This window comes from Malania oleifera, chromosome 11 (assembly GCF_029873635.1).
Source record: "Malania oleifera isolate guangnan ecotype guangnan chromosome 11, ASM2987363v1, whole genome shotgun sequence".
Lineage (NCBI taxonomy): Eukaryota > Viridiplantae > Streptophyta > Magnoliopsida > Santalales > Ximeniaceae > Malania > Malania oleifera.
The window spans coordinates 12,440,564-12,728,921 of NC_080427.1; the positions used below are offsets into that span (position 1 = coordinate 12,440,564).

The 288,358-nt window shown below is 36.3% G+C and overlaps 1 protein-coding gene across 3 annotated transcripts; it reads right to left on the reverse strand.

Annotated features, from left to right (window-relative positions):
* Positions 1-26,377: 26,377 nt before the first annotated feature.
* Positions 26,378-154,567, reverse strand: LOC131168380 (protein SHOOT GRAVITROPISM 6). 3 transcript variants are annotated; one of them, XM_058127752.1, is made up of 51 exons: positions 154,415-154,567; positions 154,239-154,329; positions 154,085-154,139; positions 153,844-153,975; positions 147,702-147,773; positions 143,095-143,185; positions 142,880-142,975; positions 141,945-142,023; positions 141,790-141,853; positions 140,637-140,740; positions 133,264-133,369; positions 132,631-132,720; positions 130,742-130,819; positions 130,437-130,504; positions 130,244-130,343; positions 129,965-130,141; positions 129,567-129,656; positions 129,303-129,368; positions 128,923-129,021; positions 128,740-128,814; positions 118,514-118,573; positions 117,503-117,592; positions 116,950-117,071; positions 113,788-113,917; positions 113,619-113,698; positions 112,961-113,096; positions 93,059-93,140; positions 81,213-81,358; positions 81,038-81,118; positions 80,842-80,942; positions 72,146-72,384; positions 71,955-72,064; positions 71,705-71,833; positions 71,494-71,568; positions 71,266-71,399; positions 71,056-71,128; positions 69,416-69,547; positions 67,469-67,650; positions 67,262-67,384; positions 67,095-67,155; positions 66,881-66,976; positions 43,836-43,936; positions 42,959-43,064; positions 42,383-42,496; positions 42,214-42,288; positions 33,701-33,799; positions 33,167-33,238; positions 30,692-30,777; positions 30,492-30,585; positions 27,102-27,209; positions 26,378-27,006 (listed from the first exon to the last, which is right to left on the reverse strand). In XM_058127752.1, the coding sequence occupies exons 1-51, from the start codon at positions 154,452-154,454 to the stop codon at positions 26,848-26,850; spliced, it is 5,169 nt and encodes a 1,722-aa protein (XP_057983735.1). In that variant the 5' UTR covers positions 154,455-154,567; the 3' UTR covers positions 26,378-26,847. The 3 variants fall into 3 exon arrangements, 2 of the variants coding, with proteins under 2 accessions (XP_057983735.1, XP_057983736.1); XR_009140284.1 differs by lacking the exons at positions 26,378-27,006; positions 27,102-27,209; positions 30,492-30,585; positions 30,692-30,777 and having other exon boundaries at positions 33,191-33,238; positions 42,214-42,260; XM_058127753.1 differs by lacking the exons at positions 141,945-142,023; positions 142,880-142,975; positions 143,095-143,185; ... (3 more) ...; positions 154,239-154,329; positions 154,415-154,567 and adding an exon at positions 141,423-141,506 and having other exon boundaries at positions 141,790-141,829.
* Positions 154,568-288,358: the final 133,791 nt, after the last annotated feature.

Sequence of the window (288,358 nt, forward strand, 5' to 3'; positions counted from 1 at the left end):
TAATAGTGACGAATCTAGGAATCGTCACTAATACCTACTATTAGTGACGAATTTGAATCCTTCACTAATACCCTACTATTAGTGATGAATTTGAATCTTTCACTAATAATTAGAAAAATTGACAAACCTTTAATACTATTTTTTTTTAATCATCAATTCCTATATAAAAATCTGTAATTACATTTTCGCATACATAACCTAAAACCATAATTATTAAAAAATTCGTAAATCATTCAAAATTTCAAATTCAAATACAAATTCAATTAAAATAAAAAAAATCTATTTGTTCAAATAACAATAAAAATTACGAAGAGATAATCAAAAGTTGCATCCGACGACTGTAGCGCATGCATGCATGGCATCGTGCTGATGTTATGACAGCCGCGAACCCTACAAATTAAGAGTCATTAAAAAAAATTAGTATACAAATGGAGAGCTGGCACTCAGTATACTCATGAAAAATAATTATATGATATAATAAATTTGCAAAGATTTCATAATCATGCATATTACACAATTTGTACGGTAGTTGTAACGACCTCAAAATCTAAATATAAAAATGAAACATAATAAATAGAAAAGTCAACCTGAACCCGTGGGTAACGGGGACACCATCCATTCACAGCGGAAACCTATGCAGCAGTAAATATAAATCACATTCTCAAACTGTAATATGCATAACACCAGAGTTTACTACATCACCAAAATATTGTATTTATATACAATCCCAAAAATATCAAAATAACCCCTAGGATTACACAGCAAAAATCTCCTGATCCTAGATCAACGCTTACCCTTCTAGTAGGGAAGCTCAATGAGATCAACGGCGGCCACGACCCGCCGGTCTCTCAGGGTCTCCTGAAAAATTAATTAAGTTCGGGAGTGAGACACATCTCAGTAAGGGAAAATAAACTAAATACAGATGTGTAGCAACATGAACATCTAAGGCAGTTATACATATACAGTACATTTCATATCTCTATAAACATTCATCATATCGTACTGAATAATCATATATTTTCATATTTTCTAATAAATCATAACGTACATAAAACATCTGTTATAACTGATAATACTAAAAACATACCCAGGATGAATAGCTAACTAATGTCATGTATTACCCCCCATGACGGGTTGTGTAGTTCAAAGGCGGGACCCGACAATGGCTGGCTGACCACTGCCAAGTCAAAAATGTTTGTAAGTACGATGGGCCCGCCACACCCTGATCTGGACTGCCAGGTGGACGTCCACACTCTACTGAAAGCCACATCGACTATCCATCTCCCACCCCCTCGTGGGGTGGTTAGCACTAATCTGATCATAGATATCCGATTTATAAGCTACGATACCGAGCTCCTGAACTGAACTAAACTAACATTCGGGTTCTGATAGCATATAATACATGATATTATAGCATCTTTCATAATTTCATAATTACGGCCTCGCTCCGAACATTTCAGAAATACGGCCTTATGCCGATTGTTTCATAAATACGGCCTCGCGCCGAAATCATACATAAATACGGCCTCGCGCTGAAATTATACATAAATATGGCCTCACGCCAAAATCATACATAAATACGGCCTCGCGCCGAAATCATTTCATATTGTATATCATTCTGAAAATAATAAATTCATCATGTTTATTCAACATCATAATGTACTGTATTCTTTCATAATTTCTCAAAACATATTTCATTCATATCAATGTCATATCATGATATTTTTCCACGTAAAATAATATTCATGCCACACATTTTCTATATAAAATCATACATTGTATTCTAAAATCATAGTTTTTGACATCTCATACATACATATTCATTTCAACATATTAGCAGTATTTTTCCCAAATGTACTATTTCCTTCGTAATATACAGATATAATACATGCTTTTCTGAAAATAAATTTACTCATACATAATAATAATTTGTATGGAAAATAATTACTTTAGTTTATTCTCTTACCTGACTACTGAGAAAAGCCCCTATAAACTTTGGTCAGACACTCGTAGGATTTCCTAATCAATACCCTGAAAATGAAAACTTCCAATACTAAACTTCAGTATTTTCACGTGTATATCATTTCCTATAACTACCATGAAACCAAATTTGGCTTATAAAGCCTTACCTCAATTCAGGGATGAATTTCAACGAAGTTCCACCGACGATCCGCTTTGGCAGATATGCAGAGAACTTTTCCAAAAGCGTCGTGGTGGCCTCAGATCGTCGATTCGGCAAGCAACGGAGCCAGAATCGAAGAGAGAGGAGAGAGAATCCAAAGGGAGAGAGAGAGGGTGAGAGGTTTCTTAGTTTTGAAGTAAAATTTTGGGTTTTTGATATTTATAGCACTGGATTCATCGACGAGCCACATCATCTCGTTGACGAGTTCCTTAATAATTTTGTTGACGAAACCCTCTCCTCGTCGACAAAATTCAGATTGCTCAAAACCTCTCTCGGTATTTCCTCGTTGACGAATCCTGTCTTAGTCGACGAGGTCCTCTTGTACCCTCGTCGAAGAATCCCCTGTATTCGTCGACAAGGCCCTAATGATTTTCCTCCTTCTGTTACTGTTTCCATTTTCCACCCTCTTAATCATTATTTAAATACTATTATTCTTCGGGTCATCACAGTAGTAATATCAATAATGAAAAAAATATTATCAATATTTAAAGCTAAACACTGAGTTCACATATTTCCATTGAGTTGCACACTTGAAGGGTAGCCTATAAAGTCGAAGGGATGAAAGGGTCTTTGAATAATCATGAGAAGATACACACACAACTATACTTGCAACTACTTATATATATATATATATATATATATATTATGCGTAATTACCTTTTAATTTTTTGAAAGGTAAAACAGAGTGAATTCATTAATAAACAAAACTCAAGTCAGAGGCCCGAGGATACAAAAGTGTAGGAAGATCCAAAACAGGAAACCAACAAGGCAATGAAAATAGTGAGCAGCCAACAAATCAACAAAAAAATTGAAGAGAACACCAATAATAGAAAATGCCAAAGCAGCTGAATCAGCCACCGAGAATTTGATACTGTTCATTAAAAATACGTGTAATTATTATCTTAAGATTGAGACACCTTTAGTTATGGAGGTTGTTTTATCTTCTTCTTTTTTTGTGACAGTGTTTAAAGTCTTTTAGGCATGTTTAGTCATGAAAATTATTTTATAATTTTTTTCTATGATGGTGTTTAAGACCTTTCAAATAGTTGATTAATTTTTTAGGACATGAGGTTTGTCTGTTCTTCTACCTTAATCTCCAATTAAATAAATTTGTGTCTATTATTTGAATCCTCTGTTGCCTTTTTAATAAGCTTAGGTTCTTACGAGCAGATAACATGGATCCTTATGTCATCCTCCTTTGCTGTACTCAGGAGCAGAAAAACAACATTGCATCAGGTGGGTCTTCAATCAGTTTGAATTTATGCCTAAGAAATTATAGAAGTAAAGTGAAAACAAATTTTGTTGATAGCTAGATTAGTGTACTTACAATGGCCATTTAAGCTATGTGATTAATGGTACAAGTGATCATTGTAATGTATATTATACAAGTTTGGTCACTATTATGTACAAATGGCTGATACAGGGCAAGGGTCTCAGCCATAATGGAATAAGAATTTTGTATTCACCATAACTGGTGAGGTCTTCGAGCTCAGGATGAAGATCATGGACAACGATAGTGCTACTCAAGATGATTTTGTGGGAGAAGTAACGTGAGTTGCAATTTATTATCAGTTATTTCTCATTTTTTTTTCTTTTTCATTTTATTATTTGCTCAAAGTACTAACTTGGTTGCATTACCTTTTTATGCATTATACCTGCTGCTTGGCTTTTTCACTTGTAAATATGTGATTCAAAGATTGTGAACCATGGGTGTTTGCACATTGCCCCTTGATCAGTGCACTACCTTAAATTTTTCATAACATCTAAAATTTCAGTACAGTTGTTGAGATTACTTTGACTAAAGATGTTTAGAAAGGAGACTATTTAATGAAATCACATAATGACTGTTCTTTAGATTTTTCATTACCTTCAATTTCAGAAAACACAAATAGTATAGGGGAGAAATCACATTCTCCAAACCATAAATGTCCTTTTTGTAAAATGCATTGTAGTCATTCAGTTTCAATGGGAGTTTTATATCTCCCGTGAGTATTATTTTGTATAGCTATGATTCTTGACTAGTCATTGTAGGAACTAAACAATAAATCAGCCTCTAACACTTGGCTTAAACATGTTCATTTGGTTGGGTGTACAAGTGTGATAAGTTACTTGCAGTGTGATTTGCTTCTTGTGAATTTGGATACAACTTGAAAAAATTATATGCAATGGTTGTTCTTAATAATCTTGATTCTTGAAAGCACTTCCAGCAGTTATGAAATTTGATTTATGTTTTCAATGAATTATTCTTGGTTGCATAGTTTGCTTGATTTCAATTAATTTTCTTGGCGACAAAAGATAATAATAAAAAAATAAATTGGTAATAATCCACCATCCACCATTGCTTTTATTAGAAGATAAATAGAAATCTTAGTTTCTAGATTATTATTATTATAAAATCTCACTATTTTTTTTTTTTTTTTTTTTGTGATAGTGTTTAAAGTCTTTTAGGCATGTTTAGTCATGAATGTTTCTTTAAATGAACTAAGCCTACAGTGTCTCATTTCTTATGATTCCTAACTTTCACTCATCCTTTCAAAAATATTTTAACATTCATTTTATCATAATTATCATTGTACATGGTTTTTTTTTTTCTGGGAAAATTTTAACGAAATTTTAGCAGCATGTCATTTGTAAATTGGATATTTTTCCATAAAACCTATACCTGATATGTTCAAATAAGTCATTTATTATTCAGTTCAAGGCACATGAGAACCTATATCCACTACCAGCATGCAATACACATCAACTGCATCCGCCATGCAGGAGGCATTTTAAACTAGCATTCAATCATGTAGCAATCAACAATTCACAATATATAATCTATCCATTAAATTCAAAATATAAATAGCAGAGAACAGTGGATAGTATTAAGTTCAGTATAGTATTATTATTCATCTAGGCATATGAACATGAATGTTATGAGATGATGAGAGCATTTAATTTAAAGAATTATGAAGATTATGCTCCTTTTGAGTTATGTATATATTCAACTTATGCCTTTTTTAAATTTTCAAATCCTTAGCCAAGTGTTTCTAATATTTTCAATGATTTAGGCTCGGTAATGAATGCTTTAGGCTTATCGGACCAAAATATATAAATGAATGCTTCTTTAAATGAACTATGCCTACATTGCCTCATTTCTTATGATTCCTAGCTTTCACTCATCCTTACAAAAATATTTTAACATTCATTTTATCATAATTATCGTTGTACATGGTTCTTTTTTTTTTTTTTTGGAAAAATTTTAACAAAATTTTGGTAGCATGCCGTCTGTAAATTGGACATTGTTTCATAAAATCTGTACCTGATATGTTCAAATAAGTCATTTAAAATTCAGTTCAAGGCACACGAGAACCTATATCCACTACCAGCATGCAATACACATCAACTGCATCTACCATGCAGGAGGCACTCTAGACTAGCATGCAATCATGTAGCAATCAACAATTCACAACATATAATTTATCCATTAAATTCATAATATAAATAGCAAAGAACAGTGGATAGTATTGAGTTCAGTGTAGTATTGGTATTCATCTAGGCATATAGACATGGACGTTATGAGATGATGAGAGCATTTAATTTAAAGAATTATGAAGATGATGCTCCCTCTGAGTTATGTATATATTCAACTTATGTCTTTTTCAAATTTTCTAATCCTTAGTCAAGTGTTTCTAATATTTTCAATGATTTAGGCTCGGCAATGAATGCTTTAGGCTTACCGGACCAAAAATATATAAATGAATGCCTCTTTAAATGAAATAAGCCTACATTGTCTTATTTCTTATGATTCCTAACTTTCACTCATCCTTTCAAAAATATTTTAACATTCATTTTATCATAATTATCGTTGTACATGGTTTTTTTTTTCTTTTTTTTTGGAGAAAATTTTAGCGAAATTTGGGTAGCATACCATCTGTAAATTGGACATTTTTCCATAAAACCTGTACCTAATATGTTCAAATAAGTCATTTATAATTCAGTTCAAGGCACACGAGAACCTATATCCACTACCAGCATGCAATACACATCAACTGCATCTACCATACAGGAGGCATTCTAGACTAGCATGCAATCATGTAGCAATCAACAATTTACAATATATAATCTATCCATTAAATTCAGAATATAAATAGCAGAGAACAGTGGATAGTATTGAGTTTAGTGTAGTATTGTTATTCATCTAGGCATATGGACATGAATGAGCAACCACAACCTCAATACACATCCTTATTCAAATAAGGATTTCAATACTTAACACATGTTGTCTTACATGTATGCATCATCATAAGGTTGTCGTAAGCACTCTTTAGTTAAAACGATATGCATCAACACACTCTTAATTCTAGGCAATTTATTCATCTAAAGTGACCATCACATAACATTCAAATAACATACATTTACACTTTTTCTTTCCGAATATAGCAGTGTTTTCCCAACTAAGTGCACATTTTATCTCAAACAAGTGCCAAATTCCAGCTTTCCTAACCACCACTTAATTCAGAAATGCCAACAAGTAAAGCTATCATCCGTACAAGATGAATATCTATCATATGAAAATTTCTCAACTAAACAAGATATACAACTATGATAACAATAAGAGAAAAAAAACATGTACACATTGTGCAACCATATCAAGTAATTAGAGATAACAACATCCAAAAGCAGTATGGATCCATAAGGAGGATGCATTTAGAAGGAGCACCCATCCAAAACGAAGATGCATTCAAAAGGAAGCCGCATCCAAAATGAAGATGTATCCACAAGAAGGATGCATCCAAAAAGAGGTTGAATCACCAGAGAGGATGCATAGGCACATCCACAAGGAGGTTGCTTTCACAAGGATGATGCATCCAAAAAGTGCAACACTGATGGAGCTTTATGAAACAACAAAGATAAAAAAATAATCTTATTCGATGAAAAAACAATTAATTATAAACTTGAATTGAAAATATATGCGTCATGTCATTAAATTTAAAATAGATCTTTTGAAAATCAATGCAATCCATATTCAGAAATATGTTTTCAGTCCATTAATGGAGTAGAAATCAAGTTATCAGATTTCTTGATGTTAAAATGCAATTATTCCACCTACTCATCCCCTTCTTGAGGACTTTAATTGATCATTGATGGCACTCCCTGCGTTTTTAGCGAAAGGTACATAAATAACAATGACTAAAACAAAAGTGAACATAAATGGCAATGGCTAAAAGAAAGCATTTTTCTCTATCAATGCAATTCAGGGAAGATAGTTGCACCCTTACACCTCTCTCTCTCTCTCTCTCTCTCTTTATATATATATATATATATATATATATATATATATATATTCACACACACACACACATTATTATTGGACGTGAAAGACATCTATCATTCTCACATCAAACTTTTACGTGTTATTTTTTTTTATTATAGTAATTTTCTCAAGTCATATCTGTTTGTAATATTAAATTTATGCAGTATTCATGCAAACTATCTATAACTACATAATATAAAAATTGCCCCAAATATGAGACTTTAGTTCTTCCCTGAATTTGTACTTTTGCAATGGGCGGGTTAAATTGAATGTTATGACCCATACTTCTTAAAAAAAGAGGAATATCTCCCAAGTTGTTTTTCAAAATATTATTTTTTTAATATATAAAATTGAAATTATTTTGATAAAAAAAATTATCATTCTAAGATGATGAGCACAATACTCTATTAAAGCTTATCATTTACAACTTATTAATTAACTCATCTTATTCAATCATTTATAAACACCTCAATTCAAACTTAACCTATTTATTGTCAATATTGTAGACTATGGTAAAAAAATTTCAACCAAACTCCACTAAAGACAACGCAACCAGACATATGAGAAGTTAAAGTTATCCTTACATATAGAGAATTCACATTATCAAGGAAAAAATTGCACGAGTTCTTATGAAGTGGAAAATTTTCTTAGAAGAAGAATCAATTAAACGTTAGAGGAAGACATGAGACAATTCATTGATAAAGTCTAAAACATTTTTAGTCAAACTCTACAATCATGTCAACTGTATAAGGGAGAGAATGTCACGAGTCAAGCTTGTTTAGGGCATTATATTTGCATGTAGTTGCTTGTCTTGTGTACTTATGGTGGGTAATCGTTATGTAAATAATAGTGTTGGTTTTATTTTTTGACACGAGTAATTTGATATTATTATAAATCCTAGAGAATACATGTAATGCTATCTCCCCCCCTCCCCCCAAAAAGAAAAATTATCCCATTACTGTCACCCCTTAACACTCAGCTTAATGATTTTTAGTGTCCAAGTTAGAATAACGTATAAAGCTCTTTAGAGGAGCTAGTATGAGTATTCGTTAAGCATTGAAAAATTCACTATATTATTAAACAAAAAAAATCATAAAATACTTTTGCACAAGTACTATGTTAAGTCATAAGTACCATACATACCTTCCAATGAGAGGAGCCATCCGCATCATCTGGTTGAGATTGGCGCATCATTTTCTCGAGTTACGCTTGCCTATTCATTATGTCTTGCAGCTAGGCTTGAAAGGTGGAGACCGAGTCTTTCAATTTTTGGTTCTCCATTTCCACCATCTGCATCCATCAAGCCATCTCTTCCGCACGAGGCTCAGTGTCTCGACGCGTTCGTTCCATGTCTGCACCAGCCACCGCACCCATGGATGATGATGTTGTTGGGGCGATGTATCCACTTTCAAGACCTTTCACCCAGCCCTCTGCTCGTTCCCCAAGCACCTGGGAAGTTATCTTGAAATCTGTCCTTTGCTGACTCCCCTCTGAAACAGGTGCATCCTTCAACTCGACCATTCGTGCCTAATTTCAATCATGAAAATGATAAAAAGGAATAAGTAAGACTACAAATTTGATGTTTTAAATCAAGTAATAAACTAAATAATTTGTTTCACTTACATGTTTGCCTTGCGCACCCTCGTACCACTCCCTCGATCGCCGTTGGTGTGTTCTCTGATAAAGGTCCTGCAGCAGCTCCTCTACACAAGTATCGGGATCACACTACATTATCATATAAGACATCATTAGTATTATGTTGTGTAATGGTTAGATAGTTTTATATATAGTAATTACTTATCGATGATTTACGAATAACCTCGATCTACCGCAATGCGTTGTAGGGAGTTTGCTGTGATTCGCAACATTTGTTTCACATATGGCCTATAAGGAAGACGTAATGATGGTTTATTAGCAACATCAATGTGAAAAATTAGTGAATATAATACAAACACATCACCTGATAGTGTCGGTTGCGAAAATGGTGACACACCACCTCCCAATCCCCTTGGGATATCTTATCGTATGGCCGTGCTTCTGCGTCATCTCCCATCGCTATCGAAAATGTTCACGCATTTTTGAGCGATAACTATTAAATTTATTGCACAATTGGACATCGACCGCCCTCTTCACATGGTCATCCTCGAGGATGTCCATATCGAACTCCTCCTGCATAGGTAATACAATTAGAATGTTAGATAATTGTTAATTGGCTAGTATATTAAAAAGTAATAAGACATAAAAAAAAACGGTTTGGGATTACTTACCAAAATGCGCATGTAAAGAACCATGCACTGCTCTTGAGTCACCTGTGGCCAACTGAAGGTCGTGACTGGAGCATACTGTTGGCATATAATGCCGAGCTCCCGAGTCCACGAGGTGCACCAATCGTTAAGTGGGGCGGTGTAGCCTGGAGGAATGTCGATCCGAATCCGCTACTTTGTCCTCTCTAGGTGCTTCTTCAGTGACATGTTCTTCGCTGTACCACAACCTAACCTGACTGTGGATGTAGATGTTGAAAGAAGAGTTAAATTAAGAATAACATTATAATCATACATGTGAATAACTAACATCAATAGTTGAAATGTAAATAAATTAATTGTATCCTTACCAACATTGCCCATCATGGTTGGCAACTCACCCTGCACATTAATCGCATAGGTGGTATCCATGTCTGGTAAAGGTGCCGATGGCTCAGAAAATGGTGCTGCCATATCAGGACCGACGGGCTCCACCGGTCTCGAGGATGTCGGATCATCCTCACGCGATGTAGTCGAGTGCCTGGAAGGAAGTCGGCCACATCGACCTCCCGGTGCCATATCTACAAATTATTAGACAAGTAAATATAAGAAGTACGAATATTAGATGGATGCATAATACATATATTTTAAGTTATTTACATATGTCAGATACATAGTGACAAACATAACATGCTTACCCCCCTATATGTCCTCAATATCGGTATCATCCTCACTTTCTAAAGTGTCTTCTTCTTCACTATAGTACTCGACCCCTGTTTCATCTTCCCTATCAGTTTCCTCATCGTCGATGAAGTGAATGTCTACAAAAGGTTCAATTGTAATGTCAGCAGTCCCTACGTGTTCTGCCATGGCACTATCCCTATTCAATGGTATAGGATCGGTTCCTTCTTCGACAACATTGAAAGCAAATGACGCTACTTCACTAACAAATGGCTCATCTTCTTGGAATGCAGGCTCACTGGCACTATTCTCCCCATCTGTAACTTCTGTAACAGCATACAAACTTCGGGGAGGAATCTTTTGGGTCACTTGTCATTCACCCTTCAATTTGGTGTCTTTAAGGTGAAACACTTGTTCTGCTAGCGTCGCAAGCACAAAATGGTCATTTTGATGTCAGGTCTTGCTAAAATTGACACTGGTAAAGTAGGCATCGGTGTTTATCCCAGTCTTTTTGTTGCCAATGTCCCACCATGTACACTTGAACAGGTGGACGAGTCTGTTGGCTCCATAGCTAAGCTCTATAATGTCATCCAACACACCAAGTAGTCAATTCTTCATCTCCTTTTGTGCCTATCACTACAACCCCACAATTTTGGGTTCTTCTATGCAGTTTGAGAGACTTTGTATGAAATTGTAATCCGTTGATAATGCAACCGCTGTAGAGGTTAACTCGTTGATTGGGGCCACATGCCAACGCATGCAAATATTTACTTGCTGTTGGTTCCTTATTGTAATACATTATTTTCATCTATTAAATAAACAGGAGTTTAGAAGAATAAATCGTCAATAGTGAAAACATACATTGCTTCTCACTTAAACAGTATTTTTTACTTACACGACTCCCAAACCAATTGATAAATTTCTTCTTATGTCTTTCATCAACATTCCATTCATTTTGGGCCAGAAGTTCAACTTTATGTTCACTATATGCAACAGTAGTACATGTTAATGTCAACTAAGTATATAAACATGCATATGTAAATACAATGCAAAGTAAGGAGTTTGGAACCACGTACTCAATATATGGAACAGTTTCATCACAATTATTGAGAACGTAAAAATGAACCTTTTGTAGGTCGTCCATATCAATGAAATCGTAAACTCGTGCACCGAGAGGTTGAACATTTTCTCAAAATATAGAACTCATTTTGTTGACCTTATAGGTCACGCCCGATTTTGATAATGACAAATACTCCTGTATTTAATAAATATCTAGTTCATGTGCAGGTCTATTTTAGCAGATCATTAATGGCACGTGAAAGCTCAAAGCTTGAAGACAAATTCATGCTCTTGATTGTAATATTTTTGTAGTGCAATTTGTCTATAATAGTAAGTAGGACTCTAGTTTATAATAAGCTCACACACATCACATGTATGATTTATTGCGTAAGCTCAAACAAACCATGAATGAGAAATGATCTTAGAAAGACCTTAGGGTTTTCCCTTCGGTCGACCGACACCGGACTATTTTAGTATCTTCAAAATTGGACCTCAAGTGACCCTAGGACACACATTTGTACATATGTTTGTTAGACACTTGAATAGGGTTTGTATGTTTGGAAATGGGACCGAAATGCACACTTGGTGCACTTTTGATTGATCGAACCAGGCAGTTCATTCTGCCCTGGTCGACCGAACCAAGCCTGGGTCAACAGCAAGTGACCCTAGGACACACATTTGTACATATGTTTGTTAGGCACTTGAATAGGGTTTGTATGTTTGGAAATGGGACCAAAATGCACACTTGGTGCACTTTTAGTCGACCGAACTAGGCCTGGGTCAACAGTTGACCAAGGCCCTGATCGACCGAACCAGGTAGCTCAAAATGGTTTGGTAGACCGAAACCTCCCTAGGTAAAAAATTTGACCATCTAGTTGACCGACCCTTTTTGTACTCAAACTACTTGGTCAACCGGAGGGTCCTAGGGAAAATTCCCAGCGGTCTGGTCGATTGAACTAGCCAGTTCAAAATGGCCTGGTCGACCGAACCTCAGAAAATTAAGAAATCGCCCTCTCCTGGTCGACCGAACCCTTAATTCAAAATCTCCCTGATCAACCGAACCATATAAGACTTGGTCGACCGAACTTGTTCTGGTCGACTGGACCTCTCGAGTTGCACCTATTTTTTTACCACAATTAAAATTTTTAAAAAGGGTTAAAATGGGTTAAATGTCATTAAACTTTTCTAACAATCCCTAATAGGTCCCCAACGGTCAAAAATCCTGGTATGTCTATATATACTCTTTCATTTGGGAGAATTAAGCATCGATTAGAAAAAATAGAAAACCAAATTCTCTCTCAAGCAAAATATTTCTCATTACTCATACTCTTCAAAATACACTCTAGCTTACATTCAAAACTCATAAAATCTTCTGTAAGTGTTCTTGAGTGTTTAGATAGGAAGGTTTGCTTTTTTGTTGTTGTGAGATTGATCCATTTTTATTGAGAGCCAAACCAAAAGGATTCTTAGGGGACTTTGCTAATAAGTTCATCCTAAGAAGACTTTACTAGATCTTCTGAGATTGCATATTCGTTGCAACATCTTGAGAAGCTTGTATTCGCTTTTGGTTGCGAAATATTTTCAAAATCATTTACAAATATTTATTGCTCTTTATTTTGAAAACCATTTGAGGAGATATTTGTTTTTGAGGTGAAACATCTTTGTTGCAATCTTTATTCACTCATATATTTTTGCTGAAAACAAAGATCATATATATTTTGCAAGTCCAAGCATATACATATTTATGTGATTGAGATATTCTGCTGATCGATACACTTGAGACTTGCTTGATATTCTGTGTGAGCACGTTTGATTAAATATCTTGAAATACACAGATTGTCGTTGACACTCTCACCTACGTATTACACTGATAGAAAATATATTTGAGAGTTGAACTATTTAGAACACACTGAGCTTACATTTTAAATCATCTGTAGTGTTTGTGATTGTGCGCATTTGGGTACAATTCTGCTTTACGTGAAAGCACTCTTATATTGTACCATTTGATTGTATATCTGAGAGATTCCAGGCGTGGCCTGAGGGGGCGGTAATCCAGCTCGGTAAGGATTGGTATAAAGGTTGAGGTCAGCCCTGTGTTAATTTGACCTGGTTTGTATAGGTGCCACTCCACCCGTTTAAGTGAGCAAGTTATTGTGATAATCCTTATGCTAGTTAGCCAAGGTGGGGACGTAGGCAGTTGGCCGAACCTCGATAACATATCTGTGTGTCACCCTTCTCTTTACTGCTTTCTAATGCTTGTGTAATTGATTAAACTGCTTTATTTAATTTCTGATATTACTCGCACTAGATTGACCATAGGATTGTGAACATACTGCTGTTAGGAGGAATACTTAGAAGAAAGATTTTAAAAATACCAATTCACCCCCCCTCTTGGGATCACGGTAAAGCTAACACATTTGTTCTTCATCTTCGGCATTAATAGCACGAACGTCCACATTTCTCTCCTTATGAGTGAACCTTGTGTCAATATCATGTAGATACATTGAGCAAAATGCAAGACATTCACTGTCAATGTATGCCTTAATTATTGAACCTTCCGGCTGTGCCTTATTGTGCACATACCTCTTCAAAGTGTACAAGAACTTGTGCATTTTACATAGCATTATAGACTTGTAGACACAATAAAGAAAAAAAAATAAAAACAAGGAAATCACGTGACCATTATACAAGGACTTTATAATTTACCTCTCAATAGGATACACCCAACGATATTGAACCAGTCCTCCAATTATGGCCTCCCTTGGTAAATGGACAGTTAGGTGGACCATCAAATCGAAGAATGCTGGTGGAAATATTTCTTTCATCTTGCATAGTATGATCACGATATCATTCTCTAACCGTTCAAGTACGTTTACGCTCAATTTTTTGGAGCAAAATTGTCGAAAAAAGATCCCCAGCTCAATCAGCACCGAGCAAACATCTTCAGTCAAGTGTCCACAAAGAAAAATGGGTAAAACCCATTGTAGAAGGACTTGACAGTCATAACTTTTCATTCCTAGCATCTTCCCTTCCTTCGTGCTTATGCATCGAGCTATGTTCGATGCATATCTATCAAGGAACTTCACTAATTTCAACCATTCAAAGAATTTATTCTTCTCATCCTTCGAAAATGTGTAACAATTTGAGGGCATAAGAATTTTGTCCCCATCACGAAATAGGTGCAACTCAGACCGTATTCCCATATCTTCTATATCCCGATGAGCATTTGTGGTGTCCTTTGTCTTCCCATTTATATCAAGCAATGTACCAATGAAATTCTTACAAATATTCTTTTCGATGTGTATGACATCCAAGTTGTGGTGTAGTGGAAGATCTTTCCAGTATGGCAACTTGAAGAAGATACTTCTCTTTGTCCAATCAACTCCCACTCAGCGCGTTTTCTTTTTCTACTGGTCGGTGGTTTCCTAAATTTCACATCTCCGATCAACCTTAGCTGGTTTAATATCTCTTCCCCACTTAGTCGCTTTGGCTACAACCTTCATTCAGGTTTTCCGCTGAAGCTTCTGACGCCACGAGTCCTCTAAGGATGTGTAGTTCATAGAAAACAACGATGACACATAAAGCATAACTTGCGGCCATAATTCAAGGATAATGGCCCAGCATCCTTATTACATACTAGGCATGCTAAGTAACCTTTTGTGCTCCAACCTGACAAGTTACCGTAAGTAGGAAAATCATTAATTGTCCACAAGACTGGAGCATGCATCCGAAATGTTGTCCCGGTTTCCACATTGATATCTCCACTCCTTTTCTCCATAATTCTTTCAACTCGTCAATTAATGAATGCAGGTAAACATCAATTTCATTACCAGGTGCCCTCGGTCCGGGAATGAGCAGATACATTTTAATGAAAGGTTCTTTTATACATCATCATGGTGGCATATTGTATGGCATCATCAAAACTAGCCACATGATAGACGAGTTGTTCATGTTACCGAAAGGATTGAACTCATCTGATGTAAGGCCAAGTTTGATGTTGCGAGGATCACTAGCAAACCGCGGATGCATTTTATCAAAACCGGCCCAAGCTTCGGAGTCCGCTAGATGGCTAAGGGTGTTTCAATCTTGAAGATGTTTCTCCTAATGCCATCTTATATCTGTAGCAGTATTTTTGCACATATACAATCATTGCAACCACGGGATTAATGGACAATATCGCAAAAATTTTTTGGAGATCTTTTTATCTTTCTTTTGATTAGTTGTATACCTCGATTCACCACATTGTGGGCACTCATTTGCATTTTCATGTTTACCATAAAAGAGTGCACAATCATACCTGCACACATGTATTAGAGTGTAACCGAGACCCGATTCACACATGTATGTCTTCGCCTTATAAAAAGACTTGGGAAGTGTTTCACCATTAGGCAGTGCCACCTTAATGAGGCTTAGATGCATGTTGAATGCTCTCTGAGATAACCCATGCATTGTCCTTGCATGAAGCAACTTTATCAGAAACTCTAGTTTGGATATAGGGGCATCCGTGCATCCCTCATGAGATTAGCAAATGGTTTACTGAATTGATTCAACATACTAGGATCACAAGGTATGGTACCTGTTGAAGTAGATTCATCAGTTGTATGCAACACACCGACATTGCCTGTGTCCATTGTAATCCCCCTTTGCAAGTCACCTAACATTTCAATTACCCCTTCCGAACAGGTATCACCACCTACTATATTTGCCCCCTCATCTTCATCATTATCAATGTCACTCTGAACTACGTAATCTGCACCGTGAAACACCCATGTTGTGTACCTTTTCTCCATTCCAAAGTCTAATAAATGTTAATGGACCAAATCAATGTGTTTGAATGTTATGTTCTAGCATTTCTTGCAAGGACACCTTATTTTACTGGCTTTGTCAGCACGAGGACACGTGAACTCTATGAAATCATGTACCCCTTTCACGTATTCTGGTAAAAACCCACCCCAAGCGTTCATCCAACTTTTATCCATGTTCATTAATTACCCTATAACATGTTCAAGTAAATGGTGTTATTATTATGGTTCTCATAATGTTTATAATGCATGCATCGTGAATCCTATAATCAACCATCATACTCTAAAGGGTACGGATCCTATCCCATTCAGGAATGTTGCATTTACATTGCGATCAATTGCTCAAATTCCTTCTTCGTAGTCATTATAAATTTTGGCAACATCTCCCCATGTCTCTCCAAGTACACGAGATGGGGAAAGCAAATATGTTGCTAGTTTTCCATCACTAACAAATTGTCACGACACCCCACTATGCACCCAAAGAACACAAGTAGAGATGCGCTCAAAATATATAATGACAATTGACAAAGCATAAACGATGACAACAATGTAAATACAACTTCCTGAACTGTCCACATTGGACAATCATAGAATGGTTGAAATACAAACATTACTAATCGTAAGTGAAACAAATAATTAACATGTTCAAGTGATTATTAGTCAACATAGTATGACTAATAATCAATTTAAATATAACAATTGATTTGTCTCATATGTACGATTAGGTATGAATGTATAGTAACCGTTCTTCGACAAGTCTAAGCTTCAATGAATACATGAAATGGCAGTAACTAATTTGACATTTTACTTCATATGGCATTTAGTTCTTGACCTTTCACTGTACACTTCAGATTGTTGTTCTTAGCCAAGTCTTTTTGATTTTCAATTATAAGCCTAAGATTGCCTCTTTTCTTATGAATTTCAACATGTGAGAGGTGCAAGTTAGAATGACTTTAAGTTTTAACTGATCATGCTCACATTTCTTTGTATATAGTTTTATTATGGAAAAACTTTAACGAAAATTCGGCAGCATGTCGTCTGTAAATTGAACATATTCCAAAAAAATTCCTGCACTAAAACTTGATAGAATCAAGCAAAAAAATCACAATAATATGCATCATGCAGATACCAGCCAATTTGAGCATGCGAGAACCTAAATCCACTACTAGCATGCAATTCACAATGTACTGCATTAGCCATGTAGTTAATGTTCAACACAAGCATGTATTTCAGTAGTTCAATTTACAATGGAGATTAAATTAAATGAAAGAGGTGATCAATAGGAAGTCAATGGTTCCCATTGTGCATAAAGTCAGGGCATCATGATTCATTTCATTGTGCCATAATTCCTTTTCTAAACACTCTTTAATATTGGAGAATGCTATCTAGTCTTAGCAACTAATGGAGTAAATGATGGGCTAAAGATTTTTATTTTGACATGGTGTAGAGCATGGCCCGTTGACACTATCATCTAATGCCTATTTAACTTGCATGATTGAATGTCTATTGATAGTAAATATGTGTTATACATATATGTATATAGAGGATCACTCTTTACATTTCTTGTTGAGAATAAAATTTTTGGCGAAATGATGAGAGGAGATGCCCAAATATAATTTTAAAAGACATCAGAGGAGTTCACCTATTCTAGTTTGGGGTATACATTTTATCTAACATTTGTAATATCTTTGCTTTTATTATATTTTATTGAAAGAAGTAGATTTTTTCGATCCAAATCTTGGCCTATTTAAATGAAATTTAAATAGATTTTCGTTTTAATTTTAAACTTTAAGACACCTAAAATAAATTTTATAAATGTAATTTTATCTAACAAATTTTGGTTGAATATATTTTCCTTTAGGAGTGTTTTGTATTGCTTTTAAGATATTGGAATATTTTTACTACAAAATGATCTATAAATGTAGATATTTATATGTAATGTTAGCTTATTTTATTTTTTAACCAAACAGTAATTTTTTCCTTAAATTATTGGAAAAGCCACTTCCCCCTTAAGTCACCGTGTGCATACCTACAAACTGGGATGATCCAAGGAACGAGAAGGACTCGAACTAGATGAGGATGTAGGAGGATTGGACACAGATACTAGGATTGGTTCTAGAAGGCAAGGCAGAGGAAGAGGTTCATTGAAGTCAATAAAACTTAAGGAATCAGAGTAGTATGGTGTAAACTCAAAGAAGATGATATCAGCAAAGATAAAGAATCAATGTAAAGTAGGACTATAACATCAATATCCTTTTTGAGTATAGGAATAGCATAGAAAGATACATTTGATAGCACAAGGATCCAACTTAATTATTCCTAGAGTTAACTGATGGAAAAAGACACACAACAGCGGCGATACCTTGTTTTGCAAGAGAAACAAGAAGATTTTCATGCAAACCTATTCGGGTTTTTGCTTCAAACTATGGCTCCATTTCTTTCCTGCCCAATCTTTTTGGGAAAGAAGATTTCTGAGTCAAGGCTTTCTATTTGGTATTTTAGTTTTTATTTGACTGTGTAATTACCTTGTTATTTTTATTTACTTTTCTATTTTGTGCCTAAAATTTCAACAGTAGTAAAGTAAACTAGATTTGGGCACCTTATGTATGCTTTGTGGTTCCTCCTTGTGTATCATGGAAGTGTGCTTATAAATAATATAGGAGGATGGCTTGGAAAGTAAAAATTTAAGTTAGGTAATAGGTTGTGGAAGAATAGTTTTAGGGTGTTGGGAAGCGATCACAGGAAGTTAAAAGGAGAGAGTTGATATAAGGAACAAATCCCTGACTAGAATGTTAACGAGAGATAGATAGAGAGAGAGAGAGAGAGAGAGAGAGAGAGAGAGAGAGAGAGAATAAAAAAGGAAGAGCAATAGAGATTAAATACTCAGCCAAGAAGTGGTCTTCTAGAATCAAAATCCAAGGAAATTGAAGAATGTATCCCTGATTTTCATTACAAGTAAATTGGACTGCTTCATTACATCGATTACAATCCCTTATGTAGTAAAAAACCCTAAGGTTGCATTTGGTTTGTGAAATGGAATAGCTATTATGTAAAGTATTAGCTGACAAAAAAACATGACCCTATTCTAAGGCAAGTGGACATAAAAAAATTGGTTCAATTGCAACCTAATATGCTACATGTACTTATTGCCCAGTCTTCCCATGGAAATGCCTATTCCTAATCTATTCTATCATTGAAAGAACTTTATTTATTTATTTATTTTTCACATGAATTGCTTTAGAATAACACCAATTTTTAATATGTAAAATATCATAGTCATTCATAGAAAATGTAGTAGCTATCCATTCCTACTCTATTCCATTGTGTGAACCAAATTTGACATGATAAGAAAGATGAACCCTTACCCTTAATTCCTTGAAATAGGTTTAATCTCAGCCGTCCAATTATTCCTCGAGTTAACTGCGGCTCCGAGGGCAGCCAGAGGCGGGGTACTCAACGGCGACTAAGCGGTTGGGTAGTGGCGGTAGCGGCTGCGGCTGCGGCTCTGAAGGTAGTCGGAGGCAGGGTACTCGACGGAGACTAAGTGGCCGGGTAGTGGTAGCTGCGGCGGCATCTCTGAGGGCAGCTGGAGGTGGGGTACTCGATGGCGACTAAATGGGTAGGGAGGAGGAAATAAAGGAGAAGGGAAGGTGGGGGATGGGGGAGGGGAGGGGAGGATCAGGAGAGCAGTGGAAGACAAGAAGAGGAGCGGGAAAGAGATAAGGGAAAGGAGGGAAGAGAAGGAAGATTGGGGTAAAATTAATAAAAGGACTAGTAGTGACGAATCCATAACTGTCACTACTAGTGGGGCAATAGTGACGAATTAATAAATTTGTCACTGATACTCTGAAACAAAAATTCTTATTTTTTTTTAAATACGGGAATTATTAGTAACGGTTCTCAAATTCGTCACTAATACTCTGAAAAAAAAAATATTGAGATTCTTTTTAAATACGGGAAGTATTAGTGATGGTTCTCAAATCCGTCACTAATATTGGGGCAATAGTGATGAATATATAAAGTCATCACTAATACTCTGAAACAAAAATATTACGATTATTTTTCAATATGAGAAGTATTATTGATGGTTTTCAAATCCGTCACTAATAATTGGCAAATAGTGACGAATAAAGAAATTCGTCACTAATACTCTGAAACAAAATTTTCTTATTTATTTTTAAATACGTGAAGTATTAGTGACGGTTCTCAAATCTGTCACTAATGTTGGGGCAATAGTGACGAATATATAAATTCATCACTAATACTCTGAAATAAAAATATTGAGATTATTTTTCAATACGGGAAGTATTAGTGACGGTTCTCAGATCCGTCACTAATAATTGGCAAATAGTGACGAATAAATAAATTCATCACTAATACACAGAAATAAAAAAAATTTATTTATTTTTAAATACGGAAGTATTAGTGACGATTCTCAAATTTGTCACTAATATTGGGCAATAGTGACAAATATATAAATTCGTCACTAATACTCTGAAATAAAAAAATTTATTTATTTTTAAAATAATAGTAGTGACGGTTATTTATTCGTCACTAATAAATATATTTTAGTGACGGATCTTAGTCGTCACTAATACTGTACAAATTGTCGCAAATATTTTCCCGAGATAATTTCTATGCGAAAAAACTATTTCCCGCGATTTTTTTTTTTCTGATTTTTAGTGATGAAATTATTAGTGATGGATTCAGTTTCGTCACTAATAGTTCCGTATTAGTGACGGTTCTCAACAATGCATTTGTCATGTTCAAAAAACACCTTATAACCTTTATCACACAATTGAGTTATACTCAGCAGGTTATGTTAGCCATCAACTAATAAATCATTATCAATAACAATGGAAGGTTCCTTACCAACCTTACCTACACCAATGATTCTACCTTTTGCATTGTCGCCGAAAGTCACATATCCTCCTTCTTTGGGTGCGATGGAAGCAAACTTAGCCTTGTCACCAGTCATGTGTCATGAGCACCTGCTATCCATGTACCACTTGTCCTTGGAGGAAGATGATCTAAGGGACACCTACAAAAAATATTTAGGTTACTAATTCTGGTACCCAAATTCTCTTGGGTCCATAGGGGTTACTACTCGACTCACCTTTTACTCTCCACACTTTCTTAATTTTCACATCTCTATTTTTAAATGGATAGTCAAATTGAATGTGACCTTTTCTTTTACATTTGAAACAAGTCATCTGCCAAAATGAGTTTTTAGATGGAATGTGCAATTTTGATTCACGAACAAAATGCCCCAAATAAAGATTCTTCTGCCTCTTGTTTTCAATTCTATTAAAAACCTAGACCTTCGTTATCAAGAGAGTTTCTTTGGGCCTCGAGAAGTTTTCCAAAATTGTTTTGGCCCTCTATAAATTTATAGATAATTTTAGCGCTATCCTCCAATTTTCTTTCAAGTTACATAATTTTCAAATTTTTTTCTTTCAATGAAGCAGAATGAGAGTGCTTTCCAGTTTCAGACAGTTTTGACCAATTTTTACATTTATTTTCCAAGATCTTATTCTTCTTAGTCATGTTATCAAGCTGTTTACAAACACAAATATATTCAAGTTGCAGTTCTTCGTATGTAGGCATGATATCATCATCAGAATAACAAGAAGATAAAGAGCAAAATGATAGTACCGCATCACTGTGTGCCATCAAGCACAGGTTTGCGATCTCAGCATCGCTAGAGTCGGTGTCTGAATCACTACTATTGTGTTTATCCCATGATATGCCAGCTTTCATAGCTTTCTTCTTTTTCTTTGCATCCTTTTTCAGTAGTGGGCAATCTGGTCTAATGTGCCCAACTTTGTTATAGTTGTAACAGATGAGAGGGTCTGATTTTTATTTTTTTTTGCTTAACTCTCCTTTTTCAGGTGCTAAATTTCGGAATTTTCTTGATGGTGTACTGTTCTTCGTAAAAAACCTACTAAACTTCCTGGCTAGCATAGCCATATCTTCTCCTGATTCCGGTTCACTATATTCACTAGAACTATTAGTGGATGTTTTCAAAGCAGTTACTTTCCTTACTTTATTATGCTCATTCAATCTCTCAATAATAGCCATCTCGTATGTAATGAGTGAGCCTATCAGTTCATCTAGAGTCACGGCCTTTAAATCTCTACCCTCGACTATAGCAATAGCCTTAACTTCCCAAACTGGTGGCATTTCGTATGTGGGATAGGTCTTGCCAAGTGCATGTAGTGAGTTAGTGATATGTGTAAAAGAAGTGTACATGCTCTTTATAGATTCACTAGAGTTCATCCTAAAGGCCTCATATTCACTAGTCAACATATCAATACAACTATCTTTTACATCTCTAGTTCCTTCATAAGTGACTTCTAACTTATCCAAAATTTCCTTAGTAGAGAGGTACATGTCATCACCTTATTAAATTCATTTACATCAAGCGCACAATATAATAGATTCATGGAAGTAGCATTGACTTGAATTTCTTTCATGTCATCATCCGTGTATTCTTCTTCAGTCTTAGGTATACTAACTCTCTCTATAGTTTTCATTGGGACATAATCTCCTTTGGAGACAACCCTCCACACCCTCCAATCAGTGTTTTGAAGAAAGATGTGCATTCTCTATTTCCAGCAGGTGTAATTTACACCACAAAAAATAGGAGGCCGTGTGGAAGAGTGTCCCTCCACAAATGGGGCTACACCAATGTGAGTCATTTTGATATTTTTACACAAACACGTTTAAGTCTATGTAACAAGACTCTAATACCAAATGTTGTTTTTGGTGTAATCCTAAGAAGGGGGGGGGGTGAATTGGAGATTTAAAAAATTCTAGGTCAATCTAAGTCAGTAGTAGTATATCACAACCCTAGAGTCAATCTAAACAGTTCCAATTCAATAGATATTAAAATATTATGATAAGTTAAGCAGGAATAACAAATTCAGTATCTCAAGCAATCACCAAGATGAATGAAAATTTCAATACAATAATTTTGGCAGATAAAGATAAATAATCAAATACTAGAAATTGTAAAGAGCAAAACAAACGTGACATCAGATATGTTATCGGGGTTCGGTAACAGTGCCTATGTCCCTGCCTCAAGCTAACAAGCAGTAGGATTTCTACTAAACCTTTGCTCACTTACGAGTGGAGTAGTACCAATTACAAGCCTCTCCTTACTAGGCGAGGAATACCCCAGGTCAAATTTCAAGACTGACCCCAACCTTTGCAACCTTTCCTTAAAGGGGCAGAGAAGACCCACCTCAGGCCATGCCTGAATTACAACAGATAATTAAATGATGTGTACAATATCAGTGCTACTTAAATAAGAAAATATGTACTAATACACTCAATTGCACTTTAGTATGATAGGAATTATAAGTTCAATGAAGTTTAAATGACTACTCTTAAGATAATGCAAATATAGCAATCAATATGTGAGAGTGTTGTAAACGAATCTTGGAGTCAAGATATATATATATATATATATATATATATATATATATATATATATATATATATATATGTACTAATCACAAGTTGTAAACTCAAAGATCTCAAGTGCACAAGCAAATATCTCAAAAATAATTTTTCAAATATCAAGTATGAGAGATATTTGGATTTTAGCTTGTCAAAAATATTTTTCACAAAAGCACAATACAAGCTCTTGAATCTTGCAACGAGTATGCAAAGATTCACAAGCCCGAAAGAGTCTTCCCAAAATAGACTTATGAATTAAATCCCAAGGGAAAACTCAAGCTTACTCTCAATAAAATCAATATCAACAATAATATGTAATAAGAGTGTAAGCCTTTGCAAATGAGATATGTGATGTTAAAAACACTCTTACCAAACAAATAAAGCAAGAAGAATGAGTAAGAGTATAAAAGGTAAGCTTGTATGAATAAGAGTATGAAAAAATCTCACAAGAAATTTCAAAAGATTTTTGCTAATCAAGATTGCTAATTTCTTGTTAATTTGACCAAATAAAAGAGTATATATAGTTTTTAACAAAAATGACCATTGGAGATATAAAGGGAATTTAAAGAAAAGTTTTAACCATGTTTAATTAAAAATTTGCCCTTAATTATCATGGTAAAAATGCACCAACCCAAGAGGTTTGGTCGCCCAGCGCATAAGGTCGATCACTCAAACACTCACAGAAATTTAAGGGCTTTGAGTTGGGTTCGGTTGGCTGAGCATAGTTTCGATTGGCCGAGTCAAGGCTATTTTTCCAAACTTTCGTAGGTTCGATCGCCCGGAGCTCATTTGAACTAGCAGGCCAGTCAGCCAATGCAGGTAGAGAAGTGAGAATTTTTTGGTTGGTCGACCGTGAATGATATGTTCAGTTATGATCGATCGACCGAGACTTGGTCAACATATTGACTTCTATCTTGGACGATCAACCGAGGCATTTATAATGCTAGCAGGTCGGTCAACCGAGGCACTTAAAAAATTAGGTAATGCCTCTTTGTCCCATCATGCATGCAATGCAATTATTACAGACCATAATAATTACAGACCCAAGAAATTGAATTGCAAATACAACAAAGAAAAGTGGTCTTCATTCCTTTTTGTCCTTCAAATTCTATCTTGATGTGAGCATTTGGTTCCTTATGGCAACACCTATATCTTTACCATCCATACGTGTTAAGGATAATCTTGTATAAAAACTCAAGACACAATTAAGATACAAAGAGATTTATCATTGTCAAAACGAGATATGCTCATAGAGTCAACAGTTGTTGGTAAAAGAATTGAACTTGGGTAGTTTTGAAGATGGGAATTTCTCATTTTCAATAGTTAATCTTTTGGATTTAATTTCTTTTCATATTTCATAAAAGGGAAAACATTATGAAAACAATCAACATCCTTTTCAACATTTTCAAAGCCATCCTTTAACCCAAATTTCATGTTTCTAGATATATGTTTCTTTCATCCTGTTTTGCTTGCGAACAGAAGACATAAAAGCATTTAAAAAGTGTTTAGCAAGTCATTTCTATCAAGGGCACTAATGTGAGATTTGATGGAGGAAAATAAAAGAAGTATACTGACATTTCTTGTAACTTTAGTTGAGTTTCTTGTTAAAGTAATGATTGAGTCATTGATATAACAATTTTGTTTCATCTTTCTTCACGGAGTTTGATCAAAATCACATCTCTATCTTTTTTTTAACATTTTATCCTACATATTGAAAGCCATTTTTTAACCAAACATAAACCAATGCTAAACTACTTTTATTTTCAAGATAAACAAGAGAATGCAAATATTTTCCACAATGCTATCGACTAGCCATAGACGAATGACCAATCCTTTCCCCATGAATTTTCTTCACGCATACGTGAAGCAATTGGCATTAGCCAACGGGCAGTCAACCAGTCCCTTAAAGAGTGGTTGACTAGCCTGGGAAGTTTTGAAAATTAATGTGCTTTCTTTTGATTGGTCGATTACCCCAATTTTGCTCTGCTCCTAACCATTGATAGGTATCTTGCAATAGTCAAGACCGTTGTAACTACCCTAACTATCACAGGGTAGTTAAAATTGATTGAATTATGAATTGATCGCTCCAAATGAGTGGTAAGTAAATGGATCTCCTTGGCCCATTTTCAAGAACGCAAAGAGTGGAAATTGAATCCTGAGAAGTCTTTAGAAAATACTCTTCATTTATTGCTCTCCTCCCTCCATTTGATCCTATGTTTTTATCTCATTTATCACTTCACTCCACTTATATTCTATTCCACTTCATTCTTTTCCATTTTTCATGTGAGATATGCTCATTCCCCGCTGTCATTTTGAGTTTAGTCTTGAACTTTCTCTTTTAAAGTTTTGTTCATGTCTGATTTATGTATTTAATAAATTTGCCCATACATAAATTGTCCTAGCACACAAATAAATTTTAGAAGACTATTTTAAGTGAAAATTTATCAATTTATAATTGTGGAAAATATTGACAAACATTTTGACTGATAATCATCTAAAAAATAAATCCAATCAACTGTCATCCTACAACGAGTTGCATAATTAAGGTGGGTACGAGTCCTAACCTCCTAGGAAACTTTTTTTTCCCTCCCGCAAGCAACATGAAAACATAGAACAGAACATCATCATGCACCAGTTGAACAGCCAAAAGTACTCCCAAAATTATTTGCCAATATAAAGCTTCACTTCCCACAAACAATTACATGTACATCGCAACCTAGTTTACAACACGGTTGACACGAACCGCAAACAAAACCTAAAACTGCTGCTACCAATATCGGTACACAACTATGATTACAAAATTTAAATGTCTATGTTTAAAAGCACATTCAACAACTATTCAAAAACAACAAGCAGTTACAGCTAAGACAGATTCAAATATTTACCCTGTTTCTAATTACATTTGTAGGGAACTGTACAAAAATGACATTAGGCACAGCACCAAGATCCGCCTTTGGTTAGTTGACGCAGCAACCCACCTTCCCCCATGAATTGCAACTTTTCTTTACACCGACCTGTGCTCCCTGACTTGTCAACTCAATCCACTTTACATTGCGTCAGTAGAATTTGCACAAATTACACAAATTTTCTTTTGCTCAATTGTTCCCTGCAGACTCAGAATCATGGTCCCTTCCGAACGGAGTCCACTCGATCAAGCCGGGCAGCTGTCCATAACAGTGAAGTAGTGGACTTCAATAACAAACCTAGTGCTGATGAGGAAGTTGCTCTGACAATTGCATCTGCTGACCGACTCATTTTGTTCACCAGCAATCCAAACATCTACAAGAAAATGTATGTCTGCCCATAAATATTCTTCTTATCAATAAGCTCTTTTTAAGAGGAAAAAAACTAATGGTAGGCAATTTGATAGTGACCTGTGTATAATAGACAGCTAGAAAGTGCTGATCATCTGAAAGAGACAGTATGCAGCTGGAGAAGTAAATGGCATTTGCCTGAATTATTGGCCAAGGAGCATCAAATGCCTGGATCATCAACATTATCTCCAAGTCAAATTCACTACTAATTTCTTCCCCTACAATTTAAAGGAAAACTAGAACATGCAAAGCATGTCCCAACTCTCAATGAATTCTTCCAGGTTTGAAAACTTGGGGGATTACGGCATGAAGCAGAATTATACAATGTATGGGGGAACAAATTCAAGGAAAAATTGGGAGATAAAGCAGCAACTTTTAACCTTAAATGGTTTATCCAAGAGAGAGAGAGAGAGAGAGAGAGAGAGAGCAGATTATCAGAGCAGGTCACCAACAGTATAAGAAGGGGTAGATGAAGTGGGAATTGTCCCTTGATTGTCAATTAATCATAAACAGGCCAGAAAGGGGGTCAATAAAGTGGATAATGGTACCTTGAAGGTTAATTAATTATAAACAGCCCACAAAGGTAAAGAAGTTCATAAGGTGATCAGTGAGGTCAGGCACTACTGAACTCTAAAGAATTATCATATGCCAAAACAAAAAAGCGACCAAGGTGAGGATGTGGATGTGGGGGATAGAAGGAAAGATGGAAGAAATCAATAACACAGTAACACAAAGTTCTGGAATGTGAAAAAAAAACTACCAAATGCAGTACCAGATGCAGGGGCTGAACTGGAATCAAATGGCAATGATTGAAGTGCAAGGATCGTGCAAGGTATTGAAATTTGTGTGGATTTATTTATTTATTTATTTTGGTTGGAGGAAGGCAGCACTAGATAAAGGAAATGTTTTCCTCCATAAAAAATGCAAAAGCACAAATTTTACGATCTTTAATATCCTCTTTGAGAGTAAGGGACAGTTGGAGCATGCAAGCTTGTATCCTGCTTCAATCATATGCATTACAAAAGAAATAAATAAATAAAAGGAATGATTCAATCCAAGCTGAAGGAACTTTGTACTTGGCACCACTCATGCACATTACTAAATGGTACAACTACATGGACAAAAGAAAAGCCAAAAAGAAAAGTGGGATGATGCAGAGAACAAAGACATGACAAATATGATTTAATGGTAAATTGGCCATGGTATAGGATATTGGTGAAGTCTATTTATCCAATTGTAAGACCCTACAAATTGGCAGTGTCACTCTTTGGTTATCAAAAATGACGAGGGCCTGTAGTATATTAAAAAAAAAAAAAAGCAAATTCACCATTTTATTTTATTTTTTTGAAAAAAAATAAAAAAAAACAAAAAAAAATACTCTCATGTAAGAAAAAAATCAGAAAAAGTGACTCTTGAATTTGAAAAGGATACAAAAAACCAATTGCTCTTTTGCAAGTCACGTCGAGTCAGTGGAAACAGCCTCTACATAAAAAACAACGGTCAGGCTGCATACACTCTGACAACCCTAGCCCTATCCTCACAAAGCAGGTGGCCTTGTGGCCCAGAGATGCCATTCCTATCCTGCCCATTGCAAATGATCAAACCAAAGATAGAAAGCCCATCTCTAATCCTGAGCAACCCCTCCATCCAGAATTTATTTGTAAGGTTTAGCACATTGTGTTAGAGGCCTACTTCGAAAGGATTTTCTGTCTCCCTTGGCAGCCAATTCATCAGTCCCTGCCCCTTAAATAAATTCTTTGACTTGTGTCAAGATGATGTTCCATTCAGTAGCATATCTCTCTATCCACTTGGTCAGCTGAGTGTTAGCTCCAAGGATTTAAAATTTGTTATAATACAGTATTAAAATCAGACGCTACTGTTATGTACCACCGTGCTTTTGATACTGTTACAACCTTACTGGATGATATCTCATTGTCCTCAGTCGCATGTATCACTGGATATTGTCCCCTATGTTGTCACAGCTGTCCATTATAGGCCGTTACTGTAAGCTACAGGCCACAGGTTGACATGCTGCAACAGCCTTTACTGTGGCTACAGGCTGTTATGCTTTCAGACTGATTGCAAATAGCTCTTAACATAAATATATATATAAACTGAATGAAAATGGTTCAAATTGAGGTCGATCTCTCTAAATGTGGAGGTAAAGTTGTGTACATCGTGCCCTCCCTAAACCCCAATATGGTTGGGACTTGGGAGCTTAGTGCACCTGGTCTTGCATTTTTTACAAAGAAGCTCACTAGCCACAAGCCTCTATTTAGATGCTCGAGCAAATACAAGCTCCCAATTACATGCAAAAAAATGCTTCAATGCCTTCTCCAGTCATGGGTCCTTTTTATAGTAGCTTGAGCAATGTCAGCTTCATCTCTATTCCATATGACACTAAAAAAGCAACAAATACACTAGACTAAAAATCTCAAACGAGACAGTCTTTGCCTCATTTAAGCTCATTTACTAAAAGAACCAAGCTCAAATTTGTTTTGATGCTTGTTCATTGAACAAGACAAAGTCTAAGCACATTAAAACCTAGCTTAGTGCAGTTTGTTTGCTGCCCAACTGGTACAAGAACGTACTACAAAGGTCAATCCCTCACAATATTAGACCAAAAGAACTAGGCCAAAATAGATTAAGAGTTGTGAGAAAACATTTAACTCATCAAATTATAGAGGGGGAAAAAAAGAAAAGGAATGTAGAAGACTGGCTAGTTAAACCGTTAACACCACCAATCAAAGTTCAATTCGGCCAGCCCTGGCTGGTCAACAGCTGCAAGCAAGCATGATTTTGGTGTGTTCAATCCAACTTTGATCCCATGCACTCAAACACAATTGGCAATTCAATCGAATAGTCCCTTTTCTTATGAAAAATCTTTGAACATTGGATTTCATACCTTCCAAGCATCCAAGGTAGGGGGAAAATGTGTTCACAGTGGTCAACACAAGTTGTAGGACCCAAGAAACACATTTCAAAAAATTAGAGCTAAACAAGTACTCTTGAGATGGATGAGTAACAGAACAAGAAAGGATAGGATTACAAAAGAAAAAAAAAATTGGGAAATTTACATGCAATCAAACATACAACTTAGTGTAAAATTGATTGGGGATGATGTAGAGAAAGTTGGATTAGACAGTGCAATCTACACCTGGATTGCATCAGTAATGAGTAGCAAGATTCCAGTTCGGGAAACTACAAAATCAAGGGGAAGACCAGAATGAACATTGGCCAAGGTTGTCAGAAAACAAAAGAAGACCTGGACCTCAAAGATAAATGGAAGATGCATACAGAAAAATAGCCAAAAAGGATTCACATAGTAAGCCAAGGTAGTTAGGATAAAGTTTTGTGAATTGATTTGACTTCTTATTGCATACAACTAGCTAATGATTCAAGTTAGTAGCAATCACCATAAAGTACAAGTATTTTAGACAAAATGTGAACCTGTATTGTTGATGCCATATATGTACCAAGCCTAGAGGCCAATTGTTGAGAGAATTGCCTAGTTAGTTCTCTAACAAAATCCTCATAGTCACTTCTGCAAAAGCACAAAAAGTACCACAATACAATTTTACAACATAATGGATCACAATAAATCACCAATAGTCTCAAAAACTTGTACACTCTTATCTTTTATTGCATACCGATGATCGGAATTAAAACGATGTGTGTTGAACAAAGCAAACATGCCTTCCAATTCCATTAAGGAGACAATCTGAGTGAGTGTGCCCTATTTTTTTTTATTTAAAAAAAAAAATAGATTTAATTAAACGACAGCATGAAACAGAGTATAGAATGCAAAATACTAATAACAACAACAATAAATTATCAATGTTTGTAAAGGCTCAATTGAGGCTTGCCTCAAGGCTAACACAGTGCACAATAAGGCTTAGCATTCGTACAATTTGAACTTTGTAATGTTATAGGTTAACTCTTGTCATGATTTATTTAATGAATTCAAGTTAGCAATTTGGGGGAGGGGGAGAGGAAGATGGTGGATGCTATTTTATTTGATAATGAGGTGGTGGAGAACATTTGTAGGAATAAGAAGAGGGGTTTCATTTTCAAACTAGATTTTGAGAGAGCCTATGATAGAGGGCATTGGAGTTTCTTGGGTAGAGTTTTTGTGAGAAAGGGTTTTGGTGTGTACTGGCATTGTTGGATCAAGGGTTGTTTGTCTAATGTATGGTTTTTGGTAATTGTGAATAGTGAGCCTAAATCTTTGTTTGGTGCTTCAAGGGGTATTAGACAAGGAGACCCTCTATCCCCCTTTTTGTTTGTCCTTGTAACAAATATTCTGAGTAGGGTGGTGGAGAGAGGTTTGGTTAGAGGCCTAGGGGTGGGGACTTCATATTTTTGAGAGGGTGTCCGGGATAAAAATTAATATGGGAAGAATGATTTAGCAACTATGAATGTGCCAGTCCAGTGGGAGTGGGCTAAAGAAGTGGGATGTGGTATTTTGAATTGGCCTTTGACTTACTTAGGTGTCCCTTCAGGGGTTAACCCTAAAGCCGCAGATTTTTGGAACCCGGTAGTGGAAAGGGTGACAAAGAGATTAGATGGTCAGAAGGGAGCCCTCTTCTCTCTTGGGGTTAGAATTACTTTGATTCAGGCTTGTCATGCTAGCATCCTATTATAGTTCCTATTTGTTTTTAAGATTCAGGCGGGGATTGCTAGCAAGTTTGAGAGGACTATAAGAGGGGTTTTGTGGTCCGACGGGGGGATTCATAGCGATCATATAGTGAGCCGGGCTAAGGTTCGTAGACCTAAAAAGGAGGGTGGGGTTCGGTCTTGGTAAGCTAGTGTCAAAAAAAGACTGCTCTTCTAGCTAAATGGTTATGGCACTCCCCCTCTAGAAGAATCATCCCTTTGGCATAAAGTAATAAGAAGTAAGCTTGGGATGGATGAGAACATGTGGGATACCAATGCTAATTTGAGATGCTCCTTGGGGAGTCCATGGAGGTCCATTTCTCAGATCTATCCCTTTTTCACCCCTCACAGGCTCACACTAAACTTGAGGTAGGAGGGGTTCTCATATTTTCAGTTGGAAAGACCCTTGGCTGGGAAACGCACCAGTTTCCACTTCTTTCCCTCATCTCTTTCATTGGGGTTTTGAGAAAAATAAATCCATTTCTTTTTTTGTTGGTGCCTTGAGCAGCCCTTCGGTTTCCTGGAATCTCCACTTTAGGAGACCTCTCAATGCTGGGGAGATGGTGGAATTGTCATCTTTGTTATCTTAATTGAATGGGACTAACCTTTCTTTGGAGAGGGACATTCATTCTTGGCATTTGGCCCAGTCAGGAGTGTTTTCTTGCAAATATTTTTTGAATTTTTCATTTGTTCCAACATGTCTTTCCCGCTCTACTCTACTATTTGGAAGGCTAAGGTTCCCCCTAAAATATAGGCTTTCACTTGGTTGATTGTGCTTAATAAGATAAACACTAATAACTTATTGCAAATTAGGAGACCTATGAAGGCTCTCTCTCCCGATGTATGTGTCTTTGTTACAAGAACTCTAAGACAGCTTCTCATCTTCCTTTGCAATGTGAATTTGCTTACAGTATATGGAATATGCTTTTTGAATTTTGGCATTATAGGAGAAAGCTGGATTTGTCCTTCGGAAGGATCAGGCAGCTTTATGGAAAGGTGGTTTTTCCACAGTATTACTGGGTTTATGGATCGAACATTGTAGTCAGATATTTTCTGGGAAAAAACTAAATCAGATGCTGGTTTGGGAAAAAACTAAGTTTTTGGCCTCACTCTGTACAGGTTATGGATTTTATAAGGAGGCAAGCTTCCAAGAATTCAAAGAGATTGGAGGAACACGCTGACTTGATAATCTCTTTCCTCCTGGGTATTTTTATTTGTTTAGTTTTGAAGTGTCTTAGTTTGTCTCAGGAGATATCTCATTCTCCCACTTGTAAATTCTTTATCTATTTATGATATCTTCTTTTGTTATAAAAATAATAAAAAATTTGAATAGCCGACAATTAGTTTGCATATTATATTTGATATCTCAAAGGCTTATGCCTCACCTTTTAAGGGTTATAATGCCTTGCCTTATGCCTTCACCTTTAAAACATTAATAATAATAATAATAATAAATGATAATCATTCACCCGACAAGCCTCTCTAACGTCAAGATCATCATCATGAAGATGAAGAACCACTCGTGGGATAGCAGCATGCACCTGCGAATAGTCACTGACAACTAGTTAGCTTCCCAAAACTATTCTAATGCAAAAACAATCAAGAAACCTACTATTACTTGCACAATGAAGCATATTTAGTATCACCAAAACATTAATAGGGAACATAAATTGGAGAAAAGAAGTATCCATTCATTTAAAAAGAAGAAAATGAAACAACATATATGGCCATGTAACATGATAATTTTTTTTCTTTTGAGAATTGCTGTTAGTAAACACAAAACACAAACAAATAGAATACAAAAACATACTAATAAAGTGCATGGACAACAACTTTGGCTTGAAGGAATAATTTATAAATTAAATTCTTGACTTCGTCATGTTTTACAATCAAATAAAGGCGCCATATACTTATAAAATTCTAAATCTTCTGCATGTAGAGTCTTTCAACAATTAAAAATTCATAAACAGTGTTTCCTGGTCAGATCAGAATCAACAAGAGACCTGCTCAATGAAAGCCTCACGTTGTGCCCCAATTCCATAATTGCTAAGTGCTCCAAATGCTGCAAAGGCATTGGCTCGCATCATTGTGTTCATACATACCTGTTGCCAAAAAATAAATAAGTTATATTGAAAATAAATAAATAAATAAATAAAATATCCACACCAATCTACCAACTCAATAAAAACATTGTCCCTGATAATACATAGCCTTGCATCCAAGAATAATTAAAAATACTTTTCCACTAGTAATCACGATGTTCTCCAAACTTGTAATCTAAAAGTAGATATATTTCCCAGATTCTAAGCTGGATGCATCTCCACTAGTAAACGGTGTTTTACTAGACTTATAAGGATTGTATAACTAACATGCTACTTACAAAAGAGCAAGTGAAGTTAAGAGTACAGAAATGGTATCAATTCATTCTGATGAAAATTTTCCCTAGCAATCACTTACCCAGACCATGTGATCTGAGACATTCTATACTACTGCTCCAAAACGCTATATCTAAAGATCCAGAGAATGTCTTCTTAATTACCATGATTTCATCTTTGTTATACAATATAGAACAAAACATCAAAAACTATCAAAATATAGACAAAGGATGTAAATAAATCAAAGGACCATTGCAGAACATGTGAGAAACCGACTGTGACACCAGCAAGCTAATAGTAAAGATGAAATGTAAGCAAGGAGTAAGGACCAACTTAGAATGGGGAAGTAGATCAAACAATGCATCAAACAGGGTCTCAAATTTCCATGAAATTGTAAAAATTTCTTCCCTGCACCACCATCAAAACCAAAATGGCACTTAATTTATGGCATACAAATTTTCCATTAAAATTTCCATGAATCATCCAAAACTATCAAAATCTTGAAATTTCAATGAAGTTTGCCAAAGTTTGATAGCAAAAAAATTTCCTTTAAAATGAGACTTTTTAAGTCACCTTAATTCTTTCTTATTGAAAAAGATTTTTACAAGAAAGATATTAATGATACCTTTAAGATTGTTGAAATTTTATGCAAAATTAAACTTAGATATTAACTATAGCATTTTATTCAACCTTTCATGCCTAAGTTTTTTGTATTTTCTTAATGCTAATATTAGGTGAATTATGAATTTCAAATAGACAGAATGCCTGCCACAGATATACTTTATCACAATATTTAAAATTCTAATATTGCATTATTAGAGTGCTATAAAGAGTGTCTCCGGGGCTCCCCACTTTGCCAGGGTAGGGGGAGGGTCGTCCCAGTGTACCCAACCTTATCCCTGCTTTTATGCAGAGAGGCTGTTTCCTTGGACTTGAACCCATAACCAACCGGTCACCAAAGAGCAATCTTGCCATTGATCCAAGGCGCACCCTCCTTCTAAAGTGCCATAAATTACTCCCAAAAATAAAAAAATAAAAAAATAAATAATAATAATAATAATAATCTACATCACTTCTTATAATCAAAATCAAATTTGATACTCAATAGCAATATTTTCATTGAATCTTTTGTATATTTATGCCTCAAAATTTCAACCAATTCAAAATTTGTAACCTTGGCACCATAGAGAAAAATATGCAGTAGTTTATTAGTCATCCATCCTCCGAATATTGGGCGTTTTGCAAGTAGTTACATGCTTATATCCCAAACTCAAATCATTACACATAGTATCATAGCCAAAGCTAGCTAGAAGTGTGAAATGGTGCAGCCACCAAAACCTGTTTGTAAAGGAACATGCACTTCATACACATGCATGGGTAGACGAACATGTATTGGATGGAGTAATCTACTTTGTAGTGAAGAATGAGGCAAAGTGTGAACAGTAAAGTTGGTCAAGAAATGTCACTATATCAACAATGGACAAGAATAATAAGTGGTTTACAAGAGTATCCATCCAATAAGAATAATAACCATTGAGTTAAGCATTTTGCTCAGTTGTTCAGCACGGTTATGGGTTTATTTGGCTCACAGAAGCAGAACATTGCACCAATATTGGATATAGGTAATATTACCCAGAGACATGGGAGATTAATATCTAAAAGGCTTCTAAATTGAACAAAGAAACATTTTAAAGATAACACATTATTAATAATCTTTTATCATAAAAACTCAATATAATTCTTTGTTTATCCAGGGGGGAAAAAAAACCTCACCTACAACGACATATTCCTTCAATAAGAAAACAAGAGCTAAGGAAATGAGACCATTAATACATGAAAGAGCAGGATTTTATCCTCTGTGATTATAAGCTATCTTAACAAAAGAACTACTAGTTAAGACAATCGATCAGAGGTGCTGATAATGACATAAGATCTCCAATAAATTCTGGATTGGAGTTGATTTGGTATCAATTCTCAAATTTCTTTTTACTTCCCAAAAAACAGGGGAAAAAATGAACATAGAAAGCAATGACGCAGGACCAGAGAGAAGCAAGAGAGGACAGGAGGAAGCGAAGGAGACTGATACGGCTTCCCTCAAAAGGGAACACAATGTCAACAGGCACAATATAACTGCACAATCCTAAAAAGATTCAACTCTAATTAACTCCATAGTGAAGGTATGCTTATATGCGCACCTAAAAGACCAAACTAGAAAACTTTGACATCCAATCACATCAAAATTAAAGTTAAATAATTCCCCAAACAATGTAAAATACTAGATATTCCCAATAATTCCTACACCACGGTTACAGGCTACAGCCAAAACTTGCATCCTGCATCAATGAAACATTTGGCAGGGCATTTTGAAAACTGTTATTTGAAAAACTCCCACATAAAAGGCTATTTAAAGTACTTCCTGTGCATTCAAAAACATGCCCCTTAAATAACCAAAAACAGAAAACTTCCATTGTTTCATTGAGAAATTAAAAAAATATGTGAAAAACTATACCTGAGACCATGACCAAATGGTCAATAAGTTCTCCAAACCCATCTCTGAACATTGATCATAGGGACACAAATTTCTTCACAGGTTCTGGCAACAAGCATGCAGAGAAATAAGTTTCCCTTATTGGAAGAGTTTCTAGGATTTTGGATGTATTAAAGGAGAGTTTGTGGCTGCATAATTTTTTTCAATCTATTTACTTACAGTCCGGTAGGTTGCTTGAGCCAAACCAAAGCAGGGACTCATTCCACATGGGGAAAGGAAGGAGAGCTGAAAGAATGGGCTTGCTTGAAAGAAACCCTAGTTGGGGCAGAGCAATCACTGTGAGGCTACTGATGTAGACTGTTTAGCGGTTAGCTGTGGGTAAGGGAAAAGAGACCGAGGACCAGTAAGCAGATTCAAAGTTCACTAACGAAAGCAGCAGTTAGGGCTGTTTGATCCCATCTTTGTTAGTAGAGACTCTGCTCAGGTTCAGAACCCACTTTCGAAGCTGGCTGCAAAGCACTTGCTAGATAGGGGTAGCAGCATATCATAGCCTTAGCACTCGATACTTCATTATGGATTAACTAGCACGGGTAGTGGTTTCAGTAGCTTATCCAGGGTACCTCCTGTAGTGGAGGACGCAAAGCACCAGTGGTAGCAATGCAAATGACTACAAGACATTCCCCATGTGTTGGCATGATAACGAACATAAGGTCACAGAGAGATCCCATTCATGCATGGGTTAGCCTCATTAATATTAATACCAGATAGCGGCTTTGGTAATCTGTGCATAATAAGTTTCCAGATATGGGCAATGATAAATCAATACTAGGTATCTTAGTGTTTCTATAATGACAATTAACATTTCTACATTACTTATTTTTCTTTCCAATAGCATGGCATCAACTTTGAAGCATGGAGTATGGACACACAAACAGGACACAGGTATGGGGGACACAAATTTTTAAAAAATGTAAGATATGACAATGTATGTCGGTATATATGTGTATCAAATGGATTACAGATGGTATATATTAACTATTTAACAGTTATATGTCACTGCATACCCGCTTCCCCTCCCTCCAAAATAAATAAATAAATAAAATGCAAAGGCATATGCTTCTACCCCTTCCTTTTTTCCTTCGTAAAATATTCTCAATATATCACTTATTTTTCTAGAAAAATAAGGAATTTTATTAAAGAGAAAAGAAAATACAAGGAGCATGATAAATCTTCCTCAAAAGAAATGAAAACCAGAAAGTAAATACAGCAAGAACATCAAAATACTACCGCCATCTAATCATGCTGAAAACCATAAAAGGAACAATCTTTAAGACAACCAGCTGTGAAGGCCCACAACGAAGCCATGTACTGTATCCTATGATCATAGAGCAAGACATCCTCTTCCCAAGAAAATACAAGCATTCCTCAAAAAAACAAATGCCCAACAAGATAGTAATAAACACACACCTCCACAAAGGAGAAACATCTCCACTCCTTTTAAAATCTTTAAACAAGACAGTCAACATATCCTCGACCTGATTCCAGACAAGCTCAACCCTCTCCAAATACTCCAAATATTTGTTCCAAACACTCCAAGAAAATGAACAAAGAAGGAACAGGTGACAGGCAGATTCTGAACTTCCATAACATAAAAGAACATACATACGGAGATAAAGCCCAAAAGGGCCTCCTCCTTCTGCCTTCCAAATAGAACAATGAAGTGGAAAAGAAAGATTTTTTTTGATAAAAAAACTCAATTAAAAAAAAAAAAAATGGCAAGAATACTCCCCTCAAGAGTCAAGAACCCACAGCCGATTAGCCTGTCCTTGTGAAAGGACAACAACCCCACAACAAACACAAGAAAGATGAGAGCTCCAACACATCCCTATCATTAAGGGATCTACAAGAAAAGAAAGTCCCAAGAAATCTCATTCTCCATTGGAACACAAAAGGAAAAAATAATTCTATTATCTAAAGAGGACAGCCTATACAAAGGAGCATAGGAAGTGCAGAGCACAGCATCACCCACCCAAATGTCTTCCCAAAATCGAATGTGCTTTCTATTACCCACAATAAGTTTGGTTTAAGGAAAAAAGGAAGGATTAATCTGCGAAATACACTTGCAATGACTCTTAAATGAACACCTTTGCCCTATTGCATGCCAAATTTACTTTTAATAACTTTATGCGGAAGGGAATTTTCCTATAAGGGAAAACGCCAAAGCCATATACCCATTAGAGCAACATTTTCAGACAATAACCCAAGACCCAAAACAACTCTTTTTAAACCAACAAGCAGTCCCCCATCTACCCAAATGCACCCTATTCTCCCCCCACCATTCCAGACCAAAGAAAATCTCTTATGAGTCATGATGCTCTCAATATTTCTAGCTACACCACAAGAACTTCTTGAAAACAAAAATTGATAGAAAAAGAAATTCATTCGATAAAGAGAGAACATACAATAAAGAGAGAAGACATGTCCTTAACGAAATCCGAGAATCCCCGGAAAAACAAAACAAAACCAAAAAAAAAAAAAAAAACACAAAAAATACAGCAAACTCAAATCAGCACGCCCTTATAAGGGACTTCCAATCCTGCTGAACATCTGTCAAACCCATCACTTTAAAATTTCCATTGCCCACACCACAAAGAAGCCATAAAAAGCACTTCCTCCCACACCAACCAATATGGAATCTTCTTCCCTGAAAAAATAGGTAAATTACATTCCTTCCACAAGCACCATAGCACTGCAAATAAAGCAGAATTCTACAAAGCAATACCTTCCTTCCTCCTTCCATACCCCACAAAAGATATTGCCAAGAACTCTCCACTGTTCTCAGACAAACCCAGCTTTCTCCAAAATAATTAAATAGCTTATTCCAAACCTTCCATGCAAAATTGCAATTCAAGAAAAGATGAGGAACAGATTCTGAACAATAAAAACAAAGCATACATATATCAGGGGATAGAGCTTCTAAAGGTCTCCTCATCTACAGCAAGTCATTAGTATTTATTCTATTAAGCACAACCAACCAAAGAAACGCTTTGATTTTATGGAGGATTTTGACCTTCCAGATTACTCTGTAGAGTAGAAAGGAATGATTGGTACCAACCAAGAAATCAAAGAAAGACTTGCACGAAAAAACACCCAATGAATCCAACAATCAAGATCGACTATCATCCTCGGAAGACATCCCACAATTGTCCAACATAACCAACAAAGAAAATAATTCAATGGTTTCCCTACCATTCAAGGCTCTCCTAAAACGAAAATCCAAGAAGGTAGAGGACTGCCTAAATCTACAATAAAAGAAGAAATGGGATCATTTTGCCCTGATCTCAAATGAAATAAGCGAGGAAAAAAGCGACAAAAAAACATTCCCCAATCGTATATCTTTCTAATAGAGAGATGCTATAGACAACCTAAATAATTGTCATCCTCCCACCTAAATAGAGTAAAACACTCTTCCAACCATCTAATCCCTTGGACACCTTTTCCACTACAAAATCCCAAAACCCAACCATCATAGGATTACCACCCAAAGGCACTCCTAGATAAGCATGTTAAGACTTTTGTGTGGATTTATATAGCCTAAATGATAAAAATTCGAAATAAATGAATATCAGACATTTTGGAAGCATGGAATTAATGGGCCTTATGGTAAGTGATCATCAAATTGTGGTTATGGGTCTAAAGCACCAGTCCATGGGATTTAGTATGTATGAACCTTGTTTGCACAAGGAGCCCATGATGGATAGCATTTCCTTATGTTGGAATTTTTAAGCAACAAGGAGAGGTCCTGTCCTAATCCTAATTTAGTGTTGTTGCCCATCAAGTCACACATCAACAAAAAGGAAGAGGGTAGTAAGCTCCCGGGCATTGCAAAACTCTTCAGACTTCAACAACAGAATTCATGGTGTAAGGTACATATCCTGAAATCAATTTATGTCTCATGTTCATGTGCCTGTGATTGATTTGGAAAATCATTATTGTTATTCCAAAAATTATTGTACTATTCCTAAAAATTAGTTTATCAAAATCAATGGCCAATCTAAAATACCACATTCAGCCAAAGAAGACAACTCAAAAGATCTAGATTAACTCAAATTACTACAAGCTAAACCACTCTTCCCCAAATTTATTTTTGACCAGAAGCTGTCTCAAACAATTGTTAAATAGGCACTTTTAAAAAAATACTCCTTATGACCTCAATATATCATGTATTGACTTCTTTTGTTGCTAAGTGTGGCCAAGCTTATTACACTACTAACTTATAAATATATTATTGCATTTTTTTCTTAAAACTTATTCTCTTCTGTGAATAAATGAAAGAACCATCACAATACAATACACAGTTACTATGCCTACTTCATGTTATAGAAGCCTCAAAGCAAGTGTCCTAGAAATGAATTGTGAAAGTATATTTAAAATTGTAGATGTCTTTATGGAGTGTCAGATACATGTCCAAGAGTCTGAACAGAGCTAGCGTCAGAGGTAGGCATCAGACGGAAACAACTGCTTTATGGCACAACAGCCAAGAGTAAACTTACTGCCACAAAGAACTTACAATAAAATCTAAGGGTGACAAGAAAATAGAAAAATACATTCAAGCAATAGACAATTAGTCAAGTTTCACAAGCAAGAAAAAGCTTTACTCAATGGATTCAAGTAGAAAGGATGCAATGGGCTGCTTCCACTGAATGCAAACCAAAATGGATCCATTTGGTCAAACATTTTTGTTGGGTGCTAGGCCCAAGTTTAAAGAGGATAATGTAGCAAAAATCAATGGCAGAATCTTGGCATCTACTCCAATTGTACTTCTCAACCAAAATTTTTGAAGTTGTAATAAGGTCTCAACATTGGCCAGGTTGAGAGAGGCTAGATAGGGATGTCACATGCAGTGTAAAAGAAAGAAGGAACCTCCAGTTCATTCCTTTCTCTTTTGCTCCTGTCATAATAAGCCCTAGTTGCTCCATCAAATTGTTGAATATGAAGGATTTTATATACTAATCATTATCCTTCGGGTCACAGATAAAGGCAGTAATTCCACTTTTGGGTATTCTGTCCCCAAATGCCTGTGCTTTTCTTTCTTTCCATAGCATCATTTGAATGTCTTGTGCAAAAATATTAAACAGAATTAACAACAGAATCTTCCCAGTCACAGAACCATAGGGACAAAGGACACACATCAAGAGTAAAGAAAATCAATTTACATCTAGTTTTCCCTGGCACAGGAGACAGTAATTGTCCAAACCCCCACCCACCTCCCGCACCCAACAAAGAAAATTTAAACAAAATCAATAACAAAAAGTACAACAAAAAAAATAAGTGACCTCACATAATAGATCATAGCAGGGGCAAGGGAATGTGATAGGATTACATGTTTTTAGATTCAAATTTTGAAAATTCAAGCAGCAATAATAATAATAATAATAATAATAATAATAGTAAACAAAAAATAGAATATAGTACGATTATCCACTTCTTTCTAAACTGCAGTTATCAGTCAACTGCAATTGTCAAATTCCATGCAAAGAACATATTGTCCAACACATTGAACTTATAGTGACACAATCAACTTAATAATGGTAATCCCAAGCAGCAAGTGAAACATCAAGACTACAGGAATGTTAAAATGGAGTAAGCTCACTTGAAGATTGCGGAGCCGTATAGAAAGATTGAGTAAAAAGGGTTCCACTGCATCATTCGACGATAATTTAAGAACCTATGTAGGGAAAAAAAAAAAATAGAATATATACATGTATGAAATGGAAACCAGTGTGTGTGTGTGTGAGAAAGAGAGAGAGAGAGAGAGAAACCGTAAGTAAGCATGATACTGCAGTCTGCTGAACTGAATCATTTGAATCCTCAAGCAAAGCTAATATCACCCCAAGAACTTGAGAAATATACATATTAATATGAATAGATGGTATCTGCAAGTTCAAAATCTAAAAGAGTCATTCAACTCATTACTTGACAAGCAACCGAAAAGGAAACAGAAGCAAACAAAAATACAAATGCTGGAAAGAAGCAGATATATAATTTAACTGATTTTAAATTTGCAAATCCAAGAAAAACATACCCTTTTAGGGAATATGGAACAAACAGAGTCACCAAATAGTTTCAAATACAATCGAACATGATTTTTGTTTTAATGAGGTGTGATACGTGCATGCATTATACACATAGAATGCATATAAAGTACGTTTTTTTCTAGTTGGAAAGCTAATATAGGAAAGCAAAAGGCAACAACATGAGAAGAATCAATATACAGTTACAGCCTACTATTCCTCAGAAAGGAAACCAACCAAATAAATTATGGATGTATAGTTTGCATAAATTAAACACCCATACTAGCCCTCTAAGACAAAGCCGTCTAAAAGTAGGAGACTCACCTGTACTAGCCCTCTAAGACAAAGCCGTCTAACAGTAGGAGACTCATCTGATACATGTTGACACAATGCTTCAACCATCTGCTCCAATAAGGAACCAAATTCATCACTGCAGCATTGAGAATCATAGATTGATGAGGATTTGACAGTGAGAGTAAGATCCACCACCAATTTAAACCAAGAACAAGTCAACAAAAAACAAGGGATAAGATTATCAGCACTCATAACCACCTCAACCCCTTTTTGCGGAGGTGTCCGCTGCAAATGAGATGCACTAAAAGTTACACTAGAGACGAGCATTATCTAAACCGAAATACCTAATTCTGTTAAAAATAAATTCTCTATAATTTAAATCATGGTTAAAATTGCATGAATTATTTGACACGTGAATAATATGGAGTCTGGAATTAATTGAAGAGAACCATAAAGAATCTAAGATGTCAAAGATCAAGACAAAAATTCAGCAGGTATTTCCAGAATAATCTAAAGAAGGTTCAAGAAAGTCTATGATAGATTCTAGTTCAATTGCAAGGAAAATTTCAGAATTTGGATAAATATTGCATGTCCTCAGTTTTTTTTCAAATTTATATTGAAAGCAGAATTTCAACAAAAAAGAACATTGATACCCTAAATTTCTTATAGACAACATTTAATTATTCTAGAGCACAAATAAGTATTCTCTAATTTCACAGCAATCAATGAATGGCAATGCTGTTAACTATAAAGAGGAATTAGTGACGCAATTTTTGATACCTAGACACCTCCCATGTGACATAGCTGCATGAAAGAAATTTTTTTTGTGCGAGAGAGAGAGATATCAAAACAGTTAAAAAAAAAAAAAGCATATCATTTTCGTGAATGTAGGCTGTTTTATACATACCAATAGTGGATAAACTCTGACAATGCCGCAGCTGCAGCTTCCCTTTGAAATCTTTGGTGTCGGTTTAAGGATTTACTCAAAATTAAACAAATAGTTGGAACCTGAACAAATTGAGCATAAGAGAACAAACTTGCTTAATGTTTTAAATTATTTTCAAAACACAAAATAAATCTAGCATGTAACTATAAACATAGGAACCTAAAGTTTTGTGGCTTTAAACTGCGTGTTTAGTTAAAAATTGGTTAGTTCTCAAGTGAAAAAAAGAGTTTCTGAAGGTTCTTTTTGCCAGAGTTCAAGGCATGTTGACTTTGTTGTCTTGCCAGCATTAGAACAAGCAAACTCAACATTTCATGTGATTATAGCAACAAGATTAACATTATCCATTAACAGAGAATCTAAACAAGTGATTGTAAAAATTTTTCACTTTCTCCAAGTTTATATATGTGCATAGTACTTATGTTGAATGAAGTGGATTTACAATAATGTTGTATAAACAGTTATCTCACACAATATGTCACTTCAGTTCATTTGGCTCAAGTTTATCTTAAATGCCCTCATGCAATCATTTCCTGGAGTTTTATGCCCGGAAATAGGATCACCATCTTAAGAGAATATTTTTACTTGGTTCGCTATTCAGGATTCTTGGGAATATAAGATTTGTTTGGTATAACATGTGAATACTAACCTACGAAACACAGGTACTTCAAAAGGGGAGGAATATTTGTATTGTATGTGGACATGGCCTGGATACGTCCAGACATGTATTGGACTCGTATCCATAATTATTTTTTATTTAAAAAACACCGGACATGTTTAGATACATTGGGAAAAGATTGGGATACATTCAGGATATGAAGCGCAATGTTTTTGGCCACCAAACATTATAAATAAATAAATAAATAATAATAAAACAAACAAACAACAACAAAGGAGGGGAACACAAACACAAACAGAAACTGACCCAGTAGGCCCTAGCTCTCACTTGTGAGTCTAGTTCAAACCTCTGGCTCCTTCCCAGGCTCCATCACGGGACACCATAGCACAGAAGGGGAAGATAACGATTTCTGAGTTCTGAACCAGTGAATAAGTGAACCCTAGCTTCGCAAGTCATGACCTTTGAATCTCCCTCCTGGCCTCCATCACCTGACATTGCAGCCTTTGAACCCTAGCCATCGCTAGATGTCACTCTGTGGAAGGCATGAACCCTCTTTAAGCTGAGTCCCCCTCTTTCATCATGTTGGTCTTTTGGGTTTTGTTGCAGATTAATTGTCTTTTTTTTTGGCTTTTTATTTTATTTTATTATATTTTTTGGCTTTTTCTGCGTTTGTTGAGTTTTTTGTCACTTTTAATGTGTGCTGAAGTATAATTCTCAGGAATTAAGAAATCTATTCCTTAAATAACTTTTGGAAGGGAGTGGTCTCAAACTGATATGAATATGACTCTTCCAGTTTCAGCGTTTCACTTGGTTGTTTGTTTGTGTGGCAGTGGTGCACTGGTGTTTGAATTTCAGTATTTAATGGATAAATACTTAAATACAAAATTGGTGTTAAAAGAAATTTGTGGATGAACAAATTTGAGCATGCTAAAAAAATCAGTTAAAAACTTACATAATAGTTTGTTTTCATTTTTTTAATTCTTTATTTTAGCGTGATTAGACTCTGTACTGAATTAGTGAATATTCAGTGACAGTCAAGGACTTAAATTTCGAATTCGACTCGAATTTCAAACTCCAAAAGTATGGAAATTTCCACTTCGATTTCGATGTCAATTTCGATTTGAAAAAATAACGGAAATTAGTAGTAAAGCATGGAATTCGTTGCGAAACTCTAGAAATGGTTAACAAACATAATAATATAGGTTTTAGGACTAATAAATACATCTATGTTTTGTATGAGGTGAAAAAGTTGTAAAATAGTATGTGTATCAAACATATTTGTGAGATAATGTACATTAAACATATTCAGTTAATACAAATGAAATTCATAAATCATTTCAATATTATTTATTATACAAATAATGATAATTTAGACATGAATGGTCAAATAAAATGCTACTATAAGTTTTTTTTTTCATATAATTTCAAAATCACTTGTAATAATCTTTTGTTTCGATAAAATAAATTAAAAGAGAAATTTCACTTCACTCCTAAATCGCTCATATGAATTCCAACGAAATTTCATTATATAGTTAAGATTTCGACAAGTCTCACTAAAATTTTGAGATTTCGATAAATTTTAGATAATTTGTCGAGATTTCAACGGAAATTATGCAAGACGGATATCGAATACCATTTCAATTTCGAGGGTGACGGAAATTTTGACAATTTTGTGGAAATTTAAGACCATGGTGACAGTAATGGCTTTACAGAGTTCTTTATCTTTTATTTCTATCACCAGTAAAATTGTGACTAGTGCATTCATTTATAAGGCCCCTCTTTGGGCTTATGTTCCTATATATATATATATATATATATATATATATATTATTAATTAAGTAATGTATCCCGGCCGTATCGTATCCTTGTTTTTACAAAATTGCCATACTATTGTGTCCATATCGTTATCCCATATCAGTGTCGGAGCTTCCTAGATCCTAACATTATTTCAATAAGATTAACTAGAATATTTTTAAAACGTAGTTATATTAATATTACAAAAATTCATGTAATGTGCATGTCATAATAATTGTCAGAAAAGAATATGTTATTTTAGTAATCAAGGCGTGTGAGTGGTTGTACTTTTATCATTAAGTCTTTTTATTATTAATACATAATACGGTAGACCTAGAGTTGTATGTATGCTTCAGTAAAACTATCGCCTGTTTTTTCTCTTCTCTTCTCTTCTCTTCTTCTTTTTTCTGTTCTTCTCTCCTCATTCCATAACTTTACAACTTTGACATGGTATCAGAGTCCAACAGATCACCAAAGACGGGTCTGAGTCTTCTTCTCAAGCTTCTTCCCGTGATAGTTCAACCATGGTAGGGGAAGTGTTGGAGGATGAGGAAGGGGTTCGAAAGGCAATTGTGGCAAAGGTAGTGTATCAAGATGAGGAGTTCGTCTCAGCAATTCTCACATTTGCACACATTGTGCCAAGGAAAACCATACTACTCATCTCCATGGGAAACTAACTTGGGCCAATAAGCTTCTTGCTAAGGGTGATTCCATTTTTTAAACTTATAGTGCCCTTAGCCAACTCCATCGGAGTTGAGTACATCATCAACCATGTCTTGAGAGGAGTATAAAAATCCTGTCAGCATGGATGACAACTTTAAATTAAGTTTTCTACATCTAATGCTGCTGTGACGTATTCAAGTAGAGTCGGGCTTCTTGTCATTTCATCCTCCTTAGCTTGCTTATTGATTCTGGTGCCTCCTCTATATGACAGGCAGTACTAATTTATTTCAGTCCTTGAAAACTACTTTACAATCAAAGATTACTCTTGCAGTCTTGCTCATTCAATTACACCAGTTTCAGCAGTTAAGGGTGTGTAAGTGGGGCCATTTCTCCTTAAACTTTTTATTATTCAAATATAAGAGGGCAGATCATGAGCTGTATGTAAGGCTCTAAGAAAATTGTCTTCTTCTCTTCTCTAGCTTTCTTATTTTCTTCTCTTCTTCCTTACTATATCTCTAGCCAAACAACATGATATCAAAGCATTCATCTACACTAAATCTGATTTATCAGAGCTGTTTCTTTGAATACTCTGTTTTTCGTTTTTTTCTTTTATCCTTCCATAATTAGTTCTCAAATCTGATTTTCTTGTTGGTTTGAGAGTCATTTAGGGACCTTTTTTCTTCATGGTTTGGCTGCGCAGCATCCTTGGTAGGAGGTTTTGTGTTTGTGGTGGTTTACTAATGTGAAGCAGCTATTCTCTGTTTTGTGTTCTCAAAAATGATTATCTTGTTGGCTTGAGTCATTTAGGGACCTTTTTTCTTCATGGTTTGGCTGCGCAGCATCCTTGGTAGGAGGTTTTGTGTTTGTGGTGGTTTACTAATGTGAAGCAGCTATTCTCTGTTTTGTGTTCTCAAAAATGATTATCTTGTTGGCTTGAGTCATTTAGGGACCTTTTTTCTTCATGGTTTGGCTGCGCAGCATCCTTGGTAGGACGTTTAGTGTTTGAGGTGGTTTACTAATGTGAAGCAGTTATTCTCTGTTTTGGGTATACTACTGGTGTTGTTCTCCTGTTTTGGCAAGTGTTGGCATTTTGAAGCTGTTTCAATCCTGTGCATTAATGATTGGTCACTTGCTTCCAATCTTGTAACAAGTACTGATGGTTTCAATTGGTGTTCAGTGACTCTGCACTCTATTCTAGTGGCTGCCATCAATAATTTCTTCAGCTGCTGTGCTGCCATGTTGTTTATTAAATGTCATGCTTATTGTAATCTGTCATCTACCGTGTAGTTAACTCCTCATAGGATGACAACTTCACTTTTGTGGTAAGTGCTACCCCCTTGAAGTTCTGAAGTGCTGGTTTTTGTTTGTGTGCTGCTTGATTCTCCATAGTTGCTGTGTTATTCATTCCCAATACTAGTGTGTGCTGATTGTAGTGTATAGGGAGTGGTTTTTATGGCCTCTACAGAGAGAGCTTCAGCTTATACTATTAACGTACAGATCACATCCATAAAATTGGTCGGATCCTCCAACTACCTGTTGTGGTCGCAGGCGGTACGTGTGCATATCAACATGAAAGGAAGTCCAAGTATTTGTTGCATTCTCCTCCATCTCCAAACTCCAAGGATTAAGAATATTGGATGAAAGAGACTTGACATATTTCTTGTGTTGTTTTGGAATAGCATGGAGCCATAAATTGCGCAAACGTGATGCTTCATAGAACAGCCAAAGGTCGTATGGATGATTTTCATGAAAGCAAATAAAGATCAAACTTGTGTTTTTACATATATGAGAAGGTTTTTCAATATGACCAATAAGAGAAGTCCATCAACGAGTATTATAGCACTTCAAATAATATGTCAGAGGAACTCAACATATATCAACTAGTTAATTCCAAATAGAATTTGTTATTACCAAGTTTTTGTCTAGGTTGAGTTTTGAGCTTACCCATCCACGATAAAATCATTGCCGTTGAATCCATACCATTCATGAATGAAGCATATGCTAGAATCCAATGGACCACCAAAGATGGCTCTCAGCAGCCAGCCCCCCCCCCCCCTCCCCCCCCTCTCTTCAAACTTCTTTCTATGATAGTTCAACCATGTTTAGCACCACCTCCAACCATGGTAAGGAAGTGTTGGAAGATATAGGATGAGGTTTAGAAGGTAGAGGTACTGTATCAAGACAAGGAGCCCATCATGGCAATTCTCGCATTTGCATGCATTATGGCAAGAAAAACCATATTGTTGATCGCTAGTGGGATATCCATGAGAAACCAATTTCGGACCATAAGCATGATTCCACAATTGAAAGTTCAAGTGCACCTATCCACTCGGATGGGGTTGAGCACATCATCTCATCTACCATGTCCCTAGAGGAGTATAACAATCTGATTTGCATGGCTTATCAACTCCATACTCATTCTTCTACATTTAATGCTACTGCAGCCCATTTAGGCACAACCAAGCTTCTTGCCTCTCCATCATCTTAACCCTAGGTTATCAATTGTGGTGCCTTCTCCCATGTGACAAGTAGTTTATTTGAATCCTAGAAACCCACTACTTCGCACTCCAAAGTTACTTCTGTTGATGATTCAATTACACTAGCTTCAAGTTGTATAAATATTCTCTTACGTCCTTCCATGCCTCTTTCCTATGTGTTGACGTGCCTAAATTTCCCTTGAACCGATTATGAATTAGCCAATTAAAAAAATATCACGATTATTTTGAGACCATTTTTTCTCATTGTGTTATTTAGGATCTCAAAACAAAGATGAGGATTGGTGGAGAGCTAAAGAAGGATGATTTGTACTATTTCGAAGGTAGTGGTGGTTGATCTCGTCCTTGTAATAACACTTCCTCAAATTCCACTTGTGGTGTTTCTCTTGATCAATGGCATGCTCATTTGAATAATTCATCTATTCAAAAACTACAAGAAGTTTTTCCCATGTTCAAGTCAATTTCTTGTTTTGAATGTATTGCGTATCAATTGGAAAAGCATGTTAGGACATCTTTTCCATCCAGAATCGAATCAAGTAGTAAATCATTGTTTTCTGTTATTCATTCAGATATTTGCGATCCCCGTAAAGTCAATAATATGACTGGTTATCAATATTTTGTGTCCTTTGTGAATGATTTTTCGCATATGAAAATAGGCATTTACTTGACATGGCACAGTCGCTCCTCCTTTATATGCATGTTCCAAAAACCTTTTGGACTAATGCTCTTCTTATAGCATGTTTTCTGCTCAATAAGATGCCCTTAACTATTCTAATGGGACAAATTCCCTTCTTCTTCATATATCCAGAAACATCCAAGTCTTTTACCGTGCCTCGTGTCTTTCTCTGCACATGTTTTGTTTATGTTCTACATACAAGACAAAACAGGTTCTCTCCTTATGCTATTAAATGTGCCTTTGTCAAGGACTCGAAAACTTAGATATGTTACAAATGTTATGATCCCCACACTTGTAGGAAATATGTTCGTGCGGATGTCACCTTTTTTTATGGTACACCTTATTTCTCCAGTTCAAAGTCCTCCCTAGATGAATCTATTTTGAGTCCAACGAGTTTTGAGTTTTTAATTCCCCCTCATGTGCTAAATCCTCTGGTTCCTTTTGTTATCCTTCTCCACAAATCTTCTACTCATCTTTCAAATCCATTGAATACAAACCAAGAAATACCAATTAATTTTATAAATGACAGAAAGCAAGCACAAACATCATTTAACACCATGCAGCCACCTCTTCTGCCCATCACTATTTCCAACTCTGAAGATCCATCCACATATGACTTGGATTGCCAATTGCTCATCAGAAAGGTACTCAAACATGCACTTGGTGGTCTTTAGTTACTTATTCTATTGATCATTATGTTTCCATTTTTCACCTTCCTAGTCCTACATATTCTTTTGCCCTTTTTCATCTATTTCTATCCCTTCCTCGCTTGAAGTGCTTACTAATGTTGGGTGGAAGCATGCAATGGATGTAGAAATGGATGCCTTGACCACGCAAGGCACATAGGACTTGGTGGATCCTCCTCCTAGTAAGGAGTTGGGCAGGTGTCATTGGGTCTACACCATTAAATATCCTCCTGATGACTCTATTGAACATTTTAAGCCTCAATTGCCAAAGGGTAAACCCAAACATATGGTGTTGATATTTTGAAACCTCTCCGATTGTTCAACTAAATTATGTTCATGTGTTGACCTCATTGGAAATTAATTCCATTTAGCCCTTATACCAGTTGGATGTAAAGAATGTCTTTTTGTATAGAGATTTACAGGAAGAAATACACATAGAGCAACCTCCTTGGTATGTTAAGCAGGAGGAGGGTGGTAAGTGTCACAGGTCGAGCAGTTCACACCTTGTGAAGGGTCATGCGGCACAAGTTATTAGACTTTTGCCTAACTAGTCAACCAAAAGTATAGCACAATTTCACCACATGAACAAATTCTTAACCATCGAATACAATGTTAAACGGAAGCAATAAGCAATCTTGCAAGTAAATGAGAATCAAGACATAACATTGTAAAGCAAGCAATTCATTACTAACACCTCTATAGGCAAAGCGTGTCTAGCAAGGGAGGCAAATAGGCTAAACAAGTTTACAAATGCTAGTGAGTTTTACAATGATTAATGAAAAATCAGCCTCACCTAAAAAGCTTTCTACATTATTTTAGCTTTGGCACTAGAAAACGTAAAACTGACTAAGGAGTCATACTCCCATTTCACAAAAAGGCACTATCACACTCAATGAATAAAACCTAAAATATTATTTGCATGATGGTTTCCCATCCCTGCACACAAGACAAGAAGTCACAGGCAAGCATAATGCCCTGAGCAAGCTTGGCTCGTGACATAAAGTATGTAGGCTGCATAAGGCTATTTATGGTAATAAGCAGTCTCCTCAAGCCTGGTTTGAAAAATTTAGGGTGGCGGTCTCTATACTTGGCTACATCCAATGCTATTTTAATCATGCGTTCTTTGTCCACAAAAAGGAGACATATGTGGTACTTCTAATAATCTCTGTTCATGATATGATCATCACTAGCAGTGACCACAGCGGACTACAGATGTTAAGCAGTGGTTTCAAGCTAACTTTCAAATCAAGGATTTGGGTATGTTGCATTACTTTCTTGTATTGTACAGTGTAGAAAATAGTTGAATCTATCTAAGTGAAAATACACATTGGACTTTCTAAGTGAGGTTTGCTGGGAACCAAACCGCTTCATATTCATGTGGATCCGAACATGAAGTTATCTAGGGATGTTGGACCAGACTTTGAAGGCAAACGCAGATATAGGCAATTGGTTAGCAAGTTGATCTACTTGAAAGTCACTAGATATGATATATCTTTTGTAGTAGGGTGATGAATCGGTTTATGGAAAATACCATACAACCACATTGGGATGTTGTTTGTAAGACTTTTTTTGTATCTCAAAGGCTCTTCTAACCAAAGTTTGACATATAAATGTAATAAAAATTGTGAGATCATGGGATATACTTGATTGCACGTCAAAGTTACGTAATTAGGTGTTTAAAAGCATTAATTAAGGATTACAATTTTACTTAAATGCCTAATTACGTCCAATATTTCAATATTGAGCTCAATTTATAATATTTGAATTTTTATTCTATTTTTATTTGTAAATTTACGAGTAATAGTGTTTAATTTTTGCAAGGTATTTTCGGGAATTAAAGAAGAAATAAAGATGCACATGCAAAAAGTGGAGTGGGGCATGCAAAATGATGCAAATGGAGGCGTAAAGTGCAAAACAAAGCTAATTTGGTGATTATGGACAGTTTCAACATCGCTTCGTAATCTGGGCATAACTCTCTCATCCGAACTCCGATTGAGATGATTCAAGACGCTATAGAACGCCAAGAAAAAGCTCTAGTACTTTCATGTTTTGAGTTTTGAGAGATACTCGATGCATCAAGGTCAAAATCGGGCTTGAAGTTGCTGCACCTGCCACACCAACCATGCATGTGGAGAAGCATTTGCATGGCCCATGCATACGTGGGCCATGCACATAAGGAAGCTGGAAATTAGAGGAGCAGCACGTGAAAGGAGAAAGAAGCCACGTGAGGCCCATGCATTTGCATGGGCCATGCATACGTGGGCCGTGCACCACAAATTAAGAAGGGGCTTGCCGTGTGAAACAAAAACTGGGTCGTGCGCTGCTTTAAAAAAACAAAGCTGGGTCCATGAAATTGAAAAGGTCCGTAGGGTCCATGACATATGGAGCTGGCCGTAAGGTTTAAAAAAAAAAAAAAAAACAGAGAGGGTTTTGGATATGGAGGCTAGGGCAGCAGCTGCTGTGCGCAAACAAGAAAACTGCTGGGCAGAAAGAAAAAAAAAAGGGTTTTGGGGTGCCCTGCTGAGAAAAAAGAAAAAAAAAAAAGAAAAGAGAAGGGGGAGAAAAGAGAGGATAGAAAGGCAGTGTGTAATGGGTGTGCAGGAACCAAAAAGGGCAGCCTCACTCTCGGCCATTCTCTCTCGCTCTCTCTCTCCACCTTTTCCCTTGTTTATTTATCTTCTTTATTGTATTGTTATTTTAATGTTTTTCTTGTAAATTCCTTGGATTTAGATTTAAGTTCTTGTTTTTTATTTCCTGCAATTTCCATTTCAATGTTGGATTATGTTAACTTGTTTGAACTTATTATTGGATTGAGTTATTTTTATTTAACCCATTGTTGAGTTTAGCTTATTTTGTTTAAGATATTGTTGGATTTAGTTTTTTTGTTTAAGTTATTATTGTGCTGAGTTTATTTTTGGTATACTTTATTGTTCTTTCAATGTCTTGTTTAAGTTATTATTGTGTTGAGTTTACTTTGTTGATTGAAGGAGTTTTATTAGAATTAATGAAGCCCTCATTTTGGTTCATTGTTTGAATATTTAAAGCTTTGGTTATTCTTGTCATTTACTTTATGCATGTAAGTTCATAGTTTATGTTTTGCGTTATTTTAATTTCGTTACAAATTCTCAGAAACCCAAGAATATGAATTTGAACTGTGTTCAGTAAATGTTTTTGTTTATTTTTCTCCTTGTTGCCTCAACGCAAGTTTGAAATTAATCTACATTCCCCAAGGAGACAATCTGGCCTTTTGGGCTAATTATTACGTGACAGAACTCCTATACTTGGGATAGCCTTTGTGCTACTCATCTTAGAGTGAATCAAGTTTTTGGCGCCATTGCCAGAGAATGTCAGATTTAGTTTCAAACTTGTGGTTTCCCTTTATGTTGATTTTTCTCATTATCTAAAAGAAAAAAATCATGCTCATTTGAAGATGCACGTAATTTTACAATTAAGCATGGGATGTTGTCAGTGATATCTCAGTTCCACAGGATGGATTCTAAGAGCCCTTACCAGCACCTAACAGACTTTGAGTTGGCTTGCACTACTTTTATTACTAAAGCTAGCACTGATGAGTTTATTAAACTTCGTTTATTTCCTTTCTCTTTAAAGGATAAATCGAAGATTTGGTTTAATTCTATGAGACCTAATTCTATCTCTAGTTGGACTTGCAACGTGAATTCTTACATAATTTTTTCCTTTTCAAAGAACCTCATTTCTCTAATAAGAGCAAATCAGTCAATTTATGTAGAAAGGTGATGAGACTTTCCAAGCTTGTTGGGAAAGGTTCAAGGATCTGATAAACATTTGTCCACATCATGGGTTTGAGTCTTGGAGGCTAGTCAATTATTTTTACACAGCTCTCACTTCTGAATGCAAGCAGTTTGTTCAAACCATGTGCAACGGGGAATTCTTTAACAAGGAACTAGATCAAGCACTCTCATTTTTTGATTACCTAGCTGAAAGTGCCCAACAATGGAATACACAATTTGATCAGGCACCATTGGCAATACAACCTCTCAGAACAATTGGTGGTGGAGGTAAATATGAAATCAAAGAGGAAACAGATCTCCTTCCTCGTATTGCTGCTTTGACTAGGAGGGTAGAGGTTATGGAATTAGAGAAGGTGAAAGCTACGAAAGCAGTGGAGGTGTGTTCTTTATGCGCCGATTCTAGCCTTAAGACTCAAGATTGTCTGATTATGCCAGTATTACAGGAGAGTGGGTCTGAGCAGATGCAATCAGCGACTTGGGTTAATAGAGCACCAAATTAGCCTTTCTCTAACACTTATAATCCAGGATGGAGGAGTCATTCAAATTTTTAAGGGAGAAATGATCAGTCTGGTCAACCTTCTTCGCATTTTCAACAACCTCCTCAATCCTATGCACTACCTTCTTTGCCGACATATCATCAGACTGCTCCTCAGCATCAGTATCAGCCACATCAGATTTCTCAGAACTATTCTTTAGCTGCTCAAAATTTTCAAGCTCTAGCACCCGCTCCATCGAAGAAGTCTCTTGATGATAGCATGGCACATATGGCTAATACACTTCAGCAATTCATGGCAAGCCAAAATATGATCAACATTCAAGACTTCTCATGCCATCAGCGAGATAAGCACCAATTTGACTAGGCTGAACACAACATTGAGTGCATTAGAGAAAGGTGAATCCCCATCTCAAGCCCAGCTAAATACTCAAGTGCAGGTTGCATCCATGGAACCTTCATCCTCTATTGGAGTAAATGTCAAGGATTGCAATGTCGTAGCAAATCTCCACAGTGGCAAGGTGACTAATACACCGGATAGGGAGGTTGATCAGAATGGTAAGAGTTCAAATTTCAAGGAACCAAGTAAAAATTTTAATGTTGATGTTTCAAAAAACCGAAGATAATTGTTCCGACACCTTTTCCTCAAAGACTGGTTCTTAAAGAAGTGAATATCCTGGAAAACATACTGAATAAAGATCCTTTCTTGTTAAAACAAGAAAGTCAATCTGCACATGTTTTTTCTGATACTTTGGAGAGCATTGATTTATTTGAAAATGATTTTTGTGCAAGTAACAAAGCAAATTCATTGTGGCGACTCAAATTTGGAGACCCTCCAATGCAATTTATAGCCCTGCACCCACCAAACGAAATTCCTCCTGAGCCTCCTCCAGACATACTGTGATGTTTTTCTTTCCTTTATTTTCATTTTATTTTATTTTGTTTTATTTTTAGTTTATTTGCAGGTACATTTTCCTTTAGCTTCAGTTTTTTCTTTTCCCTTACTTCTCTACCCAGGTACTCTTCTACTTCCCTCATTATCATTCTTTTGCTTCTCTTTTCAATCATTGAGGACAATGCTATATTTTTGTTGGGGGGAGAGAATATGTATGTGCAATTGTGTGCTGCTATGTGATAGAATTTTAATGTGACATTTCTATGCGATGCTTGCATGTGTTAGACAGTTTGGCAGTTTGGTCCACCTTGGGAAAGTGCTGGTATTCAGCTCAAAGCATGCTAAATTCCTTATTTGTGAACGTTACATGCTAATTTTTTTTCTTTTGAGGACATGGAACATATGGGACGTAGTGAAAATCAAAGTTTGAATCAAAAGGAAAATTTATCCATTTCACTTAGTTTCAACCAAGGGAAGGATGTTAAAAGTATTGCTAAACACAAACAACACATGTTAGAATACTTAGAAAGACTACCCTAGATCGTTTTTGGTTGATGTACACTTCAGTTGTTTGGAACTCTAATGAACCATATCCTAATGGCTTAGAAAAATGAAAAAGTCCAAAGCAAATGAAAATAAGAAACAAGCCAAGGATCAATTGATCCCTGGCTTGCGTCTCTTTTTTTTTTCCCCCCCTTTTTGCAATTGATCCCTGGCTTGTTTGGAACCTTAATGAACCATATCCTAATGGCTTAGAAAAATGAAAAAGTCTAAAGCAAATGAAAATAAAAAACAAGCCAAGGATCAATTGCAAAAAGGGGGGGGAAAACGTTAGTTGGGGGGTGTGCCTACGCGTCAAAGTAGCGTAATTAGGTGTTTAAAAGCATTAATTAAGGATTACAATTTTACTTAAATGCCTAATTATGTCCAATATTTCAATATTGAACTCAATTTATAATATTTGAATTTTTATTCTATTTTTATTTGTAAATTTACGAGTAATAGTGTTTAATTTTTGCAAGGTATTTTAGGGAATTAAAGAAGAAATAAAGATGCACATGCAAAAAGTGGAGTGGGTCATGCAAAATTATGCAAATGGAGGCTTTAAGTGCAAAACAAAGCTAATTTGGCGATTATGGACAGTTTCAACATCGCTTCGTAATCTAGGCATAACTTTCTCATCCGAACTCCGATTGAGATGATTCAAGATGCTATGGAACGCTAAGAAAAGGCTCTAGTACTTTCATGTTTTGAGTTTTGAGAGCTACTCGATGCATCAAGGTCGAAATCGGGCTTGAAGTTGCTGCACCTGCTACACCAACTGTGCATGTGGAGAAGCATTTGCATGGGTCATGCATACGTGGGTCATGCACACAAGCTGGAAATTAGAGGAGCAGCACGTGAAAAGAGAAAGAAGCCACATGCCATGCATACGTGGGCCGTGCACCACAAAATAAAAAGGGGCTTTCTGTGTGAAACAAAAACTGGGCCGTGTGCTGCTTTAGAAAAACGAAGCTGGGTCCATGAAATTGAAAACGGCTGTAGGGTCCATGATATATGGAGCTGGCCGTAGGGTTTAAAAAAAAAAGAAGAGGGTTTTGGATTTGGAGGCTAGGGCAGCAGGTTAGTTGGGGCAGCCTAAGGCTGCTGTGAGCAGACAAGAAAGCTGCTGGGCAGCAAGAAAAAAAAGAGGGTTTTGGGGCGCCATGCTGAAAGAGAGGGGGGGGGGGGGGTGGGGAAGAAAAGTGGAAGAAAAGAGAGGATAGAAAGGCAGTGTGTGCGGTGTGTGCTGGGTGCGCAGGAACCAAGAAGGGCAGGCTCACTCTCAGCCATTTTCTTCCACTCTCTCTCTCTCTCTCTCCACCTTTTCCGTTGTTTATTTATCTTCTTTATTGTATTGTTATTTTAATGTTTTGCTTTTCAATTCGTAGAATTTAGATTTAAGTTCTTGTGTTTTATTTCCTGCAATTTCCATTTCAATGTTGGATTATGTTAACTTGTTGGGACTTATTATTGGATTGAGTTATTTTTATTTAAGCCAAAGTTGAGTTTAGCTTATTTTTTTGAAGATATTGCTGGATTCAGTTTTTTTGTTTAAGTTTTTATTGTGCTGAGTTTATTTTTGGTCTACTTTATTGTTCTTTCAATATCTTGTTTAAGTTATTATTGTACTGAGTTTACTTTGTTGATTGAAGGATTTTTATTAGATTAATGAAGCCCTCATTTTTGTTCATTGTTTGAATATTTAAAGCTTTGGTTATTCTTGTCATTTACTTTATGCATGTATGTTCGTAGTTTATGTTTTGCACTGTTTTAATTTCGCAACAAATTCTCAAAAACCCAAGAATATGAATATGAACTGTGTTTAGTAAATGTTTTTTTTTAATTTTTCTCCTTGTTGCCTTAACGCGAGTTTGAAATTAATCGACATTCCTTGAGGAGACGATATGGCCTTTTGGGCTAATTATTACACGACAGAACTCCTAAACTTGGGATAGCCTTTGCGCTACTCATTTTAGAGTGAGTCAATACTCTGCAGATTGGGCTAGCTCTATTGATGATCGAAGATCTATTACTGGATATTGTACATTTGTGGGAGGTAATTTGGTTACCTAGCATAGCAAGAAACAAACTCTTCTCACAAGATGTGCTGAAACAGAATATTGAGCAGTGAGGCTCATGCTGCGAGTGAGCTTATGTGGCTGAAGTTTCTTATGTTAGATATAGGATTTTTAGTAATGAAGCCAATGGATATGTTTTGTGATAATCAAGCTGTCATTCTCAATAGCAATCTAGTATTTCATAAGAGGACAAAGTCATTGAATTTTTTGTGAATCTGTGGATCAGTTGGTCAACGTTTTTACAAAGCCTTTATTTTGGTTTGCCTTGTCTAATTGTCGTAACAAGCTGGGGTTGCATGATACTTATACACCTCCAGCTTAAGGGGGAATGTTAGAAGAGTATGTTATTTCAGCAATTCAGTTGCGAATGGGGGCATTTTTGTCGTTAAGACTTTTTATTATTATTAATATATAGAAGAGAAAACCTGGAGCTATACGTAAGGCTATAGGAAAACTGCCGCCTCTTCTTCTTTCACTTTCTTCTTCTTTTTCCTTTCTCTTCTTCTCTATCTCTAGCTTTACAACTCTCAATTTCTGTTCATGTTGTTTCTCTCTATCAGAAGCACACTCGTTTGGGGCATCTATCCCTTCAAAAACTACATAAAGGTTCTCCCATGTTCATGTTTGTTTATAATTTTGAGTGCTCTCAATTGGGAAAGCATACTAGGGCATCTTTTCTATCGAGAATTGAACCTCATTGCAAATCGTTATTTTCTCTTATTCATTCAGATATTTGAGGTCCATGTAGGGCTAAAAATTTGACTAGTCATCTATATTTTATGTCGTCATGGTTTTTTGTGTATGACCTGGATCTATTTATTAAAAATCAGTCTATATTTTAAATGTATATACTCAATTCTACGATGAAATAGAAACACAATTTGGCATTGATATCAAATTTTTCAGTCTTATAATGCACTTGAATTTATTCAAAATGAGCTTCGGTCTTTTTGCTTGCCCAAAGGAATTGTTCATCAAACACGATGTATACATGCCCCACAGCATAATGAAGTAGCTAAATGAAACAAAAAGATAGACATTTCCTTGACATAACAGTCTCTATTCCTTCATATGCATGTCCCAAAAACTTTTCGACCGATGCTCTTCTTTTCTGCACAATAGGATGCCCTCCAATTTCTAAGGGGACAAATTCCTTTCTTCATCGTGGGCCACAAGAAACATCCATGCTCTTTGTGAGCCTCATGTCTATGGTTATACATATTTTGTTCACCTTCGTGATACTAGTCAACAAAAGTTCTCTCCTCACGTTGTTAAATTGTCTTCGTTGGGTACTTGAGAACTTAGAAAGGTTATAGATATTATTAACTTATGATCGCCACACTCACAATAAATATGTTAGTGCCAATGTCACATGTTCTGAAAGGATATCTTATTTCTCTAATGTTGGATCTTCCTTAGATGGATTTATTTTGAGTCCGTCAACAATTTATTATCCGCCCCCCTTGTGTTTATCCTCCTATTTTGCCATTATATCTCTGAAGAAATATTTTGGCCCTTTTCAAATGCATCATTTACTGACATGAAGAAACAATTTAGGGTTTATAAACAATGAAAAGCAAGCACAAACATAAATACCACCACGCAGTCGACCTCTTTTTTCCATCACTAGTTCAACTTCTTGTTCTTGAGATCCATCCTAATGTGACTTGGATTTTCCCATTGCTAACCGGAAAGGTACTCAAACATGGACTACCTTAGCTTCTTATCCTCTTGCTCATTATATTTTAGCCTTTCACCTTGCCACTCATATGTGCTCTTTTGCCTAGTCTATTCCCTCCATTTCTAGCCCTTCCTCACATGTTGAAGCACGAAATAGATAAAGAAATGGATGCCTTGACAACTCGAGGAACATAGGATGTGGTGGGTCTTCCTAATGGTAAGGAGTTGCTTAGGTGTCATTGAACCTGTGGCTGCACCATTTAATATCTTCATGACAGCTCTATTGAAGGTCTTAAGGATCGACTAGTTGCCGGCAGTACACCAAACATATGGTACTGATTATTTTGAGTCGTTTTCTCCTATTTTTCGATTAAATTATATTTGTGTATTGTCTTGTTGCCCGTTAGTTTTTACTAGGCCCTTGCACAAAATGAATGTGAAGAATGTCTTGCAAGAAAAGGTATACATGAGCACCATCTGGATATATTGCTCAAGGAGAGAATGGTAAAGTATGTCACAAGGCCATTTATGGTCTTAAATAGTCTCCTCAAGCCTTGTTTAACAAATTTAGTTAAGTGGTATCTGCATTTGGCTTTATCCAGTGCCACCTAATTAGGCGGTCTTTGTCTGCAAAAAGGAGATGAATGTGATACTTCTACTAGTTTATGTTAATAATATGATCATCACTAGTTGTGCCTGTAACAAGATTGCAGAAATTATGTAGTGTCTTGAAGAAAAAGTTCAAATCAAAGACTCGGGTACTTTGCGTTACTTTCTTTGTATTGAGATTGTACCGCGTAAGAAAGGGTTCAATCTATCAATGAAAATAATTAAATTACGGCTTTACCTAAAAGCTTAAGTTATTAGGTTATGAGCTAGCAATGTATCTCAAGCCTTAACACTCCCCCAAACGTGCAACTCAATGGCGCGTGGAGAGATAAGCACACATAAATAACACCCACTACAAAGAATACAAGAATTTTTTAAACACCACATAATAAACACGGGCATCAAGACTATAACATAGGACCTCCTAGACACCATATTTTACTACTTAATCCAAAAGCTTAAGCTATTAGGCAATGGGACAACAATGCATATCGACCTTTAACAAAAGTATACCCTGGACTTTCTAAGTTAGACTCGTCTGTTGGGTGCTAAACCATGCTTATATGGATCTCAAAATGAACTTGTCTATGGATGTTAGATCGGCCTTTGGACACAAATGCCAATATAGCTAGTTCATTTTCAAGTTGATCTACTTCACTATCACCAAATAGAAGCTCTCAAAAAGAATGTTTTATGGCCACAGGACGATAGGAAGAAGCTTAACCTAGTTATTTTCTAAACCATATACTCCCCCTCCTCCTTCAACCCATTCCAAGCATGGTATATATTTGTTGAACAAAATAATGTGTACCATTGACCAAATGAGAAATCTAAAAAGAAAAATGAAGGCCTTTTTCATGCTTCACTAACATGCTTGTACCTCACATATCTTTTGCAATGGGGGTGGTGAATCATTTTATGGAAAATTCAAAAGAGCCATGCTCAAATACTATTCTGTAGCATTTTTTGGTATCTCGAAGGATCTCCTTGTAGAGGTTTGCTAGGTAAATGGAACAAAAACTGTGAGATCAAAGGATAATCTAATGCACATTGGGAGTGATCGTGTTGATGATTGAAGGCGTACTATTTAATGGTGTACATTTGTGGAACGTAATCTTGTTACCTAGCATAGCAAGAAACAAACTACTATAGCAAGATTAATACCAAAGCATAATACCAATCTATGAATCATACTATGATTAAGCTTGTGTAGTTGAAATCTCTTATGTCAGATATGAGATTCTTGGTAATGAAGCCATTAGATATGCTTTGTGATAATCAAGTTGCCATTTATATTGATAGCAATCCAATGATTCAAGAGCGGGCAAAGCACAATGAAGTTGACTGTCATTTAATGAAGGATGCAATGCTAGAGAAGTTTGTGAGGACTCCCTTTCTAAAATATGTGGATCAATCGGGCAATGTTTTCACAAAGCCTTTATTTAAGCCCGCCCTATAATGGTTGTAACAAGATTGTGTTAGGTGATAATTATACACCTCCAGCTTGAGGGAGTGTGTCAAAAGAGAATAGGTTATTTTAGCAATTAGGTTCAGTGAATAGGGGTATTTTTGTTCTTAAGTTTTTTTTTTTTTATTATTAATATATAAAAGGGCAGACCCAAACAAAGCTATACATATGCTCTAGGAAAACTACCACTGCTTCTTTCTCTTCTTTTCTTCTTCATTTCTTCTCTTTTTCTCTCTTCCATCCATAGCCTTCGTTGAATCATTTCCTTGAATCATATTAGAATAGGATTACTAGGTTAAGGGAATATTTTTACACTATTTAACTTATCCAAAATCCCTAACTCGGAAATATAAGATTACAATGTTTTGGCATAACATGCAAATTCTAATGTTATTTCGGTAAATTCAACTGGAATACCTTTAACATGCGATTATATTTCAACAAACTCAATTGATCAGATGTGTTGGTTAGATAGACCTTTTGATGAGGAGGAAGTTTGGGGGGTTCAGGGGGTTGGGATGGAGAGGGATAAGGCTCCAGGTCCAGATGGATTTAACATTGCTTTCTTCCAAGATTGTTGGGAAGTAGTAAATCCTTTTCCAACAAATCACTAGATGGAGGGCATTTTCCTCTAATAGCTTAAAAGCTATTAATTCCTTTCTCACTATCTCATTCTATATTATTTTAAGTTTTATCCCTACCCACTTTTAGTACCAAAAACAATAACTAACTCACTCCTCCTCATAGGTGTGCAGCTTGGCCTATGTCTTAAATGCCCAAACCATCTAAGCCACCCCTCCCTGTCTTAGAGTGGTGCTATACCTAGATTATTACGATTAAGTTAATTCCTTAATTTATCATTTTAATGTTATACTGCTCATCCACCCTAACATTTGTATTTCAGCTACTTTTACTTTTTGTGCATTTTGTTTCTTAGTTGCCCAACATTTTGATCCATAAAGCATGGCTAGCCTTATAGCTATCTTATAGAACTTTCCTTCTAATTTTAAGAGTATTCTACAAACACATAACACGCTTGACGTACTCTTCTATTTTACCAATCCTACTTTAACTTTATGTAGTACAATCCTCTTCAATTTCTCCTTCCGAAGGCATAAGAAATCCAAGATATCCAAGTTTACTAGTTCTATTAAGTTCTTGATCATCAAGTTTAATCTTATCTCCAATACTCCTTACATTACTGAAATTACTTTTCATATATTCTACCTTCCTTCAACTTATCCTAAAACCTTTAAACTTTAAAGTGGATCTCCATAGTTCTAATTTAGATTCCACTCCACTCCTACTTTCATCAATCAAAACAGTATCATCTACAAATAAAATACACTAGGGGATTTTCTTTTAGATACTCCTAGTGAGTTCATCAATCACTAAAGCAAAAAAATATGGACTCGAAATGAAACCTTGATGTACACATGTTATGATTGGAAATTCTTTAAATTCCCGTTTATAGTCCTATTGCTAGTCGTTACTCTAAGATACATGTCCTTGATGACCTCAGTATATCTATTACAAACTCCTTTCTTTTCTAAAACCTACCAAAGACTTGATGTACACCTATGGTGAATGGAAATTCTCTAAACTCCCCTCTTACTATCCTATCACTAATTATTACTCTAAGATACATATCCTTAAGGACCTCAGTATATCTACTGCAAACTCCCTTATTTTCTAAACCTACCAAAGACCTTTGTTAGGTACTCTATCATAGATTTTCTCTACCTCAATAAAAACCATATGCAAATCCTTCTTCTTTTCCCTAAACTTTTCCATTAATCTTCTTAAAAGATGTATAGCTTCTATTGTCGAACTTCTAGGCATAAAAGCAAGTTGATTCTCTGAAACCCTCATTTCTAGCCTTATTCTTTGTTCAATTACCTTTTCCCACAATTTCATTGTAGGACCCAATCTTAATTCCACGATAATTATTACAATTTTGAATATCGCCGTTGTTTTTGTATAAGGTATTAACATGCTTTTCCTCCAATCTCCAGCATTTTCTTGGTTTTTATAATAGTGTGAAATAGATTAGTTAACCAAATACTTTCATTACCCCCAAAACATTTCAAAACTTCAATTGGCATGTTATCTAGTCTTATGCATTTCCCACCTTTCATCTTTTCTAAAGTCATTTTAACTTTAGTGACACTAGTTTTACAAATAAATCTCCTATTTTCAGTCTTTTCCTCATTTCTCACTTCCAATTTCTAGCTTTTAGTTTGATTTTCATTAAACAACTTATTAAAGTATCTCCACCACCTCTCTTTTATGTCTTCTTCTTTAATTAAGATATTATCATTCTCATCCTTTATACATTTTAAATTATCTAAATCTTTGTATTTTTCTTTTTCTAACTCTAGCAAGTTTATGAATGTCTCTTTCTCCTTCTTTCGTATCTAGCCTAGTATATAAGTATCATAAGAACAATGTTTAGCTTATCTAATGGCCTTTTTTGTATTTTTCCTTGCCTCTTTATATTTTTCAAGGTTTTCTATACTTTTACAATTTTACCATGTTTTATACCATCTTCTTTTGTCTTTAGCCTTTTTGGACATCTTGGTCCCACCACTAACTTTCTTTACTATCTCAATATCTTCCTCTGTATTCACCTAAAATCTCTTCTACTATGTTTTTTACAGAGCTAATCATTCAATTCCACAAAGTGTTTGCATCTACATCTACCTTATCCACTATTGTCCAATTGCTTTCTTTGATCAATTTATCTTTGAATTTTACTACATTTTCTCCATTCAAGCTCCACCACCTAGTCCTCTTGCATTGATTTAGTGTGCCTTCTCTTCCTTTTCTAATATATATATATATGTATATATCAAATATTAGGGCTCTATGTTATGTAGTCAAACTTTCACCTAGGATAACATTACAATCCTTACTTGATAGGCAGTCCCCCTTCCTAGTTAAGAAGAAATCTATTTGCTTTTATTTTGCCCACTCTTGAAAGATATTAAGTGTTCTTCAATTTTTATACAGTGGGTATTCAATATAACCAAATCGTAAGACATGGCAAAATCTAAAAATCATATCACTATCCCCATTTTTATCTCCATATCTATGGCTTCCACGTATCCTCTCATAACCTATATTGTCCTTTCTAATGTGTCCATTCAAATGAGCTCCTATGAATGTCTTTTCAAATCCTAGTATTCCCTATATAATACTATCTAAATCTTCCCAAAATTGTCTTTTAAGGTTTTCTGACAAGCCTATATGGGAAGCATATGCACTAATGAGATTTACCATCTCTAGGCCTAGAGCTAACTTGAATTTTATGATCCTTGCCCTATTATTTTAACATCAGCTACATTATCTTTCAAGTCTTTGTGTACAATGATACCCACCCCGTTTTTCTATTCCTCTTTTCCACTATACCAAGGTTTAAATCCTGATTTTTTAGTTTCTCTAATTTTCTCCCCTACCCATTTCATCTCCTGAAGATAGATTATGTTAATTTTCCTTCTAATCATTGTATTCACATTCCATTGTCTCCATGCCTTTGCCCATAAGTAACCCTATATTCCAAGTTGCTAATCTAATCCTAGACTCTTGTGCTAACTTCCTAATCCTCTTCCTCCACTATCTCCATGCTTTTTCTCGTAATTATTGCCATATCATACTTATAATAATAATTATTATTAGTGAACAAGAAAGGGCAATTTAGTCAAAGTGCAATGACTGAAGGGATACTTTTGTCCCAAAAAGTTGGATTCCCATGGGAATCCTAGATTACCGAGGAAAGAGGTTCAAATTCCATACACATTTAAGTGGAATCTTGTATTCTCCTAGAATCCAAGATGCCTACCATGTAGGATTCTTGCAAATTCCCAAATATGAGCCATCTAAAACTCCAAACATGATATTCACGAAAATCCACAAGATAATTCAAGCAAACTGCCTCCCCTCTCCCCCGGCGCACAAGCACCAAACAAAGGTGATTACTAGTTGTGTTTCACACTTCGGAATCACAAGGGAACACAAGCCAGCATTTCTTATTAACAGAGCTTTATGCCACATATGAACTTAATCCCACATGGGGCACCATCATAGAATAACCAAATGGATGATTTTTTGAACAAGATCAATTCATTATTTCCAAAATGGGTCCAAGTGGGCATTGCAACTCACCTCTTTCATATCACTGCTGCCTTATCATCTGCCCTTCCAAACGGGGCCCAATTGGATTAAAAAATTAATACATAAAACCATCAAGTGCATGAGGGTATTGGGGATTCACTTCTTCGATTGAATCGAAGTTTGGGAGACTAGTTACCTAACTTCATAAATACAACCATACAGGACTGTAGATTATGTCTTGAGAGGGCAATCAACTATATATATATAACACTTTTGTCTTGTGGTTCAATTGGTATGATGTTGTATCTCATGTCTAAGGTTAAAGCAAAGATGCCCCACTCTCAAGTTGTGTGTGTGTGTGTGTGTGTGTGTGAGAGAGAGAGAGAGAGAGAGATCATAAATAACTTCCTAGGCAGATTTAAGTTACCTCTTTCGGTCTCTTTATTGAAATGCAGCCAGCTAAATCTCCAATAAGATCAATCCACTTGTCATTTTCCTTTCGCTCTCCATCTCTTGCCAAAATCTGAACATAAAATTAGGATGGAGTTCTTCATTTAATATTACAACCATTTAAATTTGAAAATCTCCACCATTTAAGGTAATTGGTACTGGTGGTGCATGACACTTATTCATTTCATTACCTTTCCCATTTCAAGATCCCCAACACATTCACAGAATGCCTGAAAGGCAGTTAAAAGAGCCCTGTGGCAAAGGAAGAATGCAACAATTTTCAAAGAAAAATTCAACAATGAATTTAAACAGAATATATAAATATAAGTTTTTAAATGAATGCGTGGTGGCAAGTTACCATAATGGTTCCTGCTGACCAGAACTAGCTAGTCCATGACAACTTCCGAATTGAAGTAAAAGTTCAGTAAGAACAGAACCATAACATTGTTCTACAGCTTTCCTCCCAATTTTACCCCCACCTCTACAATAAAAAAGAAGCTTAGAAAAATTGCAAAACACTGTATCATGAAGTAGAGATATGTCAAATGCAGTTGAACACAGCAACCTGAAAAAGGCAGTAAGAGAAAGAATAGCGGCTTGCAAGATTTCATCTTTGCTGTAGCTATCACTGAAATGATTAGAACAGTCTCCTTTCTCGGGATCACCTTTAAGGATATGTGTCTGGTTAAGGACAGATATGACATACTCCAAGAATGAAAGGCATAGTACAGTATGCTGGGAAAATGCCTGTAAAAATAATAAATAATAAATACATAACCAGAGAAATTTTCAAGGGTCATACAATTATGAAGATTTTGAAAACTAGAATCCGACATAAAGTGCATCCAGTGTGCACAAGAGCTACTAGTTTCCCTTAGTCATTATACACATTTAAAGTGAACAAAATAGGAGGAAACATTGTGCTCAGCAAATTTCACAAATCATAAGACATATGCCATTTACTCAGAAAGAGTTACTACATACATCTCTTCACCCTTCCGACACTGGAATTTCCTTAATGTTCTAAAAAAAAAAATTTGATCTTTCTTGAGCTTTAAATACCTCATTCCCTTTAGCTAAACATAAAGTATGTTGTGAAAAAAGTGACGTCATCAATATTTAGACATAAAATGTTGATCTCACCCTTACTTTACTTATTGACAGTAATTGACCATCACTGTCTTTCGTTCATTGTGGGGCCAACTAGAACAGTCGAAAAAAGGTTAGCTTTCCAGAAAGAGACCATTGGTTGTGCAAGGACGGAGAAAATGGTACTCAGCTTCCCAAAACTAAAAATGGTTCCAAAGAAAATAGATGTACCAATTACACAGATTAAATAAGGAGACGTGTTACACTAACACATTGCCTACATACATACATACATACATGCACACATACATACACACATACATACATATAAAGTGTCAGGGAATAGATAAAAAATGTAATTTGGGGAGGGGGAAAGAGGGAGCTCCAAAAACACATCTATCACTTAGTCCTAAAAAATCGGTAGGGGATAGGGCCACAGTGGAAAAAAAAATACAGAGTAAGCAAATGATCTGTATAAGCATCAATAATACCGTACCAACAATAAAACAGATGAACATAAACAGATTCAAACAGAAAAGATCATACGTTTTCTTATTTAAACTTCAGTTTTGTATTGAGTTGTCAAACCCAATATCTCTCTCTCCAACTCTACAGGCTTTTTTTGTACAATTTGTTCTAAAAAGTTCTGTATTTTGGTATTTAAATGTATGTGTCCCTATTTGTATGTGTAACAGAGAGAAAGAAGCTGATGGAGTTGGGAACCAACGGTAAAAGAGTAGACACAATGAAGTGGTGCTGGACAAAATACTGGCCACTGTTATGATAGTAGTGTCTTTGTCACAAATAATGAAAGATGGGAAATATACATAATAGAAACAAAATTATGCACAAAACTACAAACCCAAACTAACATAATATTACATGTAATTTACATATAGTATTATGTATAACTTACATAGAACGCTTTCTAGTTTTGTACATAGTTTGTACAAAAATATTTTAAAAAGATAAGTCAATGCATTAAATTACATATGCCTTGTTCATATCTCATATCTCTTCTAACTATTTCAGGATTTAAGAACAATAGATGAAGAAGATGGCATCAATGAATCAGAAAAATGCGAAAGAAATAAAATTCTATCAATACTTTTATCAATGTCCATGAAAATGATCATGAATAAGAAGGCTGGACTACATCTCTCTTACAAAAGGGAAGTTTGAATGAAAGGTTGATGGCCTAAGAGAAATATTAGAAATCTTACAATGACAACAATAATCCCAAGTAATGAAACAGAACCTTGCGACAAAATCCAAGTACTATTTCAGTACATTAAAAGAAGAACACACCTTATAGAGTGCAATGACAAAACTCAATCACGGCTTCAATACAAGGAAAAAAATGAATAAAAACTAATAATGAAATGTATAATTATTTCATATCAGAAAACAAGATAACACTCACATAGAATGCATCCTGCAATGGCCAGCCTCCACGCAATCTAGAAATATCTTTTGTGAATATATCCCTTCCTGCTGCAACCAATACTTCATTGAACACAACTTTTGAACTAGTGTTCTCAGCAAGGGAAGATATCTTATGACAGATAAGGAAATGTTTAACAGAGATACAGAACCAAAAAAAAAAAAAAAATGTGACAACTTTTAACAAGCTAATAATCAACAGATGAACAATTACAACTTGATAATGGATTAATGTATTGACGTCTTTATTATATGGGAATTAACACTTGGAATTCTAAGCTCATGGGGAACAGCTGAACTGGTTAGTTTGTTTAGTCAGATTCCCAGAAATCTCAAATCCCAAATGCAATCAACTTCACAGAAAGCACAGCTGAGGGAGAGAGCTCCCAATTCTCGCAGTTCATGAATGTGTGGAAGATAATTTCATATATTTGTTCTACTTTGGTTAATAGTGGTTGCCGTCATCAAAAAGTTCAACCATACTGTCTCCCAAGCTACAAGACATTTTTTTCATCTTCTAACATTATGCTCCAACTTAAATGTGTTTTCTTTTGGCTAGAGAACTTCAAATAATGGCTTGAAATAAGACAATTTTGGTAGTATGGAATTATTTATGCTAATATTCAAGTGCATCTAAATAATATAATAGAATGATCACTTACACATGGCAAGTCACTCAGGGTCCATACAGGAAGCCTCATTGACAATGTAAGTACCCCAGTGTCAAACTCCAACCAATGCATGACATTTCTTGGACACGTAACATAATGCTGGGGACCTATGCCTAACAGTGAGCTAACAATGGGAAGTCCTGAAATGGAGATTGCCGACAAGAGTTCAGTCCATCAGGGAACTTCCCACATGCCACCATTGTACCCTCCATTCCAACATCTCGGGATGGTTCAGAGGTCATGCATTAGCAGCAGGAATTAAGGTCTCACTCAGCCAGGGTGCAGCATAGGATCACCAGGCCAGACCCATCCTGGACAACTTAGGTATGGAAATCCAAGTTGATTAGAAATGTGATTAGTTTTACAGACACTAGGACAGGAAATGTCCCAATCTAGTGATACTTACTGCAGTGAAAACAACTAACTAGTGATGCTGTACCTGTCTACCTTTTACCTACTGCTCAAGATTCAATGTACTTTGCAATTGACAATGTGAGATTTAGTTGAATGGACACTTGCACAGAAAGCCTCCGAGTCAGGCGATGCTTGCAGCACTGCAGCTGATTGACTAGTAGTGCAGTGCCCGACTACAAACAGCTTAAGATTTTATGTACTTGCAGCATGAGGACTGCAACTATCCGATGACATGAGCTCCTATAGCAAACTCAAGGAACCATTTTCCTTTAGAAAGGGGAAGCTTTTCTTTTTTAGCCCTTGACTTGCAGAAAGTACCCTTGTCCTACTGCCTTACTAGGTGAGAGGGGCTTAATTCCCCATCCAATCAACTCCTTTCCATGGCATTTTAAACATAATAACTTATTCCTAGCTAAACTAACCCATCACTAACAATAAACTCAACTCAAGGAATTATAACTCCCAAGAGTCTAAAAATTCAAAATCCAATATTCTCAACTCTCACCAAGCAAACAGACAAATGGAAAAAAGATACAGCACCAAGGGTTTCTTGACGTAAATGCTTCTCTGTTACATGACCTGCAGCAGAAAGCAGAGATTGGGCCGTCCTGTAGGAATATACATGGTCAATCCAGCAAAGAATCAAATTTTATTTATTTTTCATAAAAAAATTGTAATTTAAGAAATAATTAACCATTAAAAAATCTGTAACTCATGAACAATTTTGTTACTAATCAAAAGGGACCTAGAAATGTCAGCTTCAGTCAGCTCAGTCCTCCTCTTTGTTATGAATTCAATAACTGCCTGAACAGCACCTTCTGCAGATTGCTTGATCTTATCACAAATAGCTGCTGAGCAACTATGCAGGGTGGCAACAAGCTGAAAAAATATACAGAATTACATGAAGCTGCTATAGTATAGATTCAACTCTTCAACCATGTGAAACAAAATGAAGTACAACAGAAACACTTACCTCATCCTTTGTCAATAATATACAAACGGAAGAAACAATCCTATTAAAAACCTCTGATGGATCAATCGACGCATCCTGAAGATATGAATTGTAAAGAAGGAAAACAAAAAATTAAAAAAAAAAATCGTCATATTTTCAAGTCAACTACCTCAAATACCATTTGAAAAAATAAACACAGCAAATGAACAAAGCGTTTTTTAAATGAACTTACACTTTTCAAAATGGCTATGACATCCTCAAGGGAGGACAAAGCACTATAGGACAATTCTATATCTATACCATAAGTTGAACCAACAGGCCTTGCAATTGAAAGGGATATGCTGAAGAACAGATCCAGAATCTACAACAGAAATATAATGAATGGACAAATTAACACATGATATTTATAAAATGGCAAGAAGTACTGCACAAAAGCCCCCAACACAAGTAGGGCTATAACAATTTACAGACCATTTACTGACCTGGGCTGAAACTTTTCTAACTTCAGCATTAGCATCTGCACAACGTGGTAGATATATTATGACCCTCTCTCCCAAACATAAGGCGTCACGACTTGGCAACAGAATTGCAGCTGAATCAAATAAAAGCAACTGTATAAGGTCTCTGAAAAGACCAGGAACATAAAAAAGTTTCTCTCAGGAAAAACTGTTACAGGGTAAGTTGGAAAAATTTCCATGCAGAGCACGATCGATTTGCTTGCTATGTGTGCAACTTCCATGGCAACCAAGTGTACAATATCCTGCAGCACAAAGTGTTCGAAACTTGACAAGCATCTCATAGACAGCAAGACAACCTCTTTTCCTCTGATACTCCACAGTTGAGGTAACATATTGATCAATTTGTCTCAAAATATGCAACAGCTGCTCTGTTCGGCTTCTTCCATCCTCTCCACTAAAAAAAATTTTTAAACACAGATAAACAGATGATGAAAACAATGTACCCTTGGAAGAATATAAATAGAAATTCATAAAAAAATGCACGTGCATAGTGCATACAGAGACTAAGAATGGCGTATAAAAGAGACATGCAAAATAGAGGATGCTAAAAAAATCCTCATCATGTAACTCCTGTTTCATTTTTTCCGCTTTTCAATGTTATCATTTTACCCGCTGAAATCTAGGCATCACAATGTAAGGAAAATTTCCACTATATACAAGAACGGACCCAGACCTCATAGCTTGAGTTTTCAAGCCAAGTTGGCACTTGTCCTCGGTATCGACCAAAGGTTCTGTTGACTTTTTGAGTCCTATCTCGGTTTGATTATGACAAATACAAAGTATCTTACCTGTGCACTAAGCTTCTTAAACAAGTTCATTCTTAGCATGCACTAATGGTAGGAACTCAAGGAAGCCATAGCCTCATATGACTCTTGAAGAAGCAAAAGGAATCAAGACCACATTTTCTTGTTGTAATTGCATTCAATTTTATTTGGGTTTGTAATATAATATGGTCTATAATAATGCATCGGCATGCATGATAGGACTTAATGCTCAAAAGTCATAGATTGACCTTAGGATCCTATTCACTTCATAAGACAAGTCCCTTAGGCCAAAATTGCAAAAATAAGGATAATTTTTATAAGGTCAAAAGAAGAAAGAAAATTTTCAAGAGACCTCAATTGACCAAATCATTGGCGTTGTAAATGCCTTGGTAGACCGACTAGCCAGAAAGTCAATTTGTTCGCTTTGCTCGGTCGACCGAACCAAATTGAATGCACTGTCCACAGTCGACTGAACTGTGACAATGACCATTCCCACCTTCCTCGGCCGCCCGAACGTTTAGTTCAAAATAACCCCGAGCGCCCAAATTGTGAGGTTCGACAAACCAAACTACTCACCAGGCGACCGAACCTCGAACGTTTGGAAAATCGTCTTCGCTTCAACCAACCGGACTCACCCTCAGGCACCCAAACCCAAAAGCTCACCTTTTCTCTCTGTCTCTGTTCGGGCGACAATCCCTAAGGACCGGGCGACCGAAACTCTCAGGTTGCCATAATTTAACCGCGGTAATTGGGGTTAAAATCTCATTAAACATTTTCCAAAATTCCTCCTATGTCCCCAACGGTAATGTTTTTGGGAATTCTATATATACCTTTCATTTGCTTAGCAAAGTGATTAAGCAAATTTTCTCTCAAATTTATTATACTCCCTTTGCTATATACTCAAACTTTTCAAGCATAATTTCATACACTCTCTTACATACTTATTTGCACATATCATTTAGAAATAGAGAGTTCCCTTTTATTGTTCTCCTAACTTGCAAATCAATTGCAAGGTGTAGGGAGATTTGATTGTGTTATTGTGCATCATTTCAAATCATTTTCTTGGCATTACTCTCACATATTCACACATATTTGAAAAATATTTTTGAGAGTCTTGCTTCATTGTTTATTCCCATTATATTTCGTATATAAATATTTGATTGGGAATAACTCATTTTAGCTTCCTAGTCTTGGCATTCAAATTGCAAGACGTGAGAGCTTGCATACTTCATTTGAAAAATCTTTTGCAAGCATAAACCCTAAGTATCTGCTATGATTATATTTGATAAAATATTTTTGTTATACTTGATCAGGGTTTTAAAGTAAACTTGAATATTCCTTTGCTGAATATATTGTCTTGAATTAAATTTTCAAGATCTCACTTGAGCATTAATTCTCTATCATACTTGAGTGCATTGATTATACTGTATTGAATTGTGGTACACATCTTCTTGTATTAGAAGCATATTTTGTTGTACAAAATAATTTATTTGATTATCTATTGTATTCCCGACGTGTGGTCGGAAGAGGGAGACTAGTCTTGTGAATAGTCCCGGACTTGCTCAAACCTAGTTAGGAGAGCACCGGACTGGTTCAGACCCGGTTAAGAGAACTAGGTGCACCATCCTGGTAAGGTGTTATAAACAGTGTCGCTCCACCTGCAAGTGAGCAACTAGTAGAATCCTCTTACTTGTGAGCTTGAGGCGGGGACATAGGCAGTATTAGCTGAACCTATGTCTGCTTTTAATTTCCTGCACATTATATTCCTGCACATGTATGTTATTTTCAATATATTGTGAATGTTGCGCAACAGGTTCTACCACTGCTATATGGTAAAACTGGAAAATCTTATAACAGCGATAGATCCCCATTTATTTATATCAATTTATAACACATCATGTACATCATAATGACCATCATAACCTTACTCATTCTTATTAACATATGGCAATAATACTAAATAACTGACACTACATAGCTTTGTGCACCGGTAGAGTTGTCCCCCTGTGTCCTACAGGCCACGGGTTCAAGGCATGGAAACAGCCTCTTTCAAAGAATGTAAAGTAAGGCTGCATATTATATATCAATGGACGTCTGCCCCTTCCCTGGACCCTACATATGCAGGAGCTTTGTGCATTAGACCACCCTTAATTGACACTACATAGCTAGTAAAGATCCCCCTCAAGCTGAAGCATAGATATCACATGCTCCTAGTATGTTCAAATGGATTTAACCCAAGTACCATGTACCCCTCAAAGCTTTAGTTAGAAAATCAATAAGTCACCATTCAGATTTCATGAGTGGAAGCCATGATCCTCCACACAAGTCTATCCCAAACAAAATGACAATCAACTTCAATGTGTTTTGTCCTTTCATGGAAGATTGGATTAGAGGCGATATGAAGAGCAGCTAGATTATTCCACATCAACATCATAGGCTGAGAATGTGGAAAAGCAAGTTCTGCTAACATGTTCATCAGCCGAACTAGTTCAAATCTAGTGTGACTAAGGGAAGCTTAGGCTCGCGCAACGGTAGGTTGTCGCCATGTGACCTGGAGGTCATGGGTTCAAGGCGTGGAAACATCCTCTTGCAAAAATGTAAGGTAAGGCTGCATACTATAGACCCATTGTGGTCCGCGCCTTCCCCGGACCCCGCATAAGCGGGACCTTTGTGCACCGGGCTGCTCTTATTTACTCTTACCACCAACAAACACAGTGCACCCAGTTTTGGAGAGTGATGCAGCCCAATCTGCACATATATATCCTTGAACACGAGTGTGAGCCCGACTTTCATACAAAAGACCCCTCCAATGTGTACCTTTGAGGTATCTTAAGCTATGAATGACAGCATCCCGGTGACTTTTTCAGCAAGAATCAAGAAATTGGATCACGACAATTCCTACGAAATCTATATCTGGTGTGAGGTGGTTTAACTTCCCAATTAATGTCCTGACATCATCCAGGTTAAGCCAACAAATCCCCCACATCTAGCAATAACAGTAAGAAATCTATGCTAATTATTAGAAGAGAAGATGCTATTTTAGTAACTAAGTGGTGTAAGTGAAGCTGTTTTTGTCATTGCATGTATCTTCATTATTAACATATGAGACGACAGACCTGGAGCTGTACATAAGGCTCAAGGAAACAGCCACTACAGTTTTCTCTACGTCTTTACTTCTCTTCTCCATCTCTGACTTTGCAACATGGTATTAAAGCAATGATCTCCTCTAAATCTGATTTATCTGAGTGGATTTTTGGACACTTGTTCTTCTCTTTTTTCCCCCTTATCTTTCCCTGTTCCATTCTTAAATCCAATTGTATGGTTGGTCTGAGAATCGTTTACGCACACTCTTTCTCTAGATTAGGTTGTGCAGCATCCTTGGTTGGATGCTATGTGTCTTTGACGTGGTTGCTGATTTGAAGTCAGTCATATACTGTTTTCTGTTATACTGCCGCTGGTGTTCAAATTTCCAACTGCTGGTTGCAGAATGCTGATACTGTTTTCATGCCGCATATGGTTGTGATTAATTGCTTGCAATCTTATATCAGTTCCTGGTTGGTTTCAATCAGTATTTTAAATGGCATAGTCGTAAGGCAAGGCATTTTGTCCACGGCAAGGCAAGGTGAGGCGAGGCATAAGCCTTGAAGGATAAGCCTTTTGCGACTTTATTTTCCAATCAATAAACAAATTAAATAAAATAATATATAGTAGAAAAATAAGAAGAAATTCAGAAATTAAACAAAATTTTTAAATCACAGCAGCTCAAACTTGAAGTTCAATACTTCCCTTTCTTCCTTCATAATTAAAAAATTGGGAAACAAAAGTGGGGGACAATGGCTCTTCGTCTGTCCTGGAGAAACTCACTTGACTTCAGTCATAGGGAGAAGGCAGAACTATGTTCAGAAGGAGAGTTTGTCAAGACTCCAAAGTTGAGAGATTCGTGATATCAGAGAGAGAGAGAGAGAGAGAGAGAGAGAATGGCCTAGTCATCTTGTCGGAGGAGATCGCTGAAGAACATCAACAGAGGCTCTTTGTTTAAGGTATGGAAAGTCCTTGTTGAAAGGAAGGAGGCACCTCAATAACAGAAGCTTGACCAAAACAGCATCTATGCCCTAACCTATTACTTTTTAATTTCACTAACCTTTTTTATATTAATATATAAGTTCATGGCTGGAGTCTCAAAAGGCATACGCCTTGTCCTTAGAAGCATGAATGACATGTTTGTTCAACCAAGGCATACTACCAATTCCAAAAAGCGTTAGCATTTTAGTATTTTCACTTTTTACGTTACAACTTAGTGTGTTTTAGCCTCAAAACGCCTCAAGACGCCTTTCAAAACACTAGTGTCAATTGGTGTTCAATGACTCTATTTCCTGTTTTTGCCTACATTCACTTCTGGTCGCTGCCAGCCACCACTGCATGTAGCTGCCAGGCTGTTTATTCACTGCCTGCAGTGCTTTGTTGTCTTCAGCCTTGTTCATGTAGTCAAGTGATCTCTCCAAATTGTAGCTTCATTTCTGTGCTCATAGCTGCCTCTTGAAAATCTGGATCTTTGAGGTGGTGTGCTGTTCTATGCTCACATGTGCTGCATAATTCTGCATTGTTACTGCATTGTGCATTCTTAATACAGGTGGGTGCTGATTGTAGTGTGTTTAAAAGGGTGCCTCTAATGGCCTCAAGACAAAGAGCTCCAGCTGATACTACTAACGTACATATCACAGCCATCAAATTGGTTGAATCCTCCAACTATTGTGGTCTCAGGCAGTGGGTGTGCATATCAATGCAAAAGGGAAGTCCAAGCATTGGCTGCATTCTCCTCCATCTATAGACTTCAAGGATTATGAACATTGGATGAAAGAGTACGAAATATCACTCCTGTGGTTGCCAAGTAGCATGGAGCCATGTATTGCAATGAATGTGATGCTTCATAGAACAACCAAGACCATACGGGATGGTCTTCATGAAAGCTTCTAAAAAGATAAAAATCAAACCCATTGACCTATATGAGAAGTTTCTGAAATATGACCAAGAAGGGAGTCAGTGAGTATCATAGCACTCTGAAGGGTATGCAGGAAGAACTCAATATCTATCAACCAGTTAGTTAAAATGTTGAAATGATTAAGAGGCAACAGGCAACATTCAAGTTAAGGCTGAGTCCAGAGCTTCAACCCATTAGAGGAATTAGCCTACTTTATTTTGGGATATACCTTTAATTTAGAATTTATAATGTCATATATTTCCATTTTTCAATCAAATAGATATTTTAGGTTCAAACCTTAACCTATTTCAATTAAAATGTTTAAATATGAACTTATATAATTTTTCTTGAATTTATTTCTTTAGAATCTCTGTCTCACTTCTAAAACATAATAATATTTGCCTATAAAATGATTTAAAGCATAACAAGAGTCCTTAGTACATGATGTTTGCAGATGATATTGTCTTGATTGATGAAAGCAGAAGCGGTGTGGAATCTAAGTTAGATTTTGAAAAACCATTTTAGAGACTAAAGGTTTTAGGATAAGTAAGAAAAAGACAGAATATATGAAATGTAGTTTTGGTAACATAAGGAAGAATATTGGAGAGAAGATTAAACTTGGTCATCAAGAAATTAAAAGCAATAGTAGATCTCAATATCTTGGATCTATTATACAGGTGGAAGGGAAAATTGAAGTGGGTGTAATAAATAGGAGTTAAAGTAGGTTAGGTAAAATGGAGCAGTGCGTCAGATGTGTTGTATGATCGTAGACAAACAAAACAACAAGAAGAAGCCTTTGTCCCACAAGGTGGGGTTAGCTACATGAATCCCTTTCCTCCAATTCACCCAATCGAAAGTGTTTTCCTCTATGAGATTAAGAGCTATTAAATCCTTCCACAGTACCTCATTCCAAGTTATTTTTAGGCCTACCGCTACCCCTTTTCATGCCAAAGCAATAACTCACTCACTCTTCCTCACAAGTGCTCTACTAGGCCTGTGTTTTAAATTCCCAAACCATCTAAGCCGCCCCCCGTATCTTGTCCTCGATCAGTGTTATGCCTAAATTATTGCATATTTGCTCATTTTTTACTTTATCTTTTAATATTATACCACTCATCCACCTTAGCATTCACATTTCAGCAACTTTATGATCGTAGAATACCCTCAAAATTAAAAGTAAAGCTCCTTAAGACAGCTATAAGGCCAGTTATACTTTATGGATCAAAATGTTGGACAACTAAGAAACAAAATGAACAAAAGTTGCCGAAATATGAATGTTAAGATCGATGAGTGGTATAACATTTTTCTTTTATTTTTGATAGCAAAGGAAATTCATTAGATAGAATAAGAATGCACAATCAAGAGAAGAGGTATCTCCTCACTAAAGCATAGGAAATCCCAGGCAAAACAAAATAAGAAAACCAAAAAGTGTAAAAAACAACCCAAGGAATTCAGCACAGCCTAAGAAGTGAACAGAGAATGCCAATCCCGCTGATATCTAAGAAGCATATCCCCTTTAAATTACCATTACCCATGCACCACAGAGAAGCCAAAAAATGAATCTTCTCCCACACCAACCAATATGTGCAATAAACTAGGCATACCAACGGTCAAAGACCAAATAAGGGAGGGGCGGCTTAGATGGCTTGGACATTTGTTAGTGCACGTGTGAGAAGGAGTGAGTTAATTATTATTTCTGGTATAAAAAGGGGTAGTGGTACACCTAAAACAACCTAGAATGTGATAGTGAGGAAGGATTTAATAGCTCTTAAGTTAGAGGAGGAAAATGCTCCCGATCCGGTGAATTCACGAAAAAAAAATTTATGTAACCGACACCACCTCATGGGACTTAAGGCTGCTTCTTGTTGTTGTTGTTGTTGTTGTTGTTGTTTTTGTTGTATTATTCATACTTTTATATATGATGTCTATACAAAATAGATCGATACATGCAATTTTATCTAATTTTGATTGAATTAATTTTCTTTTTGGAATGTTTTATCTTACTTTAAAAAATGAGGATATTTTTTCCATAAAAGGATTTTTCCTACTTGTATTTTGATTAGATTTACATGTGGATATGTATAGATACGGTGTTAGTTTTTTTTTTTTTAATCAAATAATTTTTTTTTTCATTTATGAATAAACGACGACTTCTAGACATTCTAAGTGTAACTTTATTTAGTTTTGGTTGAATTACTTTATAATGTAGAAATATACTTCTTTTTGAAACATTTGATTTTACTTTCAAAAGATAAGGATATTTTTGTGCATACAAAAATGATTTACACAATTTACATTTCCATACAAGGTGTAAGAGCTTATTTCGTTTAGAAATGTTTAGTCCCAAAAGATTAGGATATTTTGTCACATATTGATTTACACTTTTCATTACTCTTCTATTAGGATTTTTTGTCTTACTTTCAGAAAATAAGGACATATTTCTCACCAAAATGATATACAATATCCACAAACTTATATATAAAATAATACTGATTTCCACAAAATGATTTACTCTATTCTTACACTTATACATAATATTGATTTGATTTCCAAGGAAATTTCACTCTATAGTTAAAATTCCAACAAGTTTCAGTAAAATTTTGAGATTTTGATAAATTTCAAATGACATGTTGAAATTTGTTGCAATTTTGATGGAAATATTTTTAGATAGAAAAAGACAATTTTGATTTCAAGGTTTCAGAAAGCAGAAATTTCGATGGTAATTTTAACAACTTTGTGAAAATGTAAGATTATGGATATATCTACCACTATCATAATCAATGGTTATCACAATTAGGCCCTAAGTTATATTTTACTCCATAAACTAATTCTCTCTATTACCTTTTAACGTTTGTTTGACTACTACCTGCTAGTAGTGGTAGTAGAGATAGTAAGGTTAAGAATTTTAGAAATAATATATATATATATATATATATATATATATATATATATATAATGCTGATGTCACAGATTCAACCACCTTTCCAATGCGACCAACCCGATAGCTTCACTTGGTTGCTCACAGGTCCTGATTTTAAACCCACGATTTCAAGCAATTAAGTAATTCAAAAGAGCTTGCACAAAATGACTTGACAACATGAAGTAATACCTTGTGTGAAGAATTGCACATAAAAGAGTGATGAGGTTGTCCATAAGAGGATTGACAGCATCTAATGGATCATTTGGTAAAGCAAAAAATCCTAAAGTTGCCTGTTGCAATTTTTAGAAATCATTAACAATACTGAAACAAATAACCGCAAAACTGATTAGATATGCATAATGACAATCAGCACTGCTATTTGTACCTTCATAACAAGATTTCTGGTGTCAGTGGTAAGCCTTGGCTCCACAGAAACCAAAGTAGTGCATGCACTTAAAGCAAGGGCCTGAAGATACATTCACACTCCAAAAAAGTCAAAAGACTGACGCAATGGATAAATAATGCCAGCATAACATAACCAATCCATAACTGTATAGAACCTGCGTGTGCAGAAACTCAAGATTAGAATCACTAAAGTCGTCATTGTCATCTCGGCCCATCAAGGTCAATATATAATCAAGCAATTGATCTCTTCTTTTCAGTGGGAATGATATACCACTCTCTGCTGCATTGATGACAGCACAACCTACGTCAACAGCACAATACAAATATATCAACTTCACATGATTGAGGACAAGTTATCAACACTATAAAATAAGTATTTCAGTACATATAGAGTAACAGGTTAATTTTTAAGATCAGAAATCTAAACTAAACCATGTTATCAGTAATAGACATTAAAGAGTGAAAGAAAAGAAAAAAGGGATTGGATATCTGTCACTAGAAGAAGAAGAAGAAGAAGAAGAATAAATTTTGACCAATTGGCAAAATACAGAATATAATTCATGCAAAACATGCAAAAATTGGCAATATTTCCAGCTTTAAAAATAACAATTCTCTCTATGTGTGGGAAATATTCAGTGTCCTTCAGTGCAGCAATATCAGTTTACAATCCACTGAACAGATCAAAATATATGATCCTATTTGTCAATCTTCTGAAAATTTGGATAAGCACCAAAGATTGAGGATTGTAACCAACTTTGGACTGTGAATGAGCGAAGAGTTATTCAATGCTGAATTCTTGAAAAGCCTCACCTACCATGCTTTTTGGTGAAAAGAGGCCCACTGCAATCAGCTTCCCCCCTTTCTATCACCCATTTATAGCAGTCTTGGGCTGATACAATCACCAAGGACATCTCTACACAACCCAAACAACTGTTTCCAGTTCACTAAAGTGCCACTTTCTAGCCAGCAGAGAACCAAATAACACATTTTTCCATAGGCTTCCCAGTAACTTCCCTCCCCCTCCCCCCTCTCCCAGCACACAGTTCCCACACACACAAATCATAAAAAAAAAAAAAAAAGGAACTAGAAAAAAAAAACAAAAAAACAGAAAAAAAAAAAAAAACAAAAACAAATTCAAAACAAAACAGAACAAAAAAGGACCTACTATCCTTAAGAAATGACTTCCTGACACTAATGACTTCGCAAATTGTTGGCTTTCTACCGCAGACTCGATCAATTCAAGAATTAGAATAATAGTTACATAATGACAACTTAACAAAAATTCAAACACAAATAAAGATAGGAAAAAAGTATGCAGGCAAACATTCATATGCGCACAAGTAAAGAAAGTTGTCACAATGCAGAGTCCCAAAATCTAATGCCTTGATGAATAAGAATGAAAATAGTGCTTCAAATCCCTTTAAGTTCAATGAAGTCATCAGCAACCTTCCATTTAGCTTAGGTGAGGTTGAGTCGCCAAATTAATTGACAACATACATGAAATCCTAAGTAAATCCTAGGTTCATAAAACTAGTAGGGCTTGGTCTAGGAAACAACAATAGGTTCAGGAGTCGGTTATGTGCGGGTAAGTTATTACAGCCCCCTACGCACCCATTACATGAATGGTACTTAATTAACCTCCTGTTGTCTTAAATTTAAGGGGCAGAAGACACTGACCCCCTTGAGGTTTGTGAAAAAGACACTGACCTCCCATGAGGTTTTAAAACTCCCATGGACCTCTCTCTCCTAAGTTTTTAAAGCTCCCATAGACCTCCCTTGACATTTTATTTTTGGGAAGCTTACACCCCTCGAAACTTTTTTTCTTTTTGCAAAATAAAAGGGAAGGTTAGTGTCTTTTCCGCAAACCTCAAGGGAGGTCTGTAGAATACAGGGAAGGTCCCTATGATTTTTAAAATCTCAGGGTAAATTAGTGTCTTTTTGCCAAATCTTTTTCCCTAAATCTAACCAAACACAGCCTTCAATTTACGCAATCCTTTCACAATTACACACCACTTGAATATTGAATGCCCATATGATATTTAGTATCCCCGGCGCATGAGGTTCTTCTTTCCTCAACAAAATGCTATCACATTGCTCTTGAGCTCCATTGTTGGATGGATTCAAAGAAACATTATTTATTATCAAAAAGATATTCAATAGGATCACATCTAAGAAATATTTAACAACGAATTCAAAAGAGAAAAATGTTGAGAAATAATTCAAAACATTATGCTCTCCTAAGGTTTCCCTAGAAGTTAGGCTGAATTTTTAGAATGCAAGCCCTTTTGGTTCAATCAAAATTTGTCGCTAGCAAGATTCATGTCGATGATACATTCTAAGAGAGGTTAGCAAGTGAGAGGTACAAACACAGTCGAGGCAATCTAAACACCAAAAAATAGAAATAAACAAACAACACAAACACCTATGGACATAGTAACCCAAAATTCCATTTAGGCAAGAGAAACCCTCAAATAATTTCTAATTATTCCTACACATTTTGGAAATTTCGTAAGATTTCCCTTCTAAGAAAATTTCAAAGAATCTACAGGATCTTCCTAAATTAGTAAAAACCAGAAGGAGTAAACTAAATTGAAATTATTTGAATTTTCAAAACAGAATAGCATTTTAATATACCCCAAAAAAAAATTTTGAATTTTACAATTTTTATGGGTTTGTAAAATATTTTTACAATAAAATTCATAAAATAATAAATACCAGTGCATAAACATAAACACCAAAATGCAAGAAAATCCATGTATTACTTGAAATCATCTTTTTTTTTTTTTTTTTTTAAGGTTATTATGACTGTTTTTGGATTTTTAATGAGTGAAATTAATGGGAAAAATACATAATATGAAATAAGAGCAATAGTAGAAACAACAGCAATAATAATAATATAATAATAAAACTACATAAAAAATCTTTTTGTTTTCTACTTTTTTCATATCTTCCTTTTCATATTCTTCTTTGAATTATTTCATAGACAAATAATTTTATTAGAAGGGAAAACAATGTACAAGAATTTTATTAGAAGGGAGAAGAATGAATGACAGAAAAAGAAAGGGAAGAATAATAAAGAAATAACAGGGAGAATAAGAAATCCTCCCTTTACATCAATCGCAATTAGTTATAAAGAAAATACAGCACAAACCAAAAGCCAACTCAATCAAGCAGAGCCAACTAATTCCACTGCAGGTCTTCCAAATAAACTTAATGGAATAAGCCATTGACTCTCACTTTTTGATTTCTAAACAAGTGATTTGCAGTAGTATTACCTAGTACTAGAACTACTACTACAACTGCTACTATTACTTCACCTTAATAATAATAATATTAATAATAAAAACAATAATCATAACAAAACTACTTTAAAAATCTTTTTGTTTTATATTGTTTTTGTGTTCTTCTATTTAGATTCTTTCTTGATTTCTGTTTTTATGTCCACTGATCCCGTAGATGAGTGGACTCCCATGTAATCCCGTAGATGAGTGGACTCCCATTCATGGGCTCTACCACGGTTGAGTAGTGGCTCCTAGTTTGGTTGCATGATGTGGTGTGATCAAGAATGGCTTCCATTCAAAGGAGGAGTGGTTGGAACTCACAAATGAGGGAGAAATTGTTGACAATTTTGTCTGAGTCTGTCCAGTGGTTAAACAGTGGCTCCTAGTTTGGTTGCATGACATGGAGTGATCAAGAATGGCTTCATTCAAAGGCGGAATTGTTGGAACTCACAAGTGACAAAGAGATTGCTGAGAATTCCAATTGGGAATTTGTCAAGCATTGGAAAATAGGAGTGGAGTGCCCAAGACAAATGGCTTAAGCTTTTGGGCCAAGTTGGTATTCACCCATGTGTATCAAGCCCGCCCATGAGTACTATCCTGGTCCTAACATGATATCTGAGCTGGTTACTAGGAGGTCATGGGTTCTAGTCTCGTTGCCTGCGTTTATTATGTGGTATTTAAAAAAAAAATATTCCATTCCCTATAATGGGTGTTATCTATCGTGCGTTGATCCCTCCATGTGCTGTCAGGCTGCACATGTGGGGGAATGGTAAAGCTTGACATACATTGTTGGCCCATAACCTAACAGCTTAAGCTTTTGGGTAAAGTGGTAATCTAACAATTTCTAATCAAAGAGAATAATAAAATAATAACCTAAGGACGGGGGTGGCTTCCTTCCTCTTCTTCATTCATGCGAATGTGCCTAGGGTTTTCCCTATAACCTGCTGCCAACAACCGTCACAATTATCCGCAGCCAACCAGTCCACGAGGTAGCTTCTTGTTTGTCAACAAAACCATCTGCGACAGCTTCCACCCACTAGAGACTCCCTCTCCCCTTCTCATTCTCCTTCACTTCTTAGTAGCATCAAGGAGGTGGGGACTACCACCATGGTTTTAAATAGTGGCCACGACCATTACATATTTAAATAGCAGCCATGACTGTTACGTAGCCCCGTTACAAAATGATTTTTTTGCATCCCCAATACTGTTGCACCATCTAAATCAATGGCAAGAAAAATCACACCTATAACGGCTATTACAACCACTATCTCTACATAACAGCAACTACAGCCATTACATAACCGCTACAAGACCCTTATGGCAAAAAATATATACTTTTTATGTTTAAAGTGATTAGTGAAAAAGTACATATACAATTTTTCTATCAATAGTGGTTTAAAACAAATGTAAATGCCGTTCCCCTTCCTAAAATAATGTTAGTAAGCTAAACTAAAGGATCCAAAATACAATAAAACTCTTTTTTAAAATAGTTACAAGCTTAAAACATGCAAATCTACTAATATACATAAGGATGGGTGTGCTTGAAAAAAATTCACGGTTGTAACACCCGCTTCCCATTATGAAGCATCCACTACTCCCGCAGTCCACTAGTCCCGTTACCGTTTCGTTACGCTACCATCTACCACTATTTAAAACCTTGGCTACCACCTACCACCAAGTTCAAGCTGCCACCCACGTGAACTGTAAACACTAGTTCAAGCCAGGCTCCTCTCAGCTTCTCTTTAGGAACCTCTCTTTAGGGTTGTACAAAATTTGCTGAAAACCAAAAACTGACAAAACCAGACCGAAATAAGTTCCGATCTGTTCCTTCGGTTTTTGGTTTCGATTTCAGTTCTTGAAAACAGATAATTTTGGTTCTTGGTTCAGTTTCGGTTTCTAACCCAAAACTGATCCGAAAAATCGAAAAACCGAAATACATTATAAAAATATATATTAATATTGTACTACAATAGAATATTTAACTAAAATTCATATATATATTAATAAGTTCTTCAACTTACATTCTTGTAATCTGCAGTTATGCAAAGAAGACTCTGTTCTTGTCCATTTCCAGATGTTGAGCTCCTTTCTTTTCCCTAAAATTTTCGAGCAATAGATGGGGAAAAAAAAAATAACTGCCAACGCAAGTGATCCAAATGGGCTGGATGCACACAATTCATCCTCCAGTGCTCCGTACCTAGATCGCTTTTATGGCCTCATCACCTATGGTTCACTTTGATTCACTTTTCCCACAAACATCCTGATATCTACTTTCAATGGATCATGACAGTTCCTCTTGAACAATGTTGAATGATTCATTGCATCTTAGATTACCGAAGGACCACCCTTTGGCCTTCGATCAATCACTAATCTCTTTGATTAGTTGATCCAGTACCCCATCAGTTTTAATCTCATCTCTACATTCTCGAAGTAGAATTAATGCTTGGATTTGTGCTTGCAAAATAAAATTTATCCATAGATTCAGGAACTCAAAAATTAAAATAACCCTGAATCTTGCTTTGAATTCTGATCAAGTTTCTTCACCTTTCAATCCTTTTTCAACCTTTCGGCTTTTACCCAAACTAGAAAATCAATTAAGCTTTCTTGTGAATCAACAGAACAAACACAAATCACTAAAAAATGCACAAACAAAAATTGGATGTGATGAAATAACTCAAATTTTCAAGATTTGATCAAGAAAATTGGCCAAGACATGAAGAATGCAAAATAGCAGGGAGAATTGCTATCCTATGATAAGAGGTTTTACTTTGTTCTTGTGAGAACACTTTGCACCTCTGCAATTTTCAAGAACTCTAGTTAACTTGGATCAATTACTACTAATTTACTATTATGTTTAATATGCAGATCCAAATCTCTGTTTATGGCACATTTTTTAGTTCATTGTTAATAGAGGCAATCCAATGCATTAGGCTTCTGTCAAATATTTTGTGAATGGCCAAATGAATTGGCTTGAGGGACTAAGATTCACCTCAAGACCAATAAAATATGTGAGAGACCCAAGATCTTTCATATGAAAGGACTCTTGAGTCTTGAGTAGAGCAAGTAAAGCCGAATCGAAACCAGTAATCACAACATCATCAACATAAACCAAAAGAACAACAATACCCATGTCTGATTTCCGAAGAATCAATGAAGTGTCATACTTGCTCTGCTTGAATGAAAATTGTAATAAAGTGGTGCGGAATTTATCAATCCAGACCCTCAGGCTTGTTTGAGACCATAAAGAGAACGATGAAGCTTACACACATATGAAGTCGGACAGGGAAACAAGCCCGGGGGTGGCTACATAAAAATACACTTTTTAAGATCCCCGTGTAGAAAAACATTCTTGGCATCCATCTGATGTAGTGGCCACTCAATGGAAGCAGTAATAGCCAGAATCGTACGAACAGTAGTCATCTTAGCCACAGGAGCAAAGGTCTCTTCATAATTGACACCATATTCCTGATTATTCCCAAGTGCAACAAGGCAAGCTTTGTAACGATCCAGACTTCCATCAGATCGGACCTTGATTGAGTAAACCCATTTACAACCCAAAGGAACAATGGTGGGAGGACATGGCTCAATGTCCCAGGTGTGATTGACCTCTAGAGCGGCAATTTCTTCATGCATAGCTTGTCGCCAAAAATCATGCTTGGCAGAATGTGAGAAGGAAGTGGGAATATCTAAATTGGACAATGCAGCAGTAAGAGCTGAAACAGAGTTACCAGAACTTGAAGAGGGAAACCCATACCTGTCTGGGGGTACAGACACTCGAGAAGAGCGACGTACCAAAGACTCTGGAGGTGTTGCAACTGACTGAATCTGGAGCGTGGTAGGATAAGATATCGGATGAGCTACCGGAAGAGACTATGGCCAGGGGCACTGCGTATACACAATGCCTAGTTTAAAAAGAGAACTGACTGGATGAGGATCCAAGAACTGCTCCTCAAAGGAGGGGAGAATCACAGTAGGAGAGGACGATACAGAGGACACAGGAAAGAAATGTTGATTTTCAAAGAAAATAACATTCCCAAAAATGTGTGTATGATGTAATATAGGATCATAGCAAACAAATCCCTTTTGACACACATTGTATCCCAAGAATGCACGTCGAACATATAGAGTAAATAATTAATGTCACTCATGAGAAGGAAAATGAAGAAAACATACACAACCAAAGGTACAGAGGTTATCATAACTAGGTTGCTTAGCAAATAAACGGAAATAGGGAGACTCCATGAGTAGGACTTGAGAAGGTAAACAATTAATCAAGTAGCAGTTTTCAAAGCCTCAACCTAGAACAAGAATGGAACAAAAGATTCCAGCAAGAGAATACGGAGCACATCTAGCAGATGACGATTTTTCCGTTCGACTACTCCATTATGTTGGGGAGTACTAGGACATGAACGTCGATGAATAATGCCTTTAGAAGCCAAAAATTCCTGAAACTCAGGAGACACATATTCACCACCAGAATCTGTGCGTAATGTCTTAATAGAAGCAGAAAAACGATTGTCAATATACACTAAAAACTCAGTGAAAGTACGAAAACCTCATATTCAAAGCGAAGAAAGTAGACCCAAGTAAATATGCTATGATCATCAATGAAAGTCGCATAGTATTTAAATTTTTCATGCGAACTAACCGGGGAAGGTCCCCAAACATCACTATGGATAAGCTCAAAACACTGAGAAGCTCTACTAGCATGCAAAAGGAAGGGAAGAGTTTTGCTTTTACCAAGGTTGCAAAAGGCACACTCAAGAGATAAAGCAAAACATTCTTCATTACCAAGTAAACCAAAGTTCAATATATGAGATAAGATCTGAGTATTGGAATGGCCTAAACGACGATGCCATACCACACTAAGACCTGAAACATTACTACAAGCAAAAGACTTAATAGAAGAAACTGGAGAACGTGTTGGAACAGGGAAAAGTAGTGGAATCAAGAGCCCCACTTTAGGTCCCTTCCCGATTGGCTCCCCCATTACCTGGCCCTACACAACACAACCATTACCAGAAAAATTAACAACACAATTGTTATCAACTAATTGACCAACGGAAATATGATTCGTGGAAAGCTGAGAAGCAAGAAACACATTAGTGAACTTAGAAGAGGCATCTACAACAGCAGCTATTGGCAGAGAACTACCATTGGCAGTCTGAATAGCAGATTAACCAGCATAGGGCCGAACATGACACAAGGTAGGGTGATTATTCGTCATGTGATTAGAGGCACCTGAGCCCACATACCAGAGATTAGTAGAATTGTTACCTTGGAGCCCCATTGCTGATAATGCCGAAATTAGCATCTGTTGCACCATTTCAGGTGCGCAGTAATTCGCTGGAAGAGGTGCAAGAACAGAGAATTCACCTAAAGAAGAGCCAGGGGCCGCAAAAGTCACTATGGGGGTACACTAACAGAAGTCTAGAATGCCTAGGCCTAACGATTCTGCGGGCGGATACAACATTCTTTGATAATGTGACCCATCTTCTTGCAATAAAAGCAGAATGTCTTGGCACAATTAGCAACGATATGTCCAAATTCTTTGTAGCAAAAACACTGCAAAGTGCTAGAATGTGCAGGCGGTCCTCATCGTTGAGCAGCATAAGCCACAAGTATAGACCCGGAAATACCATAAGATTGTGTTAGAGTAACTTGAGTACTAAGCCGTTGTTCTTCACGAAGTAACTCACCAAAACAAACATTCAAAGAAGGAACATGAGAGCGATTTAGCAGAGATGAGCGAACAAATTCATACTCATGGTGGAGTTCCATGAAACTGATCGCAACAACTAGTCTTGTGAAGACGTTAAATAATGGGAAGAGAAGCCAGAGGAACATCCGCAGTAACCAGATCAAAATATTCATTCCAAACAGTCAGAAACCCCAAATAATAGTCTTGGATGGAACGATTGTCATGTTGAAACATGGCAATCGCATGCTCTAACGGAAAACGACAGGCACTGTTATCTTGATGATATACTATTTTTAAATAAGTCCACATGGATTGAACGGTGCAATAAGGTCACAAGTTGGAGACAATATGTGGCTCAACCGATGCAAGAAGCGAAGACATAATCCGAGCATCAAGCACAGCCCATGAAGGACAAGTTGCGGACTCCTTGGATTTATCAGGATTGGGTGCACAATTGGTGCCATCAATATGACCCCAAAGATCTTTTCCCTTCAGGAAAAGTTCAAACTGAAAAGCCCACGTAGAATAATTGTTGCCTATAAACTTGGCACACATAGGTGTGGAGTCCATGCTAAATAATGGAGAAAATCGAGAAGCTAAAAAAAAACAGACTGTGCCGAAAGAAAGAGACCACCAGAAAATCTAGAAGCCCAAAATAAACAACACAGGCACAAAGAAAAACCAAGAACAACCTCCCTGCACTAAAAAATTAAATCTTGAACCAAAAACCTGCTGTGCCGAGAAAGATAAGTGCCAGAAACAGCAACAGAAAGTTGTTGCTTGGTTGCCGAAGGTCACAAAAAACAACAGAAACTAGAGAAATAAGTGGCAAACCAGAAACCTGTTGTGCCTGCTTGCCGAAAGTCACAAGCCTGCTTGCCGAGAGTCACAAACAACAGAAAATGGAGAAATAAGTGGCAAACCAGAAACCTGCTGTGCCTGCTTGCCAAAAGTCACAAACAGCAACAGAAAACTGTTGCCTGCTTGCCGAGAATCACAAGGACATAAACTGGAGGAATAAATGGCAACCCAGAAACCTGCCGACAGCCACGCAACCACAGAAGTACTGAAAGAACAGAGAAAAATTCCAGAAGAGAAAACAAAAACACAACAGCCACGAAACCAAGAAGACAAAAAAAAAATCGAAGGGAAAAAAAAAAAAAAAAACTAGCAGTCTTATGGCTCTGATACCATGTCAAATATTTTGTGAATGGCCGAATGAATTGGCCTTGAGTCTTGTAGATTATATATAGACTTTACAAGAATGCTATACATGGAAAGTAAATGGAATGTAAATAAGGACTAGCATGATTCTAGCCCTATACTGGTAAACTATAATCTGTTGAGCCCTATACATGTAAACTAAATATATGCTAACTGTACAAAATAATGAATTGAAATATAAGGAAATAAATGTGGGCTGAAGTAAGGAACTTTTGCTTTGTTGTTTGCTGTTCCGTTGACAGCTTCTAGGGAGAGTGATAAGTAAAATTATTTTTAGTTCTTAAAAGAAGAAACCTGAAATGCATGCTTTTATCCTTTTCTGCATTTCCCTCAATTTCATTCCTTCCCCCTTCCTCCCTGCCGGGGCGAAATCTCAATCTCATCTCTTTGCATTTAGTTCTTTTTTATTATTATACGTTTTACTTACATAATATATCCTCACTTGTTTCTGACTTTGCAATGGTCTGTCCCACATCGGATGTGGTAGAGATTTGAAGTCCCTCCCCCAGCTATAAATATAGGTTTTCCCCTTCCCTTTATTACCAACCTAGCTACTAGCTGATGGATTGAGGGCTTGCATTATTGCGCCTGGCCTACATTTGACTCCCATGGCCCTCTTCAATAAAGCTCCTTTCCAATAAAGGCCCAGTTGATTTGTAATGGGCTTTGACTATTATTAACATTGGCTGAGGTTCAACTCGGTAAGAAACCGAAAACCGAACCAGAGATTTTTTTTTTTTAAGCCGAACCATCAGTTCACAGCTTGGAGTTCACCCCTACCTCTCTTAATCTCTTTACATGACCTCTGTCCTGCCCATGAGAAGAGCAGCTAATGTGCGAGTTATGGCCTTCTAGATCACTAATGCACAATCAATAGGGCACAAGTGGAGGTGACATGGTTGTTTTGTTCTTTGGTTGCTTCATAGGGGCTCAGGCTCGCAAATGGGTGCATAGGGGCTTGAGCATGTAGAGTATCAATGGGATATTGGGCAATTATGATGATGATGGTGACGATGAAGATGGATTTGGATTAAGATGGGGATGGTGATGAAGATGACAATTATAACCAAGATGATGATGATGATGATGATGATCATTATAGATTATGATTGTCATCTAGTGAAAACTTAAAGTACTACACAAATGATGAGAAAGAAGAACCATTCCTCTCTTAGCTACGTGGCTCCCTATTCTAGGGATTGTTCTCTAAGTATCTTCCTAAAGTGTGCTCCCGCCTTAGGGTATTCCTCCTCCAGTCCTATTGGGTAAGCCCAAGCTTCCTTTAAACAGGACTATGGCTTACAAAATGATGCCCTAATGCATGAGATACCTCTTTCCTAACCCAAACAGGGCAACATTCTTCAAGAGCATATAAAGAAATTGTTTCGCCAAAACTGTTCTTTTCTAAATGAAAAAAAATGAGCAAATACTTCATTTAGATATTTCATAGATGTTTCCATTGAAGCACAATCAGGTCATTTATGCCCAGCTAACCCTGGCAATGCATGGGACTCTGAACTGACAGCAACTCCTGGCCAACCCTATGTAATTGAACTGTTAACTATTAAATTTTGAATTTAAATTTCCATTCCAAGAACAAAAAAAAAAATGAGGATGGGACTGGTCTCAAGCCCTCCAAACCATAATTATTACTTAATATAAAATCAAAAAGGCGAAAATAATTCAATTTGAAAAATCCCAACTAAGGGGAAAATGAGGATTAAACCAAGCAAAATAGGGAACTTAAGGTCCAATCAGCCAGACGAAATGACACGCTTACAAAAGTAATACAAACCTAGTAAGTCAATTGCAGTGATAACAGCCTGCTTTGCTGTAGGGTGGCGAACATGAAGAAGCCGTGATAGCATATTAGTTCCCTGTAAGCAGCGCAGCAATAAATAGTATAATCTGGACTATCAAAACACATAAACTAATGATGAAAAAGAATTACATGAAGGTGTAGAAACTTATTAGTTCCCTGTAATACTTCAGAAAAATAATCCAACAAACAATGAAAAAGAATTACACGCATGAATATGGAGCCAATCAAAAAAATCGCAAAGCTTCATTCCCAATTTGGCAAAACAACTGCTGCTTGATTCTTTCCAATAAAAGAAGAAACTTAATTTGCAGAAGGAAAAAATAAAAAATAGAAAGTAAATAAATAAATAATATCATCACATAATATATAGTCATTCAGCAATTCACACGTTGAGAGAAAGAGTTTACTGAGTCTGTGAAGTGTTTGTCCTCCGTTAAAATTCCGCTGCATAACTATTTTCAGTTTATTATAAATGTGTAATACACGAGAAGGAAGCTTCAGGCCAAATCAGAGTTTTGAAAGGCAAAACCCGTAGGAAAGAAACCATCCCCCCCCCCCCCCCCCAAAAAAGATACCTACACATGAACTCATCACAACGTTGGCAGCAAACCTTGAGAAAGTCTCCCATAAGATGGTACCAATTTAGATTATTTTAGTTATGCATAATTCCATCATTTTCAGTCGACTTTAATGAACAAAACAAGGAAACAAGGAAGCATGCCTAGGTCCTTGATTTCAAACTGCTTCTAAAGCCAACACTTCTTCACATCCACAGTGCCTCATGAGTTACTACAAGTGACAACAATATCATCCACATAAACCACCAAAAGCACCATGCCTGACTGAAAAGCACCAAATTTCCAGAATGGCAGTGCATATAAACCCAGAAGCAGAAACTACCATGCCAAATTTACCAAGTCAGGCCCTAGGAGTTTGCTCAAGCACATAAATGGCCTCCTAAACCTAGCGATTTTTCCACTAAGCAATATCCCAAAGGTTTCACCATGTACATCTCTTCCTCCAGATCTTCATACAAGAAAGCACTCTTAGCATGTAACAATATAAGAACCAATCAAAACTAACCACTAAAGAAATCAAAATCTAAACAAAATTTAGCCAAGCTACAAGAAAGTCTCAAAGTAATCATCTCCATATGTCTAGGTAAATTCTTTGGCCGCTAATCAGGATTTGAGTCTATTGAAGTATCAATGGACCTGTCAGGATGATTCTTGAATGGTAAAAACCCCACAAAACTTAAGCAGCTGCTTACCAGGAGGAAGATCCACCAAGTCCCATGTCTATTGTGAAGTCAAGGCCTCCATTTCTACATCCATGGAAGCATGCTTCCACCCAGGATTAGCAAGAGCATAAATATTAAAATGGTTAAGTAGCCACTTTACCTAAAACCTTAAGCTGTTAGATCGTAGGCCAACAATGTTGATCAAGCTCTAACACTCCCCACACATGCAGCCTGACTGCACATGGAGAGATAAACACACAATAAAAAACACCCACTACAGATAATTTATAACAAACTAACAATAAATACATGCAACAAGACTGAGCCAAGGCTCTACCATGTTCGGTTACCACATTACCTAAAAGCTTAAGCTTTTAGGTCATGGGCCAACAACGTATATCAAGCTTTAAAAAAAAAAAAGAAAATGCAGAAATAGAAAAAGCAAAAGAACACGCCATAGAAGGAAGACCACATAAACATAAGTGACCAAGAACTTCTAAGTACAATAGGAAGACCTACTGTGTTTCCCCTAACTGACATGCTTGACACTCTAGATGTGAAATAGACTTAAACTGGAAAGACTTGCTGCTGCTTCAAAAGAATGGAGGTCTGAGGTGAACACGCCATAGATCCAAAGAAACACATGAGAACTAAACAAACGAAACTGTTTGAGAGGAACTGGAACTGCTGCCACCCCCATAAAAGTAAATATAGGCCGTCCACCCAAAACCCTCCACCAATGAGCTTCTTCATATGAAGATCATGGATAAAACAATGAGAAGGGTAAAAGATTACTAAAAAGTTAAAATACTTTGTCAAATGGTTCATAAATAACAAATCAATGGAAATTACAATACAGGAAAGAGAGGAATAGATTGGAAAAGGGAGAATTTTATGAGAACCAGAAACATGAATAATTGAACCATCACAAAGTGAAATTTTGAAGTACTAAGTACTAGATTTTAAAAAAATAAAATAAATCAGGCCTCCATGTCATGTAGGAATCGTAGGATGACACAACAAAAGCAATAATCCAAGGATAAGAGGGCAAAGAGGCCAGAAGGATTATCATATCTAAATGGCCATGGCACTTGATGCAGTAGACGGCAGAGTTTGAGCTTGTTGAACCATGCAGGCCATCTGCTTGTACCTCTTGGGACACAGAGGATAATATCCTCACCCCTCCAATAGATAGGCTAGGTGTGCTGCAAAGAACAGCTTCAAGATCATCTCCAGTCCAGCAAAGGAGGCAACAACCAGTCATTTTGTTTTACTTCTTGGAATGAGTGCAAACAAGAGCACCACCGGGATCCATCATCTCTACCAAAATGACCAACACCTATTCGGCTCCAGAACCTCAACCCCTTCTGCCAATGCTGCCTTCCTCATGACCAAAAGGTAGCACCAACTGTAGCTCAGTCATCCTTGGGAGAAGCTTGAGAAGAGCTAGATTCATCTTTGGCAATCCTCTAGACTCTAGCACAAGTTTCATTCATAGAGGGTATGGGTTCTGTAGAAAGGATATGATCATTAACTCTTTATGAATATTAGGACTCAACCCAAACAAAAATACAGAAGTCAGAAAATTATGGCCATTTCAACTTAAACATCTCAACATCAGTAATCATCAGTTGCTTAATACCCCACAAAAATACCCTTTAGCTTTTAGTGTATTGTAGTACTCCATACTTCATGCCAGATCTACTCTCCTGATCAAGCTTGAAGAACTTTTCCAGATAGGCAACCATTCCACATGACCCTGGCAATCCAGTGAACATCACATTGGCAACAACAACCACACAAAATTATTATCATTTCTCATAATCTTTTGTCCTGAGGTGGGGGATCCAGTGCCAAATATTTAGTCTAGCCTTCTGCATTTTGTACACCCTCACAGCTTGCAACCATAAAGGATAATTGACAGAAGCAACCAATTTTATGGCTGTAATATGAATAATAACACTATTCACCCAAGCCCTTTTTTCTGTTGAATCCATAACACACTCGATGCAGCAAAAACCAAGAAAGACTCTGCTCAGCGACAAACCACCATACAATAGACAATACAATATCCCATATGATATATTTTTTAGGAAATTAATACATAACAGAGAGTATTGGGATTTCCATTTTTCAAATAATTTTAATGAATGAGAATTCGATGAACTTTCCATTTTACTTAACCGATCATTTCTTCTGTTCGACAGGAAAATACCAGGGTTTGGAAGGGTGATTCATCAGGTCTTTTTTCCACTGAACCTTTCTTCCTCATCTTTTTAAATCTCCTGCCCCAATTTTTTTTAGCTTGGATCCACATCATTCGGAAGGAAAGGTTCCTTTCAAGATTCTGATTTTCATGTGGACTGTGATTCTGACAAAGTCAACACGCAAGATTTGCAACGGATCACTATCAGAAGAGCCAATCCTAAACCCAGACGTCTGTGATCTGTCAAGAGGCCAATGAAATGAAGTCCCACCTCTTCCTCCATTACAAGGTGGCAACCCATCTTTGGAGCATCCTCTTTTCTTGTTTTGGCACATTTTGGATGCGACCTTGGGCAGTGACAATTTCCTCTTGGGAGTGTTTCAACTGTGTGGGGAGAGACCCCAACTGTGATGGTTTCAGAATGGCATTTTGAAAGAAATTGAGAAATTCTGCAAGAGGATAGTGTGAGGTTTTTTTAAGGAATTCCACAAAAACTGGATGGTGGATAATAGGGTGAACTCTACTTTCAAACCCTTGTCCCAAAAGAGAGATCGATGAAGGCCAGGGATTTCAGGCCTATCAGGCTGGTCAGTAGTCTTCACAAGAATCTCTAAAGTTTTAACAAAGAGATTGGGAGAGGTTTTGGGGGAATATAATGACCATGGTTCAGCATGCCTTCAATAAAGATAGACAGATCTTAGATGCTGTATATGTGGCCAAAGAAATGATAGAAGATGTGAGGAATAGGGACAGGAGGGTGCTAATCTTTAATCTGGACTTCAAGGAGGCTTATAATAGGGTGAATTGGGACTTTTTTTGAATAACGTGATACGTAGGAAAGACTTCATGATAAGTGAAGGAAGTGAGCTCAACCAACATTTCTGTTATTGTCAAATGGCAACCTAGAGAGTGGTTTAGAGCTTCTCGAAAGCTTAGGTAAGGGAATCTGCTACCTCCATTTTTGTTTACCCAGTGATGGATCTCCTAAGTAGGATGTTATCACATGCTCACAGCTTTGAGCTGATCAGGGGTTTACCTATTGACCAGGAGGAGGGAGAAGTGTCTCATCCAAGACCTAAAGCTTTTTCTACACAGTAAGTTTCAGACCAAAGACTTGGGACCATTGAAGTACTTCTTGGATATAAAAGTATCAAGATCTCGTATGGGAACTGTCTCGTCACAAAGGAAGTATGCTTTTGATCTTTTAGATGAGATGGACTGTTGGGATCCAAACCTGTTGATACACCCATGGATCCCAATAGTAATATAATGCTAGATATGGGTGATTTGTTGCCTAACCCAGGTCGGTATTAGAGACTTGTCGCAAAGTTGAATTATCTTACAGTGACTTGAACAGATATATATCCTTCGCAACAAGTGTTGTGAGTCAATTTCTCGATTCCCCGAGAATAAGTCACTAGGATGCAGTAATTCGCATTTTGAGATATCTCAAAGGTGCAGAAAGGAGAGGTCTCTTATATCAAGATCGGGGCCACACTCATATTCAGGGATATACAAATGCAAATTGGGCCGAATCACCTTCCGATAAAAGATCCACAACCGGGTATTGTATCTTAGTCGATGGTTATTTGGCATCTTGGAAAAGTAAGAAACAAAATGTGGTTGCCAGGTCGAGTGCTAAGTCAAAGTATAAGGCTATGGCGCACACTACATGTGAACTCATTTGGCTGAAGAACATGCTGAAAGAACAAGGTTTTCCACATTCTCAGCCTATGTAGTTGATGTGTGATAATCGAGCTGCTATTCATATTGCCCCCAACCCTATCTTCCATGAGCAGACAGCACATTGAAGTTGATTGCCACTTTATTCAAGAGAAACTTGTACAGAAGCTCATTATAACCACTCATGTGAAGTTTAAGTTTCAGCTTGCTGATTTATTCACTACAGCCTTGGGAGGTGCTCGTGTGAAATTCATTCATAACAGGTTAGGAGTATATGATATTATATATAAAAGCTCCAGCTTGAGGGAAAGTGTTAATGGTTATTTAGTCTTTTCGAATTATTATTATTATGCGTTAGCATTTTGTTAGTAATAAGTGTGAGTTAGTAAAGCTATTATGGTCATTCCAATCGTACTTACATATATTATAAATAGAGGGAGAGACCTATCAGTGAGTTTAGGTCTTCAATTTTACCCAATTACTCAACAATAGAAAAAGAAGATATATCATTAATAGAATAAAAATATTTATTTTTTTTATAGCCAAGAATTTTTTAAGAAGGGTGAAGAATGTACGGAAGAAAAAGAAAAGGAAAAGAAAAAATAAAGAAAGAAGAGGGAGAATAAAACATCATCCCTTTACATCAATAACAATAAATTACAACAAAAATTCATCATAAATAGAAAGCCAACTCGACTACTCAATGAAGCAGAGCCAACCAATCTTGCTGCAGGGTCTTCCAAAGAAACATTAGCCACCCCTTTGAAAATTCTAGCATTCCTCTCCAACCAGATACATCAAATATTAGCCATAACAGTGCATCGCCACAAGGCTTTCCTATCCTTTCCCTTGCCAAAACCCCTAAGCGTGATGGTACAAAAAGCCTTCAAAGTGGAGGCACAAACCTGGTCTTTGCCACATATACCAAATAATTTATTCTGCACAACCCAATTAAAAGGGGAATGAGGAAAGAGATGTGAACAAGCCTCTCCACTCCTCAAACAAAGCACACAAACATCAATTGACGGGCCTTATTAAGCCTTCTCTTTAAAACAAATCATTAATATTAATTCTTTCAAGAATTGTAGTCCAAATAAAGGCTTTTATTTTTCAGCAAGCTGTAAGGCTAGTTCAAAGAACACAAACCAAAAGGATCCGCATTAGGATCACAAGTCAAGTAGGAGAAAAATTATTAACAAGAGAATTCTCTAGAAGGATCTAAACTCCAAACCATTTTATCACTTATGAGCATGAAAAAGAATCAAGCAAACTGGTTGAGACAGCCAAGTCATTAATCTCCATATCATTAAGGAGTTATTTGGTATCACTATCAAAACATATAGAAACAAAAACCAAAAACCAGAAATAGAAACTAAAAACTACATACCAGCAACACGTTCGGTTAATATTTATAAAACTAAAACAAATTTAAAACTTAATTAAAAATGCTATAAAAATATGATTAAAATAATAAAATTGCAAATAATACACATTAAAAATACTATAATAAAAATAAAAATTATTATAATTATTTCACTTAATTGTTGTAGCTTGAAAATTTACCTTATAATAAAAATTTTATTGGACATGACAATTGAAAAATAGAAAAAATATTTTGTAATTGGTTTTTATTATTATTTTTTGAAATTTATGTATATTTATTTAAATTCATATGATCATTTTATCTTAATTTTAATTTAAAAGTACATAAAATGAAGGACTTAATCTAAATGAACTATTTATGGGTATTAAAATTTCTAGCAACGAGTTGTCAAAACAACTGAAAATCATAAAATCTAATTTTCTGTTTTTTCGTAAACAACTGAAAACCGACAACAAAAACAAAATACTAGCAATATATGGGTCTGTATGGTATCGTTGTTGTTTTTGTTTTCTGTTTCTACTTCTCCACAGTGAAGAAAAAGATTATAAAAACTCATTTTATGCTGTCAGTTTTCTATTTCTGTAACCTGCTTTGGCAAACTGTTGCTAGAAATTTCAATATCAAGAAAGAGTTTTTTTTGGATTAAATTATTCATTTTATACACTTTTAAATTAAAATCAAAAATAAAAGATCATATGAATCTAAAAATATATTTAAATAAAAATATACATAAATTTCAAAAATTAACAATAAAGCCAGTTACAAAATACTTTTAATATTTTTCAATTGTCATGTCCATTAAAATTTTTATTGTAAAGTTTGAAAGTAAAAAAAAAAAATTATGTAAAAAAAATACAATAAATTTTATTTTTACTATAGTAACTTTTTTAATATTGCTTATTTGTAATTTTATTATTTTAATCATATTTTTATTATATTATTTGATTAAAGATGAAAATGAGCATTTTTAATTCAATTTTTAATTTGTATTAGATTTATAAATGTTAACCAAACAGATTACTAGTTTCTAGTTTTCAATTTCTGTTTCTATTTCTAGTTTTTAGCTTTGGTTTCTAATATTTTTTTTTTTAAATTTTTGAAAAAGATACCGACCAACCCCTAAACAAACGTGATTTTATAATTTGTTTTTTCACTATGCCAAAATAGAAACAAGAAAACAGAAAACAGCAAAGAAACCAAACCAGCCCTAAGATTTATCCTAATCTAAAAGAGACTATCCCCTTGCCAAGGAGGGAAAAAATTAGAAACAAGGGTATCATGGAGATCAAAAACTCGATAAAGACGAAGAAAAGCAATAGCCAAAAGCATCTCCTAACCCAAAGGTCCTCCGAAAAAAGAATTCATTCCCCATTACCCACCAAATATTGGACTTCTAGAAAGAAATAATCATAGATCATACATTAAGATTATACAAAAAGGAGAATAAAACATCTCCCTATAGAAAATAGAGGTTAAACCATAAAGAAAATCCAAGACGCTCACTCCTTTGAAATACCCATAAGAAATAAAAAAGAAACAAACAAGAAAACCACAGCATGCATAATCAAGCCACCAGATATTGCCAGTCTCGTTGAATGTCCAAGAAGCTCACTCCTTTGAAATACCCATAACCAACACACAACAGCGATGCTGGGTAATGAATCCTTTCCCAAACCATTAAAAAAAAATTCAACTTTTTCTCCAAAAAGATACACGCATAACGCTCCAACCATAAACCCCACAGCACTGCAAAAAAGTACATTCCCATAATGCAGCTCAATCCTTTCTCCTACCAAAACTATGAACAAAATAACAAAAAAAATCCCCCATCAAAAGATCTGGACAAACACAACTCTGTCCCAATAAACCAAATAATTTATTTCACACTCTCCAAGCAAAATCACAATGCAGAAAAAGAGGACGTGTCGTTTCGGAACTTTTATGACAAAGCACGCAAACATCTAGGGCAAAAGCCTTCAAAAATCTAATCTGCAACAAGTTATTGGTATTAATTCTATAAAGCACAACCAATCAGATAAAAGCGCTGATTTTTTTGGGGACTTGGCCTCCCAAATAGTAATATATATATATATATATATAAAGGCAGCCCGGAGCACAATGCATGGGGTATGCAGGGTCCGAGGAAGGGGCGGAACTCACAATATGATTTAAATGAATACACCCCCGAAGGATCCAAGGACCAAGAACAAGAATCCACACCCAAAGAAGTAAAACAATTATTCAACAAAATGCAAAAATCTCATCCATCTCCGATATCCAAAAAAGAAAATCACAAGAAGCCAAAGGACTACCCAAATCAACAACCACCAAAAAAAGAAAAAAACGCTATACTGCCTTGAGCTCAAAAGGAAGATACGAGGAAAAGAGGTAGACAAAACAACATTTTTCAACCAAATATTTTTCAAAAACAAATACCAAAACCCTTTCCCACCACAAATTTATTATGGGTAATGAAGAGTCGATAAATTTGAGAGATTATCACCACGAGCACTTCAAAGAACATCAAAATCCCAAATTGGTATCCCACCCGTCCTCATTCAGCCCAAGCTTTCTTTTAATGACTCTATGCCAAGTGTAGAATCCTCTAAAGGAAACTGCCGAAGCCATTTAGCTAAGAGAGTAGTGTTTTTAGACACCAAATTTCCAAGACTTAACTTACCCTCCAATTTTGACCTACACACAGCATCCTATCTCACCAAGTGATCCGTAAGACCCCCAGCCCCAAACCAAAAGAAATCTTTCATAATTTTCTCAACCTTAGTACAAATCCCCACAAGAATCTTAAAATTAGATGTTGAAATGTGGAAAAGAAAACTGAATATTCCACTAACTTATGAAAAAGATTACATTCCCTTTAAATAGATGAAAATTCTCATATAATTACTAGGGATATTTACAACCTACTGAAAATAGAATATCCTATTTAAAATGAAAAGCAGTAAAATAGGAAAGACTATCTACAAAATCGGGTAACATGCTACCCAAATCCCCTAGGATCGTGGAACCAAAAATAGCTAACAAATCAACTGATTTATTAGCTATAAATCTCCTAAAGATCAGCCTCTAATAAAGGCTGACAAATATCTAATAATACTACACTCCCCCTCAAGTTGGGCTGTAAATATTGATTAGGCCCAGCTTGGAACTCAGATCATCAAAATTCTTTCTTGGCAGAGCCTTGGTAAGGATATTGGCTGTTTGGAGACATGTAGGCACATACAACATCTTGATTATTCCTTCCTCTATTTTTTATTTTATGAAATGTCGATCAATCTCCACGTGTTTTGTTCTATCATGATGCACTGGGTTCTTTGCAATGCAGATGGCTGATTGTCACAAAAAATCTTCATGGGTTTTTCACCTAAAATCCTTAATTCCTTTAGAAGCATTCTTAGGCATATTCCTTCACAAATATCGTGTGCCATTGCCCTGAATTCAGCTTCTGCACTACTTCTTGACACAACTGATTGCTTCTTACTTCGCCATGTAACTAGGTTCCCCCACATATATATGCAATACCCAAAAGTTGATCTTCGATCATGTATTGATCCTACCCAATCTACATCACTGAATACTTCAATATCTCATTTTGATTCTTCTTAAAAAATAATCCTTTACCTGGTGTTACCTTCTGATATCGTAGGATTCTATAAATTGCCTCCATATGTTCTTCATTGAGATTGTTCATGAATTGACTCACCATACTGACAGAGAAGCCAATATCAAGTTGGGTGTGAGACAAATATATAAGCTTTCCAACTAGTCTTTGATATCTAGCTTTATCCACTGGTGCACTATCTTCCTTCACTCCTATTTTGGTTGTTGCATCAATAGGAGTATCTGCTGTCTTGCATCCAAGCATCCTAGTCTCTTTCAAAAGATCTACAACATATTTCTTTCGGGAGACAAAGATTCCCTTCCTTGACCATGCCACTTCCATGCCTAGGAAGTATTTGAGATTCCCAAGGTCCTTGATTTCAAATTCTTTGGCTAGAAGACTTTTGAGACTACTCATTTCCTCCTCATAATCTCCGTTAGAATGATGTCGTCCACATATACAATGAGGACAGAAATTTTTCGTTCAGAAGAGTATTTAACAAATAGTGTATAATCTAACTGACATTGAGAATAGCCATACCTACTAACTACCTTTGTGAATCTCTCGAACCAGGCTCTTGGGGATTGCTTGAGCCCATATAAAGATCTTCTAAGTTTGCAGACTTTGTTGTGTGTAGCTTGTGTCTCGAATCCAGGAGGAATTTCCATGTAGATTTCTTCAACTAGGTCTCCATTGAGGAAGACATTCTTGACATCTAGTTGGTGAAGAGGCCAATCTAAATTTTCTGCCAAAGATAAGAGGACCTGCACTGTATTTAACTTGGCTATAGGAGCAAATGTCTCTTCGTAGTCGATTCCATATGATTTAGCGAATCCCTTTGCTACCAGCCGAGCTTTGAATCTGTTAACACTTCCATCTTCATTGTATTTCACAGTGAATATCCATTTGAAACCTACTTGACGTTTTCCAATTGGTAATTCAGTGATCTCCCATGTTCCATTCTTTTCTAGTGCACTGATTTCTTCCCAGACAGCAGACTTCCATCCAGGTGTACAAAGTGCCTCTTGTATGTTATTAGCAACCTGGATTTTGTTGAGGTTGGCAACAAAAGATCTAAAATTCAATGACAACCCCTGATATGACACAAAAGTGTATATTGGGTGTTTTGTGCATGATCTCACAGCAATAGGACAATCACTATCATCATTAGTGCTCATTATGGGAAGTCTCGAGATTAGAGTTACCCGGTGGATTTTCACTTGATCTAGGACTCGAATCAGACTCTTGGATTTGCTCAAGGGATGCTTGTTGTTCTATCTCCTTTTGGTTCCTTCTCCTCCATGAATAGGTCTCATCACTTTTTGTTGGTTGGATAGTGTTCAGATGTTGATGTTTCACGGTGGAGTAAGTAGTTGGAATAGATTCAGAAATTTGTGAGAGGTGAGAAGGGCTAGAATCAGTAGAAGGAATTCCTATGTAATCTCCCCCTGAATTTCAGATTTGGGGTAATATGGTTGTTCAAAAAAGGTGACACCCATGTAGTGATAATATCTTTTAGTAGCTGGTGAATAGCATTTATAACCCCTTTGGTTTGGAGAGTACTCGAGAAAAATGCACTAAAGGGCTCTAGGATCAAGTTTACCCCGGCGTTGACTATGAACATGAACAAAAGCGGAGCACCTGAATACTTTGAAGGGAATAGTGGAGATGAGTCGAGTATTGAGAAAGTCTAAAGTAGAGTTTGACAGGGAGTTTGGAATTTGAGAACGCGAGAGGGCAACCTATTTATAAGGTGGGCTGCAGTGAGAAGGGCTTCACCCCAAAAGTGTTTCGGTACATGTGTAGAGAACATGAGGGAGCGGGCAACTACTAGGTGCCGGTTTTTTCTTTCGGCAATTCAATTTTGCTGAGTGTCAACACAGGAACTTTGGTGTATTATACCTTGACTCAAGAGATAATCATCAAGAATGGATTTGAAATATTCTTTGGCATTATCAGTTTTCACAATCTGCATTTTTTCTTGGAATTGTGTTTGGATCATGGTGTTAAAATTTTTGAAAATCTAGCCTGCCTTTGACTTTTCTTTCATAAGGAATATCCGGGTATGCCTAGTGTGATCATCTATAGAAGATATAAACCAGCGAGATCCAGTAATGTTCTTGATCCTAGATGGATCCCCACACATCACTATGAATCATTGAAAAGGGTTGGGATGCTTTGTAGGGTCGGTTGGGATAAGAGTTGCGAACATGTTTTCAAAATTGACACATCTCACACTAAAAATTATTGAATAATGAAGGAAAGAGTTTCTTGAGATGCAAGAAATTTGGATGTCCTAACCTATAGTGTCACAACATAATTGCAATATCATTATTAAAACGAATGACAGAAAAACAACTTTGACTTCTAGACACTAAACAATCAAATTTGTGAGTTGTTCCTTGAGGAGGATCATTAACCTCAAGAAGATAGAGCCTCAATCACGCCTTAGCACTACCAATCATCTTCCCCGAATCCAAGACCTAAATTCACACATATTTGGGAAAAATTTTGTAACACAATTAAGAACCCAAGTGAGTTTACTAATAGACAGTAAATTGCAATCCAAATTTGGCACTAATAGAACTGAGTTGAGTGTTAGGTTCTCTGCAATTTTAACAGAATCTGTACCAACCACCTTTAAGAATGAACCATCTGCTATCCTGACTGTCAAATTTTCATAACAGGGACTATAAGTACAAAAAAAAAATTCTATCTCCGGTAATATGGTCCAATGCTCCTGAGTCTATAATCCATGGACCTAGCTTCTCCTTTTTAACATTTAGAGCACTTCAAAAATTACCTTTCTGTGCCAAACAACCGGTTCCAACCACAGTAGTAGGGGCTGCTGAAGATTGACTGAACATGTTTTGCAATAATTCTAGTTGCTCCTTGCTTGGTTGGGCTGCAACTCCTAAGAGATAATCATTCTTTCCCTTTCTGCATATAAACATCATCACAGAATGGGACCATTGGAGATAGTTATTCCCATTAAGTTTGTGTCTTGTAATGGGCATGAGACTGCTATCTGAACTGCTACTATTGCCTGACGGATCTACTAAGCAGGTGTCTCCAAAGGAGTCATCTCTCAATTGGGAGTCTGAGAATGCCCTTGCTCAGAATAGAAGGCTACAACAAATTGTTGATAAACAGAGGGAGTTGGCCAACAACGTTGAAAACAAGTTTAACATCACATCCATCCTCATCGATAAATATTGAAATCACATCCAAAGATTGCATGACGAACTTATGCAAATGATTGAGAACATGACGACATTCTCTCCTGCTTTCAAAAATAAAAGCAAAAATACAACACCTTACGGCTCAGCTAAATTCTCCCAAGCAAAGCCAGTAGCAGCAACATAGACTAGCAAGGATAGATCGTTTATTTCCACCATCCACTTTGGCTTTCAGCTCTCCTCAACCACCGCATCAGCTTATATCAATGCAGGCATCCTTCAAAGGCTGTGACTCTTCTCCACCTTAAAAAGAGGCAGCACACTCAAAAACTAACCCAAACCCAGAGGGTTGGGTCAACAACAGCCTCCACTTCTCAAAAGAAGGATAAGAAAAAAGTTGGAGAATCAAGTGATCTTGATCGAGAGCCACATATTGGGGTTGTGGAAAAATAAAACTCTATCTCCAAGCTTCTTGCAGATATGGTTGATCCCTTACATCCAGAGGAAGCACCAAGATCAACAATTCTTATCATAACGGATGATGAATCATCTAAGGAGGAGATACAGCCTCCCATATCCACGAGATGATGGCCTATCAATCCACCCACAAATAGGAATATGACAATCCCACAAATAACGAAGGGATTGACGACAACATCAATCTCTTAAAAAATACCTCACCTACTATTCCCATGCAAAGCTTGAGTTGTTCAAATGGTAATGGACCAACCATTTCATTAGAAAGAATTCCTCCAAATCGGTGGAGGAATAAGATCCTTGGCTCCAAGCCTAGTGCACATCAGAACTAATAAAAGAAGGGATTACCCTCAAAGAGGTCATCAGAAGGGTTGTTTCTAAATTTGTCAAGGTGGATAAACCTAGGAGATTACAGGCAGTTGCAGATTTTGCAAGTTTTGAATCTTGATGTTTTCATATCCACAAAGCAAGCATAATGATAACCAAAGAATGCAATAAGAAGGATCTCCTTATCAAATCCAAAGGAAACAAGCCGTACTCCTGTCCAACGAGAGAACGGGAGGATTTTTATCTTCCCAGAAAATCCATAAAATTGAAGCACAAGGAGAAACGATGGAAATGTCTAATAAAGAAGAAGCATAAGAAAGATCTAAAGGATCATCGATGTTACATCTACAATCAAGAGGGGCATTATGCAAAAGAGGTGCCCCAAAGACGAAAAAGAATTAAGTTGTTTCAAATGCTGCATAAAGTCTCAGATTGGGATTCCGATGACGACATCAAATATGTACTCTCTATTGATGATCAACAAAACAAAATTCCATCCTTGCTTTTTAGCAAAGTGAGCAGACGGATCTATCAGATTCTTTAAGCAAAAATATGAAGATTTCGAGAGCTATCGAGTTTATCCAGACCTAGAATGTTCTCATATCCAACCCATTAACAATGAAAGCTACCCAATGGCATCCACGGAGGAAGAGGTTCACAACCTCTGTTCTATCCAGGAATCATTGTCAGCACAGTTCAAGAAAGGAGACTATGTTTCAACCTCTGCTCCAATTTGGGGATTAGCTGATAAGTAGTCAAAGTCAATCAAAGCTATTGCATTCTTTCACACAGGAGCAGCATGTAGCTTCCTAAAGCCGAGCATTCTTCCAACAGATAAATGGAAGCCATGTAATCAAGGTTTCAAAGCGGAAAATGGAGAACATTTTCAGGTCAAATTAAAGAGTATACCAACCTATATTAAGCTTCATCCAGAATGCTTAATCAAGGCTACATTCTTTGGGTCAAACCTTCCAAACAAGGATCTCCTCATTGGGTTCGACATTATCCATCACTTAAACAAGGTTCAGTGGACAAAACAAGGAATAAAGATCAGGTAATATCTATTGCAATGGACTAGGACCCCTAATCTCTTTCAAATCACTCTATCCTCGAAAGAGACTAAGGCCTGGTTAATCCAAGCAAACTATGCGGACAGCCATAGTGAATTTTTAAAGAAATGTTCAAAGCCATTATGGAAGAATCCATAGTTCTTTGTCAGCCTTCCCTTCAAGAAGAATGTAGGTATCAACCAAACAAAGGCAAGCAATAAGGGAATGAATCCAAAACACTATTCTCTAGCCCATAATGAGCTGACCCAACTGCAAGAAGAATGACTTATCGAGCCAACAAAGCCACAATGGGCTTGTGAGACTTTCTATGTCAACAAAAGGGTCGAACAAGCTTGGGGAAAACTCAGAATCGTTATAAATTATCAGCCACTAAACCATTTTCTTACTGATGACAAATTCTCATTACCAAATAGGGCTAGCTTATTCTCATAATTATCAGAGACTCAAACCTTCTCAAAATTTGACTTGAAAGCAGGCCTTTGGCAATTGGGCATCCGTCCAAAAGATAGGCTCGAGACAGCTTTTTGTATACCCAATTTCCACAACCAATGGAATGTCATGCCATTTGGGCTTAAGGTGGCCCCATCCATCATCCAAAGGGCAATGATTAAGATCTTCGAACCCATTCTCCACCATGCCTTAATCTACATTGATGATATTCTGCTGTTTTCAAAGGATACAGCATCCCATGCTAAGCTCCTAAATCAATTCATGGAGATTGTTGCACATTATTGAATCATGTTGTCAAAAAAAAAAAAAATGATAATTGGTGTTGAAGTAATTGACTTCCTAGGGATGAAGATAAGCCAAGGAAAGTACGAACTACAGCCACACATTGCAACATAGCTCAGCACTTTTCCAGACACTCAGATGACAACAAAGCAACTGCAACAATTTCTTGGTATTGTCAATTACGTGGCAGACTTTGTTCCAAGGCTAGAAGTCTATACTACGCTACTACATCGACTATTGAAAAAGATGTGCCCCCGTGGGAATCCAGACACACTGAAGCGATAAGGTCGCTTAAAGGTATGGCTATGCAATTGCCACCTCACCAAATTCCTAACAAGGGTAAAAGAATCCTGCAAACTGATGTAAGTGACAAATACTAGGGTGCAGCTTTAGTAAAAGAAAAAGATGATGAGAATAGGCACATCTGTGGATACAAGAGTAGAGCATTCAAAGAATATGAATTGCATTATCACTCCACGTTCAAAGAAATCTTGACAATAAAAAAAGGGATTGAAAAATTTGAGTTCCATCTAATCAAGCATACTTTTACAGTAGAAATGGATATGTCATCTTTTCCAAAGACGATACAATTCAAGCAAAACATCCTCCCTCAAGGACAACTTCTTAGATGAGCTAACTGATTCTCATAGTGTAAATTTGAGGTGAAACAAATCAAAGGAAAGCACAATATCCTTAGTGACTTCCTTTCAAGACCAACCAACCTCCAAGTTCTTTTCATCATGCCATCCTCATCTTCTTCAAGCTCATACAACTTCACAAAAAGAATCCAAAGTCTCCTTAGTGATATCCATGAAAATATTTTTTGTCATACAATTGATAAGGGAAGTGCCAAAATGATACAAGGGCTCCAATCCCTTCTTCATTCCAACTATGGTCTGGTTGACGCCCCACTTAAGTATCTTGACTGAGACCCACTCCGTCCCTACCTCAATGGTCCCTGGGAGCCCACCTTGTCCTATATTAATTTCCCTAAATAGGCCTTCTGTCGCTTTTGGTATCTTGCCAAATCATACCGTATTGCTATGGTTTTACACAAGCCATGGACAAACGCTTTCATCACAAACAGAAGGCAAAGGCCCCAATAATACAGCTATCCAAAAGATAAGTTCCTGTTTTTTTAGAACCGAGGAAGAGTGAGTGAATTGGCTTTTTTTCATGACAAGATTTCCATATTTACTGGTCACTTCCCATCTCAAGAGCGAAGTCCAAACTCAAGGAGGGGAGAAATATGTCAACACCTTCCCCATATGAGAAAGGATAAGAAGTTTGAAAGGAAATACATTTGCTGATCCTCACCTATCAGCTTCCCACCGGGTTGAAACACGAAAGCATATGTGTTATTTTAATAATGTTGATCCAAAGAAGCTACCACAAGGCATGTTCAACCCAGTGCATTACCAAGAAGATGGAAGAGCCAAGAACACCCATTACTCAATCATGTTCCCTCACTTCTATAAAACCTATATAACAAACACGTTAGCACTGTATTATGTGAACCAAACCAGCAATAATGGAACTACTGACGACCTAGAAGTCATGGCCCTCTATCCTGCAAAGTTAGAAGAGTAATACAAAGCAAGATATGATCTATAAGATGCCACAATAGCATCAGCTCAGCTCAGCTCTTTGTTTTGTGCCTTGATCACATGTTTTGAATGCTTTTGTCTTGTCAACCTCAACTTTATGTCATTTGTTTTGTATTGTCAGCTCTATCTTTAAAAAAGTAGCTTTAGAAAGGCATCTTTAGTCACATGTATTGTAATAGAATATGCTACAGCATATTCCCTTTCTCCATTCTATATAAGGAGTCTTCTAGCCTAAAGAGCAACAAAGGAAGCGAGAACTAAGAGTCTCTTGTAATAGTTCTCTTGCCTTCCCCTCTCATCTTGCATTCAGTATATTCAATTAATGAAATATCTCTGAGTGTGTTTCTTATTCTCAGTGTGTTTCTTTGCACTCCCCTTATTGTACTCTTTGAAACATTGTTAATATATTTTTTTTCTTTACCAAAAATTATTGGGCCTTCAGCAAGAATAGGAAGAGAGAAGTTTTATGGCACAGCACACTATTTGCTGTTTTGTGGAGCTTATGGATTGAGAGGAATGCAATAACTTTCAAGGACTGCTCAACTCCTTGTTTGTAGTGGGATAAAGCAGCGTTCTTAGCCCATTCTTTCAGTTTCTTTTATTCTTGTTCTCTCTTTTTTTGAGGGGCGGGGGGAGGGGGAGGGGGGTTTGCCACTGCCAGATATTGTTACTTGGGAGACAGCAGTTACAGTAATTTTCTGGTTATCTTCTTTTCTTCTTTTTTTCTTTTTTATATTTGTAGTTCAATTTGTTCCCCACTTCCCCTCCACTTTGTACTCTTTTGGATGACTGTTTATATTTTTTTCATATCCAAAGGAAAACCAGCATCAAACCAGGCAACAACAAAGGCAGTTGGCAATCCGGTTCACACTGCTTCACATCAACAAGTTTTGCCAGAGCAAATTACAACATTACTTTCATTGAGACCATAAGTTACAGGGCACAATTATTCAGAAGCTGTGCAAAACTCCAGGAGAATGGGCAAAACCCCTTCCCTTGCCAAAACCCCTAAACATAATAGTACAAAAAACCTTCAATGTGTAGGGGCAAACCTAGTTTTCACCAAATAAACCAAATAACTTAATTCTATCAGCCAAAGTGAAACGGCAGTGAAGAAAGAGATGAGAGTAAGTCTCTCCACTCAAACAAAGGACACAAACAATAGGTAACAGGGCCCTATTAGGCATTCTCTGTTGAAGCAAACCAATGGTGTTGATTATTTGAAGTATCAGAGTCCAAAAAAAAAGCTTTTATTTTTGTGGGAGTTTTAGCTTCCCGAGTCAAAGAATGTAATACAAAAAGATCTGAAGTAGAGTCGCGAGTCAAAAAGGAGGAAAAAGATTTACAAGAGAATTCCCTAGAAGGGTCTAAGCTCCAAACTCTTTTATCACTCCCCAAATGAACGTGAAAAGAGTCAAGAAAACTGGTCAAAAGAGCAACTCTTTACCATCTCTCTCATTAAGATTTCTCCTAATATGGAAGTTCCAAGAATGCACACCCTTTGCAAAAGAAGAAAAGCAGAAATAGGGGTATCATGAAGATAAGATAACTGAAAAAGACAAGGAAATGCAATAGCCAAAGGCAACTCTGCCACCTAATGATCCTCCCAAAAATGATATCGCTCCCCATTACCCACCTTACAGCAGACTTTAATAATCATAAAATCAATTCTAGAGACTGGCTCCAAAAGCGAGGACCAAATGAGACCTTTCCACAAGATGTATTTTGCTTCATGAGTAGGGGACTTGAGCACAATTATTCCAGAATTACCCTTTTTCATAGGCTATATGGTATCGATTGTTTGGTGTCTTTGGGGAGGATTGGTTACTCATTTTTCCGTGAATGCTTTCTCTTGTTACTTTTAAAAGTTTTAGAAGCGGAAAAAAGAGAAATGCAGCAGTGCTGTATGGTTCTTGCTATTACTTGGCCTACTTGGTTAGAGAGGAATGACAGAATTTTTATGGGAATCGTTACTCCTCATCGTTTGGCATAGAGAAAAGTGGTTTTCTCTTATGGTTATAGTGTTCTACACATTGCCTTTTTAGAAATGTTTCTCCAGAAGACATGCAGAAAGCTTGGAGTTCTTTGCATCATTGGAGCTGTATTGGAGTTTTTTTTCCATTTTCTTGCTCAAATTATAATTTTGGAGGACGCCTTGTCCTCATGCTTTTTTTGCTCTTTTTTTCTAATTATTTCCTTTGTTTAATACAATTCTTTGTTTATCCAAAAAAAATCCAGCACAACAACCCAAAAGGTGAGGAAGGAAATTTCTAACGAGTGAAGAAGAACCAAAAGACACAAATCACAGATGCATTCATATGTCCATGGAGATTTGTACACAGCATCATTACCACAAGTGCATCTATTCTGGCTTCAATAACCGTTGATGGAGCATATCTTGCAGCATATCCATACATTAGAGCCAAAGCAGCATGTATGTCATCAGAATCTTCCATTCTAGCTTTATCAGAAAAAAATGATAGAATTCTGCAAAACCCCAAGTTCCAAACTGTTTAAATCAATAAACCAAATAGGAGAAACTGCCAAATTACATTCAAAAATTAGGAAATTAAGAAACAGAAAAAACTGACATGGCTCAGTATATATTATATCAAATAAATAGTCGATAGTCCAAACAGAGAATATGTTATAAAAAATTTATTTATTTAAGGAAAAAAGCTGCTTTCTGTAATCATCTAGCTTCGAGTTCCACTACCCTTTACTTTCAATAAGAATTTTGCATCAACTAAAATAAACCATGAAACATTATTTTTCAAAAAAAATGGCAACCAAAAGCATCTAATCTAAACTTCCCTTTCACTGTGTTCTTTAACATTCAAATTTACCATATCTGACCAGAATGTTCAAATTCTCAACAAATAGAAGCTCATTTGAAAACCATGGAATGCAATAATAAATATGAATAGCATAACAAGTCCCAGCAATATCATGTATATTTCTTTTTCCCCTTTTTGGGAGGGGGAGATTAAAAAATAAAGTGGCATACACCTTTGAAAGATAGTTTGGCCAACATTATCGAGAATGTCTTTTAGCTTTTCCAAAACAGTATCTAAGTGGGATGCAGCAACCTGGAAATAAAGATTACACCGGATAAAAGTTATATATCATGCTCATGGCAAGGAATGGAAGAAAGTTAATATTTATAATTCTGACATACCAATCCCATGGCTTTTGCCAAACCAATCCTGTTTCCTGGATACGAGATATTAGCTTTTTTATACATCCAATCAATCTTCTCACAAACATAAGCCCTATCATCAACTTTCTGAAGAAGGATGCCTAAGCACCTGCAATAAGCGAAAAAAAATTTTAAACTATCAAATTTGACCTCAAATGAAGGATGGACATGTTGAAACACAATGATAAACAAGTATACTTTATACTTTATGAAATTGAAGAAGATATAATACATGGAATTAAAACACGTTGGGTAAACTCGAGGAGTGTGTCAGGCATGTTGTATGATTGTAGAATACCCTTAAAATTAAAAGGGAAATTTTATAAGATGACTATAAGGCTGGTTATACCTTATTGTTCAGAATGTTGGGCAACTAAAAAACATGTACAAAAAGTAAAAGTTGCTGAAATGCAAATGCCAAGGTGGATAAGTGGTACAACATTAAAAGAGAAAATAAGAAACGATTATATACCCAATAATTTAGGCATAGCACCAGTCAGAGACAAGATAAGGGAAGGGCGGCTCAAATGGTATGGACATTTGAAACACAAGCCTAGTAGAGCACTTGTGAGGAGAAGTGAGTTATTGTTTCTAGCATGAAAAGGGGTACGGGTAGACCTAAAAATAACTTAGAATGAGATAGTAAGGAAGGATTTAATAGCCCTTAATCTAATAGATGAAAATGCTCTCGATTGGGTGAATTGGTGGAAAAGGATTCATGTAGCCAACCAGTGGAACTTAAGCCTTGTGGTTGTTGTTGTTGTTGTACTTTATGATATAACCTCTAGAAAATACTGGCCATCCAAGACATGATGCTGAAGCAATCCAAGAATATTGGCATCGTCCAAGATTGAAATTCAAGGTGGTTGTAACCTTTGAAAAACAAAATTCTAAAACCCATTTCTAATTTGTTTTAATATATAATTTCAGAAAACTCAAAACATAAATACGCTCTTGAACCCATTTGAAATTTTAAAGGCTGAATTAAGGCTCGCCTTATGACAAGGTGTGCCCAGAAATCCTTCATGAATAGTGAAATACCAAATCTCAAAAGACCAAGGCATTATAAATTGAGGTTTATGCATTTATACATAGTGCGCACCTTCCATATCATTTTAATTGGGATTTACACTTCATGAGTGATTGAACCTTGAGATAGATTTGGCTAGAAAATTTTAATGGCATGTTTATACGAAAGGAATGTCCTAACATGAGTTGATCTCCAAAACTTTAGCGCTTAAACATTTACAAAAAAAAAAATTGACAGTTGCATCTTAGATCAAGAAAATGATTCGAACTTTGAACTGTTGTAACTATCTCTTGGCATGATTTATCAATTATGTAAAGAATTGGACTTCTTTTTTTGAATGGCCAACCAGTAGTCCACAAATTATATATTATTCTTTAAGTTGTTTAAAAAAAAAAATTCAAATTTTTTTCTTTATTTTAAAAATAAATGCAATCTATTTATATATTTTTATCTAAAAATTAAAATTCTTAATAGGCTTATGCCTTAAGGCCTATGCCCCACCTCATGCCTTCACCTTCAAGTTGATCTCCCTTTGAGCATGTTTTTTTTTTATATTTTAACTTCATTTGCTTTGATACCAAATGGCAGGTGGCTGGTGCAACCAATGGAAGTTGATTGAATCATAGTCAGAGATGTGGAGATGAAGTTGGCCTTTTGGTTTATGGCGACAATGGTGGATTTGGATAGTTCCCCCTCTCAATTGCAGTGTCAAAGTGAGATGACAGCTTTATATGATGAATAAGGAGACAATGGAACTGGGCACTGGCATCCATGCAGATTGGGTTTGATTTGTACTTATTCATACGTTGATCTCTCTTTGAATGCGTGTTTTCATTTGAATTTCATTTGCTTTGATACCAAATGGCAGGTGGTTGGTGAGACCGATGCAAGTTAATTGGATCATAGTCAGAGATGTGGAGATGAGGTTGGTCTTTGGGTTTCTAGCAACAATGATGAATTTGGGTAGTTCCCCCTCTCAATTGCAGTGTCTAAGTGAGATGATAGCATTGTATGATGAATAAGGAGACAAAAAGAAGAAAAGGAGAAGAGTTGGGTGTGGGCAACCATGGAATTGATCACCGGAGTCCCTGGAGACTGGGTTTGCTTTGCACTTATTTGTACAATCCTCTTTGGTCTATATGCATCGAAAGTGTGAACAATTAAGGGAAGCACACAGTTCAGCTTAAAGAAAACAAGGAAGCACACGTGCTACTTGAGAAAATATGCCCTGACCCGGGGTGGTTACATTGAGTCTTTGGTTGTAGGATATTCTTGACGTCGGCTTATAGCTGTGGATCCTGATTTAAATTCTTGGATTTGAACATAGGATTCAATCATGGTGGATTATTTTATGTTGCAAAAGATGTATTTATAGGATACTAAGTAACAATAATAGAAGAAGAAAAAGCAGGAAAAAATGATGAAATTGGAGCTCAGGGCAACTATGGTGTGCATCAGCAGTCAGGTCGCAGCAATGAGATACGAGAAAGAAAAGGGAAAGAAAACAAATGAAGAGAAAAAGAAAAAATCATAAAGAAAGGAAAAATGAGATGAAAAGAGCAAGAGAGTTGATAGTGACCAACTACTATCAAGCATGCTTTGCACATCAGCACCATTAGGTTTGCTGTTTGCAACTAAACAGAATGTTGAACATTGACACCATTTGAGAAGTTGAACTAACTTACTGAAACTTTTAAAAAATTAGTGACCTCACCCAAGAATGACAAAATAACATGGTACATCAATTTCCATGTGTGTGTGTGTGTTGTAAAAACTGTTCAAAGAAATGATTAATAAACTGCCTGTGGAAAATAAGGAATTGTAGCTAATCATAAGTTACAAATATCAAGTAAAAACATAATCTTGTATAAAAAATTCCCCAAACCCTGTATCACAGTGATAATCACAGCGAATATCTATCTCTGTTCACAGTGAATTTCTTTTTGAACCAATCTAACAGAAAGAAAAATTATCAAAAATAGAGAACAGACAATCCAAAAAGGAAAAGCTTAATTAAACCGAACACAACCACAAATATGGTGTTCTCTCCTAACAATTGCAATTAATGACTCAAGATAACGGAGGCAATATTGGATTTGATGCATTAATACCGGTGAAGTAGGGCAGAATGTTCATCATCGGGCGTATAAAGCTCATATTGTTCCGTAAAAGCATTTCCCAAAGAAATCACCCAATCAGGATCCTGAATCACATCCAAAGATTCTGCAAGAAACTATCAACCGAAAAAAGAGTGATTAATGGTACACATTAGTAAGAAGGGATTCATAATTTTTTTCCACGGAAACTGATATCAATCTTCAATGATCTGTACAATTTAAAATGAGTCTAGCCATTTTCTTCATTACATGCTCACTTAGAATAAACAACAATGCAATTAAGGAATTATAATAGTTTAGGGAAGGACTCATATTTGTCTATAAACTCCATTCAGAACAATGTTATACACATTCAAATTCCATGCATAACAAAATGAAGTGAACCCATATCCATACTCAACACATGTGACAACTTCATAAGAAGCTTAAAGTGGAACCTTATTCAACATAATATAATTTCAACAATGTAGTAAACCAATGCTTATAAAATGGGGATAAAAATTAGTTATGCTTAAATACTAACATTTCAAACATCAGTGAAGCTTACATTGATTATCATGTCATCCCAAGTCTCTTGATATGAAGGATCCTGCTTCAGGTCTTCTGTGTCACTAATATATGCCTTCAATTTCGGAATCTAGAGCTTACCAAACAGGAAATCAATTAGATTTAAAGCAAACCAGTTTCCACCAAAATTGACACTATAGACACCGTTTATAATTAGAATTAACAACATAACATGATGAAAGATGAACTTGAAAACAAATACCCTGACTAGGGAGCTAATGACTACAATGATGTTGCCCAATATACTGAATTATGCAAAATAACTCTTCAAAATCAGAAAATCATGTCACAGATTCATGACACGTGAACTCTCAAAACCTCATAAAACTTATCAACTTGTGCCCACATTAACTCAATATTGAAGTTTAAAGTCTTACTAATGTTTGCTATTAATTACTTTTATCATTTTTATGGTCAATGGTGGAGCAAGGATGGATAAGTGACCATTAGAAAATTAGTCTTCCATGTGCATAATTTTTTTTTGGATTAAGAGAGAGAGAGATTTTATTAAGAGGTGGAAAAAGAATATATATTATGGAGGATGAAAACCCACCCACAACAAACAGAAAAGAAAAAAACAATTTTATGCAGACAAAGTAAAAGCTAAGTAGATCAAAGTTGTCCAGTTGCACTGATATGAGTCAAAGAAACTCGTACAAAACCACAAGCCATTGACAACCAATATAAGGCAAAGACAACCACCCTAACCCAAACCAAGTGAAGAGGAAAGCGGTATCCCTCAAGATCCTTGGATCTCTCTCCAACAAAATGCACCACACCATAGCAACTAAAGCAGAGACCCACAGAATCTTGCACTCCTTTAACAATCATTAAACAATTCTTTACTCATAAAATAAATACTTGTAGCTCAAAATCATCTATCAGAGGTTTCCTAGCACTATTCATTTGCCATCACATAAGACTAACAAATACTAGAACTCAGCTGCAACAGTAAACACTTGAATTCAACTTTGACTGCCCAACTACATACCTCATCTTGCCAGAACAAGCTGGCATTCTTCGGAAAAAGAGGTGCCAAACAACATAGGACCTGCAAGTTTAAAGATTTAAATAAAAATGAAAACAAATGAAACAGTAGTTTAATCATTCAGGAATACCACATAATTCCAAGAGGAATCAATGAATGGTACCAGATAATGCATAAGAAACCAGAATCTGAATATCATCATGAAGATGAGAAATCCTTCTAAACCCCATACTTTTAATTTTTAAAGTTTGTACATTAATGGTGGAAACACTGAGACCTACAACAATAAAGAAAGGAAAAAGAATAGATGAGGGAGAAATTCTGGCAACTCCCACAACCATGCACAGGTCTAAAACAAAAAAACTGTATTTTCCAATTAAATAGAGGGGTTATTGGACAGGGCTAGTAGTGAGGGAGATGGAGTGATTAGAGATGTAACTCTTTTGAGTAAGCAAGGGGCTGTTGCCATAAGTGGAGTGCAGGCCTCAGAAGAAGTTGCAAGTACCACATAATGGCCAGCCTTCAGTCACTCCCCGGCAGAAGGAAGACAGTGCTTCTCTTAGAGAAGGAACAACAGATTGGAGAAAAGACAAATAAATCTACCAAAGCAAACAAATCTGTCAGTCATGTTTTCTCTGCTTTGTTATCTGATCTAAGGGTGGAATCAAGGTTAATGGCTGTTGTTGAATCAGAGGTTGCTGCATCTCTTCATTCTGAAGATTTTGAGCAGTATGTGTGAATCTGAGGAAGGCTTGCTGGTTGAGCAGCTGAGGGCAGATTTTGCTTCTGAAGGAGAGGACATTCTGATGCAATTACCAAGCAGTAGCTTCAATACTGATTCTGAGGACCATGAGCTTGTCGATGATGCCTTCTTGCAGGAACAACAGCAGTTTGAGGAACTTTGTCCTACAATGATCTCTGAGGATGCGTAAGTGGGTGACAACTATTCTAAGAACATTGATAACCAGGTTAAATGATTGGCTGCTACAGGATCTTAAGCCTCTTCCCCTGTCCTTGATCATAACTCTATTCCACTTTACACTCTGGGTATTTCTTCTTCTGATGGGAGGAAGATTGATGACATGATTAGCGTTCCATTGCAGGCTTCGAGAATATCTACGCCTGGAAAAGATATCCTTCCCATTCCTATTCAGTCTATTCCCCTCGAGCATCTTTTTTCTCATAGAAACCCCCTCAAGCATTTTCACAAACCTAAAACTTCCCAAACTATTATAGCACAACCACTGTATCTTCTTAACAAAAGACCGAAAATCATGATGATCCATTCACATGTTTTCAAACTGAAAAGTAGGGCCCCACTTAACCTTTCCACACTCCAACCAATCAGGAAAATTATTTGAAACAGGTCTAAATAGAACTTCTGAGTGAGATCATAGAACTTCTGAGTGAGATCAGGAAACTCATGCTCCCACTCCTGGCTATATCTGACCAACTAGCCAATGCCCTCTCCCACCAACTGAACAAGAGAACGTAGCATTCTGCAAAGGAAATCTCACAGCCCACATCCCCTAATAAATCTATCAAAAAATGGCATGCTTGAAGAAAACCTCCCACCCCCATTTTTATTGGCTTGAAACCTAACCATACTGAAGTATCCACTAAACAACCATCTAGGATAACACAAACCACACACAGCACCCAACCACTCCTGAAACTAGGATCTAAATGTAGGTCTAGAAGGGCCATAGATCAAAACAAACCACCACCGCCCTGTCCCCCTAATCTCATGCAGCAGTGCAACATGGAAAAAGAAAAGAAACCCCTAATATAATCAACCATAGTTACAATTTGGGTGTCCCACACCATCCAAATTCCCTTGGATACCCCTTGTAAAGAAAGAGTAGCCTAATTTTTACCTTCGCCCAGCCAATCCCTAACAATTCCCCAATTTATAAATTCTAGCTTAGTTTCCTGTAAGAACAAAACATCAATAGAGTACCTACACACCATTTCCAAGCTAGGCGCCTCTTCTTAAGATCACCTAACCATCTAACTTTCCAATTATTCCCATAAAATTAAAATCTTAATCCCCTCTGCCCTTTCCTCTCCCCCCCCCCCCCCCCAACTCCTATATTTAATTGAAAATATTCTAAATTTTTCAAATATTTTTTAACCTTTTTTTCTTCTTGTCATAAGTATGAGGAGACACAGAAACTTCGACCATCTTCCCAACAGGACTCACCAATTTCACATGCATCCCCTCCAAGAGGGCTTGAGGATCTTGATTTTCTCTCTCTCCTTACCTTCTCCCTCATTAGCACTCTCCAGCGCTCCTGTATCCATGTCCCTGCTTCCCTCTTTGATTTATCCTCCTCATCCCCAACAAAGGTGTCATTCGGGTTGGGCTTAGATTTCATACAGCCTAAACTTTCTTCAGCCCATCCCCATTATCTCCAACCTTCAAATCAGCTCCTAACAGCCCATTTTGCAGCCGCTGGGCTGCCTAAAAATAAAAAAATAAAAAAAAAAACATTAGTAGTCTATTCCCTTTTGCATTTGGATTACGCGAAAAATCATACAACCCAGACCCACCTTTTGCCTCCACAGCCCTCTTCCTCCCTACGCAATTCCTACAAGGCCCATTTAGCAGCGTTCTTCCCGACTAAAAGACTCAATTTAAAATCCACTAACTTGGTGTCTCAGCCCATTATCCCCTTTCCCATTTACCTCCCTCTCCATCTGCTCACCTCATTCAAAATTCAAAGTATATTTTGACCGAGATTCTTGCACTGAGATTCTCTCTTTCCAACTGCAATCTCCCGCAACATTCTTGCAAGAAGATAATATGTTATTTTAAAAATTATATTTTGTGAGTGGGGGTACTTCTGTCCTCGTGTCTTTTTAATTATTACTAATATATATGACGGCAGACCTGGCACTGCATGTAAGGCTCCAGGATACTGCCGCCTCTTTTTTTCTCGTGCTTTCTTTTTCTTTTCTTCTCTTCTCCACTTCTCTGCTCCATCTCTGAGTTTACAACATGGTATGAGAGCGCTAATCTCCTCTTTATCTCATTTCTGCTTTCCAAACGTTCTGTTTTTCATTTGTTTTTTCTTATTTTCCCCTAATTAGTTCTCAATTCTGATTTTCTGGTTGTTTGATAGTCATTTAGGAACACTTCTCATCTTGGTTTGGCTGTGCAGAATCCTCGTTAGGATGCTGTGTGCTTTTGCGGTGGTTTGCTGATGTGAAGCAGTTATACTCTGGTACAGGTATACTGTTTGTGCTATAATGCTGTTTGCTGACTAGTTGTGGCATGATGATGATATTTTAATGCGGTTTGTTTGTGATTGCTTGCTTGCTTGCAATCTTGTATCAGCTGCCAATGGTTTTTATTAGTGTCCAATGACTATTTCCTGTTCTTGCCTGCACCCGCTCCTATTTTCTGCCAGCAATAATATGTCAGCTGCTGTGCTGCATTGTTGTTTATTAAGTGTCTGCGGTGCTTCTTGTGATCTGCCTTCTTCTGCTTCATCAAATATTCCTTACAGGATTGTAACTACAGTTTTGTGGTCAAATCTGCCCCTTGAAGTTCTGAAGTGTTGCCCAATGCCTGTGTGGGCTGCCTTATTTTGCATAGTTCACGTGTTATTCATTCCTAAAACTGGTGTGTGCCGACCGTAGTGTATAGGGAGTAGTCTTGATGGCCTCAGAGAGAGCTTTACAGTAAGATCACACCTATTAAATTAATTGGATCCATCAACTATCTGTCATGCTCTCAGGCGGTGCAATTGTATACACAGAGGGGAAGTCCAAGTATTTGTTACGTTCTCCTCCGTATCCAGACTCAAATGATTGTGCAGCTAGGATGAAGAGAATGGCATATTGCTTGTGTTGTTATGGAAAAGCATGAAGCCACAAATTGCTACAAACGCGCTGTTTCATACTACAGCCAAGGTTGTATGCATGGAAGCTTCTCGCAAGATAAAAATAAAACTCATGTTTTTGACCTAAATGAGAAGTACTTCAAACATGACCAAGAAGGCAGGTCCATTAGTCAATCAGTCAGCATTATAGCATTTAGAGGGGTATGTGAGAGGAACTCAACATCTACTACCTGTGGGAAAACCATTTATAATTAGTTAGCTATTTTAGGATATTCTTTTAATAACAGATTGTATCCTTAGAATTAGGCCCATACAGCTAAGTTTCCTATTCTGTTAGGGAGTCCCATTAATCATGGGATTTCCTATTCTATTAGGGTGTCCCATAAATCATGGGATTTGATTTATTAATTTACTTTTTAGGAATGCTAGGATTGTTGTATATATTCATATGTAATGTTCAGATCAATACATAACTCTTTTCAATTTTCGAAATGGTATCAGAGCCAAATTAGGCTCCTTAGGGTTTCAATTTTTTTCCAGCCTTCATCGCTGGTTTCTTCCCGTCTTTGCAGACCTCTGTTGTACTCTATTTTTTGAGCTCGTGCACCTCTGTTTCTGCCAAATAGGGCTTGTTTCGTCAAAACCTTAAAAACTTCTGTTTGCCTTCATTGCCAATTTTTCTCTTCTATGGGTTTTGCCCAGTCGTCATCATCATTTCTGCTTCCGGCTGACATCATCATTGATTAGCTGATTGTTCAAGCCTTCAAGATGTCAGAAATCATGGAGACTACTACTACAGCCCAATCAGAAGAGGTAATCCGACCCCAACAAGCAGGAGAATTGCAGAATATCCATGCCTCCTACAGGTTAGATAAAAAGAACTACCTTAAGTGGTCTCAACTCATTCGCACAGTGTTGAAAGGCAAGGAAAAGATTTTCCATCTCACAGGTACAGGTCCTAAACCAGGGGATCCTAAGTTTGAAACTAGGGATGAAGAACACTCTTCAATCATGGCATGGTTGTGGAATTCCATGATTCCAAAAATAAGTGACATATGCATGTTTTTGGCTACTATAAAGGACATCTGAGATGCGATTCAGCAAACCTATCCCAAAGCTAATGATGCGGCACAAGTGTACGAGGTCAAGGTAAAAACTATGGCTGCAAAACAAGGGAATAAAACAGTCACTGAATATGCAAATCAACTGAAATCCTTGTGGCAGGAATTGGATCACTACCGGGTGATAAAAACAAAATGCTCCGATGATGCAGCGGTTCTAAAGACCCTTATTGAACAAGATAGGGAATATGATTTTCTGGTTGGACTTCATCCAGATTTTGATCAAGTGAGGATACAGATTCTTGGGAAGTCGGAGGTTCCAAGCTTTAACAAAGTAGTGGCTATAATCCGAAGTGAAGAAAGTAGAAGAGGGTTGATGCTTGAACCACAAATCATTAATAGTTCGGCTATGGTGGCTAGTGGTAACAATAAATCAGCCACAAACATGAAGAGAGGAGCAACACTTGAAGGAGAAAAAGGTGGCCAGCCGAAAACCCAAAATCGTGACGGATTATGGTCCACTTACTGCAAGAGGTCTCGTTACACCCGTGAAAAATGCTAGAAACTTCATGGAAAGCCTCCAAGCCAAGAATGGGGCCAAAAAGGATGACAACCACGGAACAATGGACAAGTCCACATTGCTGCAGGACCACAAGGTGAATCGACATCGCAGGAGCTGAGTAGTTTCAACCAAGAAGAGATTGAGAGGCTGAGATCACTTATCAACAGTCTTGGAAAACCTGAAGGATCTCCAGGTACTTGTTCTTTGGCATATTCAGATAAGCTTCCATCTTCTATTGGATTAAATGTCTTAGATAAAACCTTTACCAACTCCTGGGTCATGGACTCAGGAGCAACCGATCATATGACCCATTTATCCAATATTTTTTCAACCTATACTCCATGCCCAAGCAGTAGGAAAATAGCCACAGCAGATGGATCCTTGACCACTATAGCTGGTTTTGGGGATGTGAAAATAAGACCATCAGTAACTTTAAAAAATGTCCTTCATGTTCCTAAATTGTCCACAAATCTGGTCTCTATACATAAACTCACTCAAGATTTATGTTGCAATGTGATTTTTGACAGTAGTACTTGTATATTTCAGGACAATGATTTGGGGAAGATGATTGGACATGCTAGGGAAAGGAATAGCCTCTACTATCTTGAAACACCAAGTCAGTTGCACATGACCAAGGACAGATTATCTTCTTCCTTTATGTCAAAGTTTGTCTTATCCAATAAAGAAAAACTTTTACTTCATCATTGCCAACTTGGACATCCATCGTTTAGGGTTATTAAAGTTATGTTTCCTTCCTTGTTTAAGGATTTAGATGTTGAAAACTTTCAATGTGAGGTATGTGAACTTGCTAAACACAAGCATGTACCTTTTCCAATTAGTTACAAAAGAAGCTCAATTCCTTTCTATCTTATTCATAGTGATATTTGGGGTCCATCTACTGTTTCTAATGTTTCTGGGGCAAGATGGTTTGTTTCTTTCATTGATGATTGCACTCGTGTTACCTGGATTTTCCTGCTTAAACATATGTCAGATGTAAGTATTGTGTTCCCAAATTTCTATTCCATGATCAAAAACCAATTTGGGGTCAATGTCAAAAGGTTTAGGTCAGATAATGCTAGGGACTATTTCAATCAAATTCTTACCCCATATTTTCATACATAAGGAATGGTACATGAGTCATCTTGTGTCAATACCCCAAAGCAAAACAAGGTAGTAGAGAGGAAAAATGGCCATCTCCTTGAAAAAACCAGAGCTTTGTTGTTTCAAAAAAATGTGTCTAAGGTTTTTTGGGGGGAAGCAATTCTGACAACCACTCATCTGATAAATCGTTTTCCTTCAAGAGTCTTGGGTTTCAAGAGCCCTATGGACATACTTTCCACATTCTACCTAGACCTAACCACTACAAACAACCTTGTTCCTAGGATTTTTGGGTGTGTGTCATTTGTCCATGTTCATAGCCACAATAGGGGGCAATTAGATCCGAGGGCTCTAAAATGTGTCTTTGTGGGCTATTCTTAGACTCAAAAAGGATACAAGTGTTACCACCCTCCGTCAAAGAATTCTATGTCTCGGTGGATGTTACGTTCAATGAACAAGAGTCTTATTTCACTAATCCTTATCTTCAGGAGGAGAATTCAACTAGGGAAGATAAGGAAGATTTTTTGCTTGATTTGCCATCAATTCCTATGTCTAAAACCTCAAACCCTATACCTGTACCTCCTTGTTCATCTTGTTCCAACCATGTACCTAAGAGTTTTTCTAAACCTATGCCTGAAACACCAAATGAACCCAAAGGAAAGACCAATTCTGCTCCTAGAAATACCATATTTGGCAAGGTGTTCACAAGAAGGAAGATGGTTGTTCCTGAACCAATGCAGGTTCAAGAGTCCAACTTAGATCGTTTGAATGAGGTAACAATTGTTAACCATCCATTGCAAGATGAAACTGAATCTCATGTTGATAATGATGACTAAGACCTTCCAATTGCCATTAGGAAAGGAGCTCGAAAATGCACAAAGCAACCATTGTACCCTCTTGTCATTTAAGAATTTTTCACCATCCCACAGAGCCTTTCTTGTAAGCTTAAATACCATCACCATTCCTACCACATTATCTGAGGCTTTATCCAATGGAAAATGGAGACAAGCTATGAATGTGGAGATAAGAGGCGTTGGAAAAGAACAAGACTTGGGAGTTGGTGAAGTTACCGGCAGGAAAGAAACCGGTGGGCTGTAAGTGGGTATATACGGTGAAGTATAGGGCAGATGGGTCAATTGAGAGATACAAGGCGCGGTTGGTAGCCAAGGGGTATACTCAAACCTATGGGATTGATTATTTAGAGACCTTTGCTCCTGTTGCAAAGATGAACACGGTTAGAGTATTATTATCACTGGCAGCTAATTATGGTTGGGAGTTGCAACAATTTGATGTCAAGAATGCTTTCTTACATGGGGAACTAGAGGAAGAGATTTATATGCAGGTTCCACCGGGATATGGGAAGCATTTGGCTGCTCACACTGTGTGTAAATTGAAAAAGGCACTGTATGGCCTTAAGCAATCACCACGAGCATGGTTTGGGAGATTTGCAAAAGGGCTATGGGATACAAACAAAGTCAAGGGGATCACACATTGTTCATTAAACACTCTCCTTCAGGAGGAGTTACAGTCCTTTTAGTGTATGTTGATGACATAATAGTGACAGGAGATGATGCTAAGGAGAAACAGGTCTTGAGTCAATATTTGGGTAAAGAGTTTGAGATTAAAGCGTTAGGGAGACTGAAATATTTTCTCGGGATTGAGGTTGCTCACTCTAGGAAGGGAATTTTTATCTCTCAACAGAAGTATGTACAGATCTTCTCAAGGAAACTGGCAAGACAGCATGCAAACCAGCAAGTACTCCCATGGATTCTAATCTTAAACTTGGAAAAGCTGAGGAGGATGTCGCAGTAGACAAAGAAATGTATCAACACCTGGTAGGAAGACTCGTTTATTTGTTTCACACACGACCAAATATAGCATATGCAGTGAGTGTGATTAGTCAGTTTATGCATAGCCGAAGGAAGTTCATTTACAAGCAGCCCATAGAGTACTAAAGTATCTCAAGGGAACACCATGGAAAGTTAACATGTTCAGAAGAAATGGAGGATTGGTACTTGAGGCATACACTGATGCTGATTATGCTGGATCAATTGTTGATAGAAAATCAACCTCAGGATATTGCACCTTTCTTGGTGGGAATCTTGTGACATGGAGAAGTAAAAAACAAAGTGTGGTAGCTCGGTCGAGTGCAGAGGCTGAATTCCAGGCAATAGCTCAAGGTGTGTGTGAACTACTTTGGCTGAAGATCATCCCTGAAGATTTGAAGATTTGAAGATTAAGTGGGATGGCCCTATGAGACTTTATTGTGACAACAAATCTGCAACCAGCATAGCTCATAACCCAGTACAACATGACCGAATGAAGCACATTGAAGTTGACAGACACTTTATCAAAGAACAGTTAGGGTTGAGTAGCTCTGTTTTCCAAAATATTGTTTCCAAGCTGGGAATGGAGAATACCTATTCACCAGCTTGAGGGGGACTGTGGCAAAACCGTGTATAATTAGTTAGCTATTTTAGGATATTCTTTTAATAATAGATTGTATCCTTAGAATTAGGCCCATACAGCTAAGTTTTCTATTCTGTTAGGGTGTCCCATAAACATAGGATTTCCTATTCTGTTAGGGTGTCCCACAAATCATGGGATTTGATTTATTAATTTACTTTTTAGGAATGCTAGGATTGTTGTATATATTCACATGTAATGTTCAGATCATTACATAACTCTTTTCAATTTTCGACACTACCAATTAGTTCCAAGGGTTGTGTCATGAGCTTAAACCTAATAGCAATGAATTCTTTCCAGTTAATCAATGCCATCCATGAAATGAAGCCTATGCTAGAATTCAATTGATCACCCAGGATGACTCTTGGTCATATTCTCAAGCTTCTTCCCATGATAGTTCAACCATGGTTAGCTTCCAACTGTGGTAGGGGAAGTAACCCCTTCCTATTAACAAAATCTTATTTTGCTATCAATTAAAAAATAAAAAATAAACATAACCAAAAAAAAAAACATGTCTTCATTCAGATTGATATTTCAACTTGACTTCTTCCAACCTCATCAAATTTCAAACAAATCATGTGCTTCAGCTTCCATCTTCCCAAATTTTCAAAAATTAGTGCTTTTGAGGCCACCCCTTTTCCCTAAAGAGCTATATTAGGGTCATGGATTCCATGAAACCTATCTCCTATACTCTTTGGTTGTGACAATCAAATGATCAAAAAGGAATTTATTTCTATTTTATTGTTCTTCTTGTTCAAGGCATGCACATACAATATAAAGCAGGAACCAATCTTGGAACAAGCATCAATAAAGATGCTAGTTGACTAATTTCCCTTAGGATGGCTAGTCCACCTTCCTGACACACAGTTGTGCCCCCAAACCTATTCCTACGTTTCGTTGGTTTTTTTAGATTATTCTCTAATTTCCCTTCAAAAAATAAGGTGGCAACTCTACTTTCTTGTTTTTTGTGTTTGTTTTAGTTACTGTTTTACTTATCCTTAGGTTTCTTATTGAAAAGCGTCATGCAAGCCCCTCATCGGCGCCAACGGGCAATCTAGCATCAACACAATGCATAGCAAGGATAAATTGTTGATCCATTGTAATGATACCAATCAAATAGCAACTCGTCTTTTTTTCTTTGTTTTTCCTTTTTTGACATAAATATTTGTAAAATGAGGATAAGGGACACTTTACATTCAAAATCTGAGTTGCCAGCTGCTCCCTTGCCAAAGGATCATGCAAAAGCACCACCAAACGAGCAAGCAACTCCTGAATATATGTACACCAAACACATGGCAGAAATTTTTATATTTCCATATTTTAGAGAAGAAAAAATATCTTAAACAAGTACATCTTATACAGCAGCACATATTCTACCTCAGGATTAGGAAGGTCAGCACGAGTTTTACACTCTGAAAGCATCAAATTTCCGGAAGAATATTTGCGTCTGCATAATTCTGATATGCATTTGCAAACCTGTAAAAATGGAAAAATTATATTCAAAAAAGGAACAAGACAAAGGAGTCGAAATGGAAAAATTATTCCCACCACTCAAAAAAGATGAATTCAGGTCAGAAATGCAAAAAATTCCCCCTAACCCATCCATGGCATTCAAACAGTCCCACGCAAAGCACAAGGACAAGAAAAACAGCCAGAATCTGAGTTACATGATTAATTTCCCTGATTGGCAAGAAGCAAAAACCAAAAGATGCAACAATTGTCCTACCCTGGGTGATATTTTAAAAAAAGGTTCCTACCGTAGCAGCTGCACCAGTATAGGCCTGGGGAATAATCATCTTCAACAAAAAAGGCCAAAGAATATGCTGCCAAGAATTTTGAGATCAAATGTGATAAGTTATTCCTGGTAAACTATACTGATTATAAAAATAAAAAATAAAATAAAAAATAAAATAAAAAATAAAAATAAAATAAAAATAAAAAATAAAAAACAGTTAGTGAAACACTACCAAGATCTGAACACAAATAGGTTAAATAAATGTAAAATTGATACCCTGGTTTACCTCCATTTCAGGAATGGTAATGGTTAACAAAAGAAAACCTTTTTCACATATCGCTCTCAACTCTTTCGGGCAAACTGCCCCTGTCTTTGCCTGCAAAGGACGCAGGCCTAGAATTAAACATCAACACTGCACTTAAAATCATTATATTTATACAAAATTAAAGGGAGCACAGCATCTGAGCCTCCAACACAGAAAGCCTGAGTTCTAAAGCACTGCAACTGAACACAGAAGGCCATGCCCCAATTAAGAGACTGTTAAATGAAAAATATGATCATAACTGCATCACTATTTGGCAAAAGAGGTTGCCTCAATTGATATCACTAATTTTAAGAAGACCTCTAAGACATGGTTTTAGACTCGAGTATAACAATTGCACATTAATGAAGTCAGATCCAAACCTCCAGTCTCTTGTGCTGGAAAGAATAATAACTGCCACTCGACCTTAAGAATTCCTTAGAAGTCCCAAAATCATCTCTATCCTGATCCGATACAGAACAATGGCGTACAAGATACTCTACAAACAGCTCCCCAGAAGGACCAACCAAGTAACAATGGGAAGCCATAACGACAATTAACTACCATCAAAAGAACACAACATGAACAAGGAATAGTTAATGAAAATCTGTGTTTTGCTAATGTTACAAGAGCCACAAGGCTATCAGTTCATAACAGCATACCTCTGAAAGCGCCATACAGACTCCCAAACTTTGCTCATCAAGCAATAGCTTTATAGCTTCAACTAGTAAAGGCCTTTTGCTGTACCAAGCTTCAGACAGTCTCCGGATTGGAATTGTACAAAAGTCAGGTTGTGAAAAATGATCAGAGGTAAATTTACGAACTAAAAGCAAAAGAGGGGAAGGGGAGGGGAACCTGGGTACTAGATGCTTTAGGACACAAAGTGCACCAAAAGTTAAAGGGTCTTCCTTCAATCTGCATTTCTGGTAGCAATGGCAAATAGAAATTCATCCAGTGGCAATGGCAACAGAACATAATATTAGTTGTGTATTTTAAATTTTAACAAAATGGGAAAAATTTTAATTTTATTAAAAAACATAGCTAGCTTTTTCCAAATCTAATGAACAAAAAGAAAGCAATCACCATGACATCCCAATGATACTACATTTATATTAGTAAAGAAGTTTCCGAACAGCATCTACCCTAGAAGTAGTACTCACATTCAGAAGGAACATAAATAAATCCTCATGGTACACTGCTCCAACAGTCAGAAAGCAATGCTGAACTTCATTGTACGTCTGCCACACATGTATCACGCACACACAGAAAGCGTTAATTATAAAATCATCTATATGTGGTGATGACAATACCAAAGAGGCAAATGAAATGCAAGTCATTGGAGTGAATATTAATGAAGATTAAGGACCCATCATAACAATGAGAAATAGGAAAGCAAATTTTCAAATAAATATTTAGGGGAAAAAAATTCTGAACATATCAAAATTGTTTATTTTTTTAAAGGAGAATAAGAGAGCAGAATTTGCGAAAAGGAGAATAAGACATGTCCCTAAAAAATTCTGAAACAAACCAGAAGGAAAAAACTAAAAAAATAACAAAGAAAGAAAACAAAAATCAAGCCAACAAATTCCTCCAATCTCGTTAATATCTAGAAAGCTTAATCCCTAAAAAGCCCAAACCCAACACATCATCAAGAGGCCATATAGTGAATCTTTTTGCAAACCAGCAGCCACTTCAACTTCTTCCCTGAAAAGATCCATGCATTACACTCCAGCCATAACACCCGGAGTACTGCAAAAATATCACATTTTCATAACGCATTCCTATCCTTCCTCCTTCCAAAACCTTCAAATGAAGTAGCCAACAGTTCTTCCACCGGTACAGGCCAATCCCAACTTCACCCAAAACACCAAATCACTTGTTCCAAATCCTCCAAGAAAAATCGCAATGCAAAAGAAGATGAGGTGCTGCCTCAGAATTATTATAACAGAGCACACAAACATCTGGAAAAAAGAGCCTTCGTCTCCTGATGTACAACAACTTATTGGTATTGATTTTATTTAGCACATCAAATAAAATCCTTAATTTTTGGGGGTACTTTATCCTTCCAACCAATAGAATAGAGAGGAGAAGAAGAATTGAATCGGATCAAGAATTCATAAAATGATTTAAAAGAATAAACCCCCAAACAATCCAAAGACCAAGAACAAATATCCCTCCCCGAAGAAAGATGACAATTATTCAATTAAGTCAACAAGGAAGATAACCCCACCAACTCTCCATCATCAAGAGATCTCCTGCAATGTAAATTCCAAGAAGCCAAAGGACTACGCAAATCATATGCAAAGAAAGAAATGACGTTTTCTGCCCTTAGCTCAATCAGAAGAGATGAGGAAAAGATGTGGATAAGACACCGTTCCCACCATGGGTCTTTCCAAAGACGAGCCTAAGAAACTCTCCCCACCTCAAATTTAGTGTGAAGAGTGATTAAGGGATAAATCTAAGAGATAGATCTCCACGGACTCTCCAAAAGAACTTAAACTAGCATTGGTATCCCAACTATTGCCCCTCAACCCAAACTTACCTCTAATAACTGTAGGCCAAAAAGAAATAATCTTCTAAGGGAAACTGCCATATCCATTTCCCTAAGAGAGTGGTATTTTTAGACACCAACTAAACCAAACCCCCCCCCCCCCCCCCCCAAAAAAAAAAAAAAAAAAAAAATTAGACCTGCCAACCTCTTCTCAACTCACTAAACAATTCCTACGAATAATAACTCCATACCACAAGAAATCTCTCATAATTCTCTCAATCTTACTAGCAACCCCACTAGAATCTTAAAAATAAACAAGTTATACAATGGGATATTAGAAACATATCAAAATTTTACTGCTGATCCTAGAAAGAGAAAGGAAATAAACCTCCATGCTCTAAGAACTTGATCAAAAAAGAATGACAAAAGGTCTTATGAATATGAATGATGAAAAACATAATGAACTTGAGAAGCACACAGAACCGATAATCTATGGAACTCAATGAATCAAATATTTGCACAGAAACAGATGAGCTAACAGGTACGACTTTAGAATACCTTCAGTCCCACAGAAAAACTTGATCGATCCTTAATGTCATTATTGATGCAAACCACTGGGAGTAATGTTGATAGTATTACTGTGAGATCCTGCAATATAAAGCATTGATTAACTAGCTCCCAAGCTGCTAGACATGCATTTTTTATTTTCTCAGGAGTACTTACGTTTCAGGTACAATTATAGAAAAAAAAAATAAAAAAGAAAAATAAAGTATAGCATTACTTGTATTCACAAAAACAGCGATGCATGGTTTCATTATGCATTCATAATCATAAAATTGCACAATCTAAATCATCAGTCAATGTTCCACATATTATCCTCTATTTATACATCATAATGCTTAGTGGAAAAATTCAATTCATAAGTCAAGCGAAAGGATTTTTGGAACACCTGATAATCCATGGCAAGACAAACAGTGCTAAAAATAAAATAATTTAAACACTAATAGGAAAACCAAATGGAAATAATCTGACAATTCTTCTGATTATCCTAGAGAAATCTGTAAAAATCTTTACTTAAAACATGTTGCCATTCCTGAGAAACACACAATAGTTCAAACAAAACTGCAAGTCTTAAGAAACAAATCAACTATGTCTAGACTAGAAGAAAGAACAGAATGAAGTACAAATCACCTCAAAATCAAGCAAAGGAGGCCCACTTTCTGATAGTAATGAGGCATTAAGGAGATTGTGGAGGCTACATGTCGCCAGTAAGGCTATCTCCTGATCTTTTTTATACCTATTAACAGAGAGCAGCGAAAGAGGAAAATCCAATAATGATCTCAAGTCACGACCATATAGTAAGTACATGAATCACAAGAAAAACTATATTGACTTAAGAGTATGCACTCATGCAAGCTTGTGCAAGTTTCCATGTTTCCATTATCAGCAAAGGGACTTTCAAAAAAGGGCATCAAGAGGATGCCACCCAAGTACAAACATACAAAAGGACATCACCCACACTGCAGGGTTTCAAAAAAGTAAATAATTACATCAGTGTCAATCAAAAAGAGGTCAATATGCCAACTAGTAACAGTAGCAATCCATTACTCCTCGATAAATAGAACGGCATAGCCGATCATTTGAAAGCTCTCTTAATTTCCTTCCACACAAACCAAAACATAGAACGACAAATGAGGGACAAAGATTTCCTACTTTCTTTGGTTGAGCAAATATCTATCCAAGCCCATAATTCTCCAACCAATGTTCTAGCAGTAACCCGCTAATGAGGATGGCCAGGTTCCAAAAGTTTCTGGTCCAAGTGCAGTGCAAGAGGATGCGATCAATTGATTCAACATGGCTATCAACAGTGAGAATCTTCCTAGAGTTGCCTCACACCCAAAGAAAGCAATCTTTTTGGGGGCTGCAGTGTTAAAATGGGCTTCCAGGTAAGTTGTTGCTTGTTGCTTCTGGAGGAGTGAGATTTTTGTAATAGGATCTAACTGCAAATTTACTATTTTTATCCAGGATTCACCTAGGATAATTAGTAGTGTTCAGATATTCGATTTTGTACAAGCTACCATAAAAATCTATAAGATGCTCAATTTCTCAATCAAAGAAATTTCTAACCAAGAGAACGTTCTACAAAACCTCTTGTTCTTGGAGGTGATTGCTGATTAGGACTTATTCATCGCAAGCCAAACCAAATATGGAAGGAAATTTTGTGCTTAGTGGAGATTGGCCACACCAAATATCATGCAAAAAGAAAACATTATCCCCATTCCTAACTTAGAAACTGATAAGGGGCAACAAATCATCCCAGCCTTTGCTAATGAATTTCCAAACTCCAACACCATATGTTCCTCTCACATCTTTAGCAATCCTACACTCTTGTCATTCTCCTTCGTGAATCTTCAAATCAATTTCCCAAGGAGGGCTTTTTTGAAGGCACAGGGAGATTTAACGAGAAAATATTTGAATTCCTCCCCATGCTCCCCCAACAAAATCTCTTTTGAATTCCTTTTAACCTTTTGGCACCTGAGTAAGGACTAGGAAAGAGGGACATATAATAGACCAGGAGATTTGATAAGGTGCCCTTGATAAGGGTAAGTCTCCCATCTTTTGACACATAATTCCTTTGGCAACCAGCTAGTTTCCTCCTAAATCAATGATGGGACCCCAAACTCCTTTGTTTTTGAATTTAGCTCTAAGAGGGCTAGCTTGCAGCCCAAAAGACCCACAAGAAAAGCCCCAAGTGCTGTCATCAGAATAATTTCACTTGAATCCAAATTCACCTTCAAATCAGAGATTGCTTCAAACCTGAGAGGATGCACCTAAGGTTGAGGATTTGCTGAGAGCCCTCTTGTCAGAAAATGGTGTCATCCACCAAAAAAAAAAGAAGAAGATAGGAGACTTCCATTTCTCTCCCCTTCTTAATACCTTCCAACAGTGAGACCTTTGAGAAGACCTCCTTCGGTAGCTTTATTCAACAAGAGAATCAACATTTCATTACTAAGACAAACAATATGGGGGAGAGGGGGGTCACCTTGCCTAAGACCTCTAGAAGAGCAAAAAAAGCAATGCAGAATATATGTTGCCAATGTCTCTTCGCTTATTATGGTTGGATTGACTGCACCCATATGAAATGGGATACTATGAGCATATCCAATTTGCAGATAACATTCTTAAATGATACAATGCAACTCACAGTATAGAGTGAAGGCCAGGTAAGAATGTAGATGCCTAGAACTAAACATTTTCCACTAGGCAGGATACATATGAAACATGAAATCTCCAATTAACTAGAAAAAGTCAAGACTGATTGAGAAAGATAAAAGAATGGCCTTTCTATTATCTGGGCTCAATTATCCAAAAGAAAAGAGTGAAAAGTATATTGATCAGTTCCCATAAAATTTCAGGAAGATGGATGAAGTGAGAGAGTTTTTCTACAATTGCACTAGGATAAAAAAGGCATGTGCACTTTAAAAATAAAGAACAGTTATAGATACAATTATCTTCGAGAGAGAAAACATGTATGAAGAAAGATTAGGTTTATTTTTAATTTTTTTCTATAAATCATTCTATTCACTATGTTATTTGTGTTATAGGTTACTTTAGCTACCTGCGTGTCATTGCTAACTGTGAGTTAGTGAGTTAGTAAGGGTAATATCGCCATTATAATGTACTTTAAGTATCAGACCACAGTCTCAAGACGTAAATCCTAAGTGCTACAGCCACTGTTAAACCAAAGCCTGAAACCCTAGATCCCCAGTAGACATCTACCATCATAGGAAAATTGATAGCGCCACCATAGGCCTGGTGCTGCAGGAAGACACAGCAGTCGTTGGAAATTCCCTAAGCAAATGGTTCAAGAACACAAAAACCACTTTAGATCTTGCAAAACCAACACTACAGCAACCCACAGACATTCTCAATCTGTCTACACCTGAAATCCCATCAAGGGAGCCACCCCAGCAGTGCCAACCCCATGCACGTGAACCTTCATACAGCCATGCTTTTTTACCTGAATTGATCCTATGTTGTTCCAAACTTCCAGTTGCTCTATAAACTATATTTATTGAATATGCAGTCATGGATTTTTGTCCAAAGATCACCACTTTTAATTGTTCATGAGCAGCAATTTGTCTATGACTGGTACTGCCGCAATTTGTCAATGTTTATTGAGTCCACTGTGTTTGTGTTTGTTCCTTTGTTTATCTTGTTCATTGTGTGTTGTGTGTTGGGGTGGAGTTCAAAAATCCCAAAAGTATGTTTTTATCAGATCAGTCCCTTATTCAGCCATTGGAGAACCACGTAAAATAACTATCTCAGAGGAGGAATCTTCAAGGTTCCTGCAATATCAAGCATCCTGACAAGCATCTCAGAAAGGTAATCCTACAGTCTACATGTCATTCTCTCTCTCTCTCTCCCATTTGTCCCTTGATTAGCCATTCTACACCATTAACCAATGTAACCAACTTCTTTTCTACCCACAGGTATTCTAAAAATCTACCTCAAGTTACCCTTGTTGATGCATCCACTATTATTAGAGTGAAAGGGATAGGAACAACAAATTGTACTCACTCAATCTCTCTTTCTTCTGTTTGGTATATTTCTAAATCCCCCTCCTTAGAAAAGACTATGAGACCAATAAATTGTTATGTATCCTTGTTTTCTGATTCTAATGTTATTCAGGATCTAAAGACAAGGAAGACAATTGGAACAAGACATAAGGTTGGTGGACTTTACCACTTTGAGTCACTCCCTCCTCCTGCTGCCTACAGTGCTCCTGCTGCACCACTTCAAATCCTATGTCGCCTAGGTCGTCCTTCATTGGATAAGTTATAAAAGCTAGCTCCAACTATGAGTTATGTGCCTAATCTTGAGCGTGAGCCTCGTTTCAGAAAGTACTCTCGTGTTCCCTTTGCATCCCAAGTCAAAAAAAGGGTGGTCAACCCCTTAAAATTAGTTCATTCAGATGTTTGGGGTCCTGGCTGTGTCACATCAACATTAGGATTCTGGTATTTTGTTACATTATCAACGACTACTCTAGGATGACTTGGCTCCATTTAGTTAAGATTTAATATCTCTTTTTGTTCTCAAATAAGGACTTAGTTTGATGTATCGGTTACAATACTTCATAGCGATAATGCGAAAGAGTACTTCAGTAATCACTACTAACGTCACTAACTCTAGTATGATTAATTAGTCATCTTGTGCATACATGCCACAACAAATGGAGTGATACTTCGAAAAATAGACATTCTCGAAGTCACTCAAACCATTTAGTATCAAATGGATGTCATCAAAGTTTTTTGGAGTGATGTCATGCTCACTACTTTCTCTCTCATCAATAAAATATTAAAATGTCATCCTCTATCCTTGGGGATTTTTTTTATAGCAAAAGAAATTCATTAGATAGAATAAGAAAGTACAATCAAGAGAGAGGCATCTCCTTAATAAAGTCTGGGAAACCCCATGGAAGACAAAATACAAAAACCAACAAGTGTAAAGGAATTCAGCACAGCCTAAGAAGTCAACAATGCCAATCTCGCTGAATATCTGAGAAGCATATCACCTTGAAATTACCATTACCCATAAACCACAATGCCATAGAATGAATCTTCTCCCAGACCAACCAATACGCTAATTTGCTTCCCTAAAAATATACGCAAATTTCATTCCTTCACAAATTCCAAAATACTGCAAATAAAGCACTAATCCATAACACTTTTCCTTCCACAGTCCCTGGACAAACCTAACTTTCTCCAAAATAACTAAATAACTTGTTCCAAACCTTCCATGCAAAATTACAATGCAAGAAAAGTTTCGGAGCATATTTTAAGCAGCTAAAACAAAGCACGCTTATATCTGCAGAGAGGCCTTTAAAGGCCTCGTAATCTGCAGCAAGTTATAAGTATTTATCCTATTAAGCACGACCAAGCAAACAAAATATTTCAGTTTAGGGGGGATTTTGGCCTTCCAAATAGTTTTGTAGAGAGGCAAGGAGAATTCGGTGCTAACCAAGAAGACCACCGAGGGATCCAACAGCCAAGATCAGCTACCAGCCTCCGAGGATACCCGACAATTATTCAACAGGACCAACAATGACGATAACTCATTTGTTTCCCTATCATTCTCCTAAAATGAAATTCCAAGAAGGTAAAGGACCATCTAGATCAACAAGGAAAGAGGAAATGGGATCATTTTGTACTGAGCTCAATCGAAATAGGCAAGGAAAAGAGATGAACAAAACAATATTCCCCAACCAAAGGTCTTTCCAAAAATGAATGTTAAAATCCCTACCCAACACAAATTTAGTATGGGAAATAAAGAGAGGGTAAATCTGAGAAATAGCTTTCCACAGACATTCCAAAGAACGTCTAGAACCCAAATTAGTATCCCACCCATTCCTGTCGAGTACAAACTTGCTTTTAACAACTTTATGCCACAAAGAAGAATTCTCTATAAAGAAAACCGCTGGAGCCATTTGACCAAGAGAGCCATGTTTTTGGACACCAAACTTCCTAGATCCAAACCGCCCTCCTGTTTAGACCTACAAACTACCTCCCAACTCACCAAATGATATCTAGAACCCCCCCCCCCCCCTTACCAGAGAAAATATCTCATAATTCTCTCAATCTTACTAGAAACACCCACTAGAATTTTAAAAATAGAAAGAAAATAAAATAAGATACTAGAAAGACAAGCCTGGATTAGAGTAATCCTACCTCCCAAGGAAGAAAGAGCTCCCTTCCATCCATCTAGACGCTTGGACGCTCTCTCAACAACCGGATCCCAAAAGCTAACTAACCTAGGGCAACTCTACGCACCTTCTCCAAAGATAACTCTCTAACATACTCTGCAAGCACGTTAATAGCCGCGATACCACTTTTTCCTATATTAAATCTTAAGCCCTGAAATCCTTTCGAAAATATGAAGAAGACCTCCAAGAAAAAAAATGGTTTCGCCAGCAAACTGAAGGTGTAAGACCTTAATCTCCTCCCTCCCCACTTCCAAACCTTTCACTAAACTTCTATCCACCGCCCCATCAACCAACCTACTCAAAACATCTGCCACTAAAACAAATAAAAACGAGGAAAGATGATCCCCTTTTCTATTCCCCCACATGGCTTTAAACCAAGATTTAGGTTCGCCATTTACTATCACTGAGTAAAACACATCAGAGAAACAGTCTTTCATCCATCTTCACAATCTCCCTCCAAACCCCTTCCTCATTAAAATCTTATCCAAAAAGCTCCAACTCACTGTGTCATAATCCTTTTAAAAATCATGCCTAAAAATGAAGCACTTCTTCTTCCTCCTCCTAATCTCCTCAACAGCTTCATTCACAACCAAAATGGCATCCATGATTTCTCTCCCTCCCCCATAAAAGCATTTTGGGCCTTAGAAATAGTCTTGACAAGCATCCTACTCAACCTATTAGCCAGTACTTTGGTGATTATTTTATAAACACTAGATACTAAACTAATAGGCTTATAATCACAAACCTCTATCGACCTACTTTTCTTCACCACCAAAGTAATGAAGGTAGAATGCTCCTTTGCTCTATAAACTACCATATTCCTTTCTCTTCCTAAATGCTCCTTTGCTCTCACTTCCTCCTCGTATATTTGCTTGTGGCTTTTGTTAATCAATCCAAGAATAAATAAGTCGGATCACTATGGCTACTCTTGTACTCAAAAGACATATCAATGTTATAGGCTTATTAGCCCTACTTAAGGTCAATTCTTTATCTATGCTGATGTTACCTATTTTGAGTCCATAACAGACTGTTCTGGTTCCTTGAGTCCTGGCCTTGATGAGTCCCTTCCTGTACCGAGCCTTCCAGATCCTAACCAAATATATCTTGCCCAAAAACAAACATCAAATACCTCTTTCATTTCCAACCAAGCCCTAACTTCAAAAACTTGCCCACTTTCATCGTTCAAATCGCCATCTAGTACCTCACACAATCAATATGAATGCTTTGAAATCCTTTCCCCAACCTTCCATAAAATGACAACAACGCATCAAAAACTTTGCAGCAACTTAAGACAAACTTACCCACCTATAGCAAGACAGATTGTGTTCGAGAAAAAAAAATAGATACACCTTCACCAATTTTATCCAACCACAATTCAAAGGGCTTTGATCTGGACTAAACATTTGCAAGCCTCTCCTTCAATATCCTACCGCAGCCAAGATGAATTTTTTAGAGAGAGAGAGAGAGAGAGCATCACCAAGAAAATTTTCAGGCCTCAGTCATTCCATAAAAAAAAAATGAGTCATATATTTTATAATGGTTTACATTTAGCTAAAATTTCATCAAAATTGTTGAAATCACCATAAATTTCTCAAATTTTCAAGTACAATAAAGTTATTTTTCTAACAAAATTCTTCAAAACATTTTAAAACATCAAAATTTCGAACTCTCGCCTAAATTTTTTGGAAAACAATACCGCACATGATTTTTGCATCTTGGATATCTAACTCAAATTTTCAATTTTCTTGAAGAGATTTCAATCCTCGCACAAAGGTAAATGCAGTACAAAAAAATATCTTACAATTCCAATATAGTTGGAACAAGTCTTGGTAAAGCCGTCTTTAATTGTGTTCGGGTAATAAGACCAACCATCTGACCCAATGCTTCCACAGAGGACGTGCGCACCTATTGCATGCCAAGATTGAGTCAAGTTACAAAAGAAAGCCAATATGTTTCAATAAAACGCATATTCAAGCAATAACATAGAATGTGTATAACATATAACCCTAGAAAAAACTTAAACTTGGTTGGAAATTGAACTAGCGTGATATGTGAAAATCTCTAAGTAGGGATATCAATGTAAGAGATAGTTTAGTCCCTACAACAACAAGCCTTAAGTCCCAGTAGGTCGGGTCAGCTACATGAATTATTTTCCACCAATTCACCCAATCAATAACATTTTCCTCAAATAGATTAAGAGCTATTAAATCCTTCCTTACTACCTAATTCCAAGTTATTTAAGGCCTACCCCTGCCCCCTTTTCATGCCAGAAAAAATAACTAACAAAAGACCCACACCTAGACAGGGAGCCTTAAAGAGACAAAAAAGAATGCAGAGTTGACTGTCGCCCTTCCACTCAAATCATTACATTATCTTTTTCAGGGCAAAGTCTTTCTCTGTTTCTTGGTGGGTATTAACAAGAAAAGAAGATATAATTTTGTACAATATAAAGGAAAAACAATCACTGGCTACTTCATTACTTGTTTCTCCTCTTCTTCAGATGTGTGTCTGCCTATTATGCATTAGATCTTCTCAATATAAGTTATTATGCATTCTCTCACAAAGATATGCTCTTTGCATTACTCACCTGTGGTTGTGCTCTGTGCCCAATGCCTAGGCTTCTAGACGCCTCGGCACTGAAGTGCTGCTCTTAAAAATTATGCACCGCAGTCTACCAGCAGGGAAAAGCACAAAATATAAATTCAACTTCTTAAATGGCAGCTTAAAAATGCACCCCATTTGATTTGCAAAATACAAGATGCCAGAGAAACTTTCACATTAAAGTGTTTTTTTTTCTTTTTGGTGAAAGCAACAAATAACACTCTTTTTTGTAAGGGAAACATAATATAAAAGGCTATAAGAACCAAGGCAATGGAATTTTATTTTACAAAGGAAAAAGGGAATTTTTTAAAATCAGGTGACATATGGGAGAAGTTGAAATCTCCTTTACAAACCTTTGTATCTCGTGAAGTTGCCCAAACTCTCAATAAAAGCTCAAAAGCAGAATTCAGAAATGACCTGCACTAAATCACACTTTTATTTCAGAAATAATAGTACCGCAGAAATAATAAACATCAAAAACTAACCAGTAAGCACATATTGATCTCACATGATGTCACCATCAAGAAGTGAATGCGAAGGAAAATCCACACCATACTGCCATGCAGCCTGACACCAACATTTAAATGCTGGAACAAGAATAAAACAAATTACAAGCTTAACTACAACAAATTGAAAAGGAAAACAAATGCAATAACAAGATACCTTGAACTGCCCAAAGAAATAATGGACAGTATGTTACAACTGAAATTTTTGTCAAACACGACATTATGAAAAGTAAGCTAGATCTCAACCCAAGAAGGTGATCTACCAAACTAAAAGTAGTATACTGTTCAACCCCAAAGTAGCCCAAAAATAAGGCCACCAGTATAAGAACAGTCTAAATTTAAGAAGTTAAAAATTTTTGTCAAGTTATTAACAACTTGTCGAGTTCAAGTACCATATATTAGTTTACAGTGAACAAAATGCCTTTGTTGAGCACCTATGGTAGTTTTGCAACAGTTAATTGTAGGAGCTTTAAATGGAACCACATGAATAGCTAGCTTTTCAGCCCATTCATCCTAACTAATGCCAATTTGAGGACAAGAACACAACTATTTTATAAGACTCAACAAAATTATTAATTTATAAAGCAATATTATAAACCAAAAGGCTGCTGCTATCTACAATTCATGGAAAGCAAGAAATGGGTTGATCTTTGATGATAAGAATAATTCTGATTTGATTGCCGCTCAAGTTGCATGTGACATCAAAATCGGATAATTGATCTTTAATTAGCCTGCTGTTTCTGTTGAGTTGTAGGTTGTTTTGTACATCTTTGTATATGCTAGTTCATTTGTTGCCACTGATAGTGTGCACATGTTTGTAAGGCTTATACTATTTTTAGCCATGATTAATATATGAATCTTAATTCTTCCCAAAAAAATAATATTTTATAAATCAAAAATCGTACATTTTCTTCAATTATGAGAAAACACAAAATACCATTTGCAAAAATAGGCCGGTGGACATCCCTCACATTTCCAAGAATAGGCAGAACTCGTGAAAGGACACCTTTCAGTCGTGGAGTAAACTGCAAAGCTTCAATTGAATTTAAAAAAAAAAAAAAAACAATAAGAGAATTCAGTTTAAGCAGATAAGTTATGATTACCAAAGAGAAAACCCAAACTTATTAAGAGAAGGGAGTTTGGGGGATTCACCATCAGCAGAAGCAAAGTCTGCAAGTATTTGAACCATAGCTGGTAGAGCTGAACTCGGCCCCAACAAATGAAGAAATATTTCTTCCATCATCTGCCAAATCATGACAAACAAAAATTATTGAACACACCAAATATAATATCATTTACCTTGCTGCTTGGGTGGGGAGTGCAGTAAAGAGAGAGAAACAATAGTGTCTCAGTAAAAGTAAAAAAAAAAAAAATTTGATGTGTAAGTTGATAAGCATCCACTTTTTCTTTTTTTAATTTTTCTATTTTTCCCCCAGGGCCGTCTTTTGGGGGGGGGGGGGGGGGAGGACTAAGGACGATTGAAGCTATAACAAGGTAAAACAAATTAGAAACTAATTTACAAATATATATATATATATAAGAAAATTATTATAAAAAAATTAACAAAAATATGCATTGGATGAGAAACAAAAACGAGTGTTTGCATGTGTATGTGTGCGCATGCCCTTTTAATAATTGAATTCTTAAACAAATTTCTCCAATCCCATATCTCCTCAGCAGTATCAAGGTGCATACAAATTCTAGCAAGGACTTCCACAATGGAAAGACAGTTAATGCATCTTCACAATGTGAAGACATTCCAGAGCCCAACTAAAGAAGATGTTCAAACTCAACTAGTCCAGAGATCTGCACTGCCTTAGACTGCTGTAAGTAGTTATTTCCATTCATCTTTCCCATCATAATCTATAGCACGTTAGCAACAAACGAGAATTTTCAGATTCATGAATTCCAACACAAATACGATAGCAACACAAATACTTAATGAACAGCAATGCAAGTGCCTCTATATCACAACCAATCCAGCACACACAACTAAAAGATTGGTAGAGACACACAGATGTGGATACCCAAAGCTATTTGACCTCAAAACCATGTTGTGTCAAGACAAGCTGAACGAAACAAACAAGGGCGAAAATTTTGCCTCTAGATCACAACCAATCCAGCACACACAACTAACAGATTGGTAGAGACACACACAGATGTGGAGACCCAAAGCTATTTGACCTCAAAACCATACTCTGTGTCAAGGCAAGCCGAACGAAGCAAACTAGGGTGAAAATTTTGGCTAGAAGTATCTTCGCATACTGGAGTGTGGCACTGGCTTCCAGACACTGATTAGCATGTGAGGGCAAATGCACCAGCAGCTGAGATCATGCTGATTGGCATCCTTTAAGGACTTCTGAGACGTTGATTTGTAAAAAAGAGGCCTGGATTACCTCTAATCATACTGGCAGTGGCGAGCTTGATCTCCAGCAAGGATTCTGACAGTGACACTTGCCAAATGAGATGGCACAAGGTTGTTTAGGGTTAGGGCATGAAGAATCATGCAGATGACATTCACAGATCTAGGGTTTTAGGATCATTGCTCTAATACCATGTTTAGAGGGAGGGAGGGAGGGAGGGGGAGAGAGAGGAAAAAGAAGAAAAGAAGTCTCTTGTAAAAATTTAGGTCATCTATTCTATTTATAATATATCGCATGTACACCAAAGGATGATAATACTCTTATTTAATATACGAAAACCAGTAACAAACCTAGCCCAACATTGGCTCTAACAAATTATCTCAACAAAAGCAGTTTTAAGATTCATTGGAAGAGACAGACACGCATGGAGCAAAATTTGATATTCCTATGGATCCTCATCTAAAAGTTTCAGTTGATGACCAGGACTTCGATGACAAACACCAATAAAGGAAGCTAATTAGCAAGATTATTTATTTGACAGTAATTTGAACTAATTTTTCCTTAGATGTTGGTGTAGTGTGATCATTTATGGAAAATTCAAAACAGGTGTGTTAGGAATTGGGATGCTGGGGGCAGAATACTCCAATCAACACATCTTCATTTTGAAACGATGTCATCCCATCACAATTGTTACAATGCCAACCACACAGGGGGTGACATCAGGAGAGGGAGGGATCATCGTGTATATACTTTTTTTGTATTAGTCTCCATCAAGTGGCCAATTTAGCATCACTTATTATATGAACTTTCTTAAGATACTTGCTTTATGGCATCAACCATTAGCAACCATTCATAATGCATGCTATAATCCTTAACCCAATGCATCCCACAAAAGTACAGGTTTTCTATATGAACTAAAGAACCATATCATGGGAACAAATTTCCATAACTGCAGTTTTGGGAAGAATCATTCAAGACTATAACAACAAAACGTTTAATCATCACATAAATAATTGGACAATTCCAGTCAATGTCATGTTTAGAGCTAATGATGAAGTATAAGACTGAGGGAGAGAGCATTTTAAACGATTGGATCACTTCTCTTCTCACATCTTCCTCTTGGTGTTTTCCCATTAGTAAAGATTTTGAAACTAGTCTAAACACCCATTTCGAAGCACTTAAAAGAAAAGTGCTTATAGCACTTAAAATAAGCACTTTTACAAACAACAAACACTTATTGCAAAAAGTGCTTTTCCAGAATCACTTTTTTCATAACTATTTAAATGAATTTTGAGAAGCAAATTAAGATAGCTTTTTAGCCACTTATGAGTGGCACTATCATAGGTGGGGTCAATTTTGTACATATAAGAAAATAAAGTGGCTATTTTTAAATTTAAAAAATACATTAAAAGATAATAATACATTATTTTATTATGTATTATAATATATTAACTATTAATGAAACATAATTCAATTATGCTATGAAGAAGAAGAACCATCTATTAATTTAAATTAATATTAAAAATTAAAATACTAATTTAATTAATAATATTCTTTTAACATAAACTAACATGATAATCATACGTTATAAATATAAATTAAGAACAAGGTTATTGTTAATCAAAAAATAATATTATGATATTTTTAATTAATAAAAATATTTAAAAATTAAATAAAAAACAGTTAACTAATTATTAATTAAATTGTTAATTAAAAATTAATCAAATATTATTTTATTATGCACTATAACCTGTTAATTATTAATAAAATATGATTAAATTATAGAATGAATAAAAAGAACTATCTATAAATTTAAATTAACATTAAATAAACAAAAATTTTTAATTTATTTATTGATACAATTTTTTAACATAAATTAATGTGATAATCATATTTTATAAATATATAATAATAATAAATTATTTTTAATTAATAAATAATATTATATTCTTTATTAATAGAAAATATTTAAATTTTAATTATAAAAATATTAATATTTTTATTTAAAATATATTAAAAAATACATTTTAGTTATTATAATTCAATTCCGGATTGAACAAGAACTATTTATTATTAAAATTTCAAATTTAATTAATAATATTATTTTTATTATTATAATTTAATATGATAGTAATATGTTATAAATATAAATTAATAACAATATTATTAATAATTAAAAATAATACTCATATATTAGTTTTTAATAGAAAGTATTTAAATTTTAATTATAAATAATTAAAATAATTATTAATGAAATTTTTACTTAAAAATATTAATATTTTTAATTTAAAATATGTTTAAAAATAATCATATAGTACCTTGTAATAAAAATAAGTATCCAAATACCACTTATTTTAAACACAATCAAACACCACTTATAACTTTCAGCACTAATTAAATTTAGCACTTTTTTAACAAAACACTTCTACGTAAGTGGTTCCAAACGATCCCTAAAAATCGTTTGCAACCACTTATAGAAAAGTACTTTTCTAGAAGAAGTACTTATCTGAAAAGTATACTTTTTTAGATAAGTACTATTTTTTAGAAAAATCCATTTTCAGAAAATACTTATTTTCCTAAAAAAAATCGACTAAAAAATTATTTTTGAAATAAGTACTAATTTAAGTGTAAAACAAACACTACTAATATTCAAACAAACACTAAATTTAAGTGCTTTTCATGATGAGCAATTTTTTTAAGACGTTCGAAACGGGCATTTACATCTATTGCAGGCCTCCAATCAACCCTAAAAAAAAAAAGTAATATAGAATGCTAGAAAAAATTTTAGACTTGTGCGTTTGTCGCTTAGCTGTGATTTACTGTGTTTGGTTGAAGAAGAATGCCCAGAGTTTCAAGAGTCACCGTTTCCCTCCGGTATTTGCTTTGGGATAACATTTTTTTCACTTGCCTCCTCATGAGCTTCTACTGTTGAAGCCTTTGAAGAAGAGAGAAAACTGATTTCGGCGAAATTAGAAAGCTTTGCTACTGATTTTCCTTGTCTTTTTTTAGCTTTTGTTGAGTAGGAGGATATCTATCATCCTTTAATCACGTTATTTGTTTATCTCTTTCTTTTCTTCAAAAAAAGTCTTCTTTTTATCAAAAATCAGAAAACGTACAGAAGCCACTATTGTACCTTTTTTAAGAAAAAAAACAGAAATTCATTAATAACAGAAGATACTTCAGAGCAATATCAGGTTATTTTCACATAGCTATACCAGTAAGAAGTGGCCCTGTAATTTTGTGAAGGACTTGTGTTTTCACATGCCCTTGTTCTGTTGAGTATCTGTTCTACGCTTGTACTTTTTGTAGCTAAGTAAGCTCTTCTTCAAACAAGCAGACGGGTAAAACAATTAAATAGGCAAAAAGAATAATAAATAAAGGCTAAAGTAAACTTACTAGGTCAGGCAAATGTGAGCCTATTGATACAAGTAAACCTGCTGCAGCCCTTTGCCAGTCTGCATTCAATTCCTATATAATTAAGAAGACAATGAGTAATCTAATGGCTCATAAAAGATGAATGAACAAATAAACTTAACAATAAGAAGATTTTTTCTTTAATAACAAAAGAAGTTCACTAAAAGATAGGAATATACAGAAAGGAGGATAAGACATATCCCTAGCAAAATCTAGGACAAACCAGATAGAAAATACAAAACCAGAATAAGAAAGAGAAAAAAAAAAACAAAAAAACAAACAAACAAACAGACAAACAAAAAAGCAAAAAACTCTCAGCTCATAGTATCAAGCCAACAAATAATGCCAATCACATTGAACATCCGAGAAACTCACTCCCTTTAAAATTTCCATAGCCAACACACTAGAATTACAACATGAAATGATTTTTTTTTTTTTTATAGCAAACGAAATTCATTAATAGGAAGAGAATTTACAAAAAAAGAAAAGGCATCTCTCATAAAAATATGGAACAGAACAGAAAAAACTAAAACATCAAAAAACAGAAATCAATCCAACCAATTCTTCCAATCCCTGTTTAAATCCTGGAAGCTAGCTTCTGTGAAAACTCCAAACATGATACACCATAAAGAAGTCAAGAACGAAATCTTTTCCCACACCAAATACAAATTCAACTTCTTCCCGGGAAAAAATCTGTGCATTACATTAAAACCAAAGACCCCATAAAACTGCATACTTGCTACACTTCCATAGAGCTACCCTACCCTTCCTTCTGCCAAAGCCTGCTAAAGAAGTAATTAACAAGTCTTCCACTCAATAGGGACAGACCCAACTCTCTTCCACAAAATCAAACAATTTATTCCAAATCCTCATGCAAATCACAATGCAAAGAGAGGTGAGAGGCTGTTTCAGAATTCCTATAACGCAGCACGCAAAAATCTGGAGAGAGAGCCTTCAACAGTCTCCAAATTTGCAGCAAGTTATTGGTATTAATTTAGTTAAGCACAACCAACCAAGCAAATGCTTTAATTATGGGGAGAATTTTAACCTTCCAAATAACTAAATAAAGAGGAAAGGGATAATTTGAATAGGTCAAAAAATCAGAATGATTTACAAGAAAACATCCCCGAATGATCTAGACACCAAGAACGAACATCCCTACCCAAGGATAATTAGCAATTGTTCAATAAGGACAACAAAGAACACAACTCCACCATCTCCCTATTAATCAGAGGCCACTTGAAATGAAAATTGCAAGAGACTGGTAAACCACTCCCATTATCCACACAAAAGAATAACTCTGTTTGGCTCAGAGCACAATCTAAAAAAACGAGGAAAAGAAATGAGGGCAAAAAATAAAACCATTCCCAAGCCATTGGTCTTTCCAAAAAACGAATTCGAGACCCCTCCCCACTACAAATTTAGTGTGAAGGGTGAACATAGAGTAAGTCTGGGAAATAGGCATCCACGGACTCCCCAAAGAACATCTCAAGCTAGCATTGGTATCCCACCCATTCTCATCCAACCCAAACTTACTGCAAATAACTCTATGCCATAAGGAATTATCTTCCTAGAGGAAGCGCCACAACCATTTAGCTAAAAGAGTGGTGTTCTTAGACAAGAAGTTACCAAGACCCAACCCCCTCTCCTTGCTAGCAACTACCACTAAAATTCTAAAAACAGATAAAAAAAAATAGAGAGACAAGTTGGATAAGCGTAATTCTACCACCGAAAGAGAAAGGGCACCCTTCCAATCATCTAATCTCTTCGTAATGCTCTCCACTACTGGATTCCAAAAATCCGCCCCTCTAGGATTCCCACCCAATGGAACCCTTAAATAAGTTAGGGGCCATTCCAATAAACCAAACAAATGTCTGCTACCCAAACTCTAGTCCTCTCATCGAGTACATTTAGAGCTGCTAAACCACTTTTCCTGTATTAATCTTAAGCCTAGAAACTCTCTCAAAAACATTAAGAATACCCAAAATTCTTCTAAATGAAAGGTTACGATCAAATGGTATCATCGGCAAATTGAATATGAGAAACTACTACCCCCTCATTCCTAACACCTAATCTTTTCACCAACCCTCTATCGACTGCCCTATCCACCATCCTACTTAAAACATCAGCTACAAGTATAAACAAAAAGGAGGATAACGAGTCTCCTTGTCTAATGCCTCTCGAAGCAGTAAACAAAGATTTAGGTTCACCATTAACAATAATTGAAAACCACACATTAGACAGACAGCCCATAATCCACCTACACCATCGCACCCCAAAACCCTTTTTCGAAAAGACCTTATCCGGGAAACTCCAACTTGCTCTGTCATAAGCTTTCTCGAAATCTACTTTAAAAACAAGCCCCGTCTTCTTATTCCTATGGATGTCCTCCACCACCTCACTAGCCACCAGGATAGCATCCACTATTTGTCTCCCCCCTCCCTCTCACAACAAAAGCACTTTGGGCTCTAGAAATAGAATCATTAGGCACCGTACTCAACCTATTAACTAAGACTTTAGTGATAATCTCATACAGACTAGAGACAAGACTAATAGGTCTACAGTCTTCAACCTTAGAAGATCTAGCTTTCTTAGGCACCAAAGCTATGAAGTCAGAATTAATACTCCTACTCAAAATCCCATTCCTATAAAACTCAGTGAAAACTTTCATCAAATCAGCCTTAACTATCTCCCAACAATCTTGAAAGAATGCGAAGTTAAACCCATTTGGACCCAAAGCCTTATCTCTATCCATTCCAAAAACCGCCACCCTCACTTCCTTCTCATTAAAAGGTCTCTCTAGCCAATGTAATTGATCATCAGAGACAGGATCCCAATCTAACCCTCAATCATAAGTCTATTAAGAATATCCTCCGATACAAATTGCGAAAGAAGTTAGTTAAAATAGAAGATATGAGACGCTAATCATTAGTACTCCTCTCATCCCCCAAGTCCAGCTCCCTAACCAAATGCTTCCCTTTTCTTCCATTGGCTAATCTATGGCAAAGTTCAACTTCTTCTAGCCCCCACATCATTGCAAATAAAGCACATTTCCATAGTGCACCCTTGTCCTTTATCCTTCCAAAACCAACAAAATAAATTGCACCGTCTCTGGATAAACCCAACTCTCGCCCAATAAACCAATAACTTATTCCACACTTTCTAAAAAAAAACACACTGCATAAATAAATAGGATGCTGATTCTGAAGTGTTATAAAAAAGCACACAAACATCTGGAGAGAATGCCCTCATCCGTCTTCTACTCTACAAGTTATTGGTATTGATTCTATTTGCACAACCAACCAGATAAAAGCCTTGATTGTTGGTATTTAGTGCAGTATCTTCTTCACTAATGAAAAGAAGATAATGTGATAAAGATATTGCTCAACTGCACAAGGAACAACCAATCAAGCTAGAGTACAAATATTTAAATGCTATTTGGTAGTGTCACTTTCCAAAAAAATAAACAAAGCACTAAGTGCACAAGTTCCCACACAATAATATCAATGGTTCACATTAGTAGAGATTAGTCTCACAGTCAAAAATAATGACACAAGCACAAGCCTTCAAAGCTGTGAATTTCTTCAAAGCTAGAACCCATGATCTTATAATCAATCCCAAGAGATTGGCCATAAGAAAATGTAAATCAAATAGAAATGAGAAGCTACACATATTTTTATCTCCATATCCATGTTCTCCCTGTATCCTCTCATAACCTTTATTTTCCTTTCCAATATGTTCATTCAAATCAGCTCCTATGAATATTTTCTCAATCCATATCTTTCCAAAATTGTCTTTTAAGGTTTTTCACTAAGCCTATTTGAGAAGCATAAGCACTAAGGAGTAAGGACATTTATTATCTCTTAGTGACCATCTTGATTTTTATGAGTTTATCCCCTACTCCATTGACATCTACAACATTATCTTTTAAGTCTTTGTGTACAATGATACCTACCACATTCTTATGTTTTTATTTTCTAGTGTACCAACATTTGAATCTTGTTTTCCAGTTTCTCTAGTTTTCTCCCCTACCCACTTAGTTTCTTAAAGGCACTATCTCCATGTTTTTACCTGTAAGTGTCCCTATATTCCAAGTTGCTAATAGATATGCACTATAAAGCAAAATTTGAGGATGATGATCAACAATATAACTAATTTATCCCATTTGAAATTGTACTTTCATCTATACCTATTTGTATTTCAGTATTCTTTGTATTTGTATCAAGGGTTTTTATTTACCATGCAACTTTGACATCTAAATTGCAAGAAGCAAAGTAACATGAACAAGAACAAGGAATAGAAAAGACTATTTGATTAAAAGAATTGTAAATCAAATTTTGAGAATAATATCATGAAGAAAAAAAAATCACAAACCCAACATGATTCTCTAAATCATCTTATGCTAGATGTCCAACATCTCATTCATATAATTTTCTTTTTATGAAAATCTACATAAATGTTAGCTTCTAATCCAATTTTTAACACTCATTCCAATTTTTGGAATTGAACACTCTTTTTTCTGTTCTTGACAACAACCCAAATGAATTCTCTTCTTGAGGGTTACCAACTATGTAGCAAACAAATGAACCAAACTATAACCTTGGGAACCTACTATGAGTCTTATGACTTGAAACTATTGATCGTTTTAACTAGCCACCTTGCTCAAGAGTGTGTTTTTGTGGAAAACACCATCAGATTAGAACAAAATGAAGTTCATTGAAAATTTTTTATATATAATAAAAGAAGGTATATTCGATTGAGAGAGACTAGTTACAAACTAAGGCGACAAGAACCTTCTTTTGAACCCAAAGAAAGGTCCAAAACATTATTATTTAAACCTTGGGCCTATGCTAATAAATGGTGCACATTTGTTAAGAAAGAAAGCCTTCCTTTCTCATATACCTAGCCCAAATCCAAGATGAGCATCAGTCATCCTAACACAACCTTCATGCCCTCATCTTCCTCACTTGCAACCCTAGCTGCCTCTACTCACAGCGGCCACTAGAACCCCAAGTACTTTCACCTTATGGATGTTCTCTCTTCTCCAAACAAGTTGCGATGTTGTCTAGAAGTGTCACTCAAGATCCCTTCAATTGCAAAACTCCCTTGTGCCAAAGACATAAGTTTTCTAACTCCACACAACTTACGCCGCCTTCGCCTAATTTCCCTTCCAGCATCACGTTACTCCACAACCTAGAAGCTGAAGAGCTTGCGGCGCATTTTTCTTCAAGATCAAAATGAAACACTTTCTTTAACTCACAAAATTCATTCACAAATCTTCGCCATCCATACCATTTGCACCTCCAAGAATAAACACCAAAAAGTTCTTCCCTTTCTCCCTCATCTCCTTAGCTCAAAAAACTTCCCCACCTTAATCCACCTAGTCACCATCCAGCATAGAATACTTCCCTTATGAGCATTTCTGGATCCCCTTTCCTGCCAAAGGAAGGTTGACAAGCCATCGACAACCCAAGAGGCTGCCTCCTTCAAGAATTTAACCCTTTTAACCCATCTATTATGAGAGACGTTCTCAAACACACACAATAAGGGGTCTCCCCCTCCTTCTCCAAACCCAAAGGATTTACCTTCGATCTACACCAAATGCCTTAACATCTATTGTTCGCACAGCCATGATCGATTTCGTGTAAGGATGAGAGAGTTGTTTCACACGAGACAAAGAGACTAATCGTCCCTCATTTACCAAAGTTGTCTGTCTTAAACAAGCATCAAGAGAAGTTCATTGAAATATAGGAGCTCATTTAACCTAGTAAGGCCCTCCAAGAGCTCTGGCTGAAATGGAGCACATATAGACACTTATCAAACCATCTTGGTACCTTTAATTTTTCACAAAACATCAGCAAAAGTAAGAAGCAACAGTTCACACATGTTGCCAGGTAAGGAAAAGATCTTAAATCAAAACAAGCACACAGCAACATTCAGTAATCCACAGTGGATCACTATATTCAAATCAACAAGGAAAATGGGATGCACTAAGGCACTAAATTTACTATTTAAGTTCTTTGTTTTATAAAATCATTAAAAGGCAGAAAACTGATAATCCAGCTTGAATTGGTAATGAAATAAGCAATGACATCTGCCAGAATAAATGGGTACTATAACACACCTTAGAAGAGATAATCTCCGCAGTTGCAATTCTAGCGAGCTTTGTCATGAAAGAAGATTCTGCATCTCTTTTGTCCAAGGCTCGCACACCAAATGCCATCACTTGAAACAACCCAGCCATATTCCCAAAACGCTGATACAATTCCCAAATGAAAATGTCCAGTTACGATCCAAACTCAGAGTAAACAAAAGAGCGCTCTTTAGTTAGATTACAGAGAAACAAGCGCGAGAAAAGGTTGTACCCGACGTCCTCCCCGTGAAACCGCAGAACAGCAGTCAAGAACCAGAAGAGGGTTCCTGCCATTGCAAATTCATTAGGTCGATTAGAACAAAATTTCATCGAGAGAAAGAGGGAGATGCAAATGGAAGCGAAAATGTTTCAGAGTGAAGCGTTACAGAGCGGCGATGTCCTTGAGTGCGGCCGTGGATGATTCTCTAACCATATGAGATTCATCGGCAAGGGACAATATCAGGACCTGAACGGCCTCTGAAACAACACAAAAGAGATCAAAGATTAGAACAGGGGGAAATTAAGCTCAAATTTTGGGAACATACTTGAGAGCAGAGACTACCTGGTGCAGGCACTGAGATTCCAGAGCTTGAAGAGGCCATGAAAGATCAAGCTGTGTGCGAGAGCGCAGAACAACGAACCGACAGAAGAGGAAGGAGGAAGAGGAGGAGGAGCAGAAGAAAAAGAGCGACTGCTCGGAAATTGCCAGGTGGGGGCCCGGGTCTCTCGAGAAATTTTAACTTTTACACTGCAGACGATCGCATGAGTTTTGTTTATTGAATTGGAACGTTAGGCCGTAACTCGCATGCCCCTTTCATTCACCAGTCACAGGGGACGCCTAGAAAGTCCCAATTTAGTACAATCGTTTGGCATGATGGTTTGCTGTTAGCGACAAGGGAAGTTATGCCGGGCTCGTTCTCGCACATGGGTGGTAGAAAGGATGAATGCTCGAGAAACGCAATAAATTGCAGGATTAATTACAGAAGCTGAAAGCAATTCAAAGAGTTGCGACTTCTTAGTTATTTTGATGGTTAGTATTGTGTGGTTGATTGGATTATTTAAGTTTTTAGTAAATTATTGTGTGTTTTGATTTTAATTAATAATTGATTGATTTATTTAAGTTTTGCTGTGAGTACTAAACAACTAAGTAAAAGAATTTTAAAAAAAATTTAAAATTTTTAAATAATCTAATTCACCCCCCTCTTGGGATCACTATTCTACTTTCACAAGCAGTCTCAAGCAAGCATACTGTCCTGAACAAGGTACGCTTGTGACATTTTCCCCTACTTATGTAGTCAATTTCCTCGTACACTTTGATGCTAAGTACTCTTCAAATTTTTCCATGAATTTGCCGTAGGTCCTCCGCTGAAATCCAATTGATTTCTTGATCTCCAAGGTCTTTCCACTTCACTAAGAACTCCTGTCATTTTCTTCCATGATGGTGTGAACCCTCTATCCGCTAAGGTGACTTCAACTTCTCTTTTACCATGTTGCACAATCTTTTGTGGTGCTCTAATTAACTGACTTATACTTGGATATTCAATGTTGGCATTGAATGGCTTAAGACAACTGCATGAAACACAAGATGCACTTTCATCGAAGTCGAAGAATCAATCCTATAGGAGGTCTTCCTAACTTTGGCCAAGATGAGAAATGGTTCTTAATATTTGTGAAGTAATCTCTTATCTTGATCTCGTAGTGACTTGATTTATTTAGGATAGAGCTTAACAAGAACCAAGTCACCCACATTGAAGTGCAACAATCTTCTCCCCTGATTTGCCCACTTCCTCATCCACTTGGAAGCTTCTCCAAGTAAGATCAAGCAACCTTAGTATTTTTTTCTCCATTGTTTGGTGAAGATATATGTTTTTAGAGTCTTTCCCTTCTGTAAGGCTCGTCCACTGTGTGAGGTAACAGCGACTATTAGCATATAATAAGATCAAAATAAATCTTATTAGTTGTTGATATCTTATGGATATTGAAACCAAACTAAGCCACATCGAGTAACTACACTGATTCTTCTAATTGGTGACAAAAATAGGGCAAGTACTCATTTAGTAGCTTGTTAAATCCCTCTATTTGTCCATCTATCTACAAATGGGAACTCGGAAAAATTTCAAGTTGTGAACCAAGGATTCTAAAAATTTACATCCAAAAGTTGTTAGTGAATCTTAAGTCTCTATCACTGATAATGTCATAAGGAATGCCAAAATACTTCGCAATATGTTTAAAGAAGAATTGTGTTGTCTCCTCTATGGAACAGTACTTGGGCGCACCTGTCCATCACCACAAGCATAGACCCTGAATCTCCCATCCTCGGAAAATTGGGGACGAATTCAAGTGAGACACTTTTTCACAATCTTGTTAGTACTCAAAGAGGTTCTAGCTTTCCAGCTATATTCATCTATTCCCCCTTGTGTTGCTGGTAAATGAGACAAGTTATAGTAAACTAAACCATATCATCATGCATGTATGCCCAGTTATACCTCTACTTCAACAATTTCAAAGTGCAATGTCATCTTGGATAACCTACCCACTAGGTGTGATGACACTCTCTTAACAATGTCTTCCTCAAATCTCTAGCTCAAGGCACAAAGATTCGATCACCATGTGTTATAAACAATTATTTTCTAACAAGAACTGGCATGCTTTGTTCTCTTATACCAACTTTTTGAGGTTTTAGGCAACCTGATCCTTGGTAAAGTTATCTTTAATACACTTCTCGCATTGTCCTAGTAATCTTACTTACTGTCAAGTGTGTTACCATTTGTATAATGTTGACTTTTTGAGTCCGATCTTTGTTTTGATGCTGACAAAGTTGTTGGAATTGGTGTGATCCCAAGAGGAGGGTGAATTGGGTTTTAAAAATATTTCGACTAATTTAAACATGTATGTTGATTCACTACAAGTCATATCCCATTCAATGTACGTGCGTGTATGTAAAATAATTTCAGTAATGAAAGCAAACATACACGTGTGTAGTATCTTATTTAAATCAAATGTATGTATGCAAATAATTATGACATTAAATAACCATTTATACACATGCTGAAATTAAAGTAGTGGAATTTAAATAAGATAAAGAGAGAGTGACACACAGATTTGTTATCGAGGTTCGGCCTATACTGCCTACGTCCTCGCCTTGGGCATACCCCCTAAGGATTCCACTAACCCTGTTCACTTAAATGAGCGAAGCAAAAGCCATTACAACCTTTCCTTACGGGGCAAGGTAAACCCCGACTTAATTAAAAGACTGAGCCCAACTTGTCTCCTTTACGGGGTGGAGATTCCCCAATTCAATTTTTGAGCTGAACCCAACCAGTTCCTTACAGGATTGAGACTCCCTAGTTCAATTAATGAGTTGGACCCAACCGATACAATAAAAATATTTTTGTACAAGATAATGCTTCTGAAAATACAAGCAAAGATGTACATGTTTAAGCTCTACAATGAACTTTCTAATATGATGTAAAATTTGCTTAGTAGAGTAAGGGTGTTTTTCAAATTGTTAATGCACAATCAAACATATGTGAATATTATAAATATGTCCTCCAACAAAGATTTTTGCAAATAAAGATATTTGGAGAATCTGGGATTTTAAATTCAAGAAAATATTTGTGCTATAAATAATTTTCTCCCAAAAATATTTATCAAAGAAATAACTGGGAGAAATGCAAGCAATACTCTCAAGAAATGATTTCTAGAACATAAAGAATAAGTGAGAGTATGTGCAAGTAAAATGTCCTAAATAAAATACTCTCCGCAAAGATGATTTTAAAATAAAAGTATGGAAGAGATTTGGAGAGGTTTGGATAAAAAATTTTGCCCTAAAAGAATGATTTTAACTATAAAAATTGGTTTGGGGGAACTTTGATTGACAAAGGTTTAGAGAGAATTTTAAAGTTAATCAAAGTTACTAATATGAGTTATGGAGGGGGTATTTATAGATTTTCAGGAAATTTTACTGTTGAGGGACACGTTAGGTATTTTTCAAATTGTTTAATTAAAAGTTAATTATATTTAAGCCCTTAAAAAATTCAAAACCCGAGAGGATCAGTCGATCATATTTAAGGTTCGATCGACCATATTACTAGGTTCAGTCGATTGTGTCAATTTTGAACTACGGATTTGGTTTACCATCTTAGGGCGATTTCGAACCTTTTGTAGGTTTGGTCAACCATGGCTTAGGTTCAATTGACCATCTTTGAGGTTTGGTCAACCCAGACTATTTTGAACTATGAGTTCGGTCGACCAAGTAGTTAGGGTGTCAGACACTTGTTGGTTCGGTCGACCGAGGAAGATACTTTCAAAACATAACAGTCGACCGAGAGAAGTCAATATGTTGACTTCTAACTAGTTCGATCAATCGAGACATTTTTACGGCCAAGAATTTGGTTGACCCTAAATTATTTCTAAACCTTTTATATCATTTTAGTCTTTAAGAAAAAGGTTTTCTGTGAAGTGTGCTTGCTCCCTAGGGTCTGTCTATTGTCATTCTAAGTAGTTTATCCATATCACGCAGATGCATGCATTATTATAAACCAAATAATAAAAAATTAAATGCAATACAAATTAAAATGAATGTCTTCGATCTTCTTGCTTCGTGTGAAGTGTGTTTGGTCCCTTGATGTCCCTTGATCTTATGTGTGCTGAAATTTAGACTTGTTGTAACAACCTGCTTAAATTCTCGTATAATTAATCACATATAATATATAGTCAACCTGAACCCGTGGGTAACGGGGACACACCTGTCATACACAGTGGAATCCTAAGCAACAGTAAATATAAATTACATTCTCCAAACAAAAAGGTACGTAATACCAGAGTAAACTACAATCCATCATAATAGTGTGTTATATACAATCCCCAAAACATCCAAAAATATATCTAGGATCTCGTAACAAAAATCTTCTAATCCTAGTACAAAACTTACCCTCCTAACGGGGTAGCACCAAACTAACTCAACGACGGCCTCGATCTGCCGGTTTTTCTGGGTTTCCTGAAAATTTATTTAAGTTGAGGGTGAGACACCTTTCAGTAAGGGAAAATAAACTAAATACAGCTATGTGGCAACATGAATATTTAGTGTTATAGTAGATATACAATATATTTCACATGCTAGAAAATACTAAACATCACATGATTGTGTAAACATATAATTTCATAATTCTAATAAATCATATTGGTTCATGAATTGTCTGATATAACTAATAATATTATAATTTACCCATGATGTATAGCTAGTTGGTGTCATGTATTACCCTCCATGATGGGTTGTGCGGCCCAAAGGTAGGATTCGACAAAGGCTGGCCAACCACTACCGAGTCAAAAATGTTTGTAAGTACGATGGGCCTGCCACACCTTGGTTCGGACTGTCAGATGAACATCTACAACTCTATACTGAAAGTCACATCGACTATCCATCTCCCACCCCCTCTACTTGTAGGGGCGGTTAGCACAAGTTTGACCTGTAATAATCAAATATGTATAGCTACGATACTGTACTCTTGAAACTGAACTGAACTATCATTTGGGTTCTGATAACATATTATGCATGATAATATAGTGCTTAACATAAATGGATTGATAGCATTTTCTGTAATATCATAAATACATACGACCTTGCGCCATTTACTTTCATATCTGCGCCCTTGCGTCGAAATCATACATATATATGGCCTTGCACCGAAATCATACATCATACACGGCCTTGTGCCGGCTATCAATCACGGCCTTGCACCAAACATTTCATACATATCAATCTGAATAAATAATTTATTTATCATGTATTTTAAAATTTTAATGTACTGCATTATTTCATAATCTCTGAAAATCACTAAAATATACTTTATTTCAAATAAGGATGCTTATTTGTTCTATTTTGTTCAGAAGAGGCATTAGAGTTTTTATAACTATGGGATTTTAGAGATAGACACCTTTCGTAGAATTTATTTCTTTTGACTCCTAAGGTTTTATCATTTTTTTTATTTGTTCTTCTATGCAGATGATCTTCAATATTTTATTAATGTTCTTCTTCTCTAGAGTAGCATGATATTCTTTTAATTCATTTAATTTCTTTGCCACTTTCTTATTCTCATTCTTCAATATAGCTTTCATTTTATCCATCCTAACTAGAAGCTTATATGTTTTCGATAAAGTTCTCTCTAGTTTTTCAATCAAAGGCATGCTCCCATCAATCAATTCAGCACAAGATTCATCACAATATTTAATACAAGGAATGCTACCAGAATCTGTGCATGCATTAACATTAACCAGTATATCACAAGATTCCGCTGATGATTCATCACCAGTTATATCACAATATTCTTTGCGAGAATCATCACATGCATTAACAACAGAGCTATCATTACATTCAATAGATGATTCATCATAAAATGTATCACATAATTTTGCACATGAATCATCACAACATGCATCACCTAAGTGTCTATTAGCATTACTAGTCCATGATTTACCACCTCCTGATTATTTGAGCTTGGATTATTCAGAGGAGTAATCTCTTTCTCTTGGGTCTTTCCATATTTTCTTTCAAGATCATCCCAAATTTCTTTCGCACTCTTACATGCCATAATTTCAATAAAGATGTTATAATCTAAAGTGCAATATAACATGTCCATGGTAATTGAATTTGCATGCATCAAACTATTATCATTTTCCACTGGCATACAAATTTCTTTATTAATCACCTGCTAGGCCCTCCAGTCCATAGATTTTATAAAAATGCTCATTTGAATTTTCCAATAGGTGTAGTTAACACCACAAAACAATGGAGGACTGGAAGGTAATCGTCCCTCTCTGAATGGGGATACACCAATGTTAGCCATTGCGATCTTTTGAAAAAGTTGTAAAGCCAAATGCAACGAGGCTCTGATACCAATTGTTGGAATTGGTGTATTCCCAAGAGGGGGAGTGAATTGGGTATTTAAATTTTCTTCCTAGGTTAATTCAAATTCTAGCAGCAATATTACACAAACCTAGGGTTTTTTTATATAATCATAAACTTAATCAAATATTAAAACAATCAAACGCAAATATTCAAGTGCTGAGATTTAAATGTGGAAATTAAAAGCAGACACAAGAAATGTTATCGAGGTTCGACCAACAATGCCTATGTCCCCGCCTCAAGCTCTCAAGTAATAAGATTCCACTAAGGCTTACTTAACGGGTGGAGCGGCACATAATATAACCAGGTCAAATTTAAGCATGGTTGACCTCAAATTTTACACACTCTCCTTGCGGGGCAGAGAAGGCCCTACCAACTGATCCTTTCGGGCTAGATCAAACCCCCTCAGCCCACACTTGGAATACAACAGATAATTGAAATTTGTGTACAAACAAATATGCTTCTAATACAAGTATATATGTACCAATATGCACGATGTAATCAATGTACTCACAAATGATAGGATATGAAGCTCAAGTGAGATTTTGTTAACCAATGTATTAACTCTCAATAGTATGTATGTCAATGTGTGTATGTGAGAGTGAAACTTTTGATATCAAGCTAATATGCTTGTAATGTGAATAGTCAAAAAGTTTCTATAACCCTAAACAAATATCATGATAATATTTCTCAAATGCAAAGCACAATAGATATTAGGGTTTAAGTTTGCTAAAAATATTTTTGTCAAAGCACAAAGCAAACTTATGAACCTTACAATAAGGATGCAAGATCTTAAGCCAAGTAAGAGTTTTTCCCAATCCAATATTTATAAGTGAAATATAATGGGAAAAACTTTAAGCTACTCTCCAAAAATCAATACACAATCAAATACAAGTGAGAGAGATTTTAAGCTTATAAGATGAATATGATAAACTAATCTCACTCAAAATAAATGGCTAGATGAGTATGTGAGGTAGAGTTTGGCAATATATTTGAAAAGATAAGGGAGTATGAATGATTTTTCCCAATTATTTTTTTAGAGAAATTTGGCTAATCTAAAACCCTAATCCCCTCTTAATTATGACAAATTAGGAGGTATATATAGAGTTGGGAAAAAATATAACCGTTGGGGACACGCTAGGTATTTTCGAAAATGTTTAATTGAGTTTAATGAAAATTAACCCTAATTTACTGTGGTAAGCTAACCCGAGAGGTTCGGTCGACCATATCACTAAGTTCAGTCGATTGTGGCATTTTTGAACTAAGGTTTTGGTCGACCAGATTAAGGCGATTTTGAACCCTCTGAGGTTCGATCGACCAAAGCATGTTCGGTTGACCAAATTTAGAGGTTTGGTTGACCAGGTCAAATTTGAACTAAGATTTCAGTCGACTAGGGCATTAGGAATTCCCACGTGTCAATTTGATCGACCGTATGTGCCTGTTCATTTGAAAATGGTCTACCAACCAAAGTCAAAATGTTGACTTCAAGTCAGTCGACCAAAGCTTTTATGTAGCTTTAGTTTCGATCGACCGAGGCCACTTAAGATGTGAATTTAAGCCCTGTTTTGGTCTCAATGATTCATCAACCCAGAGTACTTATACATAGGGCATTTTAGGCTATACTGGTGATGATTCCTATGGTCATTCTAACGCCTCTTGAGCATATACCCTATCATGCATGACATGCAAATATTACAATCCATCATTACAGACCCGAAAACTAAATGCAATTACAATGAAAACAAAAATTTCTTTAGTCTTCATGCTCTTCACTCAATGGAGAATGCCAGGTGTATGTGTAATATCCGCCTTGGCCTCTATACTCCCTGTCCCTTTTGCGTGATCTCTATTGTAAACCTATGCACATGGTAAATACACACATAAGTTCACTGTGTTTCGTCAGCATCAAACTAGAGATCAGACTCACAAAGTCAACACCTAGGATATTTATGGTCTTTTTTGTGATGTATATGTGTATATATGGTCATCATAGAACTCTGGTATTGTATATAAGGTTAAATAAATCATGGTTTCCGCTGCATAGTTGTCATGTATGTATGGGCAGGTATATCCCCAATTTGCTTTGGGGTCCGAGTTGATTTAGTTTATGTTTTATTATGTGGATTTCAAAATATATATATATATATATATAGTAGAATTTTCGGGGCGTTACATTTCACATAACCCATACCGTGTCATCATTTTTGAAACATCCCCATAAGCTATCCTCACATAATAGTAACCAGACTATAAGTCCAATTTGGTGCAGTACTTTGCATGTCTTAGCTGATAAAAAAAAAAAAAGCAATTAGCATAATTACATACTTGTTTTACCTTATTGAGCATGCAATAGTCCACACACAGCTACATGCTCTCATCATGTTTGCTTTGAATGAGGCTTTGGAAGGACATATATGGCCCGCTTCTATTAATTTTTAAGTTGTTTCCTCAATTATGCTAACTTTGGAGGCACCATCTAATATGACCCCTTGGCATACGACTTCACTATTGGTAACATTTCTATATCATGCTCCACACCCTACCAAGGTGACAAGTTATAAGGTAGTTTCTTTTGTATCATAACTTCATACTCATCTAATAAAGCTTGAACGATAATAGGCATCCAATCTTGGCCTACTTTTTCATTTATTACAAGGGTTGCAAGATATGTCTATTCACCCCTTCTCAAATCCTTATTGAGTTGCATGGCCAAGATGAAGCTCTCATGGTCCTCTTTCTTCACTATAGCTGGCACTATGTAAGGGTGGTCTCCTATCTAACAAAGGGAACTAGAAAACGACATTGGCACAACCTTAGTCTCCCTCGAGATTCCATTCCAAGAATCACTTGGAAATCATCCAACAAGAAAGCTTGGATTTTCTCATTCTCTTCCTTTGTCCCTTAGAACTATTGTCCTTAAATTTTATTTTTTTCAATGATTTATTTTTGGTTTAATTTGTTCCTAAAATTTCGCATTGCAAACATATTAGGTTAAATTTGATCATGAGATTCAAGGAGTAACCCATGACCGTTTTGGGTTGGATTTCCTTCTTTCCTTAGAACTTTAATGTTTAACTTGCTAGGTTGTATTCTATTTTATATTTAGAAAATATTAAAATTCTATGTTCTTGATCTTGATCAATTGTAGACATTAAGGCACAATTGATGCTTGAACTCGTGACAAGATTTTGATGGTTTTCTTTCATTGTTTAGATTTGTTATACAACCTATTGAGTGTTTTGGATTATATTGAAATTACGGGTTAAATGTTATATTGTCCAGTCATAATCTCTCAGAATGAGAAAGTGATTGAGAGAAAAGGAAATTAGAGGAACATTCATTACCAAATCAGAAATGGGTGAAACTTGCATCTCAAATGTTTGATTAATTTTCTTTTACAAGTGCAATTTAATTTCTACGCATTCCCCTTAAATTACTTAGTTATTGGTAATTTTAGACCTTTAGATTCATCATCACCTTCAAATCCTACTTGTGCGTGAACCTCATTCTTTTTATCTTTCATTTTCCTGATTATTGTTTTAATCTGTTAACAAATGTATATAATGAATGAATGCTTTGACGAAAACATTATTATAAATAGAATATATATTATCCAAATATAAGAATAAATAGCCCAAATTTAAGGAATTCAATTCAAAAAATAAATAAATAAATAAAACCCCTAATTTAAGGGCATCAAAGACCTTTCTTCTTTATTTCTTTCTTTCTTTCTTCTTCTTCTTCTTCTTCTCCTTCTTAATGATGCCTTAATTTAAGAACAGCTTAGATTAACACTTGCTATTTAGTTCTTATAATTCCTATTATTATTTTTGAAATAGTGAATTGTTATTTGGTCTACTGCTGCACGAGCCTTTGCTAGCTGGTCATATTTCATTTTAAATTTTTTTTTTTTTTGTAATTTCTACCATTGCAAATTTGCACTTTCTTTTATGGATTGTTATTTCCTAGTTTGGCTCATTTGAATGTTTTTAATTTTTTTTTATAAAAGTGATAGAATGGAACTTATATGAAATTTAATGAATAATATGGAACTTTGGTTGTTTAATTTTTTTTAAAAAGTTCAGTTAGTTCAGTTTTTAGGTAACCAACTGATGTGTTGCTAAAATGTGCTATTTTAGGCCCCCATTTACCTATGCTTTGTTCTCATTTTCATTGTAATTATCTCTTTTTATCCTAGTTTGGAGTTACACATGGTTTTTCTCATGTTTCAGGAAATTGGAGCTTAAACTGAGGAGTTAAGCAATGCAAAAATCCAAGGAAGCAATTGGGAAGCACAAGGCTTGACCAAGTGCTTAACCAGGTCTCCAAGGCCTTATTCCATCCAAAGCAACATGTACCTATTCGACCATGTGGTGCGACCAATAGTCACAAGGGATGACCAGGTCATGGCAAGAAGACTCCAAAAAGCTGATTTACAAGCAAAATTAGAGAGTGCTTCAACCATGGCCGACCAAGATGCCTTGAAGGTGCGACTAGGTCGAAGAAGCCTTCATGTGAAAAAGAATTAATTGAAGATTTTCCAGAGTAGCTTAACAAAGGCACGATCAGGAGAAGTCCAAGGTGCAACTAGGTCGATTATGATCGAATTCAGAAACTGTTGCACGAGATTTTTTGCGAAACTTTCCTAATTTGAATTCAATTTCTTGTAAACTCGTTGGGGTATAAAATCAAACTTCAAATAGGTGATTAGGGTTCGATTTTGGTCTCTTTTTGGTTAATGACAAACCTTGAGTTCCGATTGGAGTCATTTAGATTAGTTTTATTGCTTCATTCAATTTCAAGTTGTAATCTGCAATGGTGGTCTCCCAGAGTTTCTATTTGGTCCCGTGACAAATCCTAGAGTGCTGTTGGGCTTCCAAATAGTGTAAATTGGTTCCCTTTTGGTTCTTTGAGGTCCTGTGACAAACCTTGAATTTCAATTGGTGTCGTAGATTAATGGTAGTGTAGTTTGGTTCTCATTTGGTTCCTTTTGGTTCGTGACAAGCCTAAAGTGCCGTTGGACGCCATTAGAATAGTTTTCAATACCCTTGTCAATTTACTGCTTTGTTTACATTCAAGTGCAATTTCAATAAAAGTCATGTTTTCAATTCCATCTTTCAATACCCTGTTTTTAATGTTATGCACCATGAGTAGCTAATTTAGTTTGATTATCTGATTGTGATGAAACTCTAGGTTGAGAACGACACAACTAGGATTCAGGAAATTGTGCATAATAGGGTTGGTGCTAAAAAGTAGTCCATGTTCACTGGATAGGGTATACTCTATCTCCCGATTGTGCTCTGGACGATTGGAGCAACCCGGCTACCCTATATCACTCGAGTGGATTACACTAAAAAGGAATTCATGTTTGCTGGATAGGGTATACTGCATTCTCCCAATCGTGCTCTAGACAATTGGTGCAAACCTTGCTACCCTATGCCACTCGAGTGAAAAGGAATTCATGTTTGCTGGATAGGGTATACTTCATTCTCCCAATCGTGCTCTAGACGATTGGTGCAAACCTTGCTACCCTATGCCACTCGAGTGAATTACTTATCTTTGAAACCCTATTATGAAATAATTGACCAAACCTAGTTATAACTTAGTAAAGACTAGGGTGGATTCATAACCAGGGAATTGCCTTTCCATAAGTACTTTAATTTAGTTTTAATTGCTTTCACATTTTAGAGAACAAACGAAAATTCCATCTTTTCATTCTTGTTCAAGCATAGTTAACTAAATTAAATTTGGCGCACCGCTGCACTAGAGACATAAGAGCGCTTTAGGGACCTTTTGCATAAATGCCCACATCACTAAGTCTCTAGGTGGTAATTAGTACAAACCTTTTATGAGGGGTTAGCTGAGTGTGATAGATCCATGGTCGATGCATCATGTGGAGGTACTTTCCTCGTGAAGTATGAGAATTTGGCTTGAACTCCTTTTGAGACCCTCGCCGAGAATTCTCAGTAAGATATTATTGCTTCTCGTAGACGTTCCCAACCTTCAATGTCCTATCCTAAGGGAATCTATGAGTTAGCCGCTAGCCATGACCTTGCACCCATTCTGCACACCATTGTGAAGAAAGTAGATCAATTTTGTACTTGGGACAACCACCTTAAATGGTGGCATGTGCAGAGGTGTGTGCCATTAGCTCTAATCCCTCTCACACCTACTATAATTGCCCCTATGCGCCTCCCACACCTGAGTTTGTGCTCGAGGAGGTTAAAACCACCCATAATTGGTACGACATGCTGTCCAATGATCTATACTCCAATAAGTACAATCTTGAGTGGAGTAAACATTGTTAGCCCTAGTGGCTAAGGTATCTCATTCCAGTTGGTTTTGATGATAACAACCCATTAGTGACCCTCAGGTTATCTAATATATATTCTTAAGTTCAGTTCAGGTATACAGGACAATACCAAACCAAGCACGAGGATCAAAATTATATTGAAGAAGCAATGAGAAAAGGCCATAACCAAAGTACATACATGGAACACCCGAAGCACAACCAACTAGAGCATAAATGAAGACTTGTGTTGTTTACATGTTTGTTGGGTTGTGTGTGATGTAGGAATCATTTTGTAACTGTTGTGCGTGTGATGTTGATAAGAATATCTTACAAGAGTTGAACAAATGCATATGCATGTAGTTCATATAGTATAACACATCAAAATTGAGTTTGCACATGCATAACAAATCATACTTTGTGCTTAAGATGTCAAACGAGCTTTGAAACTTGGTTTTCTAAACAAGACATCTTCAAACCTCATTTGGACAAGCATTAAGCATCATTAGATCATATATATCTCATTGGCACTTTTCTTAGCATAAGTTAGAGAGGCCTACTAGTGTGGAAAATAGGGGACTCGTCGACTAGTGGGTAGCACTCGTCGACTAGAAAAACTAGTAGCTAATTTATGTCTTGTAGCCCAGGTGACTAGTCGACTACTGCAAGGGACTAGTCGACTAGTGTGTGGGACTAGTTGACCAATGAGGGGGACTAGTCGACTTGTGGTTGCGGCAGACTGTAATAAATGCGCGACAAACGACTACTTTTTGCTTTGTCTTGTCTTTATTAATGCCCAATGGCTAGCCAACAACTTGCTCGTCCCCTTGCCCATAAATATAACCTATTGGCATTCATTAAACACATTGATTAAGCATTGGTTGTTAAGAACATTAGTTGAAGCATTCATTCTAACTTTACATATCGCTCAAAGCTCTCTTACACCTTATTCTTGTTTATACATCATTTGCAAAAGAAAGTAGTGTGAGGATTTCGTCTTGTAATATCAGCTCAAGAAGGAGCATTTCGTGTTGTATCTATTGGATATTTGATTCATTGTATTTGGAGGTTCTGTGTGAGCCATTAGGAAGGTAATTCTTGGTGAACATAGTGGTATAGCTCTTGGTGAGCGGCTGGCATTGGTTCCCTTATTATAAAGGCTTCTTCGTCTTGAAAGGAGATTGTTTAGTGGATTTGGCAATCCTCAAGTTGGTCTCAAGGCATGGACGTAGGCTGGGTGCCGAACCACGTTAATATCGCGGTGTCAAGCTTCTCTCACTTTCTCTTATTAATTTTACTTGTTTGTGATTATTTGATTTGAATTTTATTGTGGTATAATACTTTTGCTTCTTACTAAGATATTTTTGTGTTTGTAGAAAATTTCAATATCTGCGAAAAACGTCTATTCACCCCACCTCTAGACGCACACTAGGGCCGACAAGTGGTATCAAAGCCAGTCGCTTGGGTTTCAGAGTAATTTCTATAGCGCAAAGATCATATGGCGGACACAATTGAGGCACCTCTCACTCAGGGACAATCCATAGATCGTCCACCAAAATTCAGTGGAGGCAACTACCTAGCATGGAAGAACCGAATGACCATTTTCATCCAATCCTACGATCTCAAAATGTGGAGAGTTATCACAAAGGGAGATTTTGAGTTCAAGGATGACAAAGGTGTACCTAAACAAATTAAGGAGTTATCAGACAACAAATCAAGGTTAGCTCAATTAAATTTCAAGACCAAGAACTTCCTTTATTGTGCTGTGAGTGATGAAGAATACAACTGTTTTTGCAGGTGCAACACTGCGAAGGAAATTTGGGACAAACTCCAGGTAACGTATAAGGTACGTCACAAGTCAAAAAGTCTAAAATTTATATGTTAATAAAAGAATATGAAATGTTTAAAATGGAAGGGGGAGAGTCAATTACTTCCATGTTTACACAATTTACACATACAACAAATGGCTTGAAAGCACTTGATAAGGACTACTCTATGGAATACAATGTGCTGAAAGTGCTTTGTTCATTGTCGAAATCATGGCATGCAAAGTTTACAACCATTGAAGAAGCAAATGACCTTTCAAAGGTCACACTTGATGAGCTTATCGAGTCTCTCATGACTTATGAGATCAAAAAGAAAAATGCCGCACTTGAAGTGGAAAAATCGAAAAAAGCACCAGGGATAGCCTTGAAGGCAGCAAGTCAAAAGGAAATTGTGGAGGAAGCAGAGAGTGACAATGAAGATGAAGTAGCTCTCCTTACAAGAAGATTCAGAAAGTTCTTGTTGAACAAATGGGCTGGTAAGCAAAAGGAGAAGGGAGAATCAAGCATAAGGTGTTACAATTATAAGAATACCGAACACCGAATGGCTGATTGCCCACAATTCAAAAACAAAGGAAATAATCTACAAGGAGACAAAAAGAAATACAAAGCCATGGACGCGATCGGATGGGACGAACTTGATGGGCTGTCCACCTACGAAGAAAATGAAAAAGAAGTTGCAAACTTTTGCTTCATGATGGATGAGCAAGATGAGGTAAGTTCCGATGATGAATATTTTCCTTCTCATGATGAATTGAAAGAAAATTGTAGAAAACTTTATGATGAGTTAGTTGCAACTAAAAGGAGAAATAAACATCTTGAATAAACACACTCAAATTGCAAGCGAAAAGAGATATGTCTTTGTTCTGCTTTAAAGGAAGAAAATGCATCTTTGAGTACAAACATTGAAGAACTTGCTAAAAGTTCTCGATAGATCATGAGTTTTTCCAAAAAAAAAATTGAAAAATTGAAAAATCAAATTGATGAAAGTTTTAATGAAAACACGACATTGAAAAAGAAAATTGAGGATCAAGGTAACATCATTCATAAGTATACTAATGGGAAAGAAAAGTTTGACAAATTACTTGGAGTTCAAAGATTTGGGATTTTCAAAGAAGGTTTAGATTATGGTTTATCATCATCTAAATCTATTGGTTTTGCAAATCTATGTGTCAAAAGAAGCTCTTTACCAAGAAAAAACCCAGCACCTAAACCCAACCCATTGCACGTTAATAAAACTTGCTTATACTATGAAAGAAAGGGCCATGTACACTTCATTTGTCCTTTTAGAGGAAACGGAGGAAAAGAAAAGAAGTACATATGGGTGATCAAGAACACTAACCCCCTAGGACCTAAGGAAAAGTGGGTACCAAAACAAATCACCTAACTCTTTTTATAGGTTTCCTTGAAGGCCTCTTTCATGAAGAACAAGTGGTTCCTTGACATCGGGTTTCAAGGCACATGATGGGAGACGTCGGAAAGTTTGTCTCTCTCAACTACAAGAAAGAAGGTTTCATGACATTTGAAGACAACACCAAGGGCAGAATCATTGGTAAAGGTAAAATAGGTAATGCATCTCTTTCAATTGATAATGTTGCACTTGTAGACACACTAAAGCACAATTTATTAAGTATTAGTCATGTGATAAAGGACTCGATGTTATTTTTTAGTCCACCCAATGTCTGATAAATGATTTGAATGGAAATACTATACTAATGGGTCAATGTGAGTCTAACATCTAAACTATTGAATTTGATAATATTAAATCTTGTGATATTAGATGTTTGGCTGCAGCAAGTGAAACTAGTTGGTTATGGCACAGGGGGCTTGGTCATGCTAGCATGGATTTATTGCATAGGTTATCCTCTAAAGAACTTGTTAATGGCTTACCAAAGGATAACTATGTCAAAGATAATGTGTGTGAAGCATGTCAATATGGAAAACAAATTAAATGACCTTTCAAAACCAAAAATATGATTTCCACAATTGGACCATTAGAGTTAATACATTTTGATTTATTTGGGCCAAATGACATTGCAAGCATTGGTAGAAAATTATATGCTTTTGTAATTGTTGATGATTTCTCTAGATTTTCTTGGGTTATCTTTCTTGGGAACAAAAGTGACACTTGCATTGCTTTTATTCATTTTTGTGGAAATGTTCAAAATGAAAAAGGTATGCCCATTGTTCACATTAGGAGTAATAGGGGAAGAGAATTTAGAAACAAATAAGTAGAAAACTTTTGCAATAAAAATGGTTATTCACACAACTTCTTCACACCAAAAACTCCAAAACAAAAAGGACTCGTTGAAATAAAAAATTGAACATTCCATGAAATGTCTAGAACAATGCTAAATGAACATAGTCTTCCCAAGTTCTTTTGGGCTGAGGCCGTGAGCACGGCGAGTTATATTAGTAATCGTGTGATCAATAGATCTAAGATAGGTAAAACCCCCAATGAATTATGGAACAACAGGAAACCAAATATTTCACACTTCAAGGTTTTTGGATGTAAATGTTTCATTCATAATGATAAAGACCATTCTAGCAGTAGTCTTTGCGCTTGATAAGTTCTGCTCTTATGTCCTAGGATCGAAGGTCATCATGTACTCCAGTCACACAACTTTGCGGTACCTTTTTACGAAGAAAAAGACAAAACCTTGGTTGATTTGGTGGATTTTGCTCTTGTAGGAGTTTGATTATGAGATTCGAGATAAGAAAGGGACAGAAAATCATGTATGTTAGAATTTGTGTATTCCCAAGAGGGGGGGTGAATTGGAATTTTAAAATTTATCACCTAGGTTGAACTGGATAAATAGCAGTATATACACAACCTAGGGTATGCCTATTCAATTTCCAAATGCGTAGATAAGTATAATGTGAAATTTAAGTCATACGCATCATTCACCCATAACATACATGTGCGGTAAATATAAAGTGCGAAAATATAAATGAACACACGATATGTTATCGGGGTTCGGCCAACCGCGCCTACGTCCCCGCCTCAAGCTCGCAAGCTAGAGGATTCCACTAATAGCTGACTTAAGGTTGGAGCGGCACCGTTTACAACCAGGTCAAATTAACACAGGGTTGACCTCAACCTTAACCAGGTCAAATTAACACAGGGCTGACCTCAACCTTAACCAGGTCAAATTAACACAGGGCTGACCTCAACCTTAACCAGGTCAATTAGCGGGGCTGACCTCAACCTACACGCCTTAACAGGACGACGCACCTAGCTTTCCTAACCGGGTCTAAGCCAATCCGGGACTATTCCAGTGCTAGTCTCCCTCTTCAGGCCCGTGCCTGGAAATACAACCAAAGTGTATTACAATGAAATGGTACAGTGATTATGCTTTCAAGTAAAGCAGATATGTACCCAAATTCGCGCAATAATATACACCACAAATATGAAATAATTTGTAAGCTCAGTGTGGTCTAAGATGTCAACTCTCAAATAGATTTACTATTAGTGTAATGCGTACGTGAGAGTGCAAACCTAAATGATCTTTGTATCACAGGATATTCAATCTAAGTGCTCAAACAAAGATATCATCCAAACTTCATATATTTCAATCAACAAGTTTTCTCAATACACATATGTATATGAAGCTCTAGCAACGTATAAGTTTGGTTTGCAAAAGGATATTCAATCTTTGTATTCAGCAAGAGATATATGAGTTAACGAGTATTGCAACAAAGATTTTATCACACAAGCAAATATCTCATCAAATATTTTCAAGATTAATAACACAGTAGATATTTGAAAATGTTTTGCAACCAAAATACAAATACAATCTTCTTAAGATGTTGCAATGGAGGTGCAAATCTTAGAAGATCTATCAAAGTATTCTTAGGATAGACTTATTAATAAAGTCCGCTAAGAATACTTAGGGTTTAGCTCTCAAAGATAATACAACAATCAAATATGAATGGGAGAGCAAACCTTACTAAATAAACACACTCAATCGACTTACAGAGGGTTTAAGAGATCGAAGAAGGTAAGCATGAGTGAATAGGGCTTGGAAATGAGTATTATAGGGTTTTGGTTTTTCAAAGGATTTTCCCTAATCAAAGTGGCTAATACCTCTAATCTTTGCAAATGAAGACATATATATAGGCAAGGGAGAAAATATGACCGTTGGGGACCTATAGGGTATTATTAGAAAAGTTTAATGGAGTTTAATGCATTTTAACCCTGTTTAGAAAAATACTAACCACGGTAAAAATGGGAACAACCCGAGAGGTCCGGTCGACCAAAAGTGGTTCGGTCGACCGGGACTCAAGTAGCTCGGTCGACCGGGGGCATTTTGAACTAAGGGATCGGTCGACCGGGCAGGGGCGATTTTTCAATATTCCGAGGTTCGGTCGACCGGACACTTTTTGAACTACATGGCTCGGTCGACCGGAAAGGGAAATTTCCCAAACTTCCGAGGTTCGGTCGACCGGGGGACTTTTGAACTGAAATGCTCGGTCGACCAGACCGCTGGGAATTCTCCCAAGACCCTTCGGTCGACCAGGTAGTTGGAGTACAAGAGTGGTCGGTCGACCGGGAGGTCAAACGGTTGACTGCCAGGTGGTTCGGTTGACCGAGGTCAAATGACCTATAAGGGCTCGGTCGACCGGGCCAGGGTCAAATAGTTGACCCGGACCGGTTTCGGTCGACCGGACCAATTTGAACTGAAATGGTCGGTCGACCGAAGGTGCACAAAGTGTGCAATTTGGTCCCAAATTGACCCAAATAAGTCTATTTCAAGTGCCTAATAAACATATGTGCATATGTGTGTGTCCTAAGGTCACTTGGGGTCTAATTTGAAATCACCGAAAAAGTCCGGTGTCGGTCGACCGAAGGTCGACCGAGGGTTCACCCTAAGGTCTTTCTATGGTTCGGTTTGAGCTTACAGATTAAATCATGCATGTGATGTGTGTGTGAGCTTATTACAACCCGAATGCCCTAATTACTATTACAGACATTTCCTACTTAAATATTACAGGCCCGAATATAAATTACAACAAATCAATTATATCAAGGGTCTTCAAGGTCTTCGTTTTCCTCCGGGTCTCCGAGTGCCATCAAAGGATACTGCCAAGATAAACCTACACATCAACTTGGCAATCATTAAATACTTGAGTATTTGTCATAATCAAAACAGGGTGTAACACGTGAGGTCAACAATGTAGCTGACCATTTGTCCTGCGTTCTAGTTGATAGGTCTACCGACCCCTATCCAATTCATGATTCCTTTCCTGATGAACAACTCTTTGCAGTGTCTTCACAACTCCCATGGTTCGCTACGATTGCAAACTACTTAGCTACGGGAGCCATTCCTTATGATTGGACACGGTGAGAGAAAGACAAATTTTTCTCCCCATGTGTGCCATAACATATGGGAAGACCCCTGACCTTTTCAAAATATAACCGGATATGATCATCCGGCGATGTGTTTCCAAGAGTGAGTACCCTCGCATACTTGAATTCTACCATACCTTAGAGTATGGTGGTCACTTTAATGGGAAAAAATGTGAAGCCAAAGTGCTTCAAAGCAGATTCTTTTGGCCCACACTTTTATCAGATGCTCATGAGTTTTGCAGAGCATGCTTACGGTGTCAGCAGATCGGGAAATATCTCCCGATGCGACATGATGCCCTTGAACCCCATTCTAGCAGTAAAGCTTTTTGATGTGTGGGGGGTCGACTTTATGGGTCAATTCCATCCTTCACGTGGGTATGCTTACATACTTGTAGCAGTAAATTTTGTTTCAAAGTGGGTAGAGGCAGCCGCGACTATGACTAATGACCATCGAGTGGTCATTAAATTTCTTAGGGGTCTATTTAATCATTTTTCTTGACTTTATGAGTCCAATCTTTTTTTGGTAATGACAAATCACTTGATATTTGACCTGTGCAATTGAGTTTGTGAAAAGGATCATGATTTAGGATGCACAAATGGTAAGCATGATATGAAAGCCACGAGGAACACGAAGTACATGCCACTTGGCGCAATCCATGGAATTAGAAGAAGGGAAGGATGAAAAAGCAAGCTTCAAGTTCAAGATCTTCAATGGGAATGGGTATTTAGAATTGAATGTATTTAAATATGTCATATGATATAATTTGAAGCTCAAATATACCCTAGACAGACCTTAGGACTCATGCATTTCATGAAAGGTACATTTACATTAGTTCTAGGTTGAATGAATTTTAGAGGCAAACTTTAGAGGCCTCGTTGACGAACCACATGGCCTCATCGACGAACACATGAAGGTTACTTGGCAACGAACAATTTTTTCTCATTGACAAAAAAATACTGAGAGCTCAAAAATTTTAGACAGCACGTTCCCGTCGATGAACGAGTGTTGAACACTTGTCGACGAATGTCGCGACACTGAATGTCGTCTTTGCGCTGATGTGGACAAAATTCTTTAATTCTAAATGATCCAACGGCCAAGATTTGATCAACTGCCGAGAATGATTATAAACCTAATTTCTAAACCCTAAAGTAAAAACTTTTTGCCTACATTTTGAGAGCCTTGAACTTATTGCAAAACTTTTGTTTGCACTCCAAAAGCATTCACATCTAGTTTAGGCATTTGTTACGTTGATCAAAAGGCATTCACACACATATTTTGCAATCGTCGTTGGTATTATTTTCTTGTTTCCCATACTCATTATATTTAATATATTTCTTGGGAGCAAAAATCATAATCTGTGTATTTTATATTCATTGATTGAATAAAATACTTAAGAAAAGTTTTTCTAAAACTAAAATCTTTGAGATAGTTAAAACTATATTTTCATTCAAAGATTTGATATTTGGTTATCGCAAAAACTATTTGATTGCAAATTCGAAGAGCTTTTAAATACACATTCTTGAGGAATATCTTTTGAAAACTATTGTTTTAATCTTTACAATATTCAAAGTTATATTTTGATTCAAAGATTTAATCTTACAAATTATTTGATAGCGAGAACATAAATCTACATATTATTCAAGATTATTTTTAAAAGGATCTTATTTTTTATTCTTGCATAAAGTGATCTGACATCAAACCCTAAGATCTCCAAAGCACTCATTTTTAAGAAAATATTTTTAGGAGATAATGATTAAAAGGTTAATTTGGGAAGCATCTCATTACTCATATAACGATCTTATCGTTACATACATATTGTGCTTCATGTTTTATCATATGATTTTTTATTAGGATTTATCTTGTACTCACTAGCTTTGTTAAAAGCATTTTGAGTTTTGTAGAATTTGAATTCATTATATTATATTCACGGTTCGGGTTGTGAATCGGGGTTGAGGAGGAAGTTATGCCTCTTGTAAGCAGCGGACTGTAAGGGAAGTGCTGTCCTAGTTAAAGGAGCAAGGATTAGTGGAATCCTTGAATAGGTTGCTCAAGGCGAGAGGCCGAGTTGGCCGAACCTCATAAAATCGTGTTTGCATCTCTCTTACCATTAAGCTAGTTGTAAGCAGTTTGCAAGTTTGTAAGTGAAAGTTTTAAAAATTAGAACTTGAAGGACTTAATTTTTAAAATACCCAATTTACTCCCTTCTTGGGTTAACACCGAAATTCACATTTGGTATCAGAGACAAGTTACATAGACTTAGCCGTTATTTTTTTTAAAAGATCCCAATGACACACATCGGTGTAACCCCAGTCGGTGAGGGACACTCGTCCACTAGACCACCAATTTTTTGCGGTATAAATTACACCTTATGGAAATGAAGGATGAGTATATATATTTTAAATGTTGATTGGGAAGTGTGGAGAATAGTTTATAAAGTAAATCATGTTCCTATGAAAGTAGTTGATAAAGTAAATGTACCTAAGACTGAAGATGAGTATACTAATGATGATTGGAAATGTGTTCAAATAAATGCTACTGCAATAAACCTTCTATACTGTGCACTAGACGTACATGATTTTAATAGGGTTGTAGAGACCCAGAAAATTTAATTAATGAAAGTGATAAAAGAAAAGAAATGGAAAAGAAGGAAAAAAGAAAAATGGGGATCAGTAGGGGTTCATCAACGAACCAATGGTCTTCATCGACGAATGTCCTTATAGGTCTCGTCGATGAAGTACACGTGTCTTGTCAACGAGAAGATTACGAGAGTCTGGGAATTTCAGAAAATTTTAGGTTCGTCAATGAGCCAGCTTCCTCGTCGATGAAGTCCCTTCATGAGCTCATCGACGAATCACTTTAACTCATCAACGAAGCCTAGATTATAAATAGGGAAACCGTCATTTTCAGTGTGAATTTTTTCTCTCCTCTCACTCTCTCTCTCTACCCTACGGTTTTAACTCTCTCTTTTCGATTTTCACTCCGTCTAAACCTATTTTGATGATCAAAAGTCACCACAGGGTTCGTGGGGAAATTCTCCATAACTTAATTGGAGCAGATTGTTGATTTGGAGTTCTCGAGCACCACTCCAAAATCATGGTAAGTATGATATTTTAGGGTCTAAATGTTTATTTGGAGTATATAGGGCCTAGGAAGTGTTAAATGAGAATTATTCTGAGAGATGAGTTGACTAATGTAGGAAAAATGTGATTTTTAGAGTTTTGAGTTTCGGACGCTGCGGGCGTAGGATTTGGGCTTTTAATGGGTCTCTCAGTAAGTCAGGTAAGAGAAATAAATTATAACATTCATTTTGTGAATTTCTAGTTGAATTAATACGCGAAAATGAGAATATGATATTTTGCCTCAAATTATTATGATACAAATATCAGATAAATTGTGTAGCATATGAGTAATACTGAATTGTCATGTTTTGGAATATGAAATATGATTATAGAAATGTTTTTTATGATAAATGGGGAAATATGAGAATATGATATGTTTTATTGAGAAATGTGGAAATTCACGAAATGATATATATATATATATATACACATGCTATTATGAGAATGGAATGGGTATTGAAAAGATGAGAAAGAAACAGAAAATGATGAGAATATTGAAATGTAATATATACCATTATAAGATGAAATGTGAATAAGAAAATGTGAATATTGCAATGTGAAAGTTGAAATGTGAATACTAAAATGTAAATAGGAAAATGTGAATATTGTAATGTGAATGCTACAATTGTGAAAGTTGAAATATGAATACTGGAATGTGAATATGGATATGTGAACATTGCAATGTGAATGCTGCAATATGAATACTGAAATGTGAATAAGAAGATGTGAATATTGCAATGTGAATACTGCAATTGTGAAAGTTGAAATGTGAATACTGAAATGTGAATATGGATATGTGAATATTGCAATGTGAATGCTGCAATATGAATACTGAAATATGAATACGAAATGTGAATAGTGAAATGTGGAAATGAGAACCCTGATGGACGGTTGTTGATAAATAGTACGGTATCGTTACTAGTGAGGTGTTAGTGCAACCACACGGTCTCATGGAGAGTAAGGCATGGACAGTCGACTGGGCCTTCAAAGAGATGTTGACTGCCCCTGGGTCCAGACCAGGTTGCGGTAGGCCAATCGTACTACAGACGGACTAGTAGAGTTCTTATTTTGGTCGAATTGGGTCGGCCAATAGCGGTTTAGATCCAATCTTCGGGCCGCACAACCTTGACCATGGGGGGAAGCATAGTGTGGAGAATATCCTCAAGGTAGCCATGAGATACAGATGACACATGGATTGGTTACCGAGGACACGTATGAGCTAGATGCTAAATGGAAATGAGAAATGAAAAGAGCGTGACTTTAATAATATAAATAATTAGGGCAAAGTTAAACTCTTTGCCTGAGGGCTTACTGAGTAAGGTGAGTGCCCTGATAAGTATCAGTTGTAGTAGCACCCAAACTATTCGGGTAAGGTTACAAACGGTATCAAAGTAGAGGGGAGCTACATGTATGGGCGTGTAATCTCCCCTATCCTCGGGAACTTTTGTTGATAAATATGAGTTGCATATGAATGAATTTGAAAAATGGAATTAAAGCTTGTGTTTTATATCTATATGATTATGAGTATAATTGGTATATTTTTCTCATCACTAAAATGTGTATATTATGATATAAAAAAAATTCATACTGCTGCACACTATAAATAATTTATTCCGTCTTATTGAGATGTGTCTCACCCAAATATCTAAATATTTCAGGGAACTGTGACAGACTAGGAGATAGAGCTCCGAGATAGAGGGGAGTTGGTACCCTGATAGACAGGATGATTGTTTGAGCTTGGGATGTATGATTCCCCTAGAGTTTTTGGTTGATTTTTGGGGATGTGTTATATGTGTGTGTGTGTGTGTGTGTGTGTGTGTGTGTGTATGGATCTTTAGTACTCTGGTTATTTGTATTTTGGATGGTATGTATATATGGACTTCTGTTGTTAGGTATGTATTTATATGATGGACTGATTACCTGGTATCCCACATTAGGTCGGGTTATGTATAAATGGTATCAGAGTTTTTGACATGGCCAATGCTTGATCAATGGTTGTTATTTATGGAAGATAAAAAAAAATTGTATGAAAATCGGGGCGTCACAAGGGTGATGGAATGTAAAACTACTAAAGAGATATGGGAAAAATTAGAAGTAACATATGAAGGCACTAAGGAAGTAAAAGACAGTAGGATAGATATGCTTACTAGTGAATATGAGACATTTAAAATGACTATTAATGAATCTATTCAATCCATGTACACTGGATTCACACACATTACGAATTCATTAAATGCATTTGGTAAATCTTGCCCTACTTATGAGTTAATCAGGAAAATCCTTAAGGGACTACCGCCTGTTTAGGAAGCTAAAGCTATAGCCATAACCAAAGGAAAGAATCTGAAAGAAATGTCGAGTGATGAACTGATCAGTTCACTCATCATGTATGAGCTAGCTATAAATGAGAGGAAAAATGAGTAGAATAAAGCAAAGAGAGTTACCACTCTTAAGGCATCATCTGGCAACTTTTGTGAAGAAAGTGACCTAGAATTGGAAGATGACATGACCTTGTTAACAAAGAAGTTCGGAAAGTTCCTAAAGAAGAATAAGAAGTTTGACAGAAAGTCAAAATCAGAAAAGGGAGAGTCAAGCAAGAAGAAGTAGAAGGATGATCCGCCAACTTGCTACAACTCCAGGGAGGTTGGACACATCAAGCCTGAATGTCTTAAACTAAAGAAAGCCTCCAAGAAAAAGAAGAAGACTCTAAAAGTCGGTTAGGACACACACAACACAAGTAGTTCAGACACTGAGTCCAGTGATGATTAGGTAGCCAATCTGTGTCAAATAGCACATGATAACCTTGAGGTACAATCATCTTTCTCAGCATGTTCTTATTATTCCAATGATTCTGAAAATGAAAATAGCATGCTTTCTTACAATGAACTGCAACAGGAATATTTGTACACTCTTAATACACTTAAGAAGAAAACTAAGAAAATTTCTGATTTGAAATGTTAATTAAAGGAACTATCAATGCTTATTGAAAAACAGAATGAGTCCCATGCATCTGTGATAAAAGAAAAGGATTTAAAAATTGAGGAATTGGAAAGAAAATTGAAAGAGAATTGTAAAATTATTCATAAATTCATAGAGGGCCAGAGTCACTTTGAAAAGCTCCTTGGAGCACAAAGAAATTCCCTAGATAAAGAAGGACTTGGTTTTAATGGAAAAGAATATTTGAAACAGGGACATCTCTACATGAGTTATTTTGTAAGAGAATCAAAGCTTATGCTCCATCAAAAGACTCTTATAAATACACTACATGCTTTAAATATAAAAGGATAGATCATATAAAATTTGATTGTCCTTTTAAGAACAAAGATGTTAAAAATTAAAAAGGTATGGAGAGTTAAAGGAGATTCAAGCACCAACCCCCATGGACCCAAGAAAAAATGGGTACCAAAAATAGTTACTTAAATGTCTATTGCAGGTATGCTTGAGATCATCCTCGTCAAAGGATAGATGGTATATGGACAGCGGATGTTCACGACATATGACTAAGGATAAAGCCAAATTCGCATCCATCACACCAAAGGACAGAGAATTTGCCACTTTTGGGGACAATGCAAAAGGGAGAATCACAGGAGTAGGTAAAGTTGGTAATGATCCATCACTTATTATAGATGATGTTTTATTGGTTGATGGTTTAAAACATAACTTATTAAGTATAATTCAACTTTGTGATAAAGGTGATAGAGTATCCTTTGAACATGACAAATGCATTGTTGAATACAAAACTGGTAACAAAATTCTATTTACTGCTTATCGTCATGAAAATGTATATACCACTAGCTTTGATAACTTGACTTTTCAACGTGTGACATGTTTCTCTACTATGAATGAGTTTAGTTGGATTTGGCGTAGGAGATTAGGACCCACAAACATGGACTTAATATCTAAATTAGTTAAGGGATTGCCTAAGACAAAATTTGTGAAAGACAAAATATGTGATGCATGTCAACTAGGAAAATAAGCAAGATCTAGTTTTAAGAAGAAAAAAGTAATCTCTACTACTAGGCCACTTCAAATGCTACATTTAGATTTATTTGGTCCAAACCCAATTCAGAGTTTAGGAGAAAAATCATACGCATTTGTTATTGTTGATAATTATTCTAGATTTACATGGGTACTATTTTTAGGTCACAAAGATGAAGCGTGTGAACAATTTATTAAACTGTGCAAGAACATTTAAAATGAAAAGGGATATACAACCACAAAAATCTAAAGGGATAGGGGTAGAGAATTTAAAAATCAAGGTATGAAAGAATACTGTGAGCCATTAGGAATATCTTATAACTTTTCAGCCCCTAGAACACCACAACAGAACGGTGTAGTTGAAAGAAATAATAGGTCTATACAAGAAATGACCAGAACTATGCTTAACGAACATAAACTACTTAAATACTTCTCAGTTGAGGCAGTGAACACTGCCTGTTATGTTCTAAATAGAGTTCTGATTAGACCATCTCTAAATAAGACTCCTTATGAATTATGGAATGGCCATAGATCAAACATCTCGTATTTCCATGTTTTTGGTTGTGAATGCTTTGTGCTTAGAGACAATGAACATTTACGTAAGTTTGATGTGAAATCGGATGAAGATATTTTTCTAGGGTATGCCTTAGATAGTAAAGCATACAAGGTATATAATAAACGAACATTAACCGTTGTAGAATCCATTCACGTAGTATTTGATGAGTCAAATCCATTTGCTCAAAAGACCGATGAGGACGAAATTGAGATAAATAAGGAATTTGAAAAATTGTCTATTGAAGATAATTTAGATGAGAGAAATGAAGTTAAGGAAACATCTTTTGAAGATAATCAAGTTGAAAAAGAAGTTAATGAACTACCTAGAGAATGGAAGAACATAAAGAATCATCCCATTGATTAAATTATAGGTGAACCATCGTGTGGAGTAGCTACACGATCCTCACTTAGAAATATGATTAGTCATTTTGCTTTATTATCATAAGAAGAAACTAAGAATGTGAGTGAAGCAATTGAGGATGAATCTTGGCTGATATCTATATAAGAAGAATTAAACTAGTTTGAGAGAAATAAAGTCTGGACATTAGTTCCAAGACCTGAGGATAAGACAGTTATTGGAACAAAATGGATATATAAGAACAAAAAATATGAACATGGAATAGTTGTTAGAAATAAGGCAAAACTTGTAGCTCAAGGATATAACCAGGAGGAAGGGATAGATATTGAGGAAACCTTCGCACCAGTAGCTAGAATGGAAGTCATTCGAATGTTGTTACTTATGCTGCTTTTAAAAATTTTGAAACTGTATCAAATGGATGTCAAAAGCGCATTTTTAAATGGCTACATAAGTGAAGAAGTATATGTAGAACAACCCATAGGCTTTGAAAACCATAAGTATCCAAATCACATTTATAGACTAACTAAAGTCTTGTACGGTTTAAAGCATGCTCCTAGAGCTTGGTATGAAAGGATAAACGGTTTTCTACTGGATAATGGATTTATCAGAGGGAAGATAAACATTACACTCTTCATAAAATCTAAGAATGATAACATGCTCCTAATATAAATCTACATATATGATATTATATTTGGACCAGCAAATGAAAAGTTGTGCAATGAGTTTGCAAGTTGTATGCAAAAAGAATTTGAGATGAGCATGATGGGAGAACTAAATTTCTTCCTAGGACTTTAGATCAAACAAGCAAAACATGAAATTTTTATAAATCAATCGAACTATATTAGAGACTCACTTAAAAGGTTCAACATGGAAAATGGTAAAATTCTAGGAACGCCTTTGAGCTCTTCAATAAAATTAGACAAAGACGTGCAAGGCATACCAATAGATGTTAAGCTCTACGGTGGGATGATTGGTAGCGTACTATATCTGACTTCCAGTAGGTCTGACATAATGTTTAGTGCATGTTTGTGCGTGAGATTTTAGGCTGCACCTTAAGAGTCTCACTTATTAGCTGTTAAAAGAATACTTAGATACCTGATTGGAACCATTGAACTTGAATTATGGTATCCCAAGTATACCTCCTTTGAGATTGTTAGCTATTCGGATGCTGATTTTGCTGGTAGTAAAGTGGATAGAAAAAGTACGAACGGCATATGTAATTTCTTAGGACATTCTTTAGTATTTTAGTTTTCGAGAAAGCAAAATTCAGTTGTTTTTTCCACAATCGAGGCAGAATGTAATGACTCGAAAAATTGTATGCAGGGACATGTAAAAAAATAAAAAAAAATAAATAAACAAATAAAATAAATAAATAAATAAAAATTAAGATTAAAATTTTAAATTAAATTATAAATAATAATTATTATTAATTAAATAATATAATATAATAATAAAATAATATTATAATAATATATATTATATATATATAAAGTTTCAATTCAATCTCAGGATTGAGATTGAAACCTCAGCAACTGAGAGCACCGCCTCTCTTCTCTCTCATGTGTCTTTTCTCTCCTTTGTTCTCCCTCCTCTCTCTTCTCAATTTTTTCTCCAATATTTTCCCGATCGAAAATCAGAAAATACCATTGGATTCCATTCTCCACCACCAACATTTCTACAAGAGCAGATTTGTCGTAGGAGCAGCATAGGCATATCTCTTGTGGAAAGGTATACTCCCTCTCTTTCCTTAATTTCTCATTTAATCTTCAGCTAAATCAATGATCGGGCACGACCATGGGGTCCTAGACTCGATCGTTGTCATTTTGGCTGGAGCGAATTTTCAATTTGGGAGTTCTAGACACCTTTCCAAAGCGGGAGTGAGATTTAGGGAAATAAGAAAATTGGTTAGTTTTGGGAATCTAATTATTTATTTGAAGTTTATAGGCTTAGGAAATGTTAAATAGTTATTGGGAATTTTGTGAGCTTAGGAATATTAAGGAAATTATAATTTTGAGGTTGAGTTGATTTTATTAGGAATAATGTGATTTTTGGGTTAGGAGTTTTGAACGCTCCAGGCGTGGGTTGGAATTTTTACCAGGCTTTTCAGGATTCAGGTAAGGGGATTAAGTTAAGTCAGTAATTTTATGAAAATTGAATCAATTTAATTGTTATGTTTAAATATATATACATATATTTATTTATTTAAGAATTTAAAGGTTATTTTGAAAACCAATCGTTCGAAATGGATTTTACAAACTTAGGATATATGGTATGGTATTTTTGAATAAAATGAACAGTGGAAAGCTTGTTTGTCTAAATGGTTATGTTAAAATGTGGAAATTGTATGACAGATGATTTTAATTGGTATGGATTATTGTGTATATATATATATATATATATATATATATATATATATATATATCTTGATTTGGGATTTTGAAATACTGAATTATTTGTGAAATACTGAAATTATTTGCGAAATACTGAAAATGCTTGTGAATAATGGAGGGATTCGATATAACGACCGAGGGTCGAGGTTTTGTTTAAACGGTCGTGAGCCAAACTGTATTTGTGGCCGGGGGCTGGGTTTTTTTTGAATAACAGGGAGTATATGTGTTGACCTTATATGTCATATCCCGGTTTTGATAATGACAAATACTCATGTATTGAAAAGATATCTAGTTCATGTGTAGGTCTATACTAGCAGATATATTGATAACACGTTATAGCTTAACGCTGGAAGACCCTATACATGTTGTACTTTATTTCATTATCATTTAAAGGGTCTGTAATAGTAAATAGGGCTTTAATTGTAATAATTGCATGCATCACCTGCATGATGTAATGTGTAAGCGCAAACTAAAAATGACCTTAGAAAGACTTTAGGGGTTTACCAACACTAGACTTTTTCGGTGTCTTTACTTTGGACAAAAATGACCATAGGACACACACCATTGCACCTTTGATTGTTAGGCACTTGATTAGGGTTTGTGTGTTTCAAGACAGGACTGAAATGCACACATTGTGCACTTTCAGTCGACCGACCTTGGCAGTTCATTTTGCCCCGATCGACCGAAATAGGCTCGGGTCAACAGTTGACCAAGGTCCTGGTCGACCGAACCAGAGTTGTTCAAATCCCCCGGTCGACCGAAACCCTCTCTGGTCAACAAGTTGACTATCTAATCGACCAAGCCAATTTTGTACTCCAATTACCTGGTCGACCGAAAGTCCTCGGGAGAAATCCCAACTGTCTGGTCGACCAAACCATTCAGTTCAAATCAGCCTGGTCGACTGAACCTCGGACATATGAAAAATTGCCTCGTCCGGTTGACCGAAAAGTTAGTTCATTTCAGTCTCGGTCGACTGAACCATGCAAAAAGGCTTCGGATTTAAAGATCTGGTCGACCAACCTAGGCAGTTCAAATTTGGCCGGGTCGACCGAATCATATGAACTTCGGTCGACCGAAAAGGTTTTTGGTAGACCGGACCTCTCGGGTTGCCCTGATTTTTACCGCGATTAAACATTTTTTAAATAGGGTTAAAATATTTGAAAGGTCATTAAACTTTTCTAGTTATTCCCAATAGGTCCCCAACGGTTATATTCAAGGGTTGTCTATAAATAGCCCCTCATTTGCTAAGATTAGTATGAGATTAGCAAATTTGATTAGGGAGAAATTCTCTGAAAATCCCAAAACCCAAAATACTCATCGTTGAGCCTCCAACACTTATTCTTACCATATCTTACTTCTAAAATATCTTTGTAAGCGTGTTTAAGTGTGGTTGTGCATAAAGGTTTGCTCTCCTTGCTCTAGTTGCTTGATATAATTTTAATGAGAGCTAAACCTAAGTATTCTTGGGGGACTTTGTTAATAAGTCTCACCTAAGAAGACTTGTATTAAGCTTTTGAGTATTGCATATCCATTGCAATATCTTGAGAAGTTCGTATTTGTTTGTGGATTGCAAAATCTCTTCAAAACATTTTCAAATATTTGTGGTTTTTATTTTGATATAACTTTGAGAAGATATTTATTTATGTGATAGTGATCTTTGTTGCAATATTCACTCATTCATATATTATTTGCTGAATACAAAGATTACACTTCTTTTGCAAACCAAGCATATACATCATTTGATATTTACATGCTTGAGACATACTGCTGATTGAAATACTTAAGACTTGACATCTTTGTGTGAACTTATTGGCTGAATATCTTGTGATACAAAGATTGTTTGATTGATACTCTCACGTACTCATTACACTGATTGTAAACATATATATCTGAGAGTTAAGATATTGGACCACACTGAGCTTACATATTAAATCATATTGTGGTGTATGTATTTGCGCGTAACTGGGTACAAATATGCTTTACGTGAAAGCACTTTCATACTGTACCATTTGATTATAATACACATCTGTTGTATTTCCAAGCACGGGCCTGAAGAGGGAGACTAGCCCTGGAATAGTCCCAGATTGGCTTAGACCCGGTTAGGAAAGCTAGGTGCGCTATCCTGTTAAGGTGTGTAGGTTGAGGTCAGCCCTGCTAATTGACCTGGTTAAGGTTGAGGTCAGCCTTGTGCTAATTGACCTAGTTGTAATCGGTGCCGCTCCACCCTTAAGTGAGCTTTTAGTGGAATCCTCGGGCTTGTGAGCTAGAGGTGGGGACGTAGGCACAGTTGGCCGAACCCCGATAACATATTGTGTGTCTATTTACATTTTCGCACTTTATATTTACCGCACGTATATGTTATGGTATGAATGATGTGCATGATTTAAATTCCGCATATTTTATTTATCGGCACATTTGGAATTGTGTACAAAGACCCTAGGTTGTAATATTCTACTTTCATCTAGTTCAACCTAGGAGAAAAGTTTAAAATTCCAATTCACCCCCCCTCTTGGGAATACACCAATTCTAACAATATGTGAATTGATGTTTTCAATGGTGATTTTTATTATTTAAATTGCATGATATGCTTTAGGAACCCTGGGACCAGTGTATTATAAGCACGGTACCGTTTCTAGTGATTTGTTATGTGGTCGTGTGTGCCCACACCTGTGCCGAGAGGTGTAGGGTAACCTTGTATGATTTACCTACATGAGGTGAATGTACCCCCCTAGGTGAGGGCCATCATACCAGAAGTTGGAGCTACATATACCCGCGGAGTATGTTAGCAGAGAGTATAAATGACTATTGTCTGGGTGGATCCCCAGGACAATAGTTCAGCCTTCGGACTGCATAACTCGTGCCATGGAAGAAGTAAATGACGTGTTTGTCATAGAGATCTGGTCTAGCAGGCTAGAGGAGCCGGGCTAGTGGTTTAAATTTATGTGGGTGGTATGTATGGATAGAGATTTTATTTTTTTATAGTTTTACGGGATGTAATTATGGGAAAATGGAGATATTTGTGTATAAAGATAGTTAGAACTCTAGTAATATAATTTGAGAATTTTGTATTTTATTTTCGCTGCGTATATGTGTTTCATAAATAAGGAATAGGGTATCAGGTACACAGACGTCGCCAAAGTTGCACCCCAGGCCCACGTGGCGGGTCGGGGTGTTACATAGAATATATGGAGGCTGGAAGTTGTTGTGCTCAAACGCTATACATGAAGTAACAACTTATGGATTTTGGACTGCACTATGACACACTTTCTATAAAATTTTACAATACGAGTGCAATAAACATCTTAAAGAATCCTATATCACATTCACGAACTAAACACATAGAAATTAGATGTCATTTTCTTCGTGACCATGTGGAAAAAAGAGATGTGACATTTAAATTTGTATGCACAAATGAACTATAACGCCTCGAACCCAAAAACCCAGTTCGGTGCGTTATACCTGAATAAACCGTGCTTCATGGCACCCCGAACCCCCTTGGTGGGACCCGGGTGCCACGTAATCCATTTTCTTGTTTCTATAATTCCTTTTACAATTATGCAATGGAAAACATAACTACAATCCTCAACTAATAAAATGCCAGAGTTTTCCACATCTACCTATATTCCAAAATAAACTATTCATCCACCTGTATCTACATATATACATATCTCTAAAAACATAATCTACAACTTTCAGTATTCACAACTCAGAAGACTTAAATATAAAATATAAAACATAAAACTTATACATCCCAAAAGTATCATCAAAGTATATACCCTTTCTTTTTATATATCCAAGAAGGCTATAACAACCCCAAGCTCTCTAAGCTCGATCACGTGGAGGTCCTAAAAAAGATAAATTTGTATTCGGGTGAGACACATCTCAGTAAGGGAAGAAACAATATATTAAATTAGTGTGTAGCCAATATGAGGTTTGTAAATAACATATGTATATGTATTTATCATTTGCAAATCATTATCATAATTTCTAAAATCCTTTCCTGAGCCTGATCAAATAAATGTAAGGTATTTTACCCACGAGAATACCTAAGGATTGGGGTGATTACCCGCCCATATAAGTAGCACCTCTCTGCTCTGATACTTTAGGAAACCAATGGTCACAACTGAAGCATATCAGGACACTCACCTCACTTAGTAAGCCCTAAGGTGAAAAAGTAATGTCGTACTCACACAGTTCATACAATAGTTTACCAGCAAAGGCTCATGAGAATAAGGAAATTTACCCACCCATACAAGTAATTTCCCTCTGCTTTAATATGTTATGCAACCAACGACTACATCTGATACCTACTAGGGCACTCACCTTTCTCAGCAAGCCCTCAGACGAAGAGTTTGCCCCGCCCATATAAATACATATCATACTAGCATGAATACTGATACTACAATAATACATTACTCTGTCTGTCATTTATTTTGTATTTCTTATCTGGTCAAGTTCTCAACTTTGACATTTCATAGAATTTCACTTTACATGGTTCTTTCCCATTTTACATTGTTCACAATTCACATTTCATTTCCATTTCATTCACATTTCATTTCATTCTCATTTCCATTTCATTTCCTTCATTCGTACTACAACTCCTTTTAGTTGTACATCAATTAGTCCACATAGATATGCGCTATTACAACTCCTTTCAACTATTAATCAGTTAGTCCATATAGATATGCTCTATTATGTTACTACAACTCTTTTCAATTGTTCATCATTTATCCATGATTGAATTAAGAGTCACATGCAGTATAATTCATAACACATTTTCATTCTCTTTGCATTTCCTGTATAACATGCATTTCATACATATAACATAATTCAACACAGAATTTCCATTCTACTAATGCCACACAATTTAGCAATATATTTCAAACATTTTCTATAAAATAAGTCAACTCTCATTTATCATTCATATACTGAAAGTATACCTTTAATTTCGTACACAATTATCCTAAAAAATCTTTCACTTTCATTAATCCATTTTCACAAATACATATATATAACAAAACAGCCCTAGGCTCAGAAATTATAATTTAAACGGTTGAAATTTTAAACCCATACGGAAACATATACATATATACATAACATAATGCATTTATCCATTTAATTCATAAAACCTGGTTTAATATATATTCCCCCTTACCTGTGTTCTTGAACTACGCCAATAGGGACCCCGAAAAGATACCTGCGGCGCTCACCCAAACCCTAAATAAAACATCTTAGTTCCATTAAATCAACCATAAATAAAATACTATTTTAACATTTACTAGGCCCATAAATTCCCAAATATAACCAATTTACTTAATTCCCCTAAATCCCACTCTCACTTTGGAGTGGTGTCTAGGATACCAAAATTGAAAATTTACTCCGACCAAAATGACGACGATCAAGACTAGAACCTTGTGGTGGTGCTCGATCGTCGATTTAGCTAAAGAGCTAAGGAGAAATTGAGTAAAAAGTGAGGGTTTACCTTACCCCAAGAGTGGTGTCTATGTTGTTCCTACGACAAATTCACTCTGGTAGAAATGTTAGTGGCGGAGATAGGAATCCAGCGGTATCTTCAATTTTACGATCGACCGAATTTAGCTGAGAAAATTAGGAGAGAGAGTGGGGGCGAGGAGAGAGAAAGAGTTGCATGAGGGAGAGAGAAAATAAATGTCTTTGGTGCAAGAGGAGGGATAGATTGAATTCTAATTCAATCTCAGGAAGCTTTCTTCCTGATTAAGTTTCTATATATATATATTATCATCTTACCATTATCCTTTTATATTTATGCATATATATATATATATATATATATGCATAAATATAAAAGGATAATGGTCATCATCTTACTTAATTTAACTAATTCAATTAATAATGTTTAATTAATTAATTAATAATTAATAATTATTTATTATTATTATTATTATTATTATTATTATTATTATGATGATGATGATGATGATGGTGATGATTTATTATTATTATTATTATTATTATTATTATTATTATTATTATTATTATTATTATTATTATTTTTCCTAATTATTTTAATCATTTTAATTTTTTTGGGTCTTTACATTCTCCCATCCTTTAGAAAATTTGGTCCTCGAAATTTCTTTTCTAATCAATCATTTCCTCATTTCAGACATTCATTAACTCACTATATACCAATATTCATATAAAAAGAATTCCTATATTATCCACAATGAAATAAAATCATCACATAAACTTCTCAATCATCCATAACCAAATTAAATCATTATTATCTTAATCATAAACCCATACCTATGCCCTTGGCATTATCTGATTTAGGCTGAATCAATGAGTAAGCTCTTGCTTGACCACCTCTGCCAAGTGGTATTTGCTGTTTCCCCCAGTCCTGTTTCGGTAAAGGTATAACAAGCAACGGTTCCTAACAATTCTTCTTAATATGCCATGGTTTACCCACTTGAAATAATTATAAGTCCCAAACCAGCATTCACCCCTATGCCTCTTGTTACATTTCTAGCATACGGAGTAAGACTAATTACCCTGATAACTAAGATAACCCCGATCTCCTTTCTGCTGTCTCGAGCTCACAAAATCTTTCCCTTTCTTTCCCGATCCCTAACTAACCTCAGCCTGAAAACTAGATGGTGCAGGCCTCTTCTTCTACTTTGTAGGCTCAGCACTGCCCTGGATGCCCATGGAGATGCCCAAGTTCTCCCCACTGAAAGTATCTGCATCATCTCTTCCTTCAGCCTCTATATCCTCATCCCTAGGATCCATCCTAAAAATAGGACAGGAAAGAGTTAAGAATCCCATATCATAACTCTAACAACACAAGCATTAAATTTAAATCCAATATACATCCAAGTTCTCCATATGAGGATTAGTCTCACAGTTTAGAAACAAAATCATCTAAGGTTTATCGTGGCTTTTCTGAGGCCGTCGACTGCTTCAGCAAATCACATGAAATTGTTGACGTATTTTTGCCTCTAAACTATAAGACAAAATCTGATACTTCTCAACACCTAACCTATGCATCTAGTATCCTCATCCTAATTGATTCCTATACTTTAGTATAAATCATCTCTAAGTTTGCAGAACCCAAAACTTATTTCTTTGATACCAAAATGTAATGCCTCGAACCCAAAAAGCCGGTCTGGTGCATTATACCTGAATAAACCGTGCTTTGTGGCACCCTGAACTTGCCTGGTGGTACCCGAGTGCTATGTAATCCATTTTTCTGTACCTGTTATTCCCTTTACAATTACGCAGTGGAAAAAATAACTACAATCCTCAACTAATAAAATACCAAAGTTTTCTACATCTATCTACATTCTAAAATAAACCATTCATCCACCTGTATCCACATATAAACATATCTCCAAAAACATAATCTACAACTTCTAGTATTCACAACCCAGAAGACTTAAAACATAAAACCTAAAACATAAAACTTGTACATCCTAAAAGTATCATCAAAGTTTATACTTTTTATTTTTCTATATCCAAAAATGCTATAAAAACCTCGAACTCTCTAAGCTCGATCACGTGGAGGTCCTAAAAAATATAAATTTGTATTCAGGGAGGGCACATCTCAGTAAGAAAGAAATAATGTATTAAATTAGCATGTGGCCAACATGAGGTTTGTAAATAACATATGTATATGTATTCATCATTTGCAAATCATTATCATAATTTCTAAAATCCTTTCCTAAGCCTGATCAAACAAATGTAAGGTATTTTACCCACAAGAATACCTAAGGATTGGGGTGATTACCCGCCCACACAAGTAGCACCCCTCTGCTCTGATACTTTAGGAAACCAATGGTCACAACTGAAGCATATCAGGACACTCACCTCACTCAGTAAGCCCTAAGGTGAAAAAGTAATCTCGTACTCACACAGTTCATACAATAGTTTACCAGCAAAGGCTCCCAAGAATAAGGAAATTTACCCACCCATACAAATAATTTCCCTCTGCTCTAATATGTTATGCAACCAACGGCTACATCTGATACCCACTAGGGCACTCGCCTTTCTTAGCAAGCCCTTGGACGAAGAGTTTGCCCCGCCCATATAAATACATATCATACTAGTATGAATACTGATACTACAATAATACATTACTCTGTCTATCATTTATTCTGTATTTCTCATCTGTTCATATTCTCAGCTTTGACATTTCATAGCATTTCACTTTACATAGCTCTTTCCCATTTTACACTGCTCACAATTCACATTTCATTTCCATTTCGTTCATATTTCATTTCATTCTCATTTCCATTTCGTTTCCTGCATTCGTACTACAACTCCTTCTATCTGTACATCAGTTAGTCCACATAGATATGCGCCATTTTTCTACTACAACTCCTTTCAACTGTTCATCAGTTAGTCCACATAGATATGCGCTATTATGCTACTACACCTCCTTTCAGCTGTTCATCATTTATCCATAGTTGAATTAACAATCACATGCAGTATAATTCATAACACATTTTCATTCTCTTTGCATTTCTTGTATAACATGCATTTTATACATAAACATAATTCAACACAGAATTTCCATTTTACTCATGCCACACAATTTAGCAATATATTTCAAACATTTTTTGTAAAATAAGCCAACTCTCATTTATCATTCATATACTGAAAGTATACCTTTAATTTCCTACACAATTATCCTGAAAAATCTTTCACTTTCATTAATCCATTTTCACAAATACATATATATAATAAAACAGCTTTAGGCTCAGAAATTATAATTTAAACGGTTGAAATTTTAAACCCATACGGAAACATATACATATATACATAACATAATCCATTTATCCGTTTAATTCATAAAACCTGGTTTAATATATATTCCCCCTTACCTATGTTCTTGAACTACGCCAATAGGGACCCCGAAAAGATACCTGCGACGCTCACCTGAACCCTGAATAAAAAATATTAGTTCCATTAAATCAACCCTAACTAAAATACTATTTTAACATTTACTAGGCCCATAAATTCTGAAATATAACCAATTTACTTAATTCCCCTAAATCCCACTCTCGCTTTGGAGTGGTGCCTAGGATACCCAAATTGAAAATTTACTCCGGCCAAAATGATGATGATCGAGACTAGAACCCCACGGTGGTGCCCGATCATCGATTTAGCTAAAGATATAAGGAGAAATTGAGTAAAAAGTGAGGTTTACCTTATCCTAGGAGTGGTGCCTATGTTGCTCCTACGACAAATCCACTCAGTAGAAATGTCAGTGGTGGAGATAGGAACCCAGCGGTATCTTTGGTTTACGATCTACCGAATATTGGCCAAGAAAATGAGGAGAGAGAGAGAGAGAGAGTGGGGGCGAGGTGAGAGAAAGAGTTGCGTGAGGCTAGAGAGAAAAGAAATGTCTTTGGCGCAGGGGGTGGGGTAGATTGAATTCTAATTCAATCTTAGGAACCTTTCTTCCTGATTAAGTTTCCATATATATCTTTTTATAACTTAATAATAATATTATTATATTCATATATATATATATATATATACATATATATATATATATTATATTATATCATCTTACCATTATCCTTTTATATTTATGCACATATATATATATATATATATATAATCATCGTCTTACTTAATTTAACTAATTCAATTAATAATGTTTAATTAATTAGTTAATTAATAATTAATCTTAATTATAATAATAATAATAATAATAATTATTATTATTATTATTATTTTCCTATTTATTTTAATCATTTTAATTTTTTGGGTCTTTACATGAACAATGAGCAGACATATTCACGAAACCACTTTCGGAGGATAGGTTTATCCAAATTAGATATGAATTAGGTCTGATGCATAGTTGAGAAGTTGCCTAAAGTTACATTAGACTACATTATTAAGGGTGAGCAACTTCAATTAAAAGTAACATTTGGTTAAAATTTTCACATTTTGCTATTTTTTTTTTCACATTTGGTATTAAACTTAACGAATGGTTATTGCATGTTAAATTTTCTATTGATACATGACACATGTTGATGCTCACATAAATCTTTGGACTTTAATGGACTGATTTGCTTATCCATGTCTATGTAAATTGAAATGTTGTGTATGTTCACATTGAAATTTGATTCAACAACACATATATACCTTAGAAAGGGGGAGACGTAAGTTGAGTAATACAAGGGGAGTAATATCTAACCGTACAACTTTGACATATAAAGAAATTTTTAAAAGATGAGATATATTTATGTTTAAACAATTTTTTATACATACCTTTTTTTTCATGTCAAAAGGGGGAGAAGTATATAAGTATATACTAACAAAAATAGTTTTGAATGAAAGGGGGAGAAGTTGTACTAGAAAAAATATTGCATATTCTACAATGTGTATGAACTTTATTGACATCCCAATTTTAACTAGGCCTCCCCAAGGAGATCCACCACAATAAAAGCTGACTTTGAGGCTTGGAAATTGGAGGACCCTTTTTGAGAAACCCGACTGAGTCCCAATATGTTTTCAATGAGTCCTAGTGTTATTTCTCAATCCCGGTTTGTTTTCAGTGAGTCCCGACGTCTTTACTGAGTCTCGGTACATTTTCACTGAGTTCCGAGCATTTTAAAAAAATGGAGTCCGGGTCCTTCTATTTTCGGGATATTAAGTTTGATTTTTGGCCGAGTCTATTTTTGGGAGGATGAGGTTCAACGATAAAAATACAAAAAGAAAAAAAAAAAACAGAAAGGAAGAAAAATACAAAAAAGGGCTATAATTATTAGTGTATTATTATTATTATTATTATTATTATTATTATTATTTATTCTTATTATTATTTTTATTATTAGTTTTAGTATTATTACTATTATTATTTTTATTAGTATTATTATTATTATTATTATTATTATTATTGTTAGTATATTATTATTATTGTCATTATTGTTATTATTATTATTATTATTATTATTATTATTATTATTATTATTATTATTATTATTAGTACTAGTAGTTTATTAGTATCATTATTATTTTTATTATTATTACAACAAAACAAAAAAACACAAAAGGAAAAAAGAAAAAGCAAAAATAATAATATATATAAGACTATAGTGGTATATGTTTTCATTAAAATCAAACAATGGGTCACACCATTTTCCCTGAGGGACATGCAAAAACAAGAGAAAAAAAAAGAAAAAAAAAAAAAGTTATAAAAGAGGGGGTTGTGCACTGTTCATGTAAGGACCTGAAGAATAATGTTATTTATATAATAAAAAAGGAGGGAAATGGAAACGGAAACAGAAGGAGGCAGCAGATTTCGTCGACGAAAATGCATTTTGGATATAAAAACCCAAGAAATTTTCTAATAGCCTCGTCGATAAATATAGGGGATTCGTGAACGAGGGTACAAAAGGGTCTTGTCGACGAGGGCATGTTTCGTCGACGAGAAGATACCAAGAGAATGTGTTAGACGATTCTGAATTTCGTCGATGAAGGGGAGAGCTCATCGACGAATTTCCTATTAGACTCGTCGACGAAGGCCGCAGTATAAATAGCCCTAAACTTCATTTAATCGTAGAAAAATCAACGAAAATATTCCTCTCTCTCTCTCTCTCTCTCTCTCTCTCTATCTCTCTCTCTCCTACGGTCCTTCCCACTTCTCTTTTCGATTCCGGCCTTGTTAGTCATCGGATCAGCTATCTGAGGCCACCATGATGCTCCTGGCGAAGTTCTCTCTAAGTTTACTGGGGCGGATCATCGTTGGAATCAAGTTGAATTTCTCCCTAGAATCAGGGTAGGGCCTTTTATTCAGTTTTTGGCCTTCTGATAGTTGTAGGAAATGATGGAGACAAAGAAATAATGATATTCTGTTCTGGCAAATGTTGTTTTCAGGGTGTTGAGTGGGAAGCCCTGCGGGTGTTGGACTAGTATACCATAGGGGCTTATTAGTAGTCAGATAAGGGAAACATGCTATGCTAGGCAACCATATATGATTTCAATACAAATTATATGCTTGTATTAACTTATTATTTAAACTATATATACAGTTTTTAGAGTCTGGTAATATTAATATTCATTTGTGTGGCTTGAGTTGATAACAAAACAGTACTATATTTATAGAATTTGTGAATACCATGTTTATAGTTATTAATAGAAATACTATGATATTTGCATGTTTATAGAATGACGAATTTTTCAGTTTACAGTATACTCAGAAATATGCATTTTCAGTAATTTGAGAATAAAAAGTTTATTAGTACCATAATGCCTTAATATACAAATATTCTGACAGTAGTTTAGTTATACAGAAATCAGATTTTCAATTAGTTTGTTTAGAATTTCAGATAAATTCCATGGGGTATGGTTATTTTAGAAATCATAGTAAAAACAGTATATTACAGATATCAGTTACGTATATAGTATCAGACCCTGATGGATCAGACAGCAGAGCACGGTACTGTAGCTACAGATATTCAGTTGAGAGTGCAACCACTTTACTCAGACAGTAAGTGGTACGAGGTCGATCGTGCCCACGTCGGGACGGGCTTTCCATCAGATATGGATTGAGGGGTCGATCAGACTGTCAGAGTTCAGTTGACTTACCCTGGTCGGCCAGCCAGGATAGGCTTCACGTTCAGGCCACACAACCCTATCATGAGGGGTTAAATCATGACATACAACCATCCAGGGAAATTTCTCAGATATTATGAGTACTATCAGACTTTTAGAAATAGTAGTATTAATATGAAAAGTAATTTCATACAGATTGGCATGTTCAATTATGTAGTTAATGGTTTTATTATACGTTATGTAATATCAGCACTTTTGGATTCAATTATTCATATTATTCTTAAATCAGATTATTTTTACCAAACTATAGCTCAACAGCCACACCCTAGTAATAGCATGTTTCGTCTTACTGAGCGTTGGCTTATCCCAGTGTTGAATTATTTTTCAGTTGAACCAACCAGGCGAGTGGAGCAGGCTCGCAGGTAAAGGGGCTGTTGTGCTTTCCTTTTGAGAGTGAGTATTATTTTTGAGTGGCATGTTCTTTAAACCCTTGGTATTTGTAAGGGTAGTTTTCGAGAGGACAACAATGTTTGTACCGTTGTGGGATGATTTGACACTCTGGTATTGTATTATGTGTGGTTTTATTTTATATGATTGGCCTTTCACTGTTTAGGTTAATGATTGAATTTAAAACTAGGGAAAAATATTTTATTTTATTAGCAGGTTGTTTCAATTTGGTATCAGAGCCTAGGTTGTTAGGTTCTGTAGACTTTAGTGTACAACGAAAGCAATACCAGAGTATAGGGAAGAATTTGAGGTTTGTTCTGTGGTCTGCATACAAGATTTTCCATGGTGGTTTTTGTGTTTTTCCCGGGGTGACGATTTCAGGAAAATCATAGTAAACTATCGTTGGGTCGTGTGTCTAGGTGACAAAACTAGATTTTGAGTCAAGATTGGAGGGGTAGTAATTATAAATATAAGATTTGAGTAGAATGAAATAGATAGGGTCTATGTAGGAGATAAGATTTTTAAGTGTGTTCTTGATTTTCAAGATTGATCCAGGATGTAGCGGTACAAATGCTGGGAGGGATGGAGCAGGACCTTCTAGTATGGGAGGTGCCGATACTAATGCCGTTCTGCATAGCGTCACCTAGTAGGTGATGGCTGAGATGGCCAGGAGCTCTGGGGAGCGTGGTTGTTCAATTGAGCTGTTTACATGGATAAGCCCCTATCCTTTGCTGGAGAAGACGACTCGATTATAGCTGAGAATTGGGTCCAGGATATTGAAGAGACATTGGCAGTGCTTCCTTGTTCGGATGAGCAAAAGGTAGTATTTGCAACGTTTAAACTAAGAGGGGAGGCGAAGCGCTGGTGGAGATCAGTGCTACTGATAAAGGAATAGAGGCCGATTCCAGTGCCAATGACTTGGGATTGATTCAAGGAGCTGTTCTTCGAGCGATATTTTTATTTTGTCGTTCGGAGCATGAAGGCAACAGAGTTTTTGCATCTGGTACAGGGGCAGATGATAGTATCCTAGTACGCAGCTTGGTTTATCGAGTTGTCACCTTTTGCTCCATATATAGCACCTAATAAAGAGAAAAATGCTAGGAAGTTTGAAGAAGGATTGAGGCAGATCTTGTTTGAGCAGGTGATTGGCTTCAGAGCTCAGACATTTGTGGAGTTTGTAGACAGAGCTGTGATTGTTGAGAGTGGTATTCATAGGGGTTTAGCAGCGCAGAGTCAGAGGAGAGGCCGGTGCCTCAGGGTTACCAGACTAGTTTTAGTAGGGGTCCATGGAGAGGAGGCCGTGATAGAGGAGATCAGAGGCAGATGCAGGACCTCGGGAGTACCAAGGTATGCAGACCTTCCCAGTGTGCCAGACATTCGGGAGACATCATTCGAGGGAGTGCCTGGTAGGGAGAGGTGTACGTTACCGTTGTGGGAGACCTGGCTATACGACACATGCATGCCCAGGGCTGTAGGACCGGGTTCCAGCTCCAAGGCTCTATCGGGGAGGACATCAAGTAGCTCAGGGAGGATATCAGGCACCTTATGGAGGCCAGCAGAGGAATGTAGCCCCAGCGCGAGTTTATGCTTTGACGCTGGGTGATGCGGAGGCTGGCGCGGATGTGGTGACAGGTACTTTTATTGTTTTATCATATCCAGTTATTGTTTTATTTGACTTAGGTGTCACTCATTCCTTTTTCTCTGCATCTTACATTAAATTATCTGGAAGTGAGACTCAATTGTTAGATATAGCATTGTCAGTAGCTACACCATCAGGGTCAGTGATGAGATGTCAAAGGGTACTTAGAAGCTATCCAATAGAAATTCAGGGGAGAGTATTACCAGCTGATTCAGTTGTAATGGATATAAGTGGGTTTTATGTTATACTGGGTATGGACTGGTTGGCTGCTAATCACGCCAGCATTGATTGTTGTCAAAAAGAAGTAATTTTCAGACCCCCTGGTGAGCAAGAATTCAGATTAGTTGGTTCAAGGGTACGTACTACACCACAGCTGGTGTCAGTTATACATGCAAGCAGATTACTCCGGTATGGAAGTAAGGGATTCGTGGCTTTTATAAAGGAAGCATTAGAAAATGAATTGAAGCTCGACAGTACCCCAGATATGTGGGAATTTCCAGATGTTTTTCCAGAGGAACTACCTGGATTGCCTCCTAAACGCGAGGTGGATTTTCTTATAGATTTGCCTCCAGAGACAGCGCTAATCTCTAAGGTTTCCTACCGTATAGCTCCAGCTGAATTGGGAGAATTAAAGGAGCAGTTGCAGGACTTACTGAGTAAGGGGTTTTTACGACCCAGTGTATCACCATGGGGAGCTCGAGTGTTGTTTGTAAAGAAGAAAGACGAGTCTTTGAGGATGTGTATTGATTATAGAGAAATCAACAAGGTTACTATTAAGAATAAATATCCTCTACCCCGTATAGACGATTTGTTTGATCAGCTCTAGGGTACACAGGTATATTCCAAGATCGACCTTAGATCAGGATATCATCAAGTGAGAGTAAAGGCAGAGGACGTTGCAAAGACAGACTTCAGGACCAGGTATGGGCACTACAAATTCCTCGTTATACCGTTTGGCCTAACGAATGCCCCAGCTGTATTCATGGATTTAATGAATAGAGTTTTTCACCAGTATCTAGATCAGTTTGTTGTGGTTTTTATTGACGATATACTAGTGTACTCGAAGAATTTCGAGGATCATGAGATATATTTGAGGTAGGTACTGCAGACACTTAGATAGGAAAAACTTTACACCAAATTTAGTAAGTGTGAGTTTTGGCTTGAAAAAGTTACATTTTTGGGCCATGTGATCTCAAGAGATGGTATTTCACTAGATCCCAGCATGATTGACACCGTGGTGAATTGGGCCAGGCCGAGGAATGTGCAGGAAGTCAGGAGTTTCTTGGGACTGCCAGGTTATTACCGTCGATTTGTGGAGATATTTTTAGCCTTGTCGGGACCTCTCACATGTTTGACCGGGAAAAATTCTAGATTTACGTGGGATGAAGAATGCGAGCAGAGTTTTCAGGAATTAAAGTAGTGGCTCATCACTGCACCAGTTTTGACAATTCCATCAAGAGGTGATGGGTATGTGAATTACAGTGACGCGTCTTTGAAAGGGTTTAGTTATGTACAGATGCAGCATGGTAGGGTGGTAGCATATGCGTTCAGGCAGTTGAAAGAATATGAAAAGAACTACCCTACTCTCGATCTGGAATTGGCTGGAATTGTACATGCACTAAAGATATGGAGACATTACTTATATGGTGAGAGGTGTGAGTTATTTTCTGATCACAAGAGTCTAAAGTATTTCTTCATGCAAAAAGAGTTGAATATGCGCCATAGAAGGTGGTTAGAACTCATTAATGATTGTGACTATACCATCAGTTACCACCCAGGTAAAGCGTATGTGGTGGCTGATGCTTTGAGCCGTAAATCAGAGGATACAACAAAGCTAGCGGTAGTAGTTCAGCATCCAATTCAGATGGACTTGGAAAGGCTTGGTGTGGAATTAGTTGAAGATAATCCTCAGGTGTTTATTGCCAGTCTTGTTATGCAGCCTACATTGTATGAAAGAGTTAAAGTGGCTTAGAGAAATGATCCCGAATTAGTGGAGGTGCTAGCTAGAATTCAGGATGGTCAAGGAGAGGAATTCAACATTTTCGATGATGGAGCTCTGAGATTTCGTACCAGATTATGTGTGCCTACAAATGACAGTATCAGGAGGACGATTCTAGAAGAGGCAAATAGATCTCTATACACTGTTCATCCTGGTAGTACAAAAATGTATTGGAATCTGTGGGAGTATTTCAGGTGGAGTGGCATGAAGAGAGAAATAGCAGAATTTGTGCAGTAGTGTTTGACGTGCCAGCAGGTTAAAGTTGAGCACCAGAGGCCGGTTGGTCAGTTGCAGCCATTTTTTTATTCCCGAGTGGAAATGGGACCACGTATCCATGGACTTTGTTACTAGGCTACCCCCGGCGCCGCATGGTTAGAATGCCATTTGGGTGGTTGTTGATATGCTAACAAAGATAACTCATTTTTTGCCTATTAAAGTTAGCTACCCTATGAGTAGATTAGAAGAGATTTACATTCAAGAGATTGTTCGACCCTACGGAGTGCCGGTATCCATAGTCTCGGACCGTGATCCACGTTTTACATCACGATTCTGGAGGAGTTTGTAGGGGGGACTGGGGACTCAGCTAGCATTCAGCACTACTTTCTATCCTCAGATAGTTGGCCAAACAGAGAGAATGATTCAGATACTTGAGGATATGTTGCGACCGTGTATACTGGATTTTGGGGGTAGTTGGACTCAATTTTTGCCGCTAGTTGAATTTTCTTATAATAATAGTTATCAGGCTAGCATTGACATGGCACCATACAAGACATTATATGGTAGAAGATGCGGATCACCTCTTTTCTGGGATGAAGTTGATGAGAGGTGAGTTTTAGGTGTAGAAATGGTTTAGGAGGCATGCGATAAAGTTCGACTCATTCGAGGTTGAATCAGTGCAGCATAGAGTCGGTAGAAGAGCTACATGGATACTCGCTGTTGGGAGCTAGAATTTGAAGTGGGTGATTATATATTTTTGAAAATAGCACCATTGAAGGGGATCATGAGGTTGGGGAAGAAGGGTAAGTTGAGCCCTAGGTTCATTGGCCCCTTTGAGATACTTGAGAGGATTAGGTCAGTGGCTTATCGGCTAGCTCTACCGCCATCTTTATTCAGGATTCACAAAGTATTTCATGTCTCTATGCTAAGGAAATACGTCCCAGATCCTTCCTATATCATTAGCTATGCAGAATTGGAACACAGTGGTGATCTAACATACGAAGAAGCCTAGTGCGGATCCTGGATAGAAAAGAATAGGTATTGCGCAACAAAAGGATTTTGTTAGTAAAAGTCTTGTGGATAAATCACGCAGTAGAAGAAGCCTTGTGGGAGCTTGAAGATGAGATCAAACAGAAATATCCCCACTTATTTAGTGAACCTAGTAGTGATGTATGGATTAGAGTAGTAGTAATTTTATTTTAATTTATATAATGTAATTGTAATATAGAGTATATGATAGGTAGTGTTTTGGTTTTGGGAGAATTTTCTTTTTATAATTGTAATCTCCCAAAACTACCCATGTAACCACAGTATTCCTCCGCCATAAGTGAGGGCAGGTAATAAAATAAGTAGACCGTTTTTCCTTTAAAGGATGATGAGACATATAAATAGTAAATTTCAAGGACGAAATTTTATAAGGAGGAGAGAATGTAACGACCCGAAGAATAATGTTATTTAAATAATAAAGAGGGAGGGAAATGGAAAAAGGAACAGAAGGAGGCAGAAGACTCGCGTTCGTCGACGACATTGCATTTTGGATATGAAAACCCTAGGAATTTTCTAATGGCTTCATCGACGAACATAGGGGATTCATCGATGAGGGTACAAGAGGGTCTCGTCGATGAGGGCATGTTTCGTCGATGAGAAGATACCGAGAGAATGTGTTGGGCGATTTTGAATTTCGTCGACGAAGGGGAGAGCTCGTTGACGAATTTCCTATTAGACTTATCGATGAGATGACGTGGCTCATTGACAAAGGCCATAGTATAAATAGCCCTAAACTTCGTTTAATCGCAGAAAAATCAATGAAAATATTCCTCTCTCTATCTCTCTCTCCTACGGTCCTTCCCACTTTTTTTTTTTTTTCGATTTCGGCCCCGTTAGTTGCCGGATCGACGATCTGAGGCCACCATGATGCTTCTAGCGAAGTTATCTTCAAGTTTACCAGGGCGGATCATCGGTGGAATCAAGTTGAATTTCTCCCTAGAATCAGGGTAAGGCCATTTGTTCAGTTTTTGGCCTTCTGGTTGTTGTATGAAATGATGGAGACAAAGAAATAATGATATTCTGTTCTGGAAAATGTTATTTTCAGGGTGCTGAGTGGGAAGCCTTGCGAGTGTTGGACTAGTATACCATAGGGGCTTATCAGTAGTCAGGTAAGGAAAACATGTTATGCTAGGCAACCATATATGATTTCAGTACAAATTATATGCTTGTATTAACTTATTATTTAAACTATATATATAGTTTTTAGAGCCTAGTAATATTAATATTTATTTGTGTGGCTTCAGTTGATAACAGAACAGTACTATATTTATAGAATTTGTGAATACCATGTTTATAGTTATTAACAGAAATACTATGATATTTGCATATTTATAGAATGACGAATTTTTCAGTGTACAACATACTCAGAAATATGCATTTTCAGTAATTTGAGAATAACACATTTATTAGTACCTTAACGCCTCAATATATAGATATTCTGACAGTAGTTTAGTTATACAGAAATTAGATTTTCAGTCAGTTTATTTAGAATTTCAGATAAATTCCATGGGGTTAGGGTTATTTTAGAAACCATAGTAAAAACAGTATATTACAGATATCAGTTACGTATATAGTATCATACCTTGATGGATCAGACAGTAGAGTACGGTACTATAGCTACAGATATTCAGTTCAGAGTGCAACCACTTTTCTCAAACAGTAAGTGGTATGAGGTCAATTGTGCCCACGTCGGGATAGGCTCTTCATCAGATATGGATTGAGGGGGCCGATTAGATTGTCAGAGTTCAGTTGAATTACCCTGGTTGGCCAGCCAGGATAGGTCTCGCTTTCAGGCCACACAACCCTGTCATGAGGGGTTAAATCATGACGTACAACCATCTAGGGAAATTTCTCAGATATTATGAGTACTATCAGACTTTCAGAAATAGTAGTATTAATATGAAAAGTAATATTATACAGATTGGCATGTTCAATTATGTAGTTAATGGTTTTATTATATGTTATGTAATATCAGCACTTTTGGATTCAATTATTCATATTATTCTTAAATCATATTATTTTTACCAAACTATAGCTCAATAACCACACCCTAGTAATAACATGTTTCGTCTTACTGAGCGTTGGCTCATCCCAGTATTGAATTTTTTTTTAGGTGAACCAGCGAGGCAAGCGGAGGAGGCTCACAGGTAGAGGGGCTGTTGTTCGCCCTTTTTAGAGTGAGTATTATTTTTGAGTGGCATGTTTTGTAAACCCTTGGTATTTGTAAGGGTAGTTTCGAGAGGACAACAATGTTTGTACCATTGTGGGATGATTTGACACTCTGGTATTGTATTATGTGTGGTTTTATTTTATATGATTGGTCTTTCGCTGTTTAGGTTAATTATTGAATTTAAAACTAGGGAAAAAGATTTTATTTTATTAGTAGGTCATTTCAGTTCACCCGGGGAACCACCCACTGTTCATTTTTCACCTTGCTCCCTTGATCCTGCTCTACCACCTCTCTCGCACTCTCTCGCTCTATCGTTCCTCTCATCCCAGCTCTTTTGCCCCCTCTCCATCATTCTCACTCTACCTTTCATCCACTTATCTACATCTCTGGTCAACCTCCATCTCTCTCTCAACCTCCATCTCCCTCCCTTACTATGTCTCCGGCCACAACTCCGGCACTTCACGGACTCCCCATTCTCTCACGTTCTATGTCATTCTCTCCATTAACTCATCCTTCATGGGCTCGCCACAACTACGGCCGCTTCAGACAGCACCTCAACTTCTACCCTTTCGGTCTCACCCACGGCCATAACCATCCTACTCTCCTTGCACAGTTCTCTCTCCACAAGCTCTGTTCGCAGTCACACAAAGATGAAGGAGGAGACATAAGTAACATAAAATTACTCCGACTTACAGGTTCCTCATTAGGAGGCTCGAGTAGGCTATCAGAGGGCATTCCTGGCTTCGGCTTTCAGTCCATATAGCAAGACTACCGAACTGAAGATCCATTTTGGTCTGTCGCGGAGATTGGATCTATTCCCACTAGCCAGTTTTGCCTATCTGAACTGATATGTTTTACATGCTGACATGATTTTTTTATTTTTTTATTTGTGGTGGTGTTCTCATTATTATGTGGTGTTGTGGTATGTTGTTGTTCATGTCGTTTTTATTTTATTTTCATCTTATATACTTCGGTATCTATAGGTTTATTATTATTATGTTCGTATATTGTCTTATATAATACCTGCCTAGACCTCTCCGCCTTCCACCCAAGCCTCACGACACCACACTGCTCATTCTCCAGACCCGCCATCTCATAATCCACTGCTTCTCTCTCTCTGGTCTCTTGCAGGCTCTCCCGCGAACCACCATCTCCTTCCATCTTTGACACACGGTCATAGCCCCGACTCACAGCTCCCTCACTTCATTGTGCTCATAGCCACCCAAGCATCTAGCTCACCCTCACAGACTCTCTCATCGTCACCGGCACCACCATACTCACATAGGGGCCTCTCTCTCTCTCTCTCTCTCTCTCTCTCTCTCTCTCTCTCTCTCTCTCTCCTTTTATCAACCTCACCCACCGTCTCGCGTCACTCTTCAACTCCCCCAACCTTCATGCACCAGCGCCGACCTGCCCATCAATCGAACTCACCCCCACCACATATTTTGCAATCGTCGTTGGTAATGAGGTTTGAGTATTTTGAGCATTCAAATCCTATTTTCTCGTTTCCCATACTCATTATATTTAATATATTTCTTGGGAGCAAAAATCATAATCTGTGTATTTTATATTCATTGATTGAATAAAATACTTGAGAAAATTTGTTCTAAAACTAAAATCTTTATTTCATTCAAAGATTTGATATTTGGTTATTGCAAAAACTATCTGATTGCATATTATAAGAGCTTCTAAATACATGATCTTGAGGAATATGTTTTGAAAAATATTGTTTAAATCTTTACAATGTTCAAAGTTATATTTTGATTCAAAGATTTAATCTTCAAACTATTTGATAGCAAGAACATAGATCTGCGTATTATTCAAGATTATTTTTAAAAGGATCTTATTTTCTATTCTTGCATAAAGTGATATGACATCAAGCCCTGAGATCTCCAAAGCACTCATTTTTAAGAAATTATTTTTAGGAGATAATGATTAAAAAGTAAATTTTGGAAGCATCTTATTACTTATATAACGATCTTGTCGTTACATACATATTGAGCTTCACGTTTTATCATATGATTTTGTATTAGGATTTATCTTATACTCATTAACTTTCTTAGAAGCATTTTGAGTTTTGCAGAAATTGAATTCATTATATTGTATTCACGGTTTGGGTTGTGAACTGGGGTTGAGGAGGAAGCTACGCCTCTTGCAAGCAGCAGACTGTAAGGGAAGCTCCGTCCCAGTTAAGAGAGTAGGGATTAGTGGAATCCTTGAGTGGGTTGCTCAAGGCGAGGACGTAGGCTAAATTTTGTAAAATCGTGTTTGCATCTCTCTTACCATTAACTCTCGTAATTTCCTCGTAAATTTATTTATGTGAATCGTGTGAATGTTTTGATCATATAGTAGGTCTGCAAAGTAATTAAGTAAAATTGACTGACTGACAAAATCACTCATTATGTTGATTATTTGAAGAACATTGAGCTAGTTGTAAGCTGCTTGCAAGTTTGTAATTGAAAGTTTTCAAATTAGAACTTGAAGGACTTAATTTTTAAAATACCAAATTCACCCCCTCTCTTGGGTTAATACCAAAATTCATAGGTTTGGTTGTCCCCGCGCTATCATTAGCGATGAGGGAACCATTTCATCAATCGACATTTTTGCGGCACTCCTTTGTAAATATTCCATCACTCGTAAAGTAACCACACCGTATCACCTATAGACTAGTGGACAAGTAGAGGTTTCGAACTATGAGATCAAAAACATCCTTGAGAAAACTGTGAGGCTGGATAGAAAAGATTGGTCATCTCGGCCTGATGATTCCCATCGCCATCTCCAACTCAATGAGTTGGAAGAAATCGAGAATGACTCATATGAAAATGCCAAGATTTGAAGATAGGATGAAGGCTTTCCATGACAAGCACATTATCTTGAAAACTTTCCGCCTAACAAAAAAGTTATGGCTTTTCACATTGAGGTTGAAACTATTCCCCGGTAAGATGCAGTCTAGATGGCAAATCCCATATACGGTGACTCGTGTGTTTCCCTATGAGGCAGGTGAATGGTCAACATCTTAAGCCATGCATGGATGGGGTGAATGAGGGATTAGTAGAGGAGATTCCTTTTCGTGACCCAATAATTCCGACATAAGCTTCATTGCATTTGGCTGAGGACGGTAAACTTAGCGCTTCTGGGAGGCAACCCAAGTGTTTTTTTTGTCATTTGTTTCTTTAGGTTGTACTTTGTAGGATGTGCTCAAGTCTAGAGTCATTATTTTAGGTATTAAATTTAGTGTCCAAGTCAACTTAGGTGTGACTAGGGTGTCCCTATGTACGACTAGGTCAATCTCTTAGGGTCTTTAATTAAGGCAATGTGATAGTCTTTGTCGACACCCCAATTTTAACCAGGTCACTCTGAGGAAACCCAATGAAACAGGAGTTGACTTTGAGCCCCAAATGACCCTCAGTTTTGGAATTAAGACCCTAATCCTCCGATCGAGTGCTTCTAATCTTAGTCGAATCTCTAAAAAATCCAAAAAAATGGTTTAGAGTTGAGTCTTGTAAATATTCAGCCCAAATCTTGAATTTTAACCCAGTTGTTAGGATTTGTTTATGGTAATTTTAGTTAACTCTTTTAGTTGCAAAATTAAGCTTGGTTGTCGTATGGGACGCTTGGTTCCAAAGTTAATTCCCCCTTTTAGGTATTAGGGGGTTTGTGTCATAGAAGTCTGAAGATTGATTCCTTTTGAAGCACCTCTAATACTGCAGGTTTCTAAACCATTTTCCCCTTAGCCAAGCCCTGTAGCTTCCAAATTCATTGAAGATTAGACTTTAGGGTCCCCTGATTTTAGAGTCTCTGCTCTTCTAAATAAGTTCTAATTTTAATTTCAAAAAATTCAAAAATCGGTTTAGAGCCCTCATGTTAGATCTAATAGGGTCATTCAATTTTGGAACCGTTGTTCTTCATAATGAGTCAAGTCTAATTTTAAAAGTCCAAAGTTAATTTAGAGTCCCCACTGTGATAGGACATGTTCTTTTAACTTTCCTCACCGTTTTTCATAAACTGGTCTAGGTCTTATCCTCTGAGTTTTAATTTCAATTTTGAAAACCAAGAATTAGTTTAGTTAATTAAGTCTTTGGAGTTTCCATGAGTCTAGGAGTGTTCAAATTTGGGTTTAAGCTTGTAAAATCTTAACTTATTTTGAAATTGGGTCTTAGTTTAGAAAACCAGTTTCATCTCGGGATTAAAGTCATATCCTATTTCGTTTGGCCAAAATAGGTCAACTAATTTGGTCAAATTTGGTCGAAATTGGTCAACTGATCGGGTCAAAATTGGTTATTTTTTTTAGTCAAAATTGGTCAAAAGGAATTCATGACTTGGGAATATGTACAATGTGCACGTGAGCATGTAGGAATATAAATGTCCCAAAAGTTGCAGGGAGCAAGTAACTAAAGGCTGCAATACAAAGGACCTGTACAGACTATGATCGTAGGGAAGTTTGCTCAGGGGTACCTACGTGTACACAAGGAATAACAAACACATAATAATAACTACAAAAAACAACAAAACAAATAATAATAGATTCTAGGCCCTTCTCTCCTGCACTGCCATCTGGAAGCACCACTCCAGTCCCTTACACATGAGAGAAACAAAAGGACAAAATCAGTTAGCAGTATAGAAAGGAAATACAAAATAAAATGAAGCAAGAAATATCCTACTCACCAGTCTGACGCTGCCAGTTGGAGGCCTCCAAAATGCCCGCAAGTCTTATGCTGCCAACTGGAAGTCTCCAAAATGCCCGCAAGTCCCAACATGCCACCTAAACAATTCATCTGTACACAAGAGAAACAAATCAAGAATTCATAAAAGGGAAAATTACACGAGGATTGTAAAAAGGAAATATTCCCTTTTTGACACTCCATTGTGGGGAAAATTGGCGCCAAATGGGCAACCCGACCTCCCTATAAATAGGAAGGTTCCCACACTATAGCAGGTAAGAGCAGAAAGCACAAAATTACTCTGCACAAATTTATAGGGAGAAAAGAGAAGAATACGGAGAAACTCTGTGAGAATTGAGAGGGGAAGAAAGTAGAGAGAAAGATAGGGGGTTCGGTGGAATTTGAGAGAGGAAATCAGAAAGAGAGGGAAGTGAAAGCTCTACTGAATTGCAGAGCAAAAAAGAAGGAAAGAGGTTGCAGGCATCAGGAAGGCTCTGGTGAATCCAGAGTACAGAGCATTTGACGGGACTAGAGGCAGGATACATTCAACAACAGAGGCACCATCGGGTGCTTGCCCACTCTGAACCAAAAGCAGAATCTTAGCGAACCCCCCATCCAAATACTCAAGCCAAATCCATCCAAGAAATCATAAAAGAAGAAAGGAGGAGATAAACCAGAAGGTAAAAATCTGAATCATTTCAATTTGTGTGTTTCTATGTGAATGCTTGTATGTAGGTACCCCTCCCTCTCAGATTTTGAATCCAAACTCAGACCACCCAAACCATGACCTAAATTCGGGTTTAGACCTAGACCAAATCTGAAGCCCCTGGACCCGAGGTCTATTTGAACCCGAGACCTGTACACGTTTACCCCTTTGGATCCCTTAATAGTCTAAGCCGACTACCCATGCCATTGTTCTCAAAACCAGCCCACTTTTATATTTTAAACCTCCCAAGCCCTGTTTTAAAATCCTAATCGGCCCAACTCCCTTTCGAAAACCCTTTGCCCGTATATGTGTTCAACTAAAGCCCAGTTCCTATTTAAAATTCCCTCGAGGCCCTTTTTTCAAAAGCAAAACCAAGCCCTGTTTTTAAAATAGCATTTAGGCCAGCCCATTTCTAAACTCAAACCAAGCCCTATTTTAAAAAATAACATTCGGGCTGACTCATTTCTAAACTCAACCCAAGCCCTATTTTAAAAGTAGCATTTGGGCCGGCCCATTTGAAAACTTAAGGTACCCAGCCCATTTTTCAAAATAAACTTAGGTCCAACCCATTTTAAAACCACCTCGGAGCCCATCTTATTTTTAAAACTGACCCATTTAACCCAAGCCTATTTTTTTTTTCAAAAACCCCAAGCCCATTTAAGAAACATTGACAAGGGCCCAACCATAAAATCAAGGCCAACACGTGCTAACCCAATCCCATCTATGTCTAAGCCCACTCGGGCTAACCCAATGTCATGTGACCCACTAGTTTGACTCATTCGAGTCAACCCAACGCTACTCACTGAGTTGAAGACGGTTTGACTCGTCTTTTTCTCTCACCCTACAACAGAACCCTAACCTTAATAGATGCACACACAAGACACTGCAAGCACAACCAGTATCTCAAATCACCAAAGCCAGGATAATATCGTTCACAGACCATACCCAAACCATACGAATAAGAAATAAACCAAAAAAAAAAAAAAACAATAGGAAGGGAATATGTGCTTATCTGCTTGACTTTTTGCATGTGATCTCTAAGAAAAATGATGTCTTATGTCAATGTGCTTTGTTTTTGAATGTAATATTGAATTTTTAGATATGTTTCTTGCACTTGTATATCACATTTTATTGGTATGGCTGAATATTCTAGATTATAGTCCTTTAATTGTTGTTTCATGTACAATGTTTATGCATAACAACTCCCAACTACTACATACCCAGCTTTAACAGTAGATAAGGCTACGAAGTTTTGTTTCTTAGAAAACCATGATACTAGAGATCGTCCTAGAAAATGACACGTACCACTTGTACTTTTTTTATCAATCTCACATCCTGCATAATCGACATCCAAATAACTAATCATTTCGAATCTAGTGTCCTTAGGATGCCAAAGACCTAAATCCATTGTACCTATCAAGTATCTTAGGATTCTTTTTACAACTATTTGATGAGATTATTTAGGTGCTGATTGAAATTGTGCACACATGCATATGCTAAACATTATGTTTGGTCTACTAACTGTCAAGTATAACAAACTTCCCATCATACCTCGATAATATTTCATATCTACTGGTTTTCCTTTTTCATCCTTATCAAGACTTATAGAGGTACTCATGGGAGTTCCTATGGGCTTGCTATTTTCCATGTCAAATTTCTTAAGCATGTCTTTTATATATTTTGATTGATTTATAAAAGTTCCATTCTTGGCTTGTTTAATTTCTAATCCTAGGAAGTAGTTCAATTCTCCCATCATGCTCATTTCAAATTCTTATTGCATACACTTAGCAAATTCCTTACACAAATTATTATTTGTTGCACTAAATATCATCCACATAAATTTAGATAATTAGCATGTCTTCCTTCTTAGTTTTGATAAATAAGGTGCTATCTACCTTTCCTCTAAAATCCTTTTTCTAGTAAGAATCCACTTAATCTTTCATACCAAGCCCTACGGGCTTGTTTCAATCCATACAAAGCCTTAGTTAACTTAAACACATAATCAGGATTTTGACTATCCTTAAAACCAAACACTAATCTAGGTTGTAATATTTGATAGTGCTATTCAGTTTTGTCTAGCTCTTTTATCTATTTCTCTTGACCATCTTAGTTCACATGCTGATATTGGATTATGTTATATATCTTTTGCATGCTGAATGATGGATGACCATGTTATGATTGAAATATATGCTAACTTATGGACCATGTTATTGATGCAAAACTTTTTGGTCCTTAGTACATTTGCATAATATTTCTTTCAGTTTATCTTTTTGTTGTTATAGAAAAAAAGAGAAAATTTAGCAAAACTGAATGTGAGCAAACTGAGCATGAGCATGACATAATAAATTTAAAAGCATGATTGATAATGATAATTGCTAATGATGACTAATAATGATGATAGCTTCACATGATATTTATGTAATGACCCCAGAAATTGTATGCATGGAAATGTAAAATAATAATAATAATAATAATAAGATAAAAAATAATAAATAAATAAATAAATAAATTTTTAAAAATAATAAATAAATAAATAATAAATAATTATTATTAATTAAATAATATAATAAGATATATTGTTTTATATATTTATATATAAGGATATACTAAAGTAAAGTATAATATTATATATGTTTTGATTACCTCTTGAGAAACTTCCTTTGGAAATCTCCACCCTGAATTATAGAGAGATCGTCTCTCTCTCTCTCTCTCTCTCTCTCTCTCTCTCTCTCTCTCCGCCTCACGCTCCGTCTCTCCTCGTATCCTCTCTTCCACTCTTCTTAATTTCTCGATAAATATTCGACCGATTGGAAATTCGAAGATTCCATTGGGTTCCAACCTCCGCCACTGACATTCCTAGTGGAACGGATTTGTCGTGGGAGCGGCGTAGGCATATCTCCTGGGGTAAGGCCAATTCTCACACTTATCTCAAATTTTCTTAAATTTTTAGCCCAATTAACGAACGAAAATTGCTAGGAGATTTGTGGGGAGATTCTCTACAATCTAGCTGGAGCGGGGTTTTGAGTTTGAACTCTGGGGTACCAACCCTAAATCGGGGGTAAGTTTGATAATTTAGGCTTTTAATAGGCTATTTAGGGTATTCTGAATCTAAGGGAATTTTGAGAAAAATTACTCTAGGTATTGTGATCAATAATATGGTAAAGTTTGAATTTCAGGGTTTCAGGGATTTTGGAACACCGTGGGCCGTAGGTCGGGGTTTTATCGGGCTTTTCAGGAATTAGGTTAGGGGGATTAAGTTAAGTCAGGATTTTATTAAACATGAATTTATTAAATTGTTGTTTGTTTATTTAAGAAATTAAAGGTTATTTTGAAAACCAGCCGATCGAAATGAAATTTACAAACTTAGGATATTTGGTATGGTATTTTTGAATAAAATGAACGATGGAAAACTTGTTTGTTTATATGATTATGTTAAAATGTGAAAAATCGTGTGGCAGATGATTTAATTGGTATGGATTATTGTATATCTGGATTTGAGATTTTTAAATACTAAATTGTTTGTGAAATACTAAATTGTTTGAGAAATACTAGAAATGCTTGCGAAAATACTGGAACTTTTTATGAAATGCAGGAGTTTGAAATAATGACCAGTGGTCAGGTATTGTTGATTGGGCAAAGGCTAGGATTATTATTTGATGGCTGAGGACCGAGTTTTAATTGACGGCTATATGTCAGATTGTTTTTGTAGCTGAGGGCTAGGTTTTTGGAATCAGAGGAAATATATGTGAATTGATATTTTAAATCATGATTTCTATTATCTAAATTGCATGATATGATTTAAGAACCCTTGGGACCAGTGTATTGTGAGCATGGTAGTGTTGCTAGTTTGACCATGTGCACCCACATTGTTATAGAAAAAAGTGTAGGGGGTCCTAGCCGAATGCCTGCGTGAGGTTGAAGTAAGAGCGTCAGACCTGCAGCTTTACTGTGGATGCTTACAGAAATGCCTGTAGAGGATATTGTTTTTTTAAATTTGTTTGGGCTGATCACACAGGCTTAGTCCAGCCTTCAACCGCACAACATGTGCCATGAGGGAAATAAATGGCGTGTTTGTCACAAGGATTGTCTTATATGCATATCTGTTAATTTATGTGAATACAGATAATTAATAAGATAACTTCGAGGGTTTATTGAGAAAGGTGAGTGCCCTAATAGCAGTAATGACATTAGAGCAAAGGGAAACTTCTTGTATGGGCGAGTAATCTTCGCTATCCTCGGCTAATTGTGTGTGTGAGTGTAAAATAAAAATTATTTCATAAATGTGTTTATCTACTTAGTGAACTGGCTATTTTCTATACACTAAATGCATGCTGGCCACACACTGACATTAACTTAGTCCTTCCTTTACTGAGCTGTGCCTCACCCCTACCCTACAAACTATCTTTTCAGGAAATTTTGGGAAACTTTCTTAGCAGGCTAGAGGGGCTGAGACGGTAGTATAGTTTTTGTATGTGGTGTGTGTAGTTTGAATTGATTTTTGTATAAGTATAGTATGTTGGTTTGTAATAAGGATTTTGGAACCTTTTTGTATATAAAGGTAGTATACAACTCTGGCAATGGATTTTAGGAGATTGTATCTTTTATTTTTGTTGCATTTTATATGATGAGTTTGGTATCAGGTACACAGACATCACTAAAGTAGAACATGGGGCCCACGTGGTGGGTCGGGGCGTTACAAGTGGTATCAGAGCCTAGGTTTGCTAGGTTCTGTTGACTTTGATGGTTGATAATTACCAGAATATAGTTTGAGATAGGATAAGGATAAGAGAGGGCAGATTAGGTTAAGTTTTGGTGTGGAAGCTTGGAGGTGGAGATCCTTTACGGTTTTCTCTGCTTTTCCTAGAATGTTGATTTTAGGAAAATCATGGTAAATCCATCGATGGTTTCGTTTTTGGGTTGAGAGATTGAAGCTCAAAAATTTAGGTTGGGATGTTAGGGCGGTCGAGTTCGTGTGTGGAGTTAGTGTTATGTTGGAGACTGATATCTTGTCAGTTTTGTGACAGAACTAAGGGAATGAATCTTTAACCTAGAATTCATATGTATTAGTAGTTTGTTCAATTCATACTTGCTTCTATTATGATACATAAGGAGTTTCCAAGTCGGTTTCTATCCTATCTTTGGAATGGATTCTAGAGGAAATGACATCGTAGCTGGAGGGGATAATCACGTGGATACTTCCAGTGAGGATGATGTCGATGCTTCGGCGGTGTTGCGAAATAGCACGAAAGGCTTAGAAGGGGAACCAGAGGGACTCTAGAGAGCAGGATTAGCCACCGATTGGTCAGGGCTGCACTTTTCAGTAGTTTACTCGGATGAATTTGCCAATTTTTGTAGGAGAAGCAAACTTGGTCACTGCTGAAGATTGGGTTCAGGAAATAGAGGAACTGTTGGGTGTGCAAGAGTGCACAGAGGAGCATAAGGTGCGGTTTGCCACCTTTAAATTGGTAGGGGAAGCAAATAGGTGGTGGAAATCGGCGAAGATGGTTGAGAAATAGCGTCTAGAGCCTTCATCTATCACCTAGAGCCGTTTCAGGGAGGACTTCTTCGACAGATACTTCCCTACTACCACCCGAGAGGCGAAGGCTTAGGAGTTTCTATATCTGACCCAGGAACCCATGAATGTACCGCAGTATGTGGCTAGGTTCGTGGAGATATTCCATTTCACTCCTCATATGGTCCCAGATGAGCCGAGGAAAGCTCAGATGTTCGAGAGAGGTCTGAGATAGGAAATACGCACATAGGTGGTGGTGTTGTTGATTGAGAGTTTCTCTGAGCTGATGGACAGGGCCATGGCAGTTGAGGCTAGTATTCAAGAGGAGGAGAGAGCCGTAAACCAAAAGAAGAGGCCCTTGCCTCAGGGGTTTCAAACCAGCACTAGTCAGGGCTCATGGAGGTGACCTAGTAATTTCTTGGGCCAGTGACAGTATACGGGATCTCAAGCCGTCAGAGAGTTTGTAGCATCCTATCTGTTTCAGATGCCATCAGAGGCATTAGGGCAAGTGCAGGGGAGGACCAGATGTTTGTTATCGACGCGGTGGGGTTGGACATATGGTGCGGGACTGCCACACGACATTGAACTATCCACCTCCACAACACTAGTACCGAGAAGGTAATCAGGCACCCCAAGGGGGTCACTAAAAAGGGAGTTGAGATTAGAGGATATTTCGGTAGTGAGGGAGTTTTCTATTATATTCCCCAAGGATTTGCTGAGACCACCTCCTGATCGTGAGGTAGAGGGTACTATTGATCTAGTTCTGGGGATAGTGCTGATTTCTAAAGTACCATATAGAATGGCACCAGCAGAATTAAAAAAGTTAAAGGAACAGATATAAGAATTATTAGATAAGGGTTTATTAGGCCCAACGTGTAATCTTGAGAAACGTCAGTATTGTTTATGGAAAAGAAAGATAGGTTGATGAGAATGTGCATCGACTACATATTTTCATATTTCCATAAGTCGGCCAAAATAGTGGGGACAGTTTAATCCTAAAATTAAGATGCCCATGAGAATGTAAGATACTAAGTGGACAACAATTGGACTACTATGTTTTTGGGAAATTCTTTATTTCCTAGGAAGTGATGTTATCACCATAATCTAGAAACAAACATGAGAATAAGATGTCATGGGCATCACATTGCCAAGTACTCCGAAGGATCTTGTGAACCAAATAACACCTAATAGAATCATCTTTAGTAACTTACCTACAAGAGAAATCATAATGATACTTGGACCTTTAGCAATCTACTATCCAAAAGGAAAACCATACATGCTAGGACCTGGAGTTTTATCTTTTTGCTCTATTCTATGTGAATCCTACTTGGCAATAGGACACTAATTTAATCGCGTAGGCATTAGCTCGGTTGGGATTTGATTCGTGTATAGCTTAATGTGAAATCTTCTATGGTGATCTGCAGTTGATTGTGGCTTTTGAAGCCATCTTTAGAATCCAACTCCAACTCTGTAATGAAATTCTTCGTTCTACCATTAGCTACTCTCTAGCACAAATGAATATCACATTTTCCATCCTGGTCTATTTCACACAAGATTTATGCTGCCAGACAATGTTCAATCACTGATCATAGCTGACTAGCCAACTTCATTAGTATTGTATTCTGTACCAAAAACAAAGACATGTGTTTATTGTATATTTGTCTAGTTACTGGAGCAAGATCAGGGTGGGCTTGAGTTGGTTTACCAGGACTTGGACTTGCCATAATTGAAATCCTTGTTTTTCATTGAGGATATTTTCCAACTATATTTTGATATTCAACATTTGCCAACATAGGCTAGAAGTGGAATCTTAAAACTGTTGGAAGCAAGGAAAAAAATAAAATAAAAAAATCTAGAAACCAATTTGGTAGGAAAATGATACTTTACCCTAATTTAAAAGTGTAAGCTTGTGTATTAGTTTGGCATTGAAAATGAATTGGGTGATTAGAATTACGGAGAATGTTTAGAAGCTCATATAATTTTTACTCAAACAAATCACAAGTTATGATGATTGTGTGAAGTGCCTTTTATATATTTGATCTGAAAGACTAATAATTACACATCCTAGTCTGAGATGCCCCAGCGAGTATGGTCCTTGATGAGAATGAATCATCATTGTAAGTTCTCTGTTTAAAGATGACGCCAATCGTCGGTGGTTATTCATTGATCATATACCTAGTTGATTGATTTCAAAAGAAAATAGTACTCAGAGATCCAAATGGAGTGAGGGTTTTCTTTCTAACTAACAAGCTCTCATATTTGACATCTTGAGTGCTTGTGAAAGGACAAGATGTGGGCACATGTCTGTGGTTGTAACAATAATGAAAGAAATATACAAGTTAACGAATCCCAAAATTTCTTTACCCATTGGTGATGAATTTTCAGATATTCTTCTCAGATGATTTATCGACAAAGAATTTGTTTGACCTAGTATATTATCATAGGTTGCACTTGTGTTATTCACTAAGAAACATAATGGGATATTGAGGTTATGCATTACTTATTGGAAGTTGAATCGTGTTACATTAAGAATTGGTATCGACTTCCAGAAATTGGTGGATTATTTGATTAATAAATTAAATCTCAATTTTTTTTTAAAAAAAAAAATGATTTGTCTGCAATTAAATTATCACTAATTAGGAATTGGAAATTTCACATCCTAAAGATAAAATTGAGTACACAGTAAGATAGCTATAAGTTTTTGGTGTTATCAAATGGGGTTACCAATGCACCCTGCATTTTCATGGATATAGTGAATCAAGTTATTCAACCATTTGCGGTTACTTTTACAAACATTATAAGAGCATCAGTTATATGCTAAATGGTAAATGTGAATTCGGGACAACTAATACGAAATGTTTGGGTCGTGTTATAATCAAAGGATAGTTATCTATTGATTCTTCTAAGGTTATACCGGTGTTAGGTTTTGGAAGATTGGAGATGGGAATTGAAGTTGTTGAGTGTTGGTTGCCTAGCAAGGGATATTAGAGCATGATATCAATCTAATCCATCTATCAATGTTAGCTATCAATCTTGATAGGGTTGTTTACGAGTTTTAACTCAAAACTTGTTAGGTTAATAATGGATCTTATTTGGGGTTATATTCAACAAATTTCGAGGATGAAATTTTTATAAGGAGGGGAGAATGTAATGACCCTAGAAATTGTATGCATGGAAATGAAAAATAATAATAATAATAATAATAATAATAGAATAAAAAAAAAAAATAAATAATAGTAATAAATAAATAAATAAATTTAAAATAATAATAATAATAAATAAATAATTAATAATAGTTATTAATTAAATAATATAATAAGATATAATGTTATATATATATATATATATATTATATCTTTTGATTACCTCTTGAGGAAGTTTAATCTCCACCCTGAATTATAAAGAGATCGTCTCTCTCTCTCTCTCTCTCTCTCTTCGCCTCACTCTCCGTCTCTCCTCATCTCCTCTCTCCCACCCTCCTTAATTTCTCGACAAATATTCGGCCAATCGGAAATTCAAAGATACCGTTGGGTTCCTACCTCCGCCATCGACATTCCTATTGGAGCGAATTTGTCGTGGGAGCGGCGTAGGCATATCTCCTAGGGTAAGGTCAATTCACACACTTACCTCAATTTTTCTTAAATCTTAAGCCCAATTAATGAACGAAAATTACCGGGAGATTCGTGGGTAGATTCTCTACAATCTAACTAGAGCGGATTTTCAAGTTGGAGCTCCGGGGTACTAACCTTAAATCGGGGGTAAGTTTAACAATTTAGGCTTTTAATAGGCTATTTAGGGGATTCAAAATCTAAGGGAATTTTAGGGGAAATTACTCTGGGGATTATGATGAATAATATGGTAAAATTTGAATTTTAGGGTTTTAGGGGTTTTGGAAGGCCGTGGGGCGTAGGTCGGGGTTTTATCGGGCTTTTCAGGAATCAGGTAAGGGGGATTAAGTTAAGTTAGGATTTTTTATTAAATTGTTATTTATTTATTTAGTTGAGAAATTAAAGGTTATTTTGAAAACCAACAGTTCGAAATGGATTTTACAAACCTAAGATATTTGGTATGGTATTTTTGAATAAAATGAATAGTGGAAAGTTTGTTTGTTTATATGGTTATGTTAAAATGTGGAAAATCATGTGGTAGATGATTTAATTGGTATGAATTATTGTATATTTGAATTTGGGATTTTGAAATACTGAATTATTTGAGAAATACTAGAAATGTTTGCGAAAATACTGGAACTGTTTATGAAATGTAGGAGTTTGAAATAATGGCCAGTGGCCGGGTATTGTTGATTGGCCAGGAGGACCAAGTTTTAATTGACAGCTATATGCCGGATTGTACTTACGGTCGGGGGCCAGGTTTTTGGAATAATAGGAAATATATGTGAATTGATATTTTAAATGGTGATTTCTATTATCTAAATTACATGATATGCTTTAGGAACCTTAGGGACCAGTTTATTGTGAGCACGGTACCTTTGCTAGTTAGACCATGTGCACCCACACTGTTCTGGATAGAAGTGTAAGGGGTCCTAGCCGACTGTCTACGTGAGGTTGAAGTAAGGGTGTCGGACCTGTAGCTTTGCTGTGGATGCCTGTAGACGTGTTTGCAGAGGGTGTTGTTTTTTTTTTGGCTTTGTTTGGATTGATCACCAGGCTTAGTTTAGTCTTCAGGCTGCACAACCCGTGCCATGGGGTGATCTTTGTTTTTTTTGACTTTCTTTACTAACCACGATCACATTCGGTAAAGTTTCATCCTATTCCATGGTTCGTATCCTTGCTCTAAATTGTGATCATATCTAAAGGATATATACCACTATTCAAAGAGCTGTATTCATAAATTCATACTCTCCTAGATGTTCTTTGCACACACTTGGACATCATTACTAAGCACGAAAATATTTTTAGGAAATGTCCACTTATTCTAAATACTCTTCTGAACTAAATGATAATTAAATTGTTAAGAGTATTTACTCATTTTAGCTCCATAAGCTCTCAAGTTAAAATCAAATCTATTAGAGCTTCATGTACTTAGAGATGAGTTCAATGACTAAAATTATTTGCACTAGGTATTAAATCTAGAAATGAAATTTGAAAGAAACCTATGCATGATCAATTAATTTTAAAAGACATTCTAACTCATGTCTCTCACACATTGTGAATCATAAGAAAAGAGGCAAATATTGGATTAACTCATAGAAAAGATATTTATTGTGACTTTTTAGTTCTTTAAAGCCTATGCATCTAGGGTCAAGTTTTAATCATTGAAAATCTTAATCTCTTGGCTAAATGATTTGAAAAAATAAATGAGAAAAAGGCATTAAATGAGTCGAGTGAATAATTGAGGGGGAGCTTTTATCTTTCATATCCATATACATTAAAATGCTCTCATTGTTTATTTATACTTATATGTCTGTATGCTCTTGTGAGAACAACTTTGCACAAATTTCATAACTATCCATTGTTAGTTATTGCTTATATCATCTATTGGATAGTTCATTTCTTTTATGAGTTGTTGATTGAACTACTGGAAAGCATGCTTGTGTTGAAAGCCTCCTGCATGGCGGATGCAGTGATATAATTTGCATGCTAGTTGTGGATATTAGGTTGTTGCTTGCTTTATATAATTTATCTATTGAAAAAAACCCACTATCAGGTACAAGTTTTATTGGAAAATGTCCTATATACAAACGACATGCTGTCAAAATTTCGCCGGGATTTTCCCATATAAAACCTTGTGTTAAAGTTGATTATGATAAAATTATCATTAAAATATATTTTTTTTGAAAGGATGAGTGAAAACTAATTGAAAATTAAATTTCATCCTTGCATAATCATTAGGTAGTTAGAGGAGCTAAGCTCCATCCTTAGAGAAAGAGCTTAAAGATCTCATATGCATCACGGTCATTTATTGAAATATTGAGGCTTTTCAAAAGTACCTTAAACATCATATCCAGTGCTTAAAGGTCTATGAATAGATATGGATTGTTCTAGGTTATGAGTATTAGTTCATGCCTTAATATATTTTCTAAGATGCATCTGTGGCCTATAGGGATGACCATACTAATCATAATATAGTTGATAAATCATCAGTATGGTTGGGTTAAAGGATTTAAAATGAATGGCTTATACTGTAGGCAAAATGAAATGAATCTTGATTTGTGTAAGCAACTCGTTTCAATTAAACCATATCTTTAAATTGTTAGGGGGAGCAACTTAACTTAAAATTCTCTGGCTCTGAAATTCCTTAACAATTCTAACACTTACATTCATGTTCTTAATATATATTGAGTTGTGTACTTCATACTGATCATGAATGTTGGATGTATTTTAATCATGGCATGCACTGTTTTGGAGTATATTGAATATCTTGAATGCATTAATAATGAGCTATTCTTGTAATCATTCAAGTCTTTGATTTATTTTTGGGAATTGCTCTATTTTCAAACGGCATGCTGCCGAAAATTCAAAAATTTTTCCAAAATTGAATTTTATATCTAAATGTCTTGTGTTTACTTTCCTACCTTAGCCCTTCTTGCTGATGTCAAAAAGGGGAAGAAATGTCTAATGGAAAATTGGGAAAACTAATTTGCGTATGTTTTTCTTCATTCAAATGTCCGCACTTAAAATTAATATTTTGTGCATATACTTAGGGGGAGCCTGTTTGGCTTTGCCCACTTTTGGAAGTTGTTTTGTCATCATCAAAAAGGGGGAGAACGTTGACTCTGTGAGTCTGATATCGTTTTGATTATGAAAAAACCAATGTTTCTCACCTGTGCTCTAAGCTTCTTGAACTGGTTTATCCTTAGCATGCACTGTTGGTAGGAATTTAAGTAAGCCATACAGACCATAAAGATCAAGCTTCATTTATGGCGTCTGAAGAATCGAAAGAATGAAGACCAATTCTATATTGTATTTGCATTCCTTTTTAATTGGTCTGCAATAATTTATATAGTTTGTAATAATGCTGTATACATGATAGGGTTTAATGCTAAGAAATGTCGTAGATTGACCATAGGGACCGAATGACCTTAGGGCACCCTTCGGTCGACTGAAGGTTGACCAACACCAGGTTTTTGGGCATACATGAAAAGACCTTAGGTTCTTACACATTGTGCACAATGTCCCCATTCACATTCACAATCAGGGGATCAACTTAAAATGAAATTGAATTGTATTAGGGTAAAATGAGAGACCTCAGGCGACCAAACCCCAGGTGAACAAATCACCTCGGGCGCCCAAACTATTGAGAAGTCAACATTTTGACCATGCTTCGGGCGACCGAACACATTTTGACCCTATCTCCCTCGGGCGCCCGAACCCTTTGAAAAAGATAGTTCACCAACTCTGGCTGCGGAGCATTTTAGTTCAAATCATGCCTCGGGCGACCGAACTCTTGTGTTTGGGCTACCGACCCTCTGATTGGGACCCTGAACCTACGAACAAATGTTACTGACTTTTGTTCGGGCTACCGAACCATTTAAAATGCTTTTTCAAAGCTCAGTCTATTCAGGCGACCAAACCTTGGTTCAGCCACCCAAACTTTCTTAGGTTAATTAAATTTTTACCAAGGTTAAATTGATTAAATAGGGTAAATATTTCCTGAGTGCTTTTAAACTTTTCTAAGAATTCCCTTTGGGTCCTAAACAGTTATAATTTCACGTTGGTCTATAAATATGAGTTCATTTGTGTGGATTAGTAGTGATTAGCAAGATCATTAAGAAAAAACTCTCTCAAATTTTCAAATCCCATTTAGCTCATACTAGTTCCATACACTCTCTATTTTGCTATTCCTTTGATAGATCAATTTCCCAATAGTGTTATTGAGTGTTTTACATTACTAAAACTCTCCTTGCTTGTTGATTGATTATTTTCATTGAGAGTTCTTAGTTAGGATTTTCCCCCGATTTAAACAATAAATCTTTGAGGGGGAATACCCTTATAGCTAGTGAGTCTTTGCATCTTGATTGCAAGACTCATCAAGCTTGTGGATTTTGATTTGAAAAAATATTATTTTACACAAGCTTGCATATTATCTTTGGTATTGTTTTTGCCAGCTTCAATCCAAAATATCTATTGTGCTATACATTTAGAATATCCTTGAGATATTTGATTTGGATTATGTTAAACTTCCATTGATTATTTGTGTGCTGAGTATCTTATCTTGAATCAAAGGTTGAACTCTCACATATACATACACTCACACATCTTAGAGAGTTTACGTATTGGATCTCACGTGAGCATTAAATCCATATCATCTGTGAGTGCATATTTGCTTGTGCTGTATTTTGGTACATATTTGCTTGATTAAGAAGCATAATTTCTGTACCCGTTATATTGTGAAGATACTTTTGTATTCCAGGCGTGGCCTGAGGGGGCAGTAATCCATCCCGATAAAGATTGTTTACAAGGGTTGAGGTCAGCCCTTTGCTAATTGACTTGCTTGTTTAGGTTCCGCTCCACCCGTTAAGCGAACCTTAGTGTAATCCTTGTGCAGGTGTGCCAAGGTGGGGATGTAGGTAGGATTGGCCGAACCTTGATATCATATTCGGTGTCACTTTTACATTTCCTGCACTATATTCTGTTGTGTGCTTGATTTAATTTTCTTGCTGAATATATTGCATATCTAATAGACACATAATTGCATTGAGTTGAGAAATACTAAAATTGCCTTGTATGCTTTAAATATTGGTAAATATTCCATATCTACAATTTTATATATATACTTAGACTGCCCCTAGGTTGTGTAATACTGCTGCTAGACTGATTGACCTAGGAAGGAATTTTTAAATACCAACTCATGCCCCCTCTTGGGATTACACCAAAGCTAACAAAGGTAGTATAGACTCTGGTAATGAAATTTTTGGAGATTGTATCTTTTATTTCCGCTGCATTTTATATGATGAGTTTGGTATCAGGTACACAGACGCCACTAAAGTAGCACTTGGGGCCCACGTGGTGGGTCAGGGCGTTACAATTTACACTTATACTATACATGGTTTCATAGTTTGTACTTCAAGAATGAAATTATGAATCTATTGAATATGAAATACATTTCATTCAGGGAGTGCTAGACTTGTTAAGTAATGATTTCATGATTTATGATTATTACTAGACATTACTGAAATTTCTGATATACAATCTTTTGTATTTTCTCATGCTATCTTGAGACTTATTGTCTATCTTGAACCCCCTCTATGGAGTTCACCTTACTTTTCAAAAATGAATGAGCATGATAAAAGTTTATGTAAAATTAATTCAAATGCCATGATTATTTTATATTGCACCTTAGACACTTGTGTATTTAATGAGATCTTGACTTTGTCTAACTGCAAAGGAAATATGGGAAGAGCTAGAAAGGAGGTATAGAGAAACCATAGAAAAGGTGACCACTACTCCAGATGCTTCGAGCTCAAAAGTTCTAGAAGTAGAAAATGAGTGTTGTATAACATCAACTAACGAAGAGGTACATTCCTCTCCTTCAACTTTATTGAATGATTCATGCACTGATACTTATGATATATCCTGTGATAATTCTATTAGAGTATTTTGTGATGAATCATGTGATAATGAAAGTATGCCTTCTTACGAAAAACTAGGAAATGCTTCATGTAAAATGCATAAAATTCTAGTTTAGATATCTAAGAAGAAAACATTCTTGAAAAATGAAAGTAAAAGGTTGGCAAAACAATTAGAAGATCTAAAAAGATATTTTGCCACCTTAGAAAAGAAAAAGATTGAGAAGATCTAAAAAATCACTTGCTTTGAGAGAAAAATGGATGATTATTCTGGAATAATATCCAGGTTACAAGTGAAAAGAATAACACAGATAAATCCTTAGGAATTAAAAAGAAATAGATCTTTCAAAAAGGATTTGGGCTTATCCAACAAATATCATAATCATTTTTATGCCTCATCGAGTAAAATTAGGACTTATAAGCAAAATCTTTCACATGCATATAAAACTTGCTTATATTGTGAGAGGAATGGTGTATAGAGGAGGGTGAATTGGGTATTAAAAAATTCTTCCTAGGTTGGGTGTGTTTAATTTTAAACTGCAATTAGTAAAACACAACCTAGGGTCTGTCTAAACAAATACCAATTACCCAACAATATAAAACTGAGCAGATAGATAAAACAGATATAATAGGCTCAATATTTCTCAATCATTCACAACTACAAAAGAATAAACATTCAAGTGCAGAAATTAAATTTTAGAAATTAAAATCAGACACAAGAAATGTTATCGGGGTTTGGCTAAACTTGCCTATATCCCCGCCTCAAGCTAACAAGTAAGAGGATTCCACTACCTTTGCTCACTTACAGGTGGAGCGTCACCATTTACAACTCTCCTCTCTTTACTGGGTGAGGAATTACCCTAGGTCAAATTCACGGGGCTTACCCTAACCTTTACAACACCTTATAGGATGGTGCATCTAGTTCTCCTAACCAAGTCTGAACCAGTCTGGGACTTTCTTAATCGAGTCTAAGTCATATGGGATTCTTCACAGGGCGAGTCTCCCTCTTTCAACCACATGTCGGGAATATAAAGATATTAAATTTTTTTCACCAAATGGGATGCTTCTACAAACAAGTTGTTGACCTTGTGATTACGCGCCGAAACTGCGTAATTGGACATTTAACCCGGGCTTTACGGTTTATATTTTTAATTAAATGTCCAAATTTGTTCAATATTTTAATAAAGTACCAAAATTATCATTCTTGAACTTTATTGCACTATTTATAAAGTTTTGGTAATTTTTTGTCGCAGGAAAATTCCCGAGAATCAAAACCAACACCTGTTCGTATTTTGTGCATAACTTTCCCGTACGAGCTTCGATCGAGACGATTCAAATTTATGGAGAAAGAGGAAAGGATCATCTACAACTTTTGTGTTTTGAGCTTTGTGAGATACGGGCTAAAGAAGAGCAGAATTTGTGACGAACAGAGAACAAATAAAATGAAAAAAATTAAAAAAATTGGATAGTTGATGTGACCCGGCCATGCATAGCCGGGTCGGGTTGGCTAATTGGGTAGGGCTTCTTTTTTTTCTCTTTTTAAACCTCTCCTTCAGCGCAGCCTCTCCGGTCACGCTGCCTCCACTCCTCTGTTCTTCTTCTTCTTCTTCTTCTCCTTCTTCTTCTTCTTCTTCTTCTTCTCTTCTCCTTACTTTTCCTTGCTGTTTCCTGTCTTTTCTTTTGGTATTTCTTTTAGCTTTTCTATCTTCCATTATTTCTCTTCTTCTTTTTCCTCTTTCTTCTTCTCCTTTCCCATCTTTTTCCTCCTCTATTTTCCTACTGAAACTCCCTCTGCTCTAGCCAAACCCGAGAGCCAGAACACAGCCTCCCTGCTGTCCCCTGCTAGTCCACCTGAGCACACCAGCTGCTGCAACCCGAGGCAGACTAGCAGCAACAGTCCCAGCAGCTACTCCAGCAACACAGCAGCCCCGGTTCCAGCAGCCTCTCCACGACCAACTCCGGCAACACAGCAGCCCCGGTTCCGGCAGCAACTCTCTACTGCAACAGCAACTCCGGCAACACAGCAGCCCCTGTTCCAGCAGCCTCTCCACGGCCAACTCCTGCAACTCAGCCCCCGTCGAAGGGTATCCAGCTGCTGCACAGCCCACGGCCTGCCATGGCCTTCTATCTCCTCTCCTCTCTCTCTTTCTCTCTAACTCTCTCTTCTTATTTCTTTCTTTTAAGTATGTTAATTGTTATTTTTTTACCTACAGAATTTTATTGGATAACTTAGTTAATTAGTTTTGTTCTCTCCATCTTTCTTCCTCTTACTCTATTTTTTTTATTTGTTATTTAATTAGATGCTCATATTGATATAAGTTAGTTTTTAGTATTTATTTTTTTATTGAAGTTATTTCTTTACTCAATTGAAGTTTGGGTTGATTCCAAAAAAGAAAAAAAAAGAATAAAAAAATGTTATTGTTTCGAAGTTTTCCCAAAAATCACGTCTCTTTATTGAAGCTTGATTAGTTTAGGTTTTTATTAAAGTTTGTGTTTTGTTTTTTTTTGTTTTTCTCGTGTTTTGTTTTCGTTTAAATCGTTAATAGTTTAATTTTACTTCAAGGTCTTGGTTCGCGTTAAAGTCCCGATTTTTAGTGTATGTTTGTGTTTGATTAAGTTTTCATTCCCGCGTGCTTTAATTCCATGATTAATGTTACCATTTTTAATTAGTGCGTGTCCCAATGTTTCTTTAAGTAAACTAGGATTTCTATTCTTGTTTCTTTTATTTAGTACATGTTAGTTTTAGGGTTTTTAAATTACGTGTCATCTAATTCGGCAAAAGTAAAATTGAACAACTCTTGAAAAACTCGAATCTGAACTGAGTTCAGTACCTTTTTAATTTCAATTGGGCAAACGTAAAATCTGAGATTAAACGCATTCCCTGAGGAGACGATCTAGCCCTTGGGCTTAATATTACACGACGTAACTCCTATACTTAGGATAGCTTTCGAGCTGCTCATTTTTCGAGTGAGTCACCTTGTAGGTCACGCTCGGTTTTGATAATGACAAATACTCATGTATTTAATGAATATCTAGTTTATGTGTAGGTCTATATTAGCAGATACATTGATAACACGTGAAAGCTTAAAGTGGAAGACCCAATTCATATTGTACTTTATTTCATGTTGTATTTAATTCATATGCAAAGGATCTGTAATAGTAATTAGGATATTTGGTTTGTAATAAGCACACACAACACATGCATGATTTATTATGTAAGCTCAAACTAAATACGAACAAAAAGTGATTGTAGAAAGACCTTAGGACACACCAGACTCTTTCGATATCTTCAAAATTGGACCTCAACTGACCTTAGGACACACACCATTGTACATATGATTATTAGGCACTTGAATAGGGTTTGTATGTTTCAAGACTGGATCGAAATGCATACATTGTGCACTTTTGGTCGACCTGCTAAGGCAGTTCATTCTGCCCCGGTTGACCGAAACAGGCCTAGGTCGATAGTTGACCAAGGCCCTGGTCGACTGAACCAGAGTAGTTCAAAACCCCTGGTCGACTGAAACCCCCTGAGGTCAACAAATTGACCATCTGGTCGACCGAGCCAAATTTATATACCAACTACCTGGTCGATCGAGGGTCATTGGGAAAAATCCCAACGTTCTGGTCGACCAAATCAGCCAGTTCAAAAACCTCGTGGTTGATCGAACCATATGAACTCTGGTTGACCGAAACTGTTCTGGTCGACCGGACCTCTCGGGTTGCCTTGATTTTTACCATGGTTGAACATTTTTTAAACATGGTTAAAATATTTGAAATGTCATTAAACTTTCCTAATAATACCCAATAGGTCCCTAACGTTATATCTCTTCCCATGTCTATATATATGAGATCATTTGTGCAAATTAAGAGAGATTAGCCACTTTGATTAAGAGAAATTCTCTGAAATTTTCAAATCCTATAATACTCATATCTAAGCCCTAACCACTCATACTTACCTTCTCTTATTGCTCAAACTATCTGTAAGTTGATTGAGTGCTAGATTAGAAAGGTTTGCTTTCCCATTCTGATTAGATTGATTTGATTTTTACGAGAGCTAAACCTAAGTGTTTGTAGGGGACTTTATTAATAAGTCTCTCCAAAGAAGACTTGTATAAAATTTCTGAGTATTGCATATTCATTGCAATATCTTGAGAAGTTTGTATTTGTTTTTGGATTGCAAAAACTTCTCAAACATTTTCAAATATCTATTGTCTTTTTTTAAAAAATATTTGAAGAGATATTTGTTTATGTGATAAAATCTTTGTTGCAATATTCATTGATTTGCATCATTCGTTGAATACAAAGATTGAACTCTTTTTGCAAACAAAACATATATATTGTTACTTGAGCATCATACAATTAGGAAAATCTGCCGATTGAAATATACATATATATATATTGTAGTATCTTTGTGTGAGCTGTTAGATTGAGCACATATCGTGATACAAAGATCATACTGGTTGATACTCTCACGCACTCATTACACTAATAGCAAATACTTTGAGAGTTGAAATATTGGACCACACTGAGCTTACATATTAAATCATATTGTAGTGTTTGTGATTGCGCATATCTGGGTACACATGTGCTTTACTTGAAAGCATATTCATTGTACCATTTGGTTGTATTTTAAATACAAATCAGTTATATTTCCAAGCACGGGCCTGAAGAGGGAGACTAGCCCTGGAATAGTCCCGAATTGGCTTAGACCCGGTTAGGAAAGCTAGGTGCGTCATCCTATTAAGGCGTGTAGGTTGAGGTTAGCCCCGCTAATTGACCTGGTTAAGGTTGAGATCAACCCTGTGTTAATTGATCTGGTTGTAGTCGGTGCCGCTCCACCCTTAAGTGAGCTATTAGTGGAATCCTCGGGCTTGCGAGCTAGAGGTGGGGACGTAGGCACAGTTGGCTGAACCCTGATAACATATCGTGTGTTTGTTTACATTTCCGCACTTTATATTTACCGCACGTATATGTTACGGTATGAATGATGCGCTTGATTTAAATTTCCGTATATTATATTTATCAGCGTATTTGGAACTGCATAGAAAGACTCTAGGTTGTAATATTCTGGTAACATCTAGTTCAACCTAGGAGAAAAGTTTAAAATTCCAATTCACCCCCCCTCTTGGGAATACACCAATTCTAACACAAGCATATTTGTACACATTGAAGAACTACATGCACTCTAATATGATTTATAAAATGAAGCTCGATAGAGTATAGGTTTTTTCTCTCAAAAATATTTTTCGAATAAAAACATGAGAGTATGGAAAATGAATTTCTCTTTTGAAATGACCTTTAAAAAAAAATCAACAAGCCTTTCGAGCAAATATGTATATGATTAAAAACATGCTCAAGGCTTTTCTCAACAACCTTTTCAAGCCAATATATATTAATTAAATATATGCTTAAAGTTCTTGAATAACCCAAGAAGTTCTTCTCCAAAAATATTTATCAAATAAAAATAAGAGAACTTGGGTTTTCTTTCTAAATGATTGACCTTAAAAAGTAAGAAGACTTAAGAGCAAAATATATATATATATATATATATATATATATATATATATATATAAGATTTAAATATATGCTCAAGTGTTACTTGGATAAACAAAATATTTCCCCAAAAATAATTTTTACAAAGAAGAAAATGGGAGAAATATTATCTTTGAAAACCATACAAAGGCTATCAAGCAATATATATGTAACACCTCGAACCCGAAACTAGGGCCCGAAGTGTTTTTGTAAATAAAATCATGCTTTGTGATGCCCCGAACCTGCCTGGTGGGACCAAGATGCCACGTTAACCATTTACCTATATCTGATACCCTATTATCTCAATAACGTAGCGAAAATAATAATAATTCCACAATAATATGCTAGAGTATCCACATATATACATCTCAAAATCATCTTCCAACAACTAGTATTCAGAATCATACATCTCAGAAAACATAAACAAACCCAAAAATATACACATCCAAAAGTCTATACCCTTTATCTCAAAACGCTACAATAGCCCCGAGCTCTCTAAGCTCGATCACGCGGAGGTCTTGAAAAAGATAAAAATTCTACTATCAGGTGAGACACATTTCAATAAGGATGGAATATATTTGATCTAAACATGAGGTTTGTGTACAATATATGTATATATATATATATATATATATATATGTTCATTATTTTCAAATGACACCATAATTATGAAATCATTCTTTGTTCCTACTCAAACACATGCAAGATATTTACCAACGAGAGTTCCCAAGGATTGGGGTGATTACTCGCACATACAAGTGGCAACCCTCTGCTCTGATACCTTAAGCAACCTATGGTCATAACTAAAGCATTTCAAGGCACTTACCTTACTCAGTATGCCCTCAGGTGGTTAGTTTATCTCATACTCACACATTCACACAAAGGTTTACTAGTAGAAGTTCCCGAGAATAGAGAAGATTACCCGCTTATACAAGTAGCTTCCCTCTGCCCTAATACGTTATGCAGCCCGGTTTGGCTACATGTAGTACCTATCAGGGCACTCACCTTTCTCAGCAAGCCCTCGGGCGAAGTGTCTACATCGCCTCAAACACATACTATAATATAATAAATAAAAAATTTCTTTCTTTACTCTGTATTTGTTATCTCTATATTATTCACTTCACATTTCACATGCATATTCTACATTTCTCATTTGTATATTCATGTCTACTTTCACATATTTTGTTTTCATATCATTCTCCTCTACTGTTCTTATATCTGTTGTTCTCATATCTGCTATTCTCATATCTACTGTTCTCATATTATCAATGGTTAAAACAACAATTATGCGTTTAGAACTCTCTACACCGATGGAAAATCATAGTTATGCTTCTGCCCCATGATGGGTTGTGCGGCTCGAAGACTGGTGTAGAGACCTGGAAAATAATAGTAATTAAATAAATAGGAAAAGGAAAAATTTAAGGAGGGCTTCGTCGACGAACTCCCTTATACGGTTCGTGGATGAAGTTCAGCGCCTCGTTGATGAAGAGATACTGAGAGGGGGACATGCAGATCATTTGGTTCATCGACGAACTCATTATCCTCATCGACGAACTTCCTTCTTCGGTTTGTCAACGAGTCCACGTGTCTCGTTGATGAAACCACGTTGCCAGCTTTCTATATAAACGCAAAAATCAAATTTTTTACGAAAAATTCATCTAACTCTCTCACACACACACACACACACACACACACACTAGATTTCAGTTTCTCTCACTTCTCTATAGATTTTTGGCTCCGTTTCTCCCTGATTCGACAATCAGAAGCTACCACGATGATTTTGGAGAGATTCTCTACAACTTAACTGGAGCAGAATTTCGATTTGAGAATTTTGGGAACCATCCCAAAATTTGGGTAAGTAGATTATTTAAGAGTTATTTGGTTTGTAAGTTTTTTTGAACCTAGATTTAGTAATATATGTTGTTATATTGGTGTTTGGGATGATTTATGTGGGTGTTGTGAATCCAGGGTGTTGGGGTTGTTACTGCAGGTAGGTTAGGGAACTTAGTGGGTGTTCCCAAGAATCTACGTAAGATAATGAATAGTTTATAATTCAAAAAATGTGAGTATGAGATTATTCTGGGAATTCAGTTATTTGACAGGAAAATATATATATATGTGTATAATTTCAAGATTATGGAATTATGAATGCTTTGGGCATGAGTTAGAATTAGTGGACGAGCCTATTTTGTCATGTAAGGGAAATATGCTATGTTAGGAATATTAGAAGTTTTATTAGTAAATTATAGTATTTGTTAAATAAGATACAGGGTATAAATTATACAGTTTTACAGATTTTAGAACATGAGTTTTATTAATTGTGTGGCCTGAGTAGATATTGGTTTAGCACATAGTTTATATAGTTTTTTAGAATATCATGATTTATAGTACTTTGCACAGAACTATGCTTTACCGAATTTTATAGAATTATAAATTATAGTGTATATACAAATAGATATTTTACAATATTTACAGAATACCATGATTTCCAGAATTTCAAACCATAACACTTAGATATTACAGATTATTTAGTTAGATATTACAGAACAGATATTATAGTTATTTCAGTCAGATATTTTAGTATTTTCAGATCAGTTTTATAGTGTTATGGTTATTTTGGAATCATGAAGAAACAGTAAGATAATTATTTATATATTTATTAGTATTATATAATATCAGACCCTAATGATTTATATCAGTCAAATTCACTCAGCAGAGCATGGCATCGTAACTATTTCAGATCAGAGTGCAAACACATATCTCAGATAGTGTATGGATTCTGTCAACCATGCCTATGGAGGGATCACATGCTCCCCAGAAGTTTGGGTTGAGGAGGTCGGTTTGATGAGGTAGATATCAGTACCGAGCCTTGGAGGGATTGTAGTATGGCCAGTCTGATGATTGGTAGATTATCAATTTGATTTACCTAGTAGGCCAACCGGAGTTAAGTCCCGCTTATGGGCCGCACAACCCTGTCATGAGGGGTTAAATCATGGGTTAAATCATGACTTATAGTTTTTCAGGGTAATTATCACAGTTATTGATATGTATACAGATTTACAGATTTACAACAAATATATTATAATACTAGAAGTATGAATAAATAGAAAACTCAGATATTACAGTTTTATTTTAAACTATATAGGTGTGAGTTGTACTGTATATTGTTTTACCAGCTAACTTGGTTTCAATAAATTATTGGTATATTATTTGTGTGAACTTAGTTGTCACGCACTAGTAATAGCATATTTCTTCTTACTGAGTGTTGTCTCATCCCAATAAATTAACATTTTTCAAGTGATCCAGCTAGATGAGTAGATCAGCCTCGCAGGTAAAGAGGTCGTCTACACTACCCTGTCTGTAGGGTAAGTGTTATCGAGGGATTGTATTTTTGAGTAGCATTTAGGAGTGTTTGGGTAGAGGATGCTAGGATGATGTATAATTATGTATGTATGTATTGGGGTAATATTGGATTCTGGTATTGTAAATATGGATGCGTGACTTTATGTTTTCCACTGCATAGGTATGTTATTTTGTGAATAGGATTTTCCTTAGTGCCCTCTTGGGGCTTGAGATGTTATAGCAGATAATATAGGGGTATCAGAGTATTTTATTTTGCAGTATATTTTATAATAAAAAAAATAAATATTAGAAATTTTCATGTCATTAGATTTTGGTATCAGAGCCAAGGTTGCTAGGTTCTGCAGAGTCTAGAGTACAACGGAAAACAATACTAGAATATAGGAATAGATTTTGAGGAAAGATAGAAATTGGGATAGAACAGGATATTAGTGAGTCAATGTTGGGGAATTAAGATGAGAATTTAGGGTTCTGTTCTGCAGTCTGGAAGTAGGAACTTCGGTGTGGTTTCCGTGTTTTTCTTGGGGTGACATTTTCAGGAAAACCATAGTAAACTATCGTCGATTTCTATTTGCATATGGTAGGACTAGACCTTAAATTAGTAATAGGTGGTATGAGGATATTTTGGTTAGAATAGCACTATGAGATTTGGGTTCTTAGAATAATTTGTTGTTATTGTAGGATGGACCTAGGAGGTAGTAGTGCCCATGCTAGCGGCGATGATGGAGCAGGGCCCTCTAGCATGGGCGGGCGGTGGAGATTCAGATGTTGTTTTACACAGCGTAGCTCAGCAGGTCATGGCTGAGATTGCACAGAGCTCTAGGGAGCAGGGGCGCCCTCCTATAGCGTAGGGGGTGCACGATAGAGAGGTTTACTAAGATGAACCGTCCAGCATTTTCAGGAGCAGTTGATCCTGCAGTTGCTGAGAACTGGATCCAAGAGGTAGAGAAAATACTGATGGTGCTCTATTGCATTGATGAGCATAGGGTTCTTTATGCCACCTACAAGTTGGTAGGAGAGGCCGAGGGATGGTGGACGACTACTAGATTACCGGAGGAACAAAGACCTATACCAGTGCCTATGAATTGGGCTCGATTCAGAGACATATTCTTTGATAGATACTTTCCTGCCACAATCAGAGAGGCTAAAGTATGAGAGTTTCTAAGTTTAACCCAGGGATTGTTGATAGTTCAGCAGTTGGCGACAAAATTTATTGGAGTTATCACGATTCGCTTCATATGTAGTACCAGATGAAGCTAGGAAGGCCAAGATGTTCGAGAGGGAGTTAAGGCGAGACATATACAAGAAGGTAGCGGTTCCAAAGATGCAGGACTTTACAGAACTTGTTGATAGAGCCACAGTAGCAGAAAAAAGTGAATAGACAGATGTAGGAGTATCGAGCCAGAGGAAGAGGCCTGCGTCTCCGGGTTTCCAGGTGGGTTCCAGCCGAGGCTAATGGAGAGGAGATCGATTCGGTGGAGGTCAGAGGCAGATGATAGGGCACCAAGGGTTTCAGGGTGAGTAGACTTACCCTATCTGTCCGAGATGGGGTCAAAGGCATTTGGGAGCGTGTAGAAGAGGAGATAATGTCTGCTATCGTTGTGGGAGACTTTGTTATAGAGCTTGGGCATGTTAGGGAGTGCCGACTCACGCACTAGCTTATAGACTGTTTCAAAGTGGATACCAGGCACCCCATGGAGGCAAGCAGAGGAACACAACATCGACGAGGGTTTATGCATTGAAGGCGTGAGACGCTGAGGCTGCTGGAGACGTCGTGACAGGTATTCTTACTTCTTTACCATATAAAGTTGTTGTTTTGTTTGACACATGTGTCACTTATTCTTTTGTGTCGTCAGGATATGCTAAGTTATTTGGGATTAAAGCACAACTGTTAGATGTGAAATTATTAGTAGTCACGCCGACTAAGTCAGTAATGAGGTGTAAGAGGGTACTTAAAAATTTTTCTGTGGGCATTGAGGAGAAAGTACTACAAGCTGATCTCCTGGTACTAGATATGTAGGAATTTGATGTGATATTGGGTATGGGCTGGCTGGTAGCTAATCACGCCAACATAGATTGTCATCGAAAAAAAGTGATTTTTAGAACCCCAGGTGAGTAATAATTCAGATATATGGGTTCACGTGTGCATGCCTCGCCACAGTTGGTGTTAGCTATTTAGGAAAGGAGACTGCTTCATGGTGGTTGCCAAGGGTATATTGCTTACATAAAGGAGTTGCCTAGAGAAGAACTGGAACAAGATGATATTCCAGTAGTTAGAGAATTTCGAGATGTATTTTCAGAAGAATTACCTAGCTTACCACCAGACGAAGTGATTAAGTTTACTATGGATCTACTACCAAGATCGACACCGATATCTAAAGCACCGTACCGTATGGCTCTAGCTGAATTGAAAGAATTGAAAGATCAGTTGCAGGAGTTTCTTGATAAATGATTCATCAGGCCCAGTGTGTCGCCTTGGGGAGCACCAGTCTTATTCGTGAAAAAGAAAGACGGGACCATGAGGATGTGCATAGATTATAGAGAAATAAACAAATTAACAATCAAGAATAATTATCCTCTTCCCAAAATTAATGATTTATTTGATCAGCTCTAAGGGACCCAGGTCTACTCCAAAATTGACCTTCGGTCAGGATACCACCAAGTGAAAGTTAGAGCAGAGGATGTCTTAAAGACAGCTTTGTGAACCAGGTATGGGCACTACGAGTTTTTAGTAATGTCGTTTAGATTGACTAATGCACCAGTAGTGTTTATGGATTTAACGAATCAGCTGTTACATCAGTATTTGGACCCATTAATTTTTGTATTTATTGATGATATACTGGTCTATTCGAAGAGTTTTGAGGAATATGAGGATCATCTGAGGCTGGTTTTACAGGTGTTAAGGGAGAAGCAATTATATGCTAAATTCAAAAAATGTGAATCTGGTTAAGGCAAGTTACTTTCCTCGGGCATGTGATCTCCAGGGATGGAATATTAGTTGATTCGAGTAAAATAGAGGCAATAATGAATTGGGTGAGACTGGAAAATATCCAGGAGGTTAGAATTTTTCCAGTTTTGGCAAGCTACTATTGACGCTTTGTAAATGGTTTTTCCAGATTATTGGCTCCACTAACATGACTCACGAAAAAAAAGTTTAAAATATTTCTTTACCCAGAAAGATTTGAATATGAGGTAAAGGAGATGGCTAGAGTTTATTAAAGATTATGATTGCACCATTAGCTACCACCCAGGAAAAGCAAATGTGGTGGCTAATGCACTGAGCTGGAAAGTAATAGGACTAGCGATGTCAGCAGTCAAGATTCAGCATCTGATATAGATGGATCTAGAGAGGTTAGGTGTGGAGCTGGTAGGGGAAGGTCACCAGACATTTCTTGCCAACCTGGTAAGGCAACCTACATTGCAGGAGAGAATAAAAGTTGCTCAGAGAAATGATGCAGAGTTGGTAGAGTTGATAGAGAAAGTGCAAGAAGGTTAGGGGGATGAGTTCAGTATATTAAATGATGGAGCCCTACGGTTCCGTAGCAGACTGTGTGTTCCTGCAAATGCTTAGATTAGGAAGGCTATCTTGGAGGAAACTCACAGATCCCTGTACATAGTTCATCCTGGCAGTACTAAAATGTATCGGGATCCTCGAGAGTCTTTTTGGTGGAGCGGTATGAAGAAGGAGATTGCTGAATTTATGCAGTAGTGTTTGATGTGCTAGCAGGTAAAGGTTGAGCACCAGAGGCTAGCAGGCCAGTTGCAGCTTCTTCACATCCCTAAGTGGAAGTGGTACCATATATCCATGGATTTCGTCACAGGTTTATCGCTGGCGCTACATGGTCAGAATGCTATCTGGGTGATTGTTGACCGGCTGATGAAGATTGCCCACTTCCTACCTATTAAAGTTAGCTACCCTATGAATAGAATAATGACAAAGATATACATTTAGGAGATAGTTCCACCCTATGGAGTGCTAGTATCTATAGTCTTAGATCGTGACCCACATTTCACATCACGGTTTTGGAGGAGCTTATAGGAGGCTTTGGGGTCTCAGCTATCTTTCAGCACAACATTTCATCCTCAGACTGATGGGTAGATAGAGAGGATGATTCAGATACTTGAGGATATGCTTCAAGCGTGTGTGCTAGATTTTAGGGGTAGTAGGACCCAGTATATGCCGCTGGTTGAGTTCACGTATAATAACAACTATTAGGCTAGCATCGACATGACACCTTACAAGGCGTTGTATGGTATGAAGCTCTATTCTCTATTATATTGGGATGAAATGGGTGAGAGGCGAGTTCTGTGATCAGAATTGGTGCAGTAGGCGTATGATAGTTCGATTCATTAAAGATAGAATCAGTGCAGCTCAAAGTCAGAAGAAAAGCTACGCAGATACTAACCACCAGGAATTGGAGTTTGACATGAAAGATTAAGTGTTTTTGAAAGTAGCACCGCTGAGAGGGGCTATGAGATTTGGGAGGAAGGGTAAGCTGAGCCCTAGGTTTATTGGCACATTCGAGATACTTGAAAGAGTGGGTCTAGTTGCCTACAAGCTATCTAGAATATATAACGTATTCCATGTTTCTATACTGAGGAAATACGTCCCTAATCCCTCCCATGTGTTCAGCTACGAGGAGATAAAGCTTAGGGATACCCTATCATATAAAGAGATGCTAGTGTAGATCTTAGATAGGAAAGAACAAAAGTTGCGTACTAAGAGAATTCCACTAGTAAAAGTCTTGTGGAGAAATCATGCGGTGGAGGAGGCCTCCTAGAAGTTAGAGGAGGAGATACAATAGAAATACCCACAGCTGTTTGGTGGGGATTAGTTATAGTTAGGGGTGATAATTCAGGGAAAATCAACATTACTTATTTCATTGCAGAGTAATTAAGGTATGAATGTATATTAGATTATAGGATAAATATTGTTTTTGGTTTTGGGAGAATTTTTTTTTATGTATATATTTGTAATCTCCCAAAACCTTAGTTGTAATCACCGTATTCCTCCACCATAAGTGAGGGTAAGTAATAAAATAAGTAGCCAATTTTCCTAAAAGTATGGTGTTTAACACAGATAGTAAATTTCGAGGATGAAATTTTATAAGGAGGGTAGAATTTAGCGACCCGAAAAATAACAGTAATTAAATAAAGAGGAAAAGGAAAAATTTAGGGAGGTAAAGCAGGGTTCGTCGACGAATGCCCTAACTTCATCAACGAACTCCCTTATTCGGTTCGTGGATGAAGTTCAGCGCCTCATCGACGAAGAAATACCGAGAGGGGGACATGCAGACCTTTTCGTTCTTCGACAAGCTCATTATCCTCGTTGATGAAGTTCCTTCTTTGGTTCGTCGACGAGTCCATGTGTCTTGTTGATGAAGCCACGTGGCCAGTCATCTATATAAGCGCAAAAATCAAATTTTTGATGGAAAATTTAGCTAATTTTTTCTCTCTCACTAGATTTCGGTTTCTCTCACTTCTCTCTAGATTTTCGGCTCCGTTTCTCCCTGGTTCGACGATCAGAAGCTACCACGATGATCTTGGGGAGATTCTCTACAACTTAGCTAGAGTAGAATTTCGATTTGAGAAGTTTGGGAACCATCCCAAAATTTGGGTAAGTAGATTATTTGAGATTTATTTAGTTTGTAGTTTTTTTTAACCGAGATTTAGTAGTAGATGTTGTTATATTGGTGTTTGGGATGATTTATGTGGGTGTTGTGAATCCAGGGTGTTGGGGTTGTTACTACAGACAGGTTAGGGAACTTAGTGGGTGTTCCCAGGAATCTACGTAAGATAATGAATAGTTTATAATTCAGGAAATGTGAGTATGAGATTATTTTGGGAATTCAGTTGTTTGACAGGAATATATATATATATATATATATATATATGTGTGTGTGTGTGTGTGTGTGTGTGTGTGTGTGTGTGTTTGTGTGTGGGTGTGTGTAATTTCAGGATTATGAATTTATGAATGCCATGGGGATGAGTTAGAATTAGTGGACGAGCCTATTTTTTCAGGTAAGGGAAATATGCTATGCAAGGAATACTAGAAATTTTATCAATAAATTATAGTATTTGTTTAATAAGATATAGGGTATAAATTATACAGTTTTACAGATTTCAGAAAATGAGTTTTATTAATTGTGTGGCCTGAGTAGATATTGGTTTAGCACAGAGTTGATATAGTTTTTCAGAATATCATGATTTACAGTATTTTGCACAAAACTATGCTTTACCATATTTTACAGAATTATAAATTATAGTGTATATATAGACATATATTTAATAGTATTTCTAGAATACCATGATTTCCAGAATTTCAAAACCATAATACTTAGATATTATAAATTATTCAGTCAGATATTACAGAATGGATATTATAGTTATTTCAGTCAGATAATTCAGTATTTTCAAATCAGTTTTATAGTAGTTATAATTATTTTGGAATCATGAAGAAATAGTAAGATAATTATATATATATATATATATATATTAGTATTATATAATATCAGGCCCTAATGATTTATTTCAGTCAGATTCAATCAACAGAGCACAATACCGTAACTATTTCAAATCAAAGTGCAAACACATATCTCAGATAGTGTAGTGATTCCATCAACCGTGCCTATGGAGGGATTGCATGCTCCCCAGAAGTTTGGGTTGATGAGGTCGGTTTGTTGAGTTAGATATCAGTACTGAGCCTTGGAAGGATTGTTGTATGGCCGGTTTGATGATTGGTAGAGTATCAATTTGACTTACCTAGTAGGCTAACCAGAGTTAAGTCCCGCTAATGGGCCGCACAACCTTGTCATGAGGGATTAAATCATGACTTATAGTTTTCCAGGGTAATTATCACAGTTATTGATATGTATACAGATTTACAACAGATATATTATAATACTAGAAGTATGAATAAATAAAAAACTCAAATATTACAGTTGTATTTTAAGCTATATAGGTGTGAGTTGTACTATATATTGTTTTACCAGCTAACTTGGTTTCAATAAATTATTAGTATATTATTTGTGTGAACTTAGTTGCCACACACTAGTAATAGCATATTTCTTCTTACTGAGCATTGTCTTATTCCAATAAATTAACATTTTCAAGTGATCCTGCTAGACGAGCAGATCAGCCTCGTAGGTAGAGAGGTCGTCTACACTACCCTGTCTGTAGGGTAAGTGCTATCAAGGGATTGTATTTTTGAGTAGCATTTAGGAGTGTTTGGGTAGAGGATGCTAGCATGATGTATAATTATGTATGTATGTTTTGGGATAATACTGGATTCTGGTATTGTAAATATGGATGTGTGACTTTATGTTTTCCGCTGCATAGGTATGTTATTTTGTGAATAGGATTTTCCTTAGTGCTCTCTTGGGGCTTGAGATGTTATAGCAGATAATATAGGGTTAACAGAGTATTTTTTTTTTTTTTTTTGCAGTATATTTTTTAATAAAATAAATAAATATTAGAAATTTTTAGGTTGTTACAACTGGACTTAACCCTGGTCAGCTCTCTAGTCTATCACTTTTTTATAGATTGTAGGTCTGATTGGCTATTCACATACTAGTTTGGACACCAAGGGGACCCTACCCTCCCAGCACAATCATCCATCTCATCTCCACACTCTCTCTAGGACGTGTGGGTGCACTAGCACTACCAAAAATACCCGCAACAATATTGTGTCTATTCTGGTCCACTAGAGTTCTCAAACAATACATTGTAATTTAACATTCTCAAGCACTTGCAGAATAAATCATATCACATTTTAATTCTAAATGCATTTCCAATATTTCCTGCATCTTATACATATATCATAATTCAACACAGAAACTTCGTTTTACTCTCGCCACACAATTTAACAACATATTTCATACGTTTACTATGAAATAAGCCAACCTACATTCATCATTAATATATTGAAAATATACATTTAATTTCTTACATAATTATCCATAAAATCTGTCGTTTTAACTTTTCATTTTCACAAATAATATCTAGTAGCACAACCCTAGGCTCAGAAATTTACAATTTAAATGGTCGACTTTTTAGAACTCACGAAAAAAATCATATACATATACACATAAAATTTCTATTTTTCACCGGTTATTTCCTCAAAGATCGTGGTTTAATATATTCTGCCTGCCTGCTTTCCTGAACTACGCCAGCAGGGATCCCAAAACAATGTCTATGGCGATCACCCGAACCTTTATTCAATAACCCTAGTTTAATCAAATCAACCCTAAATAAAATACTATTTTAACATTTCCTAGGCTCATAAATTTCAAATGACAATTAAACTCTTGGAAATTACCAATTTTTTTAATTCCCTAAAACCCACTCTCACTTTGGAATGGTGCTTAGGACTCCCAAATTGAAAATTTGCTCTGGCCAAAATGACAAGGATAGAGACTAGGACCCCATGGTGGTGCTCGATTGTATTTTGCTGAAGATTTGATGAGAAATTAAGGAAAGAGAGGGAGTATACCTTTCCTCAGGAGTGGTGCCTACGTCGCTCTTACGACAAATCCACTCCGGTAGGAATGTCGGTGGCAGAGATAGGAACCCAACGGTATCTTCCATTTTTCAATCGGCCGAATATTTTCTGTGAAAATGAGGAGAGAGAGGGGGAAGACGGAGGAGACAATGAGCGAATGAAACGTTCAGGGGGGCAGCCTCTCTGTTCTATTCTCAAGAAGAAAATGAAATATTCCTAAAGCTTGTATCAAGCTTTAGGAAACATTATCTTATATTATAATATAATATATTATATTATGTAATTTAATTAATAATAATTATTTAATTAATATAATTTTTAATTTTTTTAATTTTTAATTTTATTTTTTTCTAGGATCATTACATTCTCCCGTCCTAAAAAAATTGTCATCCTTGAAATTTTGCTAATCATTCATTTCCATATTTCTAAAATTTATCAACTAACTATATTTCACACAATCCAATATATATCACCATATAAGCTTCTACGTTATCTATAATTAAATAAAAATGTTATTTATGTGAAATATGAACTTGTACCTACGCCCTTGGTAGTATTTGCCTTAGTTGGGATCATCGAGTACACTCGTGCTTGATCCCCTCCACCTCGGGGTACTTGCTGATTTCCCCTGATCTAGTTTGGTACAGGTGCAATAGGCAACGGTTCATGACAATTCCCCCTATTGTGCCCGGGTTTACCGCACCTATAGCAGTTAGGAGTCTCAATCCGGCATTCACCCCTATGCCTCTTATTACATCTTTGACATAAAGAGTAAGATAAATTATCATGATAACTAGAATAACCCCGATCTCCCATCTCCTGCCTTGGGCCCACAGTATCCTTCCCTCTCTTCCACGATCCCAGACTACCCTCAGCTTGAAAACTGGAAGGTGCAAGCCTGTTCCTCTACTATGTTGGCTTTGTATCGCCCTAAATGCTCTTCTCCAACATCGAAACCTTATTTACAAAGTCAAAGAAGTTTTGGATCTAGAACCCTACTACAAGCTCATAAACTCTTCGTCTTAGGCCTTTTTCAAACTTTTTGGCCTTTCTCGTCTCATTCGGCATCAGAACAGAGCAAAACGCGATAGTTCAATGAACTTAGCCACATATTCCCCGACAGTCATACTCCACTGTGTCAAGTTTGTGAATATCTCAATCTTTTCCTCTCTAGTGGACAAGGGGAAGTACTAGTCAAAGAATAGCTCCTTGAATCGTTCCCAAGTCAAAGCTATCTTTACTAACCTCTGTTCCTCTAGCAGCTTCACAGAAAGCCACCAGCGTTTCGCATCCCTTGTCATCTTGAATGCGGCATATAGGAATTTATGCTCATTCGTGTAGCTGAGTACAGTTGTGATCTCCTCAATCACCTGTACCCAGTTCTCTGCAACCACTAGATTAGGTCCTCCCTCAAAATTCGGACAGTTTAGTCTCATAAAATCCTTAATGCAGCAGGCCTGACCTACAGATGGATGGTTCTATTCTCTGGGATCCTTCCTCATTTCTGCCCTAACCTAAGGCTATACCCCGCAGGATCGTGGAGGTATCAAAATCCTCCTCACTAGAAGCCTGCGAATCATACTCTCCCTCAGCCGCCACATTCTTACCTCTTGGATCCATCCTGAAAATAAGACCAAAAGGAGTTAAGAATTCCATTATCATAACCCTATCAACACAATCATTAATTTAAATCCCAATATACACCCAAATTTTTAATTTAGTATCGGTCTCACAGCTTATAAATGAAATCATCTAAGGTTTACCATGGCTCTTCTAAGGCTGTTGATTACTTCAAAAAAATCACAGGAAATCATCGACGTATTTCCGCCTCCAAGACAAAATCCTATAGTTCTGAATCCCTAGTCTACCCATCTCCTATCCTTCCCATCATCTATCCCTATACTCTGGTATTAATCATCCCTAAGTCTGCAAAACCTAAAACCTAATGCTCTGATATCCAAATTGTAACGCCCTGAACCTGAAAATAGCGTTCGGAGTGTTATTATAAATAAAATCATGCTCTGTGATGCCCTAAACTCGCCTGGTGGGGCCCGAATGCCACGTTAACCATTTACATGAATCTGATACCCTATTATCTCAATAATGCAGTAGAAATAATAATAATTCCACAATAATATACCAGAGTATCTACGTATATACATCTCAAAATCATCTTCCAACAACCAGTATTCATAACCATACATCTCAGAAAACATAAACAAACCCAAAAATATACACATCCAAAAGTCTATACCCTCTATCTCAAAACGCTACAGCAATCCCAAACTCTCTAAGCTCAATCACGGGGAGGTTTTGAAAAAGATGAAAATTCAACTATCGGGTGAGACACTTCTCAGTAAGGATGGAATACATTAAATTAGTTTGTGGCTAACATGAGGTTTGTGTACAATGTATATATATTCATTATTTTAAAATGATACCATAATTATGAAATCATTCTTTGTTCCTACTCAAACACATGCAAGGTATTTTACCAACGAGAGTTCCCAAGGATTGGGGTGATTACCCGCTCATACAAGTAGCACCCCTCTGCTCTGATACCTTAAGCAACCAACAATCACAATTAAAGAACATCAGGGCACTTACCTTACTCAGCAAGCCTTCAGGTGGTTAGTTTATCTCGTACTCACACATTCACACAAAGGTTTACTGGCAGAAGTTCTCGAGAATAGGGAAGATTATCCACCTATACATGTAACTTCCCTCTGCGCTAATACGTTATGCAACCCAGTATGGCTACATCTGATACCTATCAGGGCACTCGCCTTTCTCAACAAGTCCTCTAGCGGAGTGTTTACTTCGCCTCAAACACATACTACAATACAATATGTAATACATTTCTTTCTTTACTTTGTATCTGTTATGTCTGAATTATTCACTTCACATTTCATATTCATATTCTACATTTCTCAATGGTATATTCATGTCTGCTTTCACATATTCTATTTTCATATCATTCATGTCTGCTGTTTTTATATTTGTTGTTCTCATATCTGCTATTCCCATGTCTGCTGTTCACATATTATCAATGGTTAAAATAACAATTATGAGTTTAGAACTATCTATACCGATGGAAAATCATAGTCATGCTTCTGCCCCATGACAGGTTGTGCAGCCTGAAGGTTGGACTTAACCCTAATCGGCCCTCTAGAGTTAAATCAACCACATTTTACAATTTGTAGGTCCAATTGGCTGTTCCCATATTAGTCTATACTCCAGGGGGACCCTACCCTTCCCAGCACAATCGTCCATCCCATCTCCACACTCTCTCTAAGACGTGTGGGTGCACTAGCGCTACCAAAAATACCCGCAACAGTACTGTGCCTATTCTGGTCCACCGGAGTTCTCAAACCATACATTGTAATTTAACAATCTCCAGCACATGCAGAATAAAAAATATTTGTCGAAGTCACTTTGTTTCTTTTTGTCCAAGTCACTTCTTTTTTTGTCCAAGTTGATTCTCTTCTTGTCTAACTCACTTCCTTTTTTCTTTGTGAGTTTCGGGAATATCCCCATTCATATGTCCGAGACCCACATCTATGAAAAAAAAAAGAAGAGGGCAAAAGAGAAGAGAAAGCACGGATAGAAATAGCAGAAGCCTGGGATACCTTTCTATTTGCTCAAGTAATAAGAGGTCTAGTATTTCTTGCATCTCATACATATATCATAGTTCAACACAGAAACTTCATTTTACTCATGCCACACAATTTAACAACATATTTCATATATTTATTGTAAAATAAGCCAACCCACATTCATCATTAATATAATGAAAATATACATTTAATTTCTTACACAATTATCTAGAAAATCTGTCATTTTAACTTTCTTTTTTCTCAAATAATATCTAATAGCACAGCCCTAAGCTTAGGAATTTACAATTCAAATGGTTGACTTTTTAGAACTCACGTAAAAATCATATACATATACACATAAAAGTTTCATTTTTACCGGTTATTTCCTCTAAAATCCTATTTTAATATATTCCCCTTACCTGATTTCTTGAATTACGTCAGAAGGGATCCCAAAACGATGCATGCGGCGCTCACCCGAACCCTGATTCATTAACCCTAATTTAATCAAACCAACCCTAAATAAAATACTATTTTAATATTTCCTAGGCCCACAAATTTAAAATAACAATTAAACTCCTAAAAATAACCAATTTTCTTAATTCCCTAAATCCCACTCTCGCTTTGGAGTGGTGCCTAGGACTCCCAAATTGAAAATTTGCTCCGGCTATAATGACGACGATCGAGACTAGGACCCTGTGGTGTGGCCCGATCGTCGATTTAGCTGAAGATTTAAGGAGAAATTAAGGAAAGAGAGGAAGTATACCTGTAACGACCCAAATATTACACTATTTTTTTTAAAAAAATATATAATTTACTCTAATACCCCTATAATACCTGCTATAACATCTCAGGGCCTAGATGGCACTGAGGTATCCCCTGTACTTAAATTAACACACCTATGTAGCAGAAAACATAGTCATACATCTATATTTACAATACCAGAATTCATTGTTTTCAAACCATATATATATATATATATCTACACATCACCCTAGTATCATCTGCTCAAAAATAAAATCCTCTGAATACACTTACCCTATAAAATAGGGCAGTACAAAAGATTTCTCTATCTGTGAGCCTGAACTGATCGTCTAACTAGATCACCTGAAAAATGTTAAACCATTGGGATGAGACAATGTTCAATAAGAGGAAATATGCTATTATAGTGTGCGGCGACTGCGTTTCATAAAAGCAGTCTAACTAGTTTGTATGCATTTTTATGTGTAGTTACTAAGCCAGTTATGCGACTTGAAAACCATATATGTATATATTAATAACAATAATATTAAGGCAAGAGAAAAAAAATTGGTTTTGAAATTAGTTCTTGCCATAAAGTATTACAATATGTATATATATATACAAATATATATCCCCCTTATGATGTTAGCCTAAAGTATTGGGGGTTGCTTGCCAAAAACAAATTTAAAGATTATGCAAGCAAGTAACAAATTTTCTGGTATCACCATTAAGCACATACTAAAGTATAACTAGAAAATCACAACCACAATGATCCTAAAGATGTCAAACAATTTAAAGCAAGGATCACATAGCAAACACAAACAACATGTGGCAAAGTAATATATATCAACTTAAGATTTTCACAAAGATCATTTCATTCAAGCATATGCTAGATTTGATTCAACAACATATCTAAGCTAAAAGGTTTGTGAGCATAATATGATAGGCATTTTAATTTTAGACGCTCCCCTTATCAATTTGAATTCTTGCTTAGATACTTAACTACTTACACTATCCAAAGATTAATTTCATTTTGCTCAGTAGTATAAGCCATTCATTTTGACACTTTGAAATCAACTATACTGAATATTAATCAACTCTATTTACCCCTATCAGTATAGTTGTCCCTATAGACCATAGATGCATCATAAAAGTATATATATTAAGGCATGTAATAAAGTTCATGACCCAAGAAAATTCCATATCAAATCATAGAACCTCAAGTGTAGGATATAATGTTTAGGGATTTTCAGAAGAGCCTCAATATTTCAATAGATGAAAGTGATGCATATAAGTCATTTATGCGCTTCCTATAGGGATGGATTTTAGCCTTTTTAAATCTTTGATGATTATGCTAGGGTGAAGTTTAATTATTAAATTGATTTTCACTCATCCTTTCAAAAAGATTTTAACGCTAATTTTATCATAATCATCTTTAACAGTATGTCGTCTGTAAATCGGACATTTCCCAAATTTTCATGCACTAAAATGTGATTGATTCAAGCAATCAATTCAAAATAATTCAATTTGAGCATACGAGAACCTATAATCCACTACCATCATGCAATTCTCATCAACTGCATCCGCCATGCGAGAGACTTTCAACAACAAGTATGCAATCAGGTAGTATAATCAACTCAAGATATTCAATATAGCGCAATAGAAGTTCGTGCTGGAAAAATACATAAACTATCCATCAACAAAATTTTAACAATTTATTAAATCAGGGATAGTAGACTATAATGTCGATTTCATAAAGGCATATGAGCATAAAAGGTATGATATCAAGAGAGCATTTTAATTTATATATATATGAAGAATAAAAGCTCCCCACTTGAGTTATGCACTCAACTCATTTAATGCCTTTTTCATTCTCTACTTTCTTTAGCCAAGAGTTATAAGATTTTCAATGGTTTAATCATGGTATGAACACTTTAGGCTTATTGGACCAAATGTTCACAATGTATATTCGTTTAAGTGTGATAAGCCTATAACTGCCTCTTTTCTTATCATCTTCCAAATATGAGAGGCATGAGTTCGAATGGCTATGAATTTCAAATGCATGTGTATAGGTCTCCTTGAAGTTTATGCATTCATCTAGATTAAGACCTACTGCAATCAACTTACCCATTCAACTCATTTCAAAGGATTTGAAGCTCTATAGGATATGACTTAACATTTTGAGAGCTTATAAGGCGAAGTAAAGAATAAATTAAATACTCTTAAGGATTAAATTTTATGTTAGGTTTGAAGAGTATTCATTTTGAGCGGACAAGATTCAGGATATTCGCGTGGAATTGAATATGTCCAACTGCTTAGGCAAAGAGCGTTTATGAGTATTTGAATTTTCTTGAACAATGCTCTTTGGAGAGTGGAAAGTATCCTATAAATATAATTACAATCTAAAGCAAGGATACAAATAGATATGTGAAACCTTACCGAATATGATCATGGTTTGGTAAGGATTTCCTATGAAGGGGATAGGTGAATCAATATTAGAGGATTTAAATATTAAACTCAAAGGGAATAATTTGATTTAACAATAAAATACGAATTCCCTAGTGAATGCCTCTAATTTTGATTGTGAGAGGGATGTCTTGTTATTAGCACAAGATAGATCGGGAATTTTTTATCATTACTTATACCTAGAGTGATGACCAGGTTTTGACTAATGAGATTAGGGTTAAAGATATATAGAATAGGATGGATCCCTAAAGGTCATTTCTGTGCAATGGACAACAGTATGCTTAAACTTGTGATTTTCATGTTAGCATGGGTTAAGCATTTTGAATTAAATACCAGGCATAGATGCCATGACCATTTGGAAGTGGATACAGATTCTTAGTATAACAAGATAGGTGAGTGCATATACTAAGATTTTCATTTTAAGCAACAACCACTTCCCAAGCCTACAGTCATCACAACCGCCTAAACCTAAGCCTAGGATCTGAGGAAACATTTAATAATAAAGTAATATTAATTTTAAATCCATTTTCCTTAGGACCTACAGGGTTTGCTTTCATGATCATCCACATCATTTGTTTGTCTAGGCCTTAGGCACTTCTAAATTGACAATTAAAACTGACGCGCCCTTTCATTCTATGGTGCAAGCAAGTTTTAAATAAATGTGAAAGATTGTGCTTGCATACCCAATTTTTACTAGATGTGGCATGGAAAAATTTATGTCGATGAGATTTACAAAGTGATCCATTTTTGAAAACATTACTCTTTTTAACTCTGAAGGATTTATTGTGATTATTCTTTTCATTTTTAATTTTGAAAGCAACTTTACAATAATCATCTATTTCTTCATTAAACCAGACAATTTTCAATATTTTCTCAATCTTTTTCTTTTCTAATATGGCATGATAATCTTTTAGATCATCTAATTGTGTTGCCACCCTTTTATTTTCTTTCTTCGTGTCTATTTTCTGCTTAGACATCCAAACTAGAAGCTTATGCATTTTAAGTAAATCATTTTCTAGTTCTTTGTAGAATAACATGCTTTCAAATTAGCACATGATTTATCACACAATTCAATACAATTGTTATCATATGAATCAGTGCATGAATTTTCAACCAAAACATCACATGAGCTATCAGATGATTCATCACAAGATTTTTCACAATAAACATCGAATGAATCATTATCGCAAGGTTTGACAGATGATTCAACATACAATGTATTGAAATATTTTCCACGAGAATCATCGCATGCATCATTAATAGTATTATCAATAGATGATTCAGTATATGATACATCACAACATTCCTCACAATAATCATCAAACGAGCTAGAGTGAGAATCATATACCTCCTCGTTGATTTCTAGCTCATGATTTACCTCCTTCTGATCTTTTGAGCTTGGAGCATTCGAAGGAGTTACGATCTCCTTCTCTTGGGATTATCCATATTTATTTTCTAGTTCATCCTAGATTTCTTTTGTAGTCTAACATGCCACAAACTCAACAGAAATATCAGAATCTAATGTAAGATATAACATGTCCATGGCATATGAATTTGCACGCATCAAATTAATATCATTTTCTATAGACATACAAATTCGCTTATCAATCACCTTCCAGGACCTCCAATTCATAGATTTTATAAATACTCTCATTCAAATTTTCCAAGTGGTGTTATCGACACCACAAAATAATGGAGGATTGGAAGGTGACTGTCCCTCATCGAATGGGGATACATCGAATTGAGCCATTGCGATCTTTTACAAAAACTGTTAAGTCTAGTGCAATGAGGCTCTGATACCAATTGTTAGCTTTGGTGTATTCCCAAGAGGGGGGTGAATTAGGTGTTTAAAAATTTCTCCCCTAGGTTCAACTAGTTCAGCAACAATATATTCACAACCTAGGGTTAGTCTAATCAAATGCGCCGATAAGTATAATATGTGGAATTTAAATCATGCGCATCATTCACACAATAACATACACGTGTGATAAATATAAAGTTTGAAAATATAAATAGACACAGGATATGTTATCGGGGTTCGGCCAACTGTGCCTACGTCCCTGCCTCTAGCTTGCAAGCTAGAGGATTCCTGTAATGCCCACTTAACGGGTGGACCGACACCTAATACAACTAGGTCAATTAGCACAGGGCTGGCCTCAACCTTTACAAACTCTCCTTGCGGGGCGGAGAAGGCCCTAGGTCAAATTCACAGGGCTGAGCCAACCTTGACACAATCCTTACCGGACTGGATTACCGTCCCCTCAGGCCACACCTAGAAATACAACAAAATGGTCACTCAAATGGTACAATGATTATGCTTTCATGTAAAACAGATATGTACCCAAACACGCACAATATAATCAATGCACCTCAATGATGTATGAACTATAAGCTCGGTGCTCTACGTGTGCAATCAACACTCAGAACAATGACTTTATCTAATCAAGCACAATAGTGTATATCAAACCAGCTATTCTTTGAAAACCAGATAAACTATATCTCATTCTCATATTAGGGTTTCAAAGATGTTAGCAATAATATTCAAACAAACTCAAAAATACTTTCGTCAATGTAGCAAGCACAAGAGTTGTTTGAAACAAGCTTTGAAAATGATTTTTGCACACAAAAGTATAGGCTTAGGTTACTTGCAATGACAATGCAAGAACCACAACCTTCCAAGTCTTCATACACAAGATTTATCAAGTTAAATCAGTGGAAGAACTTGATGCTTCTACTCTTAATAAAATAAAACAATCAATATAATCTAATGAGAGTATTAGCAAGTATAAATGAAGCACAAGCACACAAAATATACTCACAACACTTGCAAGATCAAGAAGGATGATGTGTGTGAGTGTTTTGGAGTAGTATAGGCTACAATAGGGTTTTGGATTTTGAGAGAATTTTGCCCTAATCAAATTTGCTAATCTTTGCTAATTATGACCAATGAATAGGTATTTATGGGCAAAGAGAATTTTTTGACCATTGGTGACACAATGGGTATAATTAAAAAAAAGTTTAAAATATGTTTACAAAAATTAACCCCATTTATCGCTTTAAAATAATCAGTAAAAATATTTTAACCCGTAAAGTTCGGGTGCCCAGCCTGAGGTTTGGGTGCCCAAATAGACACAGTCAAAAAACCAACTTTTAGTGGTTTGGGAGCCCGAAGAGTGAGTCAGTTGGCCGAACAAAAGTTAGTAGCACTTGTTCGTTAGTTCGGGTGCCTCGGGTGCTCGGCTCCAAGTTCGGTTAATCGAACTGACCAATTCGGTCGCCGGAGCCCATTTTGAACGTAATCGTTTGGGCACCTAGATTGTTGAAAAGGAACCTAACACAGGTTCCGGTGCTCGAGGCATATATGCTCAAAAGTGGTTCGGGGGCCCGAACACTAAGTCAACATATTGACTTTTTCGGTCGCTCGAGTCGTTTAAAATTACATAGGTTTGGTCACCCAAACCCTCTCAATGTTTTCAATTAAGTTCATTTTTAGCCTAAATTAATTCCCCAAATATGATAAGTGATGTTGGAGACTTTCTTACATGCAAGTGCTGAGACCTAGGGTCTTTCTAAGGCCTAAGTATGCCAAAAAACCTGGCATCGGTCAACCTTCCCTAAGTTCTTTTCTATGGTCTTGAGCTTATAAGTTCCTATATGCATGCAATACAGATTATTACAGACCTTTCCCCTATATTACTATTATAGACCCAAATTACAAAAAATATAAATTACAATGAGTCTTCATGGTCTTTAGCCTTCAAGTCTTCTCATGTGCCAACATATAATCTGATAATATAAACCTACACACAAACTTGACAGACATTAAATATCAAGGTATTTGTCATGATCAAAACGAGATGTGACCAATAGGGTCAACACTCTCCATAGGCGCGGTTGACGGAATCCACATACTATCTGAGATATGTGGTTACACTCTGATATGATAATAGCAGCAGTATCGTGCTCTGCTAACTGAACATAACTTAATTCATTAGGGTCTGATACTGTATATACTGTTTCAATAAATATCCCACTGTTTTCATCATGATTCCAAAATAACCATGACACTATAAATCTGATCTAAAAATACTGTAATATCTGACTAAAATAACTATGATATCTGGCTGTAATATCTGACTGTCATATCTAACTGAATAATCTGTAATATCTGAGTGTTATGATTTTGGAACGCATGACATTCTGTATTTAATGTAAAATACTGGTTTGTATAATATCTGTAAAATGTCTGTCTAGTAAATATATCTGTCTATATATACACTGCAAATTATGATATTTTGAAAACTATATAAATTTTGTATCAAGCAAATATCTATTCGGGTCACACAATTAATACAACTCATGTTCTGAAATCTGTAAAACTGTATAATTTATATCCTATACCTTAGTAAACAAATACTATAATTTTACTAATAATACTTCTAAATTTTCTAGCATAGCATATCTCCCTTACCTAACTGACTGGGAGGCTCGCCTCCTACTTAATTCTCACGCTAATGGCGTACAATCCCCAAAATATTGAAATAATACACATATGCATATTTCCAATAAATCAACTATATTTCCCTGAAGCTACATACTTGTAAATTTACTGTACTATAATTTACCTAGGCTCTTGGAAATATTTTCTGGGGGTCCCCACCCCATACCTACAGGGTCCTAAAACACCATAGTCTTGAAAATATAATACCCTAATTTATTTCACAAAACTCCAGTATATTCCCATATTACTCAGATTCTAAACTCAAATAAGCCTAATAAAACTGAAAATACCCAAATAATATTCTTACCCTGATTTTAGGATGGTGCCCAAGTTGGCCAAACCAACAATCTGTTCCAGCAGACAAGTAGAGAATCTTCCCAGGATCAACATGGTGGCTTCTAATAGTCGAAACAGGGAGAAATGGGGTGAGAATCGTAAAGAGAAGGGAGAGGAGCCAAGCAGGGGGGAGAGAGAGAGAGAGAGAGAGATGAGAAAAATGATTTTCTCTTGTTGAATCCCGATTTTCTACTATTTATAGGCCTTTTGTCACATGGCCTTATCGACGAGCCACGTCACCTCGTCAACGAGTTCAAGAAGTAAGTTTATCGATAAGCACCTCCCCCACGCCGACAAGTTTCAAACCCCAAAAACAGCCCCTCGATAAATTCTTATCGACAAGATACGCGTCCACGTCAACGAGCCCAAGAAGACTGTTCGTCGACGAGGCCCTGCTGTGTCCCTTTTTAAAAATTATTTTTCCCTCTCTTTTCTTTATTATTTAATTCCAATAATTATCCGGGTTATTATATTCTTCCCTCCTTATAAAATTTCGTCCTCGAAATTTACTATTCGTATTGAACATCATCCATTAAGGAAAATAGGCTACTTATTTTATTACTTACCCTCACTTATGGTGGAGGAATACCGTGCTTACATTCAGGGTTCTAGAAGATTACAAATATACTCATAAAAAGAAAATCTTCCAAAACCAAAACACTACCTACCCTATAATCTAAAATATGATTGTCATTATTTAAACTTTACAAATCACTACTATACCCCACTAAACAGGTGTGGGTATTTCTGTCTGATTTCCTCTTCAAGCTCCCAAGAAGCTTCTTCCACCACGTTGTTCCTCCACAAGACTTTTACTAGTGATATTTTCTTACTGTGCAATTCCCGTTCTTTTCTGTCTAAGATCTGTACTGGAGCTTCCTCATAAGCTAGAGCATCATTGAATTCTAATTTTGCATAACTGATACAATGGGAAGAATCTAGGACGTATTTCCTTAATATAGAAACATGAAATATGTCATGTATTTTGAACAAAGCTGGTAGTGAAGCTATCTGATAGGCAACTAACCCAATCTTTTTAAGTATCTGTTGATTAAGGTGTAATCCCAAGAGGGGGGGCGAATTGGATATTTTAAAAAATTCTTTGAAACCTATTTACCAATCAATCCCTATTTCTAAGGTTAACTAATCAATGATAGAACTTATGTCTTAATTAAAATTATTTTATCAATGACTTCCTTTTTATTCAATTAAGTGCATATAAGGTTATTCAACATACACAAGCAAGCAGGAAATAAAATGCAATGCTGAAAATAAATAGTGAAGGGAAGAGAGAAGGTAAACACAGTTTTACGAGGCTCAGCCTACTTGGCCTACGTCCTCACCTTGAGCAACCTCTCAAGGATTCACTAACCCTGCTCCTTAAAGTGGGACGGAGCTTCCCTTACAATCCGCTACTTACAAGAGGCATAACTTCCTCCTACTCCGTTGCTTACAAGAGATACAGCTCTCTTCTCTCACACCGGTTCACACACCAAACCGTGTATAAAATAGAATCTAGAAAATACACTCAAAAACAATGCTTCTAACAAAAGCTGGTGAGTACAATTCAAATTCCTAAAACATTGACATATGATATAACTTGAAGCTCATGAATGAATGAAAACGATAAAATTGTTTTATGTATGAGATGCCTCAACACACAAATCCCTTTTTAACCAAACCTTTCAAGTAAAGATAAATTCAAAACGTTTTGGAATAAACTAGGGTTCTTGGTTCACTTTGCAAAGATGCACACTTATATAATTGAAGTGAACTAGTCAGCAAAAACTTTGTCTTGAATATACACTCAATCAAAATCACAAAGTTTTATTTCAAGTACTCAACCAAAAAACTGAGTATATTAATTTGCAGAAAAAATATCCCTCAATTAAAATTATAGTTATAAGTATCAAGGATATTAAATCAAGTTCTAATGTATCTAAAGATAGATCCTTTTAGAAACCACACACTTGAATCAAACCTTTCAATCAGTCACACACCATAAAACAAATAATGATCTTGTTTAAAATAGCTTTGTATATATAAAGGTACTTTTAAGATCACCCTTTTAATCAAAACTAGGTTTTTCAATAAGAAGCTCTTTGAGAAAATATATGTATATTTATATGCTCTTGAATCAAAATTTAATCTACCAAGTTAGATAAACTTTCTCAAGTAATGATCTCTTAGAAAATTATTTTTTGTAAGAAAGGCACACTCAAGATCAATACTTTTCAATACTCGTCAAGAACGAACGATGAGATGAGATGTAAAAATCACAAGACTAATAACTTGAAAGATCAAACCTCAATACTAGATTGAAGTACAGTAGAGTAAACAAGTTCCCTTTGGAAATCTGAATTGATTTGCCCAAGCTTGAAGATGTGAGATTGATGTATAGGCAAATGAATAGTACTAAGAGTAGATAATCAACAATCTTGCAACAAGGTGTGTTCTTCTCTTTCTTGTGTGTCTAACTCTCTTGTTCTAGGGTTTAGATATTCATAATATATAGTATATTACCCTTAGGATTGATCCCAGATGTTGGATCAATAAGATACCTCGCGTGTCTTTTTAATAAAGAATTGATTTTTAGGCTTTCCCGCGAGTTCAGGCAACCGAACTCGACTTCAGGCTCCTGAAGTGTCAACTTTAGGCGCCTGAGGTTCCAAAGTCAGGCGACCGAGGTACCTCTACCAGGTTCTGTCTTTCCCATTTAATTCTTCAGGCTACCGAACTTAATCTTCAGGCTTCCTATTTTTGACACATATTCATTTCTAGTTTAAAATTCTACTTTAATTCTTTGCTTGGGTCTTTTATAAAACAAGTTTTCCATGATTTTAAACACATTTCTAAGCCCATGTAAGTACTCTAATGATGTACATGAAATGCATGAATCCTAAAATCATTCTAAGTTGTATTGAGCCTCAAGACAAATCATACGAAAATTTAGGTACATGAGTTCTAAATACCCATTCCCAAGACATTCTTGAACTTTGCCGCTTGCATCTTGATTCTCATACTCTTTGAGTTCCATGGTACTTTCTAATATGTATAAGCTTTACTTTATAGCGTCCATGACCCGTTATCTTTCCGTGCATGCTCAGTGTAAGTCCTTCACAAACTCAATGCACATATCAAATATCAAGTGATTTGTCATTATCAAAAACCAGATTGGACTCATAGAGTCAACAGTATCTCAAATGGGCCAATAAACCTAGGGCTCAACTTACCCTTCTTATCAAACCTCATAACTCCCTTAAGTGGTACTATTTTTAGAAACACATGGTCACCCACTTTAAATTCCAATTCCCGGTGGCGAGTATCTGCGTAGCTTTTCTACCAACTTTGTGCTACACTGATTCTATCTCGAATAAGTCAGACTTTATCGTACGCCTTATGCACTATTTCTGGCCCCAAAACTCACCTCTCACGTAGCCCATCCCAGTATAAAGGAGAACGACACATCCTACCATAAAGTGCCTCGTAAGGTGCCATGCTGATCCTGGTATGATAGCTGTTATTATAGGCAAATTCAACCAGCGGTAAATACTGGGTCTAGCTACCCCCAAAGTCCAATACACACGCTCGCAACATAACCTCAAGTACCTGAATTGTTCTCTCTTTCTGACCATCTGTCAGAGGATGAAAAGTGGTGTTGAATGCTAATTGAGATCCCAAAGCCTCCTGTAAGCTTTTCCAAAACTGTGATGTAAAGCGTGGATCACGGTCCGAGACTATAGACACTAGTACTCCAAGGGGTCGAAAAATCTCCTAAATGTAAATCTCTGTCAATCTGTTCATAGGGTAGCAAACTTTAATAGGTAAAAAATGAGCTGTTTTCATCAGCCGATCAACAACTACCCAGATGGCATTCTGACCATGTGGTGCTGGCGATAGCCTAGTGATGAAATCCATGGATATGTGGTCCCACTTCCACTTAGGGATGAAAAGTGCATGTAACTGCCCTGCCGGCCTCTAGTGCTCAGCCTTAACCTGCTGGCATGTCAAGCACTGCTACACAAATTCGGCAATCTCCCTCTTCATACCACTCCACCAAAAATACTCTCGCAGATCCCTATACATTTTAGTACTATCAGGATGAACCGTGTATAGAGATTTGTAAGCCTCCTTTAGAATCATTCTTATAATATCATCATCTGCAAGTACACACAATCTAGTGTGAAACCTCAAAGCTCCATCATTAGAGATACTGAACTCCTTTCCCAAATCATCCTATACTCTGACTATTACCTCTGCTAATTCTGCGTCATCTCTCTGAGCGGTTTTAATCTTTTCATATAGCATAGGCTGCACAACTAGACTAGAAATAAATTCCTGAGGATTACTCTCTATCAAATCTACAGCAAGTCTCTCCAGATCCATCAGGATCAGATGCTAAACCTCCATGGTTGCTAGTGCTGGTCCCATTAATTTCCTGCTTAGAGCATCTGCTACCACATTCGCTTTCCCTAGGTGGTAACTAATAGTGCAGTCACAATCTTTAATGAGTTCTGGCCACCTTCTTTGCCTCATATTTAACTATTTCTGGGTAAAAAAAATACTTTAAGCTTTTATGGTCCGTGAAGATTTGGCATTTCCCACCATATAGATAATGCCTCCAGATTTTTAGTGTACACCACTACATCTAACTTTAGGTCGTCCATAGGGTAATTCTTTTCATATTCTTTAAATTGTCTAGATGCGTAGGCAATGACTCTTCCATGCTGCATTAACACACATCCAAGACCCTTCAAATATGCATCACTGTATATCGCAAATCCATCCTCCCCTGATGGAATAGCCAGTACCGGTGTTGAAACCAACCGTTGCTTTAACTCCTGGAAGCTCTGCTCACAATCATCGGTCCAAACAAACTTCACATTCTCCTCATAAGTCGTGTTAATGGACTTAATAATTTGGAGAAACCATCTACGAAGTGTCGGTAGTAGCTTGCCAAACCCAGAAAACTCCTAACCTCCTAGACATTTCCTGACCTTACCCAACTCACCACTACCTCAATCTTACTCGGGTCAATCGAGCTATGGTCCTCGGAGTTCACATACAGAAGCAAAGTAACCTGCCTTAACCAAAATTCACATTTCTTGAATTTTGCATACAATTTTCTTTCTCTTAATGTCTCCAACACCAGCCTTAGATGATGTTTGTGTTCCTTAAAACATCTCTAGTAGACTAGTATATCATTAATGAAAACCACAATAAATTGGTCTAGGTAATAATGGAACACCCGATTCATTAAATCCATAAATACCGCTTGTGCATTAGTCAACCCAAACGGCATCACCAAAAATTCATAATTCCCATATCTGGTTTGGAATGCCATTTTTGAAATATCCTTTGCTCTAACTTTCACCTGATTATAACCTGACTGCAGGTCAATTTTAGAGTAGACCTGGGTCCCCATGAGCTGATCAAATAAGTCATCAATTCTGGGAAGTGGATATGTATTCTTGACTGTTAATTTGTTTATCTCCCTATCATCTATGCACAACCTTATGGTCCCATCTTTCTTTTTCACGAACGGGACTAGGACCCCCCATGGCAACACACTGGGTCTAATAAATTCTTTATCCAATAACTCATGCAACTGATCTTTTAATTCCTTCAACTCGATTGGAGCCATACAGTATGGTGCTTTAGATATCGGTGGCGACCCTAGTAGTAGATCCATGGTAAATTCAATCTCTCGGTCTGGTGGTAAGCCAAAAAATTCTTCTGGAAAATAATCTAGAAATTCCCTAACTACTAAAATATCAGCCTGTTTTAATTCTTCTTTTGGCAATTCCTTTATATAGGCAACATACCCCTGACAACCACCCTGTAGCAATCTCCTCACCTAAATAGCTGACACTAGTTGTGGCGAGGCATGCACACATGAACCCACAAATCTGTATTCTTGCTCACCCGTTGGTCTAAAAATCACTACTTTTTTATGGCAGTCTATGCTGGCGTGATTTGTTGCTAGCCAATCCATACCTAGTTGACTCACTCTAAAAATGAAAAGCTCAGAAGCTATCCCAAGTATAGGAGTTCAGTCGTATAATATTCAGCCCAAGGGTCAGATCATCTCCTCAGGGAATGCGGTTAAATTTCAAATTTTATGCATTTCCAATCGAAAATAAAAAGTCACTGAACTTAGTTTAGATTCGGGTTCCTGGATTGTTTGAAATTTCTTTTGACAAATTAAATGAACATGCAATTTAAACTCTAAAACCTAACATGCACTGAATTAAATAACAAGAAACAAAAATCCTATAACTAACTAGGGAAAAATTGAAACACGCGTTGAACATCAAAACAAAAATTAAAGACGCTAATTTTCCTACGTAAATTAAAACATACAATTCTGAGAATGTAACCAATCAAAAATTTAAATAACAACTAATTTAAGTGCAATCAAGATCTTAAACAGGAATCCAAATCTTCAAGAACTAAACCATAAACGAAACACAAAAAAAAAAAAAAAAAAAACAGACTTTAATAAAACTTAAACTAAACCAAACTCAACAGAATTTAAATTTTTAAGAAGACAATTGTTAGAATTGGTGTATTCCCAAGAGGGGGGTGAATTGGAAATTTAAAAGTTTTATCTCCTAGGTTAAATAAAATACCCATATATTACGACCTAGGGTCTTTCTATGCAATTCCAATGCGCTAATGATATAATGTCCTGAAATTTAAATCAAGCGCATCATTCACACCATAACATGCATGTGCGTTAAATGTAAAGTGCAGAAAGTAAACAAGGCACAAGATATGTTATCGGGGTTCGGCCAACTGTACCTACGTCTCCGCCTCTAGCTCGCAAGCCTGAGAATTCCATTAAAGACTCACTTAACGGATGGAGCAGCACCGATTACAACTAGGTCAATTAGCACAAGGCTGACCTCAACCTTTACAATTAGGTCAATTAGCAGGGCTGACCTCAACCTACACCTTACTAGGATGGTGCACCTAGCTTTTCTAACCTGGTCTAAGCCAATCCGGGACTATTTCATAAGGCTAGTCTCCCTCTTCAAGCCCGTGCTTGGAAATACAACAGTATGTTCACAATCAATGAGATTGGTATAGTGATTATGCTTTCATGTAAAGCAGATATGTACCCAGTTACGCACAATCACATACACCACCAATAAGATATAATAAGTAAGGTCAATGTGGTCTTAGATGTATACTCTTAAATATATTTACGATCGTTGTAATCAGTGCGTGAGAGTGCAAATCAGTATAATCTTTGTATCACAAAATGTATTCAATCTAAGTGCTCAACCAAAGATATCAGTCAAATAATATAGATATTACAATCACCAAATTTTCTCAATGTTTAATGTTCAAGTGATGTATATGTTTTGTTTGCAAAAGATGTTTAATCTTTGTATTCAACAAATGATATGTAAATCAATGAATATTGCAACAAAGATTTATATCACAAACACAAATATCTTTTGAAAAATATGTCAAAATAGATCACCCAAGATATTTGAGAATGTTTTGGAAAAAGTCTTTACAACCCAAAAACAATTACAAGCTTCCTAAGATATTGAAACACAAATGCAATACTCAGAAGCTTAATACAAGTCTTCTTAGGAGAGACTTATTAGCAAAGTCCCCTAAGAACACTTAGGCTTAACTCTCGTTAAAATATAATCAACCAAACAAGAATGGGAGAGCAAACGTAATAAAACAAACACTTAATCAACTTACAGAAGATTTAAGCAATCGAAGAGGGTAAGTATGAGTGATTGGCGTAAGAAAATGAGTAGTAGAAAGTATTTGGCTTGAGAGAGAATTTTTAATTGGGTTTGCTAATCTCCTTGCTAATTTTCCTAAATGAAGAGGTATATATAGACACCCCATGAATTACGACTGTTGGGGATAAGGTTGGTATTATTAGAAAAGATTTAATGACATTTAGCAATTTTAACCTTGTTAAAAAATAGTTAACCACGGTAAAAAAACAAGGCAACCCGAGAGCACCGGTCGACCAAAACACTTTCAGTCGACTGAAGTTCTTATGGCTCGGTCGACCGGGCCAATTTTGAACTTCAGGGTCGGTCAACCGGATAGGTATGTCTGAGGCGATTTTTCCAAAATAGCGCGGTTCGGTCGACCAGGGTGAAAATGAACTAACTGGTCGGTCGACCAGACCATTGGATCCCACACGTGGGAACTTGGTTGAGTAGGTTGGTGCAATACAAAAATGTCTCGGGTGACCAGGAAGTCAAACTATTGACTTCAAGGGGTTTCGATCGATTGGGATCAAATGACCTTCCAAGGCTCGGTCGGCTAGACTGTGGTCAACTCATTGACCCAAATTGGATTCGGTTGACCAGGGGCAAAATGACCTGTATAGGTCGTTCGAACAAAGGTGCACATTTTGTGCATTTCGGTCCTGTTTCATTTCACAATCACCCTATTCAAGTGTCTAACACATTCAAGTGCAATGGTGAGTATCCTAGGGTCTTTTCTAGGTCCAGTTTTAGTTAATATTCATTCTGAGCTTACTTATTAGACTATGCACATGGGGTGTGTGATTATTATATGTAAAAGTCCTAATTACTATTATAGACCAATTACATGAATGAATTATATATTACAACACAAGGTAATTAGGTCTTCAATCTTCACCATCTTTATGTGCATCTTGATTTTGACAATTTAAGTTCCTGCACATAATCTCAAACACCTATTAAATATAATGAGTATTTGTCATAATCAAAACTGGGCGTGACCGATAAGGTCAACAACAATTAATTTAACTTATGTTTTTTTCAAGAACCAAATCGGACTTTAATCAATTAACTAAATAACTTGAACAATAATTAAATCTAATGCTAAATTTAATTGAGAGAAAAATAAAGAAATAAATAAATAAATATGCTTGAAAAATAATAATACCCCAAACAAGATTCAAAGTTTAAAACTTTAATTAAACCTCAATAAAAATTTTAATTAAAACTTTAATTAAATCTCAATAAAAAAAAACTAACAAGATTCATTTAAATATAAAGAAAGGAAAAGAGAAGAGAGAGATAGGGAGCAGGAAAAAAAACAAAGCTGGCCATGTGTTCTGGTAGCAGCAGCAAGCCGTAGGAGGCTCTCGGGTTCAGGAAGGGCACACGCAGTAGGTTCCTCACGGCAGCAACGCTGGTCCTCGTGTTCGACAGGAGAGCAAGGGCAGTAGTAGCTAGGGAATTGCAATAGGTTCGGGTCTCTCCAACAGCAGCACGTCAGCAATAGATAGGGGGGCTAGTCGTGGCTCGGGTTCAGCAGGAGAAGGTGGCTCGGGTTCAGCAATTGATAGCAACAACAGGGACCTCATTGCAACAAAGTGGTCTTCGTCTCATCAGCTTCATGGCAATGGCAGTAGTGTACCGCACAGTAGCAGGCCAGCTTGGAGGACTTGGCTAGAAGGACAACATCTATAGTAAGGAGGAAGGGCAGTAAGGAGCAGGGGAAGAGAATGAGGGAAGAGAAGAGAAAGGAGAAGGGAGAAGGGAAGGAGAGAAGAGAAAGAGGGCTGGGGGCTCAAAGGCTTGCAGCAGAGAGGAAAACAAGAGAAAAGAAAGGAGAAGAGAGGGAGAGAAAGGAGAAGGAGAAGAGAAAGGAGAAGGAGAAGAGAAGAGAATTAGGGAAGAGAGAAGAGGGTGCGGATGCTAGCTGCAAGGAGAAAAAAGAATATAAATGGAAAGGGAGGAGATGCCCTACGCCCAGCGTGCATTTGAAGCTCCGGACCCGGCTACATGGCCGGGTCACATCAGATTTATTTATTTATTTTTTATTTTTTTTGCTTCCCTTTTTTCTTTCCTCTTCGTTTTATCCTTAGTGAACGAGGATGATTTTAGCCATCTTAGAGCCCATTTCTCTTAAAGTTCAAAACACGGAAGTTGTAAATAATCTTCTCATCTTTCTCTAGGATTTCAAATCATTTCCATCGAAGTTTGGACGGGAAAATAATGTGTAAATTACAAACTGGTACCGGTTTTAGCTCCCGATAATTTTCCTGCGATAAAAAATTTTCAAAAATTCACAAATTGCTTAATTGAACAAAAATATTATAAATAGGACACCGTGTTAAAATATTGAGAGTAATTAGGTATTTAATTAAAAATATAAGTCTCAATGCATGAATTAAACCACCTAATTATGCAGTTTATGCACGTAATCACACCCCCCAACTAACATTTTGCTAGTCTCTAGCAAATAACGTGAATGAATTCTAGGGTGGTATCCACAATTACTAACTCCAACAAAAATGAATGCACATGCGACACAACCATACCATTTCATATATAGGAATATAACTAAATTTCACACTAGCTCGTTCATATTCAATGCACACAACTCCGAAGCACGTCGCTCATGCAAGTTTCATCATTATATAATAATTAAGAACAGTATACTCTCATGAAGTTACCCAGCAGTACAATTCAAAGTTGATGTGGTCATATAAATTCGAGTATAAACAGGTGAAATCTTAAGGAATGTGTGATGAGTGTGATTCGTTACACCTAGGATACCAGTGGACACCTACAAAATAGTCGTTTTGACTCGGCCTAACTGGTATACCCTAAAAAATATTCAAAAAGAATGGGTTCACTCATCATATGTGAGGAGGAGTGTCACGATCAAACATCCCACATATTGCAATGAACAAACGCTAAGTATATGGAGTGGACTAGTCTGAAAAGGATCTAGTCTATCTGTGAGGTGTCTAGTCCTTCACCCTAGCATCTTCTCACCTACTCACCATGTCCAACCGAGACTGCCTTAGATAAACTTATTCACAAACTTGGCATGAATACATTTGAGGTATTAAACGGTTGAAGAATCTTTATACGTGGAGAACATGTGTCGTGTCCCTGACTTTTTGTGGTATTTGTGCGGAGCAGGCATTAGCATTTCATTTCATGTGCATTTCTATTTGTCTTATTCTTTCTTCTACTCATTCTTTAATTTCTATCTTTTCATTGTCAATTAGGACAATCATTACACTTTTATTGTCTTCATACCACTCATAAGAATTAAGCTCGAACAATAGTCCATGAACTAAGTCTATTTCTAGGGGTGGTTCAATCTTCACATCTTGAGTAGACTACAAGACCTAGGTTTCTATCTCCCCACTAGATGTCACCTCTAGGCTAGCAAGTCAAAAACAGAGACTAGTATACAAAGAATTGTCCAGAAGAAAGGAGAACTGGGTTTCATGAACTATGATTTGATGTTAACACTCAAAAGGGCGATAAATAGCTCAAGGGTACCTCACAGGGTGTCATAGTCGTCATGGGTGCTCTCTCAGTGCTCACAAGGAACCCTAAGTGTTACAAGTCACGTGAACGTGTATTCTCAGCCTCATGAGATACCATGTAAATGCAAGAGTTTCTATAGCCAGATTAACATGAGTGTACTACCAATCAATTCTTCATGGAGTTACAAAATCACATAAAGAGAAACTATGCATAAATGACTCGAGTGTGTAATTCTTAGGTTATATGCAAATATGTGAAGGGTATAAGTCAGTGTTCATCATGGCATAAGCCATATTTCTTTCTTTCTCTTTTTTTTAATATAAAACCCAACAAGTATACGTGCACAGTGTCACATGCAAATATTCACCCCCCCTTCAACTAAAGTGGAACATTGTCCTCAATGTGAAAGCATAGGGGAAATAGAAAAATTGTGCACGGGTGAACGAACCAATATGAAAATCACTACCAACTAATGCAATAGAAAAAGAAAAGAAAGATGCAAATAAAAAATAAATAAAACAAAAATAAAAAAATGAAAAAGAAACAGTAAGATAGAAAGGTCAGAGGACTCTCCTAGGATCTTGCAGAAGCAAGACCTCTTTATTTGGATTGAATGGAGTCATAAAGGGATTTAAACACTGTCCATTGACTGTGAAGCAGTTGCCACTCTTTGGATCTATAATCTCTACAACACCATAAGAATGAAATTTTTCAACGACGTACGAGTCACCCCATCGGGACTTCAGTTTCCCAAGAAACACATGCAATCTGGAGTCATACAGAAGCACTTGCCGAGAAGGGAAAAGTTGTTTGTCTTTGATTTTCCTGTCATGTAGCAACTTCATCCGCTTCTTGGCTAAGTGGGCATTGTCGTAAGCTTCCCTCCTAGACTCTTCAAGCTCACATACCTACAATTTCCTTAAAGTTAATCTATTTTATAGTCCATAAAGCACGATGTTGAATTTCAACAAGTAAATGACATGCCTTACCATAAACAAACCTGTAGGGAGACATCCCTAAGTTTTTCTTGAAAGTAGTTCTGTAGGCCTAAAGTGCATCAAAAAGTTTTTCGGACCAGTCTTTTCGATTAGGACGCAAGGTTTTCTCAAGTATGATTTTGAGCCAACTCAGTTTGACCATTAGTTTGAGGGTGGTATGGAGCAGAGACCTTATAGGTCATGCCATACTTTTGCATGAGTTTTTCAAAATGTTTGCTACAAAAATGCAACCCTCCATCACTAATGATCGCCTTGAGCATGCCAAAACATGCAAATAACTCCTTGAGAAAACGGATGACAACCCTGTGGTCATTAGTTCTACAAGGTATAACTTCCACCCATTTTGAGTCCATAGCAACTAAAATGTAAGAATGCCCAAAAGAGTTTGGGAATGGTCCCATAAAATGAATGCCCTAACAGTCAAAAATTTCAAGAGTCAAAATGGGAGACATGGGCATTTCATTCTTTGCTGTAATTTTTCCTAATTTCTGACAAGTCTCACAGGTTTTACAAAAATTATCAACATTTTGAACATAGTAGGCCAGTAGAGTCCACTTTGCAAAAATTTTTAAACAGTTTTCTTTGCTTCAAAGTGACCTCCACATGCTCTACTGTGACAAAAATGCATTACAGAAGTGAATTCATCATCAGGCACACACCTACAAACCAACTGGTTAGAGCAGTATTTAAACAGATATGGATTGTCAAAATAGTAATGTCATACCTGCGCAAGGAACTTACGCTTATCTTGAGTTAACCAATGTTCCGACATTCGGTCGGTGACAAGGTAATTCACAATATCGGCAAAAACCTGGAGCGTGTGACACTGCAAAAAGACGCTCATCAGGAAAATCATCATTTAAGGGAGAGGGAGATACAAACACATTAGGTAGCTGTAAACGAGAGAGATGGTCAGCTACAACATTTTCCACGCCCTTTTTATATCGAATAGTGATGTCAAATTCCTAAAGAAGTTGAATCCATCTAATCAACCTAGGTTTAGCATCCTTCTTTGCTAACAAATATTTCAGAGTAGAGCGATTAGTAAAAATAATAACAAGCAATCCAATGACATAAGAACGAAATTTTTCTAAGGCAAATACAACAACTAACAATTCCTTCTCAGTTGTGGTATAATTTTTTTTAGCATCATTCAAAGTTTGACTCGCATAATAAATGGCAGATGGCTTGTTATCAATTCTATGACCTAGAATGACACCAAGGGCGTAGTCATTAGCATCAGTCATGATTTCAAAGGAAAAGTCCCATCAAGGGGGTTGCATGATGGGTGCAATAGTCAAATGTTTTTTTAGCATTTCAAAAGCCTGTTGACATTCATTTGTCCACAAGAATTCAGTCTTATTCTGCAATAATGTACATAATGGTTTAGCAATACTACTAAAGCCCTGAATGAAATGCCTATATAAGCCGACATGACCAAGGAAAGAACAAATATCCCTAACTGTCTTAGGGATAGGTAACTGGGAAATCAGCTCTACCTTGGCCCTGTCAACCTCTATACCACACTCAAAAAACAAATGACCAAGCACTAAACAACTACTTACCATAAATTGACATTTTTCCCAATTCAAAAGTAAATTCTTTTCCTCACATCTTTTCAAAATAGCAGTCAAATTTTTCAAACAAATATCAAAAGACTTATCAAACACTAGAAAAGTCATCCATGAAAATTTCACACATATCATCTAACATATCAGAGAAAATACTCATCATGCGGCGCTGGAAAGTAGTAGGTGCATTGCATAGACTGAATGGCATTCTGTGAAAGGAGAAAGTACCGAAGGGACAAGTGAAGGTAGTCTTCTCTTGATCCTCAAGTGCTACAACAATTTGATAATAACCAGAAAATCCATCCAAGAAATAGTAAAAGGAATTACCAACCACTTTTTTCGAGTATCTAATTTAGGAAAGGTAACGAAAAAGTGATTTTTCGGCTAACTGAATTCAATTTACAATAATCAATGCACATTCTCCAACCCATTACTTTCCTAGATGGGATCAACTCTCCATTAGCATTTTCAATGACAATCAAACCATATTTTTTTGGAACTACCTGTGTCGGGCTTACCCATTTGCTGTCGAAGATCGGATAGATGATGTCAGTAGCTAATAATTTCAACCCTTCATTCTTTACCATAGGGAATGTGCCTTCTACTGGACCTAGGAAAACATATTTTAGCTCTTCAGGCAATGGTTTCAACTCAAGTGTCAGAATTTCTTCTTCTGATGACTTCATAATTTCGGGCAGGTCAATAGCCTCAAACGTTGTCTTACACCAACTACTCATGTAACTTGCATCCAACAGGTGAGGGGAACCATCTATCTCTGGAAATTGCCCCTCCGATCCTAGCAATTTTTCATCAAATACCTCAAGCTGTTTAGAAGAGTCATTTTCAATCATGCCATCAACATTAAGTACTAACAGTAGCTCTGAAATATCCAAATTATCTATTACATCAACTACATGTGTTTCTGCATCATCGCACCCACTTGACATCTTGTGAGCATTGAATACGTTCATTTCCAATGTCATGTTTCCAAATGTGAGCTTAAGTACTCTGATTCGATAATTAATCAAGGCATTAAAAGTAGTAAGGAATGGCCACCCAAGAATAATTGGGGTGTTGGCCTTACAAGGTTTAAAATCTTGTTATCTTGTTTTGATGCTAAAAAATAAGTGGAATTTAACGTATTTGTGTGAGTAATATTATTTTAGGACTCATATATGAGAAAACAAGGTCAAAGTGCTCACAAGGATCAAATGAAGTTTAAAAGAGTCAAAGCATGGATTTAAAGATGATATATTAAACCTTGAAGAATATGAGGACATGAATGAGTTGTTGAAAGCCAAGGAATATTAAAGTCAAAAGAGCCAAATAAGGGCAAAGTGAGAAAGCTCAAAGAATATGAAAGCTTGAAGAATAGATGGACTCAATCCAAGGACAAAGCTTGAAGACTCAAGAACCTAGAATGAGAAAAGTCTTAGAAGTCTTTATGTAAGTACTTTAATGTTTAAATATCGTTCGAAATATTATGAAGCTCTTAGGTTAACTTCTTAGACCTAGATACCTTTTAAAATACTTGGAAAATATTTTGATAAGGTCAAAAATTATTTTATAAAGGTTAGAATCATTTTTGGAATGAAAAGCACCAAAAAGAGTTTTTCCAAATGCTGTCAGTTTTTATACATCAGCATTGAGGAGCATTTTTCACTATCAAAACCTCCTTATTTTAAAAAGTATTCAACATGAAAGTTGTAGGATTTACTCTTATCTTTATTTTTACACCAAGATCACCTAATTTGGAGTTATAAATAAAAAATTATGAGCAAACTACTGAAGCATGGTCACAGCTATCAGCCAACTGAACACTCTTCACGGAAGGAACTTTAGCTGACTGAACAGCAAACAGAGCCACTTCAGATGACCGAAGTGTTACTTCAAATGTCTAAAGAATAACTTCAGATGACTAGTTCAGTCATCTGAAGATTTTTTGCTGAATTTTTTTTGAGCCAGAACCACCTCAGATGATTGAACCCGAGACTTCAATCATCTGAACATTGTTAACGGGCAAAAATTTCAAAAATTTTATTTTTTAAATATTATTTTCTTAGACTCGAAACTTTCTAAAAACTTGGGAAACACTCCAAGGAAACTTTAGCAACATGGAAACAAGTCTAATTGCCTATAAATACATGGTTTTCCAAATCAAAACTTAACAATGAATTGAAAAATCTGTTTTAGAAGCTGAAAGCACTCTTGTTCTTCCAAAGCTCTCTTGTTCACACATTGCAAATCTCTTTTGCTAAGATATTTTGAAGTTTTGATCCTTCTTCCTTTGGATTCCTACTACTAATCCTCATCTAAGAAGGATATTGGTGAATTCTACACTTGAGCTTCATTTTATTTCATATTGATATTTTACATTGAAGTATATAGTGTTGAACTTGTACTAACTTGCTCTTTGTGAGAGTATATTTGTGCGCATATTATATCTTGTTTCTTGTAGTTCTTTGACATTCCAAGGATTGTTTGGATCGTTGGCTAAGCAAGGGGATATTGCTTAGAGAGGCGGGTTCTTACCTAAACGAGTGACCGAACGAGGGGACATCGTTTGGAGAGGCAGACTCTAGCCTAGTGAAGGAGTGTTTAAGCATGGGGTATCACTTGTAAAGGTTTTGTTCCACCCATCAATAGAACAGGTTTAGTGAATCCTTTGGTGGTTTGCCAAAGGCGAGGACGTAGGCTAGGTATAAACCGAACCTCGTAAAAATCTCTGTCTCACTCTCTCTTTCCCTTTTCTTTATTTTCAGTACATATTTAAATTGCATGGATGGTTTAAATTTTAAAATTATATAAACTACGTATATTTGGAAATCAAGTAAACCTTAAAGTTTGATTTTGATTTGGGTTGTGGAAACCGAAAGGAAGTACGTTGGTTGAACCATTCTTTGCGAAAACCATACGGGAGTACGTTACTTGGCTAAACATCCCAAAGATAAATTAAATTAAAAGTTTATTTGAATTCTGAAGTTTGGAAAGAGTAATTGGATTTTATATTGAACATCATATTGAAGAAGAAATTTCAAATATACAAGGCTTTGTTCAAACTCATATTTACCACAGGGCTGAACACAACATAAAAGTTGAAAGTTAGATATACTAATCTTGAATGCTTCCATCAATCTAATAGTACTGAAGTGAATTTATATTTGGCAATCAAATTGGTTGTTGGTTTGAGCATTGTGGTTGATTGGCTTGACTAGTTTAATTATTTGTGTGGTTGAAGATTGAATGTTTTATTAGTTGTCTTGTTGATTGTTTAAAAGAAACCAAGTTCTTGTTTGATTGAAAAAATAGATAAACAAGTTAAAGAATTGGTTAAATACTAAAAGAAGTTAAGGACTTTAAAAAGAAATTTTTAAAAACCAATTCACCCTCCCCCCCCCCCCACTCTTGGGAAGCTATTCCTAATTTCATGGGGCTTGATATATAGTGGCGACAGGCTGCTGCATGTCCAGGACAATGAAGTCCACGGGGTAGTAAAATTTGTCAACTCGAACCAATACATCCTCACAATGCCTTGCGGAGCTTTTACAGATTTATCTGCCAACTATAGCATCATAGTAGTTTGCTTCAACTCACCTAAACCTAGCTATTCATATATTGAATATGGGAGCAAGTTCACACTACTCCCCAAATAAAGTAAAGCTCTCCCCAGTAACGGCTCCAAAAACTTGACTCGCTCTAAAAATGAGCAACTCAAAAGCTATCCCAAGTATATGAGTTCAATCGTGTAATATTTAGCCCAAAGACCAGATTGTCTCCTCAGGAAATGCGGTTAAATTTCAAATTTTATGTATTTCTAGTCGAAAATAAAAGTCACTGAACACAGTTCAGATTTGGGTTTTCTAGATTTTTGAGATTTCTTTTGAAAAATTAAAAGAACATGCAATTTAAACTCTAAAACCTAACATGCAGTGAATTAAATAACAGGAAACAAAAATCCTATAATTAACCAGGGAAAAATTCAAACACACGTTGAACTTCAGAACAAAAATTAAAGACTCTAATTTTCCTACGTAAATTAAAACATGCAATTTAAAAAACTCAATCCAACACAAACATGATCAAGCAAAACCGAACTTTTACTAAAATCAAGAACTTGAATCAAGATCAAAATTTAAATGCAAACAAGAATTTGAAAAAAAAATAAAGCTTTAACAACTTAAACAATAGCTAAACACTATAAAAATGGGAACTTTAATAAGATTGAACCTAAACTAAATCGAACTTCAACAACAAAATTTAAATTTTAAAGAAAACAACTAATTTAACTTCTAAAAACAATATTTTTTTTTCTTTTGGTATTTTGGGAGATTAAACCAAATTTTAATCAATTAAAACTAACTTAAGCAAAGATTAAGTCTAATGCTAATTATTAATTAAGAGAAAAAAATAATAATAACCTTAATAATAGTACTTCAAACAAGATTAAAACTTTAATTAAAATTTTACTAAAAAGAAAAACAATTATTCAAGTAATTAAAAACCAAAACAAACAATTAAATGAAAGAAGAAAGAAAAAAAACGAAAGATTGAGGAGGGGAGAGAATAAGCTAGTCGTGGTGTGTTGGAGTAGCTACACGATTGCAAGATGGAGTCTTTGGGTCTTCCTCCACGAAGCAGCAGTAGCAACTACGGAAGGGGTAGCAGGCTCTTGGGCAACAGAAGAAGGGGAAACAACCTTGGGGCAAAGCAGGAGGCTGGTTGCAGTGGAGGAACTTGAAGAAGAGGCAACAACTGGTCGTGGTGCAGCAGGTTTTCTGGAGCAGCAATTGGTAGCAGTAGAGGAGCAGTGGACTTTCATGGTGGCTGGCAGTAGCTATAGCAGCAGCTGAAGGACTCCACGACTTTAGCACAACAGCAACATGACAATGGAGGTGGTTCTCGGTTCAGATATAGAAGGGGGGCTTTGCATAGCAGAAGAATAAGAGGAAGCAGCAGGTTCGACTAGTTCCGCAGCAGCCGAGAGAGAGAGCTGGGAGAAAGAGGGAGAAGAGAAGGGAAGGAAGCTGAAAGAGACAAGGAAGGAGAGGGATAAAGGAGAAGAAGATAGAAGGGAAGAGAGGGAATCGGATGAGAAGGGAGATAAAAGGGTCCGGTTGCTGAAGAGAATAGGGGGGATAAGGGAAGAGAAAGGAGAAGAGGGAGCTGGGGGCTACCTCCAAAGAAGAGAAAAAAACTTAATATATAGAGAGAGAGGGGGAATGCCCTATGCCCGGGTGGAATATCTAGACCTGGCTGCATGGCTAGGTCACATCAGAATCTTTTTTCTTTTCTTGTTTTTGCTTCCCTTTCTTCTTTCCTCTTCGTTTTATCCTTAGCGAATGAGGATGATTTTGGCCATCTTAAGGCTTGTTTCTCTTAAAACTAAAAACATGGAAGTTGTAAATAATCTTCTCATCTTTCTCTAGGATTTCAAATCATCTATATCGGAGTTCAGAAGGGAAAATTATGCATAAATTACGAACTGGTACCGGTTTTAGCTCCCAATAATTTCCCAACGATAAAAAAATGCCAAAAATTCATAAATTGCTTAATAAAATCCAAATATTATAAATAAAACACCATGTTAAAATATTGAGAGTAATTAGGTATTTAATTAAAAATATAAGCCCTAATGCATGAATTAAACCACCTAATTATGCAGTTTAAGCGCGTAATCACTAGTATTATATCAAACCCTTGCATATCTAGTACCACGAGATCAGCTGGCAGTACTTTCTCCTAAATGCTTACTGGAAAGTTCCGAAGTACCTTTCTACTAACTCCGAGAAGTCCTATATCTTCAATATTGCCACTTGTCTATAAATGTCCCGCTTCAAATTCCTCTTGAACATCCTAACCTTCTTAGCTTCATCTGGAACAATATAAGGGCAGAATCGCGACAACTTGATGAATTTCGCTGCGTACTACTGGACTATCATTGATCCTTGAGACAAGCTCAGAAACTCATGTACTCTAGCCTCTCTAACCGAGGCAGGATAGTATCTGTCAAAGAATATGTCCCTGAAGTCATCGACACTGGAATTGATCTCTGCTCCTCCAGTAATCTAGTGGTCATCCACCATCTCTTGGCCTCCCTTGTTAGGTTATACGTGGCATAGAGTACCCTCTGCTCATCAGTGCAGTGAAGCACCATCAAAATCTTCTCTATCTCCTGCATCCAATTCTCCGCAACTGCAGGATTAGCCACTTCTGGATATGCTGGTGGGTTCATCTTCATAAATTTTCTATCATGCACCCCTGAGCTGTAAATGGACCTCTCTGCTCCTTAGAGCTTCAGGAAATCTGAACCATAACCTGTTAAGCCACGTTACGTAACACAACATCTGAATCCCCGCCTCTTGCACTAGAAGGCCTTGCTTCGTTGTCGCTACTAGTGTGAGCGCTACTATCTCCTGGGTCCATCCTACAATATTACCAAATTATTCTGAGTATCTAAACCTTACAATACTATACTAACTAAAATACCCCTTACCTCTTATCACTAATTTAAGATCGGGCCCTACCATATGGAAATAGAAATCGTTGATAGTTTACTATGGTTTTCCTGAAATCGTCACCCCAGGAAAAACATAGAAACCACCTTGAAACTCTCTCTCTAAACCGCAAGACAGAACCCTAAATTCCCACCCTAATTCCCCAACATTAACTCACTATTATTTTGTTCCACTCTTCTTAAGATTTCATTCATATATTCTGGTATTGTTTTCCGCTGTACTCTAGAGTCTACAGAACCTAGCAACCTAGGCCCTGATACCAAACTGTAACGACCCAAAAATTACACTATTTTTAAAAAAATATATAATTTACTCTGATGCCCTTGTAATACCTACTATAACATCTTTGGGCACATATGGCACTGAGGTATCCCCTATACTTAAACTGACACACCTATGTAGTGGAAAACATATAATCATACATCCATATTTACATTACTAGAATTCAGTGTTTCCAAACCATATATATATACATATCTACACATCACCCCAGTATCATCTGCTCAAAAATATAATCCTCTGAATATACTTACCCTATAAAATAGGGCAGTACAAAAGATCTCTCTATCTGCGAGCCTGATTTGCTCGCCTAACTATATCACTTGAAAAATGTTAAACCACTGGGATGAGACAATGCTCAGTAAGAGGAAATATGCTATTACTAGTGTGTGGTGACTGAGTTTCATAAATATTATAATGATAATATCTGAAACTGTACAAGTTGGTAAATCATTATATGGTATACCTCACATTTATCATGGTTTAAAGTATAACTGTATATCTGAGTTTTCTACTTTTTCATACTTCTAGTATCATACTATATCGCTGAAGTTTCTGTAAATCTGTATACATATAAATAACTGAGATTTTACCCTGGAAAACTATATTTCATGATCTAACCCCTCATGACAGGGTTTTGTGGCCCATAAGTGGGACTTAATCATGGTTGGCCTACCAGGTAAGTCAACTGTACTCTACCAATCCTCACTCTGGCCAAATTGCAACCTCTCCTAAGCTTGGAACTGGTAACTACCTCGTCAAACCAGCCTCCTAAACCTAGAATACTAGGGAGACTGCAATCTCTCCATAGGCACGGTTGAGGGAATCCACATACTATCTGAGTTATGTGGTTGCACTTTGATATGATAATAGCAATAGTACCGTGCTCTGCTAACTGAACATAACTTGATTCGTCAAGGTCTGATACTGTATATACTATTTCTATAAATATCCTACTGTTTTCATCATGATTCCAAAATAATCATAACACTATAAATCTGATATGAAAATACTTTAATATCTAACTAAAATAACTGTGATATCTGGCTGTAATACTTACTGTCATATCTGACTGAATAATCTGTAATATCTGAGTGTTATGGTTTTGGAAAGCATGACATTTTGTATTTACTGTAAAATACTTGTCTGTATAATATCTATAAAATGTCTATCTGGTAAATATATCTGTCTATATATACACTGTAAATCTTGATATTCTAAAAAACTATATAAATTCTGTATCAAGCATATATCTACTCTGGCCACACAATTAATACAACTTATGTTCTAAAATCTGTAAAACTGTATAATTTATATCCTGTACCTTAGTAAACACATACTATAATTTTACTAATAATACTTCTGAATTTTCTAGCATAGCATATCTCCCTTACCTAACTGGTTAGGAGGCTCGCCTCCAACTTAATTCTCACGCTCACAGCATACTATCCCCAAAATCCTGAAATAATACACATATGCATATTTCTAATAAATCAACTATATTTTCCCGAACCTACATACTCATAAATTTACTAAACTCTAATTTACTTGGGCTCCTGGAAATATTTTCTAGGGGTCCTCACCCCATACCTACAGGGTCCTAAAACACCCTAGTCCTAAAAATATAATACCCTAATTTATTTCACAAAACTCCAATATATTCCCACATTACCCAGAATCTAAACTCAAATAAGCCTAATAAAACTGAAAATACCCATATAATATTCTTACCCTGATTTTGGGATGGTGCCCAAGTTGGCCAAACCAATAATCTTCTGATCGTCGAAACGGAGAGAAACGGGGAGAGAATCATAGAGAGAAGGGAGAGGAACCAAGCAAAAGAGAGAGAGAAATGAGAAAAATGATTTTCTCTCGCTGAATCCCAATTTTCTACTATTTATAGGCCTTTTGCCACGTGGCCTCGTCGACGAGCCACGTCACCTCATCGTCCTCATCAACGGTATATTCTATTTTCTAATCGACCGAATATTTTTCGAGAAAATGAGGAGAGAGAGAGAGAGGAGACAACGAGCAAATGAAACGTTCGGGGGCCTCTCTGTTCTGTTCTCAAGAAGAAAATGAAATCTTCTTGAAGCTTGAAACATTATCTTATATTATAATATAATATATTATAATAATATATTATATTATATAATTTAATTAATAATAATTATTTAATTATTTTAATTTTTAATTTTTTAAAATTTTAATTTTAATTTTAATTTTAATTTTTTTTAGAATCACTACAATATATATATATATATATATATACACTCATACTTCAACATATATGCTCAAGCCTTTTAAATCAAAACCCCAAAACATTTTTCTCCAAAAAGATTTTCAAGAAGTGAATGTAGGAGAAATTAATTTTTTAAAAAGACTATAATAAAAGGCCTTCAAGCAATATATTTATGAATGAAATATAAGCTAAAGCCATTATCAAATAAAACCCCAAAAAATATTTTTCTTCTAAAAGAAAATTTCAAATGAAAAGTAGAGAAGAAACTTTGGTTTTTGGAAAATATGAAAATAAAGAAGCTATGAAGCACAAAAATATATGAAAGATAATATATGTTCAAGCCTTTTAAAATAAAATTACCTCAAGAAAAAGGAGGCTTTGAAGCAAAAATATATGAGTGGATATTTGCTCCAAGCTTCCTTCAATAACCCACAAAATTTTCTCATTGCAGAATTTTCAATTTTTCAAGTGTCTTTGGCTTATATTTATTGGCAAAAACCTAGCCGTTTTATGGCCGTTGGGGTATTAAAATATGATTTAATTAAAAACTAGCCGTTGGAGAGCTTTTTTGCGCAGACACCCTTCAGTGTTTTGCCCATAAAGTTTTCTATACAACTCCAAATTAAATGTTCTTAGTATCAACAGAAAGCTAAGAGAAAAACCCACAACTTCTATGTTGGACGATTTTTAAGATAATAAGTTATGGACTAATAAAAACGCTCCTCAATGAGATGAAAGAAACATGAAGGGCATTTTTTTGCTACGGACACATTTCAGTGTTTTAACCATAATGTTTTATATACGACTTCAAATTGAACGTTCTTGGTAGCAACAGAAAGCTAAGAGAAAATCCTACAACTTTCATGTTGAACATGTTTTAAGATGAGAATGGATTGATCAATAAAATCATTCATCAATGAGCCAAAAGAAACACGAAGGGGTCTTTGAAAAGCTTGCCTTGGAGTTTTTCATTTAAAAAAAAAAGATTTTTGCACTTGAACTAATTTTTGCATATTTGTAAAATGATTTTTCATGAAATATAGAGTGCCTAAGGTCAGTCTAAGGTCAAGTATGAGCTTCAAATCAAATCATGAGATGCATGTACAATTAAACCAAAATAATTATTACAACCCAAAAATAAATAAAGTCTTCAAGCTTGCTCTCCTGATTCTTATGGAATACCGATTGGTGCGAGCTTGAAGTGCATTTACAGTTTTCATTTTGCATCCTTCACTTGTGCTTCCAGATTTATAAACTTGTATCTTCACTAAGTGCACAAGTAAGATGCTCTTGTTTGTCATAATCAAAATAGGGATCGAGCTCAAAAAGTCAACAATCTCCCCTTTTTTTATGATGACAAACACAAGAGCAAAATTGGATTCGCCTGACAAGGCTCACCCTAATAATGTGCATAATTTAAAAGATATTCAATAAAGTTCATTTTCACAGATGAAGACTAGAAATTTCCAATACATTTAAACTCAGTGGTTCAATGTGCAGTATATGTTTGAAACTTACGTAAAAAATACTTAACTAAGCACATTAATCAATTTCCATTTTTGTAAAACAAAAGCAAGAGAATAAGTGAATTTTAATTTTGCTTATAGATCTTCTACCCCTTTTGTCATCAGCAAAAGGGTAAAAAGAAATTTTCTTTGAAAAAGAGAACATGTAAACTTTCTCCCCCTTTGCCCTTGAATTTTAGAAATATCATGACAAAACTAATTGAAGGAAATTACAAAACATATGTCATGAATGCTTTTAAGCTCAAGGCAAGAGATAAGATATATCTGTTGGCCTAGTTGGGCTTGCAAACTCTTGATTTTGATGATAACAAAGTAAAGTTATCTAATATGTTTCCAAGTGATATTATTTCAATCAAAGATGATTTGCTCAAAATTCACATACCCTAGCATGAAAGCTCTCAAGGATCAAAGAACAAGGAAAGCCTTACATTAATTCGAGTGATCCATAATGAAAGCTCAAAGAAGTATGAAAGATCCAAGATGAGCATTAAAAGGGCTCAAAGCAAAGAAGTGTCAAATGTGTTTATAGAGCAAGCTTTGTAAGTACTTCAAAGTTGATTCAAATATGAATTTTCATTTTAAAGCTCATTAGGCAAAGACATACTAAAATTTTTGAAGTTTTAAAGTCTTGAAACATGTTTTTCAAAGTTAAAACAAGTTAAAATTCCAAGGTTAATTAAACAAAAGAGAGAGAAATAAAAAATGACTTAAATTGAGAAACAATCAGTTGACAGCCGATTGTCTGTAAATAGACAGACGACTGGCAAGTTAAGGAACCTGAACAAAGAAGACAGAAGCTTGATAGACGACTGTCAACCAACTAATAGACGACTGCCAGTGAAAACTGAGACGACTAGGTGTGTTTAGCTAGCCAACTTCCACCCTTCTATATGTGTTTTAAAACTGAGTTGTTCTGGTGATAGACGACTGCCAATCTGAGGACAGGCGACTACCACCTCTCGTGGCAGATTTCAAAATTTCCAACGGGCATATTTTTGAAATTTAAATTATTTAAAACTTAAACTAATTTACAACTTGGACCCTACTCCAAGTAAACTTGGGGAACAAGCAAGAAGCCTTTCTACATCTATAAATACCCTCAAGTTTCATTAATTTAGACACCAAGAAATCAAATTAGCTATCATACTCTCTCAAAGCTTATTGAAATTCTGAAAGCTTTCTATTGCTCTCATCACTCACGAAAATCTCTGAAGTCTTGCTGAGTTTCTCACTATGATTGTGCATCAATTGTTGATTCTTTCATCTATTGAAAGATACTTACGGTGATAAATCTTTAGAGCTTCATATTGAATTTTCATATTTTGAATTTACTGAAGTACATAGTTTTTCAATTTGTACTAATCAACTCTTTGAGGAGCAAGTTCTTGTACTCCTTGTTTTGAATCTTTGTAACATATTGATTGACAGTTCGAGTTATGAATCATTGGACCAAACGAGGGGATATTTTTTGGAGAAGGCGGGCTCTAGCCTTACCCAAGGAGTATTGTAACTAGTATTGTTCCGCTTGGTAAAGGAACGGTGATAGTGAATCCTTTGGTGGTTTTTCCAAGGGTGAGGACGTAGGCTGTGTTGAAGCCAAACCTCGTAAAACCCTGTGTTCTTCTTTCTCTTCCCTACTCTTTATTTTTTTTCAGCAAAAGTTACAATCTGTGTGGTTGCTTTAAAATTAAAAAATTCTGAGTATTCGATTGTTAAATAGACCGAAAGGTAATTTGTTTTGGTTTGATCAACATTGATTGTGGAAACCGAAAGGGACTATGTTGGTTGATCTTCCTTAACTTATTATACTAAAAGTTTATTTAAAAGATGAATATTGGGAAGAAGTGTAATTGTGATATAGGGCTTATACAAGTTGAGCAAATTTTCATATTGATACAAGGCTATTATTACAAGAATTGAGTGGTTGATAATTTTACTTTGATTGTGATTACTCTGAATTAATTTTGATTGTATTTGAGCATTGATTATTGATGTAATACAAAAGGTATTAAAGAGGAGGAATAAAATTTTTAAATTCCAATTCGCCCCCCCTTCTCTTGGGAAAGCTATTCCAATTTCAATATCTTTTATAAAACCAGTTTTGCAAAAAAAAAAAAAAAAAAATCCCCTTAATATGAACAATAAGTGTTGGGGACAATACTTGCAATATAATAATTTCAATCACTAAAGTTCAAGCAAACAAAATTTTTCTAGTAGTCGTTTTAAGCACAGACATTTCATAAATTAACCAAAAAACTCAACCATATAGACCCTAAAAATATCAGAATTTTAAATACAAGATCATACGGCAAATTTTAAAAGATTGTGGCAAACAACAAGTTATCACTTAATATTTTCAATAAAATCATCACGCTTTAAGTATATGCCAAATAAAGCTCAATATAGATCTAAACCAAAAAAAAAAAAAAAGTATGGGTGAGCACAACAAGATATGAAAATTTAATTTCAAGAGCTCCCCCTTTCAATTTGAGTGCTAGCTTAGATGCAATCAATTGCTTATACTTTTAAAATGTTTCTACTAGATATTGATTAAAATAATTTTATACAATCAGTAGAATCATTCCTATAGAGCACGTATGTATCAGAAAACGTTACTAAACCATTTTGTGATCATAAACATCAAGAACAATCCATATCATCTTATAAATTTGTAAAAACAGGATATGATGTTCATGGTTTTCACACGAGCCTAGGACTCAAAAAAAAAAAAAACAATGATGATATGATGCATATGATATCCACAAGAATGTTATATTAAAGCTTTTATTTTCTTTAATGATGGGGCTCAGCTTCCCGGTATATTCTCAAGCACACATAAGCGTATTTATGGTCAAGGATGAGTTTCATTTAAGAACACTCCTCATATGTTCATCCTTCATGATAGGACTTAGCATCCAAGAGATTATAAACATTTGGCACGAGAGGTTTTCCAAAATACCATCAGGACTCAAAAGTAAAACCAATAGAATAACAGTGCATATGAGTCCATGGGGCAAGTGAGTTTAGTCCTTATTCTTAAGGATGGGGCTTAAGCTTCCCTATATATTTGCATGTATGCATACGTGCAATTAGTTCAAGCATGATGTTCATTTACACACACTCATAATATATTCATCCTTCAAGAGATTTTTAGCATGCAGCAAATATTAGACTTTTAGCATATAGGCATGACATATTGCATTTTCAATTAGCGCTTGATAGCCAATCAAAGTCATACTAAAAAATTATGCAATAGGGGTTCAATATAAAGATGACACAACTCAAAATACACAATGTGTGTGTGTTACAAATGAAAACTCCCCCTAAGTCATGCATTTGATCTAATTTATGGACCATCATCAAAATATGTGTCGTATAAATACAAAGATTGTAATGACCCAAAGAATAATGGTATTTAAATAATAAAGAGAGAGGAAAATAGAAATAGAAAAGAGGGCGGCAGTTTTGCAGACACTCAGGGAAAAGAAGTTGTACACCAAGTTCTATAAATGTGAATTTTGACTCGAGAAAGTTGTGTTTTGAGGGCATGTTATCTCAGGGGATGAAATTTCTGTGGATCTCAGTAAAATTGATGTGGTAGTAAATTGGGTTAGACCAAGGAACTTCCAGGAGATTAGGAGTTTCTTGGGGTTAGCTGGATATTACCATCGTTTTGTTGAGGGGTTCTTTGCATTATCAGGGCCTCTGACATAACTGACTATGAAGAATGTCATATTTGAGTGGGACGATAGTTGTGAGTAGAGTTTTCAGGAATTGAAATAGAGACTTATCACAACACCAATGCTGATCATCCCATCAGGGGGTGAGGGTTATACTATCTATAGTGATACTTTCTTGAAGGGACTTGGTTGTGTACTGATGCAACATGGTAGAGTGGTAGCGTATGCTTCCAGGAAGTTGAAGGAATATGAAAGGAACTTCCCTACCCATGATCTTGAATTAGATGCAATGGTACATGTATTGAAGATTTGGAGGCATTATCTGTATGGTGAGCGATGTGAAATTTTCTCCGACTATAAAAGTTTGAAGTATTTCTTCATTCAAAAGGAACTAAATATGAGTCAGAGAAGGTAGTTGGAGCTTATTAAAGATTTTGATAGTACCATCAGTTATCACCCAATAAAAGCAAATGTGGTAGCTGATGCATTGAGCAGGAAGTCTACGAGACTAGTGGTAGTAGTTGTGTAGATCTAGTATCTGATCATGATGGATCTGGAGAGACTCGGCATAGAGTTGGTAGAGAGTGATTCTCTAGTGTGTATCACCAGTTTAGTGGTACAACCTACTCTGCAGGAAAGAATTAAAGCAGCTTAGAAAGAAGATCCAGAATTAGCAGAGGTATTAGTCAGAGTGTAGAATGGTCAAGAGGAGGAATTCTATTTGTCACATGACGGAGCTTTGCGGTTCCGTTCTAGGTTATATGTTCCTATTGATCCTAACATCAGGAAGACCATTTTAGAGGAGGCTCACAAATCTTTGTACATAGTTCATTCCGGTAGTACGAAAATGTATAAGGATATGTGAGAGTCATATTAGTGGAGTGGTATGAAGAGAGAGATTTCTGAATATGTAGCCCAGTGTCTAACGTGCCAGTAGGTAAAAGCTGAGCACCAGAGGCCGGCGGGTTAGTTGCAGCTGCTATTTATCCCAGAGTGGAAGTGAGATCATATATCCATGGACTTTGTTTCAGGACCGCCATTGACGTCACATGGTCAAAATGCGATTTGGGTGATAGCAGATCTATTGACTAAGACCGCCCATTTCCTTCCTATCAAGATCAGTTACTCCCTCAACCGTTTGGTAGAAATTTACATTCAGGAGATAGTTCGTTCTCACGGGGTGCCAGTATTTATAGTGTTAGATTGAGACCCATGTTTTACATCATGTTTCTTGAAAAGCTTACAGGAAGCTTTAGGGCCTCAGTTATTATTTAGCACGACATTCCATCCTCAGTCAGATGGGCAAATTGAGAGGACAATACAGATATTAGAAGACATTCTCCGAGTGTGCGTATTACATTTTGGGGTTAGTTGGACTCAATTCATGCCGCTGGTGGAGTTTGCGTATAATAACAGTTATCAGGCCAGCATTGGCATGGCACCGTTTAAGGCACTGTACGGTAGGAGATTCCATTCTCTATTGTATTGGGACGAGATGGGTGAAGGGCGAGTCGTGGGACCAGAATTAGTACAGCAAGTATATAATAAGGTTTGACTCATCAGGGATAGAATTAGTGCAGCCCAGAGCTGACAGAAGAGTTATGCCGATAATCACCGCAGGAATTTAGAATTTGATGTTGGTGATCATGTATTTTTGAAGAGGGCTCTGTTAAAAGGAGTTATGAGATTTGGAAGGAAGGGTAAACTTAGACCTAGGTTCATTGGCCATTTGAGATTTTAGAGAAAGTGGGATCGGTTGCCTATATGTTAGCTTTACTACTTGTGCTATCCAAGATGCACAACGTATTCCATGTCTCTATGTTGAGGAAATACGTCCCAGACCCTTCTTATATTATCAGTTATGGTGAATTAAAACTCAGCTATTCACTAGTTTATGAGGAGGTACCAGTACAGATGCTAGATAGAAGAGAACAAGAATTGCGTAACAAGAAGATTCCTCTGGAGAAATCACGCTATAAAAGAGGATTTTTGGGAGCTTAAGGAACAGATAAAACAGAAATACCAGCAGTTGTTCCAAGAGGCTTAGTCTTGATCAAGGAAATGTAAGTGATTGTATAATGTTTCTTTTGTAGGTACATGTAATAATTTAGTTAGTAAGTAATATTTTAGTTTTGAGAGAATTTTATTTTAATTTATATGTGTAATCTCTTAAAACTTGAAATGTAACCCGGTATTCCTCCGCCATAAGTGAGTGTAAGTAATACAATAAGTAGATTGTCTTGCCTTTAAGGGATGATGAGTTATATGAATAGTAAATTTTGAGGACGAAATTTTATAAGGAGGGGAGAATGTAATGACCCGAAGAATAATGGTATTTAAATAATAAAGAGAGAGGAAAATGGAAATAGAAAAGAGGCCAGCTTCGCATTCGTCAACGATGTGGCATTTTGGGCTTGTTGACGAGGGTGTGCTTCGCCGACGAGAAGATACCGAGCGGCTATTTTTTTTAGGTCTGAACTTCGTCAACGAGGAATAGTACTCATCGACGAATTTCCTTCTTGACCTCGTTGACGGGGTGACGTGGCTCGCGTCACCTCGTTGACGAAGGCTAGTGTATAAATAGACCTAAACGCGATTTTTCAGCTGATTTTCACGCAGAAACCCTCTCCTCCCTCTCCTCTTCAGTTTTCATCCCTTCTTTCTAAGTTTCTGGGCCGAATTTATGCTGGTTTGACGATATGAAGCCACCACAACACTCCTGGGGGAGTTCTCTGCATATCTGCTGAAGTGGATCGTCAATGGGGCTAGTTTGAAATTCATCCCTGATTCAAGGTAAGACTATTATTCAGAATTTGGTCTTCCCATAGTTATAGGAAATGTTATTCACAGAAAAATACAGAAATTTGGTTCTGGGAGTCGTCATTTTTAGGGTGTTGAACAGGGAACTTTGCGAGAGCAGGACCAGTGAATTTTAGGGAGGATTTATTTTTAGTAATTAGGTAAGGGAATAAACTAAAGCAGTCATTTTCCAAGCAAATTATTATTATTTATCAGAAAATTAATTTTCAAGAAGCATGTATTTTATATATATATATATATATATATATATATATATATATATATATGAGTAAATTGGTAAAAATGCATATTTGGGAAAATACTGCTTGTTAGCCTTACGAGGCTTAACATCTTGTTTTAATGCTAAAAAACAAGTAGAACTTAACATGCTTTGGTTAAGTGATTTATTTTCAGGACTAAATGATCAATGCAAGGCTAGAGAATTCATGAAAGCTTATATTTCAAATAAGGATGATCAATATGAAGCTTAAAGCATGGATTCAAAAATGGATTTAAAGATAAAGTTTGAAGATCATGAGAACATAGGGATTGAAGAGAACTTGATGGAAGCTCAAAGAAAGATGAAGCAAGCATAAAGACCTCAAGGAATTTAAGAATTGAAAATTTGAAAGAGTCTATAGGAAATTTCATGTAAGTACTTCAAATAATTTCAATAGGGGTGCATGAAGCTCTTAGGTTAATTTATTGGACTATATACCTTTTAACATACTTGGAAAATATTTTATAAGGTCAAAAATTGTTTCAAAAAGGTTAGAATCATTTTTGGAATGAAAAACACCAAAAAGAGGATTTCTTAAAAGCTGTCAATTTTTCTACATATGTTTTGATGTACATTTTTCTCCATAAAAAATTATTTATTTTAAAATGTGTTCAACATGAAAGTTTTATGATTTTCTCTTAGCTTTCATTTGACACCAAAAAGTCAAATTTGGAGTTACACAAAAAACATTATGATCAAACGATTGAAGGGTGATCGAAGCTAACAGCTTGACAGACGACTGTCAAGAACTGGACAGCCGACTGCAAGTGCACTTTGAGGCGTCTGTTCACGTTTGGACAGTCAACTACCACCTTACTATCCCTTTGGTTTAACTGGACAGATGACTGCCAAAAATGGACAGTCATCTATCACGCGGCTGTTTTGAATTTTTTCATAACGGTCAAATTTTTAAATGAGGTTGCTTAGGGCTCAAACTTTGTGGAAACTTGGGGAATACTCCAAGTCACTTGGGGATCAAGTTACATACTTTTTAAAGTCTATAAATAAGCCTCAAAGATCATTGAATCAATGCACCAAGAATTCAATTCAGCAAAAATTCAAAATCTCTCTCAATTGCTCTCAAATTCTCAAGGCTGTCTCTTGCTCTCAACTTGCACGAATTCAACTGAGTTTTTTCTGATCTTCTTCCACCGAAATTGTGCTACAAATTCTAAATCTTTCAATCATTGAAAGAATTAATCGGTGATATACTTCATTGAGCTTCAAGTTATATTCTATATTGTTATTTACTTTGAAGTATGTTATAGCGGTGAATTGTTGTACTAATCAGCTCTTGGAGAAGAAAAATTTTTGTACACATATTGTGGTTGTATTTCTTGTAGATTGACGATTCCAAGGATTGTTTGGATCATTGGCTAAGCAAGGGGATATTGCTTAGAGAGGCTGGTTCTAGCCTAGTTAAGGAGTGACCGGACGAGGGGATATCGTTTGGAGAAGGCTAGCTCTAGCCTTACCCAAGGAGTGGTTGTAAAGGTTTGTTCCGCCCGTCAAAGGAACATGTTTAGTGAATCCTTTGGTGGTTTGCCAAAGGCGAGGACGTAGGTTGGGTATAAGCCGAACCTCGTAAAAATATCTATCTCACTCTCTCTTTCCCTTACTCTTTATTTTCAGTACATATTTAGATTGCGTGGATGGTTTAAATTGAAAATCATATATATTACGTTTATTTGGAAATCAAGTAAACTTAAAGTTTAATTTTGATTTGGGTTGCGAAAACCGAAAGGGAGTACGTTGGTTAAATCATATCTTGCGGAAACCATACGGGAGTACGTTACTTGGTTAAACATCCCAAAGATAAATTAACTGAGAGTTTATTTGAATTTTGAATATTGGGAAGAGTGTGAATATTTTTTTGGATTTTATATTACATATCATGTTAAGAAAATCAATTAATACAAGGCTTCACATCAGCAAGCACAAATCCATTACTACATGGCTTGATTCAAATTCATATCCACAGGGCTAACAACAAAAGATATATTGTGATTGAATGTTTTAAAATTTGATATTGAGTAGTTTGTGTTTATATTTCAAAGAGTGTTGAATCTTGCATACTTCCATTAATCTTATAGTGCTGCAGTTAACTTATACTTGGGAAATTAATTGGTTGTTTGGTTTGAATATTGTGTTTAATTGATTGGTTGTTTAATTGTGTTGTTGATTGGATAAAAGAAACTAAGTTCTTGTGTGATTGGTGAATTAAACAAACAAGTCCAAAATTAATTAATCAAGAATAAGTTCTCATAGCAATTGAAATGAAAGTTTTGAAATCCAATTCACCCCCCCCCCCTCTTGGGACTACACCTTACTTTTCACTGCTATTATGTTGAAATGTATATATATTATGAAATCCCAAAATATATGATTTTAGAATAGAATGTATGCTTTTATTCAGCATTGTGTGGCATGAATATTATTTTACATGGAAAGTATTACGTTATGACAATTTTACGAATAAGGTATGTTTTTAGAGATTATGAAATAATGCGGTATATTATGATTTCAAAATATATGATAAATGAATTATTTATTCAGAATGATAAGTGTGAAATGTTAGGCGCAAGGCCATAATTGATAGCCGGCACAAGGCCGTGTATTATGTATGATTTCGGCATAAGGCTGCAGATATGAAAGTAATCGGCACAAGGCCGTATATATTTATGTTATTACAGAAAATGTTATCAATCTACTTATGTTAAACTATATATTATCATGTATTATATGTTATTAGAACCCGAATGATAGTTTAGTTCAGTTTCAGGAGCATGGTACCGTAACTATACAGATCAGATTATTATGTATAGACTTGTACTAACCGCCCCTGCAAGTAAAGGGGGTGGGAGATGGATAGTCGATGTGACTTTCAGTGTAGACTTGTAAACGTCCACCTGGCAGTCCAAACCAGGGTGTGGCAGGCCAATCGTACTTACATACATTTTTGACTTGGCAATGGTCGGCCAGCCATTGTCGGGTCCTGCTTTCGGGCTGCACAACCCGTCATGGGGGGTAATACATGACATCAGCTAGCTATACATCCTGCGTAAATTACAGTATTATCAGTTA

Bases quoted from the DNA above. Each gene is read 5' to 3' on its own strand.
- LOC131168380 (XM_058127752.1), bottom strand. From the start codon at position 154,454: ATGGCCTCTTCAAGCTCTGGAATCTCAGTGCCTGCACCAG. The intron at 154,330-154,414 runs GTAGTCTCTGCT...GTGTTGTTTCAG, and splicing joins AATCTCAGTGCCTGCACCAG to AGGCCGTTCAGGTCCTGATA. The intron at 130,505-130,741 runs GTGAGTACTACT...CATTGCTACCAG, and splicing joins TATTTATGTTCCTTCTGAAT to AAATGCAGATTGAAGGAAGA.